At 42.1% G+C, this 283383-nt stretch overlaps 6 protein-coding genes and 2 pseudogenes across 21 annotated transcripts; 6 read left to right on the forward strand and 2 right to left on the reverse strand.

The window, feature by feature from the left end:
- Window positions 1-8574: 8574 nt before the first annotated feature.
- On the forward strand, window positions 8575-10801 carry tmem208 (transmembrane protein 208). The gene is made up of 6 exons (XM_084682481.1): window positions 8575-8817; window positions 8961-9056; window positions 9174-9233; window positions 9399-9535; window positions 9692-9776; window positions 9928-10801. Exons 1-6 carry the CDS (start codon window positions 8812-8814, stop codon window positions 10063-10065), a joined length of 522 nt encoding a protein of 173 aa, XP_084538607.1. The 5' UTR covers window positions 8575-8811; the 3' UTR covers window positions 10066-10801.
- Window positions 10802-11920: 1119 nt separating this feature from the next.
- On the forward strand, window positions 11921-28215 carry katnb1 (katanin p80 (WD repeat containing) subunit B 1). 5 transcript variants are annotated; one of them, XM_084682906.1, is made up of 20 exons: window positions 11926-12124; window positions 12633-12845; window positions 13016-13146; window positions 13311-13428; window positions 13521-13621; window positions 15065-15106; window positions 15544-15627; window positions 15866-15981; window positions 16091-16162; window positions 16267-16417; window positions 23722-23906; window positions 24031-24185; window positions 24338-24388; window positions 24507-24571; window positions 24664-24918; window positions 25038-25187; window positions 25295-25371; window positions 25827-25901; window positions 27215-27331; window positions 27430-28215. In XM_084682906.1, the coding sequence occupies exons 2-20, from the start codon at window positions 12806-12808 to the stop codon at window positions 27563-27565; spliced, it is 2121 nt and encodes a 706-aa protein (XP_084539032.1). In that variant the 5' UTR covers window positions 11926-12124; window positions 12633-12805; the 3' UTR covers window positions 27566-28215. The 5 variants fall into 5 exon arrangements, 4 of the variants coding, with proteins under 4 accessions (XP_084539032.1, XP_084539030.1, XP_084539034.1 ...); XM_084682904.1 differs by having other exon boundaries at window positions 11926-12106; XM_084682908.1 differs by having other exon boundaries at window positions 11926-12106; window positions 24031-24176.
- A 1433-nt stretch (window positions 28216-29648) lies between these two features.
- Window positions 29649-121870, reverse strand: kifc3 (kinesin family member C3). Of its 10 annotated transcripts, none has more exons than XM_084682894.1 (24): window positions 60930-61171; window positions 59381-59817; window positions 42352-42472; window positions 40925-41067; window positions 40048-40083; window positions 39630-39795; window positions 39155-39273; window positions 38951-39016; window positions 38446-38592; window positions 38077-38358; window positions 37838-37981; window positions 37513-37599; window positions 33860-34007; window positions 33648-33778; window positions 33398-33509; window positions 33120-33301; window positions 32922-33026; window positions 32623-32753; window positions 32098-32221; window positions 31614-31743; window positions 31132-31511; window positions 30867-30993; window positions 30693-30743; window positions 29649-30273 (listed from the first exon to the last, which is right to left on the reverse strand). In XM_084682894.1, the coding sequence occupies exons 1-24, from the start codon at window positions 60964-60966 to the stop codon at window positions 30251-30253; spliced, it is 3429 nt and encodes a 1142-aa protein (XP_084539020.1). In that variant the 5' UTR covers window positions 60967-61171; the 3' UTR covers window positions 29649-30250. The 10 variants fall into 10 exon arrangements, with proteins under 10 accessions (XP_084539020.1, XP_084539021.1, XP_084539026.1 ...); XM_084682895.1 differs by having other exon boundaries at window positions 30697-30743; window positions 60930-61170; XM_084682900.1 differs by lacking the exons at window positions 59381-59817; window positions 60930-61171 and adding an exon at window positions 121459-121870.
- LOC146247353 (uncharacterized) lies at window positions 46183-50818 on the forward strand (annotated as a pseudogene).
- Window positions 121871-126299: 4429 nt separating the features above from the next.
- LOC146247354 (uncharacterized) lies at window positions 126300-128704 on the forward strand. Of its 2 annotated transcripts, XM_084683055.1 has the most exons (9): window positions 126300-127037; window positions 127325-127395; window positions 127483-127659; window positions 127750-127811; window positions 127894-127980; window positions 128068-128109; window positions 128178-128351; window positions 128431-128466; window positions 128566-128704. In XM_084683055.1, exons 1-8 carry the CDS (start codon window positions 126880-126882, stop codon window positions 128464-128466), a joined length of 807 nt encoding a protein of 268 aa, XP_084539181.1. In that variant the 5' UTR covers window positions 126300-126879; the 3' UTR covers window positions 128566-128704. The 2 variants fall into 2 exon arrangements, with proteins under 2 accessions (XP_084539181.1, XP_084539180.1); XM_084683054.1 differs by lacking the exons at window positions 128431-128466; window positions 128566-128704 and having other exon boundaries at window positions 128178-128405.
- A 5280-nt stretch (window positions 128705-133984) lies between these two features.
- LOC146247355 (uncharacterized) lies at window positions 133985-134791 on the forward strand (annotated as a pseudogene).
- A 3713-nt stretch (window positions 134792-138504) lies between these two features.
- On the reverse strand, window positions 138505-243444 carry cngb1a (cyclic nucleotide gated channel subunit beta 1a). Its single transcript, XM_084681975.1, has 36 exons — window positions 242950-243444; window positions 197696-197792; window positions 197582-197621; window positions 197439-197487; window positions 196846-196948; window positions 196365-196384; window positions 195445-195556; window positions 173921-173945; window positions 173741-173825; window positions 173538-173656; window positions 173363-173420; window positions 172772-172838; window positions 172596-172620; window positions 171054-171175; window positions 170851-170963; window positions 166608-166748; window positions 159409-159670; window positions 159260-159293; window positions 158576-158620; window positions 158303-158480; window positions 157872-157994; window positions 157431-157579; window positions 157102-157308; window positions 156641-156849; window positions 156457-156507; window positions 147302-147388; window positions 147152-147216; window positions 145327-145449; window positions 145080-145221; window positions 144594-144753; window positions 144383-144480; window positions 144184-144267; window positions 142417-142553; window positions 142163-142309; window positions 141340-141529; window positions 138505-141189 (listed from the first exon to the last, which is right to left on the reverse strand). Exons 2-36 carry the CDS (start codon window positions 197789-197791, stop codon window positions 140974-140976), a joined length of 3882 nt encoding a protein of 1293 aa, XP_084538101.1. The 5' UTR covers window position 197792; window positions 242950-243444; the 3' UTR covers window positions 138505-140973.
- Window positions 243445-251027: 7583 nt separating this feature from the next.
- leo1 (LEO1 homolog, Paf1/RNA polymerase II complex component) lies at window positions 251028-275599 on the forward strand. Of its 2 annotated transcripts, none has more exons than XM_084682453.1 (14): window positions 251028-251184; window positions 251427-251563; window positions 251808-252070; window positions 252174-252379; window positions 252782-252886; window positions 252972-253066; window positions 267070-267214; window positions 267305-267393; window positions 267470-267564; window positions 267733-267867; window positions 272012-272147; window positions 273598-273790; window positions 274535-274632; window positions 275307-275599. In XM_084682453.1, exons 1-14 carry the CDS (start codon window positions 251124-251126, stop codon window positions 275418-275420), a joined length of 1872 nt encoding a protein of 623 aa, XP_084538579.1. In that variant the 5' UTR covers window positions 251028-251123; the 3' UTR covers window positions 275421-275599. The 2 variants fall into 2 exon arrangements, with proteins under 2 accessions (XP_084538579.1, XP_084538580.1); XM_084682454.1 differs by having other exon boundaries at window positions 251064-251184; window positions 251430-251563.
- Window positions 275600-283383: the final 7784 nt, after the last annotated feature.

Raw genomic sequence — 283383 nt, forward strand, 5'->3', positions numbered from 1 at the left:
CGGTTTCGAAAATCAGAAAACCATGTGTTAGCTTTTGTGAGGCTTGGTCTGAAGATAATCTCTGCCAAATTTGGTGAAGATTGGACAACATGTGTAGGAGGAGTCAAGAAAAAACGTTTTTCAATGAATTCAAAATGGCGGCCGCATCAATTCGGCTATTATCACAAATTATTGAGTCACACACGGGATTTCCCAAGACATCATGAGACAAAGGAATCACTCAATAAAGGCAAACAAATCAATAGTTATTGGCCAAAACACATTTTTGCTTCCTGCGGCCACACCCAGTGATCACATGACACCAAATTGTGTAGATATCCTCAGAAGAGGGTTCCAAATCATCATATCTAGTTTGGTGTTGATATCTCAAAGATTTGCTGAGATATGACTTCACTTCCTGTTTGGCTGCTTTTCTGCTGAATTTGATTGGCTGTACCGGACGAACGGTTGTGAGGAACAACATTCTAATCGATAACTTTTGTGAGGCTTGGTCTGAAGATCATCTCTGGTAATGTTGAAGAAGATTTGACAAAAATTGTAGGAGGAGTAGGCTTTCAAAGGTTTTTGATAAAACCGGAAATTGCGGAAAATCTATATAACCGGAAATTGACACCATAGGGTGCGTTGAACTCGTCTTGATCCAGGTAATCCAATGGTACCTCATTTTTGAAAATCGGTCATACGGTTCAAAAGTTGCGTGTGTAAACACAAGTCCAACTTTGACCCATTGGTGGCGCTAGAGTGGTCTAATGGGAGACCTGAAACTTGGTGTAGGTATAGAATGAACTGTCCTTAATGAGTGTGCCAAATTTTACAAAAAGTTGTCGAAGGGGTCTAGGGGCTGCCATTGACTCCCATGGCACTAGAATAAAAAAAAAAGAATAAAACTAACAAATATAACTGCAAGCAGTAATGGCGGATTCCTCCAAACACTGCGAACCATTGAAAAATGTTTATTTTTGACAAATTGTAACTGTATAGAAAAATGTATGCTGCAGAATTACCAATGGCATACCAAATCTGAAATGCAATACCATCAAGATCCACAAGGGCCTTTATTTCAAGCCAGTAAGTGAAGGAAGGGGGCTTGGTGAGCTTATCCATTCCAGAAAGCCTTGTATCTTTATGCATTAAGGCGTGGCCTGTAGCGCCACCTATGGGTAATGGTGGGCCATTTGTGGTGTGGTAGTTACTCTTGGCCTATACTATTAATGTTTCAGGATTTTAAAAACTTTTTACCATTGCATATAAAATCGGAAATGCAATACCAACAGGATCCACATGGGCTTTGGGTAAAGTGTGGTAGTTACTCTTGGCCTGTACTGTCAATGTGTCAGGATTTGGAGACCTTTTTACTATTGCATACAAAGTAGGAAATGCAATGACACCAAGGTCCTCAAGGGCCTATGCTGATATTCAAGGAATGAGTGGGGGCTTGGTCAGCCCACACAGTCCTGATATGTTGCGTGTGTGTCTTGCCAAGCCCGCGCGTGTCAAGGGAAGAATGAGTGTCTGAGAATTTGGAGCATGCGCGGGGAGGAGCAGGGGATACATTTCATTGTAAATTTCCCTAGAAATTAGCCAAGCATGCATGTTTCAAAGATTCACCAAAAATCGACCTTTCATCTTAGAGTCAACTTTTTCTCAGATTTGTGTACTAAACATTCTCAAGAGTCTTCATATGAACTTGTTTGACTGGCTTACGTGTAAAGCATTGCGAACCATTGAAAAATGTATATTCTTGACAAATTGTAACTGTATAGAAAAATCAATGCTGCAGAATTTCCAATGGGATACCAAATCTGAAATGCAATAACATCAAGATCCACAAGGGCCTTTATTTCAAGCCAAGAAGTGAAGCGCTTTAATCTTCACAAGAAGTGAAGTGCTTTGTGCTTTAGGGCGTGGCCTGTAGCGACACCTATTGGTAATGGTGGGCCATTTGTGGTGTGGTAGTTACTCTTGGCCTATACTATCAATGTTTCAGGATGTTTTTAACTTTTTACCATTGCATACAAAATCGGAAATGCAATACCAACAAGATCCACATGGGCTTTTGTTAAAGTGTTGTTGTTACTCTTGGCCTTTACTATCAATGTTTCAGGATTTGGAGAACTTTTTACCATGGCAAACAAAATCTGAAATGCAATACCATCAAGATCCACATGGCCTTTGCAAAAGACCAAGGAACACTCTCCTGAAATGTTGCGTGTGCGTCTTGCCAAGCCCGCGCGTGTGTCAAGGGAAGACCTATGGGTAATAGTGGGCCATTTGTGGTGTGGTAGTTACTCTTGGTCTATACTATCAATGTTTCAGGATTTTTATAACTTTTTACCATTGTATACAAAATCGGAAAAGCAATACCAACAAGATCCACATGGGCTTTTTGTTGAAGTGTTTCTTTGCCTATACTATCTATGTTTCAGGATTTTGAGACCTTTTTACCATTGCATACAAAATCGGAAATGCAATACCATCAAGAGCCACATGGGCCTTTTTTTCAAGCCAATAAGTGAAGGGAGGGGGCTTGGTGAGCCTATCCATTCCAGAAAGCCTTGTATATTTGTGCTTTTTGGCGTGGCCTGTAGCGCCACCTATGGGTAATGGTGGGCCATTTGTGGTGTGGTAGTTACTCTTGGTCTATACTATCAATGTTTCAGGATTTTTATAACTTTTTACCATTGCATACAAAATCGGAAATGCAATACCAACAAGATCCACATGGGCTTTTGTTAAAGTGTTTCTCGGCCTACACTATCAATGTTTCAGGATTTGAGACCTTTTTACCATTGCATACAAAATCGGAAATGCAATACCATCAACAGCCACATGGGCCTTTGCTAAAGACCAAGGAATGAGTGGGGGCTTGGTCAGCCCACACTCTCCTGAAATGTTGCGTGTGCGTCTTGGCCGCGTGTGTCAAGGGAAGGCTGAGTGTGTGTGAGATTTTGGAGCACGCGCGGGGAGGAGCAAGGGAGACATTCATTGGAAATTTGCCTAGAAATTAGCCAAGCAAGCATGTTTCAAATATTCACCAAAAATCGACCTTTCATCTTACAGTCAACTTTTTCACAGATTTGTGTTATGAACATTCTCAAGAGTTTTCATATGAACTTGTGATTGAATCAGAGTATCAGTTTTTGAATGGCTGATGTGTAAAGCATAATTTTAGCGTTAGCGATAAGTTCAATTTGCTTTATATCAATCATTTTTTGAGATATGAATTTGCCTTTGCACATGGTAACATGTTGTAGTGTCTTCCTCCGATCTACCAAGTTTAGTGTTGATATCTCAAAGATTTGCTGAGACACGACTTCACATCCTGTTTGGCGGCTTTTCTGATGAATTTGATTGGCTGTACCGGACAGACGGTTATGAGGATCAAAATTCCTTTGATAACTTTTGTGAGGCTTGGTCTGAAGATCATCTCTGGTGATTTTGAAGAAGATATGACAAAAATTGTAGGAGGAGTAGGCTTTCAAAGGTTTTTGATAAAACCGGAAATGGCGGGAAATCTATATAACCGGAAATTAACGCCATGGTGTGCGTTGAACTCGGCTTGATCCAGGGAATCCAATGGTACCTCATTTTTGAAAATGAGTCATACGGTTCAAAAGTTGCGTGTGTAAACACAAGTCCAACTTTGACCCATTGGTGGCGCTAGAGTGGTCTAATGGGAGACATGAAACTTGGTGTAGGTATAGAAGAAACTGTCCTTAATGAGTGTGCCAAATTTCACAAAAAGTTGTCGATGGGGTCTAGGGGCTGCCATTGACTCCCATGGTACAAGAATTACAAAATATAACTGCAAGCAGTAATGGCGGATTCCTCCAAACACTGCAAACCATTGAACAATGTTTATTCTTGACAAATTGTAACTGTATAGAAGAATGTATGCTGCAGAATTACCAATGGCATACCAAATCTGAAATGCAATACCATCAAGATCCACAAGGGCCTTTATTTCAAGCCAGTAAGTGAAGGAAGGGGGCTTGGTGAGCTTATCCATTCCAGAAAGCCTTGTATCTTTATGCATTAAGGCGTGGCCTGTAGCGCCACCTATGGGTAATGGTGGGCCATTTGTGGTGTGGTAGTTACTCTTGGCCTATACTATTAATGTTTCAGGATTTTAAAAACTTTTTACCACTGCATATAAAATCGAAAATGCAATACCAACAGGATCCACATGGGCTTTGGGTAAAGTGTGGTAGTTACTCTTGGCCTGTACTGTCAATGTGTCAGGATTTGGAGACCTTTTTACTATTGCATACAAAGTAGGAAATGCAATGACACCAAGGTCCTCAAGGGCCTATGCTGATATTCAAGGAATGAGTTGGGGCTTGGTCAGCCCACACAGTCCTGATATGTTGCGTGTATGTCTTGCCAAGCCCGCGCGTGTCAAGGGAAGAATGAGTGTGTGAGAATTTGGAGCATGCGCGGGGAGGAGCAGGGGACACATTTCATTGTAAATTTCCCTAGAAATTAGCCAAGCATGCATGTTTCAAAGATTCACCAAAAATCGACCTTTCATCTTAGAGTCAACTTTTTCTCAGATTTGTGTACTAAACATTCTCAAGAGTCTTCATATGAACTTGTTTGACTGGCTTACATGTAAAGCATTGCGAACCATTGAAAAATGTATATTCTTGACAAATTGTAACTGTATAGAAAAATCAATGCTGCAGAATTTCCAATGGGATACCAAATCTGAAATGCAATAACATCAAGATCCACAAGGGCCTTTATTTCAAGCCAAGAAGTGAAGTGCTTTAATCTTCACAAGAAGTGAAGTGCTTTGTGCTTTAAGGCGTGGCCTGTAGCGACACCTATTGGTAATGGTGGGCCATTTGTGGTGTGGTAGTTACTCTTGGCCTATACTATCAATGTTTCAGGATGTTTTTAACTTTTTACCATTGCATACAAAATCGGAAAAATATACCAACAATATCCACATGGGCTTTTGTTAAAGTGTTGTTGTTACTGTTGGCCTTTACTATCAATGTTTCAGGATTTGGAGAACTTTTTACCATGGCAAACAAAATCTGAAATGCAATACCATCAAGATCCACAAGGCCTTTGCAAAAGACCAAGGAATGAGTGGGGGCTTGGTAAGCCCACACTCTCCTGAAATGTTGCGTGTGCGTCTTGCCAAGCCCGCGCGTGTGTCAAGGGAAGACCTATGGGTAATAGTGGGCCATTTGTGGTGTGGTAGTTACTCTTGGTCTATACTATCAATGTTTCAGGATTTTTATAACTTTTTACCATTGTATACAAAATCGGAAAAGCAATACCAACAAGATCCACATGGGCTTTTTGTTAAACTGTTTCTTTGCCTATACTATCTATGTTTCAGGATTTTGAGACCTTTTTACCATTGCATACAAAATCGGAAATGCAATACCATCAAGATCCACATGGGCCTTTTTTCAAGCCAATACGTGAAGGGAGGGGGCTTGGTGAACCTATCCATTCCAGAAAGCCTTGTATCTTTGTGCTTTTGGGCGTGGCCTATAGCGCCACCTATGGGTAATGGTGGGCCATTTGAGGTGTGGTATTTACTCTTGGTCTATACTATCAATGTTTCAGGATTTGAGACCTTTTTACCATTGCATACAAAATCGGAAATGCAATACCATCAAGAGCCACATGGGCCTTTGCTAAAGACCAAGGAATGAGTGGGGGCTTGGTCAGCCCACACTCTCCTGAAATGTTGCGTGTGCGTCTTGGCCGCGCGTGTGTCAAGGGAAGGCTGAGTGTGTGTGAGATTTTGGAGCACGCGCGGGGAGGAGCAGGGGAGACATTCATTGGAAATTTGCCTAGAAATTAGCCAAGCAAGCATGTTTCAAATATTCACCAAAAATCGACCTTTCATCTTACAGTCAACTTTTTCACAGATTTGTGTTATGAACATTCTCAAGAGTCTTCATATGAACTTGTGATTGAATCAGAGTATCAGTTTTTGACTGGCTGATGTGCAAAGCATTATTTTAGCGTTAGCGATAAGTTCAATTTGATTTATATCAATCATTTTTAGAGATATGAATTTGCCTTTGCACATGGTAATATGTTGTAGTGTCTTCCTCCGATCTACCAAGTTTAGTGTTGATATCTCAAAGATTTGCTGAGACATGACTTCACATCCTGTTTGGCGGCTTTTCTGATGAATTTGATTGGCTGTACCGGACAGACGGTTATGAGGATCAAAATTCCTTTGATAACTTTTGTGAGGCTTGGTTTGAAGATCATCTCTGGTGATTTTGAAGAATATATGACAAAAATTGTAGGAGGAGTAGGCTTTCAGAGGTTTTTGATAAAACCGGAAATGGCGGGAAATCTATATAACCGGAAATTAACGCCATGGTGTGCGTTGAACTCGGCTTGATCCAGGGAATCCAATGGTACCTCATTTTTGAAAATTAGTCATACGGTTCAAAAGTTGCGTGTGTAAACACAAGTCCAACTTTGACCCATTGGTGGCGCTAGAGTGGTCTAATGGGAGACATGAAACTTGGTGTAGGTATAGAAGAAACTGTCCTTAATGAGTGTGCCAAATTTCACAAAAAGTTGTCGATGGGGTCTAGGGGCTGCCATTGACTCCCATGGTACAAGAATTACAAATAATAAAACCACCAATAACAATAGGTTTCCTCCTTACGGAGGAATCCTAATAATAAAACCACCAATAACAATAGGTTTCCTCCTTACGGAGGAATCCTAATAACAATAGGTTTCCTCCTTACGGAGGAATCCTAATAATAAAAAAAGGTAGAATCACTTATGTGGCTTCGCCGCTTCGCGGCTTGGCCACCAATTACAATAGGTGCCTCGCAGCTTCGCTGCTTGGCCCCTAATAATAATAATAAGAAAAGGTAGAATCACTTATGTGGCTTCGCCCTTTCGCCGCTTGGCCACCAATAAGAAAAGGTAGAATCACTTATGTGGCTTCGCCGCTTCGCGGCTTGGCCACCAATAACACTATTCATAAACTAAATATTTATGGTATTATTACAGACGATCAAAAAGTAATAGCCAACTATTGCAGTAAATTTTACAGGAATCTCTATAGCTCTAAGTATTCACCAGAATCTAAAGATGTTTTTTTTTACTCTTTGTGCAATGTTAGCTCCCTTACAGATGTACAATCTAAACTGTGCGAGGAACCCTTTACTGTTGTGGAAATAGTTGAATCGATTAAACATTTAAAGACCAATAAATCCCCAGGTACCGACGGTCTCACATCAGAATTCTATAAATTATTTCATGAACTATTGGCCCCCTTTCTACTTGAGGTTTTCTCAGAGAGTATCAAAAACAGTGTTCTTCCACCTACTATGACACAAGGGTTAATTGCCTTGATCCCCAAACCTAAAGAGGATGTACTTCTTATTGATAACTGGTGTCCTATATGTCTTCTTAATAATGATTATAAGATTTTAGCCCTATTGCTTGCAAAGAGAATTAGGGAAGTCTGATTGTCTATCTCGCTCTTACACACAGGACAAATATGTTGGTTTGACAATCTACAATCAGGATTTTTTATTTTAAAATGTTTACGTTTTTATCGGGGTAAACACATGGTTGGCCGGTCAGCGTAGTGAAGTTGGTTGTTAAGTGATAGCCCACAACTTACGTAGTAAAATCTTTATAACATGTTTGTTTATCCAAATATCATATATGGTGAATTAAATCTTTATTTTCTACAAGGTCGGCCAGCCTGTCCATGTAGGCTATGTTGTCCATGACAGCAAGGATGGATGTAAGGCTACATAATTGAATACAAAGCGTGGAAAACGATTAGCCAATGGTGTGTCAATTCCCGCCTACCTATTTTGATTGACACATCTCATTAACATATTGAGAAGAAGAAATACAGGAATGAATGAATGAATAAATGAATGAACACATGAATTAATAAATGTATGAATACATGAATTAATAAATAAATGAATACACAAATAAATACATAAATACATGTAAATTATAAGGTAATATTGATTGACAATTGTGCATTAATTAGTACATGTATTCATCTATTTATGTCTAAATGCATGGATGTGGACATTTATTTATTCATTCATTCATTTTTAAATATGGCAGGTTTGGTCCTCCATAAACGCTAGCCGCAATGCTAATTTCCGCTTTGTTAAACACTATTGACTTATGCTAAAACCTAAATTCAATGTAAGTTAGCCTATTAATATAAATAGCCTACAGTATCCTCCGACCAGCGGTGGCGCTAATACCTCGGATACACATGAAAAAAGGGGCCTGAGGAGAGAGTTCCGGCTTCAGGGACCTGAGGAGAGAGTTCCGGTTTAGAGGGGCCTGAGGAGGGAGCACTGCATTTGGACCCTATTGCCTGAGGAGGGAGCACTGCATTTGGACCCTATTGGAAAAAAAGAGCCACTGTTTAAAGCTAGACCGGAAGACACGGAAGTGGAAAGATGGCCGCGTCCATTTAGCGCTCTCGCTTGCCTCACTGCGCCACTGAGCTCTTTTCATAGAAATGAATGGGGGCGCCATCTTGGAAGACAGAAGTAGCTGTCTCTAGTTTTATTAACTCGATGCCTTAAACAGGCTTTGATTAATGTTCATGACGAAAGAATCCTGCGCCGGAAATGTATTTCAACGCTGATGTGTTACTTGGGCACCCTCCATACATATAACATAGCGAGTTGTTATTCTTACAGCACTTTAATATATGAATATAGCATATGAGCGTGCTCTAGCCAGAAATTGAAACAGTGCGGAGGTCGATGTCAGAAAGGGTCCTCAACGTGAAGGGAAAAGCAGAACAGTGTTACAGTCCCAATGGCGGTATGGAGTTTTCATATTTGCAATTAGCTTGATATTTTCATAGATACGTACTCTCTTGTCTTAATATTAACCTTTTGTTCCAATATTGAGGTCAAAAATGTTTTTGTTATTGACGAGGCTAACCCATGTTTCAATGCACACAGCCCAAAGGCAAGATAGGCACTAAAGGTAAGAAGCAAATATATGAAGAGAACGAGGCGACGCTCAAGTTCTACACAAGAGTCATCTTGGGAGCGAATGTAAGATGGCTATACCACGACTGGTGTGGCACAAACATTTAAACTATTGATAGAAATGGACTATTTGCCTCAAATATGCAGCCTATTAATTGTATCAACACTTGAACTTTCATTTAGGCGATATACACTGCCATAAACCTCTTGGTCTTCAACGGCTCGTCCACTTTTTGGACATGGGTGAGAACATTCTACACTATGCAGAGATCCTTTACCTCAACAGTAAATAAATGGGATGTGCTGCCACTTATCTGTCCTGATCGCATGCTATCACTCATTTCCCTTTGTCTCCCTTTCTTCTCTCACAAACCCTTCTTGTCTATCAATACACATGTCCTTCTCTAGCTGTTCCTGGTGTTTGCACTGGCTGTTTATGTTGGCAGTTACCGTTCTATGTCCACCATGGCTAAACCAGTATTGGCGGAGGATGGGAGCCTGCTGGATGGAGGCATAGACCTGAACATGGAACAAGGCATGGCAGAGTGAGTGTTAGGAATCAGAAAGGGATACGGTGGGGATGGGTTGGTGTGTATCCAAAATTATCAAAGGGGTTATCTTTACCTCAAGGTAGTCAAAACATTAACTTAACAAGGAAATTAAGTTGAGAATCTAATATCTCAGTCTGTTAACTGTTTTAGGCACCTGAAGGATGTAATTCTTCTTACTGCAATCATTCAAGTGCTAAGCATCATCTCCTCCTACTTCTGGTACCTCTGGCTACTGGTAAGTATTTTTATATGGCATTTCTATGGTGTTTCCATACCCCTTTAAACTGTCATTGATGTATTGGTGTTATTGCAACAGCCTATTGTAGCATGTGGCATATTTATTTTAATGTTTATCTCTGTCCTACCCATCACCATGTCTTTGTCAGGCTCCTGCCCGTGCACTGCACCTGCTGTGGGTCAACTTCCTGGGTCCCTGGTTTTCAGCAGAGAGCCCTACAGCTCCAGAGGAGGTCAATGAAAAGAAACAGAGACGGCAGGAGCGCAGACAGATGAAAAGATTCTGACAATGCTGTGCAGACTGCTTTATTTTTTTATACACAGAACCTAATATACAGTTGTCCATGAACTCTTGAAATAAGAAGAACAGGCATGGACAATGAACCAGACCCTGTGGTACAACTGGCTTACCTCTTCTTTTCTCTCTCCATCCCAACTGCTATACTTTTCTTAATCTCACCTTTACATTTGAAGAGTTAATCATGAAATAGTCTCTCTGTTTATAATAATTTGGACCAGGGATTCATTACAAACATGTGTGAGGGATATCTCAGTACAGAAGGCTTTTACCATCCCTTTACCTTGGAATACTCTCCTTCGATAGTCATAGACTTCTGGTTATATAAGACATAATATGTGTATATGTAAGTACCTGCTAAGTGTCCATCATACAGCTGTCATAAATTCAGCGTCATTGCCTTGAAGGGAAAAGGTGAGAGAACAGAATGATAACACAACTTTGTGATGTTCTGCTGGTCTTTGTCCAGATTTACACAAATGTTTTACATATTGTTCTTCAGGTCTCTTTTTATGTGAGACCATCTTGCCTGGATCCAATCCAAAACAATGTCTCTAAACATAGTACCAATCCAGATTTCAATAAAAATAATGAAGACATTTATAGATTTTAAACTTTCCAAGTAAATTTCTTTGAACAGATTAGCAATATGATGGTTCACTATTTTTGCATTGGCATGTACGGTTGTTCTAAAAAGCAATGGCTTCTTTTTATCAGTTAATATGTGTGCTTACATTTTGTTCTGTCAAAGTCTTAATGTACAGATACATAAAACAATTGAATTATAAAAAGACAATATAATTTTTTTTCTAGTTTAGATGTTTGTTGCATGAACAATTTCAACAGTGGTATTACTATTTAAAGATGAAACACTAGTTGAATGATTTCTGTTGTTGAAATGATGGGGAATATTTTATTTTCTACTTTGGTGTATAGCTTATATGGAATGTGGTTTATTTCCCTCCTCCAGACCATCAAGGTTGATATTATCAGAGAATGTCTAATATAGAGAGAACTGCCACTTTCGGGAAACTTCCGGGTTCTGAACTGGTTGAAGTTCCATGTGAGGGCGCTAACGAGCGAGTGCAGAATGAATGGAGGTCTATGAAGCTATACCCCTCAAAATCCACTTTTCTCAGGATTTAATTTTTTGTCTAGTAATTTGAATTCTGAATTCGAGAGGGGAGGCAAATACACACTGTTGGCTGTTAGATTTTTTTTAAGTCTCCTTTCGGTTCTAAAAAGCTTTTGAAAATGTAATTGACGTCATACACATCGTACGACCAGAGCTACTGCTTTACGGCAAGCTCTGGTCACTTACTTTTTTCTATCAGGGCATCGACAATACAGCTGACAGGTTAGGCTCTTCCTGTCAATACACATGCTAGAAAGAGTTTTGGCTAGCTAATGTTGTTGCTAATGTTGCTAAAGCTCTGACATTCTGATTCCGCTTCGGATGCCATCAAGCAAGAGCTCTGGTCGTATCAGTCCTTCACTAACCAATCAGCATTCATTAGCAGAATGCTAGCGTGTTATAGGCAACAACGACTCACCCTGTAAGAAATCAAAAGGACATAAGTACTCGTTCATTCAACTTTCGACCTATAATCCATGTTGAACATGCAAAAACTACAATCAAATCGGAGATTTTTCAACGACAATCAGGCAAAAGAGACAAATTTAGCCGTTTAGCTCCATAGACTCCCATTCAACATGCACTCGCTCGCGATCACTCCCAGTGGAACTCTGGTGGAACTGCAACCAAATTCGGTACAATGGGGCTTAATAGGGAGTGGCAAGGCTCTCCTTAAACAGGCTCTGATATTATATTCAACCTATCCGGAAGTGGCCTTGTTGCTAAGCTGCAAGTCAGTTGTCTAGAGACTAGACTCAAGTCTCGAGTTCCAGCGGCATAAACATAAGTTGATTGGAAGCAAATTGATTTTAGTTGCAGCTAGCTAGCTAGATTGACATTTTAGGATTTTCGTTTAACATCTCCCAAGGGGAAAGTTTATGAGTTACACTTTCAAGTAGGTTTGCAATATGAAGTACGTTTTGATTTGGCACCTGCTTTTTAGAGCTGTCTGACATGGTTGTGTATGTACCTACTGTAGCTAGAGCTAGCTAGCGTTACCTCAGTTAGCTACAGTAGTCCTTAACGTCAGTGATTTTGTTAGATAAATGTTTTTTAAACGGGTATTGTTTGAACAAAACCGTAATTAATTAGCTTCTATTACTTGATAAAATCTCGTCTCATGACACGCTCGCTTTTGGGTAGCAAGAAGCCAATTCACTACTCCGGCAACTTTCGAGCTACTGTAGACTAGCTACGGTACCTATCTAGCTTGTCTAATAAACTAGCAAGTCCAGCTAGCTGGCATTAAGTTGCATAGCTAACAGCTAACTAGAAAAGTATAACGCGGCGAGGCTGGGGCCATAGTATTTCAAATCTACCTAATAGTGCGATACCTATCAATAAGCTATGTTATGTTGATATATTTTCATTTATTTTTCTTGATAAATTAATAACATATTTTATTTGTTTGTCATTGGCAGTTTTATGAAAAGCTACCAGAAGATGTAATGAGAAGCTGACCTCTACAAAGTTAACTTTAGCTTATTAATACCCGTCATTGACTGGGTCATCTCTTGAAATTAAGTATAATCTTTACAACCAAAGTTAGCATTTGGCAGCATTACGTTATTATTTGTTGCTCTAAGACACCATTATGGCTGTAGCCAATACTACTAAGACATCATGGAGATTACGTGAGTATTTGTCTCTCTACAGTCATATTTCCCCATCGTCCTGATCAAATGTTTTGGTGGTTGCATGAAGACCAAATTACCTTAAAATAAAGTAGTTTGTGTAATCTGTAGATACCCTGGCCTTTGCTGTGTAGATCAGTGAAACACTGCCTGATATTGCTGTGTTTCAGAGGAGATTGTGGCCCACTCTAGTAATGTGTCGTCGGTGGCTCTGGGGAAGAGCTCAGGTCGTCTCCTGGCCACCGGAGGGGAAGATTGCAGAGTCAACATCTGGGCCATCAGCAAACCCAACTGCATAATGGTAAATTACTGCTATGTGTGTCTGTAATGTTGTTTTATCTGTTTAAAGTTCCAATGTATTAATCTTAAAATAACAATACATAAAAATGTACAAAAATGACACTAACATAATTCTCTCTGTCCTCTATCTTTGTTTGTTTCTATATTGCTGCTTACTCTCTGAAGAGTCTGACTGGTCATAACAACCCAGTTGAGTGTGTGCAGTTTAACAGCTCTGAGGAGCAGGTGGTGGCAGGCTCCCAGTCTGGATCACTGCGTGTCTGGGACCTGGAAGCAGCCAAGAGTAGGTTTGCACTTTCCATTTAGAGTCAGTAGTTTGTGTGTGCACGTATACATCAGGTGCCTCACTGTATATCTATTTATCTGTTTATCTAGTTTTAAGGACCCTGATAGGACACAAGGCCAATATCTGTAGCCTGGACTTCCATCCATATGGAGAATACCTGGCATCTGGCTCAATGGACACCAACATCAAGGTGTGTGTATTTGTTTGTGTGTGTGTTGGGGCACTGTCCATAGGTGTGCATCTTACTTATTAGAAATACATGCCACTACTTGCTAGCCTGACATTGTCATACTCATAATTCTAGTCAGAATATGAGTCTGAAAACTGTCCGTTGGGCTGTGACTACGGGGCGTGTTTCAACCGAACTTTAAAACAAATGCCTCTTCGCTCAATTGGATAGACCTACAACCAATCATTGCGTTGTTGTTGTTTGTTGAAAACGAATTCAACCCAAGGGCTCTTTTGTGCCGTTGTTGATTACGTTACTGTTGATCATCTGTCCATCATCGTATAAAGCCCGCCCTGGCAATTTCATTGGTACGCCCAGATTCTGGTTTTCTGTTGTTGTTCCCCAATACGAGACCCTCCAGACCCAAGTTCCTAACCAAATTTTTTTTGTGGCCGGGGAGAAGTTGGGCTGGCAGCCAGGCTAACTATTTGCTGGTAATAGCATGAAACAATGTAATTGCCTTTAGGACAGCTGTTTTTAATAGTAAAATTTTTATTTTCATTATACACATTTATTTTTGCGAATCAGCACCTCCAAATCTGAGGCCATGGTTATCGACCGGAAAAGGGTGGAGTGCCATCTCCGGGTCGGGGAGGAGATCCTGAACCAAGTGGAGGAGTTCAAGTATCTCGGGGTCTTGTTCACGAGTGAGGGAAGAATGGAGCGCGAGGTCGATAGGCGGATCGGTGCGGCGTCCGCAGCGATGCGGGCTCTGCATCGGTCCGTCGTGGTGAAGAAGGAGCTGAGTCGAAAGGCGAAGCTCTCTATTTACCAGTCGATCTACGTTCCTACCCTCACCTATGGTCACGAACTATGGGTAGTGACCGAAAGAACGAGATCGCGAATACAAGCGGCCGAAATGAGCTTTCTCCGCAGGGTGTCCGGGCTCTCCCTTAGAGATAGGGTGAGAAGCTCGGTCATCCGGGAGGGGCTCAGAGTAGAACCGCTGCTCCTCCGCGTCGAGAGGAGCCAGCTGAGGTGGCTCGGGCATCTGATTAGGATGCCTCCTGGACGCCTCCCTGGTGAGGTGTTCCGGGCACGTCCCACTGGGAAGAGGCCCCGGGGAAGACCCAGGACACGCTGGAGGGACTATGTCACTCGGCTGGCCTGGGAACGCCTCGGGGTCCCCCAGGAAGAGGTGGTGGAAGTGGCCGGGGAGAGGGAAGCCTGGGCCTCCCTGCTTAGGTCATTGCCCCCGCGACCCGATCCCCGGACAAGCAGGAGATGACGACGACGACAACATTTATTTTTGTGAAGTTTGTGTTTATGTAAAATTGTATTATACAAAACATTGTTCCCCTTGCTGAGGCTGAACAGGTCTCTTGAATAAGAGATTTAAATCTCAATAAGAATAGCCTGTGTAAGTAAAGGTAAAAATAACAAAAATCTTCTTTGTTTTGCCAGCTCTGGGACATTCGGAGAAAGGGATGTGTCTTCAGGTACAAGGTACGATGTGTGTCTGTGCGGTTGTGTTTGTAAACAGTGCCATGGAAGAGAGCCATTAATTCCTCAGAATATTTTAAAGGATCCAACAAAGTGTGCCAAGGTTGTATAGTTAAGAAGAGCCCTTGATCAGGTTGAAAAATCTGTCCCTTTAAGCAAAGGGAACAGGATAGGAGCCTTGTTAGGAGTGGCTTGTTATCCTGTTAGCTGTGCTGGCCATGGGAATGGCTCTGGGCTAATCTGATTGTGTCTGGTTGCAGGATTTAGCCGAGGGATTACTTACAGCGAATTTACAGCGAATATCTACTGTCTTCCTTTTGGTATAGGGGGATGGGCTTATGTATGTCTGTGCACCCTTTATGTCAGTTTGTAGTGTTTGTGTACATGTTTTGTGTGATATTGTTTATTACAGGCCATTCACATCTTATGTCTGTCTATAGGGCCACACTCAGGCGGTGAGGTGTTTGGCTTTCAGTCCAGATGGGAAGTGGCTGGCCTCTGCTGGAGATGACTGCACTATCAAGGTACAGCCTTCCCTGTTCACGCTGATATTTCAAGAATCTTCCAGCGTTTTCTTCATCTCCTTTGAAATGAACACAGGGCAGAAAGCTGGCAGGAGCACACACTCACATGTATAGTAGATTAGTGCTGATGAAGGGATGGAGAGAAGACTTTTGAAATGCAGCCCTTCATGCTTATCAGTAACTAAGTTTGCCATCTGTCAATTGGTCAGCAGCTTCTCCTTTCTGCCTTGTGTCCTAGCTCTGGGACTTGACTGCAGGCAAGATGATCACTGAATTCATGGCCCACACCGGAGCGGTCAACATTGTCCAGTTCCACCCAAACGAGTACATGTTGGCGTCTGGCAGCTCAGACAGGTTCCTCCCACCCCACTCTCCTCCCCTCTTCACCCCACCCTACTTCACAGAACAGCAATAGGTTACTGAGCTTGGCTTTTCTATCTGTGTGTGTGTTTGTCTTCTCTAGGACTGTCAAATTATGGGACCTGGAGAAGTTTAAGATGATTGGTTCCTCAGAAGGAGAGACAGGAGCAGTCAGGTAGGCCTCTGTGATTCATGCAATGTTAATACATAGATGGCCAGCATGGTCTCAGTATTTTACAGGTAACTCCTCTCTCTCTCCCCCTTGGATTTGTCCTGTAGGTGTATCTCATTCGACCCGGACGGGTGCTGCCTGTACAGTGGGGCGATGGATTCTCTGCGTGTGTATGGCTGGGAGCCAGACCGCTGTTTTGACTTGGTGCCAGTGGGCTGGGGCCGCGTGGCAGACCTTGCTATATGCAACCACCAGTTGGTAGGTGGGGCCACTGTTACTCTCACTTTGAGTGGTTTGCTTTGTCTGTCCTAGCTTTTGTGTCTCTCGTGCAGGCCCAAACGGAATACGCGGGCGCAGAATTCCATTTGGGCCTGCACGGGAGACACAAAAGGTGGATTTTCAAGTAGAACGCATTGGTCTGAGGCGAAATGTAAATACACTTTTCAACTCATATTACGTCTCTATTATTAAAAAGTTAGCCAAAAATGCTAATAATTGAAAAGGAAACACTTATTGACCCAAATTACAGCAAGAGACAGGGCCAGGGAGTTTTCAGCCGATCTTTATTAGGATGGATCAATACTTTTTTGCAAAGTCTCGACCATAATTGCCGTCAAATTGTTGTGGAACATCTTTGGTCGCTCCGACATAAGAACAGGAAGGCTAGCGGAATTCCGCTTATTTCCGCAGATTTTCAATCTGAATAACCACAGAAAATGCGAAAAAAAATCAGTTTGGGCCTGCTCCCGTGTCTTCATCTCCCTGCATGTCCCTCCCTCTGTCCCCCCAGACAGGGCTTAAGTATTCCGGCACCGTGCCGGATGTCCGGCGTGCCTTCATGTTAATTTTTTTGGGGGGAACTTGCATTCGTCTCGTCTCTCTCGTCATCTTCCGCTTGTCCGGGGATCGGGTCGCGGGGGCAACGACCTAAGCAGGGAGGCCCAGGCTTCCCTCTCCCCGGCCACTTCCACCACCTCTTCCTGGGGGACCCCGAGGCGTTCCCAGGCCAGCCGAGTGACATAGTCCCTCCAGCGTGTCCTGGGTCTTCCCCGGGGCCTCTTCCCAGTGGGACGTGCCCGGAACACCTCACCAGGGAGGCGTCCAGGAGGCATCCTAATCAGATGCCCGAGCCACCTCAGCTGGCTCCTCTCGACGCGGAGGAGCAGCGGTTCTACTCTGAGCCCCTCCCGGATGACCGAGCTTCTCACCCTATCTCTAAGGGAGAGCCCGGACACCCTGCGGAGAAAGCTCATTTCGGCCGCTTGTATTCGCGATCTCGTTCTTTCGGTCACTACCCATAGTTCGTGACCATAGGTGAGGGTAGGAACGTAGATCGACTGGTAAATAGAGAGCTTCGCCTTTCGACTCAGCTCCTTCTTCACCACGACGGACCGATGCAGAGCCCGCATCACTGCGGACGCCGCACCGATCCGCCTGTCGACCTCGCGCTCCATTCTTCCCTCACTCGTGAACAAGACCCCGAGATACTTGAACTCCTCCACTTGGTTCAGGATCTCCTCCCCGACCCGGAGATGGCACTCCACCCTTTTCCGGTCGATAACCATGGCCTCAGATTTGGAGGTGCTGATTCGCATCCCAGCCGCTTCACATTCGGTTGCGAACCGCTCCAGTGAGAGCTGAAGGTCACGGCCCGATGAAGCCAACAGGACCACATCATCTGCAAAAAGCAGCGACCCGATCTTGAGGTCACCAAACCGGACCCCCTCAACACCCTGGCTGCGCCTAGAAATCCTGTCCATATAGGTAATGAACAGAATCGGTGACATAGGGCAGCCCTGGCGGAGTCCAACCCTCACCGGAAACAAGTTCGACTTACTACCGGCAATGCGGACCAAACTCTGGCACCGGTCGTACAGGGACCGGACAGCCCCGATCAGGGAATCCGGTACCCCGTACTCTCGGAGCACCCCCCACATGAGCCCCCGAGGGACACGGTCGAACGCCTTTTCCAAATCCACAAAACATGTGTAGACTGGTTGGGCGAACTCCCATGTACCCTCCAGGACTCCGCGGAGGGTATAGAGCTGGTCCACTGTTCCACGGCCAGGACGAAAACCACATTGCTCCTCCTGAATCCGAGGTTCGACAATCCGGCGGACCCTCCTCTCCAGGACCCCCGAATAGACTTTCCCAGGGAGGCTGAGGAGTGTGATCCCCCTAAAGTTGGAGCACACCCTCCGGTCCCCCTTTTTAAACTTGCATTCGGTTTAATATTTTTGAGTCATTTGAATTTACATTTCATATGAGAGGAACGCAGCTATAACTAACATTACAAGACTATCAGAAGCAGAGCAGGGAGGGTCCTGGCAACACAGTGTGAATGAGATCCATACATCACGTTAGCATTGTTGGTGAATATGGAGCGCAAATTCATGAAGCCTTGGGATGATGTCCTACCAGTGGCGGCTGCTGGTCTTTCAAATAGGGGAAGCTCATTTTCGTCTTACATCGTATACATTTACAGTTCACTGGCTAGTTCACACCTACGACACTAGCCCAGCCTACTGTATGAATGAATGAACGAACTAAAGAAAAAATATCAAACCTGAAGGAAATGTGGGAATTAGGTTAACTAAAACAAGGAATGTGATGTACAATTGTATAAAATGTATGAGGAAAATGGGCTAGCAATCTCGCCAAGCAAATACCAAGAAATAGGTTGCCGCAGATTGTCTTTCAACTACAGTTGCAAAATCCGTGATGAGACTGAGCTTGAATAGCTTCGGCGAGATTTTAAAGTACAAAATCGTTGTCATTCAAAAGGAGATGCAGTCTTTCGACAGAAAAGACACGTGATGATCCTCCAATCATCACGCGGAAACCCAGCGTCCAGGCCAGCCCACTCCTCCATTCACCCCCAGAGACGCTGAGCGTCCAGGGCGGGACATAATCACTGCATTTATCCAATGGCCGTATAGTTTTGAAGCACTGAAAACAGCTGTTCACAGCAGCCCCATTGAAGTCCATTGAAGCTGAGCTTCCTCAGGGAAATGCACTGTGGTGCTACGAGAATGTATGAGACGGAAATCAATCAGTCGACGTCTTCGATATGAACGTGTTCTAACGCAGTTAATGTTAATACAATTGTAAATATTTGACCATGATTTTTTTTTTATGTTAGAGGAAGCTGAGCTTCCCTTGCAGTCTTAAAGGGGCAATTGACTGTTTTTTGGGGGTATTTCACACTGTTCCTTAAGGTCTCCAAATAAGGTATGTAACATTGGTTGGGTTGAAAATGGCCCGGGTGCTGTTCTATGCCCACTGACAGATCCTCTGAAATGTTCCCGGGAAAAAACACTAGCTTTTCTCCTTTTATGGTATGCTCATTAATATTTAGATGAGCTGCGCGCTGATTGGTTGGTTTTCAACGAGTGAAGCTGGGGAGCAAAAACGCAACACGGCCAACAGCAGCACTCGCTGAAACACCGAAGTTGGAGACTTGAAATAAAAACGAGCAAATAAATCTATTGTGTCTACACAACACTGTTTTCAACAGATTGAGTATATATCATTTGAAATGATAACATTACTTGTTTCCACTTCTGTTGTTGAAGCAAACTGGATTGACTTGGGTGGGTAGAACGTTAGGCTACAGCTTAGCAACCAAACCATATCCTAAATCTACTCGGCTTCAGTTAGCTAGCTAGCTCTAAATAACTTGCTGAAAAATAACATGACCAAGATCTGGACAAACATGCATTGTGAATTGTAGATTTACATTACACAGGTTATTTATTTGAATGAAACACAGTCAGGAAAATGAATCAACGTTAGCCCCATTGCCAATAAACTAGGCTAAATTATCACACATTCTACCTATGCTCTTGCGTTAGCAAGCTAAACTTGTTTACATGCCTACAGTCTAGGTGTTACTAGTAACAGTTACTAGCAATGCTACCGTGTCCTGTATCAAGCACCTGCCTTTCTCCAGTTCTTTCAAATAGATTATCTAGACAGGCTTTAGCAATAAGCCAGACTGCTGTTCGTTTTCTGGCTATTTTTCGGAAGCTTCCCTTCTAATGCCGACTACAGCTAGTCTAGCTAGAGCCATTTGATGTGTGTAGAAACTTATTTAGCATTCTACCTGGTATGCTATATTATACAGGAAACGTTAGCATTGCTAATAACTGTTAGCACAACATTATACTGTCCTTATAGGCGGTTGCAATGAGCATACAGTCGGAACAGCACCTCTTTCCAGGTTCAGCTTCCTAGCAAATCCTGCTTGCAATTGTCCAAGGTTGTCAAAACTGTCTTGGGTGAAATGTTCAGAGCAAATGAATGATTGAGTGTCGAACTTCGCCGGGATCTTCTCATAAGACAACAGCAGCCATGCCTATTGAATGTTTGGCTCCTTGGGAAGACTGTGAGTGTTAGCCTTCCCTGTAGGCTACAGCCTGGAACACAGCATTTACGACCGTGGTCCATTTTCAATATCCTTGTTATAATTCAAAACGTTCTTCTTTGTAATTCCTTATAAGTAGCTTACACAGAGCAGCGCGCAGCTAAACTAGTATCGGAGATAGACGCTACCTCAGGCTGGTCACGATGTAAATTCTGGGGCGTGACAAAGATACAGACCAGAGCCAATAAGAGGGCGATCACCGGTCCTACGAAGGACCGGTAGCTTTGTTGAAAAGCTAGCGTTTTACAGCCAAATTTTTTCTTTTTGAGATTTGAATAGGAAAGAGGTGTCAATGGACTTTGATATTCGCGGTATGTTCATTTTACCCACCAAACTGTCGTTATTCAACTATGACAAGGTAAAATCGGTTTCGCAGTCAATTGCCCCTTTAAAGAAATCGCCACTGTGTTCCACCCATAGATAAAGGACTCCAAAATAAACAACGCTGGTCGTGGATAGAAGGTAGAGACGGTGACCCTTTTGGCAGTTGGTGCAAGAAACTGAGAGCCTGGTGCTTGTTTCTGCACATTTTGCTAGAGTAATTTACTATATGCTAGCCTGACGTTGTCATATTCATAATGCTAGTCAGAATATGAGTCTGATGACTTTCCGTTGGGCTGTGAGTATGGGGCTTGTTTCAACCGAACTCGTAAAACAAATGCCTCTTCGCTCAATTGGATAGACCTACAACCAGAGCAACGTAATATGTTGTTTGTTGAAAACAAATTCAACCCAAGCGCTCTTTGGTGACGTGGTTGATTACGTTATGGTCGATCATCTGTCCATCGTATAAAGCCCGCCCTGACAATTTCATTAGTCCGAACAGCACCTGTTCGGGTATAGTTTTTCCTTAACGAGCTACTCCAGACCGAGCCTGGTCCCAACCAGACCGTCGTACATTTCATTTGTACAGAGGGTCTGGGATCGCCCCATTGACAAGCGTTAACTTCCTTGAAAGCGGGTCCTCTGTTGAAGTTTAAAACTATTGGATCTGCCCAGAGCCACTCTGATCTGCCATAACCAATCGCAAGCGTTTGCCTTAGCCAACTCCTTCACCACTACTGTTGTCCAACGGAGCTAGCTGCCGTAGCTGGAAAATCAAACTTTTCCAGAACCCCGTGGGGAGGAGGGATACAACATCATGGCCACCTACAAAACTCAGCAAGGAATGTTCTTGCTCCAGCTTTAACTTATGGATATTCGGCAGCATTACCACAACCGCAGAATAATTTCGCTCGCATCTTTCTCCGCCGCCATTACTGAACTACTCAAACTAGTGCACGACATTAACGTCATCGTTCTCAGCCACTCCCTCTGTTCGCTAATTGGACCTACAATTATTTTTTTCTGAAAACCGACTTCAAAGCATAGTTAATATAAGTAGAGTACGCTACTTTTGTCTTCCAAGATGGCGTCCCCATTCATTTCTATCAAAAGTGCTCAGTGGCGCAGTGAGGCAAGCGAGAGCGCGAGACTGGACGCGGCCATCTTTCCACTTCCGTGTCTTCCGGTCTAGCTTTAAACAGTGGCTCTTTTTTTCTCTAGCTCCGAGACCTCGTGCACGCTTGCAACTAGCTGTATTCATCATACTTTGCGACAACCAGTCGCGAGCATAGATTTATATGGTTACAAGCGTGTGAGCTAAGGCATTGCAGTTGCAGAATCTATGGGCAGAATGGGGTACAAGTCCGATAAGAATCAGACACATGATGCAAACTTAACAGAAATGTATTCTGTCACTGTATAGTATTCCTTTCACTTGTTTTTTAGAAATAGGCTATAGGGCTAAATATAGTACTATTCTAGATGGAACTCATCATATATGTTGCTTTTTTTCTTCGTGATATTAGTATGATTTCCAACGCATTGTATCGGATGATATAAACTGTTAACATGAAAAGCTCCGTCGTTGTTCTCGCCAGGCAAAGAAAGATTTATAGTTATTTTCGTAACCGAAATCTTCCATAATGCAGACTTACCATAGCTTACTGTCAACTTTATATTCAAACAAAATGCCACGAAATTCACACTGCCTTGAATTTCACATCAGTGAACTAACAAGACGTGTTAATAATGTAATAAATAAAAGCTTGAGAAGTGTGTCTAAAATATACTTTATTGAACATTTGCCTTTGAAAGGGGCATATTCATAGAACCATATAGGCTACAAGACGTTTCCATCAGATGTAAGTGGGGGTGAAACATAGTCACTGAGGACCTTCATTGTCCCACAAAAGCAGTCCGGCTGAACAAAAATTATTGGGGGGAGACAGTTTTGTAAATATTGACTGGTTTATTGAATAAAAACGACCGGAAGACATGGGAACCTAACCGTAAATGTAATACCACCTACATCCACCGGGGCTGTTGCCTCAAGCCGAGAGGCGAGGGGTGGGGGCTTGCTTCAAAGTCAAACTCTCAGACCTAGTACAGAAGTAAAATCCAAATTGAGCGGAAGTACGTAGGAGGGCAGAGCCAGGCTACTCCAGACCCAACTTCCAGACCAATTTTTTGTGTGGGCGGGGCTAAGTTGGGCTGGCAGCTAGGCTAACTATATGCCAGCAGCGGTAAGAAAGTGCTTGCTCGAGTTAGACCCCGGTCATATCCATTCAAACTTACCATAATATTGCCGGGAGCAACTGTTACAGCTGACACACCATTGTCTATGACTGGCCGTGTGCGACTTAGAAATACGTTTGTGCACATTTATTGCAGAACATCAGAATCAGGTTTATTCGCCATGTATGTTACACAAACACAGAATTTGCTGTGGCAGGAAGGTGCAGACAATAAACATATATGGATGTTAATAATGTAATAATGTTTTTTTTTTTTTTAAGTACAATAGTTAAACTAATTCTAAGAACCTAAACAATTAAAAAAAAATGTTTTTTTTATACAAATAAAAAAAAAAAAGTGAAAATAGGAATAATAATTTGAATGAGCAGCTTGAGTGGGCAAAAGGTGGCTTGTGCGTAGTGCATAGTTAATGTTAGTGGGAGTCCTTGGCCTTGTTGAAGAGGCCAGTAGCAGATGGAAAGATGTCTTGTCATTCACAATTTCTTAGCCACTGGTCACCCTGTGTAGAAAACCAGCAGAAGGCAAAAAAGCGTTTCTCCCCCCCACCCCTGCCCAGATTGGCGTGTCCTTCCACATGACCAATGTGTCCTCCTACGTGGTTGACCTAACCCGAGTAAAGAAGTCCGGCTCTGTGATCCAAGGTGTGATCCAGGATAAGCAGCCACTCACAGAGCCCTCGCCCAAAGGATCCACTCTGCGCCGCAACTACGAGAGACCTATGACGACATGTAATACACAGAGGTCAGCAGTTCTAGTTACACCCCTCCAGCACAATGGCCATTTGCGCACTGGAGACATTCTATAGTAAGTCTATAGTGAGAGAGAGATGGACTGTAAACAGTGTGCCGTGTATCGGGGTTCCCAGGGTGAAGCAGCAGAGCTCTGAGGCCCAGCGCCGCAGCCCTGAGGGCGAGAGACAGAGTCCCAGCAGTGAGGATGAAAGGGAGGAGAAGGAGTCCACTGCCGAGATCCGTAATGCTGATGACTACAAGGAGATCTTCCAACCAAAAAGTGCCATCTGTAGGCTGACTCAACAGTGTTTTTTTTCAGTGTACACACTGGGCACTGTTGGCTAATTTTAGGGTCTGCTACTAGGGTCTTCAGTGTTTAGGTAAACTGGTTTAACTCTATTCTCAATATATGCTTATGCCCCCCCTTCCTGTCCTGGCCAGCCCGCACCCCCCCTATGAGGAGTGAGCCCTTTCCTGCTCCTTTTGAGGATGGTGAGTATAATACCCCCTTGATACTGTTGCCACTCAGGAGGAAGGCTGTACTGATCTGTTGTCTGTAGTTGATGGGACAGTAATAAGTGTGTGTCTGTAATGCTTTGCCACCTCACAGAGATCTTTGTGGTGAAGCCCAACGTGACCCTGGACACGGTGACCCCCATTGTTGACATAAAGCAGGTCTGTGCGTCATCATCGCAATGTCCTTGATCAACGGCAATTACTATTACTGCGTGTGTTAAATGTGTGCTGAACAGCATGTCTTTTTTCAGTCTAGCCAGTTGAAGCCCATAGCCTCCTCAACTCCTGTCTTGAGGGTGGAGCCTACTGTTGTTTCCTCTGCTCCTCGGCCCATACCGATCTCGACGGCAATGTCCTCCGTGACACGGCCCACCTCTTCCAACCCCCCCGCACCCCGCCCAGCCCCACCAGCAGCTGTCACCTTGGCTAAGGCCAAACCGCAGCCTAGTGTCATCTTATCGACCAGGAATGAGCCAATAGGACTCAACGTGGGAGATTTTATTCCTGTGTGTAGTATACTTTACAGAGGCTGCACACACACATGCATTTAATCTTACTCAATCTTACCCACAGCGAGAAAGTAGTGTTTTCGAATGGGAGGTGTAAAGTGTTCTTCTTTACCCAGCATGCTCGTAATAACCGGCCCAGCGTGCTGGGGGATGATGAGGCGTTGTCCCAGATCAGGAAGGGCCATGACACCATGTGTGTGATGCTAACCAGCCGGCGCAAAAATCTGGACACAGTCAGGGCTGTGTGGGGCAGCGGAGACGTCAAGGTATACAGGCCCCCCTAATGTTCTGACAACATTAACACAACGTCACCGTAAGACAGTAAAGACGTAGCAGTAGTAGCAGGTCCCTTTTTTGTGCTTTCTGTCTCTAGACGTCTCTGGACTCGGCCATGTCCATGAACGATCTCTCCATCGTGGTGGACATCCTTAACATAGTCAACTTCAAACCGTGAGTGGTACTCTGCTCACACAGTTACTGTGAGTGGACATCTGACATGGGTACACCGAGACAAGTGAAACATTGGAGTCAGGGCCTTTGAAACGCTTGAAACCTTTACTCAACAGCAACATCTGCTGGCAACTATGAATATGGCATAACTAACAGTCTTCTAGCTAATTCCACATATGATCTTAAGGTTCCTTGTGGTTGAACGGAATTATTGCCGTTCTGCAATGCAGATGGCGTGGTTTCGAATACGGGATCGATGGCTTTCATCGAACAATACAAATAAGCCCAAATATGATTATCGTACTGTTTGAGACGATAAACTCAGTGTACAGTTGTTACATATTCATAAAGGCTATATATAACATTCTCTAACCATCTTTAATTGTCTCAAACTGTCTGTGTCAGCGCTGTCAGTGCTATCTGACTAACATCTGGCCTGGTCACTGTTGATGTAGGTCGCTATGGAATCTGGACCTGTGCATGTCCATCCTGCCCCAGATTGAGGAGCTGTTACAGAGCAAGTATGAAAGGTAAAGGGTACTGGTGCTATGACTGAACTGTGGTGACTGAACTGTATGTTGTTGACAAAGTTAGTCATTTTTGAGTATTATAGTAAAGTGGTGAAATTAAATTATGAATATGAGCTCAAAGTGCAGACTTTCAGCTTTAATCTATGGCTTTCATCGAACAATACAAATAAGCCCAAATATGATTATCGAACTGTTTGAGATGATAAAATCAGTGTACAGTTGTTATATATTCATATAGGCTTGCGTTATATATAACGTTCTCTAACCGTCTCTAATTGTCTCAAACTGGCTCAAACTCACAAATCTCACTTGTCTATATTGGATTTACAAATCTTTTCTACAAGTACACAAATATTTTTTTACAGAGCTCCATCTCCTGGCACTAATTTCACGCAATACCATAGTCTCACGCATTCAAAACCTTTGTGGCTTTGCCGCCTTATTTTATACCCCGACACGTCAGTCTTTTGGCAAGTATGAGACAGGTTTCGTTCAAGATCACGTCACAAAAAGTTTCGAAACACTTTGACACGTGACCGGAAGTGTTTTTAAAACCCGTCTTGAAACGTGGTTCCGATAGCCTGATGTTGTCATACTCATAATTCTAGTCAGAATATGAGTTTGAAAACTCTCCATTGGGCTGTGACTACGGGGCGTGTTTCAACCAAACTCGTAAAACAAATGCCTCTACGCTCAATTGGATAGACCTACAACCAATTAGAGCAATGTAATATGTTGTTTGTTCAAAATGAATTCAACCCAAGGGCTCTTTTGTGATGTTGTTGATTACGTTACTGTTGATCATCTGTCCATCATCATATAAAGCCCGCCCTGGCAATTTCATTGGTCCACCCAGATCCTGGTTTTATGTAGTTGTTCCCAATACGAGACCCTCCAGACCCAACTTCCTGACCAATTTTTTTTGTGGGCGGGGAGAAGTTGGGCTGGCAGCCAGGCTATTGTTCCGATGCAGTAAGTGTTGAATGTGTCGGGACAGTATCGACACCTTAGTACCGAGCAGCCCATCACTAGATTTTCAAAGCCTTATTTAACATACTTTTCAGTTTTTTTTTTTCATTCCAATTTGGATGGGTACTTAACAACACATTCTTCTCTGGTGTGATGAACTTCAAATTCATTTTCAACTCCACCTTATGTACAACAGTTTAATCTTAGTAATTGTCTTGAAAATGTTGCTGTCCAAATACCCAAAGACCTGGTTGTATATAGTGAGCCTATCTTCTTTGTTGTGTGTGTTCATATAAACAGGTCTGTATATAATTTAGAAGCATGTCTCTTCTCTGTGTGGTCAGTTATGTGCAGACGGGCTGTATGTCTCTGAAGCTGATCTTGAAGCGTTTCTGGCCCCTCATCTCAGACACTCTCACAGCACCCCCTTCTGTCGGAGTGGACATCACACGAGAGGAACGGTCAGTCTGATTTTGGAACTCCAAGCTATTAAATATCTCTATTTAAATATTCATAATAGCCATCCCAGATCATCAGTCCAGTATGTTCTTGTTTCCAGACATCAGAAGTGCAAGGCATGTTACAATCAGCTGAAGAATCTTAGCAACATGGTCAAAAACAAGGCTGACCAGGTGGGCCGCCACGGCAGCTCCTTCAAAGAGCTACAGTTGCTCATGGCCCCTTTGGACTATTGACAGACTGTGTGTGCAACTTAAAACAAGTGTAGATCCAAGATGCCCGGCGACTGATTCCAAATGGCGGAACATTGTGATGACTGCTGAAGCCAAGCTGGCCTGACTCAGTATGTCTGCTTCCTGTGCAAGGTCAGTCACAGACTGTGACTGCAGCAGTGAACTGAAACAGGGCTGAGTGGGAGATGAATCTTATGCATATGGCACCCAGATGCTGCTGAAGGGTTTTTATGTTAGCTCTGTAGTCAGCATCAGTGTCACAACGACCCAGGCCTCAACTCTAAACCCTAGGCACATTACATATACTGTACAGTACGTGTGTGAGGACAAAAGCCATCACAGGTCTGTTTGTGTTGTTTTGAGTGCGTGTACCTTTAATTTTTTTTAGTTGGTGTGTGAGATGTGATACATTCACTTACCGTCACCTGCCCCTTCACATGTGTGAGTTTGCACACACACACTTAACCCCTGGACCATTGGGCATGGGTGCTATAGGGTGTCTAGGCAACACGGGCAGTCGTTTTACTGATTTATATTTAAATGCTTTTTCTACAGTCTGTAATTGATGTCAACATAGATGCACTGTAAGTTATAACACTAAATCATGTTTTGCTAATAAAAGGAATGAAAGACGAGGTGTAACTGGATTGGAAGATGACTAATTGTAATGTCCATCCATCAGCAGCAGGGGACAGCAAGCAGACAAGACGCATGGTAGTCTCAGTTCAGTGCTGGATAGTATTTAGTTTAAAAAAGTGGCCTGACAGAATTTTATGAAGCTCTGCTGATGGTGAAACTTTGTTTCTGAAATCACTTGTTAATCACTAGGGGGCAGTATATCTTTATTAATCCCGAGAGGTAAGCATAGTAGCAAAATACATGGATGTGAAGGCAGCTGAGATGTATTCCCATATGTCTCAACATATCAAGTTTGTAGAAAATATACAGAATATATATAGTTCAATATGATATCTGGAACTACACTTGGTGTAACAACTAACACTTCAGCTGTAGCTTCTGCCAGTTGGAGCAATGACAAAACATTCAGTTTTTGTCCTGGGTTTACGAAGACCACATCCATCCACACATTTCAGTTTCATTTGAGTTCATGTTTATTAAAAAGGGTGTACAAAAACAAGACTGTTTAGAAACCTACTATACAATGACACAAGCAAGCCTGCAATACCAGCAGCAACCAACACAACACGTCTCAATGTTCCTCCCACGGTAACGTCTTAAACCATCTGGAAGGAAAATTGAGTTATCAGCAGTTGATCAAATTTTAAGCATTCCTACGGCAATTACATTAAATGCATTTACAACATAGATGCCAGTCTCATCATTCCACAGTCCAGCAGCGGTTTCCATGGCTACATGTTAGTGTTTGTTCTGTGAGGTCTGAAGTCGCTGGTTGTGGTCAGATAGGGCAGTGAAGACAAGTTGTACCCAGACACTGGCCTGAGCTCAGGTCTTAACTTCAGGTGAGGTTTAGAATGTAGTCAGGATAAAAGCACAGACAGTGCTGTTAAGAGTCTACTTCTACCATGAGCTGTGGTGTCTCAGAGCAGGAATGGCATTTCCTGTCTGACATGGTTTTGAATCTATTAGCTCTGTGCAAGACATAAAACAAGATAAAAAGGAATGTGAGTGCTTCCATGCAGTGCTAAGGCAGTTAGATGCAGGTCTATATTGCCAAGGAGACTTCTATTCTAAAACACACATGCACACAGGAAGAACCTCTCCCTGTGCACATCTATCTTATTGCTCATGTCCTATTGGACAGAATATGCCCAGCTCACTTTATGTAGAGTACCCTGATTTATTAAGGGAAATGAGTGAGGAGACCAAGATGTTCCTCATTAGAAAACAAAACTGCAAAAAAAGGTCATAAAACGGTTCAACACAGATGTACTGTATGTATGTATGTGTGTATGTGTGTATATATATATATATATATATATATATATATATATATATATATATATATATATATATATATATATATATATATATATATATATATATATATATATATAATCTGTTAATGAAATCATTAATGATTAAAAACATCAATAAGGTAACAGCCTTGTTTAAAGTGCATTTTTATACAATTTTAAATACTAAGATTACAATGTACACTGTTGGATGATAAGGATGACTTAGCACTGTCTCTGGTAAAGGGGGAGAGGTGAGTTGTCTTGTGGCCAACAGAAGAGCAAATCTCAGTCCAGGCTGAGAGGTAAGTGAGCCATTCTGGGTAATGAAGGATTGACTGCAGCAATCTTGTTGGTCAGTGGAGCTATGCTGTCTTCAGGTGTCCGTAGTGAGTGCTGGAAGACATGGCACTCAACAACAACCCTAGCAATGTGAGGAAAACGCAAGATCCTCTTTCCTCAGAGTTCATGAAAGAGATACAGTCTTAGTTTTAAATATTAGGAGGTCAAATGTCATACATGAAAGATCTGATAAAACACTAGCTCTCATTAGGTCATGTAGCTCAAAATAGTCACAACATGATCCATTTCATTGTTTGATTCAATCACTCCTTTCAAGCATAGGATGAGAAATGCACAGAGTCAGAGGTTGTAGCTGATTTGGTGTTCTGACTGGTTGTCAATTCAGTGGTGCTGGTTCACACCCCTCCAGGCCAGGTGTCCTCATCCCTTGTGGAAGGGCCCAGCAGGGATCTCAGGTGACCAGCTTTAATCGTCCTGCAGGACAAACCAAAGGAGAGCAGGAGTGTGAGAGGAAGAGAGAAGTGGGGTGGTTGGGGTCTCCTACATCCAAATCTAATCACCACAACTCAATCCAGCCCAGGCAGAGAGCAGCAAAGATGAGTGAGCGGACAACGTGAAACACTTAGGAACACACTCTCGGTCTGTCTCCCAATAAAGATCAAATATAGACACACTAACACACTATTTATTATTTACTAAATAATGACATGGGTTTGTAGACTCACTCAAGCTTGTGGACTTACATTGTTGTATCCAACACACACACACACTGTCTGAGTTAGAGGCAGGGAGTGTTAGGTGGGCCTTGACCAGGTGACACAGGTGGGCATTGGGCACCATGCCATGCTGAGTGTTACCATGCCAAGCTACCACACATTCAGCATTAAGCCCACCTACCTGCCCACCATCCCCGAGCAATGGACTGGCTGTGTCTACCTGCTTGTCTGTAAACCAACCAATCACAGGATCAGGACAACACCTTTCCAGTGTCAAAGGGTTTGAAAGTTGACTGCGTCAGTATGTGGTGTGTGCTGTGAGAATTTTTTTTTTCTTCAGCGTGTTTTTACCTGTGGAGAGCTGAGACTGGGACCTCCTGCGTGTGGTGGGGGTCTTGGATGTGGAGGAGAGGGTAGAGCCAGCACTGCTGGCCCGGGAGATGGGAAGGGGCACCGGAGTCACTGGTGGAGAGTCCAGCTGCAGAAGGCAAACATTCTTATGATGGGCTATAATGAAGCTGGATCTGTCCTAGTTTACAGGAGGGACAAGGGAGGTATTTAAGGGAGCCCAGATAAGCACTGTGTTAAAAGCTGCAGGGGCCAGAGTGAGTTTTACCTCAATGCTGTCGTGGGTGGGGGAGGAGGAGGTGGAGGAGTTTTCTGTCTGTCTTCTTGAGGAGACAGAGCCTAGCTCAATGGTCCGTACGCGCTGGGCAAATTTCAGCGAGCACACTGACTCGCTCATGTTGCTGACTAGAGGAGACACCTGGACCATCATCAGCGTCTTGCTGTCCCCACTCAGTGAGTCCTGGAGGAGGTAGGTGAGCCGCGAGTTCCTGAATGGCACATGGGAGTGTCGACTCCGTAGCGCGTTTATGACATCGCCCAGGGCCGACAGGGACTTGTTGATGCACTGGGCCTCTCTGAGGCGGCTACCCTCAGCCCCGGACTTGCCGATCCGCTCAGAGCCCGCCAAGTCCACCAGGTTCAACTTACCTTTGGGAATAGGACACATATGAATGACTGCCAAGTGTTTGTTTCCTTCTGTGTGTGTGCATTTTAGGGAATGTACAAAAGACAGGGAGTGAGAAAGAATACCATGAGTGCGATGTCCAGTGGAGCAGTTGAACCCTGCCACAGTGATGATGAGGAGTGCATGGGAGCGTGAGCTATGCTCATTCAGGTTTGTACAGGCGGTGGCTCTATTCATATGACCCAGCTCAAAAACCTGCATTCAAATGAGACGTGTTAACAGCGGACCATATCTGCACAGTTACAAGACACACACACGCAAACACACTCTCTTGGAAAGAGATCTCTTTAACATATGTATGTCTAATTTGGGGGTTGGAGGAGCCAAATCCCTGCTCCAGCACATTCCTTAAGCCCAGGGAGTCCGGGCAGCCATTTAACCATCTAGGCTCAGGATAAGAACCTACTGCAACCTACCTACCTGATGGAGCCAATTTAAAATCAGGTAGATTAGGAAAACACAGTATCAACTCCCCTACTACCATTTCATACTGAGCAGACAGACATCATACTCTGGTAGCAACCAACCCATGGCCGATGATGGACTGACCTTATTGATGTCCTCTGGACTCTGGACGATGAACTCAGTGAGACCGGGCACATACAGCTGACCGCTACCATCTGGGTTCATTTTAATGTCCAGCTTCTCAGTGGGGTTCTCTCCCAAGAGGTTCCTGGTGGAAAGTCAAACAGTGAACAGATGAAACTTGAACAGATGTTCAGAGGTTACATAATGGTGAATGAAAAAATGAGGAAGGGAGAAAAAATGGGGATAAAATACTTTGTGCTGCACAGATAACCAAGGACATTGAATATAATCCACTTTTACATAATCACTGACCAGTTCACTCAAATTTCGTAAGCACACATACCAGCCAGCACATGGTGCTACAGAGGGCTTAGGAAGGACTTACATAAAAGAAATGCAATAATGTCTACTAATGGCGCAAACCCCTGCTCTCTGAGAGTTGGTAACAAAGTGACCACTTGTGCACACAGTGTTACCCACCTAATCACTTAAGTCCATTTTTTAAACTTAGTTTAATAAATTGTGTGTAGGTGTGTGTATGCTTACCGAAGGGTCTCATTGTAGATCTCCACCATGCTGACTGTGATTTTGTAGTCCCAGTCGGGAGCTTTCACAGTCACCTCAGAGAAGAGCAGCCTTAAAGCTCTCTGGTTGATGCCAGGGTCCTGGACCACACCCTGAAGACATTGCACATCTATTGGTCAGCAACCACCACCACCTGCCAATCACTGGTTCAAATCTACACCACATTCAGGCTGGGGAGAGTCATTGGGTAGAGGACAAACAGGGGAGGTTTTCTACCTCAGAAACAAAGGACATGTAGCAGGATCCCTCGCTCAACCTACCTCCATGGTGTAGGTCTTTCCTGAGCCTGTCTGTCCATAGGCGAAGATACACACATTAAAGCCATCGATACAGGAAGTCACCAAGGACTGGACCTCCTGGAACACCTGTTTGTCCAATCAGAGAGGGTTTAAGAGTAGCAGCTCTTAAGACAAAAGATAAATACTATGCAGGTGCCTTTTGGGCACTTGGTGACCAACCTCTTCCTGAGAGGCATGAGGAGGGAAGACCTTGTCCAGTTCAAAGGTCATCAGTTTTCCTTTGTTAGAGAGGTACAGGACTGAGTCATCCTCTGGGTCAAAGGTCACCATGTTTTTGGCCTCTGCTGAATCTGATTCCCCATGGCACACAGGCCGCACGCGACAGAAAACCCTGATGTTGCCTGGGAAATGTAGGCAGAAACCATTACATTAGGAGCTGGGGATGGCAGTGGGAACTACATATTCCAGAATGCTGAGGTGAGGGATGAAGGTTGTACCTTTGAGGCGCACCAGCTCGTTATGACACTTCTTTCTCAAGTTCATCTCCCTTTTGTATTTACGCAACAGCTCCTGGTTGGCACTGCTGACCTCACTGATCACTTGACAGATCTGTAGGCATGACAAGTTGGCACACATCATGATGCTAGCAGAAACATATATATTTAGTGTTTGTAATGGCACATGGTGAACAAATAAATTCAAACACACACCCCTAAACACACACACACACACAACACGCCATATGACCTCTTGCTTAGCCTCTGCGATGGCTTTGTCCAGCATGAAGGGAAAGTCTTGGACCTGTCTCTTCAGACAGTTGTAGTCACAGGTAAGGGTTCGCAGTGCAGGTTGCAGGGTCAGCAGGTTCATACGAACACCTGGACAGACACACAGATAAGAGTTAGACAACATCATGGGAATACAGGCACTGACTGCATGAAATACACACACAAACTTACCAGCTAGGTTTTCATGTACAACTTTCATCTCACTTTCAGCTCTAATGAAGGCCTCCTCGATCACTCTGTTCTTCTCTTCCTCCAGGTTCTGCATCTCAGCTTCCAGCTGGCCCTGGGTCCTCTCCATCTCCCCCTCGTACACCAGAATCTACACAGCAGGACAGAGGCCAAGAGAGGGATTAGAGAGGGGCCAGGGGAATACCAACACCCACCTTGGGACCTTGGTTAGGAGAGATTCTGGAGCCCTTGAAGGTTCTGGAACTAAGAGCTGAGCCAGAAGTTAAAGGCTACAGCATTAGGTGCAAACATGGAGGCAGAAACACGAAGAGCCATTTCAGAGATTCCTCTCACCTTCATGTTCACAAGAAATAGTTTGGAGTTTCTATTGTAAAGACTTTAAAATACAGAGAAGAGCTAAAGGGTAAACTAAAGTCCCTTGCCAAATTCAACTGATGAAGCTACATGACTACAGACTGGTCCATCAGGATGCATGCTAATCATCAGCTAATCATTGTAATAGCGTACAAGAGTGAGTCACTATAAAGCACACACTGGTTGGTCTGGATGGTCACACACTAATGGGGGGGATTTGGGGTGCTGAAACACACAAAACTAGAGCATGATAGATCTACTAACTGTTAGTTGAACTCACATAAAACCCTCCTGTGATACATTTTTCACAAAATAGTACATGTTCCAAAGTTCTGAAGCGGTTTCCAGGTGGATCAAGCAAAATTGGGGCTTAAATTAAAGTCAGATTAACGACCATGTGACTACTCTACATAGCAATACCTTTGGGAACAAGCATTGTACTACAGTTAAATTAGAACTACAATAATTAGTGGTACCTGTTAAGTGAAACTCACTTAACTTGGGCTTTCCAGGGGTACTGTGATGTAAAAATTGATCTTATTTTGGTAACAACTTTGAACTGCCCCACACAGGTCCCCCACCACACCTGCTCCATAGACTACTATGCCTGGCATAATGTTGTTAATAATCTACACCGCAAACACTCAATACGATTACATAGCAATTCGGTCCGTGTATTTTGCGGCCAATGGATTTTCGTTTTAAAATGAGAAAACCAAAATCGGCAAACGAGCTGTTCCCTGATTACGACCCGTTATCTGATTTGATGTGCTTAAACATGGAAATCGGGAAGTAATATAGTGTGTGGAAATATTATTTCAAAATTTTGCGTAGATTTTTGTGTTGTGACCCGGAAGTTGCTCCCACGAGCTTGACAGTCACATATTCAGGATGTCAACAGAGGGCGCATAGGAAAGCAGATGAACGATAGAATTGCTCGCAGAGCAATAGAGCCTCAATACAATATTTCATTACATCGGACTGAAGCATGTTTCCAGAGTCTCATCAGCCACCTCTAAAAAATAAAGTAGGTTCTACCAAAGCCTGTTTAAGGATTCACATATTATATTAGACATATTATATTAGACATTCTGTGGTTCTACCCAAAAAGTGAGTTTCTTTGACTTTTTGGGAAATGTGCCATTTACTGAGTTTTTTTTATTTATGGACAATGCAACCATATTCAGAACCTGTATACACAATCCTCTTTTAGTATTTGTTAAATACTCCGTTAAATATAGTCTTAAATATTTAGATTTCAAAGCATCACTAATATATGTATTATTACATTTACTGTCAAATGAAGTACAATCGTTAATAAAAACATTTGGTAAAGGTCTTATTCTTACATATAACAATGTGCTTTGAACTAACTGTAATAATGGTATCGGCATTGCTTCTTGTTGTATTCTCTATAAGTACAGTTTAAATTATATTTTTTGAAGAACGCTTTATATTCAAAAAAGTTACCAGACATCTAAATTATAACATCATTCAAACACAATGCATAACTAAACACAATTCATACCAATCTATTTAAACAATGATTTCCTATTGATTACAATGAACCTATTGTTCCATAAGGCTCACATTTTTTAAGATATACATTTTTAGGCTCAAAGTTGATAGGCTCTGAAATTTTTAAGGTCCAATTTTTTAGGGGGCTCAAATTTGAGCAACCTGAATTTCCGAGTCTTGAATTTTTGGGTCAGATTTTTTTTTCATTGAAATGTATATTCAGATGTGAATTCGGTGTTGTTTAAATTTCAATATTAAGTATTCAATGCCTTTTGAAATTCAAAACATGTCACTGATTTGCTTTCGTACAAATGGCAGAGCGCCCTCTGCTGACATCCTGAATATGTGGACCAGAGTGACTGTCAAGCTCGTGGGAGCAACTTCCGGTTCACTACACAAAAATCTATGCAAAATTGAGAAAGAATATTTCCACACACTATTTTATTTCCCGATTTCCATGTTTAAGCACATCAAAGAAAATCAGATAACGGGTTGTTTTTTCGTTTTCCGTAATTTTTATTTTATTTTTTACAGAAAATGGGTCGCTTTCCGTTTTTTGTTTTCCTATTTCTAAATGGTAATCGGGGAACAGCTCGTTTCCCGATTTTGGTTTTCTAATTTTAAAACGAAAATCTATTGGCCGCAAAGTACACAGACCCAAATCATATGTACAGTGTTTCCTACACATATTAATTTGTGGCGGTGCGCCACAGAATCAACACCGGCCGCCACATATTGCGTTTCGTTATAAAAATGGTTTAAACGCTATTTAAAACACGCAGTGTATTCTTTCAGCTGCATTTCCTTTCCCTGCTCTCCCTCAGTCTCTCTGTCACTTACGCGTCTCTCACACACACACACACAGTCACAACGTCAGCACACCTTAGCAACAACGCTATGCTATATCAGCGAGCCTTCAACATTAGTACCATAGCCAAAAGTCTAGGAAAGTTTAGGTTATTTTTTGCTAGGTACCTACGAACATGCATGGGCTTGTTATCTAGCCCTATTTTGGGGGGGCTGGAGCCCCCCAAAAGTTTTATTAGCCCCCCCAACTGTTTTTTATTAAAAAATAATAATCAAAAAACGTTCATTTCTCTTCCTAAAACCCACTAGAGGACACTATTTAAAAGCATATTTTCAAAAAATGTGTTATTAGTTTTGCTGGGTCACAGGAAAAATAATAGGTTTTATCTAGGGGCTTAGCCCCCCCAAAAGTGGGAACCTAGATTTGCCCCTGCGAACATGTCTTAATCTGCTAGACAAGTGGGTTCCCCATCGTTTTTTTGGTGAGCTGTCTCACGAGCCTTACTTACCTGGAGTCATGGAGCCGACCAGCTAAATTTAGCACTAACGTTGCTAATGCATATAGGCTATGCAGAAATTGTTTACTATATTTTCAGGCTTCAAACAGTGCTGCTCAAGCAGAAAGACAGGGTCAGGGTGAGAAAGAGAGAGATTCTTCAGGCATTGAAGAAAGAGTGGACAGCATCCAACACAAAATACATATAAAAAATACAAAGTTAGTTAAGTTCTGTGTAACGAATTATTAACGAAGGAATTATTTTTGTTTGATTATCTACTGTACTTCACTTTGAAAAAGCGAAAGGAATATAATGTAAGACTTTAGTTGAGTGATTATGGGGTATAATAAGTCTGACTTAGGAATGGGTTCCAGAGTGACCTGCTTCTATTTACAGCACTAGCTGCAGTGTTGACTTCTGAACTATAGGGGGTATCGAAGAGGGGGGTGGGGGGCCAACCTTGGACAACCTGTGAATGACCTCGCCGTTGCCCTTGCCGATAGCCTTGGAGAGCAGGGCGCACAAGCGGCCACGGTCCATATGCAGCTGGAACCAAACGCAAGCGGAGATAAAGGAATTAACATGAAGGATAAAAATAATAAGTCTCTAGGTGGAGAGGGAGGCTCTATCAGCCTGTAAACAAGGTAACAGGAGGGGGGTGGGGTTCAAAAGAACAGACTTATTAAAGGGAGAATTGAACAGACCGGAGAGAGGCACAGAAGAGTCCAATAGCCAAGGCCAATTCTGTGTAAGGCATGTGTTGGTGTGTATCCAGCCTGTGTACCTGTGCTCGTAGCTGGGTGCAGGTCCTCTGGGACTCATGGAGCTGCTGCTCCAGCTCTATAAGCAGCTGTCTCTGCACAGCCAGCTTCTTCTGCAAGGCAGCGCTTTTGGCCGCTACAGCCAGCTCCTTCTGAGACTCCACCACCTGAGTCACATAATGGTGGGGAGGGGAAAAAATTTGAGTATTGTTATTCCAATACGATAGGAATTCATTGTTCCAGGTTGGGCGTGTCTCCTAACCTTGACATGCGGTGGCATGGCGGACTGTCGAGCCAGCTCCTCCTCACAGTCCTTGAGCCGAAGCTCTAGCCACTGCTCCACCTCTCCCCGCTGACGCTTGGACTCATCCAGTTGCCTCTGGGTCTCCCCCAGCTGGCGGTTGGACTCTTCCAGGTGTCTATGAAGGGTCTCCACCCTGTAGGTCTTCTCTAGGAGATCTTTCTCCAGCCCAGCCAGCCTCATCTCCCTCTGTCTGGCCTGGCTCTCCCACAGAGACACCTCTCCTCGCAGGACCTCTGCATCCTACACACACATGACCACACACAGTTAGAACATAACAGAATTAATACAAATACAGGCCATATTAATTGGTGACACACGTACACACACCTGGCAGCTGGGGCAGGCAGAGCATGTGGAGTCGGCTGGCCTATCCTGATTGCGAAGCAGGGAAGTCTTACATGACTTCAACTCCTGCTTCAGCTGCTCGTTCTCACACACAAGCAGATCCAAATGCTTCTCCAGATCTGTCGCACCCTAGAGGCCAGAGGACCATATACAGACACACACATGCAACCAGGGAGAGATATGTCAACATACAATAATACAAATGCGTTCCTTCCAAGGGTGGACGTACATTATTGTGCTTCCAAAACCCAGGATTCAACATGTACTTTCTCTCTCCCTTCATTTTTTTGCTGTCAAGCAACCTGTGTTTGGTTGCACCAACCAAACACAGGTTGCTTGACAGCAAAAAATGTGCCACGAGTTGAGCTAATTCAAACGTTCCTCTGTCTATCCCAGGAGGATCTAGCTAGCTAGGCGATATCCTGTGTACATCTCCCCCTCTCTCTCACACTTGTACCCTCCATCTCTCCCATCTTGTCTTGTTTACCAGCTCAGAGCGCAGTCTCTCCACCTCCTGGCTCTGGTCCAACAGCTTCTCCTCCAGCTCCTCCACCTGTAGATCCAATTGAGAGAACAGAGACTTTACAACTGTACTAGTCCTCCACTGACAAAGTTCACCTCATCCTGTATTAGCTGCTGCTATTAGGCCTAGGCTTTCAATCACCTCAGAAGCGCCCCTGATGGACTTTACCTGTGTGCGCAGCTGAGCAATGAGCTGCTCTCCCTCCTGACTGGTGAGACGCTCTGTGGAACGCTCTCTGGGAGGCTGCTGCTCCTTTGGCTCAGCCAGCTTTTGCAATGGTCTCACGCCTGCACACATACACACACAAACATACAACTCAAATGTATGGGCAGTTAAAGCATGCAGGGCTGAGTAATGCAAACGGACAGACAGTTGATATACACCTGTCCTGTAGTGTGTGTGCGTAAACCCACTATCAGGACAACACACGCACACCCTACCCATAGTAATATTTATGAAACACTCAAACAGGCATACCATGAAAACCCAGCCTGACTATGGACTGACTCATTAATTTCACACACATCAGAGAAATGTGTGTGACACCAGATGTCAGCTCTCACACCTGCAATTCACTTCTACTGAAACTACCACAATCGTCTGTATTCTAATCGATATTCTCTCACTCTTTCCCTCGACTCACCTCTGGGCTGGACTGAGTGCAGCTCCTCCTGCAGTGTGTGGATGACGTTGGTCTTTTCCTGGAGACTCTGTTTGTGACTGTGCTGTAACCGCTGCAGCCGCAGGCAGCGTGAGCCCTCCTCACTACACAGACGCGCCTGGAACTCACACACCTTGTCTTGCAGCGTCTACACACATACAGTTAGTGGTTAGGTGTCGAACAAGTTCATAGGGATACGTGGAATCTAATCGTACTTCTCCTCTGAGATCAAATGTCTATGTTACAGACAGCTATAGAATAAGGTTACAACAGGGTTCTACCAGACTGCTGCTACCACTGACTACATACAACACAGCTGTTCAGAAAAGATTGTAGGTAGAGGAGGAGAAGAGGTCACACGGACACATCTAGTGAGCGGGTAGGTAAATGAGAATGTTACATAGGCAGGTGTCCAGGAATAGGACCAAGTGACCTTCTGTTGATGAGAAAAGAACAGGGAGAGATGATTGAAAGAGCAAATAAGATGGTGTGAAAACGGAGAGAGATAAAGCACATAGGGCCATAGGCAGAAATCCCGGGGGGACACAACCCCCCCATCCTGGGAAAAATATTATTTGTCCCCCCAATAAATCACTGTAAACATAAGCAAATTTAAATTATATTAACAATGTACATTTAGCATATTACAATGTAAGGCTATGTGTTACAGCAGTAATTTTGGTGTCCCCCTCAGGAATTACTCTTGAGAAAATGTCATATATTTGTCATATATTTGTCCACAAAATTTATAGCAGATTTTTACCACTGCCTAGGGCTAGTCATATCAGGAGAGAAAAGAAGACAGATATCGTATAAGCATAATGCAGCATTGTTGAAGAACATGGATTTTGGTGGTAGACTGTCGAGATTTGGCTGTGTCATTCTGCTCAAAGCCACAATGTGCATTCAGCATAGGGGAAGACAGTGCCTGTGTGTCTGTTCAAACTACACACGTATGTGAGGAGCTGTAAAAACAAACGTGTCTGAGAAAATGTACTGCACTGTCACGTTTAGTGGGCAAGCCCAGGCTGAAGAGGCCATGTGGTGTTCCTGTCAGCTAATATCATTGTATGAATTGCTGATGTAAGCATCTGAGTCAGCATTGAGACCGTCATTGGAGCGTCACTCCAGCTTGTTCACATGCACAACCTTACAAATGAATGAAGAAAAAAAAAACGCTTTGAGTCGCACACAAATGCAAATGAGTGTCTCCCCATGGATCTGTCAGTGTGTGTATGTATACGTGTGTATATGTGTGTATGCTCTTTGTAACCCACCTGTATGCGTAATTGCTGGTTGTGGGGACTAGTTTCTGTAAGGTCAGCAGTCAGCGAGGGACACTGTGCGAAGGTGGTACCAGGCAGAGACAGGAAGGAGCAGTCCTCCTCACCATCACTCATCAGAAAGTCCCCTGAGCTCGCTACAGGTAACCAAGAGGGACAAACAGTGATCTGTGGGTGGATACAGTGCTGATCTCCTGTTCAACTTTTCAGCACATTCTGTCTGTCCTTTTTTAGTCAGGGTTCAGTATCCAAGGCTCTCCATCCCTCTAACCATTTTACAAATTCTCTTTTCAAGTCTATTTTTTCAGTCAGTCCAATCTTATTTTCTTCCTATGCCCCATTTTCTTTCCTACCAAGGTTTGTAGAGCACCATGGAAACCAGCAAAAGCTAGATAAGCGGAGTGATAAGACTCCATCAGGTGAAACATTAACCCTGTGGATGTCTGTTTGTGTGCTCACCTTGGTCAACTCTACTGGGGCCCAGACTCAACTTGAGAACAATCACAGCACTGTACTACAGGATCCAATCACTGTAATACTGTACGTCAAGTCACTAATACTGTATGCATAAACAATCGTTAATGTCTTAAGCTTACCTAATCCATGCGTACTCTAAGAACTACTCAGCTAATCAAACACATGCACAAACAGTAACCCGTTACAGGCTATAAAGAAGTTCCCAAAACCGAAAACTAAAACTGTATGCAAATACCAGATACACAGACAGATTAAATAAAGCCTCGGAAATCAAGTGTGTGAATTGCATTTGGTTAGTTGTTGACAGCATAACCAAGTCTCACAGAGTGCACACACACACACACACACACACATGTACTCATTAGAACACTGACCTGTCACTAGTGTGGACTGGCCATACAAAAGCCTCTGGACATGAACACTACCTTTCAAATGTTCCTTTGTCACTCCCTGACCCTTTCATAGTTTTGTCTGTGTCTATCCTCAGTAGGAACAATCAAACTTCTCCATAGTCACCATGAACAGCACTGCAAGCACATTATCACAGGGACACAACACACTAGTTCACAATGCACATCCACACACGCAAACAAACATACAGTGTTAGCACTCCTGCCCCCTGGACTGTGGCTTTAAGGGGATCAGCCTTATAGCCACATCTAGACACACAGGGACACCCATATCTTTAACGCATATTTTTAGACAACAGTAATGTGTAAACGCTAAGGTGTGCCAGCTTTTTCTTCAAGGATCCAGTCTCCCTCAGCTGAATGTAAAACAAACTCACAGGAACGAGTCGCACAGTCCTCTTCTCTTCCCTTGCCTCTTCTCGACTGTCTCAATGAGAGTGCTGTCACGTCTCCCTCCTTTTCTCCTCCGCAGACCCAAAAATGCAGACACACTGGTTCAGCCCTGTCCCACCCCCACATTTAAGACTTGCTCACCGTCCAATGAGACGTCTTTCTTCCAGAGGTCCTGAAGGCAGGGGGCGTGGCCAAGATCCCAGGTCTTTTGTGTTCCGAACATGACCGCGGGGCTGAGCAGAACACTGGACTGCTGGACCGTCTGCCCCGAGAGAGACAGACAGAGCGAGGGAGGAACAGAGGGAGAGAGAGTAAGGCAGAAAGAGAGATGCAGATGATCCAACTGACAAATCCAAACAGGAGGGAGGGTAAAATATATGACAAACATGTGAAATGAGAAAGAAGACAAGGAAGAAATCTGAGAAGAGCTTACAGCCTATGAGTAATGAGTAAAATGTGGATAGAATTTCTGCATCAGCTGACAGTTAGCCAACCGATACTGCAGGACGACTTTGCCACAGCTGCAACATCTGTAACTTAGTATTAATGATCATCATAGATTCTGAATAAACATTGGCTTTTACTGATTCACGAAAATACCCAGGTTGTTCTCTGCCTTGTATCAGTCATCTCCCAGGGCAATAGTCTCCGGTAGAATCAGCCACAGTGTGTGTTTCAGTACTGTACAATCAGTCTTCCCTCCCGAGGGGACAACTGGTGATAGGAATGTAGAATGTGATGTCACTCCCCAAACAAGTGGGCGATTCTCAACAGAGAACCCGAACATCCGCAACATGCCTGGCGGGACTGATAGTAGGGTAATGACTTCTTGTCTTTTTCTGGTTGGGGGGGGACCTGATAAGTAGCTAAGAGCTTACCCTCACCTCACTTGTCTTAAATGTGAGCACTGTTCCACATAAGTCAACTTGATCAAGCCAATCAGATTACATGCAGCGAATCATATTAAATACATTAGCATCATATTACAGGACTAGCCCCTTCGCAGAACAGCTAATACAAATTCACATGGATATGAAGTTCCGGACGATCCCCCCTAAACAATTATTTCAACCACCCCCCTACCCCTTCCCCAAGAATAAACCCTCTCTTCAGGGAACACACATCACTCAGAGCTGCTGTACTCATCGACAGGTGTGAATAACAATGGCAATGTTGCGCAAACCAAATGAATTGAACTTTTGAGGCGGCGAGCAAGAAGCAAATTGCCTGTATGCAAGCGGAAAACAGCTTTAATGTTTTATGCGTCCGTTTTTGTTTTTTCGTATATATATCCAATTATTTGTCATTCTTTTAGGGGGCCCACACTAGCAGTACTCTCCATCACTGTACCCAGTCCACACTTTGCAGGTCATCAGTATCTAAATGCAATTTTCTATGACAACCTCTAATATTCACACACACAGCCTACCCTTCCATTTCCTGTTGCCTTGCGTTCTGCGTGGTGACCGTAATGGTCTCGGTCCAGCCAGCGTTTGTTGATGAGAATTCCAACCAAACCTAACATGCTGTCTGTCACAGAGCTATGGCCATGCTTACAGTCTAGTCCAGACCATGTACCATTCACATCCACTTACATAGACTGACCATGTACCATTCACATCCACTCACATACACTGACCCTCTGCTACAGGTAAACTCCTTACCCCCAATTCAACCCCCATTATTCTCTTAAGGTCATGCACACCCTACTGAATAACAACACTATCCAAAGTAAATGTATTAAGTCTGATTACTGGGAGGGCTGGGTTAGGCTCCTCCCAAACAGACCCAGAGACCCTCCTTAAAACAGATCTGGGAACAGGAGTATTCAGGCCCCTCACCTGGACCAGCAGGAGAATTCCACATGACCTGATCCCAGATCAGCTCTAAATTCACCACTCACAAAACACTACCAATAATCTTTTAAGCCTGTGACCAGATGGCCTCCTGCTTCCCCTTCACTCTATGTAGAGCTACACACAGCTCTCAGGGAGCTGATCTCAGCTCCAACAGTTCCAAGGAGAGCATGTAGAGAGGAACAGCTGATCCAGGTCGACTCTCTACCTCTCCTTTTTTCCCAACCCCATACTGCCCATAAGGAGAGAACATACAGTGGTATGAAAAAGTATCCGAACCTTTTGGAATTTCTCACATTTCTGCATAAAATCACCATCAAATGTGATCTGATCTTTGTCAAAATCACACAGATGAAAAAACAGTGTCTGCTTTAACTAAAACCACCCAAACATTTATAGGTTTTCATATTTTAATGAAGATAGCATGCAAACAATGACAGAAGGGGGAGGAATAAGTAACTGAACCCTCTGCCTAAGGAGACTTAAAGAGCAATAGAAACACATTTTTACCAAACAATTTAAGTCTGGTGTGTGCCCAATCACTGATGGGTGGCTTAAAGCTGCCTGCCCACTATAAAACACACACCTGGTAAGAATTGTCTTGATGAGAAGCATTGTCTGATGTGCACCATGGTTCGCTCAAAAGAGCTGTCTGAAGACCTGCGATCAAGAATTGTTGATCTGTATAAAGCTGGGAAAGGATACAAAACCATCTCTACAAGTCTGGATGTTCATCAATCGACAGTCAGAGAAATTGTCTACAAATGGAGAGTTTGGCACTGTTGCTTCTCTCCCAAGGAGTGGCCGTCCACCAAAGATGACGCCAAGTATTCAGCGCAGAATACTCAGAAAGGTAAAAAAGAACCCTAGAGTGTCTGCTAAAGACATACAGAAATCACTGGCACAGTCCAATATCTCTGTGCACACATCAACTATCTGTAAAACAATGGCCAAGAATGGTGTTCATTGGAGGACTCCACGGAGGAAGCCACTGCTGTCTAAAAAAAAAATTGTTGCTCGTTTAATGTTCGCAAAAAGGCACTTGGACACTCCACAGAAGTTTTGGCAAAAAAAATTGTGGACTGATGAAACCAAAGTTGAATTGTTTGGGAGGAACATACAACGTCATGTGTGGAAGAAAAATGGAACAGCTCACCAACATCAACACGTCATCCCCACCGTGAAGCATGGTGGAGGGTGCATCATGGTTTGGGGCTGTTTTGCTGCCTCAGGGCCTGGACAACGTGCAATCATCAATGGAAAAATGAATTCAAAAGTTTGATTCAAAAAATTCATATTTTAATATGAAAACCTATAAATGTTTGGGTGGTTTTAGTTAAAGCAGACACTGTTTTCATCTGTGTGATTTTGACAAAGATCAGATGATATTTGATGGTGATTTTATGCAGAAATATGAGAAATTCCAAAAGGTTCAGATACTTTTTCATACCACTGTAGATGCCGTCAACTCCAGGTTCTGTTGCAATTATGAATAAGATCCTGTCGCAAGCACCTTGAGCAACTGTATTAATATAGTGCATCCGGAAAGTATTCACAGCGCTTCACTTCATCCACATTCTGTTATGTTACAGCCTTATTCCAAAATGGATTAAACTTTTTTTCCCATGAAAATTCCACACACAATACCCCATAGTGATGAAGTGAAAAAGGTTTGTTTCATATTTGTTATATATTGGCAACATGTACATAAGTATTCACAGCCTTTGCTCAATACTTTGATGAAGCACCTTTGTCCGCAATTACAGCCTCACATCTTTTTGAGTATGATGCTGCAACTTTGTTACTCCTTTTTTTGGGTAGTTTCTCCAATAGACCAATTTTCACCCTACGTCACACGACTGTCAAGCAGGCTAACTGCGCATGTCGGTTGCAAAAGACGAACTTCTCCCGGCTATAATACACTTGGATTGTCTTTCAGGTCATTATATATCTCTGGCCACTGGATTGCAGGGCTTGACAAACTTTTTGAGGCACATTTACGTTTCACTTGTACACTATCATGCACAAAAGTCACTTGACCCTGATACCTTTAAATAGCCTGACCTAGTGATCGGGCAAAACTAGCCTGGCTAACGGAGGTCGCTTTCTCAGGCAGGCAAATGACGAATGAAACAGGCCTGTTAAAGAAATCAGAGATGCTGGCTATCTTCAGCAGGCTCGTATCTACAAAAGGCAGCCCTCACAAAAAAAATTGAGTAGTGAAATACAACATTGTGCCAGTGAGCGACCCGAGTCTCACTCTGAGGCTAACGTCAAAACAGTATAACGCCGTGATCTTTGTAAGATGGAGCTGGTGAGGGCGGCCGTGGTTGTTAGGTGCGCTCTGTTTTGTCTAGTTTTGTCTGTTAATTCAGTGCTCTGCCAAGATTTCCAGGGTTCTGTAACAAGAGAAGGACTTCTGAACATAAGGACCACAACTCCTGTGGACTTATTTCCCACTTTTCTGCTTCCAGCGGCAGATTTAGTGGGAATTGTAGCCAGTGGGCTAGGCTTTGCTCATGCAGTGTAACGCCGTAGAAGGGGAAAGCGAGCGGGAGCACTAGTTCGGCTATGCAGACGTGGAATCCGAACAGTGCTTCCAAGTTTTTTCCTCTCCAATGTACGTTCACTGTGCAGTAAAATGGACGAATTTCAGCTACTGATGGTGAGACTTTCATCTTGGGTTTTGTGCTTCACGGGACATGGCTGTGCGATTTGATCCCGGACACCGCTTTACAACTGGCAGGCTTTCAACTCATGAGAGCTGATCGGGACACTGCACTCTCTGGCAAAACCAAAGGCGGTGGTATTTGTTTCTACATCAACAGTGGCTGGTGTGTAGATGTGACAGTGATTCTGCAACATTGTTCTCCGGATCTGGAATCTTTTTTTTATAATCTGTAAACCTTTTTACTCCCCACGAGAATTTGTGTCGCTCATTTTGGTCGGAGTTTACATGGCGCCGGGTCCACAGGTTAAAGAGGCCCAACGCACGCTCACCGACCAGATTCTGAGTGTGGAGCGAGCAAACCCGGATTCCCTTGTTATTGTACTCGGCGACTTTAACAAAGGTAATCTCAGCCACAAACTCCCTAAATACAGAAAATTCATCAAATGCGCAAACAGAGAAGAGAACACTCTGGATCACTGCTACACTATAGTCAGTAGAGCCTACCACGCTGTCCCTCGTGCAGCACTGGGCCACTTTGACCATACTATGGTCCATCTGATTCCTGCATACAGGCAGAAATTAAAGCTCTGTAAACTTGTTGTGAGGACATCAAAACAGTGAACCAGTGAGGCTATGGAGGATCTGCGGGCGTGCTTGGACTGTACTGACTGGGATATGTTCACGACTGCTACCAATAGTCTGGATGAACTCACTGAGGCTGTGACATCATACATCAGCTTCTGTGAGGACTGCTGTATACCAACACGCACCAGGGTGAGCTTCAACAACGACAAGCCCTGGTTCTCAGCAGAGCTGAGAAGGTTGAGGTAAGAGAAGGAGGAAGCTTTTAGGAGTGGGGATAGAGACAGATTCAAGGAGTCAAAGAACAGGTTTAGCAAGGCGGTGAGAGGCTAAACGACTGTACTCTGAGAAACTGAAGCGTCAGTTCTCTGCTAACGACTCTGCTTCTGTCTGGAGAGGGCTCAGGCAAATCACCAACTACAAGCCCAGAGCCCCCCACTCCACCAACGACTCCCGCCTGGCCAACGACCTGAACAAGTTCTACTGCAGATTTGAAAGATAATTGGACAGTCCTGAACTACCCCTTCCCATCCATGAGGCCTCCCCCCTTCTACAGTGACGACTCTCTCCATTCAGGAGGGTGAAGTTAACAGACTTTTCAAGAGTCAGAACCCCCGCAAAGCAGCTGGGCTGGACTGTCTCTCCTGCCACCCTCAAGCACTGCGCTGACCAGCTGTCTCCTGTGTTTACAAACATCTTTAACACCTCCCTGGAGACATGCCATGTGCCAGCCTGTCTCAAGTCCTCCACCATCATCCCTATGCCCAAAAAGCCAAGGCCAACAGGACTTAATGACTACAGACCTGTCGCCCTGACCTCTGTGGTAATGAAGTCTTTTGAGCGCCTTGTGCCGGCACACCTCAAATCCATCACAGACCCCTTCCTGGACCCACTGCAGTTTGCCTACAGAGCCAACAGGTTGGTGGATGATGCCGTTAACATGGCCCTCCACTTCACCCTACAGCATCTGGACTCCCCAGCATCCTACGCCAGGATCCTGTTTGTGGACTACAGCTCTGCCTTCAACACTATCATCCCCGTCCTGCTACAGGACAAGCTCTCCCAGCTGAACGTGCCCAACTCCACCCGCATGTGGATCACAGACTTCCTTTCTGACAAGAAGCAGTGCGTTAAGCTGGGAACACAAGTCTCTGACTCTGACTGGTCCATCAGCACCGGATCTCCTCAGGGCTGCGTCCTTTCTCCTCTGCTCTTCTCCCTGTACACCAACAGCTGCACCTCGAGTCAATCGTCTGTCAAACTCTTGAAGTTTGCGGATGACACCACCCTCATTGGGCTCATCTCTGACGGGGACGAGTCTGACTACAGGTGGGAAGCTGACAACCTGGTGACCTGTTGTAGTCAGAACAACTTAGAGCTCAATGCTCTTAAGACAGTGGAGATGGTTGTGGACTTCAGGAAGAACACAGGCCCACTCACCCCCATCACCCTGAGTGACTCCCCAGTCAGCACTGTAGAGTCCTTCCGCTTCCTGGGCACCATCCTCTCCCAGGACCTCAAGTGGGAACTGAACATCAGCTCCCTCACCAAAAAAGCACAACAGAGGATGTACTTCCTACGGCAGCTGAAGAAATTCAACCTGCCAAAGACAATGATGGTGCACTTCTACACAGCCATCATTGAGTCCATCCTCACTTCTTCTACCACCATCTGGTACGCTGCTGCCACTGCCAAGGACAAGAGCAGACTGCAGCATATCATCCGCACTGCTGAGAGGGTGATCGGCTGCAATCTGCCTTCCCTCGAGGATCTGCACACCTCGAAGGTCCCTGAGGCGAGCGAGGAAGATTGTGGCCGACCCCCTCCCACCCTGGACACTCCCTGTTTCAGCTACTCCCCTCCGGCAGAAGGCTGCAGTCCATCAAGACCAAAACCTCACGCCACAAGAACAGTTTCTTCCCATCCGCTGTTGGCCATTTTAATAAGGGCAAGGACTCACACTGACTTTAAATCACAAGCTGCACAATGACCCCTGGACATTGCAATTTGCACTATTGTATCGTTCTCTTGCATTATCTGTTTTTTTAGGTTACATTGTACATTATGGCTACTTATATTTAATTTTTTTCCTCTTAGTATTAGCTAGACCCCCCTTAGTATTAGATAGACTTTGCTCCTTTTGTATAGTTAGTCCACATATTTAAGATTCAATATTCCTATATGTTTAATGTAGGCACCTCCCTGCCAAAGTAATTTCCTTGTTTGTGCAAACATTCATGGCGAATAAAATCCCTTCTGATTCTTAGACGCCATCTCACTCAGATTGCCAGTTTTACAAAAATCACAAAAATATTCAAACAAGCTGGCAAAAAACAGACTTCCCCTATCTCTTGAATGATGCCCTGCTTGACTTTTTTGGTGTAAAACCTTTAATGTAGAATTGACCGAACTGTAAAATGATGAACTTTGATGATGAACGCCTAAGACAATGCCGTCTACCGGGCAACATTCTCAGTTTCATGAGTTTCGTGACTCAAATCAAAATTCTGATATGACAGATCAATTGGGAATCGCTTTCTCTCTTAAAGGCTGTTTCTCCTTTACCTTTTTGGTCTTTTTAAATCTAACTATTCGTATTATCCGTGTGGTCCTTTTGCCATCATAAATGCTATAATTTCCCGGTTTTCTGCAACCACATTGCATGCGCATCCCGAATGTCTATTCTTCTTTGCAGGACCTCTCCATCAGATTGGCTGGGGAGCATCAGTGCACAGCCATTTTCAGATCTCTCCAGAGATGTTGAATCGGGTTCAAGTCAGGGCTCTGGCTGGGCCACTCAAGGACATTCACAGAGTTGTCCCGAAGCCACTGTTATCTTGGCAGTGTGCTTAGGATCGTTGTCCTGTTGGAAGATGAACCTTCTCCCCAGTCTGACGTCCAGAGTGCTTTGAAGCAGGTTTTCATCAAGGATGTCTCTGTACATTGCTGCATTCATCTTACCCTCATCCCTGACCAATCTCCCGGTTCCTGCCGCTGAAAAACATCCCCCCCCATAGCATGATGCTGCCACCACCATGCTTCACTGTAGGTATGGTATTGGCCAGGAGATGAGCAGTGCCTGGTTTCCTCCAGACTTCAGGTCAAAGAGTTCAATCTGTGTTTCATCAGACGAGAGAATTTTGTTTCTCATGGTCTAAGAGTCCTTCAGGTGCCTTTTGGCAAACTCCAGGCGGGCTGTCATGTGCCTTTTACTGAGGAGTTGTTACGGCCACAGCCTGGTTCCTGTCTCTTTTACACCCCTGCTGGTTCACCTGTATCATCCTGCCAAGACCCTACACACCTGCCACCCATTACCTCATCATCCTGCAACCCAGCTTTCCAACCACTCCTCGTCAGATCGCTGTCACAGCTACTGTGGTAGTATGTGCTTTTGACCCTCAAGCATTGCTTGATTCACTTGCCTTTTGTAAACCTGTTTTCTTTGTGCCCAGGATCATCATCCGAGAACCCAGTCCCTGTCTGCCTGCTGACCCGCTGATTCATCTAACCAGACCAGAACTCAGGACTACACCCAATAAAACTCCAACTTGTATCTGTGCTGCATTTGGGTCCACTCTGTACCACACCGTAACAGAATGATCTGACCAGCATGGACCCAGCAGTTGCAGACCAGATCCGGCATGCTCTGGCGAGCCAGGGTGCTCTCGTGGGCCAGCACAGCCAAGTCCTCCAAGAATTGATAGACGCATTACGAGGTCTCTCAGCTTACATTGCCCAGATCGGAAGCCAGTTGGACAGCCTTTCTTCCCACCTGCCTCCTTCAGACCAGCCAGCCCTTACTCCTAGAGAGCCACATGTACCAGCACCTGAGCACTATGCAGGAGATCCTGGAACATGCAGGTCTTTTCTCATCCAGTGCTCCCTTGTTTTTGAGCAGCAGCCTGCAACATATTCCACAGACAGGTCTAAGATAGCATACCTAATGGGATTGTTGAAGGGGAACGCGCTATCGTGGGCATCTGCTGTTTGGGACAGCCAGTCTCCACTCAATTCCTCATATTTGTTTTTCACTTCTGAAATGAGGAAAGTTTTTGACCACCCTGTGAAAGAGCTGAGGCTGCAAAACGACTGTTCACCATCCTTCAGGGATCCCGGAGTGTGGCAGACTACGCAATCGACTTCCGCATTGCAGCAGCAGATTCCGATTGGAATGATGATGCGCTCCAGGGTGCCTTTTGGAACGGGCTTAGCGAGGTGCTGAAGGATGAGCTAGCCTCCCGGGATGACACAGACAGCCTGGATGGATTGGTCTCCCTTGCTATGAAACTGGACAATCGTCTCCGTGAACGCCGGAGGGAGAGAGCTAGCCGCCAACCGTCCATGTCGTCTCCCACTTCCCATCCACACCTTCCGAGGGCTAATATCTCCGAACCCCATGCTTCCCACGCTGGACAGAATTCTGCTACTCCCGACTCAACTGGAGAAGAGCCCATGCATTTGGGTCAAGCCCATCTTTCACCTGCTATGTACCTTCCTGTCAAAGCAAATTCCTTGTCTTTGCAAACTTTCATGGCGATTAAAACCCTTTCTGATTCTGAGGGTTCCTAGGTGACACTCTCCTGGTGGTTCTTGGTACATTAGAGGTGGGTTGAGGTTTCAAAAGTTTGTCAACAACCCAACTGGCCTTGCCTTAGCACTCTGCCCCCTTGCTGTGAATAAGGGGCACCCGTAAGGCGGATCAGACTTTACTAATCCCCCCCCCAGGAATCTGTGTGTGTGCCACCAATTTCATCATGGGCACTATGCACAATCTATAGTTCAAGTAATCTGTATTTGTGTGTTTCACTGACAACAGTAGGGCTGTTGAAGTGTGTTAATTCGGCACCAGTCTAAAATATACCTCTCTCCTGACCCAACAACCTGAACTACCCAGTTCCTGAACAGAGACACCAAACACAGGTAGCAGCCCTGCCGTCACCTGCCACCAACCCAACACTCACAGCCATTCCTTTGATAGTGTAGCACAGATTAGATGAGACAACATTTTACAAGCGGCTGACATACACACACACACACACACAATACAAACACTACACAAAGTAGATGTTCCTCTGTTGGAAAAATTGAAGATGTAACATATTTATCCTGTACAAGAATGATTCTGTGTTCAACATTTCTTGTGTGTATAGAGAAGCTTACCCCCAAATCTGAACTTTAGGTAACATGAGGCATATGTAAACAAGGTGACCTGGGCTGACCAATCTCTCTTACTGGAGAGGCCATAAAAGATGTCTGGCCTTATCTGTGTTGGGTGAATCATGTGGTCAAGCTTGCAGGGGTCAAAAGGCACACACACAAACACACTCAAACACGCAAGCACACAGGTCTACGCAAGGAGCCAATGAAGAAGAGCCATGGAACATTTGCATGCTTTTGTCTTAACCAATGACTGTACAAAGAGTGGGGCTGCTTAAATAGCTAGCTAGCACAACATGCTAGCAGACAAACTTCACGATCAGACTTTGTCTCCGTGCTGGCAAAAATTTAACTATTGTACTTTCTTTGAATCCGACGACTCTGTGCATTACTTAAGAAATTATCCTAACATCCTCATCTGGACAGGAGATGACACACCGATTCACTGTTAAAATGCCCACTCTGCAGATACGAGGATCATTCTTGTCTTGGACTGACAATGCACGTTTGTATGATTATCATGGATTATCTTGTGCATGCGAGTGAACGTGCTTTTGAGGTCAATGTATTTAATATGGAATATATGCAAGTACGGTTTTCGTTTGCTTGTTATAGATAATATGTAGGGTGACCAGTTTTGAGTTTGTGAAAAAATAGACACTGTCGCATCGGGGGGGGGGGGTGTATTACATGCCGCACTATCTGATCAAAATGACAGTTTTCTCTACAGTCAGACTTTGCGCAAGAAGGTGGAATGGTGGACATACCCTTTCCGAAATTTGTAAGGGGGTAATAGTTGGTGAAAGGCCAAGAGAAACACGACTATCGAACGAGGCAAAAACCCGGACGATTTTGCAATCCCTGCTGGATGCATTTTTTAGGTCTCGAAAATAGGACATGTCCGGGTAAAAGAGGATGTCTGGTTACCCTATAATATGTCAACCACTGGCCAGTCTACATAATTAGCCCTCCCAAAGTAACCAGATTTAAAGGGGTCATTGATTGTAAAACCAAATTTACCTTGTCACAGTTGAATAACAGTTCAGTGGGTAAAATGGACATACAGTGAACCCCAAGTCCATTGACACCTCTTTCCTATACAAATCTCACAATTAAAAAATGTAGCTGTAAAACGATAGGTTTTGAAAAGCTCCACCTTTTTGGGCTCTGGTCTGTACCTTTGTCACACCCCTAAATTTGCTGAGTGCTGCTCTGAACCAGTATTGGACAGTATTGAAAATCTGGGACAATGTAATGCAGGATTTGCTATGAAGCTGTTGCTGAAAAGAGGTGCTGTTCCGACCTTATTTTCATCACAGCCGCAAGCTGTAGTATGATGTTGTCACTAACAGTTATTAGCAATCAGTGTTGTGCACGAACGTGTTCAAAAGAAACACGTTCATTTTTATGAGAACGATGAACTAAACGAAACTTAATGACAAATAATGAATTAAACGGTGAACACGTTCATATTATCTGAGGTCTAGCTAAAACGTTACGGAATGGTTTCCTTCTCGTAAGGAGAGACGCTGTCTAAAACGAATGCTTACCGTGTCATTGCTCAGTGCCCGTAAAATGTTTGCTATGTAGCCTAACCTAAACCAACTAACTCGACTTCACACTACATTACCCATGATTCATTCCACACACATGTAGACTATAGCCATTGAAAAAGTTTTCTATGGCTCTGATGTAGACCAAACAAGCAAAGCTAGATTGCTAGGTAACGGAAGCTAACTAAAGCTGGCTAGCTTCCGTTTCAGAAAAACAACTCACTCTGGTGGGAGCATAGACACATATCCTATGTCTATGTAGCCTGGCTTCCAGCCCAACTTAGCCCCGCCCATAACAAAAATTTGGTCGGGAAGTTGGGTCTGGAGGGGCTCATATTGGGGACAAACTATATAAAACCAGGAGTTGGGAGGACCAATGAAATTGCCAGGGTGGGCTTTATACGATGATGGACAGATGATCAACAGTAACGTAATCAACAACGTCACGAAAGAGCGCTTGGGTTTAATTCGTTTTCAACAAACAACATATTACGTTGCTATGATTGGTTGTAGGTGTATCCAATTGAGTGAAGAGGCATTTGTTTTACGAGTTCGGTTGAAACATGCCCCATAGTCACAGCCCAACGGAGAGTTATCAGACTCATATTCTGACTAGAATTATGAGTATGACAACGTCGGGCTAATGTCTATGGGTGGGAGCGTCGGATATATTTATATCTATGCACCATGACCATGTGAATGCATAAATGTCACAAATGAAATTACACAAATGACATAGGCTATATGATCATATATCAGACACATTTACGTTTCGGCATGGCTGCAGTTGTGTGCTGTTGTAAACAATGCAACTAGTGGAGGCGGTAAGGTGCTCAGTGTTGCCAGATTGTAAATGCCGAAGTATCGTAGCTACCAAAGGCTCAAAATGATCGTATTTGGAAAATAATGATCGTGCATCTGGCAACACTGAGAAGACGGTTGACTAATGACTCTAGTCAAGAGCTCCCTTAAGAAGGTGGAACTTAAGGGAGATACACTTTTCGAAACTTGTAAGGGCGTAATAATTTGCTTGTGAAAGACATGTATATATGTCTATGGTGAAAGACCCAGAGACACACAATTTTTTAGGTCTTGATAAGAGGACATGTCCGAGTAAAAGAGGACGTCTGGTCACCCTATCTAATTGTTAAAAAACAAGTCTTTCATTTTCAATTTCCGCAATAAAACTATGAAATGAACTGAACTATGAACGCGTTCAGAATTTTCATTAGTGAACTATGAACGATTCATATTCACTTGTATGAACTGAACTTTGAACGAGTTCAAAGGTATGAATGTGCACAACACTGTTAGCAATGCTAACGTATTCTGCCTGTCTCTAGCATTGGTAGAATGTGTGATGATTTAGTTTATTGGCAATGGGGCAAACTTTATTTTATGTTCCTGACTGTGTTTCATTCAAATAAATAATCTGTGTCATGTAAATCTACAATTCAAGATTGTAGTACAGATATATCTTTCAGCAAGATAGCTAGAGCTAACTTACGCCGAGTTGAATCACGATAGTTTGTTTGCTAAGCTGTAGTGCTGCTATGTTACCCACCTAACAGAAGTAGAAACAAGTAACGTAATAATTTCAAATGATATCTAGTCAATCTGTTGAAAACAGTGCAGACACAATAGATTTATTTGTCTGTTTTATTTCAAGTCTCCACCTTCAATGTTTCAGTGAGTGCTGTTGGCCGTGCTGCGTCTTTGCTCCACAGCTTCACTCGTTGTAAACCAACCAATCAGCGCGCAGCTCATCTATATATATATTCATGAGCATACCATAAAAGGAGAAAACCTAGCGTTTTTTCCTGGGACAATTTCACAGGAAGCATTATGGGGCAAAGAACAGCACCCGGGCCATTTTCAGCCCAACCAATGTTCCATACCCTATTCGGAAACCTTAAGGAACAGTGTGAAATAACCAAAAAAACTGTAAATGACCCCTTTAACACTTTATTAAGACATTCCTGATTAGGGTCTGTGGAATTTGAGTTCCTTACATGGTGCTTTGTTAATAATAAAGAGAGTTTCCCAGAGCTGCCATGTGCCATACAGTACACACACGCATTACGACACATACTTCCTGAGGTTATGCAGTCTGTCCCTGTCTATCACTCACAGTCCAATGGCTTCCAACTGGCCCAAACGCCCCCCTCAGAAATGCACACAATTCTTGCGTTCATCCTGTTGTTCTCCTTCCCTCCTTCCCTTCCTCTCTCTCTCACACACACACAAACTTCACCCAGACAAATGTAGCCAGTTTACTGTGACAAGACTCGTAAACATACGATACTCGGCAAGAGGGAAGTAGGTATCCGTTTTCTGTGAATAGCAAGAGCATCAAACTCCCTCCTTACCTTATAAAGGTGAAATAAAAATAAAATACCTTCAATCCTCCCCTTTTCCCCACCCCTCTCTCCTTCCCGTATTCTTCCCTAAAACTGGGTCAGATCATTCACAAGCAGCTCAGCCACCATACATTAGGTGGAAAAAATCTGTCTGCTCAATAACAGTGGAAATGAAACTTTAAGTTGACAGACACACACTGAAAAAAGTGCTTTTTCTGAACAGGTCCTCACTGGAGAACAGAAGGTTGGAAAAAAACTGCAGACAGACACACAGAGGGGCAGACAGATGGACAGGAGATTACAGGGATATAAGAGTAAACCCCAACAAAGAGAGGAAAAGGAGAATATCCTGTTCCTGTTAGTGTTCTACATTCTAGCGAAGACCAAACTTAGCAGCAAACACACACAGGCACACACTAACCTTTGGTTACTTACAGTCCTCTCTCTCACTGCCCCCTCTTTCTTTCACCATTACCATCCCTTTTGCTCTCGCTCGCTGTCCATCTTTTTTCTCTCTCTATCATCTTCCATCCATCTGTATTTTGTATGGACTACTCACCTCTTCCCCTGCAGTCTGTGTCTCCTGATCATTCCTGTATTGTCAGTGTCTCTCCATTTCCCAGCATAAACACTACCTCGCTGCTGAACCAGCCAGCCCACATCCTTTATCTAGTCTCTAATGCATGCACACACACACATTCTGCTCTTGTGCTCCGTTCCTTAGTAACAGTGGAATTGGAGCAAGCAACACAGCCCATGTAGTCGTCATCCCCCCAGACCCCAATTCCTCTAGTCCCCTCCCTCTCTTTGGCTCTTCTCCAACCATCCTCCCTCCTAATGGAGGAATAAATATTTCAGGCACAAATGAGACATGTCAGTGCACTGCATGCTCCTCCCACCCTTCAAATATTCAAAGCAACAGCACAATGCTGTGTGTCACATCGTGGCCCATCTATACCCATCCTCTGAAATACTTCAATGAAAAATGGCTACAACGTAAGATGAGTACACACACAAGCATTTTAATGTAAAAGAATAAACAAACCCACCGAGATGTACTCAGTCATTACATTATGCTATCATTGTTCATGTAGTGATCTATGCTGAACAGCAATGTGTTTGTGGGCTGCCATTCACAAACACTAAACCCCTCCCTCTCCTTCCTTTTTTCTTAGGTGCTTTTGAGTAGTTTTGCTTCTCATAATCAGGACTAGGTTGTTGTGACCACAGAACAAATGAAGAAAAATGCTAAATACAGTTGAGAAACATCTCAAACAGTGTGTGTGCATGGAAGATCTTAGGACTGGTCCTAACTGGTCTGGATAATATGCATTATAGATGAGCAATTCTACACCCAAGTTCAGGTACTGTAGCCTTCCGGACCGTCCTTAGGATATCAGTGTTTTAGCCGCGTTATCAAATTATCAGAACACTATCAGTTTAATCTGCGGAGCTACCTTAACTAGTTACTCAGTGACAGTATGTGTGCATGTAGGCCAAAGTACACTTAATGCCAAGTACCTGTACGCATACACTGAATGTCTGCCACACGTATCCTGCATTTTTGTTGGTGCGTACTGTGTGCACGTCTCCCTGGCCCTTTAATGTATGCATTAGCAAGGTGCAGTACCAACAAAAATCATGGGGCAGTATACAAAAGATTCCGATCCTTTGAAATAGTAGTTGTACACAATGGCAGGGAAATATGTGAGCTGGCATGCATTAGAAATACATTAATTATACCTACTCTGTACTCATGGTTATTGCTTTAGTTGTCAACGTATTTAGTCACAAACTGTTTAGCTGCCGCCAATCTCCTGTGCTTTTGCGTACGTACGCACACGTCCAAAACTGGAGTATACCTAAGCCCTAAGTGTGTGTGTGTATGGGGGAGGGGGGATTGGAATAGATGGAGGCTAGGAGAGAGCCTGACTGCAACACACAATCTGCTTCGGTTTCCACATAAGTCAGGAACAAAGCTCTGGTCTGGCACACGCACATAGGCAGGCAGGTCAGAGGACTTAACCCTCTCTTCTAACACAGGGGTTATGTACATACACAACTAAATACATGGTGGACTTGGCCATAGGGGGATTAACCCTTGTGTTATCTTTGGGTCATTCTGACCCATCAGTCATTGTGACCCACCGTCGTATTGCGACAACTTTACCGTATACAAAAACAAAGTGAAGCATTTTCTTTTAACCGTCGGGCTGTATCAGACCCCCCACATCACGAAGGTTAGAAGAAAATGCTTTTTATTTGTTTTTGTATTGGGTAAAATTGTCGCATCACAATGATGGTTCGTTGTGAACCTTTGGGTCATGTGACCCAAAGGCAGCACAACGGCAAGAGAGAGATGGATATTGCAGACTGGTGTTGGCAGGTTGACAGGTGAAAACTAAAGTGGAAATGAAATGGACCTTGGACACAACTCCAAATTCCATAGAGAAGTTTTAAGAAATGAAATTATTCAAATAAAGACAATGCGTTGTCAAGGTCACTATCTGTCCATTTACTGCATATCTCAATCACTCAAGACATCCCACGCTGTGGGAGGGTACATCAGGCTAAGTGACTATTATTTCAAACACAGCTTTAGTAAACCAACCTACTGCAGTCTCTAAATTTTGATAATCTAGACATTTACTCATTTGGGTTTGGCCCTCTGAAATTTGATTGATTGCCATAACGATCATGACGTTGTTTTCCAGGGAGCATAAAAGGTGTCCAGAATGTGCATACGTGCTGACCAGGGAATCTGCTCACACCCTCAATTCTCCCTGTCAGCTTGTAGTCTCTCTTGGCTTGCTCCCCCTTTCTTACACCTTCACTTACTCCACACATACCCCCTCCCAATTCATTCCCTGATATCTAACAAATGCATTACGCCACACAACCGTCCCTGCTTCTTTTCTTCCTTAATATTACAAACTATATTTCCGTTCTCACTCTTTTTATACTGTTGACCCTTTCTCCACTTTTTCTCACCTGCATTCGTTTTCGACTGTCTGGCACATTTTCCAGGCCTCTGTGTCTGTATCCCAGCCTGCACTGGCAAAGGACTTCTACGTCCAGCTTGCCTTCTTCTGTGAAGGCATGGTCTGCAATGTTTCTTCTCTTCCCCAGAGAGAGGTCTTTAGCAGAATGTGGTGGCACAGCCTTCCTGTTCTGTATTTGTTCGAGATCAACTCCATCACATCTCAGACCCTTCATCTTGCTTTCCTCCCCCACTGCAAGAGATCCATCTCTAGATAGGCTGCTTTCGTTCCCAGCTTCTGTGCAACCAGGCTCCAGGGACTTGTGTCGGCTCTTAAAGAGGCTGTGGATGGTCAGCACAACAAGGGTGCACAGCACATACATGATCCTCCCAGTGAGGACAAGTGGGTCTCTCTCCCCCTGCCCAACCTCCAGAGTTGTGCTTGTGCCTGGAACAGAAATGTCCAGATCCACAGGTTGTTATGAGCTTTTACCTGCAGTTACTATTGTTCTATTCATCCTGAGGTCTTTCCGAGGTGACAGATGAGTCCAGGTTAAAAGGTACCCGAGTCACAATACCCAATCTCCAGACACGGTAACATCATAGTTTTGGTCCAAATAACTCCAATCCCAAGTGAAGGCAAATACACACCAATATCAGTGAAAGCGTTGCCGCTTTGTTTCCTCCAGTTCAAAGTCGAACTGGCAGGATTAAGCCTTACCCTCCCCCTCCCTCCCTCTCTCTCTTCTGTGATGAGTGTGCCCGTGCATGTGCCCTGAAGCTCATAAACTATCTGTTAAATCCCCAGTCTGCCCATGACATTCAATCATGGTTATTATTGTGTCTGTAATGCTGAGTCCCACTCCAAAATGTTATATTGTACCCGTGTCACCTCTGTTCTCCACCCTGGCCACTATACCACTGTACTTCCCTCAAACTGAATAAAGCTCTGGACCCTGTCCTTGTGTTTTGTCAACAGCAATCTCATTGCCAAGTCTAGGTAACCTAACCAACAACGGTCACAAGGCTCAGTTTCTCAAGGCAACTTCAGACACCCTTGTCTCCAACACATATTGTTTCAGACGCACCCAAATACATCCTAAGGCTGACTGCAGAAATTGGCAGAAATAACTCGTACTCTCCCAAGAACTGTCAGTGACCTCCTTACTTGGAGTCCTATGAAGACCAAATCTACACTCCCAGACCAGGCAGAAGAACCCTGGCTGGTGTTTATGTCTTATTAAAGAATCAACAGGTCCAGGGGTCTTCTTTTGCAGATTCTGTGTGCCTGCCTGCCCACACTGCACCACGTTTTTGTACCCTGGGATTACTGTGCAGTTAGCTGCAACCTCTGTCACTCACCTCCCATCTCTCAGTCCATCTGGCACTCAGGGATAAGCACTGATCTGAGTATGTAACACAAAATTTAAAAAAAGATATTCATGGGGAAAACATATTTTCTCTGTAGTTTGGCGTTCCAAAGCTCAAACCGATCAATTGGTTCTGATTGGGTCCTGCTATGGCGAGTGGTATGAGTGAGAGCCATTGCGACATGCTTACCCATTGTCCTGAAAGGCTGTCTGTCATCCTGGTACATGACAACTCACGGCAACGCCATGTGACTGACACTGTTGGTCACAAAGGAAGAATTGCGATGGTCATAGATGGTGCAATGGCTGCACCCATGTGATGCAGTGGTTGTGGTTTCCTGTCCTGAAACACGATGTAAACAGGGAGAGGTTCTGTGGGTTAAACCCATCCTGCTGGAACAAAAGAGTCTTACGCCTGAGGGATCCCTTTTAGGGTTCTAATGAATGGCTAAGCAGGATCTCTCACATACTTCGGGGACCCCATTGGGAGCTTTGCCAGAACAGGGTTGTTAAATAAAGGGCACCGCCCCCATCAAAATTCCTGAAAAATAAATGTATACTTAAACACAAAAATAATATACAAATACAATTGTTTACTCATTCGATGTGCTGGTAATCGCCTCCGCATTTAATAAAAAACAGTTTTAATCAGTGATGTAAATCCAAAATGTTTTATGCGGTTCCATGGGCGCAGTCGCAGAGCCAGAGGGGTGGCCGGGGTGGCACTGGACCCCCTGATATCGGACTGGCCCCCAGGTACCACCCCAAAATGTAATTCACTATCCCTGGCAATTGGATGCTGATTTAATTATTTTATTTAATTTATCTTGTTAAAAGAAGCGTTTCTCTGTTTTTGTTTAGCAGCACCAACGTTACCTTAGTAGCTAACAGCGCAGTGCCTACTGTGGTGTTAGTCTGGTCCTAACCAGACCCATGTAGCAACGTAATATGTTGTTTGTTGAAAACAAATTCAACCCAAGCGCTCTTTGGTGACGTGGTTGATTACGTTACGGTTGATCATCTGTCCATCATCGTATAAAGCCCGCCCTGAAAATTTCATTAGTCCGAACAGCTCCTGTTCGGGTATAGTTTTTCCTTAACAAGCTACTCCAGACCGAGCCTGGTCCCAACCAGACCCTCGTACATTTCATTTGTACAGAGGGTCGGGGATCGCTCCATTGACAAGCGTTAACTTCCTTAAGGGCGGGTACTCTGTGGAAGCTTAAAACTATTGGATCTGCCTACAGCCACTCTGATCTGCCATAACCAATAGCTAGAGTTCGCCTTAGCCAATTCCTTCACCACTACTGTAACAGAGCTTGCTGCCATAGCTGGAAAATCAAACTTTTCCCGAAACACTGTGGGGAGGAGGGCCGCAACATCATGGCCACCAACAAAACTCAGCAAGTATTGTTCTTGCTCTGGCTTTAATTTATGGATATTCTGCAGAGTTGCCACAATGGACCGAATAGCTTTGCTCGCATCTTTCTCCGCCGCCATGACTGAACTACAACTCAAACTAGCGCACAACATTAACTTCATTCTCAGCCACTCCCTCTGTTCGCTGATTGGACCTACAAAAATGTGTTTCTGAAAACTTATGCACTGAAATTCCAGACCTAGTACAGAAGCTAAATCTAAATTGAGCAGAAGTACGTAGGAGTGGTGTAGCTTAGTTGATTCAATTTAGTTTATATTGCACACTTTTAAAACAACAACTGTATCATTCAGCCATTTTAAATCTATCATAATTGAAAATATCAGAAAGGAACAATCGTCCAAGCATAAGATAAAGTTCTCGAAGTGACGTTTATTAACATGGCAACTGGCAAGACAATCAGAGGAGATAAAAAAGCAACTAAACACACGAGGATTGATGCCAGGAGTGTAGTGCAGATGGATGTGTTTGAAGGCAGAAGACAAAGAGAGATGCACAAATTCCACAAATACAAAGTGATGGAGCAAAGCCACACTTCAGCAGCCAGAGTAGATATCCACACAGCTCCCAGTGCTACAAATGTGGTGGCCCACCTCATCCTCGACATGAGTGCCCTGCCAACGATGCAAAGTGTCATTCATGTGGAAAAAAGGTCATTTTCAGCGCGTCTGTCGTGCAGGCGAAAACGTGGACGGTATTGACAAGGAGGATGAAAGTTTCTTCCTAAACTTTCAGACTCCTAAAAGACTCTCGGCTGGTAATACCTGCAACACTGCGGAACAATGTGCTAGCCAGGCTGCATGCAGGACACTAAGGTGTCGTGAAATGTAAAGCGTGTGCAGTCTGTATGGTGGCCGGGACTTGGTCAGCAGATAAACTACATGGTACTCAAATGCAGAACGTGCATACAAGACAGACTCAATCCCAATGAGCCGCTCATGCCCTCAGAGCACCCTGATCGACCTTGGCAAAGGTTGGGGGCAGACCTCTTTCAACTGTTAGGTAAGACGTACTTACTTGTCGTCGACTACTTCTCGAGATATATTGAGATTGCACTCTTATCTCACACTAGGTCCACCGACATCATCACTCATCTAAAGTCGATCTTCGCTCGCCATGGCATCCCGGAGGTGATGATGTCAGATAACGGACCTCAGTTTTCTGGACAGACCTTCACCTTGTTTGCAGCTGCATACGGATTCAGACATGTCACCAGCAGCCTGAGGTTCCCGCAAAGTAACGGTGAAGCTTCTCATGGGCCGACGTTTACGCACCACGGTGCCAACTGTTCCCTCTCATCTGGACCCTACATTGCCTGACAGCCACGCACTGGCTCAGAAGGAAAAGGAGGAGAGGATGTCATATGCTGCACACTCCAACAGGCGTCACCGTGCAAAAACGCACAGTGTCTTATCACCAGGAGAACCTGTATGGGTCACCAACGCTAAGACGTCTGGAACAGTTGGTCTGAAAGAGAGAGACAGTTGGTCTGAAAACAATGTGGATTCAACAGTATTGTTCTAAGGATTTAGCCAATGACAGAAGAGATTTGGTATAGCTGCATGTCTGTAGGGATGGACCAATGACTTTTGAGAACTGTCGTATCTATAAAATGGGAGTCAGATGGCTGAGCGGTGAGGGAGTCGGGCTAGTAATCAGACGGTTGCCGGATCGATTCCCGGCGGTGCCAAAATGACGTTGTGTCCTTGGGCAAGGCACTTCACCCTACTTGCCCCGGGGGTAATGTCCCTGTACTTACTGTAAGTCGCTCTGGATAAGCGCGTCTGCTAAATGACTAAATGTAAATGTAAAATGGTCTGTTAAAGGGTGTTCTGGGGGGTTCAAGGCCATCAGCTGGGTAGTGCTGGTGGGCTGGATTCTCCCGGTTCCATTCTAGAATGCTAGATGGAGCTGTATGGAATTGTCTTATGTCTGTGTGCTGATGATGTTATGTTGGTAACGTTATTATGTTTACATCTACGTCAAATAAACACTAACTCTGTACTTCACCCGACTTCAGCTTAAACGATTGATTCTCTCAAAAACATCCACGACAAGCCTCACTTTAAAATGTTGGTTGTTGATTCATGAGGGTTCTTGTGTTGATGGCTGTGGCATTTTTTGTGTGAGTATACACTAATAGTTATGTTTTAATGTAAAATAAGGATCTAACCTCTAACCTGGTGAGACCCAGATGATATATTCATGAAAACAAAGTAACAAAAGTGTCTCCAGTTTGTGAGTAGCCTACAGTACAGTGTGTAAGAAAGAAATTTGTTGCAATTCAGTTGTAGAGACTACTCGTAGTAAATGTAGAATTTGATTAAAGTAACCGTGGTGTACCATACTAGGCCACACTGAAAAACTCAGGCTGAAGTGAAATTGAATTTATATTTCTCATCAGCAATCATATAAATAATTGACACTGCTTAGATGCTAAGGCTAAGGTTACACACACATTTTCAGTCTTGGTCTGTGGACCCCCTGAAGTAGCCCTAGCCACCCTATATATAAAAGTCTGGTTCCGCCACTGCATGGGCGAAGGACACTGGATAAATGAATAGGTGCGTTCGACATGGACTGACTTCATGCAGCGCTGCAGCCGGCTGCAGGCGGCTGACTTGAAACAATGAATTCTGCTTAGACTTTTTGTCCGACTTCAGACGTTGCCGAGCATAGATATATATAAAGAATACGGCGGAGTCTATAACGTCCGCACATGGCGGCTATCTTGCTACAATCAAATCGTTCAAGCATAACATTGTGTTGGTGCTCCATGTATTTTTTTAATAACCATAACTTATGAATAATTATGTAACATTTTTACAAACAGAATATAAGAATGCAGTGGCATAACTACATCTCTCACGTTTATAACAAACCAAACCGTTTAACCCTTGTGCTGCCTTCGGGTCACATGACCAAAAGGTTCATAACGAACCATCGTTGTGTTTACCCAATTTTACCCAATACAAAGGCAAATAAAAATAATTTTTTTGTGTGGGGGGTCTGAGACAGCCCAACAGTTAAAAGAAAATGCTTCACTTTGTTTTTGTATGCGGTAAAATTGTCGCAAACCAAGGTGGGTCACAATGACTGATGGGTCAGAATGACCCGAGGAGAACAGAAGGGTTAAAAATCGGTTGAAAATTGAGTTAAGTTATAAAAAAAATAGTACAGCACCGACACAATGTTATGGGTGAGCGAGTTGACTGTAGCAAGGTGGCCGCCATAATATTCAGACGGTCGACTCTGTTGGCCACAACCCGAACGAGACATCTAGCTTTTATATATGTCTATGGCGCCGAGGCTAGGTCACTGTGACGTAGCTATCAAAGTACCGTGAGACCGATTCGAGAACTGCCGGCTGTGTAGCCGAGCGCATTTTCTCAAGAGCAACTGCACAAGAGCTTGTTTAAGGAGAGCTTAGCCACTCCCTATTAAAGATCCTGTAAAGTAAATTCCACGTTTTGCTTCTAAGTACATTATATACGTGTGAAATGAGACAAACAAACAAAAAACACAGTCCAAAGAAGATATTTAGACGATACAGCTATGATGACATTTTTTGAACAATTTGCTCTATATGAGCCAACTAATCATGATTGCTCTCTGAATGAAATGGTAGAGAAACTCAATGATGCACTATTATCTGTGTTAGACTCAGTTGCACCACTGAAAACCAAAAAGAAGTGCACAAGCAGAACCTCCCCATGGCTGACAAATAAAAATGTTGGTGAAACGAAAAGAAAATGACGTGCAGCAGAGAGTAAATGGAGGAAAACACAGATCACTATCCACTACAATATCTACAATGATACACTAACCACCTATAAAAAAAACATCCGTTTAACAAGGAGAGAATTTTTACAGAAAATGCCAGAGTTCTTTTCTCCACCATTGACCAGCTGCTAAACACTGTCCCTGCCCCCCCCTCCATCCTCAGCAGTTAAATGTGAAGAGCTTGCCTTGTTCTTCAAGAACAAAACAACTTTGATCAGAGCTAGTATTATTAATAGTGGGGTCGATTAGTAGATTCTGCAACATAACCATGAGCACATTTACCTGTATCACACTTAGTTAACTTTCCAAAATTGTCAACGAATCTAACTCCACAACTTCAGATATTGATCCTATACCCACAACATTCTTTAAGCGAGTGGTTGATAGTGTCTCAGGTCCGGTGCTAGAGATTATAAACACATCCCTTAGATCTGGCATCTTCCCAGATGCCTTCAAAACAGCTGTCGTAAAGCCCCTATTAAAAGAAACCCAAATTGGATAACAGTCTACTTGCAAATTACAGACCAATATCAAACCTTCCATTTATTAGTAAAGTACTGGAAAATAATTTTAATCAATTTAAATTCTTTTTTTGAATAAAATAACATCCTGTATGTCTTGGAGTCAGGTTTCAGGAAATATCACAGTACTGAAACTGCTCTCACCAAAATAATTAGCGACCTCAGACTAAACTAAATAGCAAATAACGTTTCTATCCTTATCCTGTTAGATCTCAGTGCAGCATTTGATACAATTGATCACGACATCCTAATCAATAGACTGGAAAAGCTTATTGGGTTCACGGATAGTGTATTGAACTGGATGAAATCATATATGGCCCGCATCAGATTCAAGACCCTGGTACTGACCTTCCGAGCAGTGAACGGGACTGCACCCAACTACATCAAGTCTCTCCTGCAGCCTTACACCCCCACCCGCCGCCTACGGTCTTCTTCAGACAACCGCCTGGTGGTCCCACCGCTCAAGACCGCTCGGTCCCAACACAAGCACTTCTCCTGCCTGGCACCCCGAGTGGTGGAATCAACTCCCAACCTCCATCAGAGACACAGACTGTCTCTCCACCTTCAAGAGAAGGCTCAAAACGCACTTGTTCCGGTAGTACAACGGTACTTATGAATGGTTTGCTGAACCTAAAGCTACTTTCCTCAAGGATCACAATGACTCTTGTTTAGAGGCTTGTTGCTCTTGTTGGTTAGTGGCAACTGATTTAAACTGTTGTATTTGCTGCAAAATATTCTATTTCAGTTCATCTTATTTTTGCTGCTTTTTCAACAGGTACACTTGCACTTAGAGATTCATGTTGTTAAATTGTAACTTGCTTAACTACATGCTCTTATGGTTCTTCTCTTGGTATTTATTTTTTGGTTGTTCACAATGTGTGCTTCTTGTGTTTTGGCTACCCACAATGCTTTGGGGCTATCTTGTTGTTATTATCAGTGACCTATGCACTTTGTAAAGCTCTCTCTTGGGAATCGCTTTGGATAAAAGCGTCTGCTAAATGAATAAATGTAAATGTAATGTAAATATATCACAGGGAGGACGTTTTATGTTAGTTTAGGGAACCATAGGTCCAATAAACATGAGAACAACTACGGGGTTGCTCAAGGAAGCTGCCTAGGTCCATTACTTTTTTCTCTTTATATATTACCACTCGGCGACATAATCAGAGAACATAACATAGATTTCCATAGCTATGCGGATGACACACAACTATATCCACTGAACCCAACGATGGAACGGCCATCAATTCCATTACCAACTGCCTGTTGCCAATAAACAAATGGATGAATGATAACGTTCTTAAATTAAATGAAGACAAAACCGAAATCCTACTATGTGGCCCCAAATCCAAAAGAGAGATGCTTACTAAGAATCTAGGAGGTTTAACCCCCTGTCTTAAACCAGAGGTGACGAGTCTCGGTGTAATCCTGGACTCAGATTTGAATTTCCACTCTCACATGAATAAAGTTACCAAAACAGCTTTCTTTCACCTGAGGAATATAGCAAAGGTACGACCATTTATAAACCAAAATGATGCAGAGAAGTTAATTCAACCTTTTATTTCCAGCCGGCTGGACTACTGTAACACACTTTTCACTGGTCTTCCCAAGAAAATCACTGAAAGACTACAGCTCATTCAAAATTCTGCAGCTAGATTATCAACAAAAACTAGAAAGGAGAGAACGCATTAGTCCTGTCTGAGCCACTTTACACTGGCTCCCTGTTACCTTCAGAATTGACTTTAAGGTCCTTTTCCTCACATACAAAGCTCTACACGGTAAGGACCTAGCTACATTGCTAACTCCCTTATAAGCTACACACCAGCTAAAACACTGCGATCATCAAATGCAGGCCTATTAGAGGTCACCAGAAGCAGTCATAAGAAGATTGGTGATTTGGCCTTTGCCAATTACGCCCAAAACTATGGAACAAATTACACATAAATATTAGGGAAGCAAACACGCTAGACATTTTTAAGACTGCTTAAAACCTACTTTTTTACCGAAGCATTGAAGTAATTTTCAAATCTCAAAAGGGTTTTACTACTTTTATTAGTTATGTTATTGTTCTTATAGATTTGCTATTATAATTATTACTTTTGTCACTTGCATTATTGTTTTTATGATTTATGTAAAGCACCTTGAGCTACAATTCTTGTATTGTATAATGTGCTATATAAATAAAAAGTCTTCCTTACTTACTAATAGACCAATTATCACCCAACGTCACACAACTGTCAATCAGGCTCAACTGCGCATGTCGGTTGCAAAAGACAAACTTCTCCCCGGTCTATTACACTTGGAGTGTCGATCAGGTCATCATATATCTCTGGCCACTGGATTGCAGGGCTTGATATTAATTTTGCCAAATTGCCAACTTCCTCAACCCCAAATGCGGGACTGCTTTCAGCTTCTGATGGTCGTCTGCACTGGTGATGCAAGGCCTAATATTTCCATGCACTCGCGCTCCCTTCTGACACGTGCACCTGTTCGCAGTTCACTGAATATGAATACCGGCAGGCGAGGCTGTGATTGGAAAACGGGACAAATCAAATCACCCATAAATCGGGATGTCCCGGACAAATCGGGACGGTTGGCAACCCTAGATTCGGTGAAGTTCATCTTGTGAATTCTGCTCCAAATAAGGTAGAGCAGAGATTCCCCATTGATCTGTCGCATCAGAATTTTGATTTGAGTCACGAAAGTCTTGAAATTTGAGTGAGAATGGGTCGCCCCCATAGTAGAAGGCGGCAGCCATGCCTTGGTCCCCCGGTTTTGAGGTTAGCCTCAGAGTCAGACTCGGGTGCTCACTGGCAGTGTTCACAATGTTGTAGTTATTTCACTCTTTTCTACTACACCACAAACGTCAGGGAGGACTGCTTTGGGTAGATACGAGCCTACCGAAGATAGCCAGAATATTGGATTTCTGTAACCGAGCCTGTTCCATTCGTCATTTGCCTGAGAAAGCGACCTCCGTTACCCAGGCTAGTTTTGCCCGTTTCACTAGGTCAGGCTATTTAAAGGTTTCGGACAAGTGACTTTTGTGCATAGAACGTAAGTGCCTCAAAAGGTTAGTCAAGCCCTGCATCTGACATTAAGGAACATTGTCAAGATTAATGACAGCTAGCTGTGAGCACTAAGATGAGTGCTAGCGAGCTGTAACTTGCTACCTAGTCAAGAGTAAACTACCACCAAAAACATACATTCGATTTTTTTCATATAATAAATAACTTTCCCATGATTAAATATAAGTCCTTGGTGCAGGGCTCCAGACTGCGACCAAATAGTCGCATTTTGTAACCAGTTTTTGAAACAGTGCGAGCATTTTTTACAAGCACTCGCACATGTGCGACCTACAAATCAGCAACGTTCTAGTAGTGATGTGTCGTTCGTGAACGATTTGTTCATTTTGAACGAATCCTTATAAGGACTTGGGAGTAACGAGTCCTCTCAACGAGTGATTCGTTCATTTCCCGACTCGGTCTTTCTATGAGTCTTTGGATCATATTTCACGTGACCTGCATAGGCTCTGTAGCTAGAGGAAACGAACGATTCGTTCATTTCCCGACTCGGTCTTTCTACGATTCTTTGGATCCTTTTTTCACGTGACCCCCATTGTATTTTTTAGTAGAGGAAACAGTTTCCTTATTCCCTTTCGCGTGGCCGCTGTTTTAGTAAGACGTGAATGATATTCGCTCAAGTCATCATACTGCCTGGTTTTGTTATTTTCACTTTACATTTACACTTACAGTTTAGTGCAGTGTAATTGTTTGAAGTGATAATTAAAAGCTAGTGTGATAATACATGACCAAATCAAACTCATGATACATTATTTTAATGCAGGAATTTCTTTTGAAATAGTATCTGCTGGTGCACATGTCATGCACTAACCTACATGAGAATATGATAAGTGTTTGCCGGTTGAAATGAACGAATGACTCGAAAAAAGATTTGTTCATTTTACTGAACGAGATTCAAAGAACCGAATCAGTAAAATGAACCGAACTTCCCATCACTACGTTCTAGTAAGACAGCGATAACTTAAAGTCTTGGAAAGTTTAAGCTATTTTTCACTAGGTTCCTAGGAACATGTCTAAATCTGCCAGACAAGAGGGTTTCCCTTCGTTATTTTGGTGAGCAGATTCACCAGCCCTCCTACAGTGCGTGTCCACTGCAGCGATGTGAATCGCTTGCCATCGCTTGCCTTCCCACAGTTCACCACGCTCGGGGGCGTTTCAAACGGATGAATGTAGAATGTAGTTCTCTAAAATCGCTGTTGTAGTTATCATGGCCAAGTGTGCAGACTTGGGTTTACGTAGTTGCAACATCGATCAAAATACAATATAAAAAATATAAAATCTCAACTCTGTTGCGTCGCGTCAGCCAGGCGAATCGCTTGCGTGGTGCATTGTGGGTAGCAAGGCGACACGACAGAGTCAAGCCCCCACCCCTCAACTCTCGGCTTGAGGCAACAGCCCCGGTGGATGTAGGTGGTATAGCATTTCCGATTTTCTACCCGACTCGTCCGGTCGTTTTTATTCTATTAACTCCAGTCAACATATCGAAAACTATCTCCCCCAATAATTTTTGTTCGATTCTCAAACCTGGCTCATACTACTAGCTTTTTCATAGAATAATTTTTCCTGATTTTTGCAAAGATTGAAACCAATCCGAAATGGGTAGCAGCCCATTTATTTGCTTACGTCAAGAAAAGTTGCCTGGAAACGTGCTCGCGGATACGAACAATGAACGAGCACAAAAGGGAGCCTCTGCAAATCACTGATTTACCTGAGCTGAATGAGAACAAAGAGAAAGGATTTGATAATCTACAGCTGCCTGCCTTTATTGTAGCACGTTTTACAAATGGTTGCACATACATGACGGTTGTTTGTAGAGTTAATTTAAGTTATTTTAAAGCAGATTTAACCATTTTGTAATGACCTATGCACATGGCATGACAAACGTAATTATAGCCTAATCTAATTAGTTGTAATATCGTGGCATGTTACGGCGTCATTATATATTGTTGACATGTTATTCTGAGGCAAAGACAAAGATGAATAAATCATGTCTGATAACGTCAATATTGTTATGGTCGTTATATTGTTAGAACTTTAAGTCATTTAACACCACAACGATGGCATTAACAATAAGCTAGTAAGAGTAAGCAACACTCATCATCATTATAATAGTAAAGGTATAGGCTTAATTTGCTTTGCAAAGCTAGAACAACGACGGAGTCAGATATTCAGGTTTACAGTTTATTTATCCGACACAATACATAAGCAGTTAAACTATAAACACGAAGCAAAAAGAACAACGTATAGGCCCTGCACGTTTAATACTACAGTACTAATAGTATTGATTTTCGTAAAGTTCACATGTAGGCTATCTGCTTCTTGATCGGACTTGTACCACATTCTGACAGTTTTCTGCAATGCCTTAGCTCCAGCTCACAAGCTCGCGACTGGTTGTCGCAAAGTATGACGGATACAGCTAGTTGCAAGCATGCATGAGTTTCGGAGCTAGGAACAAGCTTCTGCGCAAGACCGGACGAGTCAGTCTGGAAAGATGGCGCGGTCCGTTAGGAGCTCTCGCTTGCCTCACTGCGCCACTGAGCACTTTTCATAGAAATTAATGGGGACACCATCTTGGAAGACAGAAGTAGCTGTCTCTAGTTATATTAACTCTATGGACAGAGTTGAGATTTTATCAACTTTATGCAAATGAGGAGCGATTTTCGCTAGCGATGGTCAATCGGAGTCTTTTCTTGTTTCTCGTAACGTAACGTAGCAACCATGCAAACATTTATAGGTTTCTAGGTTTCAAGGTGGAGGAGAAACTAATTGTTTTTGTGTGGCTGCTTACCCAGTCCTGTAGATACATGGCTGTATTTGTACAGAGATGTTAATTTAAAAAAAACAATGCATGGTGCAAGGTTGCCGAAGTTGTTGGTGATTGTACTTTCTAATTCAGTCTAGTGACATAACGTAACTTCGTTCTGTGGTAACTACTGTAGCTAGCTAGCTAGCCCGGCTGGAATTTTCTTTACTCAACGTTGTCCTGAGGGCAGAAACGTTTGTGATTGGTTTAATTTGACAACCAATCACGAGAGAAGAGAGAATTGCAGAGGCCTCCATTTTCAATCTTCAGGCATTTTCAGTTGCGCACAGCAAAGATCGGAACTGGTTATCATTTCAAAGCATTCATATATACAAAAAATGTGTAATATTTTAATACCTGCCAGTGCTATCAACATTACGTGTGCCCATACATGTTAACCATAAGCACTAGCTAAGCTAGGTAGCTAGCTAAGCTAGCTAGTCAAGCCATCAGGTGAGCTAGAAAGCTTAGCTAGCTAGTTAAGCCATCAAGTGAGCTAGAAAGCTTAGCTAAGCTAGTCAAGCTAATCAGGTGAGCTAGAAAGAGACCTGAGAATTGAGTTTCCCGCAATTTTGTCTGAGCGAATCCTGGTCTCAGGGCAGGTTGTCTGAGGGCAGGTGAATCTCCTGGTCTCAGGGCAGGTTGTCTGAGGGCAGGTGAATCTCCTGGTCTCAGGGCAGTAGTTGTATTTTTCTTGTGTGATTAGCTTGACTAGCTATCTTAGCTAACTACCTAGCTTAGCTAGCGCTTATGGTTAACATGTATGGGCACACATAATGTTGATAGCACTGGCAGGTATTAAAAGATTACACATTTTTTGAATTTATGAATGCTTTGAAATGATAACCAGTTCCGATCTTTGCTGTGCGCAACTGAAAATACCGCCTGAAGTTTGAAAATAGAGGCCCCGCCTCTGCAATTCTCTCCTCTCTCGCGATTGGTTGTCAGATTAAACCAATCTCAAACGTTTCTGCCCTCAGGACAACGTTGAGTAAAGAAAATTCCCACGAGCTATCGTATCGACAGATTAGCAGAGACTTTGAGTAATATAATATAACGTTTTATACATATGTCAGTGTAAGTCTATTAAACAGTTAAATATTTTGTATACAAGTTGTATTTTAAACGATGTTGCGAGTACGTAAACCCAGTCTGCACACTTGGCCATTACAACTACAACAGTGACTTTAGAGAACTACATTCTAAATGAATCTGTTTGAAACGCCCCCGAGCGTGGTGAACTGTGGGAAGGCGAGCGATGGCAAGCGATTCGCGTAGCTGCAGTGTGAACGCACTGTTACCCTGCGTCATGGAGCCGAGCAACTAGAGAGAGAGAAGATTCCGGGCAACTAGCTGCATAAAAATGAGCTCCTGAATATCTCTCGAATATGGATCTAGAAGTGGGACATCACCATAAAACAACCATTCAATAATTTCCTAAAAGGACTTTAAAGATGAGGTAGGCTAACAACTCCTATCAACTGGAAAAGAAAAAAAGACACCTTGGATACATTTTTATCAAACAAACTAACTAGCTATCAACTGCTATAAACTGCTACAGTAGCTCTCAACGGTCAAGTTACTTTACTGACAGCTAACAACATTCCAAGGGAAAATATTACTTTTACTTTAATGAAGATCAGAAGAAGATTATCAGGATTATTGCTGGTAGCTTTGACTATTAGTGAGTTCATAAATATGTGTATCTTGTCAACTATACTTAGGCCTAGTTTAGTTTTGACAGTGTTTATAAGAAGAAACAGGGTAATAGCTAAGCAAACTTTTTGGAGTAAACAATTGGTCGCCATGGAAACCTACCAGCTAGCACCTAAGTGCACTGCTCTCACAACACAGAGCAGAGTGGTAGAATACCCTGCCAAATGTAAGAGTGGGGACAGCTAGAGAGAAACACAAAGAGAAGACTCTGCAAGAAAATCCAGAGGTCCTAATCATAGATTATATTCAGCAAATAGGAGGAAAAAAAAGAAGAACATTTTATTCTTCACTGTTTCCATCTACATCTGGAAAGATACTCTGTGCAACAATTAGCCTACACATAGGCCTATGTATCTAGTGAAGGCATCGGCTCAGGAGGCAGATTAAAGATTTGTAAAGATGAACACCTTGACAAGGACGACCCTCTGCTCACCATCACATACTACATCAAAAGCATCTGGGGGCCCGTTTCAATAACTAATATGGGGCCTACCCACATAAAACATAAACATAATAGAGCAGAAAAAGTAGATTCTTGTTGTTTGCATCAATATTATTTTTGCGTGCACTTTCAGCTAACAAGCAGCTCAACATATAAATATTCCAACCAATATTCCAAATATTTGATCAAAACTAAGTTATATACAATTATACCGCGTTTTACGTTTGAATGAGCCTCACCCTTTCACGCACTTAGCAATATTAGCGCAGTAGAAAAAAGAAAAATGTTCATTAATGACATGACTTGGCTCTATTTCAGCTTTCAAGTAGACTAGGTCTTCTGTGATATATTTTAGCCACACTCGCCCGACTTTCTCGCTGTGCAAATACTGGTAAGCTTCAGAGGTTTTTAGGTTCATCATTGACTGACCATTGCAAGACACTGACTCAACAAAGTACGCAAAAATGCGGCTGTATGTTATCTTTGGCCATTTTTTTATTTTGTCCTCCCATCCAGTGACTGCGGAGGGCAAAGGTATATTTATATTGTCGTTTTTTAACTCGGTGAGGTTGTGTTCTATGGAACGCTGAGTTAGTCAAAATTAAATCAATAAATAAATAGGTAAATAAATAGATAAATACATACATAAATAAATATGGCTATGGAATAAATTCTGAAATTAAAAAAAGATGGCAATAAATATATAAATATAGCATTATATAATTACATAGCTGAATCCATTTACCAACATCAATAAATAAATACATTTATTTATTTCAAAATGACGTTTTTGTAAAGACAACATTTATTTATTTCATGGGACTTTTACACGCCACATTTATTTCCACATGTATTTCCACGCCACATTTATTTCCACCACATTTATTTCTGTGCTGTATTTATTTCAAATCTCACATGCAAACGAGAGGGGCGTGGTTATCGTCAGACCAACGCAGCAGATAGCTATGCTACCTGTATGGGGGTGACAGTGGAATCGCACTTCTGAGCGGCATGGCTTGTCGGATATATTATTTTGGCACAGATAGTAGATTTTGTAGAGGTACTTGGGCGGATAAGTGCTCTACAGAACATAGATATTGAAGTCTTAAATAGTTTGAGACTTATCGAGCACTGTTCGTGTGCAAGATGTACAGGTAGTGGGGGGTGATAAGTGCCAGGTAATGTTAGCTAACACAGCTAGCAACAAAGAAGACAATCACTGCCACCACCGCTACATCGCGCTGCTATTGTGTGGATAACTAGGTCGATAAGGCACCTGATTATAACGATCTAGCCTCACCATTATGCCATGCATTACCATTTAGTGAGACGAGACCTGAAGTGAAGCCAGACCATTCCAGACATTACCCATACCTTTGGATTTACAGTAGGCTACTGCTTCAAATTGAAGTCAAGTTTCTTAACGCTTTGTTATTATTGGCAATTTAAAGTTGCAACTAACCAAGACGTGTCAAGACCAAGACCCATTCAACACGGTACACAATAACCAAACCCAGATATTAGGTACAGGTTTATGGAATTATTCAATATTAAATCAAACCACTACCACTGGACTCGTTTTAATGACCATTCAGTGACAAAACCGGTTTGGCTGTTCATATGTGCCAATACAGCACAACACTACCAGCTCTACAGTAGCTAGCTCTAGCTGAAATGGCCACACTGATGTCGTCCTTTTATTATTTTGTCAGCTAGCTAGCTGGATAGCCAGCCACTTGGCCTACAGTTGCCGACTTCGAGACCGGTGACAGCCAACATACCACCTAGGAAGACATAGTGTTGGCAGTGATTGTTAGCTTTGCAGACGAGTTCCACGTCACACGAGCGAAAGCCATGTTTATAAAGGTAACTTCAGCGCAACCTCATAGCTATCAAAGATCAAGTCACCACACGTAGGCTACTAAGTCACCGCCATCACTCCCATACAAAGGCAGAGACGACACAGACATTATGGGCAAAGCTTGTCTACATTGTATGCTTTTCGGCAGTGCGATGCCACTGTCACCCCCATACAGGTAGCATAGCTATCTGCTGCGTTGGTCTGACGATAACCACGCCCCTCTCATTTGCATGTGAGATGTGAAATAAATACAGCACTGAAATAAATGTGGAGTGGAAATAAATGTGGTGTGGAAATACATGTGGAAAAAAATGTGGTGCGTAAAAGTCTCAAAAAATAAATAAATGTGGCATTAGGAAATAAAAGTCCCATGAATTAAATATATGTTGTCTTTACAAAAACGTTATTTTTAAATAAATAAATGTATCTATTTATTGATGTTGGTAAATGGATTCAGCTATATAATTATATAATGTTATATTTATATATTTATTACCATCTTTTTTTTTATTTCAGAGTTTATTTCATAGCCGTATTTATTTATGTATGTATTTATCTATTCATTTACCTATGTATTTATTGATTTAATTTTGACTAACTCGGCGTTCCATAGTGTTCCCACATTGTAGAACAAATTAATGAATGACAGACGGCGATTGTTTACGTCGGTCTCGTAGCAACAGGAAGTGAAGCCCAAAATTCGAAATTCCGAAATGTTCGCACGTAAAAAAATGACCTCACTTTGTCAATCGCGCTTGCACACTGCCTCCGGAACTTTCGTCTGTCAAAAAAAAGTTCAGATCGGGTTCGATTTTCTGCGTTTTTCGCATCCGTAGCCAGCATTTTGATAGATTTTTGGGCAATTCAGAGCCACCGTACAAGCGAACGACAAAATCCAGAATAGCGTCTGACCATAGAGTTGCGTCTGACAAGTTGATACACTTGGTCTCGCAGCACACCCTTACAAAAAAGAAGTAAACTATAAGTATACTAAAATATGTATAGTACACTTTTAGTTCACTTTTGATATACTTTTAAGAAGTATGCTTAGAAAATAGTTCATTTTTAGTGTACTTTTAAGAAGTATACTTAGAACATAGTTTACTTTTAATATACTTTTAAGTATGCTTTGAAAATAGTTCACTTTTGTATACTGCAAAGTAGCCTGTGATGTGCACTTTCAGTTCATCAAGTATACTTCCTCAAGTACTTCAAAGTATACTTTGGAATAATCTAAAGTAGCCTGTGTAGTGCACTTTGAGTTCATGAAGTATACTTCCTAAAGAACCTCAAAATATACTTTGCAATAATTTCAAGTGCACTTTCATTTAATGTAAGTACGTCAACAAGTAAACTTCTAAATGTAATTTTACTATTTTTTTACTAATGTATTAAAATGTTTATGGGCCCCTCAAACGCCTCAGATCTTGAGTCACTTGGCGAGAACGGGGCCCTCATAATAGTTTACTGCAGATTCGTAGCTCTTCACTACGTACTCAATAACGTACTTTTAAGAAGTATGCTTAGAAACAGAAAATGGTATACATTTTTTTCTGGAGTAGGATGTAGGGATGGAGATTTGAACTGATTTCACTATTCGAATATAGTTATTTTCGAATAACCGGATAATCTATTTTATTAATGCGGTTCCGTTATGTCTTTAGCATGACGCAAAGCATACAGTCAACACATGAACCACAACACATTCTGGCAATAATTTGGACTATTAAGATATTAGATAACATAAGGGTTGAATAAAGAAAACAAATGAAAGATCATTTCATCAACATGACGAAAAGACAATTAACTTGAAAAAACTCTGCATCACCAGACGTATAGGCTCTTAAATTGGCGGAATAGCGCTGAGTTTATTACTATGTGAAATTAAAACTTGAAATACTTTGGAAGACATTTAACACATTGGGTAGGCTATCCTCGATAAAAACGAAAGACACACATGGAGAAATATTGCATATTAACTTGGATATTAACTTGGAACCGGAATCCTCGGTGCGCCACCACACAATGCAAACATAGCCGATTACGCTAGCTCTACATGGCTGCTGGTTAATAAAAGAGCCACAAAACCATTAGCCATACGCAAAATGAGCATATAAACATGCTCAGGGGAGAGGCGAGTACGGAGTCAATTTCGTAGAATTAGACTCTGCAGGAACTGAGGTTGCTGCGAGGTAGGCTACTGCTTAGCCAGGACACTATGCTATTTTTCATGTAGCGCCAAATGAAATGAAAGGACACTCGCAGCAGAACGCAGGGTCATGTAGCCTACCCTTTTTGATGGTTTTCATCATTTCTAACGTCACAACTATTTGAATTCTCAACACTACGCAACGTTTTTTCATTAAAAATTACTTTTTTATATTAAACTAAGCTCATAAGTATTCAAAAAAAGTATTCGAATACTAACCTACTTTAGGATATCCGGATATTCGATTAACCACGCCCATCCCTAGTAGGATGTATGTTTTCTATTATTATACAGCAAAAAGTCAAAATAATTTTAAAGTACATTACAGGTTACATTTTTTAGATCCATCTCATTCTAATTATTCATGTCTATGAAAATCTAATGCATTGCACATTGAATCTTTTTTTGCTACTGAAGCTGTAACCTTAATTACAGTTAAAACATTCTGAAACCCTATACTCTTATACAAATAATTATCAATTGGAGTATTAATGGAAAAAAACGAAAAAGCTACTTGAGAATTTGAAGGTTATACTGTCAAACTGGCTGAACAATGACGTGAAATAATGGAGATAGTGTGGCTCATTGGCTAGTCAATTCCCATGATGCAAGGCGGTAAATAGTGTTAACATTTGCTGATAAGTTTGCCGTTTGTTCGAAATACAAATGTAACTTCATGAATTTCGTTTTTTAAATGTGTCTGCTTAGAATGTAGAGTTTTGTTGCGTGGTAATTGCCATTGTTGTGCTGGTTTACCATTGTAACCATGAGTTAACCCTCGTGCTGCCTTCGGGTCACATGACCAAAAGGTTCATAACGAACCATCGTTGTGTTTACCCAATTTTACCCAATACAAAAGCATTTTTTTTTTTTCTTTTAACCTTCGCAATGTGGGGGGTCTGAGACAGCCCAACGGTTAAAAGAAAATGCTTCACTTTGTTTTTGTATGCGGTAAAGTTGTCGCAAACGACGGTGGGTCACAACGACTGATGGGTCAGAATGACCCGAGGAGAACACAAGGGTTAAATGACTGTTACATTTGATAAGAACAGCTGTAATCTAGGAACGTTATTGAGTATGCAGTGAAGAGCTACGAATCTGCAGTTAACTATTATGAGGGCCCCGTTCTCGCCAAGTGACTCAAGATCTGAGGCGTTTGAGGGGCCCATAAACATTTAAATACATTAGTAAATAATAGTAAAATTACATTTAGAAGTTTACTTGTTAACGTACATACATTAAATGAAAGTGCACTTGAAAGTATTGCAAAGTATACTCTGAGGTTCTGTAGGAAGTATACTTCATGAACTCAAGTGCACTACACAGGTTACTTTAGAGTATTCCAAAGTATACTTTGAAGTACTTTAGGAAGTATACTTGATGAACTGAAAGTGCACTACACAGGCTACTTTAGAGTATTCCAAAGTAAACCTTGAAATACACTACAGGTGTACTTTAAAGTGTACTAAATGACCTAAAAAGTGGGCCAATTCAGTTTACTTAGTACAAAAAAAGTATATAAATAAGTACACTGCTAGTATACTTTAAGTAACATGATAAAAGTATACTTTTTATACTAAGTATACTTACAAAATAAACTTGAAGTATACTTCTTTTTTGTAAGGGCAGAGCACTGTATGACAAGAAAAGTGTGGATTATAAAGACAAAGGGTGTACGAAGGTTTATATAGTATTGTGTTCAAGTTAGCTAAACAATAGCTTGTTGCTAATGTCATTCATTCATTCGTTGTCAAAAGTGATAACGTCGTCCCAACCAGGGTGTATTCTTTCAGTTGCTAGCAGGGTAGGAAAGTTACATATTTTTTAGGGGCCAATTTTTGCCCCCACTGACTGAAATCCAGCGGCATTAAAAAAAAATTGGGGGCACTTGTGAAACAACATTTAGTCATTTAGCAGACGCTCTTATCCAGAGGGAGTCAGGTTCGTAATCAGAAGGTTGCCAGTTCAATTTCCAGCAGTGCAAATTAATGTTGTGTCCTTGGGCAAGGCGTTTCAACATTCTTGCCTCAGGGGAATGTCCCTGTACTTACCATAAGTTGCTCTGGATAATAGCGTCTACTGAATGTAAAATTAGACATTTAACCTTTGTTTAAGATTCTAAATGTACTTATTTAGGCTTACAGTATGAGAAATTTTCATCAAATGGCAATAATATGACTAGTCTACAGATTCTACGTGTTTTCTTAGATTTCTTTAAAGGGGCAATTGACTGCAAAACCGACTTTACCTTGTCATAGTTGAATAACGACAGTTCGGTGGGTAAAATGAACATACCGTGAATATCAAAGTCCATTGACACCTCTTTCCTATTCAAATCTCAAAAAGAAAGAATGTGGCTGTAAAACTCTAGCTTTTCAACAAAGCTACCGGTCCTACGTAGGACCGGTGATCGCCCTCTTATTGGCTCTGGTTTGTATCTTTGTCACGCCCCCTAATTTACATCCATACCAGCCCGAGGTAGCGTCCATCTCCGATACTAGTTTAGCTGCGCGCTGCTCTGTGTAAGCTACTTATAAGGAATTACAAAGAAGAACGTTTTGAATTATAACAAGGATATTGAAAATGGACCACGGTCGTAAATGCTGTGTTCCAGGCTGTACAGGGAAGGCTAACACTCACAGTCTTCCCAAGGAGCCAAACATTCAACAGGCATGGCTGCTGTTGTCTTATGAGAAGATCCCGGCGAAGTTCGACACTCAATCATTCATTTGTTCTGAACCCTAGACAGTTTTGACAACCTTGGACAATTGCAAGCAGGATTTGCTAGGAAGCTGAACCTGGAAAGAGGTGCTGTTCCGACCGTATGCTCATTGCAACCGCCTATAAGGACAGTATGATGTTGTGCTAACAGTTATTAGCAATGCTAACGTTTCCTGTATAATATAGTATACCAGGTAGAATGCTAAATACGTTTCTACACACATCAAATGACTCTAGCTAGACTAGCTGTAGTCGGCATTAGAAGGGAAGCTTCCGAAAAATAGCCAGCAGTCTGGCTTATTGCTAACGCCTGTCTAGATAATCTATTTGAAAGAACTGGAGAAAGGCAGGTGCTTGATACAGGATACGGTAGCATTGCTAGTAACTGTTACTAGTAACACCTAGACTGTAGGCATGTAAACAAGTTTAGCTTGCTAAAGCAAGAGCATAGGTAGAATGTGTGATAATTTTGCCTAGTTTATTGGCAATGGGGCTAACGTTGATTCATGTTCCTGACTGTGTTTCATTCAAATAAATAACCTGTGTTAATCATAATAGAGTATTGGTTTTCAACCACAAGATGACAGTTACTTATGAGGATGGGGGGAAATCATTCACTGCACTCTGTGTAACGTTAGCCAAGTTAGCTAGGCTAACTTGCAAGCAAGCCTTTAACGCATCAGAGCTAGCTAACGTTAGCTTACTAACGTTAAACTAGCTAAAGCTAACTAAATAATTTACAAATAATTATAACTAGTTATCACCGTAGGCGATGGCGTGTAGCTTGGTCGCTGGTGACGAAAGGCCACGTATTTCTTAATGTTTTCGCGCAACTAGATTCATCAGAAGAATTCGCCTGTGCCAGATTAACAACAACTTTGGCAAGTCGTTATCCACAAGTTAGACATGCTTTGCAAAAAAATCGGGTCCACCCCAAGACAATCTAGCTTCCATTTTTCAATGGTCGCTGCGAGTGAATTTCATCTTTGGAACCTGAGATGGTGACGGAGACTGTGTTTGCTGCTTCGTTCTTCTCTTACACTCGCAGTCACTCACAGGTCGGATTAAGAAGCGCGCATTTTTTTGAACGTTCGGTTCTTAACGCACACGCACATCAGTCAAGGTGAAAAACAAAAGCATTATATAGCCTAGCAACTGGACCAGGTCACGATTTGACAAGTTATTATTATTATTAGAGGAAATTTGGGGGGGCTTTTTGGCCCCCCTTCTAGTGATATCACGGGCAAAATGATATTTCTTAGGGGCAGTTTTGCCCTCGTGTATTTCCGACGCTGGTTGCTAGTATACTTGTACTTTTAATAGAATACATGCAAAGCCCTGGTCACTAAATGACTGCAATAAACTACATAACAATATATCTGTTAAGTTATAATATATGACATTAGATAATCAAACTGATCCACTGACATTCAGAGGTAAATTTTAAATTTCTCCGGATAATTTCTGAGCTCCTTGAAAAGGGAGATGAAACTCTCCTTCCTCTCTGTGCATCTGGGCAACAAAACCATCCTCACTGTTTGACAAATCCATTTAGTATTTTTTCTGTTTTTTTTTCGCAAACGTTAAATAAATACGCATCGGACTCAGTGTGCAAGGGCCTTAAGGGGCGCTGGAAACTTGTGGATAAAGGCTTCAGATCGCTTAAGCCGGTCGCAGTAAACTTTGCCATGGTAACCGTGAGTTCGACCAATCAGAGAGACGTCAGTCAGTGTTGTTTTGCTTAGGATTGTGGGCAATGACAGAAGATCAGAAGATAACAGAAGATCGCAAATAACAAAGTTGATTTCATACTGACTTGTTGCTTTAATAGGAGCAGAAACCTTCGTTTCACAACCTCGTAGCTCGATTTTTGCGTGTCTGTTGGGGGCCCCCTTGGAGGGCGGGGCCGTTTCAATTGAAACGGGTGAAACATAGGTAAGGCCGCGTCTGACCAAAGGAAAGGTCACGATCCAAGGAAATGAAGCCAAGCCAAGCCAAAAGCTGAGGTGGCCACCAAGAAGACCGATGTCTCCTCTAACAGTGAAGATGAGAGCCCGGAAGAGAACCCCACCACCTTCTCCATCTCAGCCCCTCCCACACCCGCTCGCTCCACCAACCAGTTCAAGGAAAGTATGGCCATGCTGGAACTGGATTTTGCTGAGTTCAAAGAGCTGACCCAGGCCAGGCTGTCCAACTTCCCAGATAGCTCTTTACAGCAGCTTAGAGAGGAGCTCCAGCAGCTCAAGAGGGACAACTCAATTCTTGGACACAAGCAAACTTTTTCCAGGTAAAAAAGTGCTGTCTAAACGCTGCAGCAACACAGGCCAGGCAATGAAGCTACTGAAAAAGGAGACCCACAAGAGCCCTCAGTGCCTGGTGATCCACACAGGAACCAACAACCTGCACAGCCTCAGAAAGGACACCGCTGAAGCAATAAAGAAGATGGCGGAGCAGGTCAGTATGGAGTTCCCTGATACCCGAATTGTAGTCTCCACTCATGTCATCCATGATATTGATATGGAGGTCAGAAGAGAATGGTCCACCTTGCCTAATGTCCACCTGGCCTTCCACCCAACCATTGGCACCTGGGACCTTTATGATGGACTCCATGTACACAAAGAGAAGATGGGGATACTTTCAAAGACCCTCAAAGATGCAGCCCCTCCACCTCCATCCTACTGGGAGCTTCAGAGACCACCCTCCTCCTACCCACCACCACCCTAGAATCATCCACCCTGCTGCGAGGAGACACAACAATCCAGCCTGGACGTCCCGCTCCCCACACATCCACCACCTCACCACTGTGAGGCACAACCAGAGGAGTCCATCTTCCCCCACCAACGCCCTCCGCTATACTGCAGCCCCTTGTCCCCCTCTACATCCACAGCAGCAGAGCTATGCTGCGGCCCCTTGTCCCCCTTCACACCCACAGCAGCGGAACCATGCTGCAGCCCCTTGTCCCCCTCTACACCCACAGCAGCGGAACCATGCTGCAGCCCCTTGTCCCCCTTCACACCCACAGCAGCGGAGCTATGCTGCAGCTGTAGCCCAGGCTGCTGCCACAGCCCCTTCCCCTGCTACCTCTGAGCTGGGAGACATCAGGGAGATGCTACACACCCTGCTTCTATCCAGCTAGGTTGTACTGTACAACTTCCCAGTTGACAAACAAAATAACATGGAACTATACAGTTTGCAGTAGTAGCAATAGAAATAGTAGTAACCCATACAGTGGTGATATTTGCAAAAACAGTACGCCTCCACAAAATACATGTACATTCATGGTGTTATTAATAAGAGAAATAATTGTAGATGTTTTAATTTTTGTCTCACTGTCCAGGTTCATTTAGATTGTTTTCAAATGCGTTCATTTGGAATATACAGGGTCTTCACTCCTCAACCTTTGAGCTGAAGAGTCGAAAACCTGAATTCATTAATTCTATCAAAGATGTTGATATAATTGTGCTGACAGAAACGTGGTGTCAAAATAACCTGCTCACTCACTGTCCCCCAGGATACAATTAGGTCATGGTGCCCTCTTTAAAACTACCTAACATACGCAAGGACAGAACATTGGGGGGGATCTTGGTGTGGTATAAAGAAGGTCTTTGCCATCATATCTCACCAGTTAAACAGGGTAAATCCTATATCTGGTTAAGGTTAGATCAAACCCTGGGCATCACTGATAGAGATATATATCTCTGTGCTATACCCCCCAATAGATTCTCTTTACTTTGAAGAAGACATTTTTGAAACTCTCCATTCTGAAATTACATATTTCCAAACCCAGGGAAACTCCTAATTGGAGATCTGCATGGGCGGACAGGAACCGAACCTGACATAATCGACCCACAGGGGAACAACCATGTGTTTGGTCAGTCTCCCCTGTTTACCACACCTACCATCACCCACCGGAACAACCTTGACTCTGTTATAAATCAAAGTGGCAAGAGGTAATGCACCTCTGTCGGGCGGATGATTGGATGATCCAAGGGAAGCACTCCCTGCCTCCTCAATGCAACACACACATGACATGACATATGAGGCAGGGAGCAATAGAGATATAATCCCCCTGGCGGACAGTACATACAGACAGCATGAGGGAGAAGGGGATGGTGGAGGGTGGCAGCAGCACTGATCATACAACAAATGGCTGAGTGTGTGTGTGCCTATCCGCGCGTCTTTTAAAGACGCCTATCGAACGTGGCCCAATGGATATGTACTTAACATGGGTGTGGTAGTGGGCGGAGTAAAGGAAGGTGGAGTAAGACGCCTTACGTCCCCGATAAATGAATGACACACACTGCCCGATTGCCCTGCCTGAACTAGCTGTGCTTATTTTTTAAACTCTCAGATCAACTGAGTGAAAGAAAAAAAAGAACCCAATAAACTGTATAAACTACATCCTACATAGAGATGGGGCCCTGACAGTGGAGACAAGTTCATCATGACCTGATCTAATGAGTGACATATCAAAATATGACCAAAATCAATATGCCCCAACCAGAGACGGTGTAAACATTGATAATGATGATTGATAATGATACATTGATAATGTAAATATGATATTTCACAAAGCAGCTATCAAAGCAGAACTTATCAAACACAAACGGAAACCAATTAAAAGACAACATACTGAAAAATGGTTTGATCAAGAATACAAAACCATTAGAAAAGACCTAAGGAAAATAGCAAATGGAAAACATCACCAACCAAGAAACCCAGCCCTACGCACTTGGTACAACGACATTTTAAACAAATATAAACGCACAATTAGAAACAAAAAAACAAACTATACCCAGATGAAACTTGAAGATATTGAGAACGCAATTAATCAAAATCGATTCTGGGATATGTGGAACAACTTCAACACAAAAAAAACTCAAGCATTACCCACCCAAAATGGTGACATCTGGAGAGCACATTTTGAAAATCTGTACAATGACATACCAATCAATCAAATGAATTCAGATCAATGTATTATAAAAAAAATAAAAATAAAGAAACAATCAAAGACAAAACCCTATTGATTTCCCAATTACTTGGGAAGAATTAACCCAACAAACAAAATCTCTCAAGTCAAGGAAAGCTTGTGGTCCAGACAGCATTACTAATGAAATGCTTAAATGCAGCACTCCAGAGATGCAGGGTGCAATGTGCAAGTTGTTCAACACCGTTTTACAGTCAGGATGTTTTCCTGGCATCTGGTGCGAAGGGCTCATTTCCCCTATTCACAAGAATGGAGACAAATCAGACCCTAATAGTTACCGTGGCATCTGTGTCAGCAGTTATGTAGGTAAACTATTCTGTAGTATAATAAATAGAAGAATACTAGATTTCCTTGATGAACACACCATCTTGAGCAGAAATCAAATAGATTTTGTTCCAAAACATTAAACCACCAATCATGTATATACCCTTCACAATCTAATTAACAAACATGTACACCAAACACATTTAATTTGCTTGTTTTATTGACTTCAAAAAAGCTTTCGATTCTATTTGGCATGAAGGGCTCTACTATAGACTCCTACAGTGTGGTATAGGGGACAAAACATATGATTTGGTTAAATCAACGTATTTAGAAAATAAATGTGCTGTCAAAATTGGGGATAAACAAACAGATTTCTTCACTCAAAAAAGGGGTTTTCGTCAGGGCTATAATTTAAGTCCAACTTTATTTAATATATATATAAATGAACTTGCTTTTAAGAGAGATTAATGTACTGCTCCTGGCCTCTCCCTCCTAGACAAAGAGGTGAAGTCTCTGTTTTATGCTGACGACCTTGTCCTACTGTCTCCCACCGAACGAGGACTAAAACAACAGCTGGACATTGTTGAACAATAGTGTCAAAACTGGGCTCTTGCAATAAATATGAAGAAAACAAATCATGATATTTCAAAAATGCTCCAGATGCCAGGAAGAGAAATACCAGTTTATTATAAATAATCATTTAATTGAACATGCTATGAGTTATAACTATCTTGGTTTAACCATAACAGCATCAGGGAGTTTCAACATGGCTGTTATGATGATATTCTGTTGGAGGATGGGCTAAGGAACGCACCACAATGAAAAAGAGTTGACTTCGTTTATTAATCGAGCTGCTCGGATCAGGTCACCACGACAGGCAAAGTGGTTGGCATGACTGACTAACATGTCTCTCAGATGATCATTATATATGAGCAGAACCATACAAATATAGTAACCACCAAAACATGTCCTTAAACGGTACACATTCCACAACTTAATGCACATGAAGAACAACACACAGGTGGTTCAGTCATTACTCATCGTTTATACTATTTCCTGCACGTTGCTCTTTCCAAAGGTATCAATGGCAGTGAATGCACTAAAAGAAAAAGCTTGAAGAGCCTTAAATGCAATTAGAAGAACATTTTATAATTTGCAAATTCCAATTAAATCTGGCTTAATATTTGATTTTGATCCAGCCCATTGCGCTGTATTGGTAGTGTATGTAGTATGTGGTCCACTCAGTCATCATAGCTATACCCACTGGGACAAACACCCAACAGAATCTCTACATGCAGAATTCTGCAGATACATCTTACATGTTCACAGAAAGAAACCAACAAATGCATGTAGAGCAGAATTAGGCAGATACCCATTGATAATTAATATCCAAAAGTGAGCACTACATTTCTTCAATCCCCTTAAATCCAGCCCTCTAGACACCCTCCATTCCAAAGCCCTCCAAACCCAAGAGCTGAACCCAGATAAGAGTCCCCTATGTCAGTTGGTGCTGAGACTAACTGCCCCCACTCAGACACAACCTGACCAGTCTCACACCAACACTGCTTTCCAGACACCAATCAGAGTCAACCAAATTATAACACAATGTAAAGTAACCTACCTGGAACATTGGAAAGAAGAAACTAAAAGCCAAAGTAGATTAGAATGTTATCTAGCCTTAGAAAGAGATTATAAACTAGCAGAATATCTCTCTACTGTTAGAGATAGAAAGCAGAGACAGATCCTAACCAAGTACAGGCTCAGTGACCACTAATTGGCAATTGAAACAGGACGTCACAAAAAATCATGGCAACCAAAAGAAAACAGAATATGTGGTCACTGTTCGACAGGTGAGGTTGAGACAGAGATTCACTTCCTCCTAAAATGTGAAACATTCAGTGATATAAGAAATGGTTACTGTAACAAATTCCACTCTGTAACCTCAAATTTCAAAGGTCTTTGTGACCTCTCAAAGGTAAAAATCCTCCTAGGAGGAGACAGGGCATACCTTGCTGCCCAGTGTGTATCAGTATGCCACAACCTGAGAGACAGTGAGTGACCTAGACACACAATGCACACAAACAAAGCACACACACAACATATACCGTGTGTGTGACTGACGTGTATGTGTATATATATGTATAAATAACTAATCTTAAGGTTATGTTAAAGTTTCCTTTAATTTTTCAACTGAATTTGCTATGTTTGGTTGATATTGTATTATCTGGTAACATTAATAGTATACCAACGTCCATAGTAATGATATGAATATTGTTTCTGTGTTCTGTAGTTCCACCGTTGCTTTGGCAATATGAAAATTTGTTTCTTAATGCCAATAAAGCCAATTGAATTTAATTGAACTAAATACTCATTTAGCACTAGCGTTGCTACTGTAAGCCTGCTTGTGTTTGCGCTGTTATACTCGACATGTATCGTGTTGTGGTGTCGGAAGACTTGCATGTACAGTACGTAATGTCACATTAAATCATGTATTTAAACTCAAGCTTATGTGGTGCGTCGCTGTATATCAGTTGTAAAAATATCAGTAAAAAACAGACCCATCTGCAACCGACACAGGAACACCCCACAATTTCCTCAGAAATTGTACCAGGGGCGATTCTAGGATCAGACCTTTAGAGACCCCAATGAGAATGTGACATGAATACAGTGCCTTGCAAAAGTTCTAAACCCCCTTGCTAATATAAATCCCAATTTCACCCGATAACAATTAATACATATGCATTATTATGCAAAATATTGAATTAATGAAAAAACTAAGGATGTCCCTTTATGAACTACCAGCATCAGGTCTAAAATTGCCACTGAATTGTACCCTCTGTAGTTACATTAATAAATGCATTGCAGGTCAATATAAGGTGTGCCCGTAAATGTTCTGCTTGCGCTCCTAACATTTTCAGTCAGGGGCTACTGTGCTCCTAGTAAAAAAAAGTTAGTATGGAGCCCTGGCTTGGTGGCCATGTGCCGCACTTTCACGTCATTCACCCATCCAGCCACAGCATATTGATAAGCATCCGTACTCTTGAAAGCCTTCAAGCTATCCCCACTATATGGGGAGGGTTATGCACAAGATAAATGTTTATAGCTCTGTCATGGAAAGCCAATTGGGACAAGCCTGGGGCAGATCATAAGGAACCAAAGAAAACTGGGGGTAACAAATAGGCTAAAGATTGGAGCCTGAATTATTATTATTTATTTTTTCATATCTCTGTCTCTCTTTCTCATTAAAATCGGCAGTGTGGGCGGCCATACTGGGCGAGATCGGTAGTGCATATGGCGGTGGTCTGTTTGGAAGCGATGTAGGTGGCATCTATGAATATGCCCATAATCCTACCCTTCAGTACTTCATTCAGTATTATTCATGTTATTGGATTTTTGCAGTTATGACTTGAGGCACACATAAAACACACACACATACAGCCTCCCTCCCTTCCTGAGAGTCCGTTAATTTGCCTACTCCTTACCACGTCGTCAACCAGTGGCGGAACCAGACTTTTATATATGGGGTGGCCATGGATACTTCAGGGGGTCCACAGATCAAGACTGAAAATGTGTGTGTAACCTTGGCCTGGCATCTAAGCATTATTCATGTAATTGCTGATTAGAAGTAGAAATTACAATTCAATTTAGCCTAACTTCTTCAGTGTGGCCTAGTATGGTCCACTAGGGTTAATTTAATCAAATTCTACATTTACTATGAATAGACCACGGCTGAATTGCAACTTATTTCTTTCTTACACACGCTGTACTCATAAACTGGAGAGACTTTTGTCTGTCTGTTTTCATGAATATATAATCTGGGGCTAACCAGGTTAGAGGTTGACCCTTTGATGAATCTTTTACATTGAAACATAACTATTAGTGTATACTCACACAAAAAATGCCACAGCCATCAAAACAAGAACACTCATGAATCAACAACCAACATTTTTAAGTGAGGCTTAATTGGAAAAAAACGTTTGTGTAGGCTTACATGTGTGGCCTACAAACACAAGCTAAACTTGACTGTGACTGACTGCCTAGTATGCTCTGACCTGGTGCCTGTAGCCTCGGGGAGGGGGCTGCTCTGAGGTCTTGGGGTGGTGCAAGGACTGGGGTCTATTTCCATCTGATCCCGTTTGCTCAGCTTAGTAAGTCTGCTATCTTACCCTTTCTTTTAATGTTTGAAGTGAACCCTAAGCAAAAACAACATGTAGGCCTACACATCCAATTACCCACATTTGAGTCCAATCTCAATCTTAAACATATTCCCATTATTATCTTCAATCAACTGCCAGCTTTTAAGTTACTAGATCATGGCCTACTCTGAAATACGTATTTCAAACAGGCATTATACAATAGCAAATAGGGTAGCTATCTGACTGCAGTGTTCATCTTTTGTAACGTTAATAGATTGATAAGGCCTCTCATCAAGGAATCTTAGCAGTTAAAGTACAAACATAGTGTAGCGACCCACACCGATTGTTTACCAGTAGTGTTCGCATGCCAATCAACCTGCTGTCTAATCACGGGAATGCCGAGAATGATGCCGGGCCTCCAGTGGTTGGCGAAGGGGCATGGAGGAGGGTGGTTGTGCTGGGGTGATGGAGCATTCAAAGTTAGGACCAGGTTGATCTGTTCTTTCTGTTACGTCTGGGTTTCACAAGATACGGTCACAATTGTTTTGAGGGCTACCTTTCTTTTATTTAGCATGGGCTAGGGCCAAACAGTTGTTTGGCTTACTGTTTGCTTAATAAACGTCAACTCGGGAACTTCATGTTATGCCTGGACGATTGTTCTTTTCTGACTTAGAAATAGGGCTGGTTGATATGGGTAAAAAATGATCGATATAGATATTTACATTCGATAACGATAATTAAACGATAGACCACAGATCTGTAGTAGTAGCTAAATAAGTCTCCTCCTCGACTTTTTCCTTAGACTCGGCATACAGTACAATTTAGGCAGAGCGGTGTGAGAGAAATGTTTGCGGCCAGGGATCACATACCTGGGGTCAAGTAACTTAAGCTTTTTAAAACCTTGCTTTTTATCAATAGCATATACCTTGGCACAAACTCACATTTTCTGCATGTTCCAACGAGTGATTTTGCTTCAGGTGGTAAAAAAGTTTTTTTATATAGATCTAAGAAATCCGCAAATGATTTACGGACCTAGCCAGCAGTTGCCTTGGAGATGTTAACAACATGGCATATGCTCCAGATTCGTTGTGTTTGATTTTGGATTTTCCTACGTGTTGTTATATTATATCAAAAAACAAATATGGACTTTGACAGATCTACCAACATTTTTGTGAGCAGAGATTTGTTAAAACGTTTGTTAACCGAGACCGTAGGTCGAGAAGTCCATATTTGCAGTTTGTCGTATTACCAGACTTGGTAGCCACCTGTTTGTATACTACTGTACACCAATTCGCACCAAACATTGCTCTGCTCTTTGTCGGATTTCAAAAAGCCAAGCAACTTCCAAATAACTGAACAAGACGAACCCTTTTTATCAATAATTTCTTAATTGGAAGTTGCTCCCCCGCCATGGCTATCGCTACCACTGTTTTCGGCAATAAGACTAATTTTCCGCGGTTAACATTAGCTACTCCACTCGAGGTGCTCAGTATATTTTAGTGAGCGTAGGCTACCATTTCTCCGCAAAATCATGCTGCATTACAGAAATTAAATGGACTGCTGTTCCTAATTATTCTCTATCGACATTATCAACATTATTGGTGGCCAAGCGGCGAAGCGGCGAAGCCACATAAGTGATTCTACCTTTTCTTATTATTGGTGGCCAAGCCGCGAAGCGGCGAAGCCACATAAGTGATTCTACCTTTTCTTATTGGTGGCCAAGCCGCGAAGCGGCGAAGCCACATAAGTGATTCTACCTTTTCTTATTATTATTATTGGTGGCCAAGCCGCGAAGCGGCGAAGCCACATAAGTGATTCTACCTTTTCTTATTATTATTATTAGGGGCCAAGCAGCGAAGCTGCGAGGCACCTATTGTAATTGGTAGTATTATTAGGATTCCTCCGTAAGGAGGAAACATATTGTTATTTAGGGTTCCTCCTGTAGGAGGGAACCCTATTGTTATTGGTGGTATTATTAGGGTTCCTCCGGTAGGAGGGAACCCTATTGTTATTGGTGGTTTTATTAGGATTCCTCCGTAAGGAGGAAACCTATTGTTATTGGTGGTTTTATTATTAGGATTCCTCCGTAAGGAGGAAACCTATTGTTATTGGTGGTTTTATTATTTGTAATTCTTGTACCATGGGAGTCAATGGCAGCCCCTAGACCCCATCGACAACTTTTTGTGAAATTTGGCACACTCATTAAGGACAGTTTCTTCTATACCTACACCAAGTTTCATGTCTCCCATTAGACCACTCTAGCGCCACCAATGGGTCAAAGTTGGACTTGTGTTTACACACGCAACTTTTGAACCGTATGACTCATTTTCAAAAATGAGGTACCATTGGATTCCCTGGATCAAGCCGAGTTCAACGCACACCATGGCGTTAATTTCCGGTTATATAGATTTCCCGCCATTTCCGGTTTTATCAAAAACCTTTGAAAGCCTACTCCTCCTACAATTTTTGTCATATATTCTTCAAAATCACCAGAGATGATCTTCAAACCAAGCCTCACAAAAGTTATCAAAGGAATTTTGATCCTCATAACCGTCTGTCCGGTACAGCCAATCAAATTCATCAGAAAAGCCGCCAAACAGGATGTGAAGTCATGTCTCAGCAAATCTTTGAGATATCAACACTAAACTTGGTAGATCGGAGGAAGACACTACAACATATTACCATGTGCAAAGGCAAATTCATATCTCTAAAAATGATTGATATAAATCAAATTGAACTTATCGCTAACGCTAAAATAATGCTTTGCACATCAGCCAGTCAAAAACTGATACTCTGATTCAATCACAAGTTCATATGAAGACTCTTGAGAATGTTCATAACACAAATCTGTGAAAAAGTTGACTGTAAGATGAAAGGTCGATTTTTGGTGAATATTTGAAACATGCTTGCTTGGCTAATTTCTAGGCAAATTTCCAATGAATGTCTCCCCTGCTCCTCCCCGCGCGTGCTCCAAAATCTCACACACACTCAGCCTTCCCTTGACACACGCGCGGCCAAGACGCACACGCAACATTTCAGGAGAGTGTGGGCTGACCAAGCCCCCACTCATTCCTTGGTCTTTAGCAAAGGCCCATGTGGCTCTTGATGGTATTGCATTTCCGATTTTGTATGCAATGGTAAAAAGGTCTCAAATCCTGAAACATTGATAGTATAGACCAAGAGTAAATACCACACCTCAAATGGCCCACCATTACCCATAGGTGGCGCTATAGGCCACGCCCAAAAGCACAAAGATACAAGGCTTTCTGGAATGGATAGGTTCACCAAGCCCCCTCCCTTCACGTATTGGCTTGAAAAAAGGCCCATGTGGATCTTGATGGTATTGCATTTCCGATTTTGTATGCAATGGTAAAAAGGTCTCAAAATCCTGAAACATAGATAGTATAGGCAAAGAAACAGTTTAACAAAAAGCCCATGTGGATCTTGTTGGTATTGCTTTTCCGATTTTGTATACAATGGTAAAAAGTTATAAAAATCCTGAAACATTGATAGTATAGACCAAGAGTAACTACCACACCACAAATGGCCCACTATTACCCATAGGTCTTCCCTTGACACACGCGCGGGCTTGGCAAGACGCACACGCAACATTTCAGGAGAGTGTGGGCTTACCAAGCCCCCACTCATTCCTTGGTCTTTTGCAAAGGCCTTGTGGATCTTGATGGTATTGCATTTCAGATTTTGTTTGCCATGGTAAAAAGTTCTCCAAATCCTGAAACATTGATAGTAAAGGCCAACAGTAACAACAACACTTTAACAAAAGCCCATGTGGATATTGTTGGTATATTTTTCCGATTTTGTATGCAATGGTAAAAAGTTAAAAACATCCTGAAACATTGATAGTATAGGCCAAGAGTAACTACCACACCACAAATGGCCCACCATTACCAATAGGTGTCGCTACAGGCCACGCCTTAAAGCACAAAGCACTTCACTTCTTGTGAAGATTAAAGCACTTCACTTCTTGGCTTGAAATAAAGGCCCTTGTGGATCTTGATGTTATTGCATTTCAGATTTGGTATCCCATTGGAAACTCTGCAGCATTGATTTTTCTATACAGTTACAATTTGTCAAGAATATACATTTTTCAATGGTTCGCAATGCTTTACATGTAAGCCAGTCAAACAAGTTCATATGAAGACTCTTGAGAATGTTTAGTACACAAATCTGAGAAAAAGTTGACTCTAAGATGAAAGGTCGATTTTTGGTGAATCTTTGAAACATGCATGCTTGGCTAATTTCTAGGGAAATTTACAATGAAATGTGTCCCCTGCTCCTCCCCGCGCATGCTCCAAATTCTCACACACTCATTCTTCCCTTGACATGCGCGGCAAGACATACACGCAACATATCAGGACTGTGTGGGCTGACCAAGCCCCAACTCATTCCTTGAATATCAGCATAGGCCCTTGAGGACCTTGGTGTCATTGCATTTCCTACTTTGTATGCAATAGTAAAAAGGTCTCCAAATCCTGACACATTGACAGTACAGGCCAAGAGTAACTACCACACTTTACCCAAAGCCCATGTGGATCCTGTTGGTATTGCATTTTCGATTTTATATGCAGTGGTAAAAAGTTTTTAAAATCCTGAAACATTAATAGTATAGGCCAAGAGTAACTACCACACCACAAATGGCCCACCATTACCCATAGGTGGCGCTACAGGCCACGCCTTAATGCATAAAGATACAAGGCTTTCTGGAATGGATAAGCTCACCAAGCCCCCTTCCTTCACTTACTGGCTTGAAATAAAGGCCCTTGTGGATCTTGATGGTATTGCATTTCAGATTTGGTATGCCATTGGTAATTCTGCAGCATACATTCTTCTATACAGTTACAATTTGTCAAGAATAAACATTGTTCAATGGTTTGCAGTGTTTGGAGGAATCCGCCATTACTGCTTGCAGTTATATTTAGGATTCCTCCGTAAGGAGGAAACCTATTGTTATTGGTGGTTTTATTATTTGTAATTCTTGTACCATGGGAGTCAATGGCAGCCCCTAGACCCCATCGACAACTTTTTGTGAAATTTGGCACACTCATTAAGGACAGTTTCTTCTATACCTACACCAAGTTTCATGTCTCCCATTAGACCACTCTAGCGCCACCAATGGGTCAAAGTTGGACTTGTGTTTACACACGCAACTTTTGAACCGTATGACTCATTTTCAAAAATGAGGTACCATTGGATTCCCTGGATCAAGCCGAGTTCAACGCACACCATGGCGTTAATTTCCGGTTATATAGATTTCCCGCCATTTCCGGTTTTATCAAAAACCTTTGAAAGCCTACTCCTCCTACAATTTTTGTCATATCTTCTTCAAAATCACCAGAGATGATCTTCAGACCAAGCCTCACAAAAGTTATCAAAGGAATTTTGATCCTCATAACCGTCTGTCCGGTACAGCCAATCAAATTCATCAGAAAAGCCGCAAAACAGGATGTGAAGTCATGTCTCAGCAAATCTTTGAGATATCAACACTAAACTTGGTAGATCGGAGGAAGACACTACAACATGTTACCATGTGCAAAGGCAAATTCATATCTCAAAAAATGATTGATATAAAGCAAATTGAACTTATCGCTAACGCTAAAATTATGCTTTACACATCAGCCATTCAAAAACTGATACTCTGATTCAATCACAAGTTCATATGAAAACTCTTGAGAATGTTCATAACACAAATCTGTGAAAAAGTTGACTGTAAGATGAAAGGTCGATTTTTGGTGAATATTTGAAACATGCTTGCTTGGCTAATTTCTAGGCAAATTTCCAATGAATGTCTCCCTTGCTCCTCCCCGCGCGTGCTCCAAAATCTCACACACACTCAGCCTTCCCTTGACACACGCGCGGCCAAGACGCACACGCAACATTTCAGGAGAGTGTGGGCTGACCAAGCCCCCACTCATTCCTTGGTCTTTAGCAAAGGCCCATGTGGCTCTTGATGGTATTGCATTTCCGATTTTGTATGCAATGGTAAAAAGGTCTCAAATCCTAAAACATTGATAGTGTAGGCCGAGAAACACTTTAACAAAAGCCCATGTGGATCTTGTTGGTATTGCATTTCCGATTTTGTATGCAATGGTAAAAAGTTATAAAAATCCTGAAACATTGATAGTATAGACCAAGAGTAACTACCACACCACAAATGGCCCACCATTACCCATAGGTGGCGCTACAGGCCACGCCAAAAAGCACAAATATACAAGGCTTTCTGGAATGGATAGGCTCACCAAGCCCCCTCCCTTCACTTATTGGCTTGAAAAAAAGGCCCATGTGGCTCTTGATGGTATTGCATTTCCGATTTTGTATGCAATGGTAAAAAGGTCTCAAAATCCTGAAACATAGATAGTATAGGCAAAGAAACACTTTAACAAAAAGCCCATGTGGATCTTGTTGGTATTGCTTTTCCGATTTTGTATACAATGGTAAAAAGTTATAAAAATCCTGAAACATTGATAGTATAGACCAAGAGTAACTACCACACCACAAATGGCCCACTATTACCCATAGGTCTTCCCTTGACACACGCGCGGGCTTGGCAAGACGCACACGCAACATTTCAGGAGAGTGTTCCTTGGTCTTTTGCAAAGGCCATGTGGATCTTGATGGTATTGCATTTCAGATTTTGTTTGCCATGGTAAAAAGTTATCCAAATCCTGAAACATTGATAGTAAAGGCCAAGAGTAACAACAACACTTTAACAAAAGCCCATGTGGATCTTGTTGGTATTGCATTTCCGATTTTGTATGCAATGGTAAAAAGTTAAAAACATCCTGAAACATTGATAGTATAGGCCAAGAGTAACTACCACACCACAAATGGCCCACCATTACCAATAGGTGTCGCTACAGGCCACGCCCTAAAGCACAAAGCACTTCACTTCTTGTGAAGATTAAAGCGCTTCACTTCTTGGCTTGAAATAAAGGCCCTTGTGGATGTTGATGTTATTGCATTTCAGATTTGGTATCCCATTGGAAATTCTGCAGCATTGATTTTTCTATACAGTTACAATTTGTCAAGAATATACATTTTTCAATGGTTCGCAATGCTTTACACGTAAGCCAGTCAAACAAGTTCATATGAAGACTCTTAAGAATGTTTAGTACACAAATCTGAGGTAAAGTTGACTCTAAGATGAAAGGTCGATTTTTGGTGAATCTTTGAAACATGCATGCTTGGCTAATTTCTAGGGAAATTTACAATGAAATGTGTCCCCTGCTCCTCCCCGCGCATGCTCCAAATTCTCAGACACTCATTCTTCCCTTGACACGCGCGGGCTTGGCAAGACACACACGCAACATATCAGGACTGTGTGGGCTGACCAAGCCCCGACTCATTCCTTGAATATCAGCATAGGCCCTTGAGGACCTTGGTGTCATTGCATTTCCTACTTTGTATGCAATAGTAAAAAGGTCTCCAAATCCTGACACATTGACAGTACAGGCCAAGAGTAACTACCACACTTTACCCAAAGCCCATGTGGATCCTGTTGGTATTGCATTTCCGATTTTATATGCAATGGTAAAAAGTTTTTAAAATCCTGAAACATTAATAGTATAGGCCAAGAGTAACTACCACACCACAAATGGTCCACCATTACCCATAGGTGGCGCTACAGGCCACGCCTTAATGCATAAAGATACAAGGCTTTCTGGAATGGATAAGCTCACCAAGCCCCCTTCCTTCACTTACTGGCTTGAAATAAAGGCCCTTGTGGATCTTGATGGTATTGCATTTCAGATTTGGTATGCCATTGGTAATTCTGCAGCATACATTTTTCTATACAGTTACAATTTGTCAAAAATAAACATTTTTCAATGGTTCGCAGTGTTTGGAGGAATCCGCCATTACTGCTTGCAGTTATATTTAGGATTCCTCCGTAAGGAGGAAACCTATTGTTATTGGTGGTTTTATTATTTGTAATTCTTGTACCATGGGAGTCAATGGCAGCCCCTAGACCCCATCGACAACTTTTTGTGAAATTTGGCACACTCATTAAGGACAGTTTCTTCTATACCTACACCAAGTTTCATGTCTCCCATTAGACCACTCTAGCGCCACCAATGGGTCAAAGTTGGACTTGTGTTTACACACGCAACTTTTGAACCGTATGACTAATTTTCAAAAATGAGGTACCATTGGATTCCCTGGATCAAGCCGAGTTCAACGCACACCATGGCGTTAATTTCCGGTTATATAGATTTCCCGCCATTTCCGGTTTTATCAAAAACCTTTGAAAGCCTACTCCTCCTACAATTTTTGTCATATATTCTTCAAAATCACCAGAGATGATCTTCAAACCAAGCCTCACAAAAGTTATCAAAGGAATTTTGATCCTCATAACCGTCTGTCCGGTACAGCCAATCAAATTCATCAGAAAAGCCGCCAAACAGGATGTGAAGTCATGTCTCAGCAAATCTTTGAGATATCAACACTAAACTTGGTAGATCGGAGGAAGACACTACAACATATTACCATGTGCAAAGGCAAATTCATATCTCTAAAAATGATTGATATAAATCAAATTGAACTTATCGCTAACGCTAAAATAATGCTTTGCACATCAGCCAGTCAAAAACTGATACTCTGATTCAATCACAAGTTCATATGAAGACTCTTGAGAATGTTCATAACACAAATCTGTGAAAAAGTTGACTGTAAGATGAAAGGTCGATTTTTGGTGAATATTTGAAACATGCTTGCTTGGCTAATTTCTAGGCAAATTTCCAATGAATGTCTCCCCTGCTCCTCCCCGCGCGTGCTCCAAAATCTCACACACACTCAGCCTTCCCTTGACACACGCGCGGCCAAGACGCACACGCAACATTTCAGGAGAGTGTGGGCTGACCAAGCCCCCACTCATTCCTTGGTCTTTAGCAAAGGCCCATGTGGCTCTTGATGGTATTGCATTTCCGATTTTGTATGCAATGGTAAAAAGGTCTCAAATCCTGAAACATTGATAGTATAGACCAAGAGTAAATACCACACCTCAAATGGCCCACCATTACCCATAGGTGGCGCTATAGGCCACGCCCAAAAGCACAAAGATACAAGGCTTTCTGGAATGGATAGGTTCACCAAGCCCCCTCCCTTCACGTATTGGCTTGAAAAAAGGCCCATGTGGATCTTGATGGTATTGCATTTCCGATTTTGTATGCAATGGTAAAAAGGTCTCAAAATCCTGAAACATAGATAGTATAGGCAAAGAAACAGTTTAACAAAAAGCCCATGTGGATCTTGTTGGTATTGCTTTTCCGATTTTGTATACAATGGTAAAAAGTTATAAAAATCCTGAAACATTGATAGTATAGACCAAGAGTAACTACCACACCACAAATGGCCCACTATTACCCATAGGTCTTCCCTTGACACACGCGCGGGCTTGGCAAGACGCACACGCAACATTTCAGGAGAGTGTGGGCTTACCAAGCCCCCACTCATTCCTTGGTCTTTTGCAAAGGCCTTGTGGATCTTGATGGTATTGCATTTCAGATTTTGTTTGCCATGGTTAAAAGTTCTCCAAATCCTGAAACATTGATAGTAAAGGCCAACAGTAACAACAACACTTTAACAAAAGCCCATGTGGATCTTGTTGGTATATTTTTCCGATTTTGTATGCAATGGTAAAAAGTTAAAAACATCCTGAAACATTGATAGTATAGGCCAAGAGTAACTACCACACCACAAATGGCCCACCATTACCAATAGGTGTCGCTACAGGCCACGCCTTAAAGCACAAAGCACTTCACTTCTTGTGAAGATTAAAGCACTTCACTTCTTGGCTTGAAATAAAGGCCCTTGTGGATCTTGATGTTATTGCATTTCAGATTTGGTATCCCATTGGAAATTCTGCAGCATTGATTTTTCTATACAGTTACAATTTGTCAAGAATATACATTTTTCAATGGTTCGCAATGCTTTACATGTAAGCCAGTCAAACAAGTTCATATGAAGACTCTTGAGAATGTTCATAACACAAATCTGTGAAAAAGTTGACTCTAAGATGAAAGGTCGATTTTTGGTGAATCTTTGAAACATGCATGCTTGGCTAATTTCTAGGGAAATTTACAATGAAATGTGTCCCCTGCTCCTCCCCGCGCATGCTCCAAATTCTCACACACTCATTCTTCCCTTGACACGCGCGGGCTTGGCAAGACATACACGCAACATATCAGGACTGTGTGGGCTGACCAAGCCCCAACTCATTCCTTGAATATCAGCATAGGCCCTTGAGGACCTTGGTGTCATTGCATTTCCTACTTTGTATGCAATAGTAAAAAGGTCTCCAAATCCTGACACATTGACAGTACAGGCCAAGAGTAACTACCACACTTTACCCAAAGCCCATGTGGATCCTGTTGGTATTGCATTTCCGATTTTATATGCAATGGTAAAAAGTTTTTAAAATCCTGAAACATTAATAGTATAGGCCAAGAGTAACTACCACACCACAAATGGCCCACCATTACCCATAGGTGGCGCTATAGGCCACGCCTTAATGCATAAAGATACAAGGCTTTCTGGAATGGATAAGCTCACCAAGCCCCCTTCCTTCACTTACTGGCATCAAAATGTGCCGTTAAGCCAGCAAACAGGAAGTTGGGTTGTATCTCAGCAAATCTTTGATGGATTCACACCAAACTTGCTGCGTGTACTTGTTACCCTCTTCTGAGGATGTCTAAAATGTTTTCTGGGTTATTTGACTGCTTGGCCACCTCATTGCTGCTTGCAGCTATATTTGGAATTGGTCAGATTTGGTATCCCCTTGGTAAGTCTGCAGCATTGATTTTTCTATACAGTTACAATTTGTCAAGAATAAAAAAAATTCAATGGTTCACGATGTTTGGAGGAATCCGCCATTACTGCTTGCAGTTATATTTAGGATTCCTCCGTAAGGAGGAAACCTATTGTTATTGGTGGTTTTATTATTTGTAATTCTTGTACCATGGGAGTCAATGGCAGCCCCTAGACCCCATCGACAACTTTTTGTGAAATTTGGCACACTCATTAAGGACAGTTTCTTCTATACCTACACCAAGTTTCATGTCTCCCATTAGACCACTCTAGCGCCACCAATGGGTCAAAGTTGGACTTGTGTTTACACACGCAACTTTTGAACCGTATGACTCATTTTCAAAAATAAGGTACCATTGGATTCCCTGGATCAAGCCGAGTTCAACGCACACCATGGCGTTATTTCCGGTTATATAGATTTCCCGCCATTTCCGGTTTTATCAAAAACCTTTGAAAGCCTACTCCTCCTACAATGTTTGTCATATATTCTTCAAAATCACCAGAGATGATCTTCAAACCAAGCCTCACAAAAGTTATCAAAGGAATTCTGATCCTCATAACCGTCTGTCCGGTACAGCCAATCAAATTCATCAGAAAAGCCGCCAAACAGGATGTGAAGTCATGTCTCAGCAAATCTTTGAGATATCAACACTAAACTTGGTAGATCGGAGGAAGACACTACAACATATTACCATGTGCAAAGGCAAATTCATATCTCTAAAAATGATTGATATAAATCAAATTGAACTTATCGCTAACGCTAAAATAATGCTTTGCACATCAGCCAGTCAAAAACTGATACTCTGATTCAATCACAAGTTCATATGAAGACTCTTGAGAATGTTCATAACACAAATCTGTGAAAAAGTTGACTGTAAGATGAAAGGTCGATTTTTGGTGAATATTTGAAACATGCTTGCTTGGCTAATTTCTAGGCAAATTTCCAATGAATGTCTCCCCTGCTCCTCCCCGCGCGTGCTCCAAAATCTCACACACACTCAGCCTTCCCTTGACACACGCGCGGCCAAGACGCACACGCAACATTTCAGGAGAGTGTGGGCTGACCAAGCCCCCACTCATTCCTTGGTCTTTAGCAAAGGCCCATGTGGCTCTTGATGGTATTGCATTTCCGATTTTGTATGCAATGGTAAAAAGGTCTCAAATCCTGAAACATTGATAGTATAGACCAAGAGTAAATACCAGACCTCTAATGGCCCACCATTACCCATAGGTGGCGCTATAGGCCACGCCCAAAAGCACAAAGATACAAGGCTTTCTGGAATGGATAGGTTCACCAAGCCCCCTCCCTTCACGTATTGGCTTGAAAAAAGGCCCATGTGGATCTTGATGGTATTGCATTTCCGATTTTGTATGCAATGGTAAAAAGGTCTCAAAATCCTGAAACATAGATAGTATAGGCAAAGAAACAGTTTAACAAAAAGCCCATGTGGATCTTGTTGGTATTGCTTTTCCGATTTTGTATACAATGGTAAAAAGTTATAAAAATCCTGAAACATTGATAGTATAGACCAAAAGTAACTACCACACCACAAATGGCCCACTATTACCCATAGGTCTTCCCTTGACACACGCGCGGGCTTGGCAAGACGCACACGCAACATTTCAGGAGAGTGTGGGCTTACCAAGCCCCCACTCATTCCTTGGTCTTTTGCAAAGGCCTTGTGGATCTTGATGGTATTGCATTTCAGATTTTGTTTGCCATGGTAAAAAGTTCTCCAAATCCTGAAACATTGATAGTAAAGGCCAACAGTAACAACAACACTTTAACAAAAGCCCATGTGGATATTGTTGGTATATTTTTCCGATTTTGTATGCAATGGTAAAAAGTTAAAAACATCCTGAAACATTGATAGTATAGGCCAAGAGTAACTACCACACCACAAATGGCCCACCATTACCAATAGGTGTCGCTACAGGCCACGCCTTAAAGCACAAAGCACTTCACTTCTTGTGAAGATTAAAGCACTTCACTTCTTGGCTTGAAATAAAGGCCCTTGTGGATCTTGATGTTATTGCATTTCAGATTTGGTATCCCATTGGAAATTCTGCAGCATTGATTTTTCTATACAGTTACAATTTGTCAAGAATATACATTTTTCAATGGTTCGCAATGCTTTACATGTAAGCCAGTCAAACAAGTTCATATGAAGACTCTTGAGAATGTTTAGTACACAAATCTGAGAAAAAGTTGACTCTAAGATGAAAGGTCGATTTTTGGTGAATCTTTGAAACATGCATGCTTGGCTAATTTCTAGGGAAATTTACAATGAAATGTGTCCCCTGCTCCTCCCCGCGCATGCTCCAAATTCTCACACACTCATTCTTCCCTTGACACGCGCGGGCTTGGCAAGACATACACGCAACATATCAGGACTGTGTGGGCTGACCAAGCCCCAACTCATTCCTTGAATATCAGCATAGGCCCTTGAGGACCTTGGTGTCATTGCATTTCCTACTTTGTATGCAATAGTAAAAAGGTCTCCAAATCCTGACACATTGACAGTACAGGCCAAGAGTAACTACCACACTTTACCCAAAGCCCATGTGGATCCTGTTGGTATTGCATTTTCGATTTTATATGCAGTGGTAAAAAGTTTTTAAAATCCTGAAACATTAATAGTATAGGCCAAGAGTAACTACCACACCACAAATGGCCCACCATTACCCATAGGTGGCGCAACAGGCCACGCCTTAATGCATAAAGATACAAGGCTTTCTGGAATGGATAAGCTCACCAAGCCCCCTTCCTTCACTTACTGGCTTGAAATAAAGGCCCTTGTGGATCTTGATGGTATTGCATTTCAGATTTGGTATGCCATTGGTAATTCTGCAGCATACATTCTTCTATACAGTTACAATTTGTCAAGAATAAACATTGTTCAATGGTTTGCAGTGTTTGGAGGAATCCGCCATTACTGCTTGCAGTTATATTTATTATTATGTTTTACCCATGGGAGTCAATGGCAGCCCCTAGAGCACAATTGTAAAAAGTTGTGAAATTTGGCATGTTGAAACTGCAGACCATTAGTAACTACCATACCAAACATGGGCCATGTGAGACAACAGGTGGCGCTACAGGCCACGCCCCAATATGTCAATTTTTTAAGTGATGCCATTTGCAGGCCATAAGTCCCAAAATGCTGAAATTTATTACATATGCCTTATTTCTCATGAGGAACAAAAAAGCCTCTAGAACCTATAACGGCCGCCATATTGGATTTTTCTGTACAATAAAGATTGAGGAAACACGTTTTTTCGCTACTCCTCCTACATTTTTGGTTAAAATTTTCTTCAAAGTTGCCAGAGAGGATCTCCAGACTGAGCCTCACAAAAGTTATCAATAGGATTTTTGATTTTCAAAACCGTTTGTCCAGTACAGCCAATCAAAATCATCAACAAAGGAACCAAACAGGAAGTTGGGTCAAATCTCAGCAAATCTTTGAGATATCAACACCAAACTTGGTATATCGGTAGAAGACAATACAACATGTTCCCATGTGAAAAATTGACTTAATATCTTAAAAAATGACTGACATAAATCAAATCAAATTTATCGCTAACGCTAAAATAATGCTTTACACATCCACCGGTCTAAAACGGATACTCTGATACTATCACTAGTTCATATGAAGACTCTTGAGAATGTTTAGTATTCAAATCTGAAAAAAAGTTGACTGTGAGATGAAAAGTATATTTTTGGTGAATATTTGAAACATGCATGCTTGGCTAATTTCAGAGCTATTCTGCAAAACCCTCTCTCCCCTCCTCCTGCCCGCGCGTGCTCCAAATTCTCACACACACTCAGTCTTCCCTTGACACACGCGCGGCCAAGACGCACACGCAACATTTCAGGAGAGTGTGGGCTGACCAAGCCCCCACTCATTCCTTGGTCTTAAGCAAGGGCCCATGTGGATCTTATATGTGGTATTGCATTTCCGATTTTGTATGCAATGGTAAAAAGGTCTCAAATCCTGAAAGATTGATAGTATAGGCCGAGAAAAACTTTAACAAAAGCCCATGTGGATCTTCTTGGTATTGCATTTCCGATTTTGTATGCAATGGTAAAAAGTTATATAAATCCTGAAACATTGATAGTATATAGACCAAAAGTAACTACCACACCACAAATGGCCCAACATTACCCATAGGTGGCGCTACAGGCCACGCCCTAAAGCACAAAGATACAAGACTTTCTGGAATGGATAGGCTCACCAAGCCCCCTCCCTTCACTTCTTGGCTTGAAATAAAGGCCCATGTGGATCTTGATGGTATTGCATTTCCGATTTTGTATGCAATGGTAAAAATGTCTCAAAATCCTGAAACAGACAGTATAGGCCAAGAAACACTTTAACAAAAGCCCATGTGGATCTTGTTGGTATTGCATTTCCGATTTTGTATACAATGGTAAAAAGTTCTCCAAATCCTGAAACATTGATAGTATAGGCCATGAGTAACTACCACACCACAAATGACCCACCATTATCCATAGGTGGCGCTACGGCCACCCCCCAATTGTCCATTTTCAAAGTGCTGCCATTTGCATCCCATTTGTCCCAAAATTCTGAAATTCATTACATATGCCTTATTTCTCATGAGGAACAAAAAAGCCTCTAGAACCTACGGCACCCACACAAATCTGAAAAGTAGTTCAATCTAAGATGAAAAGTAGATTCATTGTGAATATTTAAAATATGTATGCTTGGCTAATTTCTAAAGCTTTTTCCCCAAATCCTATCTGTAATTTGTTTAAACAAACGTAGCCTTTTAAACCTCTAGGTTTAATTCTCTCTTTTATAAATTTAAAGTTGGATTTGAGATTTAACAGACATTTAATCATTTAGCAAGTTGTTTGACTCAAAAATCATAACAATAGCAAGCTCCCACCTTCACTCCTTAGTCTAGTAGCCATTTTAGACTAGTAGGCATTGTGTGGTTAGTTTGGCCACAGCTAATTCTACTGTTAAAAGAAACAGAAGGTCTTCTTCTTCAGAACTATACAGTTGAATCAACCAAACACAGCTTGGTCATGTTATCATCTTCTTTGGCACATCTAAACTAAGGACTTGACTTTTAAGAAAGCATGACCAAAGCAATTGGGTGAGGGAGGGTTCCTACATAAACAGTTGCTGACAAAGAATTTCAGACTTAAACATAGTCTTGCATTAAGAGTAGAGTCAACAAATTGAATAACTGTGCTAATGGTTGTTGAAACTCATTGCTCTGCGTTGGTGCATGTCAATTTAGGCAGAAGTCCATGTCTGGTGATATTTGACAACCTCAAACACCATGAGTCTGCCACTGGGCCTATTGAAAAGGCTCTTGTTTTCATTTGCAATGCAACTATGGGGTGCCAAGCTGGGCCCAGTTGTACTGTTAGAAAGGCCAGTTACATTAAACATTATTGTTGTTATATAGTTTTCTTCCGAGCATTGCATGCACTAATAAAAGCAATGATGCCCAGAAATGTTTTGTAGGAGTTGCGAAAAAGAGAAGCAGAACAGTGGAACACCATCCCAGCTCAAAATGTAGTAGCGTAGAATAGAGGAACTGGGTGTACAAGCATCTGCTTGCGGAATGAATGCTCCGTGCCATGTTTTAGAAAACTTGAGAAGTCTCCCTTTATTCGTGGTGTGTGTCCAGTATATAACGTCTCGCCCTGCTTTATCCTACCGCCCTGCTCCCCGGCCCCTTGTAGTAGCCTCATCTCCATGCCCATAACATTACGCCATTAACTAGATCCAGTTACATGACACTGGGAAATGGGTGCTGAAGTGGAAAGTCCCCAAAAACAGCATAAAACAAGGAAAATATTAATCCACCAGTCATTTTTACATTTTAAATATGGAGGCATCTATTGGAACTGGTGGTAACTCCTTTGTTGTACACCCAACAAAAATGGGGCTACTTTACATATAATATATATATAACTATACTTATAGGCCTTAATGTAGTTGTCGTCCTACCATTGCATACACGTCCTCTACTAAAGTGTATCTTCCCTTTCATTAAATTATTATTGTAATCAAAGCTTTTAAAGAATGGATCTCTGCATGATGGGCCTGACCAGAGCACAGGTGGCCTGACAGAACACGCTTCAAAGTTGTCACTTTCAAAAGGGTGGCATTTTAACCCTGTTTGTCCAAAATGTCTAAAAGTTGGTACGCATGCCTTATATTGCTCATGGGGAACAAAAGAGTGTCAATAACCCATAATGTCGGCAGCATGGATATTTCTCTACAGTGACAATTTGTGAAGAATTTCAGAAAATGACTTAAAATCAGCCATTGATCCAGTTGTCTTGAAATGTTGTGTACATGAATGAAATACATGTCTGTGTCATGTCAATTTGGTAATGGTTTGAAATGCTATGGAGGAACCCGCCATTGCTGCCTGCAGCTATATTTAGGGTTCCTCCGGTAGGAGGGAACCCTATTGTTATTGGTGGTTTTATTAGGATTCCTCCGTAAGGAGGAAACCTATTGTTATTGGTGGTTTTATTATTTGTAATTCTTGTACCATGGGAGTCAATGGCAGCCCCTAGACCCCATCGACAACTTTTGGTGAAATTTGGCACACTCATTAAGGACAGTTTCTTCTATACCTACACCAAGTTTCATGTCTCCCATTAGACCACTCTAGCGCCACCAATGGGTCAAAGTTGGACTTGTGTTTACACACGCAACTTTTGAACCGTATGACTCATTTTCAAAAATGAGGTACCATTGGATTCCCTGGATCAAGCCGAGTTCAACGCACACCATGGCGTTAATTTCCGGTTATATAGATTTCCCGCCATTTCCGGTTTTATCAAAAACCTTTGAAAGCCTACTGCTCCTACAATTTTTGTCATATCTTCTTCAAAATCACCAGAGATGATCTTCAGACCAAGCCTCACAAAATTTATCAAAGGAATTTTGATCCTCATAACCGTCTGTCCGGTACAGCCAATCAAATTCATCAGAAAAGCCGCCAAACAGGATGTGAAGTCATGTCTCAGCAAATCTTTGAGATATCAACACTAAACTTGGTAGATCGGAGGAAGACACTACAACATGTTACCATGTGCAAAGGCAAATTCATATCTCAAAAAATGATTGATATAAAGCAAATTGAACTTATCGCTAACGCTAAAATTATGCTTTACACATCAGCCAGTCAAAAACTGATACTCTGATTCAATCACAAGTTCATATGAAAACTCTTGAGAATGTTCATAACACAAATCTGTGAAAAAGTTGACTGTAAGATGAAAGGTCGATTTTTGGTGAATATTTGAAACATGCTTGCTTGGCTAATTTCTAGGCAAATATCCAATGAATGTCTCCCTTGCTCCTCCCCGCGCGTGCTCCAAAATCTCACACACACTCAGCCTTCCCTTGACACACGCACGGCCAAGACGCACACGCAACATTTCAGGAGAGTGTGGGCTGACCAAGCCCCCACTCATTCCTTGGTCTTTAGCAAAGGCCCATGTGGCTCTTGATGGTATTGCATTTCCGATTTTGTATGCAATGGTAAAAAGGTCTCAAATCCTGAAACATTGATAGTGTAGGCCGAGAAACACTTTAACAAAAGCCCATGTGGATCTTGTTGGTATTGCATTTCCGATTTAGTATGCAATGGTAAAAAGTTATAAAATTCCTGAAACATTGATAGTATAGGCCAAGAGTAACTACCACACCACAAATGGCCCACCATTACCCATAGGTGGCGCTACAGGCCACGCCCTAAAGCACAGAGATACAAGGCTTTCTGGAATGGATAGGCTCACCAAGCCCCCTCCCTTCACTTCTTGGCTTGAAATAAAGGCCCTTGTGGATCTTGATGGTATTGCATTTCAGATTTGGTATCCCATTGGTAATTCTGCAGCATAGATTTTTCTATACAGTTACAATTTGTCAAGAATATACATTTTTCAATGGTTCGCAATGTTTGGAGGAATCCGCCATTACTGCTTGCAGTTATATTTATTATTATGTTTTACCCATGGGAGTCAATGGCAGCCCCTAGACCCCTTCGACAACTTTTTGTAAAATTTGGCACACATTAAGGACAGTTCATTCTATACCTACACCAAGTTTCAGGTCTCCCATTAGACCACTCTAGCGCCACCAACGGGTCAAAGTTGGACTTGTGTTTACACACGTAACTTTTGAACCGTATGACTGATTTTCAAAAATGAGGTACCTTTGGATTCCCTGGATCAAGACGAGTTCAACGCACCCTATGGCGTCAATTTCCGGTTATATAGATTTTCCGCAATTTCCGGTTTTATCAAAAACATTTGAAAGCCTACTCCTCCTACAATTGTTTTCCAATCTTCTTCAAAATTACTAGAGAGGATCTTCAGACCAAGCCTCACAAAAGTTATCGATTAGAATTTTGTTCCTCACAACCGTTTGTCCGGTACAGCCAATCAAATTCAGCAGAAAAGCAGCCAAACAGGAAGTGAAGTCATATCTCAGCAAATCTTTTAGATATCAACACCAAACTTGGTATGATGACTCGGAACTGATGATTGAGGATATCTACACAATTTAGTGTCATGTGATCACTGGGCGTGGCCGCAGGAAGCAAAAATGTGTTTTGGCCAATAACTATTGATTTGTTTGCCTTTATTAAGTGATTCCTTTGTCTCGTGATATCTTGGGACATCCCGTGTGTGAGTCATAATAACTTGTGTTAATAGCCGAATTGATGCGGCCGCCATTTTGAATTCATTGAAAAACGTTTTTTCTCTACTCCTCCTACAAATGTTGTCCAATCTTCACCAAATTTGGCAGATATTATCTTCAGACCAAGCCTCACAATGGCTTTCACATGGGTTTTTAATTTTCGAAACGGTTTGCCCACTACAGGCAATCAAAATGTGCCATTAAGCCAGCAAACAGGAAGTTGGGTTGTATTTCAGCAAATCTTTGATGGATTCACACCAAACTTGCTGCATGTACTCGATACCCTCGGGTTCGCAATTTTTGGAGGAATCCGCCATTACTGCTTGCAGTTATATTTCTTTTTTTTTTTATTCTAGTGCCATGGAAGTCAATGGCAGCCCCTAGAACCATATGGTAACTTTTTGAGAAATTTGGCACACTCATTAAGGACAGTTACTTCTATACTTACACCAAGTTTCATGTCTCCCATTAGACCACTCTAGCGCCACCAACGGGTCAAAGTTGGACTTGTGTTTACACACGCAACTTTTGAATTGTATGACCGATTTTCACAAATGAGGTACCATTGGATTCCCTGGATCAAGCCGAGTTCAACGCACCCTATGACGTCAATTTCCGGTTATATAGATTTTCCGCTATTTCCGGTTTTATCAAAAACCTTTGAAAGCCTACTCCTCCTACAATTTTTGTCAAAACTTCTTCAAAATGACCAGAGATGATCTTCAGACCAAGCCTCACAAAAGTTATCGATTAGAATTGTGATCCTCACAACCGTTTGTCCGGTACAGCCAATCAAATTCAGCAGAAAAGCAGCCAAACAGGAAGTGAAGTCATATCTCAGCAAATCTTCAAGATATCAACACCAAACTTGGTATGATGACTCGGAACCCTCTTCTGAGGATATCTAGACAATTTGGTGTCATGTGATCACTGGGCGTGGCCGCAGGAAGCAAACATGTGTTTTGGCCAATAACTATTGATTTGTTTGCCTTTATTGAGTGATTCCTTTGTCTCATGATATCTTGGGACATCCCGTGTGTGACTCATAATAATTTGTGATAATAGCCGAATTTATGCGGCCGCCATTTTGAATTCATTGAAAAACGTTTTTTCTGTACTCCTCCTACAACTGTTGTCAAATCTTCACCAAATTTAGCAGAGATTATCTTCAGACCAAGCCTCACAAAGGGCTTCACACGATTTTTTGATTTTCAGAACCGTTTGCCTGGTACAGGCAGTCAAAATTTGCCATTAATCCAGCCAACAGGAAATTGGGTCGTATCTCTGCAAATCTTTGATGGATTCACACCAAACTTGCTGCATGCACTCGGAACCCTGTTCTGAGGATTTCTAAAGTGTTTTACGGGTCATTTGACTGCTTGGCCACCACATTGCTGCTTGCAGCTATATTTATTATTACACTTCTTCTGTCATTGGAGTCTATGGCAGCCCCTAGAACCGTATGGTAAAAAGTTGTGAAATTTGGCACACTTATTAAGCACAGTCCCCTCTTTATATTCACCAAGTTTCATGTCTCTCATTGGAGCACTCTAGCGCCACCAACTGGTCAAAGTTGGACTTGTGTTTACACACGTAACTTTTGAACCGTATGACCGATTTTCAAAAATGAGGTACCATTGGATTCCCTGGATCAAGACGAGTTCAACACACCCTATGACGTCAATTTCCGGTTATATAGATTTTCCACCATTTTGAATTTTAAGGAAACACGTTTTTTCGCTTCAACTACTTTTATTTTTTTCAAATCTTCAACAGAATTGGCACACATTATCATCAGACCAACCCTCACAGAAGTTATCAAAGGATATTCGATTTTCAAAACCGTTTGTCCGGTACAGCCAATCAAAATCGTCAACAAAGCAACCAAACAGGAAGTTGGGTCATATCTCAGCTAATCTTTGAGAAATCAACACCAAACTTAATATGATGACTCGGAACCCTCTTCTGAGGCTGTCCAATTAATTTGGTGTCATGTGATCACTGGGCGTGGCCGCAGGAAGCAAAAATGTGTTTTGGCCAATAACTGTTGATTTGTTTGCTTTTATTAAGTGATTCCTTTGTCTCATGATATGGTGGGACATCCCCTATGTGATACATGATAACTTTTGATAATAGCCGAATTGATCCGGCCGCCATTTTGAATTAATTGAAAAACGTTTTTTCTTTACTCCTCCTACACATGTTGTCCAATCTTCACCAAATTTGGCAGAGAGTATCTTCAGACCAAGCCTCACAAAGGGTTTCACATGATTTTTGGATTTTCAGAACCGTTTGCCCGGTACAGGGAGTCAAAATGTGCAATTAAGCCAGCAAACAGGAAGTTGGGTCGTATCTCAGAAAATCTTTGATGGATTCACACCAAACTTGCTGCATGCCCTCGGAACCCTGTTCTGAGGATTTCTTAAGTGTTTTATGGGTCATTTGACTGCTTGGCCACCACATTGCTGCTTGCAGCTATATTTGAAAATGAATTAATGTTACGATATCTTTATCGAGGGAAGTCATTACTTCGATAGTTATTTTTATCGATTTATCACCCAGCCCTACCTAGAGTCAGGTCATCACAATAGATTTCAACAGGCTAAATGATATTGTTGTTGTTTTAAAAGTGTGCTGTATGGAAAAAAAAAGAAAAGAAATTGAATCAACTACACCACAGTACAACAACTACGCTGTTATAGCTACTAAGGTAGTGCTAAGTGCTAAACAAAAACAGAGATATTTCTCTTATCTGAATCTGTTATGGGACCAAATTGCTAATATGCATCTTTTTCTATGGCTCTGTGGCCCAGCAACTCGACTTTCATAACATTTTGTTCAGGAAGCCTCAACCCCATTGCTAAACCTTAAAATGATAACTGTAATATGATGCTCTTGTCTTCCGTCGCTGGCGCTGTATCAGATGCTGGCGTAGTGATTTGTGACTGACTGGTGAACAGTGGAAATATCCTCGATTGAAAAAATGCGCTGCCAGATGTCAAAATAAACGCTTCTTTTAACAAGATAAATTAAATGTCAATCAGCATCCAATTGCCAGGGATAGCAAATTACATTTTGGGGTGGCACCTGGGGTGGCCAGTCAGATATCAGGGGGGTCCAATGCCACCCCAGCCACCCCTCTTGCTCCGCGACTGTCGTCAACTACTCTCTCTCCCATCTTTTCCTTACTCGCTCCCAGGGCCCTGTCATGGTCACTCCTCCTCCTCGGTTTCTTCCCTGACCCTGTGAGTATATTGTATCTGCTTCTCTGAGCCAGCCAGCTCTCCTCCTTCCTCTACAGGTAATGCTGATGTTGAAGCAGCTACAGCCCCAAACATGTCCGTATTTTTTTGCACATTTTGAGGCATTCGCCTGTAGATTTGTAATATTTTTCTCCCGTAATCTTTCTGCACCTCCCTTGGTTGTTTGTCCATTTTAACGATGCTTAACTTCCAGCATTAGACTATTACAGCTCGTGTCTCAGGGCCGGTGGGAGGCGATATTATGAATCCCACTATGGCCACGCTAAGACCCACCCTTAATTAGCATTTAATGGCCAGGCGTACATGCTTACGCAAGGTAACGTAACCCATTGGTACCGGTCCTATCCCCTGACCAATCAACTTCGTAAATTCACGGCCAGTGGGGGAAGAGGTTCCTGGATTTGATTGTACCACCACTGGCACGTCATCGGGCCTGTGGTCATCGTTGCCTTGAGGGGTGTGGCCCCCGCTGCGGCAGGCATCCTTTGTTTTTCTGTATTGAAGGTGGCAACTGTTACGATCTGTTCTCCTCTATCCATGTTGATACTTCAGTATGTTTCCGTCATTCATGTAAAAATATAATTTAAAGTATAAATGTACATTAACAGTTGTCCATTATCTTTCTACACTTAATCTCACTGTACAGTCTGAACATCAGTGTCTGTGGCATGGCTCAGTAACCGAATGAGATACACAGGAAACGAACAGAGGTACTTACAGATTCCTCAGATGTCAAAATAAGAGTGCCATTAGTTAATTTCCCCTTAACTTATATAACATATATGATTATATAATCAGTGTAAGGTAGATTTTCTGGGTACATGTACAGCCTAAATATCTGTAAGGTCAAGAGGCCCTGCAGCGAGGCCTCTCTCTGAGCAGAATATAGCACACAGCCCAGACAGTTTGGAGACTGTTAAGCAAATCATGTACAAACTGGGACTTCAACTTAATTAACGACCACCTCAGCTGCTGAATACTCTAGTGTATTAGTGTACTGACCACTGAAAACCTGTTAAGGAAGCAGTTATGTGTATTCTATATCTGTACTGTCCAACTCGTGCATTTAAGCATGGCTGGGAGACAAATTATTGACTCATGCCATCAGTTAGTCTTGAACTGATTGTTTGATCCGGGCGCTCGACTAATAAACCAAAGAATCAAACTTCTTTACTTTGTCGTGACTCCTTCCGGCTTGCCTTCTTCAGATAACCTCCCTATCAATCAGTATAATTGACACAAGTTCAAGTCTTTTATTTGTCATGTACACAAAACAGCACAAGGTCAGACTGGGCACTGAAATTCTTAAGACAAGACAACGCGAGCACCTGGCATAACATATAAGTACACAGAACATAATTTACATCTATGCTGAATTTAAATAAGTGAAACTTCCTAAATATACAGAAAACAATACATAATACACTATACTAACCCTAAATGCACATAAACGCAACCCTATAACCTATTCTAACCTAAGTGGAGTACAGTACAATAGTGCAAAATTGCAGATCAGTGACTATGTCAATGATCATACAGGAGCCTGGTGGCGAGGTACAGTGAGGTACAGTAGTGCAATGTTACTGATAGTGCAACCAGTAGCTGAAAGTGACAGTGTATAAGTGACTAGTGTGAAATCAATGTCCATATCAGTGTCCATTCAGAAGCCTGATGGCCCTTGGGTAGAAACTGTTGTCCAGTCTGAGTGTGCGCGTCCGGATGCTGCGGTAACGCCTGCCAGAAGGCATTGGGGTAAAGAGACTGAAGGATGGGTGGGAACAGTCTCTTAGAATCCTGCTGGCTTTCCTTAGGCAACGTGTGGAAGATCCACTTGCAGAGGGAGGTGCTTAGTCCCAGGTCCACAAGCTTGGAGACCAGTCTGGAGGGGATGATGGTGTTGAATGCTGAGCTGTAGTCAATGAACAGCATCCTCACATAAGTATTCCCCTTGTCCAGGTGGGAGAGAGTGGTGTGCATAATCAGAGCGATGGCATCGTCTGTAGACTTGTTGGACCGGTATGCAAACTGCATAGGGTCCAGGGTGGGGGGCAGCGAGGAGCAGATGAATGATTTGACGAGCCACTCGAAGCACTTCATGATGACAGAGGTCAGTGCTATCGGGCGATAGTCATTCAAACATGTGACCTTGGTGTTCTTGGGCACAGGGATAATGGTGGTCCTCTTGAAGCAGGTGGGGAGTACAGATAGGTTAAGGGAGACGTTGAAGATGTCACTGAAGACCCCTGCCAGCTGGTCAGCGCAGCCCCTGAGGGCCCTACCTGAAATGCCGTCTGGGCCAGGTGCCTTGCGAGGGTTGATCTTCTTAAAGCACTGCCTCACCTCGGCTACAGTTAGTGTAGCCACACCACTGGCTTGGCCTTCAGGTAGCTCCACTGCAGGGTGGTCACTGTCCCTCTCAAAGCGAGCATAGAAGGAATTCAGCTTGTCTGGCAGTAGGACAGAGGACTGGGTCTCATTGTAGCCTCTCCCCTTTGTAGTCAGTAATAGCTTTAAGTCCACTCCACATGCGCCTGGGGTTAGAGCCATGGTAGCTGGACTCCACCGTGGTCCTATAAGCCCTTTTCGCTGCTTTGATGGCCTTCAGAAGGTCGTATCTGGCCTTTCTGTACTCATCAGGGTCCCCAGAGTTAAAGGCGACAGTGCGGGCTCTCAGCTTGGCCCGGACCGCGGCATCAACCCAGGGCTTCTGATTTGGGAAAGACCGGACAACCTTCTTGGGGACAACGTCATCAATGCAGTGTTGGATAGTTGGAAACAGTGTCTGTGTATTCGTTAATGTCCCCATCTGCTGCCTCCTTGGACATCAGACAGTCAGTGGTGTCAAAGCAGTCCTGGAGGGTCGCCACACACTTGTCACTCCAAAGGTGAACTGACCTCTCAACCGGTCTGACCTGTTTAAGCTTTTGTTCGTATGCAGGGAGGAGAAGAATGGAGGTGTGATCAGCCTTCCTAAAAGCAGAGCAGGGAAGGGGTTTGTAACTTCCCTTGAATGCTGTATAACAATGGTCAAGGATCTGGTCTCCACGCGTGAAGAAGTCAATATGCTGATAGTACTTGGGCAGGACTTTCTTCATGTTGGCTCTGTTGAAATCACCAACAACAATGAAGGCTGCCTCTGGGTGCATATTTTCCAGACCATTGATAATCCCATACAGTTCATCCAAAGCAACGGCCTTGTCTGCCTGGGGGGGATGTAAACTGCACTCATGACGACCGCAGTGAATTCCCGAGGCAGATAGAAGGGTCTGATTTTTACAGTTAGCAGCTCAAGGACTGGAGAGCAGTGAGATGCTAGTACCGCTACATCCGTAGCCCAGAGAGAGTTGACCATAACACAGACACTTCCGCCCCTGCACTTCCCTGAATCAGCTGTTCTGTCCTGGCAGTATATGGTGAATCCCAACGGTGTAACCGCTGTGTTGGAGATTTCCGGAGACAGCCAGGTCTCGACGAACGCCAGTACACAGCAGTTCCTGATGTCCCGTTGGAATTTGACACAAACGTTAAGTTAATCCATTTTGTTGTCGATGGACTGAACGTTAACAAGTAAGATGGTTGGAAAAGCAGGTTTGAAGCACCGTTTCCGAGTTCGAACAAGAACTCCAGCACGCCGGCCTTGTTTCTTCTTCCTCCGTCTCGCAGATAAACAGAGCGGCGGAAGAACAAAGGGCCAGCTGCAGTCCGAGCTCGCACTCAGAAAAGTGGAATCAAAGTTCGTAAAATAGTCTTTGCCAAGTGACAACTTATGTCCCGAAGTGTCTGCCGGTTGTACTGAATAAACGACAATATAACATTGACAAAACAAGAAATGAACACTAAAATTACAAACAAAAAGCTAGGCTTTTGTGGAGCTCTCGTCGGCGCAGCCATCTCTAGGCGTACCGGAAGTTCCCCCCAGACACAATAAGAATACAAATAACAACACTGCCCTGCAAAACCGCAGTAACTACGCAAACGGTGAAACTGAGAAAAATGACTTAAAAGTTATTTGACTATCCAGCCAGATGTGTTGTAGGTAGATTAGTGGTAGTGCACTGATTGAACATATATGAATGAAGTTATATTTATTAATTAAAAAACATGGCCACAGATTTGACCTATGACCCCAAAAATGCAGATACTTCACTCTGCCTTTTCATTTCCGTATGAAGGTAATGCAGAAGCTAAGTGCAGTATTATGGTTATTATGTTTATTATGGTTGGATTAGTGCATGATGCACAGAGGAAGAGGTCCCAATCAAGAATACGTAAATGCCATTTGGACTATCGTGGAGATAGGAGTGCAGGAGACTTCCCAGTGTCACTTAACGCTAGCTGCAGCGCTGAGTTGAACGATACGTTACTATTCGTTAGTTAACTGCTCGTGACACAAATATTGGATTTATTTTATGATGAGGAAGGAAACGAATATTACATTGGAATGATCGTGAAATTACAAAGGATCCTTCTGGGAGCAGGTACAATTTGATTGACTGGGTTTTCCAGTCAATCGTTTGTTGTAATGTGGGAGGGATAGCTCAAGCTAGCTAGCCTAATGCGCTAGTCATCAGCTGACTGACTGGCTATATTGAGTCAAGGTAACAGTAACTAGCTTAGCACTGGTGTGTTTAACTGAAGGTTTTGCGCAGTTATTACGCAGTTAGTTTCGTAAGTCATTAGCATAAAAATACTTACCATTATCTGGATATTTTCTTTTAAGTGCAAGTTCCACCATTCTTTTTCATTCATTCAGTTGAGAGTGGTGTTAAAGAGCACGAAATAAGGATTAGTAGAATTATATGAAGACCGCAGTAAGTGCATCCAATGTAGGGCCATACAGATACAGAGCGCAGTAACTACATTTACTGCGGTTTGCTTCGGTTTTCATTGCGTCCGATGTATGGGGAAACAGATACAGAGCGCAGTAACTAGACTTACTGCGGTTTGCCTTGGTTTTAAGTGTGACTTTGTAGTTACATAGCGCCACTGTTGGCTGTTTCGTAGACTTCCAGGAAATTGCAAGGCCTTGTGGTGTCAGGCTGTAACAGTATCCTGTTGTGCTGAGTCTATCCTCTACAGAGGATCCCCAGTCAGAACACTGAATGCTATTAAACTCAAAACCTCATCTGTTTTCTTAAAAAGCAACTCGTAATCAACTGTGCCCTTAAGGTATCTCAGGACATGTTTAGTCGCCACTAAGTCCTGTGTTTTAGGTTTTGCTAGGCTTTGTGACAGTTCAGTTCATTTCATAGTTTTAATGCGGAAATTGAAAATACGAGACTTGTTATTTAACACTTAGGGTGACCAGACGTCCTCTTTTACCCGGACATGTCCTCTTATCAAGACCTAAAAAATTGTGTGTCTCTGGGTCTTTCACCATAGACATGTATACATGTCTTTCACAAACTAATTATTACGCCCTTACAAGTTTCGAAAAGTGTATCTCCCTTAAGTTCCACCTTCTTAAGGGAGCTCTTGACTAGAGTCATTGGTCGACCGCCTTCTCAATGTTGCCAGATGCACGATCATTATTTTCAAAATACGATCATTTTGAGCCTTTGGTAGCTACGATACTTTGGCATTTCCAATCTGGAAACACTGAGCACCTTACTGCCTCCACTAGTCGCATTGTTTACAACAGCACACATCTGCATCCTGAGATATCTACGCGTGCTAGCAGGAAACTGTCATGCTATACTGGTTACTAGGTAGGAAGTTTTGTATTTAGGCTTATTTAAACCAGTTTATTCTACTTTACTATTTAAAGCTTCCACTAGGTCAACATTCCTGAGACAGCAACGCACGCAGGTAAAATACTATACGTGTTGCCTTCCCGGTCTGTTAAAATTGATGCTAAATAAGTATTTTTTTTACGAAAACAACTAGCTCGCTAGCACCAGCTATTGAAGGAGTGAAAACTTTAAATTGTGATATCTGAGCAATGTAACAGTACCATTTTCAGTACTCTTTCCACCACTGGATTTGGCCCAAGTTAAAACTGCGGTAATTCAGTAATTTGACATATCAAGATGAAATGTTGCCTGTTAGGTCTGAAAAACCATAAGTCAATATGACATTTACATTTAGTCTTTTGGCAGACGCTCTTATCCAGAGCGACTAAAGGCCGTTATATGGTACTCCGTACTTCACGATTACGGACACATGGGAAGGGCCAACACATAGATGGAACGCCCCGGAACGTCCTCTCCGTTGTCTCCGGGGCCCTCGGAGAGCTCTCCCGTGCACCGTTGAAATTCCTGTCGATCCGTCATGCCGTGCTGTACAGCGACGGATACCCCTTGGCCGTGATTGGTCCGCTGTTAGCTGCCATCGTTCACTGTGTGTGAAGAAAGCCGGGAGGAGGTACATAAACACTCGACGACGACGCTGACGACTTCGACAGAAGGGCGTTTTCTCTAAGGTCATCTTCTTAAAAGACGTCTGTGATGAGAACTTCTTGGAGAGAAAGTTTATTGTGAGCTAGTTTATGCTCTACTCTAGCGAATTCATAGAGACTTGCCATTACACAACAACATACATATTACCCAGCAATCATCCTTGCTAATCAAAGAAATACCAAAGAAAATAAGAACGTATTCATTTCATGGAATCGTTTTTTAATCGTTTCTAGAGTGTATATAAGGTAAGTATATCATTTTGTTATAGAGTGCTAGGCTACTATTTTCCCCTATTTTTTCGTCTGACTAGTGACAGCTGGCGGGAGGGTCACACGTGTGATGAGAGGTGGGAGATAAACAACGACAATTTCTAACTTACAAAGCAACGTGTTTTCGACAATAAAAATGCTAGAATAATACAAATAGGCATGCTATCAGTTACAATAGGTTACAATACAAATACAACCTGAGAAGTTAGATGGAATCAGTCAGCTACCAGTAAAGGGAATCTTCATCGCAGTCTTCATGGTTGCTCAAATGTTATTTCGGTACAGGATGTGACTCAAGAGTTAGACAACGCATCATTTATAAAGTACCTTGTTTCTGTGAGCCCTCCCAGTCAAGAACATTGCCCTACCGTGTGCCAGAAGCTTGTATTATGAGATTTTACAAGAGGAGTATTGAGTCAGCATCCCACTGTCAGACAGAAAGTATCCTCATTCAAAGCATGTTATGTTTGCATCTGAAATCTTTTGACTAAGGTGGATGTAAACAAAGTCAAAGTGGTGTCACAGGTCTAAGATCATAAAAATCTTGCATCAAAACAGAGCAATGTTCTGTTCTGCTAGTGACTCCAGAATGCTGTGCCAGGGGTGATGTGTGAGAAGAAGAGGAGCTGGAGGGGACTAAAATGTATGGTCTGTATCTGTGTGAATTCATTGGTATGTCCAATACAAACACAACACTATGCTTTAAAAACAAAGGCCTCATCTGGCCTTTCCTGTCAAAAAACTGCCACCCACAATTAATGGTGTTGCTGGTGGTGAATCAAAAAATAGAAAATGTGACTGTCTCCTGGGAGACACCTATACAGTTAAATAGCTTTGCTAGCAAGTGAAAGCAAATGAAACCATAAGAAAAGCAATGAAAACAATTGCAGTCAAAGCACTTGAAACCGACTCGCGACGTTGGTCGCGTGCGCATCCAAGGTGAAATCCCAGTTTGAGTCGTATCAGGGCGCGCTCTCAAATAAAAACGCTGATAAAACACCTTTCTGACAAGAGGGAACGGTTCGACACGCTTGGAGAATGCCAGTGTTGTGTGAAAAGCACAGCAGTGAATTGGTTCTGCACATGTTGTCAATTTCACTGTTTTGGGAAAATCGATTATAACTGGTGAAGCACTCAACACCAATGGAACTAGGCTATATCATAAGCCTGCAAAATGCCACTGCAAGGACTACAGAGTACCAAACACCTATTTAATATGTAAAAGCTATTGAAATAACTAATATGACGTACAATTTAATCACACCAGACAAAATGCAACAAAAAACAGGAAATGCGAAGAAATGCACTTACCGCTAGGTTTCACGCGACCACCGGATAACACTTGTTTAAAAGTTTAATACTAGGAAATATGATATTTACTTGAAATAAAAATGAATAAAATTGGTTGCTTAGTAGACTTCAAAATTAAACTGTCCAGGTTTGAAAATAATGAAAAGCTGCGTTGAGATATTTTCACCGAAGAAGGGTCAAGTCTCCGTTTAGACAGTGACTCAAGGCTTCACCAGCTGACTGCACTTTGGGAGACCGTGACGTAAGGGTTTCCAAAAGACACAATGCCATTATTAAAATGTATAATCACTACTTGGGGATGGCCAAATTAGTTTAACATACTGTACGTTTAGCATGTAACAAAATATGAAAAAGCAGTCGGGACAGAAATATAAGTTGTTCCTCCCGTTTTTCCCGACGGTACGCTATCAAATTCACTTTCGTAATCTCCATTTAGTTGGTTGCTGTGTGTGAGAGCGGGTCTTGTCAGCATTGCATAACAGAGCTGCCAACTCTCACGGTTTCGCCGTGTGACACACGCATTTCAACCATTTCTCACGTATCTTGTATATCTCACGCTGCAAAGGCATCTAACGTTGTAAACAATAACAGAAGACGCGCAGGTTAAAGGGGCAATTGACTGTTTTTTGGGGTATTTCACACTCCTTTTATGGTATGCTCATTAATATTTAGATGAGCTGCGCGCTGATTGGTTGGTTTTCAACGAATGAAGCTGGGGAGCAAAAACGCAACACGGCCAACAGCAGCACTCGCTGAAACACCGAAGTTGGAGACTTGAAATAAAAACGCGCAAATAAATCTATTATGTCTACACAACACTGTTTTCAACAGATTGAGTATATATCATTTGAAATTATAACATTACTTGTTTCTACTTCTGTTGTTGAAGCAAACTGGATTGACTTGGGTGGGTAGAACGTTAGGCTACAGCTTAGCAACCAAACCATATCCTGATTCTACTCGGCTTGAGTTAGCTAGCTAGCTCTAAATTACCTGCTGAAAAATAACATGACCAAGATCTGGACAAACATGCATCGTGAATTGTAGATTTACATTACACAGGTTATTTATTTGAATGAAACACAGTCAGGAACATGAATCAACGTTAGCCCCATTGCCAATAAACTAGGCTAAATTATCACACATTCTATGCTCTTGCGTTAGCAAGCTAAACTTGTTTACATGCCTACAGTCTAGGTGTTACTATTAGTAACAGTTACTAGCAATGCTACCGTATCCTGTATCAAGCACCTGCCTTCTCCAGTTCTTTCAAATAGATTATCTAGACAGGCGTTAACAATAAGCCAGACTGCTGTTCGTTTTCTGGCTATTTTTCGGAAGCTTCCCTTCTAATGCCGACTACAGCTTGTCTAGCTAGAGTCATTTGATGTGTTTAGAAACTTATTTAGCATTCTACCTGGTATGCTATATAATACAGGAAACGTTAGCATTGCTAATAACTGTTAGCACAACATCATACTGTCCTTATAGGCGGTTGCAATGAGCATACGGTCGGAACAGCACCTCTTTCCAGGTTCAGCTTCCTAGCAAATCCTGCTTGCAATTGTCCAAGGTTGTCAAAACATTCTTGGGTGAAATGTTCAGAGCAAATGAATGATTGAGTGTCGAACTTCGCCGGGATCTTCTCATAAGACAGCAGCAGCCATGCCTGTTGAATGTTTGGCTCCTTGGGAAGACTGTGAGTGTAAGCCTTCCCTGTACAGCCTGGAACACAGCATTTACGACCGTGGTCCATTTTCAATATCCTTGTTATAATTCAAAATGTTCTTCTTTGTAATTCCTTATAAGTAGCATACACAGAGCAGCGCGCAGCTAACTATCGCAGATAGACGCTACCTCGGGCTGGTCTGGATGTAAATTCGGGGGCGTGACAAAGATACAGACCAGAGCCAATAAGAGGGCGATCACCGGTCATATGTCACACCGGTAGCTTTGTTGAAAAGCTAGCTTTTACAGACACATTTTTTCTTTTTGAGATTTGAATAGGAAAGAAGTGTCAATGGACTTTGATATTCACGGTATGTTCATATTACCCACCGAACTGTCGTTATTCAACTATGACAAGGTAAAATCGGTTTTCGCAGTCAATTGCCCCTTTAACGGAGTAAAGCAACAATGACGCGCACACAGTCGTGTACACACGCCTTGTCTCTCCCTCCACTCCATGGCGAGAGTTACATCGAGGGGGACGGTGGTGTAGCTCGCGAAAGCTCGCCCCTCGCACCAAATCTCACGCCAAGGTTTTTGAAAAAGTTGGCAGCCCTGTGCATAATATTAACTAGGCTACTTACTAACCGAGAGTGAGGTCAAACAGGTGTTGTATCACCCGATGCATGACTCTGGATTGGCACCCCTTCGCGGGAGCGCGCGCGTTTCAAAGAGTGAAGGATTTCGTCTTGATATCGCATCCAAAAGAAGGGGAGACAGAAGTCTCACATTATACCGTCTTTGTTGTTGAATTCAAGAGAAGGATGTCTGTTATCTGTGTAAATATCAGATGCTATTTTAACACAAAATCCTTAAAATTCGTCATTCAAACGGTATACGCGAACCAACATTCTTGCTCCACGACATCGCATTCTGAGGAAATACCCCAGTATGATCCCCCAGTATGATCCCCAGTATGATCATGATTATTGCTACACAAAATGTATTTTGTGTATCAGGTTGAAAGTATTTCACATGGCATGGCTATTCATACTAATGTATAGGTTCAAAGGCATGCGATTTTAATGCAGTTCGCCTGTGCGTAGGGTGGGTTACTCAGACAGGTCGAAAACAACAGCCTTGATCCAGAATCAGCTGTCCTGAAAAGGGACCAAAGGTTCACATGCCTAGCCTACAAAAGACAAGTACTAAAAACAATTTATCAACCATATATCAACATCAAAAGAACCATCAAATCCTTTTTTTAAATAGGAAATATTATTCTTATTGTTTAAGTCAATGAAATAAATGAAAAAATAAAACATAATAATCCCTCACCTACCATGGACTATTCAGTTTTCAGACCCGTCCACCTTATACATACACATGTATTGGTATTCAATTTATGCTATTAAATGTACATAATGCTGGCGTAGAAGGATAGAAACGTATGCGGGGGGAGAGCATTTAATTGCAGGTTTTCCATGGGATGTAAGTGCAATGCACCCCCTGTTAACCCTGACTAGGACAGTGTGACATGCCTGAAACTTACTGTGCTTACTCATATTAGTGCCCTCAGTGTACAGTAAGAATAATTTGATGCTGGGATATACAGAATAGACAATAGAGGGGGGGTGCATCTCACAACAGGCTTAATGCACCCTCTGCTAACCCTGACTAGGAAAGTGTCACATGCCTGAAGCTAACTCATACTAGTGCCCTCAGTGTACAGTAAGAATCATTTGATGCTGGGATATACAGAACTGCCTTGACGTAAAGAGATACTTTGTGAAGATGTACCTCAATAAACATTAGTAACAAAGAAAATAACACGAAAAAGGAGTCACGTATTTATCATACACTAGATTGTATTAGTTATGCATATAACTACAACAGGACAGTGGTTGTCCTGTCAGCTCATTTGTACTGTTTCCCAAAACCAAAATACCTACCAGCAGGTAATATGGGACTGCAACTGCATTGCAAATAATAAAAGGTTAAATTTTATTCAATATCTTTAATTTTATATTGTCTGTTATTCACAGAGTGTGTGCATTGCACAATATGGGGCTAGTATGAGTAACCACAGTAAGTTTCAGGCATGTGACACTTTCCTAGTCAGGGTTAGCAGGGGGTGCATTAAGCCTGTCGTGAGATGCACCCCCCCTCTATTGTCTGTTCTGTATATCCCAGCATCAAATGATTCTTACTGTACACAGAGGGCACTAGTATGAGTAAGCACAGTAAGTTTCAGGCACGTGACACTTTCCTAGTCAGGGTTAGCGGGGGGTGCATTTCGTGACAAGAAGGAATACAACAAGCCTGTCGTGAGATGCACCCCCCCTCTATTGTCTGTTCTGTATATCCCAGCATCAAATGATTCTTACTGTACACTGAGGCCACTAGTATGAGTAACCACAGTAAGTTTCAGGCATGTCACACTGTCCTAGTCAGGGTTAACAGAATACCAATACATGTGTATGTATAGGGTGGACAGGTCTGAAAACACAACAGTCCATGGTAGGTGAGGGATTATTATGTTTTATTTTTTCATTTATTTCATTGATTTAAACAATAAGAATAATATTTCCTATCTTAAAAAGGGATTTGATGGTTCTTTTGATATTAATACATCGTTGATACATTGTTTTTAGTACTTGTCTTTTGTAGGCTAGGCATGTGAACCTTTGGTCCCTTTTCAGGACAGCTGATTCTGGATCAGAAGGCTGTTGTTTTCGACCTGTCTGAGTAACCCACCCTACGCACAGGCGAACTGCATTAAAATCGCATGCCTTTGAACCTATACGTTAGTATGAAGAGCCATGCCAAATACTTTCAACCTGCTACACAAAATACATTTTGTGTAGCAATAATCATGATCATACTGGAGGGGGGGGGGCTATATTTCCTCAGAATGCGATGTCGTGCAAGAATGTTGTTTCGCATTCTTTACTATACCGTTTGAATGACGAATTTTAAGGATTTTGTGTTGAAAATAGCATCTATAACAGACATCCTTTTCTTGAATTCAACAACAAAGACAGTATAATGTGAGACTTCTGTCTCCCCTTCTTTTGGATGCAATATCAAGACGAAGTCCTTCACTCTTTGAATGGCGCGCGCTGCATCGGGTGATACAACACCTGTTAATATCGGGAAATATCAAACCTCGGCTTTGCCTCGGCTTTGCCTTGCCTCGCTATCGCTCGGTCGATACGGCAAAGCCGAGGCAAAGCCGAGGTTTGATATTTCCCGGCATGACCAAACGGTCGAGGTTAGTAAGTAGTTTATTATAAAAAATATTTGGACTGGCACATCCACAACAGAAGTCTCCCAAAAACAAACAGCATATATGCAGAGTTATTGACCATTAGGCCTATATTGAATAATGTGTTTATCTTTGTCGTTATAGTATTGTCTCTGTGTGTGCTTGTGTGTCGTTGTTGTGTTCTAATGTGTGTCTATCCACTTTTACCCGTGTCTACTGTATATGCTATTTGTGTTTTTCTTATTGCCATTAACCGACCTGGGGCCTGTTGCACAAAAGTAGAATTAAGACATCCGGGATAAATGACTCAGCTGAGCTCAATGAAGCCAAAACATGTGCGTCCAGGCTTAATTGGTTGCACAAAGACCAAGCCAGGATGAGCAGACGCGGATTCATTAAGCCAGGTGAAACCAATCCTGGATAGGTGCGCGCTCACGGCTCACTCAAATAGACCCCGCCACAGATCACAGATTAACTGATTTACCATGGCAACTAGAGCCGCGTACTTTTCCCCGTCGGAAGCACAAATCCTCATGGAGGCATACGAGGAGGTAAAAGATATAATTAAGAAGAAAGGCAACACCGCCACAGTGATAAAGCAAAGAGAAAAAGCGTGGCAAAGTATTGCAGACCGCCTGAATGCGTAAGTAGTGCACAATTACACACTCACCGCTCCGCTGAAACATCACAATTACAATTCAAATATTTAATTCACATCTCCAAAAATGCAGTTGTACTGTAATTATGAAACGGTTAAATTTTTAATTGAAATGCACTGCAGATATGAGTGAAATTGTGTAAAGTAACTCCATCACACTGTATAAAGCTATGATACATTTTTTGATATTTTTACTGAAAACAAGACAAAAATACCAAGTATTTTTTTGCAGTGTGACTCCATTAAATATGTGTGTGTGTGTGTGTGTGTAGATTAAACATGAACGGGCCAAAACGGACATGGCAGCAGGTCAAAATCAAATACAAGAACATTCTGCAGAATGGTATGGTCCCTGACTAATATTTAACAAAGCACAAGCATATATTGTACCCAGAAGGTGCCTGCTCACACTTTGTCTGTACTGTTTTAGCAGTGAAAAAGAATACCCACAGACAAGGCACGGGTGGTGGGTCACCAAAGGCTGACCTTACCCCAGCAGAGGACATGGCCTTGGAGCTAAATAAAGGCAGGCCCGTCTTAGAGGGGATCCCTGGGGGGAAAGAGACAAGCATAGGTTCCTCCCAAGATGCCACCCGCTTCATTCAAGGTATGTCCTTCCATCTCTACATGGGATACAACCACATTCATATTGAATCAATTTGGACTGTCTGACTTTGGTTTACCTATTGCCTTGCAGTGTCTGGCAGCACTGTGTTCCTGTTAGAGCCACCAGCACAAGCACCAGACGATGCTGATCCAGTGAGTACTCCATCAAAGGCATACTGTAGGCCTGGCATGTCTTGTCTACTAGCTTCAATATGAATCCGATTAAATGTGATAGGGTGAAGGCCCCAGTGCAGCAGCAACAGCACATGATGGAGACGATGATGAGGAGGAGACCATCTCTCTGGATTCCAGAAGGCATGAGGTATCATGTTAAGACTGTGAAAGTACTATTTACTCTACAATGGTGAGGAGTCCTCATCAAAATCAAAAAATCTAATTTCTTTTACAGGACCCAGATGCTATACAGTGGGAAAACCAGCCTGGCAACATAGTGCGTATTAATAAAAGGACACCACATCCTGCCAAATTCCAGCTGCGCTAATTGTATTGTGTTCACAGAGCTCACAAGCTATCAGAAAGTTGTATGGCAACCACCTCCGGCGCCAAATAGAACTGGCAGACATAGACATTCAGTACAAGAAGAAAAAGATGGAAAATCTTGCACTGGAGTCCGAAATAAAAAAGAGGACAATTAGGAAACTGGACCTTGAAATAAAAAAACTTGAGAGGGAGGTGAGATATGCCTTCAATGTACACTGTATGCTAACTGTAACACAAATGTATTAATCATTATTTTTCTTTCCTCCCCCAGCTCCAAGAAGATGACACAGCTGAAAATAAAAATTAGGTATATTCTCGTAAAGTCAAGTGAGCCATGACATATGAGCTCTTTTTGTGAGCACACAGGACGGTGGCATCTTTCTAAGTTTTTTTTTCTTTTTCCCAGCAATCAGTACAACCAAGTCATCGTTATAAGGCATCGCCCTCTTTTGCCCACCCCCCCAGCACCAGGTGTGGCCACTAGCCTATATGAAGGCCCAAAATTGTGTGTTCCTTTCTGCTCTGACAATGGCATGCCCATTCGTGCGAGATGTGGTGGATGAAGAAGCACTTGTGCTGAGGAGAGCCTTCAGGCGAGAAAGGGTCTTCAGGGACCGGTTGGACCCACTGGCCTTCCCTGATGACCATCTATATGAAAGATACAGGTTTTCTGCAGATGGCATCAGGTATCTATGCAGACTACTGGGTCCCAGGATTAAGCACCGCACTGCACGGAGCCATGCACTGAGTGTGGAGCAAATGGTTTGTGTGGCCTTGCGCTTTTTTGCTAGTGTAGCCTTCCTGTACTCAGTGGGGGATGCAGAACAGCTGAACAAGGCCACAATTTGCCGCACAATAAGGAGTGTGTGTCTGGCTATCAAAGCATTAGCAGATGTCTTCATCTCCTTCCCTGGCCACAGAAGACTCTGTGACATCAAAGAGGAGTTCTATAGGATTGCAGGTAAGAGGATCTACAAATTACAGGACAACTGTTAACACATAGTAGGATACTCATTACTTTGTGTGACAGGTTTCCCCAATGTCATTGGTGCAGTGGACTGCACACACATAAGGATAAAAGCCCCCTCAGGTGCCCATGAGGCCGATTTTGTGAATAGGAAATCCTTTCACAGCATTAATGTTCAGGTGAACATAACTTTTTGATATTGTCCATTGACGAACACGCTGCATTGCCAGTGATGTGCATTGATTGGTGTAATATTCCTCATCTTATGATTTCAGATGGTCTGCAATGCTGACTGTGTGATCAGCAATGTTGTGGCAAAATGGCCTGGCTCAGTCCATGACTCCAGAATCTTTCGGGCCTCTGAAATCTATCAGTGCCTATCACAAGGTAAGCCACACAACCCCTATTTATAACCATCATGGCTGTGTCAAGAATATCACTGTGTTTATGAGGTAGTAATGATGAGATTTTGTGTTGACAGGTGAATTCTCTGGTGTGTTGCTGGGAGACAGGGGGTATGGCTGCCAGCCTTTTCTCCTGACACCTTTCACAGACCCCCAGGAAGCACAGCAGGCCTACAACCATGCCCATGCCAGGACCAGGGCCAGAGTTGAAATGACCTTTGGCCTCCTGAAGGCACGCTTTCACTGCCTTCACAAATTAAGGGTCAGCCCTGTTAGGGCATGTGATATTACTGTGGCTTGTGCTGTCCTCCACAATGTGGCCTGCCTGAGGAAGGAGAGGGCCCCCAGAGTGCCACCAGCCATGGACTGGGACAATCCGGCAATCTTCCCTGATGACGACAGTGGTCGGCTACTGAGGGACCAATATGTGTTGAATTATTTTTGTTAGTATGTGTGCTTTCAATTTTGGTTAAATATGTCCTGCGGTGGCAGAGGAATTTGGGTTTTTTTGGGTTCGTTTTTTTACGAATTTGGCCTCTTATGATGTTTGTGCGGTATACTGTGTGTAATACAAGGCTGCAGGGAGGCTACTGCATCCATTCATTTGTCTGTTCAGTTGATGTGTATGGATTTGTCCTGCATTTATTTTAGTGTGCAGACATGCAGGGTGTGTTATATACAGACCTTTGAATGTGTATGTATCATTTTGTATAATATGCTTGGATTCTGTGCTTTCCATCTTGTAGAGTCACTGTGACTTCAGTTTCGAAAGGAGCTGATGGTTTACCTGCTTTGTTTTGTCCTTATTCAATACAGGAACATAATGTTACACATTGTGTTTTTATATTCATATGGAATGTGTATTTGTTTATATGACAGAGTACTAGGGCCACACTGAAGAAAAAGGATAAAGTCATAAATTTATGAGGCTGGTTCTTTCTGCAGAAAAGCTACATATTGTTTTTACAGTTTTGATACTTATGACAATGTGATACTTAATATTCTGGCACATCAGCATGTCTTTGTTTATGAAACCATACTGAAGTACAATTTCACGAAATGCCCCACATCTGTCATTTTAACAACTGTCCTCCTTTAAAACAACTGGTTACAATATTATGACTTGTGTTTTTTTCCCCTCTGTGGCCCTAATATTCTATCATTTTATATATAGCTTTATAGTCTATGGGAAACTGTAAATTATCTAATGATAGCAACATCATCTAAAAATCATTTTTTATCCAAAATCATTGAAATTAATGATCACAAACGTTTAAATAATGACAGTGGGTCTAGTTATATGTGATAACAATGTATAGTGAGCAGTGAAATAACTATTGGTTTCCATTTGTGGTGACTGCTGACTGACATTAGGGATGAGATTAAATAGATCCTGGAATTTAGCCTGGTCTGGAGCAGGCTAGCTCCACAGAATAAATCTCCATGGTAATTTATACCATAACATATCCTCCTGCCCCCTATCCATCTTTAGTGCAACCGGATTACGGATCAATTGAGCCAGGATCACCAAGATATCCTGGCTTAATCCCTTATCCTAGTTTTGTGCAACAGGCCCCAGGGGCCCGTTCTCCGTACGTCGCTTATTACATCCGAGATAAAATGACACATCCAAGATTACATCATCTTGCTAATCATGATCTGGCTAATTTGTTTCTTCGAACACCCATGTTGTTTATATTTAGTAAAGCTGGATTGAGTTATGCGTTGGTCTAAAAGGGAGTATGTACCGATAGTAGAAAACTTGATCAGCAACGCTGCTATTGGCTGCTCACATTAGTCTATGGCTGCTCATCATGGCCAAAAAGAGCGCGTTTTTTCCGCATCAGAGCCAACAGAGCAACAGCTTGCTTTGAAGATTTAATCAGAACGCCAGGGACTAGCCTGGTCTTAACCATACCCTCGTACATTTCATTTGTACAGAGGGTCTGGGATCTCTCGATTGACAAACGTTAACTTCCTTGAAGGCGGGTCCTCTGTTGAAGTTTAAAACTATTGGATCCGCCCAGAGCCACTCTGATTTGCCATAACCAATCACAAGCGTTCGCCTTAGCTAACTCCTTCACCACTACTGTAACGGAGCTAGCTGCCGTAGCTGGAAAATCAAACTTTTCCCAAAACCCATGGGGAGGAGGGCCACAACATCATTTGCCACCAACAAAACTCAGAAAGGAATGTTCTTGCTCCGGCTTTAACCTATATTCGGCAGCGTTGCCACAACCGCAGAATAGTTTCGCTCGCATCTTTCTCCGCCCCCATTACTGAACTACTCAAACAAGTGCACAACATTAACGTCATTGTTCTCAGCCACTCCCTCTGTTCGCTGATTGGACCTACAAAAAATATGTTTCTGAAATCCGACTTACATTTAGTCATTTAGCAGACGCTCTTATCCAGAGCGACTTACAGTAAGTACAGGGACATTCCCCCCGAGGCAAGTAGGGTGAAGCCATCTGACTCTTATCTGACTTCAGAGCCGAGCTCCCAGACCTAGTACAGAAGCAAAATCCAAATTGAGCGGAAGTACGTAGGAGGGCAGAGCCAGGCTAGGGAACACCTCAAAGTCTGCAAAATCCAAGAAAGAGGGCTGGCAAAAAGTAGCAGACAAAATTAAATGTATAGTAGGCTAGTGACTATGTTAGATGTTTTATCGCTTATTACAGTAAGCGATGCTTATATTTTTGTATTTTAATACTACTTTGTTTATCATCTTGAATGTCATATAATGTGGTTTCAACAAATTTATGATATAAATGACACCCTCACCAAAAAAACGATAGGCTAGGCTATCTCTCAAAAAGTATAGACACTTCTGTAGCATATCGCGCTGTGCTTAATGATCTATCTATCTCGCAATGAGCAATTCATTTGGTTTCATGTTAAATTCTGCTAATTATTCTTGCACCTTCCACAACAGGGTTGACTTAGACCATAGACTTATATATTAATAGACACAGCTACTTCTGTCTTCCAAGATGGAGTCCCCATTCATTTCTATGAAAATGAATGCTCAGTGGCGCAGTGAGGAAGGGGGGGCACGAAACTGGACTGCGCCATCTTTCCACTTCCAATTCTTCCGGTTTAGCGTTAAACCAAAGGCTTATATATTAGGTGCGTTCGTACATGACCCGACTTCATGCGGCGCTGCAGCCGGCTGCAGGCGGCTGACTTGAAACAGTGAATTCTGGTTAGACTTTTTGTCCGACGGCGCAGAGGATACGTCATTGTGACGTCGCCATCAACGTATCGTGAGATCGATTCGAGAACTACCGGCTGTGTAGCCGAGCGCATTTTCTCAAGAGCAACTGCACGGGTTCAAGTGACGACACAGCTATTTCATGATTGGCCAGACTCACACACGACAACTTTGACGCGTGTTTTGTAATATTCGGACACCTTCAGTTTTGCCAATGCTCAAATCAGGACCAAATAGTTGAATTGAATAAAACATTTATGGAAGAAAGGGTTTTACTCCGCCTCTTCACTTACGGAAGGTCAGACTTGGCACTGAAATTCTTAAGACAAGACAACGCAAGCACCTGGCATAACATAAAATATAAGTACAAAGAACATAATTTACATCTATGCTGAGCTTAAATAAGTGAAACTTCCTAAATATACAGATAACAATAAATAATACACTATACTAACCCTAAATGCACATAGAACCTATTTCAACCCTATAACCTATTCTAACCTAAGTGGAGTACAGTACAATAGTGCAAAATTGCAGATCAGTGACTATGTCAATGATCATACAGGAGCCTGGTGGCGAGGTACAGTGAGGTACAGTAGTGCAATGTTACTGATAGTGCAACCAGTAGCTGAAAGTGACAGTGTATAAGTGACTAGTGTTCAGTAAATCTATGTCCATATCAGTGTCCGTTCAGAAGCCTGATGGCCCTTGGGTAGAAACTGTTGTCCAGTCTGCGTGTGCGTGTCCGGATGCTGCGGTAACGCCTGCCAGAAGGCAACGGAATAAAGAGACTGAAGGATGGGTGGGAATAGTCTCTTAGAATCCTGCCGGCTTTCCTTAGGCAACGTGTGTGGTAGGTGTCCTGTAGGGCTGGGAGCTTCCTGCCGATGATGAACTCAGCAGAACTCAGCTGACGACATACCGCGCTGCACCTGAGCTGCTCCAAACTTTTCCCAAACTTTTTCTTGTTAACCGCTATATATTATATATTAATTCGTTTATTCATTTATTTTGTCTTTACCGATTTAATCCATACATCTACTGTCTAGTTATAGGTTTACTCGGCGCGGCTTTCTTCCTTGGAGCTCGACGCTACTGTTCCTGTTGAACTAACCAACTCAACGCTCTTGACGGATTATCTTGGTTGGCATAAATTATTCACGTAAGTTAACTATAATGTCTCACGACCACTCACTTTGTCCTACATGTGCCATTTTGTTCGATAAATTGGCTCTGTTAGAGAGTCGCGTTCAGTCGCTTGAGGAAGAACGTATGCTAGTAACTTTAGGTGCGACTGGCGCAACATCACAGACAGGGAGTCCTAGCGTGAGGGAGAACTCAAGTTTAGCCCCACCGGTTTCACCTTTGCAGCATGGTGGGAGTGGGACTCCTCAGACGTTAGTGATCGGTGACTCCATCACTCGTAACATTAGATTAGAGCAACCAGCGACAGTTTACTGTGTACCAGGGGCCAGAGCTACCGACATAGAAGCTAATCTTAGGGTGCTGGCTAGCACTAGGGCTAAGGCAAATGCCCAAGCTAAGGCACATTGCGCATGCACTGATGATAGGTATGAGAATATTGTCATTCATGTCGGCACCAATGATGTAAGGCTGAGGCAGTCAGAGGTCACGAAGGTTAATATAGCTCGGGCATGTGACCTTGCTCAAAAGATGAGTCGGCATCGAGTAATAGTCTCTGGCCCACTACCTGTTAGGGGGACTGACGAGATCTACAGCAGGCTTGTCTCTCTCAACCGCTGGTTGGCTCGCTTTTGCTCAGAACAGGGTTTAGGATTTGTAGATAATTGGTCTCGTTGCTGGGCCAAACCTGGTTTGTTGAAAAGTGACGGGCTCCATCCTAGCTGAAGAGGTGCTTTTCTTTTGTCTAGGAATATTGAAGCTATTTTACAGCAGGCCTGACACTCACTACAACAAGCCGGGCCACAGTCTCTTAGAGAGTCTGATAGATATGTTGATAGGCATGTTGTGAGCTGTTGGGGGCCCGATAGCTCAGCTTGTAGTGTAGCCAGCGTGGATGCTGATGTTGTTTTTCCCATTGAGATGGTATGCCATTTTGCCAAATTCCGGCCCTCAATTATTAGGAATTAAACCAATTTGATATGTATTCAGCCTTGCTCCCCCGTTGCTCTTCCTACTAAGTTTTGTGATAGCAGTGCCACCTTTTCAGAAGGATTACCTACATCTAAAGCTGCCAAAAACCCATACTGGAATGTTGGGCTCCTAAACATCAGATCTCTATCCCCAAAGGCCGTTTTGATTAATGATCTGATGTCTGAATGCAACCTGGACCTGATTGGACTCACCGAAACCTGGTTAAAACCTGAAGAATATTCCTCCCTGAATGAAGCATCGCCTCCGGATTTTGCGTACTCACACATCCCTCGTGTCTCAAAGAAAGGTGGCGGTGTTGCTATGATATATAAAGCTAGCTTCAACCTTAGCCTAAAATCTGTAAATACCTTTAAATAATTTGAGATAATTTGCATGAAACCACCAACTACTCTAAAAAGGACTAATTCTTCTACTATTGCCCCCCCTCCCTCATCTAGTTTAGTTACTCTATACCGGCCCCCCGGCCTGTATTCCCTCTTCCTAGAGGAATTTGCAGATTTTAGTGCTGATCTTGTGACATATACTGATAATGTCTTAATTATGGGTGATTTTAACATCCATGTGGATGACCCAAAAGATCCTCTAACTAAGGCCTTTACTGCTCTATTGGATTCCACAGGTCTCACTCAGGTGGTTTTTAAACTTACCCATCTTCACTCGCATACATTGGATTTAGTTCTCACACGGGGAATCAAGATTAGTGACATCATTGTCCACCCCCACAATCCTATATTATCAGACCACTGCCTGGTTACCTTTAAAATGGATCTCTGCCAGAGCCTTGGAGGCACCCAGAATATTTCTACTAGCCGCTGCATAACCCCAAACACAGCTATGGAACTGGCTAATATTCTACCTGCTGCACTAGAAGCACTGGACGTCCCAAATAAATAATTAAATGCTAAAACAAGGGATCTGAATTTGGTTCTTCAGTTATCCCTAGATTCTGTTGCCCCACTCAAACCAAGGAAAAGAAAAGACAAGAAAATGGCTCCATGGTATTCAGAGGAAAGCCGCACTCTCAAGAGGTCCACTCGAAAATTAGAGCATAAGTGGCGTACCACTAAATTGGAGGTTTTCCGCCTGGCATGGAAGGACAGCCAAATGGAGTACAAGCAAGTCCTCATCAGGTCCAGATCAGAATATTTCTCTAAATTGATTAGTAAGAACAAACACAACACAAAGTTCCTATTTGATACTGTTGCAAAACTCACTTAGAAAAGTACACTCTGTGTTAGTTCAGATCTCTCTCCCAATTATTTCTTAGATTTCTTTGACCAAAAAATCTATGCAATAAGGGACAAACTACAGACTAGTCCTGGAGGAGTGGCCGTCAACACTGAATTTGACTCTATACCCAGCATGCTGCATGTTGAGGCTCTTACTCACTTTAACCCTATTTCTATGGAAGCGTTCATCTGGTAGATTCCTCGAAACCCATCAGCTGCCTTCTTGATCCCCTCCCTACCAAACTTTGTAGGGAACTTCTCCCTATTATTGGACCTCCCATGCTTAGTATTATTAATTAATCTATTGTAACTGGACAAGTCCCTGACAATTTCAAACAAGCTATTATTAAGCCCCTTCTTAAAAAAAACAAACCTGGATCCAGGTTGTCTTAGCAACTATAGGCCAATTTCAAATTTGCCATTTCTCTCCAAAATTTTAGAAAAAGCTGTGGCACAACAGCTCACTGAGCACCTCTCCTCAAATCAGCTTTATGAACCTCTCCAGTCTGGATTTCGTCTTCACCAAAGCACTGAAACTGCATTAGCTTAGGTAGTCAATGATCTATTATTAGCCTCTGACGCGGGCTCTATCTCTGTTCTGGTTCTTCTAGACCTTAGTGCAGCATTTGACACTGTGGATCATGAGATTCTCCTGGAGCATATGGAGAACTATTTTGGGATCTCTGGTACTTCACTTCAGTGGTTTAGATCGTATCTATCTGATAGATCACAATATGTCCACTATGATGGTTGCTCATCCAGGAGCACTACTGTAAAATACGGAGTACCACAGGGTTCAGTTCTAGGCCCTCTGTTATTTTCACTCTATATGTTGCCTTTAGAAAACATAATTAGAAGCTCTGGGGTAAATTTTCACTGTTATGCAGATGATACTCAGCTATACATGTCCATAAAGCCTGGAGAATTTCCACATGCTATGGAAAAATGTGTTTCCGGGTTGAGCAGCCCCTGAGGGCCCTACCTGAAATGCCGTCTGGGCCAGGTGCCTTGCGAGGGTTGATCTTCTTAAAGCACAGCCTCACCTCGGCTACAGTTAGTGTAGGCACACCACTGGCTTGGCCTTCAGGTAGCTCCACTGCAGGGGGGTCATTGTCCCTCTCAAAGCGAGCATAGAAGGAATTCAGCTTTTTAAAGCACAGCCTCACCTTGGCTACAGTTAGTGTAGACTGCGCCACCTCTGCTACAGTTAGTGTAGACTGCGCCATCTTTCCACTTCCGACTCTTCCGGTTTAGCGTTAAACAGCGTTAAAAATGAAACGACCGACGAGAGTAGCCGCTTGCAGTCGGGGAGGAGTTGAAAACGGCTCTGTGAAGTCGGATATTCCAGCTTCTCTTGGTTTGCTGCGTTGACGTCAGTCATGGCCGATCAAGCGCTGTTTGCTTACTTTACTTCATGTATAATTCATCTTAGTCTTTCGGTTAGTGAAGAGGTGGACTAAACTTTTTCAACACATTTTTAATCCAAATAAACTGTTTGGTGCGGATTTAAGCGTAATTTCAAAACACAAAGTTGTCGTGTGTGAGTCTGGCCAATCATAAAATAGCTGTGTCATCATTAGAACCTGTGCAGTTGCTCTTGAGAAACTGCGCTTGGCTACACAGCAGGCAGTTCTTGAATCGATCTCACGGTACTTTGATGGCTACGTCACAGTGACCTTGCTTCAGCGCCGTCTCAAGTCGGACAAATAGTCTAACCAGAATTCACTGTTTCAAGTCAGCCACCTGCAGCCGGCTGCATGAAGTCAGTCCATGTCCAACGTACCAAGTGGCTTGCTTTTTTCCTACTCGTGCACGCTTGCAACTAGCTGTACACGTCATACTTTGCGACAACCAGTCGCGAGCATAGACTTATATGGTCACCAGCGTGTGAGCCAAGGCATTGCAGTAGCAGAATCGGGTACAAGTCCGATATTAAGCATTAGAGATATGATGCAAACTTTACGGAATTGCATGCTGTCACTTTATAGTATTCCTTTCACTTGGTTTTTAGAAATAGGCTAAAGGGCTAAATATAGGGCTATTCTAAATGGAACTCATCACGTGTTGCTTTTATCTTCGTGATGATTTCCAACGCATTTTACGGATTAAATAAACTGTTAACATGAACAGCTCCGTCCTTGTTCTCGCCAGGCAAATAAAGCTTAATAGTCATTTTGGTAACAGAAATCTTCTATAATGCAGACTTACCATAGCTTACTGTCAACTTTATATTCAAACGAAATGCCACGAAATTCCCACTGCCTTCAATTTGACATCAGTGGAGAAATGTGGCCTGTGTTTTATATGTTCATCCTACAAAACCAAACGCCTATAAATGGATATAACGTGATCTAACAAGACTTGGTAATAATGTAATAAATAAAAGCTTGAGATCTGTGTTTAAAATATACTTTATTGAAGATTGGCCTGTGAAAGGGGGGCATATAAACAGAACTATATAGGCTACAAGACGTTTCCATCAGATATAAGTGGGGGTGAAACATAGTCACTGAGGACCTTCATTATCCTACAAAGCAGTCTGGCTTGATGACGAAATCAAAAAAATAATAATGGGTGTGTTTAAAAAAAGCTTCTGAAGGCAAGACTAATATTATTGAAATATATATCATTTCCTAATGTGTAAAGTATTATTTTTCGTCTTTGCTCCAGATAGACGTCAACAATCTATGCTCACACTGAACATAATATATTTGCCATCATGTCAACGTTTTTACGAAAAATCAAATCTGTTTTAAAATAACAGGAATAAACTATATTAACAACATTTCATGTATGTGTGACAACCATTTGCTAAATTTGCTACAACTGGGCAGGCAACTCAAGCCATTTCTCCCTGTGCTCATTCAATATAAGTCTATAGTTCATTCAGCTCCATGTAAATCGGCTATCGGCCAATGTGAACTTTTGTGCTCGTGCCCTGTTAGTATCCGCAAGCACATTTGCAGGCAACTTTTATTTACGTAAGCAAATAAATGGGGTGCTAGTTTACCCATTTTGGATTGGTTTAAAACTTCGGATAAATCTGGAAAAATTATTCTATGAAAAAGCTAGTAGTATGAGCCAGGTTTGAGAATTGAACAAAAATTATTGGGGGAGATAGTTTTGTAAATGTTGACTAATAGAATAAAAACGACCGGAAGACACGGGAACCTAACCGTAAATGCAATACCACCTACATCCACTGGGGTTGCTTCAAGCCAAGGGGCTTGCTTGAAACGGACAAGACATGTCTGTGACAGACTTCCTGTGTCACCTCTGCTAACGACATACCCAGAACGTGCCCCAGCTGTCATGATCTAGAATAGGGGCCGTCATTTTACTTGTCTATGCCTTTGTGTTTCTTGTTTTATGTTTTTGTTATTGTTGTAATTTATCTATTGTTTTGAGCCATCGACCTGCTAGGAACTGCAGATGAAAATTTGCCTGTATGGCTAAATCTGGCACATTTAGATGTTGAACGCTGTGCTCATGTTGATTAATGTGTGTTGTCCCTATGAATAAAGAAATCAAAGAAAATTATAGTTAACTTTGATGTGAACTTTGAACACCTAGTGATCACCTTAATGGCTGGTTCAGGTCCTAGACAGATAGTAATCTGTATACCACCACAGACATCCCAACCTGCAGACACTCATTTCCGGGAGGTGGCTCCCCCCGGGACGCAATCAGCACGCACGATATGCACCTGTTTCAACCATAAATGGCCATTGCACAGTCTCACGCTCGCACTAAATACTAAATCTGTGAATTCCGGGAGATTGTATAGCATTTGCGGGTGTCCGGGAGCCGCTATTGAAATGCGGGGGACTCCTGGAACTTCCGGGAGACTTGGGATGTCTGCCACCATAACAACCACTCATCCACCACAAGCCAACTGCTCACATCACCTAAAATATTGCTATGGCTAGCTCCTAGACAGGTCAGAGATAAGAACTCGTTACACAGTTACAATAAGCAATTCTCGCCTTTTTTTTTTAACCTTTTCGTCTGTAACCAAAATGGACACAATGAAAATGTCCTTTGACTCCCCACATACACCACACACACAACCATGCAGTGCATATACTCACACAGTGAGTTGACCTAAAAACTCAAATAGTAATTATTAAAACCTATTATATAACACCTTCTGTAGCGCCAGACATACTGACCCTCAATCAAATATCAACTAGCCTAATGCAGAACAGTACAATAGAAACCAGTTCAGACTACAAACCAAACTAAACTCAGTAGAGAAAAGTTTACAATCTTTATCTTGATAACTTGACAATGTTCATGATCCATTATATCAGCAAATGCAGCTACAGTGATTTGTCACAGGTTGTTTACCATTTCCCTCAGACAAAAAGATAAAAGTAATGTTAATGTCTAGATATGCAAAAACACTCATGTTTTGTAAATGATTAAATGCTATACATACTTGTCAGTGTTTACTATAGGAACCAACTACAGAAATATCCTCATGAAAAGTATACTGGTATAGCTAAGGCCATAGAATCTCTTACACTAGAACTTGGAGCAGAATGTCAGGGGAGCTGTGAAAAACATTAAGGGGAAATACAATGATGTAATGTGGGTAAGGGGGTTGATCAAACAGACTGCTTCACGACCAAAAAAGACCATTCACCTGTGTAACCCCACACCCATTTTAATATTATTAGTGTGGCAATTGGTTGTTTTTTGTTTTATTTTGCTTTGGCTCTGAGGGCTGAGTAATCGTTGGGATCACTCCATGTTAGGGACATAAAAGGTAGAGCTGAGATATGTCATTGTAATCCAGTTCTCACTGTCATCATTTTCTCTCTTTTCTCAGTCTCCTTCAGTGACTGTCTTCATCTTTCTCCTAATCACCGCTTTCTTCGTCCTGTCCCTGCTCTACAGACAGCATCTCCTCACCATCATGACGGGGAGTCATTCGAATGATCATGCTGCTGTCGGTCACCTCAGAAATTGTGTCGTTGTTGTCCACAATCCTGGAAAGAGGGGGGATGGGAGAGCGGCGGTGCCTTGGAGAGGGAGGGGGAATGGGGGAAGAGGGGGCTTCAAGAATTTGAGGGTCCTGAGGGTAGAGTTTAAGAATGGAAAATGAAAAGAAATAAAAAGTGAAGCCAGTTAGTCAGTCAGTGGCCACTGCACCATCAATACTACAGCCATTAAACATTTTTTGAAATCTAATCTATCAGGGGTCTACTGTACTGTTGGGATTTACCTCACGTGCTGTGTCAGAACCTTTCTGGCCCTTTAGCTTGGCAAAGGTCCCCCCCTTCATGCCTGCAACTTCTGTAACCACCAGGGCAGCCTTGTACAGTTTGGGCGTCTCTGGTCTGATAGGGATAACCTGTGCAGACTCCTTCTCTCCTTCTTTCACCTCTGGCTTCTTATCCTTTGTTAGCATTTTCCTATAAGAGAATGTGAGGGGGTAGGTTTTTGTCAAATACTCAGACAAAGCTGTCCTACATGATGCATGTTGTAAACACATCCCTTGCCACAACTAAAGGTATATTCTGGAACAAATACTTTTGAGACTGAAGGTCCCTGCATGCAATAGCACACAGACACATACACGCTCTGGCAACATATCCATGCTGATGAGTTAAATTGAGGGCACGAGTAAAAGGCAGGACGATCATGTTACTCTGGTTAGCAGACCTTATTCCCTTCTAACTCCTATCTGCCTGTCACATATCTTAGTCAAGGACTAATTCAACTCAAGTGGAAGCTTCAGGTTCCTAAAATAGAGAATTATAGGGGGACAGAGAGATAAAAAGAGAGAGGAGATACAGTGCACAGTAAGACAAAAAGTTGCCCAAGGCTGCTGGCCTGCCACATCTTGTGGGTGACCAGACATCTGGGCCTATGATAAAAAGCGCTATCGAGGCAGTATTGTGAATGTAGTTTGTATTCATTGTGTATGTCTGTGTCCATGTCCAGCCCTCAGCCCCACTAGCACAGCCATGGTTCCCACCCACCCCCAACCCTCTCCACTGGCCAAGCCCAGCAAGGCAGGGTTAGGGAGGATGGCTCCCCCTCACTTGGCCTTCTTGCGGAGGATTTTCTGGGACTCTGGGTAGTGCACAAGGATATCTGCCAAGTCTTTCTTGTCCAGAATGAAGAGATTTGCAAATCCATGAGCCTTCACGTTTGCTGTACGTCTATTCCCTCCACCCCCAGCCAGCAAGCTATCCAATGAAAGAACACATGTTACAACAGCATGCAATGCAAAAACCAAGTTTTTTGTATTTTTTATTAAATCGGTTTAGAAACATTTGGTGTATGAAGACGTCACCTGATCTCTCCAAACACAGAGCCAGCCCTGAGCGTCACAAACACAGTGGTCCCATCAGGCCCTCCGACCACCTGTACCTCCCCTTGCTTGATTATGTACATCTCTCTGCCGATCTCCCCCTGACACCCAAGACAGGGCTGAGAGTTAAACACACACACACACACACTGTTTACTGTTGCAACCCTATTGCTAGCAGGGAGCTGGAAGAGCAGAACCATGGCAGCTCCAGAGGGCTGGAGGTTTCAAGATGAGACAGCACCCTAGGGCTGGTGATTCACCGCTGTTATTATTCAGCAAGTTGGGAAGCAAACCATTGTTCTTTAACTTTTTGTTGAATCTTTAACGATTCTGCAAAAAATCTGCAGTCCAGAATTGTTGTTACAACTTCGAACAACATGCACAAAACAGCCACAGTGTTTACATTTCCTCATGCAGATAGAATATTACACTATAGAGAACATGATAATCTACAATACAATCTGTATGAGGGTACTTCAGACACAAACCCTACCTGTTATACGTCCTAGTACCTTTGCGGCATTCATACGTTACACATTTCTTCAAAAGTCAACACTTTTGCAGAGATTTATTGGGCCTGGATTGACTTTAGTTGTGCAAGAGTATTTATATAAACGCTCAAAAAAAGTTTGGAAACTTTATTTTGGTCGATTATTCCTCCCCTTCAATAACACCAATTTGTATTGTATTTTACATCGTTGGAAAGCCTGATTAGTCACCTTTACAATAAGGTACAACGTTTAAGGATTGTGCATTCGTGGAATGAGCAACACAGCTAACCGTGTGGGTAGCGGCCCTTTTTTTGGGGCCAAAATCCCCTGCAATATTCTTCTGTTGGTATTCACTCTCATTTTGAGTTGCTTGGTGGATTGGATGATTGCACTCTCCCACAGTAATAAGGAAAAACCAACACATATTGGCCATTTTTACACTTTATTCATTTTACACTGTCAGTGTAAAAGCGTGTGGAAGATCCATACGAAGCCACAACAGCTTGGCACCTCCTCCTCATGCTGGTCACAAGCCTGGTCACGCACTGCTGTGGGATGGCATCCCATTCCTCAACCAGGATTTGTTGCAAGTCAGCCAACACATTTGTGTTGGTCACTTTGGCACGTACAGCACACCCAAGCTGATCCCACTTCAAGCTCACAATGAGAGTAAATACCAACAGAAGAATATTGCAGGGGATTTTGGCAACAACAAAAAAATTGCCCGCTACCCACACAGTTAGCTGTGTTGCTCATTCCATGAATGCACAATCCTTACAACTTGTACCTCGTTGTACAGGTGACTAATCAGGCTTTCCAACGATATAAAATACAATACCAATTAGTATTATTGAAGGGGAGAAATAATCGACCGAAATAAAGTTTCCGACTTTTTTTGAGGAGTTTATAAAATACGTTTTGGTGTTCATTTCAAATAAATAACTTTGATTTTGAGTACTGCACTTATGCCTCCTTTTGAATTGTTTTATTGTCAGTTTCATCTCTGACTCTCCTGGGCTGGCACAGTACACTCACATACATACATACATACATACATACATACATACATACATACATACATACATACATACATACATACATACATACATACATACATACATACATACATACATACATACATACATACATACATACATACATACATACATACATACATACATACATACATACAGTATATGTAGCATACCTTTTTGCCACAGTACATTCACACAGACAAGCAAACATATGCATATCATACCTTTTTACAGACAAAGTCTCCTGGCAGGTAAACAACAGACTTCAGTCTTTTCAGCATGTCAAATATCATCTGTCTGTCACAGCCCTGTAATTGAGTTTTGAGATAAATAAATACCAGAAATGAATATTCCCATGACAGTAACTTTGTTCAGTTAGTCATTGTTGTACTACTTTGCTTTTGTCCATTCCTTGAGTCTGACCTGAAACAGGGCCACTTTACTGACAATGCTGTAGTTGACATCCACTGCAATGTCCAGACGCATTTTGTCAGGCAGCTGGATCAACAGTTCTTGCTCATCTGTACACATTATAAAGCATGATACCATCATGCAGAACAATTAATGCTGCAAAGTTGACTATAATGTAATGCTCATAGAAAAAAAAAACTAACAACCAACTAGTATCTCTTACCTAGCATGCCTTGGATCTTCCAGGTGTAGTCATACCAGGTCTTCACCCGGTTCTGGACTTCTTTGGGGATGCGGTAGGAGGTCATGTACTTGGTGGTGCTGTCCATGCAGGACCGGTAGTAGTTCTCCCCTGCTGTGGCAGCTCCCACTACATCTCTCATCTACAGAACCACAGAACAACGGAACCACCAGCCCAAAAGTCACATCATGGGCCAGCACCTGGGACCAAAGTTCTAGTCCCAACAGGATGATATTGATCTGAAAACTTAATTAAGAATGTTTGTATGTTGGATTTCTGTACTATATGTTTTGAATGTTAACACACTATATTTTGCATACAAGCACATGTACAACACACACACATCTCAGTGGAAACAAGTGCTTTTACTATGAATTAAAATAACTTGACTAAATAAAGTAAAAACTAAAAATGTATTTGATATAATAAACTAAAATACGAATAAAATAAGATTAAGGTGCCACTGACCTGACCGATCATTATAGAAAATGCGAAGACACCAACAAAGTAGTTGAGTAACTGGAAACAGATTTCAAAGACTGTGGTAGGGTCTGGCAGACCACCAATAGTGATCAGGGTTTTCACAGCAAAGTAGTAGCAGCGTATATAACTGTAAAACACACACAGGGAATTTCAGTACTGTATGAGCTGCCGATGATTACATAAAATCCGCTGAATGTTAGTCATAAGATTTTGATTGGTTTAGTATCCTGACCTGTTCCCTTTGCCATCATACACCCATTTGGTGGAGCCCAAACCTTCATAGTCCGATCCCCAGTAAAACAGACAGGCATTAATATGCAGAGAATAGAGCAGGTAAGCAGTGGTACGGATCACCCTGGAAGAGACATTTACTGTGAGCAACGGCGCTCCATGCTGGTGAGTACACATGCATTCTATACCTGCCCTAGTGTTCCCTGTCTCATTGTCGTTACCTGTGTCTCGTTCAGTTCTCGTTAGTTTCATTGTGTCCACCAATGAAACTGTTTGTTTCTGTGTATTTAGGTTCATGTTTTGTGTCCAGTCTTTGTCTTGGCATTACCCTTTGTCCCCGCGTGTACCCTGTCTGTTTCCGTTTTGAACATTAAACCTTTTTTATTCGCAACTCCTGCCGACTCTCCTGCGTTTGGGTCCTACCCCTCCACACACCGTGACAGAATGCCAAGACCAAAGAAGGACCCAGCGGAGAGTTCCCCGAACCCCTTCATAGGGACCCGCCTTGCTTTTGGTGGACCCCGAAGCCTGCAGCGGAAGGCCTACCCCAAGACCAGCTTCTACCCCGGCTCCAGCGCCAGCTCAAATCCAGACTCCAGCCTCGGTCCTGCCCTGGGCCCCTGCCTCGATCCAGCCCTGTGCCCCTGCCTCATCCTGAGGTTGTGCCGCCCAGTGCCCGGACCCAAGAGGTTGTGCCGCCCAGCGCCCGGACGAACAAGGTTGTGCTGCCCAGCACCCAGACCACCGAGGCTGTGCCTGACGGGGAGTCTCGGCCGCCAGACGCCGGTACCCAGCCCCGTTCCTGCCCTGTGCCCCAGCCTCAGTCCTGCCCTGTGCCCCTGCCTCGTTCCTGCCCTGTGCCCCTGCCTCGTTCCCACCCTGTGCCCCAGCCTCAGGCCAACTGAGGACTTCTGGCCGCCTCCTCCGCCCTAGGACTCCTGGCCGTAGCCTCCTCCGCCCGAGGTCTCCTGGCCGCAGCCTCCTCCGCCCGAGGACTACTGGCCGCAACCTGCCCCCGTGCCTGCACTCCCAGACGCCCCTTCGTCCATGCTCCCAGGCGCGCCTTCGTCCGCACCCCCTCGTCCCCGTCCCAGAGCTCAGGCCCCATGGCCGTCCCCCGGAACTGCCCCGACCCTCTGCATTGCCTCCGGGTTTTCCCCCGGACCTGCTCCGACCCCCTGAACTGCTCGTTCAGTTCTCGTTAGTTTCATTGTGTTCACCTGTCTTCATCGCGCACTTGTGCACTTCGAGCACTGACTTTCAGTGCTTAGGGCGCTTCACTCACAAAAACGCCAGAATTCAGTGCACTGAAAGTACCCGGATGGCACACTGCAAACGGTCCAAAAAAACAGTGTACAACGATGGACACTACTCGCCCTAAACGGATGCCATCTTGGCTACGTAGCGGAAGAGGAGGAGGATTTTGGGCAGCTTTTCCCACTTGGGGTGGAGAAGCGCATTCATTTTGGCAGGTTTTGCGAGTGTCGCGAGCAGATTTGCGTCCGTCACTTCCGCCAAGTGTTTAACGTAAGTGTTCCATTTCAGACAGCATTTATCAGCGACGGAGTGCACTGAATATGTAAGTGCACTGTATTTCAGTGTACTTCGTAAAGTGCGCGGTAGTAGACACAGCCTTTGTCTTGGCATTACCCTTTGTCCCAGCGTGTACCCTGTCTGTTTCCCATTTTGAGCATTAAACCTTTTTTGTTCGCAACTCCTGCCGACTCTCCTGCGTTTGGGTCCTACCCCTCCACACACCGGGACACACAGTGTGACATGCAGGCATTAGGTTTAGGAAAATTGTGAACTTCTGAAATGGTAGTTACCTGTAGATGTAGGCTTTACTCATCACTGCTTCCAAGCGGTCGTTGAATTCAAAGAACGCCATGTACTAGAAGAAAATTAGATTATTCTAAATAGAAGATGAAAAAGCAAGATAGAAAAAACAACCATTATGTGTGTGTGCTACTAATTACCTTTAATAAGCGTGGAAATCTCAGCAGGGAGTTGACTCCAGTTTTGATGTAAAATATCTCCAGAGGTAACAGACTGATTATATCCATCTAAAGCAACATGCAAAATATTATCAGCATCTGACATCTGGGAGGTATTCCAGGTAGTGGGTTTAGTGAAAACTTTGAGTTGGTTAACCCTGAAAAGAGGCATACTCCGGGTTTTCCGTTCCAGAAAGAGAGGTAACGGAAACTTTTGGTCAGTGTCCATGGTAACTTACTCTGTGAACCTAACCTTCTCGCTAGCAGGTTTTCTATGACAAACTCTGCTCTAGCATTGGCAGACAAGGAATATCCTTTCCTGGTTCAGTTGACTGATCTCAAACTAAATTTAATTTGCTTAGCTATATGCCGGGAGTGGATTTTAAGACTGCGATTTGACGTGCTTTAATTCCCTGATGAAGTTAACGTTACCATTTCCGTCACAATCTGTGATTTATTTTTAGCAACATTCTCAGCCCTTACATCGCAAATGTTACAGACTGTGGACGTGCACTCAGAACTGACCAAATGCTTTTCGGCACTGAAATAAAGACAAATAATTGAAATTGTATTTGGTCTTCTTCATTGCCTACAAATAGAAATCCAACAATTAGTATTTTTATTGGCTATTGTTCATACAATTTACATCACCTGTGACCATGCAACCTCTTGTAACTGGTGTTCTGGTAAATCTCTTAAAAGATTAGCCTTTATTCTTCTACCCTAAGTAGGCCTACACTAACCTGGCTCTGCCCTCCTCAGTACTTCCGCTCAATTTTCATTTTGCTTCTGTACTAGGTCTGGGAATTCGGCATCTACGTCAGTTTTCTCAAATCAACTTTTTGTAGGTCCAATCAGCGAGCAGAGGGAGTGGCTGGGAACAGGGCCGGAGTGGGTAATCAAGAGAATTACCGGTGGGCCGCTTCACTTTTGGGCCGGTCGAGGATTTTTTTGTTGTTGACATTTGTCTCTATCTTCTCTTAAAGTATGCTACACATGTTCCGCATTCTGACACCGCAGCCTCTGCATGGGTTGTTACAACATGTGAGGAAGTTCTTCCCTACCAAATAAAGTTGGTTGGTCCCACAGCTTGTCTTTTCCAAAATGTTCTATCAGATAGGTACCGATAGCTGGGCCGGGCCGGGCAGCCCTACTGTAATGATAGGCTACGGGTCAAGGAGGATGGATGGGAGGAAGAGGCCAGGAGGGGCACCCTAGAGGAAAAACACAAGTGGCGACTGGTATTGAAAGATATAGGCCTAATGATTAGCATTAGCAACGTAATTGTGTGGCGGCCTGGGGAAACCCTTCACATGGTGAAAATTTGACTTTCTGGGTGGTACACATCTTTGGAATAACTTTCCTGAATACAAATCACTCAGATATCTTTATCACAACTGAAGTTACATCATTTGAGCTCACGGAGGCTGTGACATCATACATCAGCTTCTGTGAGGACTGATGTATACCAACACGCACCAGGGTGAGCTACAACAATGACAAACCCTGGTTTACAGCTAAACTCAGAAAGCAGAGGCTGGACAAAGAGGCCGCGTTTGGGGGTGGGGACAAGGACATATTCAAGTCGAAAAAAAGGTTTAGCAAGCCGGTGAGAGAGGCTAAACGACGGTACTCAGAGAGGCTGAAGCGCCAGTTCTCTACTAACGACTCTGCTTCTGTCTGGAGAGGGCTCAGGCAGATTACCTGCTTCAAGCCCAGAGCCACTAACGACTCTCGTCTGGCCAACGACCTGAACGAGTTCTACTGTCGTTTTGAAAGACAATTGGACAATTTAAAGTTGACCTGGGTGACCAAAGCCCAACCTATCTACGTCAGATCACAGACGGTTGCATTCTGGTACGAAGCAAAGACAAGATAATTAATACAAAAAACACTTAGAGACTGCAGGTAGGTCTGTTCTGATATCTTCAATTGATTTAGCTAGTGTTGCTAAATTCAATCAATTCGAGGGGGCGGAGATTCAGCTCCTTCAGACGACACGCCCCCCCCAGTCTCAAGCAGAGAAGACTGCAGTTTTCTCACGATTTCAAAGCCTAATTTAACATACTTACCTGTGTTTTTTTCCATTCAAGTTTGGATGGGTAGTTAACAACACATTCTGCTGTGGTACGATTAACTTAAAACTCATTTTCAATTCCACTTTACAGGATCTTTAACGCTTGTCAATGGAATGATCCCAGACCTTTTGTACAAATGAAATGTACGAGGGTCTGGTTAGGACCAGGCTAGGCCTACACCATATGTTGGTCAGTTTTTGGCACTTTCTTCATTAGACGCTGTTTGTACAACTTATTTACTTGAAACTGGGAATACAAGAGATTACATTAAATTTCACAGTTCCACATGCAGAATTCACCTGCTGTTAAATGAACATCTCACTGTATACAGCATCCATGCTCTGTTCAACAGGATCAGAATGTGCAAATCGTTATTAAATTCATTATTCTCATAATATCAGTGTAACTGACAATTCCACACAAGCCTGTTAATAAAAGTAGGCTACATGGGGAGAGAACTACCAGTTGCTACCATACATAATTCTCTGCATCCATTTCTGCGGCACCAGGCAATATCTCTTCATCATCATCATAAATCTGTGATGAAAAGCATTCGGTTGGGGGTAACTGCTACTACAACATGAAATAGGCACCAACTGATATTTACTTTGTATCATGTCGAATATGATTAAAACCAACGTGACGTGAGGCTACAATCACAAGCGTATAGGCCTAAGCAAAATATGACTTTCCTGTTAGTAGTATGTTTTTATATTTAATATAACATTGAACATGCTATTTTATTATGTCCACCACTTTTTCTCCTGTAATATTAACGGACAGTGGGGTTAAATGTTAAATGAATGGACTATTGCATTCAAATGTATGCATTAATTCGATAGTAATTGTCTCCCACGCCAGTTGTATATGCTACTACAGCCGTGTTGCTTTTTCCGGAATAGGCTATGTGCTCAGATTGACCATAAACACGTAATAAAACTTATATCTAAAATGTGTTGAAGCAGGACAATGTTTTCAAGGTCGCCGGGTGCCATGGTGGATCCTAGTATCGGAGCTCCATTGGGTTTTAATAGTTCTCATGGCCGCGCTTAACTCCGAGTGGACGTACTCCGAGTTGACAACAAATTGATAACAAATTCAAATCAGCTTTTCTGGAACCGAAAATTTGGAGTTTCTCATTTTAGAGTAACTCCAGAGTTCAGGGTTAGGCTCACAATTTGTTAAACCCGCTACCTGGAATCAGCCTGGTCCTACCAGACTCTCATACATTTAATATGTACAGAGAGTCTGGGATTGCTCCATTGACAGTCATTAACTTCCTTGAAGGCAGGTACTCTTTTGAAGTTTAAAACTATTGTATCTGCCCAGAGCCAAGAGCTTTCCTCTTAGCCAACTGCTTCACCACTAACAAAGCTAGCTGGAAAATCACATTTTTCCCAAACCCCGTGGGGAGGAGGGCCACAACATCATGGCCACCAAGAAAACTCAGCAAAGATTGTTCTTGCTCCGGCTTTAACTTCTGGATATTCGGCAGTTGCCACAACGGACCGAATGGCTTTGCTTGCATCTTTCTCCACTGCCATTACTGAACTACAACTCAAACTAGCGAACAACATCAACATCATTGTACTCAGCCACTCCCTCTGTTTGCTGATTGGACCGCCAAAAATGTGTCTGGAAAAAAACGACTAATATACCGAAAGCCCAGACCCAGTACAGAAGGAAAATTAAAATGTAGCTGAAGTACGTAGGAGGGCAGAGCAAGGCGAACCTGAAATACCCCCCTTGCATAGAAGCCCATTTCTGCCAGTAAAAAAAAAAAAAAGATGACAATTTAACCCTTGTGCTGCCTTCGGGTCAAATGACCCAAAGGTTCACAACGAACCATTGTTGTGTTTACCCAATTTTACCCATTACAAAAACAAATAAAAAGCATTTTTTTTACCTACGCAATGTGGGGGGTCTGAGACAGCCCGATGGTTAAAAGAAAATGCTTCACTTTGTTTTTGAATGCGGTAAAGTTGTCGCAATACGACGGTGGGTCACAACGACTGATGGGTTAGAATGACCCGAAGATGACACAACGGTTAATTCATAATTATGAGATACTATGTCGAAATTATGAGATACATTAGTCATAATTATGAGGTACTACGTCAGTTAAAGCAATAATGATAACAAAGGCGTCAAGGTGCGAAGTATCGTACCAAAGGCTCAAAATGATCATATTCGGAAGATTTATTGTGCATCTGGCAACACTGAGAAGGCAGTCGACCAATGACAGTTCTCTCTACAGTCAGAGCTTGCGCAAGAACGGAGATACCAGAGATACCCTTTACATTTATTCATTTAGCAGCCACTTTTATCCAAAGCAACTTCCAAGAGAGAGCTTTACAAAAGTGCATAGGTCACTGATCATAACAGAGATATCCCTAAACATTGCGGGTAGCCAAACATGAAGCATACATTGTGAAAAGTAAAAATATTTCACAAGAATTTTAAATCAGTTACAGCTAACCAACAAGAGCAACAAGTCTCTAAGTAAGAGTCATTCTGATCCTGGAAGAAACTAACATCATGTCCAGCAAATCATTCCTAGGTACCGTTGTATTCCCTTTCCAAAACTTTTAAGGGCGTAATAACTAGTTTGTGAAAAACCCAGAGAAACACAAATATCCGACGAGGCAAAATCCCAGATAATTTTGGAATCCCTGCCAGAAGCATTTTTTAGTTCTCGAAAAGAGGACATGTCCGGGTAAAAGAGGACGTCTAGTCATCTTACTAACAGTGCGTGTCCACTACAGCGGAGCGGGCGGCGCGTCGGCTTCCAATAGACCAATTATCACCCTACGTCATACAACTGTCAAACAGGCTCAACTGCGCATGTCGGTTGCAAAAGACAAACTTCTCCCCGGTCTATTACTCTTGGAGTGTCGTTCAGGTCATCATATATCTCTGGCCACTGGATTGCAGGGCTTGATATTAACTTTTTGAGGCTCTTGGCCTTTGGACAAATACATTTACGTTCACTTGTCTATGCACAAATGTCACTTGACCCCAATACCCTTAAATAGCCTGTCCAAGTGATCGGGCAAAACTAGCCTGGCTAACGGAGGTCGCTTTCTCAGGCAAATGACGAATGAAACAGGCTCGGTTAAAGAAATTCAAGATTCTGGCTATCTTCATCAGACTCGGATCTACATTAGGCAGTCCTCCCTGACGTTTCTGGTGTAGAATGGAGTGAAATACAACATTGTGCACACTGCCAGTGAGCGAGTCTGACTGAGGCTAACGTCAAAACAGTGTAACTGGGATGTAGTCTCACTCAGATTGCCAGTTTAAACAAATCAGAAAAATAATCGGACCACCTGACTAAGAGCAGAATTCCCATATCTCTTGAAAGCTGCCCTGCTCGACTTTTTAAATGTAGAATTGACTGTAAAAGTGTACAATTATTAACTTTGTGACATGTGACGTGAAGACATGGTTGCCGCTCGACTATACGGTCTGTACCAGGCGACACTCTCACTCAAATTTCAAGACTTTCGTCATCGCCAAATCAAAATTCTGATGCGACAGATCAATGGGTAATCGCTTTTTCTTAAAGGCTGTCCTCGACGTTTTTGGTCTTTTTAAATCTAACTATTTGTATTATCCGTGTGGTCCTTTTGCCATTTAAAATGCTATCCTTTCCCGGTTTTCTGCAGCCACATTGCGCGCGCATCCCGATTGTTTACAAACAAATAATTGGTCTATTCATTTTCAATGAAGCCTGTTCAGAACAAAGTTACGTAATGTAACCTGAAGCCTGAATTTAAAGATTACATTAAAATAATAATGCTTGGTGCAGGGTTGCCGATGTTGTCAGTGTCCCTGGTGTGTTTTATACTTTTAAATTCAGTTTCGTCACATTACGTGACTGTTCTGTGCCACTGCTAGCTCGCTAGCGCAGCCAACACATGACTGGTTGAATGACTGGTGGCGAAACATGTAATCTACTGTAATCTTGCACTTGCGACAATATTGTGTGTTTTACACAAATGTTGTGTAAAAGTGGATTTTGATTGATATTGTGAGTAGGCCTACACAAACCCAGGTCTGCACAAACCCAAGTCTGCACACTTGGCCATGACTACAACAGTGACCGTAGAGAACTACAACCAGAGAATGTCTAATATGGGGAGAACTGCCACTCTCGGAAAACTTCTGGGTTCTGAACTGGTTGCAGTTCACTTGCTCTGACATTCTGATTCTGCTTCGGATACCTTCAAGCGGGATCTCTGGTTGTAGTCAGTCCTTCACTAACCAATCTGCATTAATTATCAGAATGCTAGCATGTAATGGGCAACAATGACTCATCCTGTAAGAAATCGAAAGGACATAAGTACTCGTTCATTCAACTTTCGACCTATAATTCATGTTGGACATGCACAAACTACAATCTAATCTGAGATTTCTCAATGACAATCAGGCGAAAGAGACAAATTTAGCAGTTTAGCTCCATAGAACCATTCAGCATGCACTCGCTCGCGATCACCCCCTGTGGAACTCTGTAGTGATGGGAAGTTCGGATCCCTTTATGGACTTGGTTCTTTGAATCTTGTTCATTAAAAGGAACAAATCTTTTTTTGCGTAATTCCTTCATTTTAACGGACAGTTTGTATGATTTGAAATGGTAATTTATCATCACACGAGCATTTGATTATCACGGCAAACAATTACGCTGCACTGAACTGTAAGTAAGGGTAACCAGATGTCCTCTTTTACCCGGACTCTTTTTTTCTCCTCTTTTCAAGTCCTAAAAAATGCGTCCAGCAGGGATTCCAAAATTGTCCGGGTCATTTGCTTTGTCAGATATTTGTGTTTCTCTGGGTCTTTCACAAACTATTACACTCTTACAAGTTTTGGAAAGGGCGTAATTATGTTCCACCTTGAGCAAGCACTGACTGTAGAGGGAACTGTCATTTTAATCAGATAGTGCGGCATGCAATACACAACCAGCACCCCCCTACCCCACCCCTCGACGTGGCGAAGTGTCCTCTTTTTCACAAACTCAAATCTGGTCACCCTATGTAAGTAAAGTACCAAAAAGTTAAAATAACGAAACCTGTAATTATTATTACTAAACCTAGTCACGCAAAAGTGAACAAGGTAAACAAATCCTTTCTGTTACCTCTTCTGAGCCTATGCAGGTCACATGAAAAATGATCCAAAGATCCATATCCAAAGACCTAGTCAAAATGAACCAATCGTTTCTGTTTTATCTAGCTACAAGTACTGAGCCTGTAAAGGTCACGTGAAAAAGGATCCAAAGACTCGTATCGGCAGATGAACGAATCGTTCACCTCCAAACTAGGCCGTAAGGTGAACCCTGTTAGCGTTTCATCCCGCTCCACAGTCTGGCATCTACACAATCTTTAGCTCATAAAAAAGAAAGAGTCGTGCTAAGCTACCAAAAAAATAGTTTGTCGCTAAAATTCCAGTCGATTGTTGATGCGTCTATGTTTTATGCAGAACTAGTTTCTTCAGAGCATAATAGGATTTTGGTGGCACGGTTCGACACGTGATTGTTCGACACTAATAAGGTAGCTACTTTTTGTCAACATGGATGGATATGGTTGGCAAATAGAGGATGGGACCTTTCACGTCACCTGTATCTCATAATCCTGTATCTCATAATTATGACTTAGTATTGTGAAGGAATGATAACATACTGCTAATCGATGATGCTATACCAATCACTACCTCGTATATGTATGTATACCCATTTTTCATGTAATGCTTACTACTAAAACATGTATCCAATTATAATCAATTGAATTAACAAAGAACTAATGAGATCATGCAACAGGATGCCTTCTGTGCAAGTGAGGCCGGGCTGAGACGAATGTTTGCAGCAAAGTGTGTGCGTCAATGTAACTCTGATGTGTGCAAACATGCCAAGGTCAGACAGGAGGAGAGCTCAAGACACTCAGAGACTGGTGCGAGCACAAAAGGGCTTCTCAGCTATTGGGAGTAAAAGTGTATGTATTGGGAGTAAAAGTGTATGGAGTAAAAGTTACATGTAAATGTAACTCTTCTCCGGACGGCTTAGACCAGCTGGTCTGACCACCTCTGGATATATTCTTTTCTGAGGACCCCTTTCCCTTGGAGACCCTGCCCCACCTTTCCCCATACATCATCGACCCTGGCCTGGTCTGCCTCACCCCCTTCTCCTGGAGACACGACCCCCCCCCCTTTTCCTTGGAGGTGCAGCTCCCATCTCCCTGTACGCCATCAGGACCTTGGGGCAATCTACTCCCTTCTCTGGAGCCCCCTTTCCTTGGATTACCTCAGACCTGTGGGTCTTGTCTGCCCTCCTCTCTGAGTAGACCTGTGGGTCTTCTTCGCCCCCCTCCCTCTCCGAACATCATCAGATCCTTGGACTGCCCACCTTGTGCCACCCCAACACCTTGGACATTTAATTGGACTATCACATCCCCGCCCTGTGGTCTTCTGACCAATCACCCATCAAAGGCACTCCCTCTCTGGGGGGTACAAGATCCGTCTCCGTCTCCCAAGACGTCTCCGTCTCCCAAGTTCTGTCTCCCAAGGGAGACAGAACTTGGGATGGGCAGAACTCTGATCTCTGTCACGACCACTTTCTCAACAAAGGCCTTCGTTTGTTCTATTCTGAGACTCTGTTTCTGTGAGACTGCTGTTGCATCATCTGATTCATTGTATTAGACTACGAACATCCTGGTGTGTTGTTTTCATTGTGTATCTTGTGATTGCATCATTACTTACATTAAACTACAAGTAACCTGATCCGATATTTAACCTTGTATTTTTCTCCACTACCCAGCTGAACATTCCTTAACAGTATCTCATAATTTCGATTTAGAATCTCATAATTATGACTTACGTTTCTCATTATTCCGATTTAGTATCTCATAATGACCTAATTTGTCTTTTTTTTTTTACTGGCGGAAATCGGCTTACATATCCCTGAAGATAGACTGTCCAGTCACAAACATAAACAGTGTAGCCATTGATATACATCTCATATACACTTTAATTAATGAAATTGAGTATAAATAAATTAAATTTTGACTTTACCTTAAATCTTTCAGTTGTCATGTAATTTTCTCTCATGTCCTTTTTTTCACACTTAAAAGAAAAAGGGTTCCATTAGTATAGACCTTCAGTCTTGCTAATTCACCCATGTATTCACATGGGCATAATGGGGTGTGTGTGTGTGTATATGTGTCCGTGTGTGTGTGTTTTTATAGTATTCTCTCACCACAATATCTCCTCCACGTACAAACTGTAATCTCGGCTGGAAGACAACAATGTCAAGAATGTAAATGAGGTCACAGGTGTAGTCTGTCAGCAGCCACCAGTATATGTTCTCCGAGGTCTGGTATGGGAACGCCCAGCGGACCGGGATCAGCCACACATTCCAGTTCCACGCCAGCATCACCAAGAACAGCCACATCACATATATTAGGTCTACAGGGACATGAGAGAGACATGACAAACAGACAATGAATTGTAATGTATAGGACTTTATTTAGGTATAGGACTAAATGCCCACACAGAGGGTATTGATAGCTTACTAGAGATGTATTATTTCTATCTATGGTATCCAAAGACAAGTTGAACAAGCCTGAACAATTTTCTTGTTTTATTATTCTTGTTATATTCTTGTATTATTATTTGATTTGGTAATATAGATGAGTTTGGGTGCAGTTGATAACTGACCAGTATAGGGATCAATGCTGGAGGGGAAGCGATAGTCCACTATCATGCGGAGCCAGCCAGGGAGAGAGGGCAGATTGGGCAGTTTGTGGATTTTAATGGGGTATCCAAAGAAGTCATAGAACTGATCCTCCTCCTCTTCCTCCACTGGGGTATCCTTCTCCTCCTTAGGTGGTGGGGGAGGGGGAGGGGGGGGGGCCTTGGCCGGAGCTGTGGCAGATGGAGGAGATATTTTCAAACAAGTGCACAGTGACAGACACATGCTACATATGCATCACAGGTAAAAGGATCTTAAATTAAAATCATGCGTAGGTCAGGTTGAGGTTACTTACAGGCTGTCGGACTTTCATCATCTGACTCATCCGGGTCAACAAGCCTGTCCTTTTGCCGTTCAGTTCTTTCTTTGAACAGCTTGAGCAGCTCAGCAAGTCTCTCATGGACCACAGCACTGGTATAACTGGCTGCAGACACTGGGCGTAGCCTGCGGCGGAAGATATTTAGTGATGGGGGTTCATCAGTATTGCCCTAATTTCCATGGCACAGATCAATCTCTATGCTTTTGTGTGTGTCTTGTTTAACTACCCTTGTGGGGGGGGGGGGGGGGGGTTAGAATTAGTGTTAGGGTTAAGGTTGGAGTTAGGTTTATTGTTATGGGCTAGGGGTCAGGGGTTAGGGATAGCAATATTTTGAATAGGAGTGAATTGTTTATCCTCACAAGGATAGTAAAACAAACCTGTGTGTGCGAGTGTGTGCGCATGTGTGTGTTCACTTACTCTTCTTCTGCCGTCAGTAGGTTGGGCAGGCCGGCTGGGGCCTTGACACTGTCCTTCATCTCATCATCGTTCTCATCAGTGGCACCTTCCTCTACTGGGTGGAGCTTAAGTGTGGGCGAGGCACTAAAGGGTGGAGATAAGGAAGTAGGATGAGATGGTGAGGGGAACTGAACAGGGAAATTTAAAGTAAATGTAAATTTTACAGGCTCTTTACAAAACAAAAGGAAAATTATGTCAGTTCTAAAAAGGAGAGGAAAATGACTGAAATGAAATACAGAGACAGAGTATACAGTATGATGAATTCATAGTCAGTTATTCTCTGTTTAGATCATAGAGCATGTAACGATTAATAACGAAAACTAGGAAGTGTGCTCTCAGCTGAACAGTGTGGATAAGTCAAGCTGTTCAGACAGTAAAGTGAGGAGCCTTACCTGTGCTTTAAAAGGGTGACAGGAGGCACAGTCAGGGTTTTGGGCTGGGGATCCTGAGGTGTGATGATCTGGGGGATGTTTAGGCTCTTTCCCACCCTAAACTCTTTGTCTACATCCTCCACTTTCACAGCTGGAGAAACACTGTTCCCATTTCCATTGCTTGTCCTGTGGCCTCCCTCTGAGGAACACATAGGAATATTATGGAGATAAGCTCTAGAAACTCTCGAACTCTCTGCAGTGACTGTTAAATGTAAACACAGCACAGCAGTTTACCTGAGCAGTGGTCAGATAGCTGTAGCTCTTTATGATGCAGCAGGACTGTGGTGGAGAGCATGATAATAGAGGTATCGTGTGAAGGTAATTGGGTCAGAGGATGGGGTTTGGGGTCCAAGTTCAAGGCTCTGGGGTGAGTCGGGAGGTGGAGGGAGAGGGCAGGGTGGAGAGGGTAGGGGGTCCCAATGACAGAGCAGAGCTTGGTTGGCACTGACTGTTGCTCTGCTACAGTGATTGTAAACTCCATGTCTAGGGCTATGGGTTGGGGTGGGAAGGGGAGGGCTTCAGCTCAAGCATTGGGCTGTTGGGATATTGGATTAAGGCTATTAAGGTGGTTCAGGATGTTAAGGTAGCTGTTTCGCGCCTGCTTGGGAAGATCAGATATCTCCTGGACAAAGAGAGCAAACTCCTCAGGTAGAGCGGGCATGGAAAACTTAGGGGGCGTGAGGTTGTTGTCATGCAGTAGCTGGCTGAAGCTGTCGAGGCACTGAGAGGCATGGGGGATTCGCAGGAGCAGGCTCTTTATTGGAGAACAGGTTGAGGGCACTGAACAGAGACATGGCCAGATAATCAATCAGATCAATGCAATCAAGCAAAGCAGGAAATCATATATGGGAAAAAGTCTAATAAACATTCTATCTTAAACTCAACAGTTTATTGGGTTATTAACAAGCTACAACTCACCTTCACATCCTCCTTCCTCTGCTGGCTCTTCTTCCTAAATGCAAATGTTTTGAAATCAACTTTCACCTTCAATCTGGGCATAGCTGTCTTTACAAATACCTCATCCATCCATCAACCTGTGATATTTCATAATATGGTTTAACCCCTACCTGAGCAGTGGGTCGAGCTTCTGGATCCTTTGTCTGTGGCTGACTGGTCACTGCCGGAGCAGGCTGCACCTCTGTTGCTGGGGAAGATACTTTTTTGGGCGGTTCTTGGGCAGGCTCTGGTTCCGGAGAGTCCTGCCTTGGGGGAGATTTAGGGCCGCTTTGGTCTGGCAGGGGGCTTTCTTCATCTGACTGGGGGTCAGCCACCAGCTGAGCCCGGGTAGGGCAGGGTAACCCCCCAGCTGGACACACATCCACCAGGCATCTGGGAAGGAGGAGGGGTGGTGGTGGGATGGGGAACGTCAGCGGAACACTTGCCCTCCACAAATGAGAGCAGCCAATGTACACCTCTTAGATGGACAGATATAAGATTCTGCATCAGGGTAATGTTTGTGCTTAAAATACACATGTGCAAACAATTTAAAATTAAGTTATAAAACTACACATCAGAGAAGTTCTAAGAATAAAGTGTAATTATATACTCAAATATATAATGTACCACATCAGTTGACTCATTACTGAAAACACAATGAAGCAACACAAGGAAACGTGAAAATGTCAAGAGTAAAAGAAGATAAGACAGAAATTACACATCTCAACATCTCAGCAAAAGACGGACAATTAGACAGATAAATACCAGAAGCAGCAGAAGTCAATTCACTCAGCTCTTCATAAAATCTATGTGGATTAGTACAGTGGTACTAATGGTTTCCCTCAGACTTAAATTACATGATATCCCCCAATGCATAACAAGCATATTTTACGGGAAAACAACTAGATATAATACTTCACGTGACCAAACGTGATATCAGAGAAGTTTCTCATTCCTACTGATTTGATTGTTCTGAGGGATAGGGCCAGAGCTCTGTATCTGATGTGTCACTCCTAAAAATAACAAACCCTAGAGGAATAGTCAAGACAAATTAAATAGGAATGTCAGATTGGTGCACATGGAAAGATCTTTGGGATGAGGTTGCCATAGAAACATAGGATTATAGAGACCACCTTTGTCTGTCTAGGGGGTGAGGATGCCGAGAGGACGTGAGTACTTTGGTTATGACTGTATTTCTCTTTGTTAAACTTTGGTCAAAGGTTTGCATGGGTTATTACACAAGATATCTGATTAAATGTGCCAATTTAAATTACCACATACCTTTTGAGGTCTGCTCTGATTCATTGAATTATAAAAGGGATAAAATAAAATGAAAGAGATTAGTCATTTGTATCAGCTACGAACATGGGAAGGTCGATGGAATTTGAGTTTTAAAAGTTACTTTGAAACTTACTAGTGAGTCATGGTTTCCACAAAGCGCATGCAGAAGCCAAAAGCACTTGCAGTGGACATCAGACCAATTAGCCACATAACGGGCACATTAAGAAAAAAAAAAGCATATAGCGCATGTGGAGTCAAAGCGCAACGTCATAAATATTTGATGCTGGGTTAAAACGTCCTTCCTAAATTCACAGCACAGTAGGACATGTGCCACCCATACAAAAGGAATGTACCCATTGCTATCTAACAAACAAGATCCAAAATAATTTGTTACGCTACTGAAACAGACAACCTTGACTTGAGGCTAAATTTGTAACACTTGGAGCGGTGTGCTGGTTCAACAGAATAATCCAGAATCTACCTATGGAACATTATGAGCATTATCAGTATGAGAGCACTTCCCAAATGCAGATATAACCCTCTATCCAATAAAGATTGGCCTGACTTGGTTATCTTAATTGCCACAGGGCTAGTAATGTCCTCAACATTGTTCCCCTTAACTGATTACATATACATTACATTTATTCATTTAGCAGACACTTTTATCCAAAGCGACTTCCAAAAGAGAGCTTTACAAAAAACGTAAAAACTTTACAAGTTTTTACAAGAGCTTTACAAAAGCTTTACAACTTATTGTCTTCAGTGACTACTTTCTCCTCTGTCCCACACTTTTCATTGACAGTCCTGTGTGTGGATAGTACATTTTCCTCGGCTAATTTACTTTTTGTTCAATTTCCCATGAACTCTTACTTTCTGCGCTCTTGTTACTCCTGCTGTGCAACCTGGACAGTGTGTAATGGGGGGGCAAACATAGCTTCCAAAAGAGAGCTCACTGCGCTCAACTGCAGCCTTGACAGCACTGCCTGTGACAGGTGAAGTCAATGTAATTTGTTAAAGGCAAAGATTCCACAGGATCTGAGGAACCAACTAACTGATTAAGATTGCTTGTGATGCCGTCATCAGGATTTGTCAAGTAGGTTACATGCACTGATGCACTGTCAGCTCCCCCCCCCCCCCCCCCCCCCACACACACACACACACACACACGGTCTCTAAGTTGACAAAATTGTATATCGTGTAAAGTATACTTATTAACTGTCAATAGTGTTAATGTGGTTATAACTATACAGGTGGTCCAGATTATGACCTCAGAACATTCCATATAGATTAAGCAGTGCAAAGCAAGGTGTCTGCAGTGGCTGTCTCACCCAGAGGTAGTCAGTAGCATATGTAAATGGCTTTAAATAGCAACTTCTCAGCACAAGCCTGTGCATAGGAAGTGCGTCACCCATACAATTTATCCACATTTCATTGCTGCTGTTTACATTTATAAACTCAACAGCTGAACTATGTGTAATAACCATATAAACAGATAAATGTATCTGATAGAAAGTCCTATGCCTGAGGATTGGTCTGTATGGGTGTGCTCTACCTCGCTATATAACCATACTAAAGATTTAGGAGCTCTACCTATCTGCTATAGATTCAGCTTACTCTGTTATCTTATTCTCTCCAGGGCTGGTATGGTCCTCATTCACACAAGTCTGGCCAGAATTCATATGCTCTTCAGTGAGAACTTTGTCCTCAATGTTCTCCGCATTGTCTTCATTGCTCATAGTTTGGTCCTGTTCAACTGCAGCCTTTCCTGTTGTCTGACTCTCTGAAGGTCTCCCATTCACTCTTCTGTTTACTTTCACCTCCGATATTTTACTCCATTCCATTTCAATATTATCCTGAATTGGGTCTTGTTTGATGTTTTCTACATTGCTTTCCATAAAAAAAAATGTCTCCTGTTTAGTTGTGCCCTCTTCACTGTTGTTTAGGATTATGTCCTCAGTGACTGGACTTTTGTCTTTTATCCGTCCAAAAACAATCGCATTTTTTGTAAACACAGCCTTCTCTGCATCTTGTTGGATTTCCTGGACTATGTTCTCATGTGCAGTAATTTTCTCCTGAGTTTGACATCCCTCAATAAAAGCAGCCTTCTCTTTTATCTTATCCTGATCAGTTGCCTTACATTCTTCACTTATTTCCACTGCAGATACAATTTTGTCATAATTTTTGGTCTTATTAGATATCTTCCTGGCCTGTGTTGCTGAATATTCCTCAATATCTTGGCTAACTGTTGTCAACTCCAATATCTTACTCTGCTCAATACTTTTATTCTCCTGCTGTAAGATACTGTCTTCAGTGCTCTGATTCTCCTCAGTAAATATCATCTTGGCTATTTTATTGTCCTCAAGACTTTTGTTTTCTTCTGTTTCTTTATTTTTTGTGCTTTTCCTTTCCTCAATTACACTGAGGTCTTGTACGTTTGTATTCTCTGATGTTTTGATTTCTCCAATTGCAGTAACCTCCTGTATTATTTGCACTTCTGAGCTTCTCGTCTGCTCAGATATCTGACATGTCCAGTCTTCTTTGTCTACTATGGTGGTTGTTGTACTGTTTTTGTTACTCATAAAACTGTTTTCCTCATCCATTATTAGTTTATTCTCAGTCCTTATCTCATTGTCAACCTCAGATATCTTACTGTCAAAAATGCCAATCTCTGTTTTGTTATTTGCCTTTATATCTTTCTCTCCAATAATATTTTTATCTTGGTAGGAAACATTTTTGTCTTCCTTCATGAAGCTTTCTTTAGAAACGTTTTCATGTATTTCTTTAATTTCTTCTGTGTTTTCTATACCCTTGATAATCAAAATGTCCTGTGTTGTTTTACTTTTCTCTGGATTTATTTTAATTACTGTTACTTGTGTTAGTTTGTCCTCAATTGCTTCATTATCTTCTGCACTCTCATAGTCCTCCATCAATATATCTTCCTCTGGTATCGGAACATTCTCAGATCTCTCACTGTCCTGTGCGGTCATACTGACTTCATTGTTAGGTATTTCCTCAATGACAGTAACATCTGTTATTTTGACATCCTTGTTGACTTTAAGCTGTTCTATAATTTTAGTCTTTTCAGAAATATGACCCTCTGTCACTTCTTTTCTTTCTTGGGCGGCATTATTTTTGTTGTGATCTATATTACTTTCATTCAATGTCATTTTGTCTGTTGCTTTGCTATTCTGCTTCTCCTCAGTAGTCATGATTTCCTCAATAACAGTAATATCCTCTGTAATCTCATTTTCTTTAAGACTCCTATGTTCCTGTGCAGTGGGAATATATATGCTGTTGTTAATCTCCTCCACTATAGTAAGCTCCACTACTTTAGTCTTAGCAGGAGTTTTAATTTCCTCAGGACTTTTATTCTCTGCGCTCTCGTCGCTCTCCTCCCGGAGCATCTGCAACCTGGACGGTGTGCAGGAGGGGACAAACAGATCTTCAGACAGTCTCAGGCAGTCACAGACTAGGTTTAGATTGGGTTACATAGGGTTGACAGTGAGGGGATCTTTAGAGTGCAGCATAGGGTAACAGGGGCCGGTTGCACAAAACACCTTAAGTTAAGATTTTCCTTGAAGTCAGAGTTAAGGTTTCCTTAAAATGTAATCGGTTGCACAAAGCACTCTTACGTCTTCTAACTTAAGTTAAGGTTTCCTTAAATGTTCCCTTAAGTATTTAAAATCATCTTGGTCGTATACTTAACCCTCGTGCTGCCTTCGGGTCACATGACCAAAAGGTTCATAACGAACCATCGTTGTGTTTACCCAATTTTACCCAATACAAAAGCAATTTTCTTTTTTTTCTTTTAACCTTCGCAATGTGGGGGGGTCTGAGACAGCCCAACGGTTAAAAGAAAATGCTTCACTTTGTTTTTGTATGCACTAAAGTTGTCGCAAACGACGGTGGGTCACAACGACTGATGGGTCAGAATGACCCGAGGAGAACACAAGGATTAAAGATTCCCTTAAAGTTGGTTAAAGCATTGCACGAAAGACCTTAGCAAACAAAGTAAGGAAGAAAACTTAAGGTACCTCTGACTTATGCTTTACCGCAACATGGCTGAGTTTATGGAGATGAATTAACCCATCCCACACCTATAGCACTCTGTTAGGCTACTGTGCTGCAGTCTAAACATGAAGGCTTTTTATGCGTCGGCTACCGCTGTAAATTAAGTAGCTAGCCTAGACTCCCACCAGTAATGCTGTTGATCTCATTTTGATCTAAAGCAGGGGTGTCCAACTCCGGTCCTTCGAGGGCCGCTGTCCTGCATGTTTTAGATGTTTCCCTGATCCAACTCACCTGATTCGAATAAATGTTCGTTATAACAACCCATTTAATTGAATCAGGTGTGTTGGAGTAGGGAAACATCTAAAACATGCAGGACAGCGGCCCTCGAGGACCGGAGTTGGACACCCCTGATCTAAAGTAATCTGAAGTAAACTAGCTCTAATGTTACTGTGTAGCAACAAGACCTTTAAGTAAAGTTGATATCACCGGTTTTATTGGACTCCCTCCTGAAATTGGTTCTCTTTTTTGGACATAACAGTCAAGTTATCATATAGCTAGAGCTAGCTATATTTTTTATTTCTTGAATTGACCGCTTCACCAAACTTCTTGTTTATCTTTTATACAATTTCATCCTACATTTGTTGTTTTTTGTTAGCAGTTATTTGTGGATCAAATTTACGTTTTAGTATGTGCTTTCTTTTTTGTATTCCTGTAGAAGCACAATATTTTCCTCTGACCGATTTGTTTTCTTGCCTTCTTTTTGTAGGTTGTAGCTAGCTAGATCTAAGGTAGCGCTGAGGACAGTGATGCAACACTATCGATACAACTGAACAAACGCGGTATCTGTGGAAACAGTCAAATGTTACTGCTGTGAAATCACATTCAATGTAGTAAATCCCTTAATGTTTCACCTTAGCTAAGGAAACCATTTAATGGATTCTGTGCAACCCTTTTAAGTAAATCCCTTGGCTAAGGAGAAATGTACCCTAAAGTGTCATAGTTAAGGAAAAAACTTCAGGTGTTTTGTGCAACCGGCCCCATAAGTTTACTGATTCCCTTTGTTAAACAATACTGATAATTATCAAAGAATAGGTCTGTCTAGGTTGTAAACATATTCTAATGGTTAAGTATTAGAAAAGAAGAGACAGCTTCAGAACTTTAGCAGTTCATCAATATAACTTAAGCATTTTATATAACTGCAGAATGCAGTTAAGTGGGAGTAGGGTTGTGATGGTAGGAGTGGTCACTTTTAGATTACCAGACATTAAAGGAAAGGCTCAGCTGTGTGACGGTACTGAGAAAAAAGAGGGATGACAATCGCCAGGTACTGGTAAATAAACGAATAAGCTTCACAAACTCAGTCAGTTCCTGACTGCATTCCTCCCTTTTTTATGTCTGTATCTCTGGTGGTTGAATGCCCCATTTTTTTAGTATGACGTCAACTTGCTGAGTCTCCCTTTACTGCTCCAGATGGAAGTTGCCCATAACCACAGATCTGGAATCAGGTGACCCTTACTCCATGACCTTCAGTCATTGTGAAGTATCATCTGATCCTTTATCAGTGATCATGGACAACCTCTACCCACTTTGAGAGTAGGAGGCGGCAGGATAGATGTGAGATAGCAGGAAGAGGGGGTGGGACTTACTCTGGGTCTTCCTCGTTCTCTTCCTCCTGGATATTGTGCAATCTTTGCAAGACAGACAGGGTAATTATAATAGTGATTACATGTCCTGTGTGTATATGTGAGTTTGCGTGATTGTTTATGTGTGTGTATTTGTGTATGAATTGATGTACCATAGCACTAAGTGCCGCTTTTAGCCCTACATAGCGCTTTTCATCATAATCCAGTGATTATCACCTCAGTGATTCAGACCAAGCAGCAAAGGCACATAGTAACCCTGAACAACAGGAGACAGAGTTCATTCAACCTTCCAAGTTGATTTAAAAAAGTATGGGTAAAAGTGAGGAAGGATGAGTTAGATTGGAGAGACAGAGTGTAAGTGTGTGAGTGCGCATGTGCGTGTGTGTGTGACTTACTGCTCTCCTTCAGCCTCCTGCTGTGTGCCTGTGGCCCTATTGGCAGTCTGCTCCTCCTCCAGCTGTCGGATTGCCAGCTCTGCTGCCTGTCTGGCCACCTCTTCAGCCAGCCGTGCCGCCTCCAAACGCTCCTGCTGCAGCCTGCCAGGGCCACAAGGCAGGGTTCAGGGGTTAGGGCAGGGCTCCAGACTGCAACCAAATGGTCGCATTTTGCAACCAGTTTTTGAGACAGTGCAAGCATTTTTTACAAGCACTCGCGCATGTGTGACCTACAAAATTGGAATTTATTGGATGTGCACAACGTCAGCACATGTTTGCAATAGATACAACATTCTAGTAAGACATGGATATCAGCGAGCCCTCAGCATTAGTACCGTAGCTAAAAGTCTAGGAAAGTTGAGGCTATTTTTCGCTAGGTTCCTACGAACTAGTGATTCGTTCATTTTGAACAAATCCTTACAAGGACTCGGGAGTAACGAGTCCTCTCAAAGAGTGATTCGTTCATTTTCTCGTGGCCACGCATCGGGACTGTTGCATTTCTGTAGCCTAATAAACAGAAATGATTTCTTAATTTCCCAAATCGGTCTTCGGGTACGAGTCTTTGGATCATTTTTCACGTGACCTGTATAGGCTCTGTACTGGTAGCTAGAGGAAACAAACGATTTGTTCATTTCCCGACTCGGTCTTTCTACGAGTCTTTGGATCATTTTTCCCGTGACCTGCATAGGCTCTGTTAGCCTGGCTCTGCCCTCCTACGTACTTCCGCTCAATTTGGATTTTGCTTCTGTACTAGGTCTAGGAGCTCGGCTCTGAAGTTGGTTTCCAGAAACACATTTTTTGTAGGTCCAATCAGCAAACAGAGGGAGTGGCTGAAAACGATGACGTTAATGTTGTGCACTAGTTTGAGTAGTTCAGTAATGGCGGCGGAGAAAGATGCGAGCGAAACTATTCTGCGGTTGTGGCAACGCTGCCGAATATCCATAGGTTAAAGCCGGAGCAAGAACATTCCTTGCTGCTCCCCACGGGGTTCGGGAAAAGTTTGATTTTCCAGCTACGGCAGCTAGCTCCGTTACAGTAGTGGTGAAGGAGTTGGCTAAGGCGAACGTTTGCGATTGGTTATGTGGAAGAAATTTAGATTTCCTGTGTGCTTACATTATTCACTAATCAAGAGAACTAGTCATTGGATACTAGTTAGTATGTTCTCATGTAAGCTTGCTATTAATAAGAGTAGATTGTGTCTATGTGTCAGGGTTAATAGATGTTTGAGATCAGGAGAAAGTACTGGCTAAATGGTCCTTGTTATGACTACAAGGAGAGCTCCAACTATGAACTCTTTAGTCTGAGTGGTCATGTGTTGGGAGCTGTGAATCTCTTTCTCTGAGACTGTTGTAACGTCATTACTGCCTGACTGTCACTATCTATGTTTACATTCTTGTGCCCTATAAAAGATGGTCCTCCGGCCTTCAGAGCGGAGAGAGACTTGATTGAGACCTAAGCCTGGTGTCGTGTTGTCATTTATTATCAGAGGTCTGGTTTTTCTCTCCCAATCTGCAGATTGATAAATACTTACTAAAAATCCAGAACTCAACTGAACTTAGTCACTCCGTTTATGAAGAGACAGACAAAACACTTTCTTCATCAGTTATGGCAAATCAGAGTGGCTCTGGGCAGATCCAATAGTTTTAAACTTCAACAGAGGACCCGCCTTCAAGGAAGTTAACGTTTGTCAATGGAGCGATCCCAGACCCTCTGTACAAATGAAATGTACGAGGGTCTGGTTATGACCAGGCTAAGGCTCTGTAGCAAGAGGAAACAAACGATTAGTTCATTTCCCGATTCGGTCTTTCTACAAGTCTTTGGATTATTTTTCACGTGACCCGCATTGTATTTTTTAGTAGAGGAAACAGTTTCCTCATTCCCTTTCGCGTGGCCGCTGCTTTAGTAGCCTGGCTCTGCCCTCCTACGTACTTCTGCTCAATTTGGATTTTGCTTCTGTACTAGGTCTGGGAGCTCGACTCTGAAGTCGGTTTCCAGAAACACATTTTTTGTAGGTCCAATCAGCGAAAAGAGGGAGTGGCTGAGAACAATGACGTTAATGTTGTGCACTAGTTTGAGTAGTTCAGTAATGGCGGCGGAGAAAGATGCGAGCGAAACTATTCTGCGGTTGTGGCAACGCTGCCGAATATCCATAGGTTAAAGCCGGAGCAAGAACATTCCTTGCTGAGTTTTGTTGGTGGCCATGATGTTGTGGCCCTCCTCCCCAAGGAGTTCGGGAAAAGTTTGATTTTCCAGCTACGGCAGCTACTGTAGCTCCGTTACAGTAGTGGTGAAGGAGTTTGGTCGAACGCTTGCGATTGGTTATGGCAAATCAGAGTGGCTCTGGGCGGATCCAATAGTTTTAAACTTCAACAGAGGACCCGCCTTCAAGGAAGTTAATGTTTGTCAATGGTGAGATCCCAGACCCTCTGTACAAATGAAATGTACGAGGGTCTGGTTAGGACCAGGCTACTGTTTTAGTAGGAAGTGAATGATATTTGCAATATCATTCATCATACTGACTGGTTTTGTTATTTTCCCTTTACGTTTACACTTACAGTTTAGTGCAGTGTAATTGTTTGCAGTGATAATTAAAAGCTACTGTGATAATAAATGACCAAATCATACAAACTGTCATGATACATTATTGTATCATGCAAATAATGAACGAATGTTGAAATGAACGAATGACTCGAAAAAAGATTTGGTTATTTTACTGAACGAGATTCAAAGAACCAAATCAGTAAATGATCCGAACATCCCATCACTACTACGAATCTGCCAGACAAGTGAATTCCCCTTCGGTCTTTTGGTGAGCAGTTTCACAAGCCTTTTTTACCCGGCGTCATGGAGCTGAGCAGCTAAATACTTATTTAGCACTAGCGTTGCTACTGTATCCCTGTCTGTTTGCGCTGTTGCGTTGTTATACTCAGCAAGTATTGAGTCGTGATGTCGGGGGAGGACTGATCGAAAAGTGTATCATACATTTAAGTCATTTAGCTAAGACTTGCATGTACAGCGCGTAATGCCACATTAAATGTATTTTAACTCAAGCTTATGTGGGGGGGTCGTTGTTTATCAGTTGTAAAAGTGTCAGGAAAAAAACCGGACCCATCTGCAGCCGACGCAAGCATATCCTACAAATTGGCGATTCTACGATCAGACCTTTAGGGGTGCTCAGTCCCAATGAGAATGTGACGTGAATACAGTCCCTTGCAAATGTGCTAAACCCCCTTGCTAATATAAATCCCCAATTTCACTGGATAACAATGAATACATTTCTGTATTATTATGCAAAATATAAGCCTGGCTGCCAGCCCAACTTAACCCCGCCCACAAAAAAATTTGTCTGGAAGTTGGGTCTGGAGTTAGCCTGGCTGCCAGCCCAATTCGCCCCGCCCACAAAAAAAATTGGTCTGGAACTTGGGCCTGGAGTTAGCCTGGCTGCCAGCCCAACTTCGCCCCGCCCACAAAAACATTTGGTCAGCAAGTTGGGTCTGGAGGGTCTCCTATTGGGAACAACTATATAAAACCTGGATCTGGGCGGACCAATGAAATTGCCAAGGCGGGCTTTATACGATGATGGACAGATGATCAACAGTAACGTAATCAACAACGTCACGAAAGAGCCCTTGGGTTGAATTCGCTTTCAACAAACAACATTACGTTGCTCTGATTGGTTGTAGGTCAATCCAATTGAGCGAAGAGGCATTTGTTTTACAAGTTCGGTTGAAACATGCCCCATACTCACAGCCCAAAGGAGAGTTATCAGACTCATTTTCTGACTAGAATTATGAGTATGACAACGTCAGGCTAGCAAAATATTGAAAGAATGAAAAAACTAAGGATGTCCCTTTCTTCATGAACTACCAGCATCAAATGATAATAAACAATATTTTTATTTTCCATTATTATTTTTTGGATTGCTGAGATGAAACTTAGGAGCACCTCTAAAAAGGGTCTAAAATTCGCCACTGACTTGTACCCTCTCTAGTTACATTAATAATTACATTGCAGGTTAATATAAGGTGTGCCACTAAATTTTCCTCTTGCGCTCCTAAAATTGTCAGTCAGTGGCTACTGTGTTCCTAGTAAAAAAATTTAGTCTGGAGCCCTGCGTTAGGGGTCAACGGCCAGGGGACAGGCATCAAGGTGTCACATTCAACTTTACAGGAATCACAAGAGAAATACATTAATTCTTCTTCACCTCTCCTCCATTTGAGCTAAGACTGTTTGCTCAGCCTCCTTCTTAATGTTTTCCATCAGGGGAGTCCATCTCTCTGTCTGGGTCTCTGCATCTTCAGCCTGCATGGCCATCACCTGACATCACAGAAAAACATTCATTCACAATCATTGGAGCTCCCAGGCAAGGTCATTAACAATAATGGTTTCAAAATGTCAGACTCTGACCTCTGGCATCAGGGAGGGGAGGGGATGCTGGATCTGACAACTGTGTGGATCCTGGTTCTCCATTACCCAGTTGGCATCCACCTCCTCCAGAGCCATGTCTGTTGGGTCTTGCAGTATGCAGACTACACACCAGGAAACACAAGAGGAAACAGGAAGTGGGCAGTAGGTCAAAATGTTAAGGATTAAGTTATAAACCTATATATCTGCTAATGTTAACACCTCACTTGGGAACAACAGAATAATTACAATCCAAAAGGCCATCGTCATTCAACACACCCAAATACATTTCATGCGCTTTATTAGACATAGACATTTATTCTGTATAACAAACTGCATCTGATGTAATAACATAATCATTACAAACAATAGTATAGCTGCCTGGGCATAGCTAGCTATTGCCTCTCATGTGACATCAACAAAAACAAATGTCCTCAAAAAGCATTATGTGTTACAAGCAAAGTCCTCTGTGAACAGTTGTCTGTTATCTACTGCAATAAATTGCTTTTGGCTCTACTCATCTTGATCCGAGCAAAACTGTGGGAGTTCTGTATTGGACCTTACTGTTGTTCAATCATCAGCAATTCTGTTGACAACAGCAATATGTCACTCAATCAATGTTTCGCAATAGAAAGAACATACAGAACAGAATTGCTGATGATTGAACAACAGTGTAGTCCTGAGGTACCACACAGTCATGATAAAGGATGGGTCAAATTGCCCATTTAGGATTTATAACACTGGGTGATCATAGGTTTAAATTACAGCATATTTGGATGATTAATATTCTATAGTACATTTTAATGATTCATTTATTCACAAGGAATTCCTTATTTTCAAACGTGGAAAATATAGGAAAAAGTGCATTATGCATCATAGCTGCGCAAAAATAGCTGAAAGCCTTAGCTTTACAGAGCAACTGGTTTAGTCTAATTGTTCCATGCTTCCCAGTCTGCGTGAGCATCTAAGTGTGTGTGTGTGTGTCTGTTTGTGTGTTTTAGTGACTCTCTCCCAGTCTTCCTTCTCCTTATGTTTAAGGGGCTCTCAGCGCCTTCCCCCTGAAACAAAAGGAGAAGAGGAGCCTAGTTAGAGTCTGTCTCAACAGACACTAACCCTGACCATATAATCTACTAATCAGCTCATCAATCAATCAGTCAATCCATCCATAACTCAGAAAATATATTAAGACGTGTAATTCTCTAATTAAATATATTGTGTATTAAGAACTGATCTATGAAGATCAGATTCCCTGTGCTTTACACTGTCCCTCAAAGCCTAGCCGAGTAACTCAGCCAAAAGCCACCCTATAGAGCTACTATTGTCCAACCATCCCTAACTCATTAATGATAAAACTGGCTGTTTGGTATTTGATGTTATGGACTCCCAGACATGCACGCACCCCTGTGTTCTCTGACAGGCCTTGGTGTTGTGCTGTGTGGGGTGTAGAGTACCATGGTACGCTATTTGATTGGGTCTGTTACCCACTACTGTAATTCACCATCAGGCTCTTCTGTTGTGTGTGTATTGGGTGAGAACACTACTTACTGTTCTGCACATCCTCACAGCCATCCTGTGTGTGACAGAAAAATGTGTTTAATTGGTAACATCATGGGTTGTGCATGGGCATTTCATTTGATTTATGTATTATTATTTCATTGTAAATTAAATGTTTGCTTGTTTGGAAGTCACCAACACTGGTTGTATAACAAAAGGTCACTCACTCCATTGGTCTTGGGGACTGGCTGTGGCAGTATACGCCCCAGGCCCTGAACGATCCAGCCCACCACACTGCACAATGAGAGAACACATCTGAGAATGCACCATACAGGCGTGGTCCTTGGAGTCATTACTATAGTAACGGTTTCATGGTTATTGTTATTTGGTACATGGTTATTTCATGGTTATTTCCCCTTCTGGATTAATACAGTTATATCTAATCTAAAATCTCTCCAGCACTGTTGGTACACAGCATCAGCATACAGACAGTTGCAGCAGCAATGCAATATATTCGGCCTGGATAGAATGAGATTCTAAAAGGCAGCTTGGCATTGCATTATTGCCATTCAAAATTGAGTTTATCAAAAGCATATCACCTACTTAGGCTTCTGTCCTTCCTCTCTGTCATGGCATGAAATACCAAGGTTAAGATAAACTTTTTGTATATATATGTTTTTATTCAGCAGCAGTTCCTGCTGCTTACAGTATAACCCTAACGAATGTTGAGTTAACAGTTGTTGGTGTTACTGTTTTGTTACAGCATCGCTTAAAACACTTGTGTATGTGTAAATATAATGAGAACTCAAGAGTCTTACTTTTCTCCTTTGACCTCTTCCTCTACTGTTTTGGGGGGCTCAGGTGGTGGAGCAATCACTGCAAGAGTGAACCACACATTTGAGTACAGATATTTTTATTTTCTCAAAGACAACAATAATTTCCATTATTCTGATTGTGATATTACTAGCTGTGGTAATCTATGTGGAAATGTACCTTTCTGTGGGCATGAGTCTATCTTCTCTTTTTTCACCTGGCTTTCTGTGTTGGTTGTGATGTATATCTCTGGCTGAGGAATCACCTTCTCAATGCCATGCTTTATCCAGTCAATTACCCTAAGAAACACACAAACACACACGTTAAAAAGTATCTTGGTATCCAGAGAGAGAGACAGACAGAGAGAGGGAGGGGAAAAATACCTTGGTGGAAAGGGCTTGTTATTGTCATCAGGCTCTTCATCAGAGACAAGCTCCACCACAGGGATGTGAGGAAGAGGCTCTGCATCTAGAGATTATCATCATCACCATCATCATCATCATCATCATCATCATCATCTTTGTTGTTTCTATTCACTAATGAAGAAATTGTGTTTGTCTCACCTGGAACATCTTTAATATCATGCACCTGAGGACAAACACAAGAAGTCAGTAAGGATCCCTAAGGATCCTGATGGACGTACAGTAAATCACTGATGAACAACTCGGAACCAGAGAAGGTCATGAGTTGGATCATATCTCGTGCCTTAACAAAGATGTAGCCAAGGCATGTCACAATGTAGAGAGTAAGAAAGTGAAAGGTCTGGTGGCTACAAACATAACTAAAATAAAACACTTTTGGATTTGCTATGTGAAATATTACATTGATATCGCGTAGGTAAGATTAACTATTTTTCTAGGTCAAGAGTTGTTCAACTCACTCTTTTTCTAGGTAAAGAGTTGTTCAGCTCACCCTTTTCACATTAACATTTTCTGCTCTCCGACCCTGATCAATCTGAAGTCATGGATGGGATTAACCTCATACCTGCATTAGTTGATGTTGCATAGATCAATGGAGCAAGCAAGAACAAGCCCTACTGTCAAACAGGGGCACAGCTGGAAGGGGAGAGGGAAGGAGAGGAGGCTTTAAGCTGCAAGGTGACCTCCTAGATCTAGGTCAGAACACTAGTCATCAAAATTATTTTTATTTTCTAAATTGTACTCTGGTCTTTGAGTAAGGAACTTAAATCAACAATGAATGCAATTTTTTTTTTTTTTTTTTTGGGGGGGGGGTGGTCCAAGGTCAAGTGTCCTGCTCATGCCAGTGTCCTTCACTACTTGGATCTGTAGGACCATTATTGAGCAAATCTATGGCAGAGTGGTTGAACAGCAATAGGTTTTGGTTTGCAAGGGGCCATGCGTGCTACTCACTTACTTATGTCTTAACCTCCGGCACCTTGCTCACCTCTGCAATCTAAATGGAAATTCTGTTAAACAGGGCAAGGTGCCACCCTACTCCACTGACAACAGTGGGCTGATGAGTTTCCCTGTTTCCCTGGGAGGGAACCTATTTAGGGTTCCTCCAGTCGGAGGGAACCTATTGTTTTTGTTAGTATTCCTATTATCATTATATTTCTCCAAGAAATGGCTGAAGAGATCAAAAAGTCCTTGGCCCAATGATACAACAGGTCACTCCTCCCAGACGCCTAATGGCCCATGTACGCCCATAGGTTGCGCTATAAGCCACATCCAAAGTCTATGTGATTTCCCCTGCGCCCCCTTACTCCAAAAAGCCTGAACATTGGTGTTCATTCCTTATTTCTCATGGGGAACAAAAAAGCCTCAAGGATCCTTAAGGTTCGCCATGATAGATTTTGCTGTATTGTCCAAATTTCGTACAACCTTCTAAACCATACTCCTCATGAACCATAGATCCGACTTGAAATGTGTTACAGATGTGAAGAATACATGTCTTTATATAGGGTGAAATTGAATAATAAATGCAATACAAAATGGCTGAAAGTGGTGTATTTATGTAAATGTCTATATTGGCTCAATATCTTTGCGTCAATAAATCAGGGACGTAATCACATCCCCCCCAATATTCAAATCTGGTCAAAATGTCCCCCCCAATACATTGATATAAAAAACAAAAAAAAACAAATGTGCTACGCTACAGGGTGAGACCCTCATACTTCCCCATTACATGAAGTAGATTTGCTCTCTTGTCCAACTCTCAATCTTCTACAATGTACATTTTTATAATATTTTCCCATCATGTGGAAGAACCCGCATCGCTGCTTGCAGCTATATTTAGGGTTCCTTCGGTGGGAGGAAACCTATTGTTTTTGTTAGTATTCCTATTATTAGGGTTCCTCCGGTAGGAGGAAACCTATTGTTTTTGTTAGTATTCCTATTATTATTATATTTCTCTGCTAAATGGGCCAACAGCTCAAAAAGTCCTGGACCCGATTTTTTACAATTTGGCCCAATGATACAACAGGTCCTACACGGCTAGTGGCCCATGTGCGCCCATAGGTGGCGCTATAAAACACGCCCAAAGTCTACGTGATTTCCCCAGCGCCCCATTATTCCAAAATGCTTGAAAAATGCTATACATGCCTTATTTCTCATGGGGAACAAAAAAGCCTCAAGAACCCATATGGTCCGCCATGATAAATTTTGCTGTACTGTCCAAATTTGGTACAACCTTCAAAACCCTTCTCCTCATGAATCATAGATCCAATCGACTTGAAATTTGTAACAGATGTGTAGAATACATGTTTTTATAAAGGGTCAAATTGAATAAGAAATGCAATTCAAAATGGCTGAAAGAAGTGTATTTATGTAAATGTCCAAATTGCCTAAATATTTTTTTTGTTAATAAATCAAATGACTGATTGTTTTTCAAATCTAAAAGGGTTCAATACGACATCAATCTCTAGTACCATAAACAATTTCACCTTGGTATGTCAATATATGATTGAATTCAATTGAATTGCTCCACAGTGCGCGCGCTCCAAATTCTCACAGACTCATCCTGCCCCTTGACACTAGGGTGACCACCTGTCCCGCTTTGCGTTGTGTCGCACAGCATTTTCACCCCTTGTTCCACACGTCGCATATTGAAAATGCTATGCTATACAACGAAAAGAGGGACAGGTGGTCACACTACTTGACACACGCGCGAGCTTGGCGAGACGCACATACAACCTTTCTGGAAATGGTGTGCTGACCAAGCCCCACCCTCATTTCGCTTCCAATCGCAGCTCGCCGTTACGAATATAAATTATTTTTTGGCTGCCATTGTTGTTTTCAACTGGAATCACCTGATAGCCGTGTTGGAGGCAGCCACGCTCGGTAAGTCCTATTTTTACACATTGTAAGCTAGAATCAATGATTGGGTTCGTGAAAGTACAATACTCTTGAATTATTGTGAAGGTTTGACCACTTTGAGACCTTTAGATCGTGAGTTTGAAGTGACGGAAAACCGAACTCGAAAAGTAGCTAGCTTTTTCCCTCTGTGTAATTACTGAATCATGTAGGTTAGCATCTCGGCAAATTCGTCAAAAAGCTAGAGGAGGGCAGGTTTTAGGAGAACAAGCGATTCCCCACAGACCTGTCGGCTCAGAATTTTGAATTGGCTCGTGAAAGTCTTTGTAATAAGCCTATGCGCCAGGAAGACCGCATAGGCTTAGGCGGCAGCCATGTTTTGGTCGCGTCATGTTCATAAGTTCACCATTTCACAGTTCGGTCGACACCAAAAATGTAGAGGAGGGCAGCCTTTAGGAGTTGTGGGAATTGTGCTTTTAGCCAGATGCTCCGATTATTTTTGTGATTTGTGGAAAACTTGCAAGTGGAGTGAGACTGCGTCCCGGGGGTACATTCTTTTGACTTAGCCTCAGTGACAGACTCGGCTCGCTCACTCACTCACTGGCAGTGTACACAATATCGTAATTCACTAAATTCTAATCCTAAAACGTCAGGGAGGGCTGCTTTTTGTAGACAAGACTCTGCTGAAGATAGCCAGTATATAGGATCTTTCAAAACAAGCCTATTTCATTTGTCATTTTCCTGAGAAAGCGACCTACGTTAGCCAGGCTAGTTTCACTCGGTCAGTGTATTTAAAGGTCTCTGACAGTCAGAATCACTGTTAACAGGCAAAGGGCGAGTTGTTGGTCTTTGGTCAGATGTGTATATTGACCAGTTTAGAGCTAAATACTCTTGCCAGAGCTTGGAATCGAGCCAAATGTTTGGAGAGACTTTGCATGGCCGGGTCTCCATCAGTTCAACACATTTGGATTTAAGTTCAAGTAATGCCATTGCATTTCACAGTCAAAACTGTAGTTTATGTCAAGTGTAGATGTAAAAAGCTTCATTTTTCACAACTGGCATGGATCTTTTCTTCACTTGTACAGGTCTGGAGGGTCATGCAGAGGCCTGCTCAACAAAAAATACGGAGTGTAACAGAGGATGCCCCGAAGCCTTCATCCCCACCAATTTGCCTACAGAGCGAACAGATCCACAGGAGACGCAGTGGCGGCAGCACTCCATGCCACTCTGTCCCACCTGGAGCAGCAGGGGAGCTATGTGCGAATGCTCTTTGTGGATTACAGCTCTGCATTCAACACCATCCTCCCACACAAGCTAGCGATTAAGCTGGGGGACCTCGGGCTCCCTTCTACCACATTCAGGTGGATCAGCGGCTTCCTCTCTGGCCGCAGACAGTCAGAGTGGGCCATTACACATCCACAGCCCTTAGCCTGAGCACTGGCTCCCCCCGGGGCTGTGTGCTCAGTCCCCTGCTCTACTTCCTCTACACACACGACTGCACCCCTGTCCATCACAGTAACACCATTGTAAAGTTTGCAGATGACACCACAGTGGCGAAGTTTATCTCTGGGGGGGATGAGCCCGCCTACAGTGAAGAAGTGGAGCGGCTGTCGAATTGGAGCACGGCCAACAAACTTCTCCATAACACTGCAAAGACAAAATAACTCTTAATAGACTACAGGAGAACCATCAGCAGGATCAGTTTGGAGAGGGTGGCAGACTTTTGCTTCCTGGGGGTCCACATACAGGACAGCCTATCCTGGAGTGTGGACACCTCTGAGCTGCTGAAAAAGGCCCAACAGAGACTGTCCTTCCTGAGAATACTCAGGAATTGAGGAGTAACATCACACAAAGACTGCTGGTGTTCTTTTACCGAGCCTCCATTGAAAGTTTACTCACATACTGCATAGGCATTTGGTATACCAGCTGTGCAGTGGCTCTGAGGAAAATGCTCCAGAGGGTCATCAACACCGCTCAAAAGATTGTTGGCTGCCCTCTCCCCGCACTGGAAGACCTACACAGATCCCGTTGTCTCAAAAGAGCCCAGAACATCATAAAAGACACTTCACATCCTGGGCACTCCCTGTTTGAAATGTTGCTGTCAGGCAGATGGTACAGATCAATCAAGGCAAGGACAAACAGACTCAAACACAGTTTTTATCCAACTGCAATAACCACTGTCAATGCTGCCAAAAAATAATGTGCACAATTTCATGTTATGTTTTATGTGATGACTGTGGATGTATGACATGGGTGTGTTGTTTATGGTACTGTCTCAGGTATATTTATTCTGATTTATTAGTTATTGTTGTTTATTTTAGTAATTTTAGTACTTTAGTAATTTGATCCTTTTATTGATTTTTAGGCCAATTAATGTTGCACTGACTGGAAGAACTTTAATTTTGTTGTACCTGTGACAATGACAAATAAAGATCTATCTATCAGGATGCAACAGAGGACGCTGTGAGCAAGACAGACCACTTGCTGGACTACCCCTCTCTAGCTGGACAGCTTCTCTTCAGCCCTGACCCCAGGATGGCTTCATCCAGCTGGCCTGCTCTGCCTGCCTGCAGGCTCTGCTTGCCACTGCCTGCCAGCCCTCCAGAGACAGACAGTACAATACAAAATGGCTGAAAGGGGTGTATTTATGTAAATGTCCACATTGCCTCAAATCTTTGTGATACTGATTATTTATTTAGTTAAACAGGTGTCCAGGTACACCACAGTATGACTAGCTGTATAGTCAAAATAGTAACGGTAATGTTTCATTCTGAGGGGATTCCTACACAATAGCTAAATCTGGCTCTTTTTTCATTTAACTGGCAAGTTTTCCTTTTACATGGTAGTTGCTATGGCTCAGGGGTATTGACAATTGTGGTGGACATTTGAGAATGAATACACCAAAAGCTGCTAGAATGTAGTAAGTATTTATTGAATATAGCTTTTTGCAGAAAAGGACCTGACACACACAGCGTAGTGTTGGGTAGTCTATCGGCATCTGATGAAACATTCTCCAGAGACAGGGTTTTTATACATGGAGATACAGCTGTAGCCACCTGCACACATCAGTGTCTTGTTCATATTATTAGCACAAAGTATCGAAACACAAGGCTACAGTTTTCTCAGAAACTTTCTAGAAATTCACTAAATTATATATATTCACTACAACAGCTTGATCGATGGAAAGATTAACATTTCTTGTTTAGAACAGACAATAAGTCAGTCTTTTCAAAGGTATGCAATTTACTTAAATGTTTAGTTTAATTGTTTATTTTATAGTTAATATAAAGGTGAATTGCCTTTCGTAATTAACAACTATAAAAGTCATGATTTGCTTGCTCTATAGAAAGTCAACACAATTGATCGTTGGTTTCACTTGTTGCTTGTCTACCCTTTTGGTTTGCCATTTACTATGTAGTCTACTGTTGGTATTATAGTCTTGTGTGCTGTCAGTTATGTGTTTACTGCCTTTTTTCTTACTGTGCTGCCACATGCCAAAGAAAAATGTAATGTATGCATTTGATGAATAATAAAGTTTTGTTGTTTTACCATGTCTGGCCATTAAATCCATAGACTTAATAAAGAATGTCTATGATTAAATCATAAAGTGACCTAAAAACAGGTGTGAAGCCTGGTCATTTTCGGTTATTTTCTGCCAAGAGGTATGAAGGCAAACAAGCATCTAAGAGAAGCAACTACTAAATCAAAGTAAGTCATCACAAATTATGCATACAACTTAAATATATTATATATATATAGTCAACAGTGAATGAGTTTGTTAGGCTACTAGCGTAAAGTTACGTTTGGTAATAATTTCAGTAGACGCTAACCGTTGTTTGGCGAGAACGAGAACTGAACGTTATGAGCTAGCCTAGCCTAGCTGTTGTTAGGTTCAGTTTTTCATGTTTTTTCCGCAAGATGATACAATCTCAACGTTTCATATGTTAAAGATATAATTGAAAGAGAACTACATAGGAGTACTATACAAATGTATTCGAAGGGTAGTGAGTTAGGTAGTCTGCGTTAGTCATTAAACTGAGTAGGATACCTGTTTAGTAGGCTTTGCATACACATGTGCCATCGAAACCCAGAAACCACAGAGCCCCCCGATATATCAAACTCCAATTTACCCCCTGATTGTAACTTATGTCATAGAGCTATATCCGTGATTCAGACTGTAGCCTGTTGCAACATTTCTTAAACGGTCTTAACAGCAGAGGTATTGTAGTCAAAAGGGAATGGGTCTCAATTGTTTCGTTACCTGGGCTTGCATGATTAAGTTAATGACTCGTGTATAGCGTTAGCTAGCTTGTAGCCGTGGAATGCATTTCATTAACACAGTGAAAGAACTAGTTAGTACTGTTTAACCAACACGGTTGAATATAGTAGGTTTAGTTAGATTTGTTGCCAACGTGGGACAACTGCACAAGACTTCTCAGACATCACTCATGGTTCCCAACAGTTGGTATGTAGCAGAGAGGATAGAGAGATTGACTAGTAACCTTAAGCTCATGAGTTCAAATCCCCATTCAGCCTATTGTTGTTGGCCAAACATGAAATCGTTTTGCTTCTACATTGTACATTTTTATAATATTTTGCCATTTTGAGTAGGAACCCGCATCGCTGCTTGCAGCTATATTTATTATTATATTTCTCCGCTAAATGGTCCAATAGCTCAAAAAGTCCAGGACCCGATTTTTTCCAATTTGGAACAGATGATACAACAGGTCCCTCACTACTCCCACACGGCTAGTGGCCCATGTGCGCCCATAGGTGGCGCTATAAAACACGCCCAAAGTCTACGTGATTTCCCCATTACTCCAAAATGCCTGAAACTTGGTATACATGCCTTATTTCTCATGGGGAACAAAAAAGCCTCATGGACCCATATTGTCAGACTTATGAATTTTCTTTTACTGTCCAAATTTGGTACAACCTTCAGAACCCTTCTCATCATGAACCATAGATCCAATCAACTTTAAATTTGTTCCAGATATGTAGAATACATGTCTTTATAAAGGGTCAAATTGAATAAGAAATGCAATGCAAAATGGCTGAAAGGGGTGTATTTATGTAAATGTCTACATTGCCTCAATATCTTTGTGTCAATAAATCTAATATAATTTTGACTCATGGTTTTTCAAACCTAATAAGGTTCAAGTTGACATCACTCTGAAGTACCATAAACAATTTCACCTTGGTATGTCTATACATGATTGAATTCAATTGAATTGCTCCACAGCGCGCAATCCAAATTCTCACAGGCTCATCCTGCCCCTTGACACTAGGGTGACCACCTGTCTAGCTCTGCGTTGTGTTGCACAGCATTTTCACCCCTTGTTCCGCACGTTGCATATTGAAAATGATGTGCGATACAACGCAAAGAGGGACAGGTGGTCACAGAGACGCACACACATTCTTTCTGGAAATGTTGTGCTGACCAAGCCCCCACCCTTGGTCTTTTAACTCCTGTTTCATTTCGCTTCCAATCGCAGCTCGCCGTTACAAATATAAATTATTTTTTGGCGGCCATTGTTGTTTTCAACTGGAATCGCCTGATAGCCGGTTTGGAGGCAGCCACGTTCGGTAAGTCCTATTTTTACACATTTTAACCTAGAATCAATGATTGGGTTTGTGAAAGTACTAGTAACCCTAACCCTAACCTCTTGGTTTATGGTGAAGGTTTGAGCACTTTGAGACCTTCAGATCGTGAGTTTGAAGTGACGAAAAACCAAACTCCAAAAGTAGCTAGCTTTTTCCCTCTGTGTAATTACTGAATCATGTAGCATCTCGGCGAACTCATCAAAACGGTAGAGGAAGGCAGCTTTTAGGAGAACAAACGATTCCCCACAGACCTGTCGGCTCTGAATTTTGATTTGGATCGAGAAAGTCTTAGTAATAAGCCTATGCGCCAGGGAGATCGCGTAGGCTTAGGCGGCAGCCATGTTTTGGTTGCGTCATGTTCATAAGTTCACCATTTCACAGTTCGGTCGACACCAAAAATGTCGAGGAGGGCAGCCTTTAGGAGATGTGGGAATTATGCTTTTAGCCAGATGCTCCGATTATTTTTGTGATTTGTTAAAAACTTGCAAGTGGAGTGAGACTCCAATCCCGACCGCTGTAAACCACTATTGTCCAAACCCGAACGGGGTTTGGACACCCATTTTCCGGTCTTTTTGCCACCATTTTCTTTTGCAATCGCTAGCAAAGTGTAAGTTATATTATTTTAGGCATACCAATCATTCTAAGTGTCAAATTTCATAAACATATATGGACGTTTACATGTCTAAATAATTTAGGAAAGTTACATTGATGAGAGAAAGCCGAAAGACCACTCGGGCGACGCTCGGGAAATGCTTTTTAGAAGAGTTCAACAAAACATCCAGCAGGTGGTGGTAAACAGTCAAATTGAGATTTTATCGCATAGTTTGGAGATGTTGAAGCGTGATATCTCTATGTCCCTGTATATATTGACAGCATTATAGTCAGTTTGGTGACCCTGGCTCAAGTTAATATCCCCGGAAAAACAGCAGCAGCGAGTGTTTACTACGAGTATAGGTGCGGTCGGGTTTGGACAAGGGTGGCGCACGGCTAATTTACCGGCACCAGCGTCTTTTTACCGGCTCTAGTAAAGGATAAGCTAACTATCTTTTTTTTTTTTACAATACTTAGCTCGAAAGGTAAGAAGTTAAAGCTTAACATGAAATCAGTAAATCAGTTGAAAACGTGATACAATCATTTTTATCAATATTTGAAGTGGCATTTTATCAGAATGTTAGCTAAAAACCGGTCGGGATTGGACACAGTGACGTTACATTGTTTTGACTTAGCCTCATAGACAGACTCGGCTCGCTCACTGGCAGTGTGTAAACAATAGTCTTTTACTCAGTTCAACTCCTGAAATGTCAGGAAGGGCTGCTTTTGTAGACAAGAGCCTGCTGAAGATAGCCAGTATATAGGATCTTTCAAAACAAGCCTATTTCATTCGTCATTTGCCTGAGAAAGCGACCTACGTTAGCCAGGCTAGTTTCACTCGGTCAGCCTATTTAAAGGTCTCTGACAGTCAGAATCACTGTTTACAGGCAAAGGTCGACCGGGTCTTTTGTCAGATGTGTATATATTGACCAGTTTAGAGCTAAATACTCTGCTAGAGCCTGTGTTTTGAGTGACTTTGCATGGGTTTCCAACACATTTGGATTCAAGTTCAAGTATTGCCACTGCATTTCACAGTCAAAACTGAAGGTACAAGTGTAGATGGGAAAAGCTTTATTTTTCACCACTGACATGAACCCTTTTTCACTTTTACAGGTCATGCAGAGGCCTGCTCAACCGAGTGCAACAGAGCATAATGACAGCAACAAGAGAGGATGCTGACCACAATGCTGCCGTGCAAAGGCAAAAGACCGTAACTTCAATTTAGTCTAAATTTTTTTTTTTTTCATTTTTGGATCAGTTAAGGTCTGCTTTATCACGTGGCCAAATATCTTAAATGAACTTGTCTGTTTTTCAGAGAAAATAAGGTTGTTGTCTTCACCGTACCTTCCAAAAGCCTGCTTTGGCTTTAGAAATCCAATGCAGAATGCCGTAACATCAGTAGGCTTTGTTTTGCGGCACTCAAAAACGTTCAAATGGAGTTACGGTTTCAATTGAACTAATACGTAACCTAGCAACAATAAACACATGTAGCATTAGCTTAGCCTACTCGCTGGCATTCAACACCAAACATCCCAAACATGAGTCGTTTGTAAGTATCTTACCCTGGCAGTTAAATCAAAAACACTCTTGTCTTGTGAGTCTTGTGACAGGTATCCACATGTATGTTACATTGGCTTATAAAATACAGAGTTTATATCGTGATAAGCAACTAAGTGAGCGAAGAAACGGAAGTTACTGTATTTTGCCTTGGCATGACCACTTACGATAGACTATGGTATACTACTGTAACTTCAAAATATGGGTCAAAAGTGCAGTTTAAGATCAACAATTTCAAAAATGTCTAGTTTAGATAATGTGTAATCACTAAAACATCAAACTGCTAGATTTCCAGTTTCCTACCTAAAATGCATTTGGCAGAACAACTACTTTGAAAGTGCAAAAACGTTGAAGTCGTTTTTCTCAGTTCTACACTTCGGCGAGTTACGGTCTTTTGGCTTTGTAGGGCAGAATGGTTCTCAACACTGAGAATAGCTCAGTAAGCTAAGACTGCAAGGAGCAAGGTCACAGGTTCAAATCCAGCTGCAGTCTTTTGCTCAGTCATCATTTTGATTATCTGTTCAGTTAAACAGGATGACATCATTCTGATATACCATGTTCAATTTCACCTTGAAATGTCAACCGTTTTTAACCTTTGTCCCACTGATGACCAAAGCTAATACTCAAATCCCAGTTGGAGCACAGCTAGAGATAATCAGCGTCAGCGCCCCTTGGGTACCCAGCATGCAGTGCGGTATGTCAAATAGGCAAAGACTTGTGGAAAATAGTGCGGCTACAACAGCCGTGTGAGGGATTTCAGTTGTTGTGTTTGTTCAGTTAGATGTTTGTAATATTATTGATTATCAGTTAATATAATCTTGTTGGTCACCCTGATTGTGCATGTCGTGTATTTTAATAGGACCAGAGAGTCGGCTGCTGTAATGCTATAGGCTATTCTCACAAGGAGCTGAGCATGAGTTCCGCCGTAGCCCGGTTGCCCACATGACTATTGTTAATTGTGCATTGACTGAGATTCTGGAAAGAGATAAACTCAAGAAGAGTTACAATATCTGCCGTTTTTCAGCCATCTTAGGAAAAATGTGCCAATTGTGGGAGGCATGTTTTTGGACTACCCCTAAACCTCATGTGGCCGCTGCAGCATTTCTGCCTTGGCATGACCTGTGCTGGGAGAGAGGGAAAAAGCATGGATGGAAGTTGTGTGTGGGCAGATGTGTCTTTGTAAAGGGTGAAATGGAATATGAAATGCAATACAAAATGGCTGAAAGGGTTGTATTTATGTAAATGTCCTCATTGCCTCAATATCTTTGTGTCAATAAATACAATATCATTTTGACTGATGGCTTTTCAAACCTTATTAGCTTTGAGATGACATCATTCTGAAGTAGTACCTTGTGCTATGTCATGCAATTTTACATTGAAATGTAGACAGTTTCTTAACCTTTGTCCCAAAGCTGACCAAAGATAATACTCAAATCACAGTTGGAGCACAGCTAGATAATCAGCGTCAGCGCCCCTTGGGTACCCAGCATGCAGTGCGGTGTGTCAAATAGGCAAAAACTTGTGGAAAATAGTGCGGTTACAACAGTCTCGCGAGGGATTTCAGTTGTTGTGTTTGTTCAGTTAGATGTTTGTAATATTGTTTGTATATTATATCAGTTAATATAATCTTGTTGGTCATCCTGATTGTGCGTGTTGTTTATTTTAATTGGGCCATTGAGTCGGCTGCTGTACTGCCATATGCTTTTCTCGAGCCTGGTTGCCCACATGACTATTGTTAATTGTGCATTGACTGATATTCTGGAAAGAGATCAACTCAGGTAGAGTTAAAATATCTAACCCTATATATATGTAAATGTCCACATTGCCTCAATATCTTTGTGTCAATAAATCTAATATAATTTTGACTCATGGTTTTTCAAACCGAATAGGGTTCAAGACGACATCACTCTGAAGTACCATAAACAATTTCACCTTGGTATGTCTATATATGATTGAATTCAATTGAATTGCTCCACAGCGCACGTGCCAAATTCTCACAGTCTCATCTGGTTTCTTGACACTAGGGTGACCACCTGTCCCGCTTTGCGTTGTGTCACACAGCATTTTCACCCCTGGTCCCGCACGTCACATATTGAAAATACTGTACGCTACACAGGGCCGACCCTAGCACATTTGGCGCTCTAGGCGAGCTTCACCCCTGGCGCCCCCCCCCCCCCCCAAAAAAAACACGAAAACGGTATTGCAACTTTCAAATGCTATTTTGCCCTACAAAACTCAATTTCTTTCAAATTAACACAACAACAATCGCAACGATGAAAATCCCTGAGAAAATGTCACGTCTGTGCTGAACTACGCTCCGGCCACGCCCCCCTGTTCAACGGTGCACACACGGTGCCCTGTCACATTCACTCCCTCATTGCCTGCAAAGAATGTTTTATAATAATAATGTCTTCTGTTCTGTTGATGGCTGGCAAACAACAATCTTAGAAGGTCTGGGTCACCCGTGGCACATATTATTCACTCATTTTAAGCAATCAATCTACCTAAACAAAATTTGACTAAACGGAAAAGAAACGGAACATGACAATACAACACTTGGATTTTTACCAGTATTCCTCACTTGTTGACAAATTGCCGTGTTTGTCTTCCATAATGGGTGTGCTATGCAACAAGTAAGATATTTGTAGTGTTTATGCACTGGCTATTGGCTTTATATGTGCACCCCGATTTTAATGATGTCTTTTTTGTATAATGTAGAATAAATAGACATATCATTTTTGTTATACCCGCCTCTCTAAAATCCCTAAAGAACTATGTGACAGGGAGTAAGAAAACTTTCAATGATAAGGTAAATCATTTCTTAACTCCACTTAAGTGCCCACCTATTCACGCATTCATGAATGTTTTCTTATCAGGAATTCATTCTGGGCTAAGAACAGAATTTAATGATTTAGGCTGCCTTTGCACGTTTCTCTACTTCCTTTCTTTTCTTCTTAAATTCCGCCCCGGATGGCTTTTGCCTCTTCAATATTTCGTTCTTCAACACAAACCCACTCTAACCAAACACCTCACTGTGCTAGCATGTTCTGATAACACCAAGAAGTTACGAACCCCTTCCGTTTTCGGCTTTGGCTCATTTTACCCTAATGTTAGATTAATTTTGTCAAAATGTCAAAATATTGGATGGAGACATAGAAGGGACTGCAAAAAAACTGCCCAGCAAAAAAAATAAAAAGTGGCGCTCTCGGCGACCGCCTATACCGCCTGTAGGAAAGACCGCCCCTGGCGATACAGCGCAAAGAGGGACAGGTGGTCAACCTACTTGACACACGCGCGAGCTTGGCGAGACGCACACACATCCTTTCTGGAAATGGTGTGCTGACCAAGCCCAGAGCCTGTATAAGGAGAGCCTGCCCACTCCCTATTAAGCCCCATTGTACCGAATTTTGTTGCAGTTCCACTGGGAGTGATTGCGGTCGAGTGCAAAATGAATGGGAGTCTATGTAGCTAAACGGCTAAATTGGTCCCTTTCGCCTGATTATCGTTGATAAATCTCAGATTTGATGGTAGTTTTTGCATGTTCAACATAGATTACAGGTCAAAAGTTGAATGAACGAGTACTTATGTCCTTTCAATTTCTTACAGGCTAAGTCGTTGTTGCCCAAACACGCTAGCATTCTGCTAACGAATGCTGATTGGTTAGTGAAGGACTGACTACAACCAGAGATCCCGGTTGATGGCATCCGAAGCAGAACCAGAATGTCAGAGCATTAGCAACATTAGCAACAACATTAGCATGCCCAAACTCTTTCTAGCATGTGTATTGACAGGGAGAGCCTAACCTGTTAGCTGTGTTGTCGATGCCTCGAGAGAAAAGTGTAAGAAACCAGAGCTTGCCGTCAAGCAGTAGCTCTGGTCGTGCGATGTGTATGACGTCATTTACATTTTCGAAGGCTTTTTAAAACGGAAAGGCGACTTAAAAAAAATATTATTTGCCTCCCCTTTCGAATTCAGAATTCAAATTACTAGACAAAACATTATATCCTGAGAAAAGTGGATTTTGAGGGGTACAGCTCCATAGACCTCCATTCATTCTGCACTCGACCATTAGCGCCCTCATATGGAACTTGAGTGGAACTGCAACCAGTTCAGAACCCGGAAGTTTCCCGAGAGTGGGAGTTCTCCCTTCGTTACACATTGGCTGTTTATCAATCCAAAGAACGCTGAGAACGCAAGTACATTCTTTTGAAGAACGTTCTTGCAAGCGTCCTTGCGAGAATGGTCTTGCAAGTCCGCAAGGACTTCTGGGAAATTAGCATTCCCGCAGGTCAAGTCACCATCCGATGCATCCCCGATATAAGGGGCAGATCAGGAACATTTCCGGGTATTTTTGGCGTTCTTGGTGACTTGTGTTCTTTGGATTGGAACCATACTTGGGCAATGAAAGAGGACGTCAAACGAGTTCGCAAGAACACAAGAATGGAAAAAAACGTGGCCTTTCTCTGCCAAGCCCCCAATCGCTTCCAATCGCAGCTCGCCGTTATGAATACAAATTTCTTTTTCGGCAGCCATTGTTGTTTTCAACTGGAATCGCCTGATAGCCGTGTTGGAGGCAGCCACGTTCGGTAAGTCCTATGTTTACACATTTTAAGCTAGAATCAATGATTGGGTTCGTGAAAGTACAATACTCTCTTTAATTATAGTGAAGGTTTGAGCACTTTGAGACCTTTATGTTGGAGTGTTGGAGGCAGCCACGTTCGGTAAGTCCTATGTTTACACATTTTAAGCTAGAATCAATGATTGGGTTCGTGAGAGTACAATACTCTCTTTAATTATAGTGAAGGTTTGAGCACTTTGAGACCTTGAAGTTTGAAGTGACGGAAAACCAAACTCGAAAAGTAGCTTGCTTTTTCCCTCTGTGTACGAGTAATTACTGAATCATGTAGCATCTCGGCGAATTCATCAAAAAGGTAGAGGAGGGTAGTTTTTAGTAGAACAAGCTCAGAATTTAGATTTGGGTCGTGAAAGTCTTTGTAATGAGCCTATGCGCCAGGGAGACCGCATAGCCTTAGGCGGCAGCCATGTTTTGGTCACGTCATGTTCATACGTTCACCATTTCACAGTTCGGTTGACACCAAAAATGTCGAGGAGGGCAGCCTCCTTGAGCTTTTAGCCAGATGCTCCGATTATTTTTGTGATTTGTTGAAAACTTGCAAGTGGATTGAGATTGCGTCCCGGGGGTACATTGTTTTGACTTAGCCTCAGAGACAGACTCACTGGCAGTGTGTAAACAATATCGTAATTCACTAAATTCTAGTCCTACGTCAGGGAGGGCTGCTTTTTGTAGACAAGAGTCCGCTGAAGATAGCCAGTATATAGGATCTTTCAAAACAAGCCTATTTAATTTTGTAATTTGCCTGAGAAAGCGACCTACGTTAGCCAGGCTAGTTTCACTCGGTCAGCCTATTTAAAGGTCTCTGACAGTCAGAATCACTGTTTACAGGCAAAGGTCGAGCTGGTCTTTGGTCAGATGTGTATATTGACCAGTTTAGAGCTAAGTACTCTTGCCAGAGCCTGGAATCGAGCCAAATGTTTTGAGTGAGTTTGCATGGCCGGGTCTCCATAAGGTCAACACATTTGGATTCAAGTTCAAGTAATGCCACTGCATTTCACAGTCAAAACTGTAGTTTATGTCACATGTAGATGTAAAAAGCTTCATTTTTCACAACTGACATGGATCCTTTCTTCACTTTTACAGGTCTGGAGGGTCATGCAGAGGCCTGCTCAACAGAGGATGCTGAGAGAAAAACAGATCCCTTGGTGGACTACCCCCCTCTAGCTGGACAGCTTCTCTTCAGTCCTGACCCCAGGTCAGCTTCATCCAGCAAGCCTGCCCTGACAGCCTGCCTGCAGGCCCTGCTTGCCCCTGCCTGCCAGCCCTCCAGAGACAGTCACCCCACAGACACAGTAGCTCTGCAGACTGCTTTTTTGAGGACATTGATGAAAAAGGACAAACCAGCATTTTTTACTTTGATGAAAGTCTAAATGTTTAATCCTTTCCATGTCCCAGCATGCCAAGCTGCTGACTTTTAGTGTCTTAAGTAATGAAATCAGATCAAAATATAGACTTTTGACCTTAATCCAATGATTAGTCATCTGAATAAAACCACTCAAGAGAAGTACTGCTTCTTGGATGATTTGTACTCCATATCAGTACATCTCACACATTTGCCTTTGTTTCCATGGGATTCATGGAATTGCTAGTTTCTGCTCCACCATTGTGTAATAAAAAATATAATGTAGGACAACAATTACATTTTTGTGTTATCCTTTCGCATTACACACATTTAGTCAATGTTCTTAAACTCAACCGATTGTTGTCATTTTACCGTACTGTTCATATTGAACAGACATCAGTGTTTGGAAAGATTACTGTATATTTCCACTTGTGATTTGTATTTCCATCGTAAATTTGGTCTTGAATTTCAATTGGAAGGGGTATTAAAAGGTCTTAAAAAGTCTTACATTTAACTTGTTTACATCTGTAGACACCCTGTGAAGCCCCCACCCCCCACTCCAGAGACAGTTGGTGACAGAGAGGTGCAGACATTAAATTAAACATAGTTATGCCTTAAGTGAAGAGTAAAAAGTTGAGACTAAATGTGTAAATGAATGTTGAAACTCAGTTCTCTGAGTTGGTGTGTGTCAGTTTAGGCAAAGGATGTCTTTTAAACCTTTAGGTTTAAAAATAATTCAGATTTTATTGGAACTCTCTTTTATACATTTATAGTTGGATTTGACATTTAACAGCCATTGAATTCATTAAGCAAGTTGTTTAACTCAAACAACTATAACACAGTACATATGGTACACAAAGCTGCAGTGAAATTTGGCTAAATTGTTAGCTTGGATGTCATCTTGACATAAACAAAAAGTCGCAGACATGAGCAGTTGGTTCCCTAAACCCACCTTTCCTACCCTCTCACCCTCCATGACTGACCCAACTAAATATCGAAACTCTTTCTCTCCACTGTCCGAGGCAGAGATCTCTGACCTCATTCTCTCATCGCCCCACCTCCTGTCCCCTTGATCCTATCCCCTCCCCTCTCTTTCAAACCATCTCCATAACCATAACTTTTCTTCTCCATGTCCTAAACTCCTCTCTTACCTCCGGCACCTTTCCCTCTGCCTTCAAACAGGCCAGAGTTACCCTTCTACTACAAAAACCCTCCCTTAACCCTGCCGTTCTCCAGAACTACAGACCGGAATCATTGTTACCCTTCTTTTCAAAAGCAATTGGACGTGCTGTATCTAACCAACTGTCAAACTTTCTCTCTCAGAACAACCTGCTTGACCCCAACCAATTGGGCTTCAAGACTGGCCACTCCACAGAGACTGCCCTCCTTTCAGTCACCACTGCCCTCCAGTCTGCCAGAGCGGCTTCCAGGTCATCTGTCATCATTCTGCTAGACCTTTCTGCAGCGTTTGATACGGTTAACCACCATATCCTGCTCTCCAGACTTTCTGAGATGGGCATCACTGGCACTGCACTCCAGTGGATCTCATCCTACCTGTCGGGAAGATCCTACCAGGTCTCCTGGGGAGGCAAACTGTCAGGCCCTCGCCAGCTCTCCACTCTTCTCTCTGTACACCACCTCACTTGGACCAATCATAACCTCCCATGGCTTCTCCTACCACTGCTACGCTGACGACACGCAGCTGTACCTGACGTTCCCCCCGTCTGATCCGGGGATCTCAGCTAGGATTGAGGCCTGCCTCACAGACATCTCCGCCTGGATGACCGAGCACCACCTCCAGCTGAACCTCGCCAAAACAGAACTTCTCATCATCCCGGCTAAACCCTTTATCTCCCACAATCTGTCAATCACCCTGGGATCTGCGACGGTGACCCCTTCATCCTCTGCCAGAAACCTTGGGGTTACCATGGATGACGAGCTCTCCCTCACGGCTCACATTGCTGCAGTGTCCCGGTCATGTAGATTCACCCTCTACAACATCCGGAAGATCAGGAGATACCTGTCTGAGCACTCCACCCAGCTGCTAGTCCAAGCACTGGTCCTCTCCAAGTTGGACTACTGCAACTCGCTGCTCGCTGGTCTCCCAGCATGTGCAACCCACCCTCTTCAGAGGATTCAGAACGCAGCGGCCCACCTGGTCTACAATCTACCCAGACGCTCCCATGTTACCCCGCTCCTCATCTCTCCACTGGCTACCCATCAACGCCCGTATCAGATTCAAGACCCTGGTACTGACCTTCCGAGCAGTGAACGGGACTGCACCTGACTACATCAAGTCTCTCCTGCAGCCTTACACCCCCACCCATCACCTACGGTCTTTTTCAGACAACTGCCTGGTGGTCCCACCGCTCAAGACCGCCCGGTCCTAACACAAGCTCTTCTCATGCCTGGCCCCCCAATGGTGGAACCAGCTCCCCACCTCCATCAGGGACACTGACTGTCTCCCCAACTTCAAAAAAAGGCTCAAGATGCACTTGTTCCGGGAGTACAATGGCACTTAGGAATGCTTGCTTGATTGGACCTGATGTTAGTTTCCTCCAGGATCACAATGACTCTAATTGAGAGACTTGTTGCTCTTCATGCGCGCAGATGGCACTGGGGACGGGAGGGACATGTCCCCCCCAGATTCCTAGCGACCCTGATCCGTCCCCACCACTCTCCTTACATAAGGCGACAAGCATCAGTTATAACTGCACAGCTGATTAGGCGATGTTAGCGTGTGTAACATTGGCCACACAAAAGTACTACAACACTTGAAAAGAAAAAGTGTATTATGCTTAGGCTATTAAAAGTATTTTTGGAACCGGCGTTTGTGCTTTTAGGCTTGGCGTCTTCCTGGTTGTCATGGAGATGACGTTAGTAGGCCTGTTCGTTTGGCTGCTCCCTTTAATCAGTGCTCGAATTACGTGGGAGCCAGAGGGAGCCGAGCTCCCATAGTGTGAGGACTGGCTCCCATGAAAGCAACAAAGTCAAAAATCTGAAGGGGTCTGACAAGTTTCCGTTTTACCACCAAAAAACTACAAATAGTAATATGGCACAAGCAACAGCTAGTTCTAGCCAGGCAACTAGCTCTACCGAGGCAGAGGACGTGAAGAAGAATTTATGAAGGTAAATATCGCTGGTCTGGTTCAAATGAATTAGCCTACGTTATATTTCAATTTGAAATTGAGAATGTCTACTTCTTTGTTTTGCGAAATTGAAATTAAATATAGACTATTGCTATACTAAATATCAATAATATGTTGCATGCATGCAAACTTCTCACCACACAACCAAACAGGGGCTGGTTAAAATAACATGATATTGTTTGGAAGAGCACAGATTCTACATTGATTTAGCCTCTTAATTTTGCTCTCAAAGTGCACTAGATTGATGCGTTTAACTTTAACAGGGTCGGGGTTTTGCCTTATCGTTCTCACTTTTGTTACCTCTATATATATATATATATGAAATACTGTGAAATATTTTACTGTTAAATGTTCTTCTACAGGTACAGTCTTGCACTTTTTAGGGCTCATGTTGTTTTAATTTGTAACTTGTATAACTGCATGCTCTTATGGGTCTTCCCTTTGGCACTTGTTTAGTTTTTCACAATGTATGCTTCATGTTTTGGCTGCTTCCAGTGTTTGGGACTACCTCGTTGTTATGATCAGTAACCTATGCTCTTTTGTAAAGCTCTCTCTTGGAAGTCGCTTTGGATAAAAGCGTCTGCTAAATGCATAAATGTAAATGTGATATACATGTGGTCTTGATGATGATGCGCACGCAGCTTCAAGGCAGAAGGACGGGTTCCATTTCAGGCGACTCCGAAGACTTGTGGAAAACAGTTTGGTTACAACAGCTAAGCAAGGGATTTCAGTTGTTGCATTTGTTCAGTTAGATGTTTGTAATATTGTTGTTTGTTAGTTAAAATAATCTTGTTGGTCACCCTGAGAGTGCATGTTGAGTGGTTTAATGGGAAGTGAGAGTCGGCAATTAATCATTACTATTTGCAAGGAGTTGATGATGAGCTGTGCCATATACTTATTGCCAATAAGGCTATTCTTGATTGAACATTGACTGTGATTCTGGAAAGCGGTCTTCAAGCCATCATTGAGAAATTCTGGAAACATTGTGGCGATCAATGTGTTTTGATGGAGGTAGGCAATTTTTGGTCGACATCTAAACCTCATGCGTCCGCTACAGCATTTCTGCATGGCGTGACTTGCGCTGGGAGGGAGGTTAACGGCATGGATTTGGATGGTGTGCGGGCAGGTGTGTTTTTATATAGGGTGAAATGGAATGAGAAATGTAATACAAAATGTCTGAAAGGGGTGTTTTTATGTAAATGTCCACATTGCCTCAATATCTTTTTGTCAATAAATCAAATATCATTTTGACTGATGGTTTTCAAACCTTATTGGGTTCAAGATGACATCACTCTGAAGTACCATCAACAATTTCACCTTGGTATGTCAAAATAAGATTGAATTTGAGTAGTTTACACTTTTGCTGAATCTAACAACTCTTACCACAGAAGAAACAGCTTACTTTTTTATACAGTAGCTGAAGAATGACAATACTCAACTCTGACAATAGCTCAAGGGACTGGGACAGTGACCTGCAAAGTATACTGTAAGGTTGTAGGTTTAAATCCAGCTGCAGTCTTTTAGCCTGGCTTACATTTTAATATCTGTTTAGTTAAACAGGATGACCTCATTTGTGCAATTTCATGCAATTACACTTTGAAATGTGAACCGTTTCTACTCTCACATTCTCAACAGTTGGTGTGTAGCAGAGAGGATATAGAGGCAGCCTTGTAACCTTATGCTCATGAGTTCAAATCCCCATTCAGCCTATTGTTGTTGGCCAAACTTGAAGTAGGTTTGCTCTCTTGTTGTCCAACTCTTGACCTTCTACAATGTACATTTTAATCATTTTTTGCCATTTTGCAGAGGTACCTGCATCACTGCTTGCAGCTATATTTCTTTCTGTGATTTCCACTGAAATATTTTACTGTACATGAAATTCAGAGCTTAAGTATGTCTTTATGTCAAGAGTAGAGATTTTATGAATTTGCTGTACCTCTGTGGTCTCTGTCTCCTCTGGCTCTACCCCCTCCTTGTATTTCTCATCCGGCTGTGGAACCACTTTGCCCAACTCCTGGACGATCCATCCAATGACTCCTGGCCCTTGTCTATTTTGATGAAGGTAACAATGCATATACATTCATCAGCATGCTATGTTCAGTTGCTCTGCAACCCTGCTGCTTGGATGCATGGCTAGATGTATGCACTAGTGGGCAGTAGGGGGTCAATAAAAAGCACTCTCTTGTTGCAGCAAATTGAAGGTGCTCTATCCTTCTTGGAAGGGCTGAATAATTCTGTATGCCTCCACAAACAACTGAATTTATATTGAAGGCTTTGTAGATCTGGATCTTTTTTTGAAAACACCAAACAACTCTGCCACTTCATTTTAAAAGATCTATTTAGATTTGTGAATATATTACTTAAGTGTTTAAAATGTCATTGTCTAAAACTTGAAGGTTGATGGAATTATTCCACCTTCTATGGTAGAAAGAATGCATGCCAGGCTTTGAAATAGCAGCTTCGCTATTAGCATTATAGCATAGTGTAAATGTAATTCTCTTGATTACTCACTCTTCATCAGTCTTACTGCAGTTCACCCAACAGGTAAAGAACACATGACACACAACACACATCAGTTGACTGCGTGCACATATACACACACACGCACATATGTACATTTTAGTCATTTAGCAGACGCTCTTATCCAGAGCGACTTACAGTAAGTACAGGGACATTCTCCCCTAGGCATTTAGGGTGAAGTGCCTAGCCCAAAGACACAACGTCATTTTGGCACGGCGGGAATCGATCCAGCAACCTTCTGATTACTAGCTCGACTCCCTCACAGCTCAGCCATCTGACTCCCAATTGTACCAATCTGTACACACACCATTTTCTAATAAAAACACAGTGTCATACCTGCTCACTGCAGTGTCATCCTGTTCAGCAGAGATTAATGTGGGATCAGATAAAGAAGAGATAAGACAAATACATGTGTCAAACCATATGTTACCATGCTACATACCCCATACTTATTCGCAATACGACAGCTCGGATTACAATCAGGACTCGCAACTAACTTTTTTCCTCACTGTCCCAGTGCCATCCAAAAGTGCAAGATTAACCATCCCACACTCAACCTGTCCCAAAATGTAATTTCTTGTGTTTTTGCATTTTGACATTCTAACAGGGGTCTAGGTTATTTTCAACACTATTTCAGTAATTCATCCAGTCGTGGGGCTCAAATCAATGTCAGAATTTTAACATACACATACACAACAGAACACACCATTTTCTTGGTTGTATCATGGTGGGGCTAACACAATTCTTGGTATGGCCCAACCAAGCCAGATTACAATGTTCAGCGGTGCTAAACTACAAAACTAGACTCGGTTCTTACCTTTGTCTCTGCATTGGCCCGGCTAAGTCTGGGGGTTCCAGCGGGCTGGGGAAGGGCGTTTACAAAGCCGTGAGAGATCCAAGTCAGAACCCCGCTCTGACTACTAGAAACAAACACAACATATCTTTAAGGTGAAGGCTTAACGGAGAACTAAAGATACAAATACTTTTAATTGGACATTCACCAAAGACAGACTTTTGTCACTGTTTTATACCTGCAGACACTAACAGGAGGATCTGTAGCTCCTTCCTGCCATTAACCCAATTTAGGTCATAATTGTTTACTTCAATAAATCCCACTGTGGCTCCACAGAGTAGAAGCCTGATCAGAATGTAGATATTAGAGGCGTGTGTACTGTGCTGTGTAAAGTTACATGTAGTGGAAAGTCACTCTAATCCTGGGTGGTGTTGAAATTGGCACTGTTGTCCTATACAGGGGATACTGATGTCTAGTGGATTTCTTCTGATCATGTGATCCTTTTCTGATCGCTCTTATTCTCGGTCCTGGTATCTGTGATACCAGATAAGGTTACTGGGTCAGAAGGACCTCTAAACACTGAAAAAAACACAAAGACACACAAAGTAGTTACTCACTTTTCCTCTGACACCTGCTCCTCCTCTTTTGGCTTGGCAGGCTTTGAGGCTAACAATCAGGTCAGAGTATTAGACTATGGAATGTAAATCAAATTCAGGAAATCAATATATTTACATAGTTAAGGGTTAAGAGGACTTTTTACCTTCTTGTTTCTTGTCTTCCTTAAAAGATACTTTCTTCTCCTGTGAAAAAAAACTAATTGTTATGATGGTGAACAAGGTTGAGAAAGACCTCCGTTCCACATACACACACTTACTGAGGCTGGCGGAGGTTCATTAGGTTTTTCAGAATTTCCTAAAATCCCAGGGGATTCAGGGGGCTGGGGAACCACTTTCACCACCCAGCTGAACATTCTGAAACACACAAACACACTGATTAACGAACGAGAACACAGACAAGAGGATTCCCTATTTCTCCCCTTCCGTCATCCTGTCAGTGGCGAGATTGTGGATCATGTGTGAGTGGCTGAGTGTCACTCTCAATCAGCTCTGATGGCCTTTGGCCCTCTAGGCTTTTTCAGTTCTCTCACTCTCCTGAACCTCACCTCATTGTTCAGCTCCTTTACCTTTCCATTCTCATGTTGGGGACAGATAAAAAGAGGCATTCTTGGAAATGTGCAATTTTAGTAGTGACACACTACTTTCAATCTTGGCATATTATGACAAGATCAACATAAACTGTAGTTAGACAACAGAGGAGTGCATTAAGGCAAAATCTTATGGATACAGCTGTACACTGAAGAAAAAAAGCTAAGCATTGTGGCCCACAGAAATATACACTACTGCTCCATGCATGGGTCTTTACCATAGTTATCCCAAGTTACAACATCCAACCAATACAGCAAGTATTGGTTGTACACATTTAGCAAAATATCTAAGTATGTGTCCAACAGGTCTTCAAACTACGTCCTTGATAGAAACCAGCTGTGTAGACCTGCTGTACTAGCTGCAGTTAGGGAGTGTAAGGTGCCTATGCCATGATGGATTTCTGAGGTGGGTCTGCACAGCTTACCTGAGGGGCTTCAGCAGTTACCCGGCATCCCAGAGGTGGTGAGTGTGTGCAGGCTGCAAGGAGCTTTGAGATGTGGGAGGATTACCTGAAACTGGGCTCTGCTAATGGGATTACTGGCTAAAGGACTGTGCGGTTTCCCTCTGTAAGGCAGAAGGGGTGGGGGCTAGGATTACAGACCTGGATCCTGGGGCAGCATGAGGGAACAAGCCAGGGTATGGGGCAGAGTGGAACCAAAATTGGCACACCGGTTCCCAATATTATAAATTGAGGTCCATTGGCCAGAACCAGAGCTAAGTGTGTTGTACCAAGGTCCGGGACTCTCACAGCCCAGGTAGACTCATTCCTTTGATGTATTAGTTGCTATCTAGGAAACTGTGATCACTGAACAATGAAATAAATTCAAAAGAAACTCAGTTAACTTTCACTGTGTCTGGTTCTCATTAACTTTATTGTATTTAGCCCCTCCCATCAGTGTGTCTCTTCTAATCATAGCATTAGAAGGATGACGGAAGGGTTAGCATCACAAACAGAACAACCTCTGACAATCTGTAATACCACTTCCTGTCAGTAAGACCCTGTCTTAAGGATAGGATACTGAGAGAAAGAGGAAAATAGGAACAGAGAAAGAGAGAGAGATACAGGAAGGATGCTTTCAAAGGCTTTCATTTTAATTGGACGCAGGATTACCACAAAAAACACTGGGGTGATGTGCTTTACTTAATGTGTTATCGCCAGGCCAGTTACAGGCGTATGTACAGTGGGTCTCACAGGAGAACATGCAGGCAAGGAATTCCTATGGCACATCTGATCTGTGAGGGCAGATGTGTTCTGTGTCAGTGTGAGCAGTACGCTATGCTACACCATAGAGGTGTGTCTCCCTGGTAACCATGGTGAGTGACAGATTTCTAAAACTGTTAATGTGCCCCCTAGAAGGATTAGCTGTTAACAAGGATCAGTTCAGCGTCAGCAAAAGAGAGGATTGAACTGCTGGCATCACAGATCTTGGAATAGGATGAAGCTGTGGATATAGGTCTCTGTGGTCGGACAACGAAAGGCTGGAGTGAGGGGTCCTGGGTTTCATGGCCACACTGTTTACAGGGTCTGCTGAGCGTTAGGTAGTGAAGTAAATTAAAGTGTAAAATGAAGATATGCACCTTAGTAAACATATTGAGAAAATGCAGTAGAAGAAAAGAAAGAAAGGTTATCGCAGCAATCTGTCATAATCATCTAGTATAATATACAAAATGGAGTGAGTACATACACAGATGCATTGTGATTTCCATGTAAAAGTTCCAAGCAAAAATTAAACAGGGGGATGTTCTTTCTTATCTCTGGGTAGATAGTAGTAGAGCAGTACACACACACAGAATCCCATTAGGTGATAAGATGCTAAGGACCAAGAGGAAGAGTCTACGAACCTGATTCCCTCTTTGAATTTCTAAGATGCTCTGCAGTAGCGGTCCTAGCACATTTGGCGCCCAAGGCAAGATTTAATTTAAAATTGTGTAATGTGCAGTAAAGTGACAAGTGGATTGTATGAGAGTGCTAAAGCACTTTGAGCTACAATTCTTGTATGAAATGTGCTATATAAATAAAGTCTTACTTACTTACTTACTTACTTACTTACTAGTGACAGTTGGGAGTTCTTGGCCTTACTGATTAGGCCAGCTGCAGACGGACAGAAACTGTTCTTGTGGTATGAGATTTTGGTCCTGATGGATCGCAGCCTCCCGCCGGAGGAGAGTGGCTGGAACAGTGTGTGTCCAGGGTGGGAAGAGTCAGACACAATCTTTCTTGCTCGCTTCAGGGACCTAGAGGTGTGCAGGTCCTCAAGAGATGGCAGATTGCAGCCAATCACCTGGTGATGGAGGTGAGGATGGACTCAATGATGGCTGTGTAGAAGTTCACCATCATTCTCTTTGGTAGGTTGAACTTCAGCTGCCGCAGGAAGTATATCCTCTGCTGTGCTTTCTTGGTGAGGGAGCTGAAATTCCTTTCCACTTGAGGTCCGGGGAGAGGATAGTGCCCAGGAAGCAGAAGGACTCCACAGTGTTGACTGAAGAGTCACAAAAGGTGATGGGGTTGAGTGGGGCTGGGCATTTCCTCAAGTACACAACCATCTCCACTGTCTAGAGAGCGTTTAGCTCCAAGCTGTTCTGGCTGCACCAGGTCACTAGGTTGTCAGCTTCCCACCAATAGTTTTAAACTTCAACAGAGTACCCGCCTACAAGGAAGTCAACGCTTGTCAATGGAGCAAGGCCAGACTCTCTGTACAAATGAAATGTACGAGAGTCTGGTTAGGACCAGGCTAGATTAAGGGTTGCTCTGACGATGATGTGTGCCAATTCTGGGAAAGATTGGACCAAAATTGTAGGAGGAGAAGCAAGAAAACATGTTTCCTTAAAATTGAAAATAACGGAAAATCTATAAAACCGGTTGAACTCGTCTCAATTTAGGGAATCCAACAGGACCTAATTTTTGAAAATCGGTCATATGGTTCAAAAGTTACATGTGTAAACACAAGTCCAACTTTTACCAGTTGGTGGTGCTAGAGTGCTCAAATGGGAGACATGAAAGTTGGTGAGAATAAAGAGGGGCCTGTCCTAATGAGTGTGCCAAATTTCACAAAAAGTGACCGTACGGTTATAGGGGCTGCCATAGACTCCAATGGAAGAGGAAGATGATTTATAACTAGGGCTGTGAAAAATAACACGTTAACGCGTTATGATTAAATTACAGAATTAATTTGTTCTTTTTGTTTCACGCATTTAACATAATATACCCACAATTCCACCCAATCTGCAACTTCTGGATGAGAAGTTTGTGTTCCAAAAAAACTAAGATGCAACATCCAATAAAACCAAAGTGATATGCATAGCCTACTCTGCGGAAAGACGTTATCGCTCTAGATAAGAGTATCTGCTAAAGGACTGAATTCTAACTGACTGAATGTTATCATTTCACCAAAGCAATACCAGCCTAAAGTAACCTATACCACCTCAACGCGAAGCATGCGTTGGTCGGCGAGGGGAGTTCAAGTAGAATGCGCCAAACCACCCTCACTGAACAGCGTAGGGCCCTCACTAAGTCTGCTTGTGACAAGGTGACGAGCACAGTTGCCAAATGTATTGCAAAAGCTGTAGACCGATTGATATTGTTGAGGACGAGGGGTTCACCAAAGTTTTGTGAAGGGCAACGGGTGACTCTAGCATCAAGGTACCGCAAAATCAAAGACGCACACTAATGACAAAAATTCGGAAAATCGGTAATGTAATTAATCATGATTAATCCACAGAAACTTGTGATTAATTTGATAACAAAATGTAATCATTTCACAGCCGTATTTATAACTAGAGAGGGTACAATTTCTGGGGAAATTGTAGGGTGTACTTCCTTGCGTCGGTTGCAGGTAGGTCCGTCCCCTTAAGTTTTTCTCTTCTAGTGACATTTTTCAAGCATTTAGCATACTCTTATTGCATAATTCATTGTCATTAACACCCTTTGAAACAAGCTACTGTAACAACGTTTTCACCGGCAGTATAGATGGAATCGCGTTTCAAATAGTATCATCTGCTAACTGAAAATTAGGGCTGTCCCCACTCAGTTGACTAGTCGATTTTTTGGTCGATATGCTCTTGGTCGACTAAGATTTTTTTAGTCGAGCTGCCGTATGTAAGATCTGATTCCCGCTTGTGTCATCATTGCTGAATTAACAAAATGTTCTACAGAAATTGTAGATTATATTATTTAAGACATATAAAGCAACTCTAAAAATATATAATTTAAAAGAAAAGGTCTTACCATTTTCCCTTTCGTTAATCTGCTTTTTGTTTTCGTTTGGTATTTTGCACATGGCACAAGCACAATTGGCTGCCGAATTACAAACTCTGCCATAGCCTACTTTGTCGGTGTCATTATTCAAAATGGCAAATAAATCTGTGGTATGGCCGTATTTCATTAAAGTCATGTCATGTCATTATGTCATGTCATGATCATGTTATGTCATCATCTACCGCTTGTCTGGGGGTCGGGTCGCGGGGGCAGCAACCTAAAACCCTGAGGCATTCCCAGGCCAGCCGAGAGACATAGTCCCTCCAGCCTGTCTTGGGTCTTCCCCGGGGCCTCTTCCCAGTGGGACGTACCCAGAACACCTCACCAGGGAGGCGTCCAGGAGGCATCCTAATCAGATGCCCGAGCCACGTCAGCTGGCTCCTCTCGACGCGGAGGAGCAGCGGTTCTACTCTGAGCCCCTCCCGGATGACTAAGCTTCTCACCCTATCTCTAAGGGAGAGCACGGACACCCTGCGGAGAAAGCTCATTTCGGCCGCTTGTATTCGCGATCTCGTTCTTTCGGTCACTACCCATAGTTTGTGACCATATGTGAGGGTAGGAACGTAGATCGACTGGTAAATAGAGAGCTTCGCCTTTCGACTCAGCTCCTCGTTCACCACGACGGACCGATGCAGAGCCCGCATCACTGCGGACGCCGTACCGATCCGCCTGTCGATCTCCTGCTCCATTCTTCCCTCACTTGTGAACAAGACCCCGAGATACCTGAATTCCTCCGCTTGGGTCAAGATCTCCTCCCCGACCTGGAGATGGCACTCCACCCTTTTCTGGTCAATAACCATGGCCTCAGATTTGGAGGTGGTGATTCGCATCCCCGCCGCTTCACATTTGGTTGCGAACCGCTCCAGTGAGAGCTGAAGGTCGCGGCCCAATGAAGTGAACAGGACCACATCATCTGCAAAATGTAGTGACCCGATCCTGAGGTCACCAAACCGGACCTCCTCAATGCCCTGGCTGCACCTAGAAATTCTGTCCATATAAGAAATGAACAGAATCGGTGACAAAGGGCAACCCTGGCGGAGTCCAGGAAACAAGTCCTCACCGGAAACAAGTTTGACTTACTACCGGCAATGCGGACCAAACACTGGCACCGGTCGTATAGGGACCGGACAGTCCCGATCAGGGAATCCGGTACCCCGTACTCTCGGAGCACCCCCCACATGAGCCCCCGAGGGACACGGTCGAACATCTTTTCCAAATCCACAAAACGTGTAGACTGGTTGGGTGAACTCCCATGTACCGGCCATGACTCTGCGGAGGGTATAGAGATGGTCCACTGTTCCACGGCCAGGACGAAAACCAAATTGCTCCTCCTGAATCCGAGGTTCGACAATCTGATGTACCCTCCTCTCCAGGACCCCTGAATAGACTTTCCCAGGGAGGCTGAGGAGTGTGATCCCCCTAAAGTTGGAGCACACCCTCTGGTCCTCATCAGGTCCAGATCAGAATATTTCTCGAAATTGATTAGTAAGAACAAACACAACACAAAGTTCCTATTTGATACTGTTGCAAAACTCACTAAGAAAAGTACACTCTGTGTTAGTTTAGATCTCTCTCCCAATGATTTCTTAGATTTCTTTGACCAAAAAATCTATGCAATAAGGGACAAACTACAGACTAGGCCTGGAGGAGTGGCCATCAACACGGAATTTGACTCTATACCCAGCATGCTGCATGTTGAGGCTCTTACTCACTTTAACCCTATTTCTATGGAAGCGTTCATTGAGCTGGTAGATTCCTCGAAACCCATCAGCTGCCTTCTTGATCCCCTCCCTGCCAAACTTTGTAGGGAACTTCTCCCTATTATTGGGCCTCCCATGCTTAGTATTATTAATGAATCTATTGTAACTGGACAATTCCCTGACAATTTCAAACAAGCTATTATTAAGCCCCTTCTTAAAAAACCAAACCTGGATCCAGGTTGTATTAACAACTATAGGCCAATTTCAAATTTGCAATTTCTCTCCCAAATTTTTGAAAAAGCTGTGGCACAACAGCTAACTGAGCACCTCTCCTCAAATCAGCTTTATGAACCTCTCCAGTCTGGATTTCGTCTTCACCACAGCACTGAAACTGCATTAGCTAAGGTAGTCAATGATCTATTATTAGCCTCTGACGCGGGCTCTATCTCTGTTCTGGTTCTTCTAGACCTTAGTGCAGCATTTGACACTGTGGATCATGAGATTCTCCTGGAGCGTATGGAGAACTATGTTGGGATCTCTGGTACTTCACTTCAGTGGTTTAGATCGTATCTATCTGATAGATCACAATATGTCCACTATGATGGTTGCTCATCCAGGAGCACTACTGTAAAATACGGAGTACCACAGGGTTCAGTTCTAGGCCCTCTGTTATTTTCACTCTATACGTTGCCTTTAGGAAACATAATTAGAAGCTCTGGGGTAAATTTTCACTGTTATGCAGATGATACTCAGCTATACATGTCCATAAAGCCTGGAGAATTTCCACATGCTATGGAAAAATGTGTTTCCGGGTTGAGAACTTGGATGACAGCAAATTTCCTTCTTCTTAATTCGGATAAAACCGAGGTTCAAATTTTCGGCCCTAAAAAATACAGAAATAATTTATCCAATCTGACCTTAAACTTAGATGGTGTCAAAGTATCTCAAAGCCAGTTGGTAACAAATTTAGGAGTCACATTGGACCCAGACCTTTCTTTTGAGTACCATATTAAACAAATCACCAGAACTGCATTTTTCCATCTACGTAATATTGCCAAAATACGAAAATTCCTCTCAAAGGATGATGCTGAAAAACTAATACATGCTTTTGTTACGTCCCGATTGGACTACTGCAATGTGTTGTTCTCTGGCCTCCCAATTACCTACTTGAAAAATTTACAGCGGGTACAAAATGCTGCTGCTAGACTATTGACAAAAACAAGAAAGTTTGATCATATAACCTCTACTCTTATCTCTTTACACTGGCTCCCTATCCAAGCCAGAGCTGATTTCAAAGTTTTACTACTAACTTACAAATCTCTACATGGATTGGCACCACTGTACCTCTCCGGTCTCCTTGCACCCTATTGCCCCGCAAGGACTCTAAGATCTCAAGATGCCGGCTATCTGGTAATACCCAAAATTAAGAAAAAAACTGCTGGAGGTAGGGCATTCTCATATAGAGCACCTCTTCTCTGGAACAAATTACCTGTCTCAATTAGGGAGGCTGATACTGTTTCGACATTTAAAACTAGATTAAAAACGTTCTTGTTTAGTCAATCCTATGATTGTTACATTTGTGTACTTTCTATGTAAACCTGGGGTGTGCGTTTGCCTATGTGTGTATCACATGTAACTTTTAAATTGTAATTTTAGCTTATGTTCACACTGCCCATTTAAATGTTACAAATAAAGTAAACCTGTTATTGTATATTGTTACTGTAATAGTTCCGTTGCTGTATATTTTTATTGTTATAGTTTACTAGTTGGAGACAACGGGGGGGCTGGTTGTTTTCATCCTTATTCGTATAAATATAACCTATTTTAGAGTTGTTTCCCCTGGAACAGATTTCATGTTCCAACCAAGGGGGGCTGTCGCTGTCTTGGTGTGTAGGGCTGCATCAAATACCCTCTTAGCTTTGTTAAATTGCTGCACTAGTCCACACTTGACCGGTGGGGATCTCATTCTATTACGACTGAAACTGTTAGCTGCTCCTGGCATTCTCTAATCCCTGTTCTCCTCTCTGTCCCCCCCACACATCCCCTGTGGTGTGGGGGGTCTGAGCTGTCAGGACCTGCCTGGTCGTCGGTCTACCAACGCTGGACCAGGTCGTCAACCGGAAACCAGCCTCCATGACGGCCAACAGCGAGTTTCCAGGTCCCATCCAACGTCTATAAAGCCAAACAATGGATTTTTGGTGTTTCAAAACCCATTGACACTGTATGACTATGTTTAGCTTGTGTTCTGCTCCTCTCTCTTGCCAACCGTCTCTGGAGGAGGGGATCCCTCTCTGAATTGCTCCTCCCAAGGTTTCTTCAATTTTTCTCCCGTTGGGAGTTTTTCTGGGAGTTTTTCCTTGTCTTCCTTGAGGGTTTAGGTTGGTTGAGGGGCAGTTCTATGGGCGTATGTGAAGCCCTCTGTGACATGCTTGCGTGTAAAAAGGGCTATACAAATACATTTGATTTGGTCCCCCTTTTTAAAGAGGGGAACCACCCCGGTCTGCCTGTCCAGAGGCACTGTCCCTGATGTCCACGCGATGTTGCCGAGTCGTGTCAACCAAGACAGCCTTACAACATCCAGAGCCTTAAGGAACTCCGGGCGGACCTCATCCACCCCCGGGGCCTGCCACAGTGGAGCTTTTCAACCACCTCGGCGACCTCAACCCCAGAGATAGAAGGGCCCCCCCCGATGTCCCCAGACTCTGCCTCCACGTCAGAAAGTGTGTTGTTAGAATTACGGAGGTCTTCGAAGTATTCCTTCCACTGATCCAGGACGTCCCCCGTCGAGGTCAGCAGCGCACCAGACCCACCGTATACAGTGTTGACAGAGCACTGCTTCCCCCTCCTGAGTCGCCAGATGGTGGTCCAGAACCTTTTTGAAGCTGTTCGGAAGTCATTCTCCATGGCCTCGCCAAACTCCTCCCATGCCCGGGTTTTTGCCTCCGCGACCGCCAAAGCCGTGTTTCGCTTGGCCTGCCGGTACACATCAGCTGCCTCTGGAGTCCTACCAGCCAATAAAGTACGATAGGCCTCCTTCACCTTGACGGTATCCCTCACCTCCGGAGTCCACCACGGGGTTAGAAGGTTACCACCGCGACATGCACCAACCGCCTTGCGGCCGCAGCTCCGGTCTGCCGCTTCGACAATGGAGGCCCGGAACATGGCCCATTCGGACTCAATGTCCCCCCCCACCCCCACCCCCCGAGACATGATCGGGGCTTTCCAGCCGTTCCCAGCAGACCCTCACATTGCGTTTGGGCCTGCCAGGCCTGACCGGCGTCTTCCCCCACCATCGAAGCCAACTCACCACCAGGTGGTGATCAGTTGACAGCTCCGCCCCTCTCCTCACCCGAGTGTCCAAGACATGCGGCACGACTACAAGTCGATCATCGAACTGAGACCTCGGGTGTCCTGGTGCCAGGTGCACATATGGACACCCTTATGCTTGAACATGGTGTTTGTTATGGACAAGCCGTGTCTAGCACAGAAGTCCAACAACAAAACACCACTCGGGTTCAGATAGGGGGGGCCGTTCCTCCCAATCATACCCCTCCAGGTCTCACTGTCAGTACCCACATGAGCATTGAAGTCCCCCAGGAGGACGAGGGAATCCCCGGGAGGAGCGCTTTCCAGCACCCCCCCAGAGACTCCAAAAAGGGTGGGTACTCTGAGCTGCTGTTTGGTGCGTAAGCACAAACAACAGTGAGGACCCGTCCCCCCACCCAAAGGAGGAGGGAGGCTACCCTCTCGTCCACCGGGGTGAACCCCAATGTACAGGTGCCGAACCGAGGGGAAACAAATATTCCCGCCCCGGCTCGACGCCTTTCACCAAAGGGCAACTCCAGAGTGGAAGAGAGTCCAGCCCCTCTCAAGGAGACTGGTTCCGGAGCCTATGCTGTGCGTCGAGGCGAGGCCGACTATATCTAGCCGGAATCTCTCTACCTCGCGCACCAGCTCAGGCTCCTTTCCCGCCAGCGAGGTGACATTCCACGTCCCAAGAGCTAGCTTCTACAGCCGAGGATCAGACCGCCAAGGCCCCCGCTTTCGCCCGTCTCACACTGCACCCGACCCCCATGATCCCTCCTGCGAATGGTGAGCCCACTGGAAGAGGGTCCCATGTTGTCTCTTCGGGCTGTGCCCCACCGGGCCCCATGGGAAAAGGCCCGGCCACCTGGCGCTCGCCATCGAGCCCCACCCCCGGGCCTGGCCCCAGGGGGGGTCCCCGGTGACCCGCTTCCGGACAGGGGCAACTGAGAACCATTGTTATTTTTCTTCATGATAGGTTTTTGAGCCATGCTTTGTCCGGTCCTTCGCCTGGAACCTGTTTTCCTTGGGTGACCCTACCAGGGGCATAAAGCCCCCGACAGCATAGCTTCCAGGATCACTAGGACACACAAATCGGGACGTTCATTAAAGTACATTGACATTTACAAAGTACCGGGTGACTCGAATGCAAACTCTGCTAACAACGGTTTATTTTTCATAGTTCGACGTTGAATATGATGTAGCCTACCACCTGAAAAACTTAAGTTGGCCTAGCCCTACTAACAGATCCCATGCTAATGCCCTGGGTTGAAAAATGAATATGCCTATTATAAGAATCACATCCAAAACGAATGACATTATCTTCTACGGCCAAGACAACAATCTTTCTCTGTTGCACTGTCCCCACTCAGCTTCTACGTAAGTTCACATGCTGCAAGTTTTCAGGCACTGATAAGCGCGCTCTGATGATTTGCATGTTAAACAAACAATATTCTTAATATGTAGTACATTGTAAGAGATACTAAATACCATCGGCATTCGGTTACAACAGGACTGGTGATACGAGTCTTAATATTAGTAGGCTATTAGCGGCTGATGTTTTAGTTGAAAATCTTAGTTGGGGACAGCCCTACCGAAAATATGCTCCCAAAAACATAAATAAGCTTTACATCTATTTAGAAAAGAATAGGCTTTATTTGTCATTGGGCATTAGATACTCAACAAAATTTTATTGTGCAACCACAAAAAAACAATGCTTTCATCCACATACACCCTTCAACCACGATGCTTGCACGCACTCACACATGAATATATAAAAACATAAATAGTTGTGCTGTGTGGGGGGTAGGAGGGTTGTGTGGCTATTTAGTTCTGTAAACTACTAGTAGCCATGTCCAAACAACCGAAAAGCTCATCAAAACACGGCCAAGATGCAAAGGCATATAGGGGAAAACTTGGACCACAAGAAAATGCGCAATATTTCGAGAAATTACGATTTATCGGCGGTGTAGATCCCTACGAGTTAGCTCCCTCTTGGATCCGTGACGACTTGGTTGAGCATTGCCAACCACAAGCGCCTCCTTTACACTGATAATCTCTGACATTCCTCTCCCTGGTTTTAATAACTTTTGGAAGTCGATAATATTGCAAATGTTTTTCTCGATCTGTCCTATTGGTCCGATGTTGGGTGTATGCTTCAGTGCCTGTGCTTTGTTGTGATGCGGAGTGCCTCCAATATGGCGACTTCCCGTCTGATTACGCGCCGTGAAAACTCTATACATTTAGGAGACCGGTGAAAAAATGGACCTAATCTCTATGATTTAAACGTAATTTTAAGTGTTTCCCTTCTCGTGATATTTTCAGGCATTTAGCCTACCCATATTGCATTCATTCATTCATAAAGAACCCCTGTTGAAACTTATTCTAACAACGACGTTACCGGCAGTAGCTTTCTCAAATGGATTCGCGATTCAAATAGTACCATCTGCTAACTGAAAATATGCCCCCCAAAACGTAAATAACCTTGACATTTATTTAGGGGAATATCCCTCATACGGTTTAGGCTCAAATTAATTATTTTCATGAACAGAAAGTTTAGACTGTGGCAATGAAGTTCCGGTTAGTAGTCAGAGTTTTACCTATTGCAAGACTTTTGAATTAAGTAAGCAAGGGGAGTGCCGAACATGTTCGGTAGCCATTTGAAATCCTAAACAGCTGTGGATGTTTTTGTTAGCTACTAACAATGTTGGGGTAGTTACTCAGAAAAAGTAACTAGTTACAAGTTACTTCTGAAAATTGTAACGAGATTACTAGATTATTAGTATACAAGAGTATACTGCATTTGAAAAGTAACTTCACTACTAGTTACTTTCAAATTTTTTAAGCAAATGTCCAAATTTACCGCAAAGATACATGGTCAAACATCATGGCCCTTTCATCACTTTATTTTTCAATTTTCATTAAAGGGCATGTTTTAGCCTTTCCACATAGTGTATTGTAATTGTAAACGTGTAAAACAAAATGGCATATAAAACTCAGCCATTCACTTGAATGAATGTTAAGCCTGTCCACACTATCTGAACAAAGAAATATGCCTCACTTTAAAATCTCATTGAGTTGACAGCAGTTGAAAGACACCTCTCGCCTCGACATACAGTCCATTTTACTGTAATATTTTTGTCCCTTCTATTTAGGGTTGCCAACTTCCTCAGCCCCAAACGCAAATAGTTTTTGGAGCTTGAAACAAACAAACATAGCCTTTTGTCCAATAGGTAAAACGTTGTCTAGTGAATGTCTATGTCAACAGAGCTCCTGGGTAACTTAACTTAGATATACCAGAAAATATAAAAATGATTGAAACCATCATTCACCAAATTCAGTCAGGTAAATCGCCGAGGCCAGGAGTGCTTTTAGATTGTGATGGTCGTCTGCACTGGCGATGCAAGGCCCTTCACGTTAATATTTCCATGCACTCGCGGTCCCTTCTGACACGCGCACCTGTTCGCAGTTCACTGAATATGAATACCGGCCGGCGAGGCTGTGATTGGAAAATGGGACTGGAGCTGTCCCGGACGGGACAAATCAAAATCACCCATAAATCGGGATGTCCCGGACAAATCGGGATGGTTGGCAACCCTACTTCGATTAACAAAGTTAAAATAATGAGAATGTCGCCACTGGCTGAACCCTCCTATCTCCGTCTCATCCATTTTCCCGCTTCCCTCCTTCTACGCCAACCTAGCATCATGTAATACTGGGTTGTCGGTAGGTGCGTTCGACTTCATGCAGCGCTGGCGTCATCTGCAGCCGCCTGCAGCCCGGCTGACTTGAAGCAGCCAATGGCATTCTCAGATTCAAGGCAGCCACCTGCAGCCAGCTGCGGCGCTGCATGAAGTCAGCTCATGTCGAACGCGCCTAATGTCTATGCACCAGCAGCTACGTCACTCAAATCACTCAAACCTGTCTCTGTGGCAACGGTGACCAGACAAGCAAGCACACAGGCAAGCATGCAAACGCCACTAAAAGAGAACTTTTCGAACCGGCAAAAATGGCTTGGGGAACGCAGGAAAGCGCGTTCCTGAGGTCTAGTAAAGTAGTGTAGTTACCAATATTTTGAGTGTAATGTGTTACTTTACTTCGTTACCTATAATAGTAGTATCGTTACTGTAATCCGTTACTTTGTAACTCGTTACCCCCAACACTGCAAAACAGCAGTGAGAATGCTGAAATCCTGAATGGGGATAGCTGACCATGCTAAAAAAGCTGAAAATAGTAAACATTTTGTAAAAGTTCTAAGATGAAGCTTCAAAGCGCCTTTAAGGTATTTTTGAAAGGGGCTGGAGCTGGACAAGGCATAAAACTACAGAAAAGAGAAGAAATATGCAAAAAGAGAAATAATTCAGAATTATTTGATAATTAATTGAAAGATGTAGAAACAGAAAAAAGTTTGAACAGTGGAACAGTGAAGACCGTTGGCCAATTGGATTGGTTCCTTGTTTTCCTTTAACGTAGCAACCGTTGGTCATTGGCAACCTTTCTAACCTAGAATCTAGGTTTTAGGTTCAAGGTGGAGAAACTGATAATGTGTGCCTGCACACCCAGTCCTGTTCAGACACTGAATTTAAAGATGACGTAAAAATTATAATCCATGGTGCAAGGTTGCCGATGTTGCCGTTGTCCCTGATGAGTTTGTTATACTTTTAAATTAAATCTCGTCACATTACGTGACTTTGTTGTGCAACTGTAAAAGCTACTTAAACTCAGATTAAAATGCTGCTGCTGCAAAAATATGAAACGCCGAGTTAGTCAAAATTAAATCAATAAATAAATAGGTAAATGAATAGATAAATACATACATAAATAAATACGGCTATGAAATAAACTCTGAAATAAAAAAAGATGGTAATAAATATATAAATATAACATTATATAATTATATAGCTGAATCCATTTACCGACATCAATAAATAAATACATTTATTTATTTAAAAATTATGTTTTTGTAAAGACAACATGTATTTAATTCATGGGACTTTTATTTCCTAATGCCACATTTATTTATTTCTTGAGAATTTTACGCACCACATTTTTTTCCACATGTATTTCCACACCACATTTATTTCCACTCCACATTTATTTCAGTGCTGTATTTATTTCACATCTCACATGCAAACGAGAGGGGCGTGGTTATCGTCAGACCAACGCAGCAGATAGCTATGCTACCTGTATGGGGGTGACAGTGGCATCGCACTGCTGAAAAGCATACAATGTAGACAAGCTTTGCCCATAATGTCTGTGTCGTCTCTGCCTTTGTATGGGAGTGATGGCGGTGACTTATTAGCCTACGTGTGGGGACTTGATCTTTGATAGCTATGAGGTTGCGCTGAAGTTACCTTTATAAACATGGCTTTCGCTCGTGTGACGTGGAACTCGTCTGCAAAGCTAACAATCACTGCCAACACATGTCTTCCTAGGTGTTATGTTGGCTATCACCGGTCTCGAAGTCGGCAACTGTAGGCCAAGTGGCTGGCTATCCGGCTAGCTAGCTGACAAAATAATAAAAGGACGACATCAGTGTGGCCATTTTAGCAAGAGCTAGCTACTGTAGAGCTAGTAGTGTTGTGCTGTATTGGCACATATGAACAGCCAAACCCGTTTTGTCACTGAATGGTCATTAAAACGAGTCCAGTGGTAGTGGTTTGATTTAAAATTGAATAATTCCATAAACCTGTACCTAATATCTGGGTTTGGTTATTGTGTACCGTGTTGAATGGGTCTTGGTCTTGACACGTCTTGGTTAGTTGCAACTTTAAATTGCCAATAATAACAAAGCGTTAAGAAACTTGACTTCAATTTGAAGCAGTAGCCTAGTGTAAATCCAAAGGTATGGGTAATGTCTGGAATGGTCTGGCTTCACTTCAGATCTCGTCTCACTAAATGGTAATGCATGGCATAATGGTGAGGCTAGATCGTTATGTGCCTTATCGACCTAGTTATCCACATAATAGCAGCGCGATGTAGCGGTGGTGGCAGTGATTGTCTTCTTTGTTGCTAGCTGTGTTAGCTAACATTACCTGGCACTTATCACTCCCCACTACCTGTACATCTTGCACACGAACAGTGCTCGATAAGTCTCAAACTATTTAAGACTTCAATATCTATGTTCTGTAGAGCACTTATCCGCCCAAGTACCTCTACAATCTCTCTCACACCTCTACTATCTGTGCCAAAATAATATATCCTGACAAGCCATGCCGTTCGGCAGTGCGATTCCACTGTCACCCCCATACAGGTAGCATAGCTATCTGCTGCGTTGGTCTGACGATAACCACGCCCCTCTCGTTTGCATGTGAGATTTGAAATAAATACAGCACAGAAATAAATGTAGTGTGGAAATAAATGTGGCGTGGAAATACATGTGGAAATAAATGTGGCGTGTAAAAGTCCCATGAAATAAATGTTGTCTTTACAAAAACGTCATTTTGAAATAAATAAATGTATTTATTTATTGATGTCGGTAAATGGATTCAGCTATGTAATTATATAATGCTATATTTATATATTTAATACCATCTTTTTTTTCAGAATGTATTCCTTGGCCATATTTATTTATGTATTTGTCTATTTATTTACCTATTTATTTATTTAATTTTGACTAACTTGGCATTCCATACAAAAAAAGCTGAACAACAGTATTGTGGATATTAAATAATATAATGCTACACCTAACCAGCGGATCTTTTCGTGCAAGTGTGTCAAAGTGGTATTTGTACAGACTGTATTCACACTGACAAGGCATTCATCGTCATCATCGTCCATCTGACTTTAGCCAAAGCGAAGCTAGAGAAAGGATGCAATGGGAGATTTCCTACAGTAAGCTAGATACTAATGGATGGGCAAACAATGCCTTGTTAAGCTTTGCAGGTTTCTTCCGGATTGTGCCGGCCCAAAGAGCCGAACTTTCGAGAAGAACTTTCGGCACATTGAAAATGCACCGCGTTATCTAGCAGTCGTTTAAACTGGCTGAATGATGCATAGTGGTTGTCTCCGACGGTAGACTACCCTACGTTATTTATTATTTGAATTAAGGCTACATGTGTTCATTTTTATCTGATATTAGTGCTTACACATTAAAATGTTGTGATACATCTGTAGGTCGATAGAATTGTGTCATTTTCTTACATTAAAAGTTAAAGAATTTCTTCCAGGTTCCCTTCACTGGGGCGCGAACTCCGGAATCCAGAAAAACAAAACAAAACACTCCTGAACAGAAACGGCATAAAACTTATATAAATGCATTAGTATTTTTTTTATCAAGTCGTCTTATATTGTCTTTTGTCACGCTACAACATAGACTTATATATTAGCCTAGTAAACACAGCTACTTTTGTCTCCCAAGATGGCGTCCTCATTCATTTCTATGAAAAGTGCTCAGTGGCAGCGCAGTAAGCAAGCGAAAGTTGTAACAATAAAACGACCATAACAATTTTGTGACCAGACAGACATGATAACCACATCTTCCTCATCTACCTCATCTTCGTCTTTCGCCAGATATTATAACAAATTATATTAGGCTATAATTACGTTTGTCATGCCATGAGCACAATAACGATCATACAAAATGGTTAAATCTGCTTTAAAATAACGGAAATAAACGCTACAAACAACCGTCGTGTGTGTGCAACCATTTGTAAAACTTACTACAATAAAGCAGGCAACTAGATTATCAAGCACTTTCTCCTTGTTCTCATTCAGCTCAGGTAGGCTAAATCAGCGATTTACTAATGTCCCTTTTGTGATCGTCCCCTGTTCGTATTGGCGAGCACGTTTCCAGGCAACTTTGCTTGACTAAGCACATAATTGGGATGCTAGTTTACCCATTTGGGATTGGTTTCAAATTTAGGAAAAATCGTTTTAGAAAAAGTATTCAATGAAAAAGCTAGTAGCCAGCTTTGAGAATGCAATACCACCTACATCCACCGGGGCTGTTGCCTCGCGGCAGCCCCCATCAACAGCGCAAGACACAAACCAACGTAGCCTACCTGCATTCTTACAGCGCAGTAGCAGCTAACTACTGGATACCACTGTAACTAACAGGTGAGAAAGTTGGTGATACCAAATACCGATTTGTGTCAGAGTGAGTTGAGTTAGGCTGCTGCTTTTATTTTTGCAAACGTGTAAGATTATCTCTTGCTAGCGAGAGCTATCTTAAATCCATTCCCAGCTGTCACTAGTCATAGATAACACACTGTCGCTAGTTTACACTCGAAATTGAAATAAAAGCATGAGCATAGAAGGCAGCATATTTAAACTTAAATGAGTTTGTTGATCGATTTGCTAGAAATCATCACAACCGGAGAATACAGCTGCTGTAAACCATGAACAGCCTCAACAATAAAAAGGACGAGCTAGTGATATTTTTCATCTTACATCTTTAGTTTTTCCTGTTTCCTATTTTGTTTCCTGTTTTCCTATTCGTGTCCAGACAGACACGTTCAAATATGTTCTTAAGAATAACAAATAGGCCTAAGCTAACAAACAAAAAAGACACTCACACACGTCATATTTTTGCTTTTCTCTCTCTTTATGTATCAGGGCTCCAGACTGCGACCCATAGAGTTAATATAACTAGAGGCAGCTACTTCTGTCGTCCAAGATGGTGTCCCCATTAATTTCTATGAAAAGTGCTCAGTGGCGCAGTGAGGCAAGCGAGAGCTCCTAATGGACCGCGCCATCTTTCCAGACCGACTCCGTTCTTGCAGAAGCTTGTTCCTAGCTCCGAAACTCATGCATGCTTGCAACTAGCTGTATACGTCATACTTTGCGACAACCAGTCGCGAGCTTGTGATCTGGAGCTAAGGCATTGCAGAAAACTGTCAGAATGTGGTACAAGTCCGATCAAGAAGCAGATAGTCTACATGTGAACTTTACGAAAATCAATATTAGTACTGTAATATTATACGTGCAGGGCCTATACGTTGTTCTTTTTGCTTCGTGTTTATAGTTTAACTGCTTATGTATTGTGTCGGATAAATAAACAGTAAACCTGAATATCTGGCTCTGTCCTTGTTCTAGCTTTGCAAAGCAAATTAAGGCTATACCTTTGTAACTATTATAATGATGATGAGTGTTGTTTACTATTACTATCTTATTGTTAACGCCATCGTTGTGGTGTTAACTGACTTAAAGTTCTAACAATATAACGACCATAACAATATTGACGTTATCAGACATGATTTATTCATCTTTGTCTTTGCCTCAGAATATCATGTCGACAATATATAATGACGCCGTAACATGCCACGATATTATAACTAATTATATTAGGCTATAATTACGTTTTTCATGCCATGACCATAATAGCGTTCATTACAAAATGGTTAAATCTGCTTTAAAATAACTGAAATTAACTCTACAAACAACAGTCATATGTGCAACCATTTGTAAAACGTGCTACAATAAAGGCAGGCAGCTGTAGATTATCAAATCCTTTCTCCTTGTTCTCTTTCAGCTCAGGTAAATCAGCGATTTTCTGATGCTCCCTTTTGTGCTCGTTCATTGTTCGTATCCGCGAGCACGTTCCCAGGCAACTTTTGTTGACGTAAGCAAATAAATTGGCTGCTAGTTTACCCATTTCAGATTGGTTTCAATCTTAGCAAAAATCAGGACAAATTGTTCTATGAAAAAGCTAGGAGTATGAGCCAGGTTCGAGAATTGAACAAAAATTATTGGGGGAGATAGTTTTAGATATGTTGATTGGAGTTAATAGAATAAAAACGACCGGACGAGTCGGGTAGAAAATCGGAAATGCAATACCACCTACATCCACCCGGGCTGTTGCCTCAAGCCGAGAGTCGAGGGGTGGGGGCTTGCTGCCATAGACATATCTACGTGTCATATATATGGCTTGCTGCGACCAAATGGTCGCATCAGAGCCTGTTAAGGATAGCCTTGCCACTCCCTATTAAGCCCCATTGTACCAAATTTAGTTTCAGTTCCACCAGAGTTCCACTGGGAGTGATCGCGAGCGAGTGCATGTTGAATGGGATCTATGGAGCTAAACGGCTAAATTTGTCTCTTTTGCCTGATTGTCGTTGAGAAATCTCCGATTTGATTGTAGTTTTTGCATGTTCAACATGGATTATAGGTCGAAAGTTGAATGAAAGAGTACTTATGTCCTTCTGATTTCTTACAGGGTGAGTCGTTGTTGCCTATAACACGCTAGCATTATGCTAATGAATGCTGATTGGTTAGTGAAGGACTGATACGACCAGAGCTCTTGCTTGATGGCATCCGAAGCGGAATCACCTGTCAGCTGTGTTGTTGATGCCCTGAGAGAAAAAAGTAAATTCAGAGTAAGTTCAAAGTTCAAAGTAAGTTCAGAACCCGGAAGTCGTACGATGTGTATGACGTCAATTACATTTTCAAAAGCTTTTTAGAACAGAAAGGCGACTTTAAAAAAATCTAACAGCCAGCAGTGTGTATTTTTTTTGCCTCCCCTTTTGAATTCAGAATTCAAATTACTAGACAAAAAATGATATCCTGAGAAAAGTGGATTTTGAGGGGTATAGCTCCATAGACCTCCATTCAATCTGCACTCGCTCGTTAGCGCCCTCACATGGAACTTCAACCAGTTCAGAACCCGGAAGTTTCCCGAGAGTGGCAGTTCTCTCTATATTAGACATTCTCTGGTCGCATTTTGCGACCAGTTTTTGAGACAGTCCAAGCATTTTTTACAAACACTCGCGCATGTGCGACCTACACATTTTGATTTCATTGGGTGTGCACTGTCAGCACACGTTAGCAACAACGCATAGATACGACGTCCTAGTCAGACAGCGATATCAGTGTTCCTTCTGTATTAGTACCGTAGCTAGGAAAGTCTAGGAAAGTTAAGGCTATTTTCACTAGGTAACTCTAAACCTAGCTAAAACTCTTGGAAAGTTTAGGCTTTTAAAAAGTTTAGTTTTTCGCCAAGTTCCTACGAACGTCGTAATCTGCCAGACAAGTGGGTTCCCCTTCGTTCTTTTGGTGAGCAGTTTCACGAGCCCTTGTTACTGTACCTGGCATCATGGAGCCTACCACTAAATACTTATTTAGCACTAGCGTTGCTACTGTATCCCTCCCTGTGTTTGAGCTGTTGCGCTGTTATACTCAGCATATCATGTTGTGGTGTCGGAGGACTGATTGAAAAGTGCATCATACATTTAAGTCATTTAGCTAAGACTTTCATGTACAGTACGTAATGTCACATTAAATAATGTATTTAAACTCAAGCTTATATGGTGTGTCGCTGTATATCAGTTGTAAAAATGACAGTAAAAAAAACGGACCCATCTGCAACCGACGCAGGCCCACCACAATTTCCCCAGAAATTGTCCCAGGGGCGATTCTAGGATCAGACCTTTAGGGGGGTTCAGCCCCCAATGAGAATGTGACATGAATGCAGTGCCTTGCAAAAGTGCTAAACGTAAACCCCCTTGCTGATATAAATCCCTAATTTCGCTGAATAACAATTGATACATTTATGTATTATTATGCAAAATATTTAATGAAAACAAGGATGTCCCTTTCTTCATTAACTACCAGCATCAAATGATAATAAACAATATATTGCCACCCCAAATAAAAGACTGGCCAGAGCTGGCCCGCCCAGAAATAATATCCTGGCTATGCCCCTGGTTCTGTGGGTAAAATGAACATACAGTGAATATCAAATATATAACCTTCCACTAAAGTATCAACAAGGATACCAACAGAGCGTTTATTCTATTTGTGTCAATGCAGCCTTCCCCTCCCACCCGATACTACTGTCGACTATTCCATCGATTGCGGCAAGTGCGCAGCAAAGCACGTCCTATCAGTTGGTTAATGTGAGACAGTAGAAGAGTGAAGTGAAGGCAAAAAACAATTTGCTAAATGTAACGAAACTCACCGAGCGGAGCACAAAAGAGAAAGACAAAAGAGGAGAGTAAACAACTAATTGCCAAACTGAAACTACAGAAGGAAACATAATTTTTCTACACTGGTATCCAATGATGCGGCAGCTAGCACAAGTGAAGCTCAGTGAAGTTTGGCTAGCAACAGCAGCTAGGCTAGCTTGCTCGTAGCACAATTTACCAGGGTCAGCTTCTCCTCGCAGGGCTCTAGACTGAGACCAGATTTGGCATTTGGTTACATGTCAGTTACTTTGGTTACTGACAATGATCATCTCCAGCAAACTTTTTTTATTATTTCCCCCTAAATAATTGTCAAGCTTATTTACGTTTTTGGGGGCATATTTTCAGTTAACAGATGGTACTGTACTGTTTGAATTGCGATTCCATCTGAAATACTGCCGGTGACAATGTTGTTACAATAGCTTGTTTCAAAGGGGCTTCTTAATGAATTAATGCAATTTGAGTAGGCTAAATGCTTGAAAATATCACTAGAAGGGAAAAAGGTGTCAAAGTCATAGAGGTTAGGACCGTTTGCCCAACATCTTCATTTGGTCCAACTTTTTAACTGAGGCTGCTATAGCTTATCAATAATATATATATATATATATATATATATATATATATATATATATTCATAATTATTATATGGATTGAAAAGAGTAAGAATAGGAGTTAAGGGGGCCCCATGCCTGTCTTCGCCTGGGGCCCCCAAATCACTAAATCTGCCACTGCAGACAAATCACACATTGCCAGAGAAGCAGCACCAGGCATTGCTCGAGTTTCTTCCATCAGTCATAAGCCAAATTCGTATTGTAATAATCCGTGCACTTGAGTGTTGTGTGATTTTATTTAAATGAAATGTAACATGATAGGACTAGGTAGGTCTATAAAGTGCCCAGAAAACAAATGTTGATGATTCGTCAACATTATCAACAGTAATAATAATTTGTAAAAATAGAGTCCCAGTTCACAATAGGCCTACATATCACAAATGTTAAAGGGGCAATTGACTGGGTTTTTGGGGTATTTCACACTGTTCCTTAAGGTCTCCAAATAGGGTATGTAATATTGGTTGAGTTGAAAATGGCCTGGGTGCTGTTCTATTCCCCCTGACAGATTCTCTGAAATGTTCCCGGGAAAAAACACTAGCTTTTCTCCTTTTATGGTATGCTCATTAATATTTAGATGAGCTGCGCGCTGATTGGTTGGTTTTCAACGAGTGAAGCTGGGGAGCAAAAACGCAACACGGCCAACAGCAGCACTAGCTGAAACATCAAAGTTGGAGACTTGAAATAAAAACGCGCAAATAGATCTATTGTGTCTACACAACACTGTTTTCAACAGTTTGACTATATATCATTTGAAATGATAACATTACTTGTTTCCACTTCTGTTGATGAAGCAAACTGGATTGACTTAGGTGGGTAGAAAGTTAAGCTACAGCTTAGCAACCAAACCATATCGTGATTCAACTCGGCTTCAGTTAGCTTGCTCTAGATATCTTGCTGAAAAATAACCTGACAAAGATCTGGACAAACATCCATCGTTAATTGTAGATTTACATGACACAGGTTATTTATTTGAATGAAACACAGTCATGAACATGAAACAACGTTAGCCCCATTGCCATTAAACTAGGCTAAATTATCACACATTCTACCTATGCTCTTGCGTTAGCAAGCTAAAGTAGTTTACATGCCTACTACAGTCTAGGTGTTACTAGTAGCAGTTACTAGCAATGCTAACGTATCCTGCATCTAGCACCAGCCTTTCTCCAGTTCTTTCAAATAGATTGTCTAGACAGGCGTTAGCAATAAGCCTGACTGCTGTTCGTTTTCTGGCTATTTTTTCAGAAGCTTCCCTTCTAATGCTGACTACAGCTAGTCTAGCTAGAGTCATTTGATGTGTGTAGCATGCTATATACAGGACACGTTAGCATTGCTAATAACTGTTAGCACAACATCATACTGTCCTTACAGCTTGCAGTTGCAATGAGCATACGGTCGGAACAGCACCTCTTTCCAGGTTCAGCTTCCTAGCAAATCCTGCTTGAAATTGTCCAAGGTTGTCAAAACTGTCTTGGGTGAAATGTTCAGAGCAAATGAATGATTGAGTGTCGAACTTCGCCGGGATCTTCTCATTAACAACATAAACAACACCTAGACTGCTTGTCCAAGCACTTGTCCTCTCCAAGTTGGACTACTGCAACTCGCTGCTCGCCGGTCTCCCAGCATGCGCAACCCGCCCTCTTCAGAGGATTCAGAACGCGGCGGCCCGCCTGGTCTACAATCTACCCAGATGCTCCCACTTTACCCCGCTCCTCATCTCCCTCCACTGGCTACCCATAACGGCCCGCATCAGATTCAAGACCCTGGTACTGACCTTCCGAGCAGTGAACGGGACTGCACCCGACTACATCAAGTCTCTCCTGCAGCCTTACACCCCTACCCGCCACCTACGGTCTTCTTCAGACAACCGCCTGGTGGTCCCACCGCTCAAGACCGCCCGATCCCAACACAAGCTCTTCTCAAGTCCCCACCTCCATCAGAGACACAGACTGTCTCTCCACCTTCAAGAGAAGGCTCAAGACGCACTTGTTCCGGGAGTACAACGGTACTTAGGAATGGTTTGCTGAACACAACGCTGGTTTCCTCAAGGATCACAATGACTCTTGCTTAGACTGTTGCTCTTGTTTGTTAGTGGTAGCTGATTTAAACAGTTTTCTATTTTAGTTAATCCTATTTTTATTGCTTTCCTACAAGTACACTTGCATTTAGAGTTTCATGTTGTTTAACTACATGCTCTTATGGTTTCCTCCCTTTAGCACTTATTTATTGGTTGTTCACAATGTGTACTTCTTGTTTTGGCTACCCGCAATGCTTTGGGGTTATCTTGTTGTTATTATCAGTGACCTATAGGCACTTTGTAAAGCTCTCTCTTGGAAGTCGCTTTAGATAAAAGCGTCTGCTAAATGAATAAATGTAAATGTAAACAACAGCAGCCATGCCTGTCAAATGTTTGGCTCCTTGGGAAGACTGTGAGTGTTAGCCTTCCCTGTACAGCCTGGAACACAGCATTTACGACCATGGTCCATTTTCAATATCCGTGTTATAATTCAAAACGTTCTTCTTTGTAATTCCTTATAAGTAGCCTACACGCTAGATAGACGCTACCTCGGGCTGGTCTGGATGTACATTTTGGGGCGTGACAAAGATACAGACCAGAGCCAAAAATGGCGGTCCCCGGTCCTACGTCACACGGTGGCTTTGTTGAAAAGCTAGCGTTTTACAGCCAAATTTTTTCTTTTTGAGATTTGCATAGGAAGAGGTGTCAATGGACTTTGATATTCACTGTATGTTCATTTTACCCACCGAACTGTCGTTATTCAACTATGACAAGGTAAAATCGGGTTTGCAATCAATTGCCTCTTTAATACAGATTACTAGAATACTTTTTTGGAAAGAACATTTATAAACTTCTGAAATCCTTACCTGATGCTCTGATTGAGTTGAAGAGGACCTTCAAGTGATCCTAGCTGAACCGTTATGTGCAGGTGTATCGCTGACATTGTAGCAGCTCAGGACACATCAACATCAGGGTGTCAATATTTATAACGAACCCCATGACAGACAGGTAACTTCAAAAGAAACAATATGATTGTCAATATGATCCTGGCTAACCAAAATACCTCCAAAGAGCTAATTGAAAGTTGTAAATGGAAGTTTCCATTTTCATTTTCCACTTTTAGTTTGACACATGTATGAACTGAATAACACTGAGCATAAAGGAATTTCAACAGAAACAAAACAGCAGACAGCAAAAAGATCAGGGGGGTATTCCTCGTAGCTCGCTAAGCAGTTTAGCGAGCTAATTTTCAGGCTAAGATAAAACACGCCCGTATTTTTGGTTTGTGGAAGCAAGTTTAGATAAATCACCATAGTAACATATCAATTAGCACTAACCTGCTCGAGAGCAGGTTAACTTAAGTGTAGCTGGATAAGCTTGCCACACCCCCGGAAAATAATTGGCAGCTCCCTTTTTGAGAGACCCAGCTGACCAAGGAGATATAGTTCGATTAACTTTCCATACCAATAGAGTTCTTCACGATCGCCAAGATCCTTTATTTCACACGGATGAGTTCTTGTTTGAGCGATATCGATTCAGCTGACAAGGACTCATTTATTTGCAAGACCTTCTCGGGCCGTACATTGCAAATATCACACGCCGCAGCAAGCTATGCTTTATGAGCTTATGCTGCTGTATGTGAATATGTAACGCTATGTTCTAAGAAATGTCTTATCTGTTGTGCCTGTGCTTTTTATGTTTCACTGTGGTAGAGTGGGGAACGTCATATAGATTCCTTCTTATGTCTTGACGTGAAGAAATGGACAATAAAGCTACTTGAAACATTTACTGTGCTTCAGACTCTCTGCATATCCTTCAGGTTTTTCGCGTCAGGTAGGCTACATTTTCATACAGTATAGGCGATGCAGAAAACATTGGCAAAGCCACAGCATGCGTTGGTGTAAGAAAAGTGTACTTGGCGCTTAACCAGCTGATCAATCAATTGACCATATTCCTGGCCATGCCCCAGTCAATGAAATCAAAGAGGGATTTACACATAGGCCTACATGCATATACACATATATAGGGTGATATCAGGTAAAATGGGCCATTTAAGGTTTGGGGATCCCAGCCCTGACAAGTAACAGGGGATTTGATTGCTTTATGGTTGCTATGGTGGGCGGGCCAATAATTCAAACAATACTGCACCAGAAAGCTGCACGGTAAGTAGCCTGGCATACCAAATCTAATTAAACTATTATAAGGATGATAAAAATAAATTTTTTTTTACATGCACATAAAAAACTGCATATCTGTCTTGATGGCATCAATCACAAATAATGTTGTTAGTTTGGTATATGAACATATTTTTTGTTATGTTATGTTTTTCTTGGTGGTCCAATTTACCTTAACCCACTGAGGTAAAATGGGCAACATGGTTTCAGATAAAATGGGCCATCATCTGTGTCACTCACAAACACACATACACGTGTTGGAGTGTGTGTGAGGGTGTGTGTGTGTGTCACACCATGACCCCCCCAACAGTAATAATGGTAGTAGATATTTTATGTACAGTGAGTATGGCGAAGGAGAAGGAAGCGAGAGGAGAGGAGAAAGGGAGAAGGAAAGAGAGAGAAAAGAGAGTAGGAACAAGGACCAGAGAGGAAAGGATACAATGATAAAACAGGGATGGAAAGGAAGGCCAAACAATTACAATCTGTGGAAAGAGGAGAGGATGAAGGGGGCCTTAGATTAATACATGGAGGGAGAGAAGAAAGGAATTACAGTGAGTGTGCACCTCTTATCAAGAGCATGGGGTGTGCCGCAATCAACACTGCAAAGACGCATCAGTGGAAAGGTGACAGGCACTGAACATGTGTCAGGGCAGAAGCCCTACCTTCCACAGGAGGCAGAAAGGGAGCTTGCTGCCACCCTCAACACATTGGCGCAGAGGGGGTTTCCCTTCACAAAACGTGATGTTCAGCAAGTGGCCTTTGATTTTGCAGCCAAGAACAACATATCTGGTTTCTTCAAGACAGCAGGGAGAGCCGGATATTACTGGTTTAAGAACTTTCTAAAGCACAACCCAGAGCTTGGGATGCGCAAGCCAGAGGTCCTGTCTGCAGCACGGGCTGCTGGACTCAACAAAGAGGTGGTTAGCCAGTGGTTTAACCAGTATGAGAGCCTTTTGGTTGAGCTGGGTATTGAGGGCACACCGTCACATGTATATGGAACTGTGACGAGTCTGGGCTTCAGGATCATTTTTTAAATTATGGCAAATATGAATATGTTTGTTTAATGCAGTTTAAATGTTTTGTGGCTGTATAAGGAACTGTGTTTTAAAAGTAAATTTGATGATAAATTACTATTTCCCTTTGCAGTTTCACTGGCCCATTTTACCTGAACAGCTGGTCCATTTTACCTGAAAATGCTTGTGCCAAAAAAGTTGGCACAGCTGATGTTTCAAGAACTGTAGGGCCTAAATAATTATATTTTATTACATCATGAAAAAAAAGATCCAAAACATTAATTAGTAATCATAAAAATACATACAAAAGGCATATATGGTATTGTATTATTGTCCCAAACGATTTACCAAAAAGTGGCCCATTTTACCTGATATCACCCTAGTACATTCGATTTCAGTAGGCCTACATATATCCTCATAAGTGTCTATGAATTCGTATCAATTATACTCTTTGGCCTTGTTTTTATACTTATTCTGAAAAAGTTGATATCATAATTTTCGCTAGCAAGATCTCATTCGATGATTAATTTCCATTAAGCCTACTGCCAGCAGGCACATTTAAAGAAATGTGATCTGATTGATCGGGGTAATAAGGCACTAAAGATGAGCCATTTTACCAAAATACGCATTTAGTTTATCGGCAATTTTTTTGCCAAGATGCCTGTCTTGCTCTGGCAGCGGTGGCGGTGTTTGACTTAGCCATGATAATATGCTTATGCGTCTTCGTAGAGACTCATTATAATAGTTTGCTCAGATGGCAAGAATATCACCGCTCTCTCTTTCGTCTTTTCTGCCATCATACCGTTAGAAAATCACGGTTTTGGTGATCGACCTTTCCTGCCTTTTGAAGTAGGACGTGCTTGTGCACTTGCCCTGATAAGTTTAGCCTGATTGAAATTAACCACATGATTTGGATGCGGATCAGCCGTCGACGAACCGATTTTTGCGGTTCTCAGTTAGCTCGCTAATGTTAACGGGCTAAAGGGACAATGGATTAGCTTAGCTTCAACTCTTACGACGAACGGGCCCCAGAACAAAAGAACAGAGCATCATATGAACGGAAGTGTCACAATTTAAAAGACCTCTTTGATCGATGAAGAGGTGTTCCATCCATCAGCAACAAACTGAGCAAGTATTCCCTGCCTCTCGACAAGAGTTCTTTACTCTTTGTCCAGTTCAGATAACTCAGGGGAGCTTTGAATCCTTTGGCACAGGGATTGTGGCTATTCATAACATCAAAGAGGCTGTCAATCATCTAAAAGTAAATGTTTTGAAAATAAAAATAATTCATGATTTGCAGCATGGCCAGTACACTTTGATAAGAAACTATGTTTGAATGTAGTCTTACCTCAATGAATTCAGCCGTTGGCTGACAGAGCGTGAAGCGTGGATAGCCAAGGTCCCTCAGTGTTCGCAGAGCTACTGTCACAGAGCGACTCAGCGTCTGTGCAGCCAGGGACACCTTCAGTCAAAATGCACATGCTTGTCGTTTTTGGTTTGCACATCATTCAAATGAATGTAGCTCCAGTTTATGAGGCCAGTGGTGCTTCGTATTGGACTGTACGCCTGTAACATGTTTCGTGCCAGCTTTAACATATGGCAAACGTCCATCATTAAAAACACCCTCTCACCAGTCACTGGATGTGAGAAAAATGTTAAAGTGTAAAGGCTCACAAGGGTTTGCCTTTAGCTGGCACCCAAGCTAATTACACATGCTGATATTCAAGGCATGCCCATCCATTGTCATACACATGACCCTTATTTCATGCTGATGAAGAAAGTGTTTTGTCCGTCTCTTCATAAACGGAGTGACTACGTTCAGTTGAGTTCTGGATTTTAATAAGTATTTATCAATCTGCAGATCTACAATCTACTCTTATTAATAGCAAGCTTACGTGAGAACATACTAACTAGTATCCAATGACTAGTTCTCTTGAGGCCTCTCTTCTCACGCATGAACAGGCAGGACCTTCTGTGTGTCAGGGGACACAGACTTGGTGAGGTAATAGGCAATTGGAGCCTTGTAGGCCAACCACCATCAATATGAGGGCCTCAGTGGCAACATCAGTCTCATTTGTGCCATCCCCCATGTCCACAAATCCAGACATCTTCCGGGTATGCGGATTATAGTGGACATGCTTTTTGATGGCCATGACATCCAACATGAGCGCCACACGTCAACATTTAACTGGATCTGCCTCTTGTTTTTTCATCAACATGTCCAACATCATTGTGTTTAGGCCAGGCTTGGCATCTACAGAACTCATCCACCTTTATCAAATGAAAAAGTAGTTATATAATGTATTTGAACCAGTCATTTTAAAAAGTGCAATTAAATGACATGTAATACCTTTGCAATGTATGTGGATGTGGTAGTTGAATGTGGAGAGACTCTCAGAAAGGCGTAAGCTTTTGGACCATGTAGGTGGAGAGTGAGGGCAAACTCCCTCTGGTCTTTGCTGTACTCATGGCCCTGTTTTGACAGGAGCCCTATCGGAAGATCGGAAATTCAGATAGCACAGACTAATTAGTGAGTGCCTGAAAAAGTAAGCTGTTCTTCGATGAATTCCCTAATGAAATTGCTAATATTGAAAAAAAAATCCAGTGACAAGGTGCGTATTTGAACTCATGATGTTGCAGTTATTTTCTTGTTATGCTTCTGCTTCTGCCTTAGATACTACTGTTGGGTACATCCCTAAGATATACATTAAGTTCAAAGTTGTATTTTAATTTTACCTGAGTAAAAATCAAGCCTTTCTTTCAGCTCTTAATTTATGAGGTTCTTCCCCCTGAGATCCTCCAGAAGACCATACAACTTTTTTTTTGCCCTCCGTACTCGTACCTTTGTGTGTCACTTTTTATTACCAAACATATAACTCAATACCATATCCTAACACAACAGCAGCATCACAATGTAACACCTATTCAGATGTGGTGGTTCTCTGCTGCGTATCTGTCCCTAAACAGCTGGTTGAGGGTGGTTGATCAGGGCTTGGCAGGGACGGACTGGGAGTAAAATGGGCCCTGGACTTTGATCCAGACCGGCCTACCAGAACCGGCCCCCATATATGCCACCACAGCTGCCCTGCCAATGCATCCACATTCTGTGTTTGATGTGATGCTAATTACGGAGTTCCTGACTTAATGCGAGCTGGCCACACGCAAGTGACATTTTTTGACCTTTATTTGAGCGCAAAATAGTTTGAGCTTCATGTAAAATAAACTGCCGTTTTTCCAATTGGTACAACCTTGTATAGTGAAGGTGATGTATTTTTGTCTCAATTTTTCTGCCCCACCCTTACGTTTCTTAGCCTGGTTTTCCTAATTGTTAACATTTGAAACTGAAAGCATGCAGCCAAGGAGCTCTCCACCTTTATTACTAATTTAAAAACTATTTGATAAATCGAATATAAAAGCATCATAGAATAAAGTAAAGTAAAGTAACAGCGAGCTGGCGTCAGTTACTTGTAAAATGCATAGATAATATTTAACATAAAAATCTCAATTTAGCTTGCACCTAACATATTTGAGTGTGCTAACATAAGCAATAACGTCAGCTAGTTCGAGGTGTATGCACAGGCTAACCATTAAATTAGCAGCACATTTCACGTATTTAACAATGATTGAACATGGACTTACCTGAAAATGATGCACAGGCATCATCTCGCAGTTTCTTTTTCTATTTTTTTTCTGCCCCTGACTCCTGTTGTCTTTTTGAGGCCATTTTCAAAAAATTGACCTAGCCTACTGTCAAAGTTTGTCAAGCCACTGAGATAGGTAAGGGCACCCACGGCGAGCTTGAGAAGTTGAGTGTTAAATAATTAATAATACATTACAGTAAAATTCGAGAACTATAATCATTAGCTGTATCACGGGCATTGGCACTATCTATAATTCCAGTTATTAATATTTGGGGCAACTTAATCACCAAATGCATCACGGGCACTGTGCACTAGTGAATATAGCAATGGGAACAATGCTTGTACGACTTTATAAGGAATGTATGTATTAAAGTTATGTATTGTGCTTATAAAATGTATGTCTCATGAACTTAGAAGTGTGCTCAGGTTTAAACATTGTGTCTCACACAGGGTGTGGGAAACAGGCTGTGTTTTGTGTCGTTAACTCTCCCTTTCAGAAGCAACCTCAAAACCGGGCTGAGACAGCACCCGAGCAGGTGGGATGCGTGGGGAAGAACAAACTCCCTGATGCACGAGAGAACAAGCTCAACCCTTTTTTGATATTTCTGTTTCAATTGCACTGTATAATATATGCTGGGGCAGGGACAGATAGCCAGTTGGACTTTGTGAACCAGCACAAACTCTGTGGCGGGTAGGAAAACGTAGACAGCCCCAGAGCTCTGTACTTGTTGATTTCCAACTGCTGCATTAAAGCTGATATTATCGGACGTCTGCAACTCCAGACCACTCTTTCTAGAACACAGATTTGTGTCATCGAATACTATCATTACATATTGAAATAGACACAATTTAAATACTTCAGTGTGTAGGCTATTTATTTTATTTTTTTTATTATTATTTTTTTTGGGGGGGGGGGGCCATCGTAACTTTTTTTGAGCAATTAAATATATCTCTTGTTTTGCCTGTTTTGTGATATACATGCCTGAAAGGTGCCTAATATTTCTACACTGAAATATTATCGGCATTATAATTATTATAATGTAGCGGGGTCTCGTCGTGTTAAAATAGAAATACTTAATTTATCATAAAGTTCGGGGCACCAGCCAAATATTGGTTTAGGACATTAGGGAATCCTATATTTAACATGTAATAATCAGTTTCATCTTTAGGAATGAATTCGTTCTAAGTGTAGAGCCAATCGTAACATCAGTGAACACGCACGTCAAAATATCTTTACAATGAATTTATTCAAGTAAGGTAAACGGATCTTATGAACAAGTTAGATTATGGATTTGATATGAGTTATTGGTTTCAATGAACAGAATGAAATGGACTAACTTAAAGAAATACAGAAATGGTAAGTTAATGATTACATCCTTACAAATCATAAACAGAGCTCACGCCAATGCCATGTCTGGGAGGAAAGAGCGTTAGCCATAGTTACGTTTGATCAGGGGTTGATCAATGAGGTTGAGGGCGGTTTGCGCCAAAGGTCCATTTGAAGAATCGGAGGTGAAAGCGCGGCTGCGCTGCCGGGTCATGTGGCTGAGCCGGGGGATCTCAGTCAAGTCGCAATGATAATTGCGTTTTTGGTTCTTCTGTTGAAACGTCCAGATAGTGTCGCGATCACTATAAAGTTGAATCTCAGGAGAAGCTTGGAGACGTCCTTTGGAACGCCAATCCCAATGGCGTTCATGCCATGGTTGGTTTCGCTGGAGTCCGAGATTGATGGTCATCTTAGATATTTATACAGTTCAGAGTTCGAGGGAGGACCTGTCTGGGGTCAGACGTTGATTGGGGGAAGCTGGGTTGTCAACTCCCCCCTCCTTCCTTCACACCTACCAAAGGTGTGATCTGGTCTCTGGCTGGTTCAAAAGATCATTCAAATATTGTTCTGGACATCTTGGTACAGTTACAAAATATAGTTGAATGATTGTTTTATTAAGAGAGCTTTGTGTAGATACCAAGAATGACATGGTTATCTTTCAGGAAGAAGGAGTAGTTACTAGAATCAAGATTTCAGTGAACACAACATTAAAACAAAGTAACAAACATGACACAAATATCCCTCTCATAATTCTCCACCTTGTACTCTCGTAGTAAAGGTGAAGTCTGAAGAACTTTCCTCAAAAGTTCTGATTAAGGTATGTTCTTTGTTCAAATGCCGCCAAAACGGATGCAAATGGTTGCTGGAGACGTGTTGTCTCGAGCACGCCCTTTGAAGCTTGCAAGCTAGCAGGAGGGCTGAGATTGGGGAGGTCCTCCCCCCCAATTCTATGGTTCCTTTGCATCAGCGTTTGGTGGGTAATCAGCATACTGAGGGTGTCACAAGGGCTGATTAGGTTTGTCTGATGTGATTGAATCACTCTTCAGGTGTGGCAAGTTGTTGGCTCCGTGTGGTCTTGCTGACCTCACTACATCAACTATGATCATTTTTCAGTTGGCAATGTTTTAGTGCCCCCTCAAGACTTGGTGCCCTACGCACAGCGCGTAGTGCGCGTCATGGGAGCACTGTATATAATTAACGACATCCAAGTAACAGTAGATTGTGTGTGTGTGTGTGTGTGTGTATATATGTGTGTGTATATATTAGGGCTGTGAAATAATTAAAAAAATTAATCAAATTAATCACAGGTTTCTGTGGATTAATCATGATTAATCACATATTACCGGTTTTCCGAATTTTTGTCAGTGTGCGTCTTTGATTTTGCGGTACCTTGATGTTCGAGTCACCCGTTGCCACTCGCAAAACTTTGGTGAACCCCTCGTCCTCAACAATATCAATCGGTCTACAGCTTTTTGCAATACATTTGGCAACTGTGCTAGTCACCTTGTCACAGACAGACTTAGTGAGGGCCCTGACTGGGTTTTTGGGGTATTTCACACTGTTCCTTAAGGTCTCCAAATAGGGTATGTAACATTGGTTGGGTTGAAAATGGCCCGGGTGCTGTTCTATGCCCACTGACAGATCCTTTGAAATGTTCCCGGGAAAAAACACTAGCTTTTCTCCTTTTATGGTATGCTCATTAATATTTAGATGAGCTGCGCGCTGATTGGTTGGTTTTCAACGAGTTAAGCTGGGGAGCAAAAACGCAACACGGCCAACAGCAGCACTCGCTGGAACACCGAAGTTGGAGACTTGAAATAAAAACGCGCAAATAAATCTATTGTGTCTACACAACACTGTTTTCAACAGATTGACTATATATCATTTGAAATGATAACATTACTTGTTTCCACTGTTGTTGAAGCAAACTGGATTGACTTAGGTGGGTAGAACGCTAGGCTACAGCTTAGCAACCAAACCATGTCGTGATTCTACTCGGCTTCAGTTAGCTAGCTAGCTCTAGATATCTTGCTGAAAAATAACATGACAAAAATCTGGACAAACATGCATTGTGAATTGTAGATTTACATGACACAGGTTATTTATTTGAATGAAACACAGTCAGGAACATTAATCAACGTTAGCCCCATTGCCAATAAACTAGGCTAAAAGATCACACATTCAACCTATGCTCTTGCATTAGCAAGCTAAATTTGTTTACATGCCTACAGTCTAGGTGTTACTAGTAACAGTTACTAGCAATGCTAACGTATCCTGTATCTAGCACCTACCTTTCTCCAGTTCTTTCAAATAGATGAACTATACAGGCGTTAGCAATAAGCCAGACTGCTGTTCGTTTTCTGGCTATTTTTCGGAAGCTTCCCTTCTAATGCCGACTACAGCTAGTCTAGCTAGAGTCATTTGATGTGTGTAGAAAAACGTATTTAGCATTCTACCTGGTATGCTATATACAGGAAACGTTAGCATTGCTAATAACTGTTAGCAGAACATCATACTGTCCTTATAGCTTGCGGTTGCAATGGGCATACGGTCGGAACAGCACCTCTTTCCAGGTTCAGCTTCCTAGCAAATCCTGCTTGAAATTGTCCAAGGTTGTCAAAACTGTCTTGGGTGAAATGTTCAGAGCAAATGAATGATTGAGTGTCGAACTTCGCCGGGATCTTCTCATAAGACAACAGCAGCCATGCCTGTTGAATGTTTGGCTCCTTGGGAAGACTGTGAGTGTTAGCCTTCCCTGTACAGCCTGGAACACAGCATTTACGACCGTGGTCCATTTTCAATATCCTTGTTATAATTCAAAACGTTCTTCTTTGTAATTCCTTATAAGTAGCCTACACAGAGCAGCGCGCAGCTAAACTAGTATCGGAGATAGATGCTACCTCGGGCTGGTCTGGATGTAAATTCTGGGGCGTGACAAAGATACAGACCAGAGCCAATAAGAGGGCGATCACCGGTCCTACGTAGGACCGGTAGCTTTGTTGAAAACCTAGCGTTTTACAGCCAAATTTTTTCTTTTTGAGATTTGAATAGGAAAGAGGTGTCAATGGACTTTGATATTCACGGTATGTTCATTTTACCCACCGAACTGTTGTTATTCAACTATGAAGAGGTAAAATCGGTTTTGCAGTCAATTGCCCCTTTAAGCAAAAAAACAGACAGTTTTTTTGACTGTTACAAATATCCACGAGGACTGCTCTTGGTAGCCTAAAGCGTTCAGGTAGCAGGTAGCCTACTTGTCGCTCTCTGCAAATAAATCGGTATGGTCAAGGAAGATGTGATCCCTCCTCAGGGAACAATCTGCAACATTTTGCAGCAGCAATAAATATGCCATTGTGTGGTGTAGTCCTAGTGTGCGGAATAAGCCTACTTTGGGTCTATAAATACAGTGATAAGTCACTTATTATTTGATGGCAAAGTTCCCTGTTAACATAATTGATTTGAATTGAAGGCAAAGCAAGGCTAGTTTACAGTTTTTTGAATGACCCATCTCAGAATAGCTTTATAGAATGTACGGTTACTGTTTGAAAAAGAAGAACACATAACATTATTGCTGCAGTAAAGGCTTCATTTGCAACAGGACAAGAAATATGCAATATAACTTCCATTTACAGTATTACCCTAGCTTTGACCCTTCTCTGAGCGCCACCACACATTCTAACTCCTCTCCCTTTTCCCACTCCTCTCCCTTGGCCTGGTACTTGTCTTCCTCTCCCTTGCCCTTGTCCCACTCCTCTCCCTTGTCATGGTATTTGTCTCCCTCCTCTCCCTTGTCCTGGTACTTGTCTTCCTCTCCCTTGTGCAGGCATTACTGTATTCTTACTTTCTTGTGTTGCTCTATATTGTTATTTTTCCACACCAGATCAGCCCAAAGAGGTTCTCTTTACTGTTGGTATGTAATGTGTGGTACTGTATGGTCATACAATTGAAAGAACCTCAACACCTGAGTGTTTCCTAGTTGGGAATCAGCTGTGATGTACAGTATTTGCATAACTTAAGCTGTTTCTCAGTAGCAATGGAATAAAATACAGGGTATATATTTCTGTTTCAATTCACAATATAAACAGCTGATCACTGACTTTAGCCTATAATTTAGGTTTTGAACATGATGTTATCCGTTAGATGTTTTGGTCTTGGTTGAGCTTGTGTGTAAAAGAAGTCCAAGCATTTAAAATTTGTATTTACTCTATGCATTTTGTATCAAAGCAACAAGAAATGTGTTAATTGTACAGCCTACACAGACGGATGTTGTGCTCACTGTGTTAAGAGTTTAGGAAACTTGTTAAAGGTATTGAAAAAACTTTCCAAGCGATTGTAAAATACTGTATTTATATAGGCCTAGCACAATTCATACACAATGGAAATTCCAAGTGTTTTACAAATGAGCAGAAGTGTAAGTGTATTGTGTATTTAATAAAAAATAAAACAAAAAAAATTGTAAGATTATGAAAATTATTGGTTGGAAAATTATAAAGGAGATAAATATTCCATTTTAAATTAGAACGGACGAAAAAGGTATAACTATTTATTTTGCGCAAACATGTCAGCGCTCAATTGTGCGTAAGAGTGCTCTTGGGTGTGCGTAAGTTCTGTTCTTACCTAAGAACAAATCCCAAATAAGAAAACATTGGTGAATGCCAGAATCTTCGTGAAAACTGTGTAAGTGGGATTTGAGAACAAATTTGTTCATAAGAACATTTGGTGAATGAGGCCGAATAACTTTATGTGAGCGTTTTGCAATGTATCCACAGCATTCTCCCTCTCACTTTTGTCTGGATGATATACATCAACTTCCTTTATTTAATCAACTTCCTTTTCCCAGCTAAGCGACAAGGCCAAGCGTGTTAAATGGCCTGGGGACCTAGAGCTGATATCTCTCTCAAAAATATTTTGCGCTGACCTACATTGCTGTTTCTAGCCAATCATATCTCTTTGCAACTTGTATTGAAAAAAGTTACAATTGGGACATAAGTTCTGCCAGCCTCCATCTTGTAGATGCAGCCTCCAGCCGCTAACCTTCAGCTTCTACAGCTAGCCTCCAGCATCCTATTCTCCAGTCTTGTGCCCTGGCCTCCTACCAAGCCAAGCACTGTGATGCTAAAGCAGTTCTTGTTTCTAACATGAAAGTGAGGATGCTTTGGTAAAGCATCCCAGTAGCTTTGACTGGAGAGTGGGCATGGGCTGGGGTAGTGGTGGGGCCAAATCAGGGGCTCAAAGTTTGTGTCACAATGAAGCATCACCACTCTTCTGGAGCCATGAAGCTGCTATGCTTTTCAAAGATCATTATAAAGAGACATATTCAGATAGCAGGTTCATCAAACAAAAAAAGTTACTTTAGCTGACTTGAATACAAAAATATATATATATAACTGACATTTAAAATAAGTGATTTTACGTAATAGTTTGCTAATTAAATTCAAATTTAATTTCATCCTTATTCGTATAAATATAACCTCTTTTAGAGTTGTTTCCCCCGGAACAGATTTCATGTTCCAACCGAGGGGGGCTGTCGCTGTCTTTGCGTGTGGGGCTGCATCAAATACCCTCTTAGCTTTGTTAAATTGCTGCACTAGTCCACACTTGACCGGTGGGGATCTCATTCTATTACGACTGTAACTGTTAGCTGCTCATTATATATTTAAATTAGGGCTGTGAAATGATTAAAACATTTTATCAAATTAATCACAGGTTTCTGTGGATTAATCATGATTAATCACATATTACCGGTTTTCCAAATTTTTGTCTTTAATGTGCGTCTTTGATTTTGCGGTACCTTGATGTTCGAGTAACCCGTTGCCACTCGCAAAACTTTGGTGAACCCCTCGTCCTCAACAATATCAATCGGTCTACAGCTTTTTGCAATACATTTGGCAACTGTGCTAGTCACTTTGTCACAGACAGACTTAGTGAGGGCCCTACGCTGTTCGGTGGTTTGGCGCGTTCTACTTGAACTCCCCTCGCCGACCAACGCATGCTTCGCGTTGAGGTGGTATAGGTTACTTTGGGCTGGTATTGCTTCGGTGAAACGATAACATTCAGTCATTTAGCATTCAGTCATTGAGCAGACGCTGTTATCCAGAGCAAAAATGTCTTCCCTCAGAGCATGGCTCCAGACTGACTTTTTTTTACTAGGAGCACAGTAGCCCCTGACTGAAAATTTTAGGAGCGCAAGCAGAAAATTAAGGGGCACACACGTTATATTGACCTGCAATGCATTTATTAATGTAACTGGAGAGGGTACAATTCAGTGGCAATTGTAGATCCTTTATAGGAGTGCTTAAGCACTCCTAATATTTTTTTTATATTTTCTTAAATATATTGTTTATTATCATTTGATGCTGGTAGTTCATGAAGAAAAGGACATCCTTAGTTTTTTCATTCAATAATTTGCATAATAATACATAAATGTATTAATTGTTATCCAGTGAAATTAGGGATTTATATTAGCAAGGGGGTTTACGTTTAGCACTTTTGCAAGGCACTGTATTCATGTCACATTCTCATTGGGGGCTGAGCACCCCTATAGTTCTGATCCTAGAATCGCCCCTGCAACGCACCATATAACCTAAGCTCGAGTTTAAATACATTATTTAATGTGACATTACGTACTGTACATACAAGTCTTAGCTAAATGACTTAAATGTATGATGCACTTTTCGATCAGTCCTCCGACACCACAACACGAAACTTGCCGAGTATAACAGCGCAACAGCTCAAACACAGGCAGGGATACAGTAGCAACGCTAGTGCTAAGTATTTAGCTAGCTGCTACGCTCCATGACGCCGGGTAAGAAGGGCTTGTGAAACTGCTCACCAAAAGAACGAAGGGGCACCCACTTGTCTGGCAGATTAAGACATGTTCGTTGGAACCTAGCAAAAAATATCCTAAACTTACCAAGACTTTAGCTAGGTTTATAGGTACCCAGCGAAAAATAGCCTCAACTTTCCTTGACTTTAAGCTACGTTACTAATGCAGAAGGAAAGCTGATATCGCTGCTTAGAACGACGTATCTGCGTTGTTGCTTACGTGTGCTGACATTGTGCACACCCAATTAATTCAACATTTGTAGGTCGCACATGCGCGTGTGCTTGTAAAAAATGCTCGCACTGACTCAAAAACTGGTTGCAAAATACAACCATTTGGTCGCATTCTGGAGCCCTGCCGCAGAGTGTGCATCACTTTGGTTTTATTGGATGTTCCATCTTAGTTTTTTTGGAACACGAACTTTAGTTCAGATTGTTGTGAAGTTACAGATTGGGTGGAATTGTGGTTATATTACGTTAAATGCGTTGAACAAAAATAACGAATTAATCCTGTAATTTAATCATAACGCGTTAACGCGTTATTTTTCACAGCCCTAGTTATAATGGCAAAATACAACCAGAAACAATTGTTCAGATTTACTTGTGAAAGGTTATTCCACAAATTCTTGTCGTTATTGTTCTGCTGTTTGTACAGCCCCAAGGTGCACAACACTGAGGCCTCTTGACTTCATGAGTTTACGAATGTAGCAAAAAATGTAACTACAGAGTAACGGTTTTGTGAGTGAGTTGAGTTTGTTTGTCTTTATTTCTTTTTAATTACCGGTCACGCGAAATGACAATTAGAGTTCATATTTATAAAATGAAATGAGAACACATCAAGAATTGCAAGAACCATACAAGACCTACAACCAATTAGAGCAACGTAATATGTTGTTTGTTGAAAACGAATTTAACCCAAGGGCTCTTTCGTGACGTTGTTGATTACGTTACTGTTGATCATCTGTCCATCATCATATAAAGCCCGCCCTGGCAAATTTCATTGGTACGCCCAGATCCTGGTTTTATGTAGTTGTTCCCAATACGAGACCTTCCAGACCCAACTTCCCGACCAAATTTTTTTGTGGGCGGGGAGAAGTTGGGCTGGCAGCCAGGCTAGGTGTCATGCATAACTCAGAAATTAACACATAACTCTGTAGTACCATTTGAATAATACATTATACAGGGAACTAGCCCTCGTGAGGCCAACAGTGACGGTGTTTCACTGGGCATACAACGTGACTTCCATGTATGACTGATGTGACCTATATACAAGGGTACCACACTATAAAAACATTTAAAGACAGCCAAGTACAAGAAAGTGCAAAAGTGCCCGGACCAAGCTGCCACTCCCTCCGAATGTGCCGTAAAGCAAACCAAAAACATTTGTAACGTGCGGAGTAGAGTCACGTGACCAACATGATTTCCATATATGGTCATTTAAATAGACACACATTAACAGGGCAACTTAACAACTTATTATGGCCTTTTTTAACAACTAATGCCAAATACAATTTGTCAAAAAACTATATTACTACTTATTAAATATTTACTGACAAAATAATTCAATAATTAATTTGAAAGTTTGTAAACTTACAACTAATGTATATTTGAATCAGCATTTAAACATTTTATATTGTACATTTGCTATTTAAAATTTGCTATTTTGCCTGCTTACAAGATAGTGAGAAACATGTGCCTGTCGTTGCTCGCAGATTTTTTTAATTCTTCTTAAGTAAGACTTTATTTATATAGCACATTTCATACAAGAATTGTAGCTCAAAGTGCTTTACATAAAATCAATAAAAACAATAATACAAGTGATATAAGTCATAATTAAAATAGCAACAATAATATAACTAATAAGAGTATAGTAAAACCCTTCTGAGATCAAATTACTTAAATGCTTCGGTAAAAAGGTAGGTTTTAAGCTGTCTTTTAAAAATGTCTAGCGTGTTTGCTTCCCTAATATTAATGGGTAATTTGTTCCATAGTTTTGGGGCGTAATTAGCAAAGGGCGAATGATCAATCTTCTTGGTGGTACTGAAGAGAGGGCCACTCGCAAGTCCTGTTCAACGGAGAGGCGTGACCTCCTGTTGCTCTTAGCATAAACTAGAGTACAGAATGCCAACTCACACAGGTAGAAAAAGAATAAGTAGTTCAATCGCATGGCGGGAGATGGTTGGGTACTCTGATGCAGAAGCCAACCAAAACTGATCCTGTGGGAGCCCACTAAATTTGAGTTTCATTGTGCGGTCCATCCGGAGCTCTACACATTCCTCTCTTTCCTTCAAAATGAGCTTTTCTGTTAAGGATTCCTGATTGAATGGGGCTCGAATCCAGTCAAAGTCAAATTTCTGAAGGTGTTCACCAAATAAAGCGTGCTCCCTAGCTGCCTGTGGCGTGGCTGATGCCAGTGGGAACATCTCCATGGAACCCTGTTCCAAAGCCTCCTGCCATAGGATAAGCTTGCCCATAAACCCCCGAATCTTGTCTGTGGACGATTGAATGTTCTCATTCCTGCCCTGAAGCTTGGTGTTTACCTCGTTGAGATGCCCAAATATATCTGCAAGGTAAGCCAGCTTGGCGCCCCACCTCTGATCCGCGAGCTTGTCCTTATGAGGGACAGGGTGTTCATTAGAAAACTCCAAAACCTCTTCTCGCAGCACATAAAGACGGGACAGGACCTTTCCCCGTGACAGCCAACGTACCTCTGTGTGGAGGAGTAGGCTTTGGTGGTCAGCTCCCATCTCTCAGCGCACAGTTGGGAGAATAGCCCAGACTTTAATGGCCTTGATTTTATGTAATTCACCACCTGCACAGACTGATCCAGCACATCAGCCAATTCCGGGGGCATGGTTTTGGCAACTAATTCCTCTCGATGTAAAATACAGTGGTTTGTCACAATATTTGGGTTTTGTTCTTTCACCTTGGCAATAAAACCTCTCACTCTCCCCGTCATGCATGCCGCACCATCTGTACAAAGACTGACGCACATTTCCCAGGTCAGACTTTTCTCTTTTAAATAGTCATTAGTTACCCTGAATACCTCTTCCCCTGTTGTGTGGCTTTCCATTTATTTACAGAATAAAAGTCTCTTTGATTGAATCACCATCAACTTGTCTGACGTTTGCCAGAAGTTGGGCAGCCAACTGTTTTCAGTGCTTCAAAACTATAGACCAATTATTTGTTTGTAAACATTCGGGATGCACGAGCAATGTGGCTGCAGAAAACCGGGAAAGGATAGCATTTTAAATGGCAAAAGGACAACACAGATAATACAAATAGTTAGATTTAAAAAGACCAAAAAGGTCGAGGAGGACAGCCTTTAAGAGAAAAAGCGATTACCCATTGATTTGTCGCATCAGAATTTTAATTTGGGTCAAGAAAGTCTTGAAATTTGAGTGAGAATGTCGCCCGGTACAGACCGCATAGTCGAGCGGCAAATATGTCTTCACATCATGTCACAAAGTTAATAATTTTACAGTTTTACAGTCAATTTTACATCTAAAAATTCGAGCAGGGCAGCTTTCAAAAGATATGGGAATTCTGCTTTAAGCCAGCATACTACACCAGAAACGTCAGGGAGGACTGCCTAATGTAGATACAAGCCTGATGAAGATAGCCAGCATCTCGGATTCCTTTAACCAAGCCTGTTTCATTCGTCATTTGCCTGAAAAAGCGACCTCCGTCAGCCAGGCTAGTTTTGCCCGATCACTTGGTCAGGCTATTTAGGGTATCGGGGTCAAGTGACTTTTGTGCATAGACAAGTAAAACGTAAATGTATTTGTCCAAAGGCCAAGCCTCAAAAAGTGCATATCAAGCCCTGCAATCCAGTGGCCAGAGATATATGATGACCTGATGACCATGACTCCAAGTGTAAGAGACCGGGGAGAAGTTCGTCTTTTGCAACTGACATGCGCAGTTGAGCCTGCTTGACAGTTGTGTGACGTAATTGGTCTATACGGTCATTGGATAAATGCTGCAATTATGTCCCGCCCTGGATGCTCAGCGTCTCTGGGGGTGAAAGGAGGAGTGGGCTGGCCTGGACGCTGGGCTTCCGCGTGATGATTGGAGAATCTGTCGAAAACTGCATCTCCTTTTCATTGACAGCGATTTTGTACTATAAAAAGGCAAGCTCAGTCCCTTCGCGGATTTTGCAAGTGTAGTTGAAAGACAAACTGCTGCAACCCATTTCTTGGTATTTGCTTGGCAAAATTGCTAGCCAGTAGGGATGGGCGAACAATGCCTTGTGAAGCTTTGGCGGTTTCTTCCGGATTGTGCCGAACCAAATAGCCGAACTATTGGCGCATTGAAATCATAGAGTTAATATAACTAGAGTAAGCTACTTTTGTCTTCCAAGATGGTGTCCCCATTCATTTCTATGAAAAGTGCTCAGTGGCGCAGTGAGGCAAGCGAGAGCGCAAGACTGGACGCGGCCATCTTTCCACTTCCGTGTTTTCCGGTCTAGCTTTAAACAGTGGCTCTTTTTTTCTCGAGCTCCGAGACCTCGTGCACGCTTGCAACTAGCTGTACACGTCAGACTGGTTGTCGCGAGCATAGATTTATATGGTTACGAACGTGTGAACTAAGGCATTGCAGTGGCAGAATCTATGGGCAGAAAGTCCGATAAGAATCAGAGACATGATGCAAACTTAACGGAAATGTATTCTGTCACTGTATAGTATTCCTTCCACTTGTTTTTTTAGAAATAGGCTATAGGGCTAAATATAGGGCTATTCTAGATGGAACTCATGACAGATGTTGCCTTTTTTCTTCGTGATATGAGTATGATTTCCAACGCATTGTATCGGATTAATTAACTGTTAACATGAACAGCTCCGTCGTTGTTCTCGCCGGGCAAAGAAAGCTTAGTTATTTTGGTAACCGAAATCTTCCATAATGCAGACTTGCCATAGCTTACTGTCAACTTTATATTCAAACGAAATGTCACGAAATTCACACTGCCTTCAATTTATCATCAGTGTAGAAATTTGGCTAGTGTTTCATATGTTCATCCTACAAAACCAAACGCCTATTAATGGATATAACGTGATCTAACAAGACTTGGTAATAATGTAATAAATAAAAGCTTGAGAACTGTGTCTAAAATATACTTTATTGAACATTTGCCTTTGAAAGGGGATTATTCACAGAACCATATAGGCTACAAGAAGTTTCCATCAGATGTAAGTGGGTAACCCTTCTTTTTACAGTCCCTTAAGTACTAGGTATTTACATAGAAAGTAAAGGGTATGTTTTGTGTTTCATTGATTGGTACCAAGGTGGTAAATACTTAGATAATTCAAAGTATTTACCCATTAACTAAATACTAACGTGCTGGTCATTACTGGGTATTTTTTCTGTATTATTGGGTATTACCTATTGGTACCAAGGTGGTAAATACAGAGATTATTTGAAGTATTTACCCATTAACTATTTACTAACATGCTGGTTATTACTAGGTAATTTTCACTGGTCCTAATTAGGTAAAGACAGAAGACAAAACTTGGTATTTACCTGGAAACTTAGAAATATTACTATTTAAATACTGCTGGTAGTAAGTTGGTATCTACAGGAGATATATATGGTAAATTATAATGTGTTATTAGGTAAATACCACTGCTACTAAGTAGGTAAAGACGGCCAAGCTCCAGCGTAATTACGAAAAAAAATACTCTACTATTACCCTGCAGTTACCTAAGGTTAATGTCGGTAACAGTCCACATCTAATGAGAATATAAGATAGTACTTTCCAATAAAATACCTTTTCAGATACATTTATCGATGATGGCCTCATTTACTTGGCTGGTATACCTACCGCGGGAAGAGTTTGCCTCTACTATCATGGTAAATCTTCTTGAGATACTGGGAATGTTCCTGCGCATGTTTGGACTATTTACTCAGTAAGTAATCTGAAACTGGACTGTAAAAGGAAGCCGTGTTTGTTTCCATGGTGTTACCAGGTTCTTACCATATTCTTGGTGAGCGAATACCACTTTGTCAATGTTACCCTTAGTATGAACTTGTACTACACGTTCCAAGGCGATACCAAGTTTTACACACGCTGACCCGCTGGCTGTCTTCGCAATCGCCATATCTTTAAAACACTGCTGTCCATTTAGATGTAGAATTGACCCTGGTACGAAATAAAGAAAATACTCACCAGACGCAGATCGACAGTTGACTGAGTTGAACACTGTTGTTGCTCACACAATCGTCAATGGAGGCTGACAGGCTCTCACATAGCAAACAAATCAACGTTTTTACAGCAATCTATATTAAAATCTCACCACCTGGCTGTTTTCACAATAGTCATATCGTCATAACATTTCCCTCTTTCAGTTTTTTTGTGTAAAATTGAACTATAAAATTAGCTAAAAAAAATACTACTATGACGCTTTCTAGCATGGCTGCCACCTAAAAGACGAGGCATTCTCACGGGCAACCTGCACTCGCTCAAATTTCAAAGACTGTCACGACCTAAATCAAAAATGCGAGATTGCAGTTCAACTCGAAATCGCTTTCTCAACAAAGCCAAATGGTTGGGATTTTTTGGGGGTGGTATTTTTCACTCGTAATCCAAGCTCCAATTTGCGAGCTAGAAAGTCTCCATCACGTTGTATCCATGCGTCGTTGCTAACGTGTGTTGACGTGGTCACCAATGATTGTGGACTATAGGAGGTGGCAGGAGGAGGAGCATGCACCCCTACTCATCAATGGATCTGAAGTGGAGAAGGTCAGCTGCTTCAAGTTCCTCGGGGTGAACATCAGCAACGACCTCACCTGGTCTGTTCACACGGACAAGGTGGTCAAATCGGCCCGTAAGCACCTCTTCTTCCTGAGGAGACTGAAGAAGTTTGGTATGAACTCAGTCATCCTCACTAACTTTTACAGTATACTATAGAGAGCATTCTGACTGGTTGTATTACAGTGTGGTATGGGAGCTGCACAGACAGGGACTGCAAGGCCCTACGAAGTGTGGTCCGTTCTGCTGAGTTCATCATCGACAGGAAGCTCCCAGCCCTACAGGACACCTACCACACACGTTGCCTAAGGAAAGCCGGCAGGATTCTAAGAGACTGTTCCCACCCATCCTTCAGTCTCTTTACCCCGTTGCCTTCTGGCAGGCGTTACCGCAGCATCCGGACGCGCACACGCAGACTGGACAACAGTTTCTACCTAAGGGCAATCAGGCTTCTGAACTGACACTGATATGGACATTGATTTACTGCACACTAGTCACTTATACACTGTCACTTTCAGCTACTGGTTGCACTATCAGTAACATTGCACTACTGTACCTCACTGTACCTCGCCACCAGGTTCCTGTATGGTCATTGACATAGTCACGGAAATGCAATTTTGCACTATTGTACTGTACTCCACTTAGGTTAGTATAGGTTATAGGGTTGAAATAGGTTTTATTTGCATTTAGGGTTAGTATAGTGTATTATGTATTGTTATCGTTTTTTTAATGAATAGTATAGTCCATTATTTATTGCTATCTGTATATTTAGGAAGTTTCACTATTTAAGCTCAGAATAGATGTAAATTATGTTCTGTGTACTTATATGTTATGTTATGCCAGGTGCTTGTGTTGTCTTGTCTTAAGAATTTCAGTGCCCAGTCTGACCTTGTGTTGTTCTGTGTACCTGACAAATAAAAGACTTGAACTTGAACTTAAGAAAGAAATTCTACAGTGAAAAAGCATTGTCATTTAATTCAACCAATTGTAATTCAGCAGCAAGCAATAACATTGGAAACACTATACCCTTGAACCTCCACAGTGGCACTGGCAGTTGGGTCGGTCACCTGCTGTGATCCCACTTTGCAGTCCAGCAGGGCAAAGGTTGTCCTCAGCTTCTTGAGCCGAGGTACCCGGTGTTGCTGCAGACTCCTGTGGAGCAGAACCTACTGAGACATTGGTCTCGAAGAAGTGGGCACATTCCCTGGTCAGCCTCACAGTGGCACCCTGTGTAACTTATTATACTTATATAACTTATTATAAATCGGCCTTAATACGACTCAGCGGCGCACACACTAAAGGCCGATTTATACTGAAAAGCATTTCACCGCCAGAACAGTAGATGGTGCTGCACTGCGATGCTATCTAGGTTATCGAAAAGTCAGAGCAAATTTACAAATGAGCCGTTTCATCAATAAAATAAATAAATGTTCAGTAACTACACTGCCCATTTCTCTTTACATTTTAATTCAGATGCTGATTTACATGTACTGTTTAGCTGAAATATGTATTGTAAAAACGTACAACAATGGCAGTCAAAGGATTTTGTTCTCTTGTCGGTCACCGCAACCCTGACGCAAGCAGTTCTTAAAGGGGCAATTGACTGCAAAACCGATTTTACCTTGTCATAGTTGAATAACGACAGTTCGGTGGGTAAAATGAACATACCGTGAATATCAAAGTCCATTGACACCTCTTTCCTATTCAAATCTCAAAAAGAAAAATTTGGCTGTAAAACGCTAGCCTTTCAACAAAGCTACCGGTCCTACGTAGGACCGGTGATTGCCCTCTTATTGGATCTGGTCTGTCACGCCCCCGAATTTACATCCAGTCCAGCCCGAGGAAGCGTCTATCTCCGATACTAGTTTAGCTGCGCGCTGCTCTGTGTAAGCTACTTATAAGGAATTACAAAGAAGAAAGTTTTGAATTATAACAAGGATATTGAAAATGGACCACGGTCGTAAATTCTGTGTTCCAGGCTGTACAGGGAAGGCTAACACTCACAGTCTTCCCAAGGAGCCAAACATTCAACAGGCTTGGCTGCTGTTGTCTTATGAGAAGATCCCGGCGAAGTTCGACACTCAATCATTCATTTGCTCTGAACATTTCACCCAAGAAAGTTTTGACAACCTTGGACAATTGCAAGCAGGATTTGCTTGGAAGCTGAACCTGGAAAGAGGTGCTGTTCCGACCGTATGCTCATTGCAACCGCCTATAAGGACAGTATGATGTTGTGCTAACAGTTATTAGCAATGCTAACGGTTCCTGTATAATATAGCATACCAGGTAGAATGCTAAATACGTTTCTACACACATCAAATGACTCTAGCTAGACTAGCTGTAGTCTGCATTAGAAGGGAAGCTTCCGAAAAATAGCCAGAAAACGAACAGCTGTCTGGCTTATTGCTAACGCCTGTCTTGATAATCTATTTGAAAGAACTGGAGAAAGGCAAGTGCTTGATACAGGATACGGTAGCATTGCTAGTAACTGTTACTAGTAACACCTAGACTGTAGGCATGTAAACAAGTTTAGCTTGCTAACGCAAGAGCATAGGTAGAATGTGTGATAATTTAGCGTAGTTTAATTACCTAAATGTTGTCCTTTATTTCTTTAAATACTAGGGGGATGAAAGATAATGTAAAACGTAAGGCTATTTTTCTTTTTTGTAAGGAGCAAAGGGCTAATTGTGTTTTTTTTTGCAAGAAACCCACTCAACTGAGGCTGACACGAAATTTTGGAAATTGCAATGGGGAGACTATCTTTTTCAGTCATGGAACGTCACATTCGGCAGGAGTTATGGTTTTATTAAACAGATTTCCTGGGAAAATAATTGACCATAAAAGTGACTAACGGCTATTGGTTAATGGTTGCAACAGAATTGAATGGTATAAACTACATTTTGTTATGTGTGTATGGTTATAACAATAGAGCACAGAACAAAAATATTTTTAATCCTTATGTGAGTGCTTAGCAGAATGGAAAATGCTTTTTTCAACAAATAGAGTAATAATAGGGGGAGATTTTAATTTGGCCCCTGATCTTTGGTTAGACCGCCTACCATCAAGGAGGCATTGCCTCAAATTTGACGAAACAATAGCTGAATTGATCACAAAGGCCAATCTAATAGATTATTGGAGAATGAAAAACCAAACTAGAATTCAGTTTACCTGGTTCAACTCATCTCACAATGGCCAGTGCTCAAGATTGGATTATTGGTTGATCTCAGACTGTTTAGTTAATGAGGTTAATGGATGTGAAATTTCAGCATCACCCCTGACTGATCATTGTGTAATATCTTTGACACTTTTTCCGGGTGGAAGAGAGAATAACATAAACTCCATATGGAAATTTAACAATACCCTTTTGGAAGATGCTGAGTTTTGTAAAGTAGTTAAACAACTGGTTATAAAAGTAGGTGAATTGGAAATGTCTTTTCTGAGTAAATGGGAATGGTTCAAGTTCAAAATTAAACAAATAGCTATTAGGATAAGTTAAAAAAATATCAACACTTAGAAAGATAAGACAAAGAGACATCATTAGTCACATTAATAAGCTTTGCTGTAAAGATGGTTTGACACTGGATGAGCAGACTGAATTAAACAATCTACAGTCCAATCTTGACAATATATATCTGGAAAAGGCTAAGGGGGCATTTATTCGTTCAAGGGCTCGTTGGATTGAAGAAGGGGAAAAAAACTCTTATTTCTTTAGTCTGGAAAAACAGAGACAGATGAAGAAGAGTATTCGGAAGTTAAATATTAATGATGCTATTGTTGAGGACCAAGACCAAGTAAATGAATACATCAAAGCTTTTTATAGTAATTTGTATAAGTCTTTTTTTTCTAAAGAAGATTGTTGTAGATCAGATTCAGGGGTTTAAGAAGTCAATGGATGATAACTTTAAACAACTTATGGAGGATGCGCTAAAAATTGAGGAGCTAGACTTAGCAGTACAGCAGATGTCTAAGGGGAAATCACCTGGAATAGATAGGATAACTGTGGAGTTTCTGTCCTTTTTTTGGAACGATATCAGGGAACTACTCTACAATGCATATTTAGATTGTATCTCAGCAGGTAACCTTTCTCCCACTATGAAACATGGTCTCATCACTCTTATCCCCAAACCTAACAAGGATCCTCTTTTATTGGATAATTGGAGACCAATTAGCTTGTTATGTAACGATTATAAATTGCTGGCACATGTCTATGCTAATCGATTGAATGAGGGGTTATCGCATATTATTGATGAGTGTCAATCAGCTTTCATGAGGGGTAGAAACATTCATAATCATACCAGATTGCTGCTAGACATGCTTGATTATCGAGACTTCATTAAAACTGATGCTCTTATTTTGTTTCTAGATTTTTATAAGGCTTTTGATACCGTTGAACATACCTTTTTATTTGAAGTTTTGGATTTTTTAGGTTTTGGGAACAGCTTTTGTGAAATAATTAAGATGTTTTATACTGACATATATAGTTCTGTGTCCCTGAATCCTGGTATAACTCCTAGGTTTGAGGTGCTCCGAGGTATTAGGCAAGGGTGCCCGATTTCTCCTAAACTGTTTATTCTAGCCACCCAATCACTTATCATGCTCATTAATCACAACCCTGAGTTGCATGGAATCTCGATGTTTGATAAGGAATTTAAAGTAAGTCAATTTGCAGACGACACAGCACTCCTTTTAAAGGATAAATTCATGGTTGATGTTGCCCTTGGGTCAATCTCGATTTTCTCTAAAGCTTCAGGATTAACCCTCAATGTTAAAAATGTGAACTACTTCCCATCCACTCTTCTACGGACTCCATCATTTCTTCAATCGAGGTTAAATCTGAAGTGAAATATCTGGGGATAGTTCTATCTAAAAATGCTATCAGAAGGGAAGATGTTAATTTTTATAACCGTATAGTGGATATGAAGAAATCTCTGAGTCGCTGGCTTACCAGAGACCTCACCATCCTTGGTAGAGTTACTCTTTCTAAAGCAGAAGGTATTTCCAAAGTAATTTATCCAAGTCACTCCCTGTATGTGTCTCCTGTTAATGTGAAGAAAGCCAACTCGGTCATTTTCCAATTTTTGTGGAGAAATAAAACTCATTATGTTAAGAAATCACAGCTTGTTAAGGAGTATGCTATGGGTGGAATCAATGCTTTGGATTTTGAATCAATGTTTGGGACCTTTAAAATTAATTGGTTGAAAACATATCTTTCACAACCAGATTTTATGTGGTTTCATATACCTAGAAATATATTTTAAAAAGTAGGAGGGCTTGAATTTTTTCTACAGTGTGATTTTGAGTTGACCAGAATTCCTATTAAGTTATCAAACTTCCACAAACAAATTCTACAGTATTGGAAACTGATATTCACCCATAACTTTTCTCCACATGGATCCACCTTATGGAACAATAGGGTCATTGTAATCAACAGGAAATCGTTATTCAAATTTGATTGGTATGAAAAGGGCATTGTGTTTGTAAACGATATTATAGATGATAATGGTACATTTTTGGAGTATAAAGCTTTCTTGGATAAATATAGTTTAAATTGTACTTAGAGAATTTATCAAGATTTGTAATGCAATACCTGTACCATTATTACAGCTAATTCGAGGCACAATGTTGTATGCAAGAACAAGACCCATACCAACTTTACCGAATTTAGTTATAAATGATTGTATTTTGTTACATTTTTGTATTCTGACTTTCTGAGATACAGATTCAGATTTGATGTAGACCCTTGTGTCTTTTGTAAGGTGGCTGATGAGACTCTGGGTCACATGTTCTTTTTTTGCCCCGTGTCCAACGTCTTCTGGTCTGAGATACATGATTGGCTGTCACTTAAAATTGTTGGTGTCCCTGTTCTCACCTTGCCACACATCCTCTTTTATATGGATGATGTAGATTCGTCTGTATTAAAATTAGTCAATATGATTATTCTCATGGGTAAATATCATATTCATTGCAGTAAGTGGAGAAGTTCTAAGCCTTCCTTTGTCTGGTTTATGAATGATTTTAAATTGTTTTTCTCATCACTGAAAAAGATCAAATCTAGTGTAATTGCAAGAAAAATGTGTAGTAATATATCTCAGAAACTACTGTTTTGATTCCATTCTGTGCCACTCCTAAATGCTGATTTTATTTTCCATAGCCATTTTTGCCTTGTGTTATTTCAAGTAATTCCCCTTTTGATTTGTTTTTGTTTGTTTTACTGCTTAGTTCTTTTTTGCACTTTTAAAACATTTGTATTATATGTATATTCTCTTTCCCCTGCGAGAGTTTTTGTGATTTGTGATTTTTTGCAATAATAAAAAAAAAAAAAACACCCAGGCCCTGTGGTGAACTGTGGAAAGGCAACCGATGGCAAGCGTCACGTCGCTGCAGTGGACACGCACTGTTACAGTATTTTTGACAAAACTCTTTGTCCTGTGTTTTACTATGATCATAATCATGAACAATTAATTAAAGGAAAAATCATTAAATGATCATTAAAATTCAAATTTAAAATTTGTATTCAAATTTTTGTATTGATTTTGCATTCACTTCATAAATTATGTGGCATTGCGCCCTCCACACGAAAGCAGATAAACTGCTTTTTCTAAGTAAAAAGTAATATTGCAAATCAGCAATATTGGTATTAGCAGGGGCGCCGTATGGCCCTGTATTTAGTCCTTGGTATCGGATCAATACCACATTTTGCAGTATTGCACACCCCTAGCAGCTGCAGAGTGAGGCAAGTGGTTCTCAACCCTGTCCTCAGGGACCCCCTGTCCTGCTTGTTTTAGATGTTTCCCTGCTCCAACACACCTGATTCAAATGCATGTTTGTTACCACGACCCTTTTATTGGAATCACTTGTGTTGGAGGAGGGAAACATCTAAAACATGCAGGACAGGGGGTCCCTGAGGACAGGGTTGAGGATCCCTCTAGATCGAAGAGAGCTTGATCGACTGGTTGAGCCTGCGTGGTGTGTAACACTGTTCATTCACCAATCAGAGGTTTAAACTAGCCCCCTGACTTGGTGACGCAGACAACTGATTTATTTTGCTGAAGCAAGTTACACAGTGGATAAATGTAAGGATAAATAAATAAATGTAAGGATAAATAAATAAATGTGAACACATTAAAACGTAATTATATATATATACACACACAAATACATGTAACATTTATATATTTAGTGTCTAATTGAATTTGTAATTTATATATTTTGTATGTCAATTAGGCATTTCATTATATAATTAGTCATTTATTTAAGCTTTGTGTTATATAATTATTTATTTATCCTAGTATTTATTTATTTAGTTTTGGCCGCTATAATCCTCCATATTAAAGTACTGGAATGTGGTAGAGCTAGACAAGGACAGAGATGCCTGTTTACATTTCTGAAAATAACTTGTCGAATAAGAGAATCTGGATTATGCTGGATATAATTTACCCAGAAGATGGCAGTAATGCAACAAGATGAATGCCAATTGCCCCAGAGAAGAAGAATTGCCGGAAATGCGGTCCTTAGTGAGACTGGCTAGTTGCTAGAAGCAGAGCCAGTCTACGTACATTCTCTGTTGCTCGTCGGCTGATTGTATCATCAAAATGGCGGACATTGACGAACTGTTCGGGAGTGAAGGGGACAGTGACAATAATGAACAACGAGGTGTATTATCCCCCACATACCGAAATGTTCTGCAATTTCTTCACGTCAGCATTTTTTTCTGAAGTCTATATTTGTAACAAAGACGTTCTACTGGCCTAGCAAGCCAGAAGCAGATAATTGAGGTTGGCAGATTGACCCTGGTTAGACTAGGATAGTAGCCTACGTTGCATTCTGGTTACTGAATTAGTGTGACAGACTTACTGTGCTTGTTCAGCAACAGAAGGTGTGCTTTTGTTTCTCAGCAGTGGATTCCGTCTCTGGCTCGGGTTCTGATTCAGAAGATGAAAGACCCCATTCTGCTAGTAACGCGTCTGGCAGCCATAGCGAAAGAGATGAAGATGATGAAGAGGTTCAGGATGCAGGAAAGCCTAGCAACAAGGTGGGTTCAGTGAGAAGTTAATGCATGATATTAATATGTGTGTACTACTCTACAACATGTAGGCTACTATCACAGGATCTGTTCTTCGAATTACTGGTTGGTTGTCAGAAAAGTTGAAGATAAAATAGTAGTACAGTAGTTTATAGAATTGTTAACATCGAGGTACTATTGTGTCCTCATCAGTTTTTCATTGGTTCATTTGTTAATATCAACTTTGCAATTCATTGATCATACCTTTAATCAGGAGCTGTTTGGAGATGACAGTGAGGATGAGCCTAGTAGCCAGCACAGCCGCAGTGACAATCAGTCTGAAAACTCAGGCAACCGGTCAGATGCCAGCATGCATTCAGAGCAAGAGGAGAATGACCAATCAGATGCTGAACAGCGCAGCGGGTCTGAGTGTGATCATCAGGAGGAAGATGGAGTTAATAGATCAGAGGGGGCAAGTCCTATCTCTGGAGCAGGGAGCCATCAATCAAGGAGGGATAGTGCTCGGTCAGACAGAAGGTAAATAACAAAGATGGATCAGTGGTGACTTTCAGTCATGACTTTACTAAGAGTAATGTCCCTAAATGCTGTGTTTGACAGTTTTTCATTGATTATTTCGCAGTGTGCATAGTGACCCTGGAACTCCCCAATCAGGACCTGGTACTCCTCATTCAGAGGGTGAGGGCTCAGGCAGGGAGAACCAGTCAGAGGATGAGAAGTGGGGGGCCAAGAGTGACCAGTCGGAGGATGAGGAAGAGAAGCGACAGCAGCATTCTGATGAGGAGCGAGAGATCTCTGATGAGGGTCACCGAAGGTCACCCAAGTTAGGTACTTGAGGATTTGTGATTAACTTTATTAACATTGGTGAGCTCTAAGGTTGATGATGAATGCACTGTAGTGATCATCAGAGGAAGGTCATTGTGAGTAAGACAAGCAATACAGCTTGTGTTGGATAAGAACAAACTTGAGTATGATAGATGTTGTTAAATACATGTAACAAAATATGGAGCATACAAATGGTAATCAGTCTGTATAAATTGATCTTATTAGTCTATGGTTTACTAAGAGCCATATCCTTTACATCTTTCTTAGAAATGTTCTTGAACCTGTCTGCATTCCTCAATGTAATGAACTTTTAAGCAGGCCTCATCTATCATGGGAATCAATAGTGTTTTGTCTGATGATATTGAAATGTTGTGTGTGTGTGTGCACGTCTGTGTATTTCCAAAGGGTCTGCAAAGGGTAGTGATAGCGAAGAGGATTTTATCAGACAGAAAACCAAGAAGAAGGCTGCATCCAATTCAGATTCTGACAGTGATGTTGGATCAAAGAGAGGTAAAAAATCTTAAGGCCTAAAAGTGTTGGATAAGTTATTCATGGTGTAATATGAGAGTATAACATTTTCCATCCTCCCCTCCAGGAAAGAAGCCAGCAGCAGATGACCTGTTTGGAGAGGCAGACGACATCTCATCAGACAGTGATGCAGAGAAGCCCCCTACTCCTGGACAACCCCTGGTCAGTCTTCACAGCATCAGTTACCTAGACAGACATACACCCAGCAGCAGCCCGGGATGTCCAGTGGTAGGGATGGGCGATAAATCAATAAAAAAGAATATTGAAGTAATGACTTCCCTCAATAAACATATTGTAACATTAATTCATTTTCGATAATGTCGATAGAGAATAATTAGGAACAGCAGTCCATTTAATTTCTGTGATGCAGCAGAGTTGCAGGGAAATGGTAGCCTATGCTCACAAAAATATACTGAGCACCTTGAGTGGAGTAGCTAATGTTAAAGGGGTCATTGATTGCAGAACCGAATTTACCGTGTCACAGTTGAATAATGACAGTTCAGTGGGTAAAATGGACATACAGTGAACCTCAAAGTCCATTGACGCCTCTTTCCTATGCAAATCTTACAATGAAAAAATGTAGCTGTAAAACGGTAGGTTTTGAAATAGCCACCAAAGTCAGTTTGGTGGCTCCACCTCTTTTGCCTCTGGTCTTGTACCTTTGTCACGCCCCAAAATTTGCTGCGCGCTGCTCTGTGTACTTCCACTGAATTACAAAGAAGCATATCGAAAATGGACTACGGTGGTAAATGCAGTGTTCCAAGCTGTACAGGGAATGCTGACACTTTTCAGAGTCTTCCTAAGGAACCAAACACTTGATGGGCTGTGATGTTTGTCTATGAGAAGATTCCTGTCCAGTTCGATCCTCAATTACACATTTGCTCGAACCATTTCACAGAGGACAGTTGTGAAAATCTGGGACAATGTAAAGCAGGATTTGCTAAGCTGCTGAAAAGAGGTGTTGTTCCAACCGTATGCTCATCACAAATGCAAGCTGTAAGTATGATTTTGTCGGAGTTAGCCTATTAGCAATGCTAATATCTGCTGTATCTAGCATAGGTAAAATGCTAAATACGTTTCTAATAGGGCTGCCACGATTCGTCGACTTCATCGATGACGTTGACGCTGAAAATGCGTCGACATCAATACTTTAAATCGCTGCATCTATTTTTTTATTTTTTATAAAAAAATACAAAAAACGCTTCAATTCATTATAACAAATGTTCTTCTTCAATATCACAATCTAATTGGTGCTTGCATGACGTCAATCGTTGTTGGCTCAAGTCATTGGTCGGTTCCAACGCTCAAATATCATGGCAGCTGCAGCAGAGTCCGATTTGGTTCCGAAACCCAAGTCCCCAAATACCCGAGGCTTCAAAAGTATGGGAATACTTCGACTTAACGCTATCACCAAACAATAAGGTGGTTTGTACACTGCAAAGTTGCAATGGCATACCACAGCAGCACTTGCGCTATGCACGAGCACCTGAAAAGAAAACATACAGGCGCTATACTGGATGATTGACTGCCAGAAAAGGCTAAACCACCGTTGTCTGGTGTTGTCTATTCATGTTTATTAGGGACGGCCTTTTTAATATATGTTGTCATTGTAGCTGCTAAATACACACATTATTAAAGCTATAAAGTAGTCTGCCTGCTACCTTAGAGTTTCCATTGAATAAATGTTTACGTAGGTTAGAATCTGGGTTTATTCTACGTTGGTTGATAGGATGGCTCTCAAAGGTTAGCTTTTGCTATTTAGCTAACTTGTTAACCGTAACCATGACGCGTTGCTAGGACAATGGAGGCATATGAAGTGATTTAACCCTTGTGCTGCCTTTGGGTCACATGACCAAAAGGTTCATAACGAACCATCGTTGTGTTTACCCAATTTTACCCAATACAAAAGCAAAAAAAAAATCTTTCTTTTAACCTTCGCAATGTGGGGGGTATGAGACAGCCAAACGGTTAAAAGAAAATGCTTCACTTTGTTTTTGTATGCGGTAAAGTTGTTGCAAACAACGGCGGGTCACAATGACTGATGGGTCAGAATGACCCGAGGAGAACACAAGGGTTAAAGACGTTAGCCCTACTCCGGCTCTAGTGTGTGGTAAATGTAGACTACCTGGTTCTTAGATAATTGGCGAGTATCGCTATCGAATCATTACCAAACTGGCATAAGCACCAGCCCAGAACCACTACCTTGGAATTTTTGGTTTAAAAGGGGTGTGTTCGTGTATGTTGGGATATGCACCTTATCTAAATATTTTAATTAATGTTGATCGTTTAAACCTACAGTTTTGCAATTTAATTTGCAAGCTATGTTTGTCAATGACAAATACAGTTTGTTGTTTTCAAAATAAAATTAACTGAAATGTTTTTTTTTGGAGGAGGAGAATTAATCGTTTAGATTAATCGACTAATCGATAAAAGTCTACAGACTAATCAATAGAAATAGTCGTTAGTGGCAGCCCTAGTTTCTAAACAAATCAACATACCTAACTTAGCAAATGACTCTAGCTACACTAGCTGTAGTCGGCATTAGGGTTAGGTGCTAGATACAGGATATGTTAGGATTGCTAATAACTGTTACCGAAAAATCATACAACAGCTTGCGGTTGTGATTAACACGTAAGGTAGGAACGCACCTTTTCAGCAACAGCTTCATCGCAAATTCTGCTTTGCATTGTCCCAGGTTTTCAAAACCATCCTTGGTGAAATGGTTGTCAGCTTATCTACTCCCTCTACGTCAGGCTCTCTCAATCCTGGTCATTGATCCTGGTCCTTGGGCCTACTGTAGCCCTGCATGTTTTCAGATGTTTACATGCTTCAAATGACTGGGTTGTCAAACCAAAGTTGGAAGCAAGATACCACTAATAAGTGTCCTGCACCTCCCTCACCTGTTACTGAAGGTCAGTCACTGCTGCTGTTGCTAGCCAACCTTCACTGAGAGGATTTTTTGAATGTGCCGGAATTGAAAAATATTCATGTATATTTGAGACCACACATTGGGGAGGGGTCAATATTATTCCTTTGTTAATAATTCATTACACAAAACGTTATTATATTAAATATGAATCAAAAATGATTCACACCTTCACAAAATCCCCACGCTCAACCCAAATCACACATTTAACAGCCTATACAAAATGTACACACCATTCAAGTCCTATCTGGTAATCATAAGGTTGAAACAGCATACCATGCTTCCTTGAGGTTCATTAAAAACTGCAAAGCTCTGACTCATCACTGTGAGTTATACTCTCGGGTAGGATGGCCAGCTCTAACCACCCGTAGGCTCTGTCATTGGTATGCCTTAATATATAAGGCCATTCTTGGTCTGCTCCCATACTATTTGTGTGTCCTTATAAAGCAGAAGAGTGACGGGAAATACTCTCTGCAGGACTGCGTCATGCTATCTGTACCATATGCCCGTACGGAAATTGGAAAGAAGGCTTTTCTGTTCTCCGCACCCTCGGCATGGAATATGTTGCAAAATGTCTTGAAACTTAAGGAATTAATCTCGCTTAATGCTTTTAAATTAAAAATGAAAGAGCTAGAGACAGATTCCTTAAAATGTAAATGTTTTTAATGTACCTGGCTACAACACTAACTCCCAGTGGCGGGCCGTGCATTTCACGCCTAGGCCTTCAGTGACATCATACTTAGTCCTACCTAAACTAACACCTCACAATAGCATCAATTTGACACCACAGCTGGAGAAACCATACAGAATCACACTTACACATTACATCACCTTAATATAGGCTAGTCGAGCAACACTTAATTTCCGGAGCATTGAAAATCAAAAAGCTTGCACTCAAAATTAAGAGTAGGAAACTAAGATCACGGACACTGTCAAAACTCAAAAATAAAAGGCGATGATTAAGAGATGAGTCAACAAAGTTTGTCCACTAAAGTCCACCAAAAGTACCCGAGCTTAAACAAGTTTGTCCAATAAACTGCGCATTATCGCCGTTTCACATAAGTCACCAACGAGACGATAATGAAACAAACTATTCATCGAAAATCAAAGTATTAGCATCTGTTTTTGAGAATATTTGAAAACAATTGAACATGTTGGCGCAGCTGTGACCTGTGAGTGAAGTCATTAAAAATACAAAATTAAATGCTTGCACTTACCAACACGGATCTTCTCCACAGCACCAATTTGAAAATAAAATCCATCCTCCTTTCTTTTTTCAAAAAAACTTCAATGGCTCTGCTGTAGAGTTTATCTGTGCATTTCAGTTCCATCAAAAGGTCCTTTTCTATGGACATGGAGGCTAATGCTGAGAGTCGTGTCTGTCCGGTCGTGTTTCTGGCATAAGTTTTAATTCGCTTAAATGCAGAGAATGACCGCTCAACAGAAGCAGTGGACACAGGGATAGTTACAGCCAAACAGGCCAGTGCATAAAGTTGTCCCATACTCTCACTCAGATTTTTGCTCCAAAGAAAATGATGGAGATCAGCGGGACTTTTCCCTTCGAAATCAGTCATGGCATACATCACAGTCAGTTCTGTTTTAAGTCGGGGAAGGTCAAACAGTGTTCCGTGGCTCTGTGTTAGGCTGGAGAAAGCTGTTTGCGGGAATCTTTTCCTGTATGTCTGAAAGTGTTGGGGGTCGAGAAGGGAGAGAAACATCAACATTTCGTGGTCGTGAAATCGATTACGTATCTGGGAAAGAATGTTGTCCAGAATGCTGATGTGAAGTTGTTGGTAGTGTGCACGCAGGTCGCCTTGCGCCGCGCCCTGACCTCTGCGCCAGCTTGGACCGCCCGAGATGCTCACTGTTTCTTCATATATCTCACTGAATTTGCCCCTAGCTCGCTCAACTGTGTCACAAAACTCATTTACCCCTTGCCATGCAGAATTGAACATCCAATGATTTTGTCTGCAGTATTCCAAAAAGCACATCAGCATACTCAAAAATCCCATTGAATGTGTTAAGCAAAAAACAAAACTCAAAATCATCCAGACGTGCATTAAATCCATCTGCACAAAGCACAGTGTCCTCGTCATACTCATTATGGTGTTCCAAGATGTGATCAAACAACTCCTTCAACGCAACTCTCTTCTCAAAGACTTCATTCACCAATCTTGATGTATATTGCCTCCGCGTTGGCGCAACGTGAGGAAGACGCCGTTTGCACAAGTCATCCAGTAATCGAGTGCGTTTCAGGGATCTGGAGAAGAACGCAGCTAGGCCATTCAGGTTGGCAAAAAAGACCTTGCACTGTTTGAGCTTTGAGGCCCCTTGAGTCAGAACTAAATTAAGACGATGTGCATAACAGTGAATGAATAAGGCCATAGGTGCCCTCTCCTTAACTTTGGCCTGCACTACATTTAGTCCAGATGCCATTACTGCTGCGCCATCGTAACACTGTGCCACAACTTTGTCCAGACAACATTCATATTCTTCAAAGAAATTGAAAATAAGAGCGGCAAGATCATCAGCCCGCTTGCCACTGGTTACATCTACATATTTGACAAAACGCTCCTTGACACCAGTGGCCGTCACAAAGCGCAGGACGAGTGCGAGCTGTGCCATGTTACCCACGTCTGTGGTTTCGTCAACCATCACAGCTACAAAAGGGGCCTCTTTGATCTCCATTTTGATCTCCTCTCCCATCACTTCAGCAATAGCATAAATGAGGTCGTTTTGTATTTTGCCTGATGTCCCAGTAAACACCCTGTTAGTGGACAGGAGGTAATGCAAGTCTGGGTCATGTTCAGCAAGAAAAGAAAGAAGCTCCACATAGTTACCTCTATTTGAGGACTGGGGGGTTTCATCGTGTCCCCTAAATGATAGTTCCTGTTTTCCCAGAAACATGACACAATCCATCAGCCTTTTCAGTATCTCCCTGTTTTTTTTCACCCTTTCGTTGTGGAGCTCCGTTTCCTTGCGCACCTGTTCGCTGAGTTGCAGATCCACTCGGGTGTCACCAAACGTTTTTAAATGCACCATAGCTTGTAAGTGCCCAATCGTGCTTTGATGTCTTGTTGCAGCCTTGGTCAAACAAGCTAAGTTGGCAAATCCAGTGTGGCTCCAAACACCAAATCGATCAGTTCCAAGCAACAAGCATTCCCAGCAGTATAATTTGCAGCGTTTCTCTGAAGCTGTGAGCCACGGGTACCGTTCATAATTGCTAGCTTGAAAATGCCGGACAAACCCCTTTCCCTGCTGGGACAGGCTACTTAGCATAGGGATTGGCCGACCTCCTCTCACAAGGTCTAGCTTTTCCTGAAAGGTCCGTCTTGAAAATGGCGTGGCAAGTATATCGGCAACCAAATCTAGTTCTTCTACTTCAGCCATCGTGGGTTTAAATTTGTTTTAAACTCACAGCAATAAACAGCAATGTGTGACAGCAGTTGAACGGATCGATCTCTCTCGCTAACGGATTGTCCTCTTTCAGGCTTTCACGAGTGCTTATCCAATCACAGGACACGTACATAAAGTTTAGCGTAAGGCCTTCTAGCTGGCCTTGGTGTCGAAGACTCGAGATCTGATTGGCTATCGCAATTAACCGTCTCCGTTCACTTCCAGCGCACGGGAGCCTGCTCTCTTAATTCTGAAGGCCTCAGGCAGATTTCATAGAACCTGACAACACAAGCTAGCTGAATTATGATTGGATAAAAACTCTACCACGATAAACAACACTGTCAGCAGCTCAACCAAGCGGATATATAACACGACACGAACAGAACAGACTACGGAGAATATTTGTTGTTATTTATGTCAGTGTATTTATGGAACGACATTAAGATGGTCGGGGGAATTATGAAGAAAAAATATATAACCACAACATTTTGTAATAATTTAATTTACATATTTTTTGAGTACGTTTAGGCCAGCAGAGAAGGCCTTGCAGGCCCTGACGGCCCGCCACTGCTAACTCCTATATTTTGTCTCCTTTTCTATTTTTGTAACTATATTTGTATGTATGCTGCTGGCTATCTTGGCCAGGTCTCCCTTGAAAAAGAGATTCTTTATCTCAATGGGTCTCTCCTGGTTAAATAAAGGTTATAATAATAAATATAGCTGCAACCAGCAATGCGGGTTCCTCCGCAAAATGGCAAAATATTATAAAAATGTACAATGAAGAAGCAAAAAGACTTCATGTTTGGCCAACAACAATAGGCTGAATGGGGATTTGAACTTGTGAGCAAAAGGTTACAAGTCAGTCTCTATCCTCTCTGCTACACACCAACTGTTGAGATTTTATGAATAGAAAGAGTATTACCTTTGGTCAGCTTTGGGACAAAAGTTAAGAAATTGTCTAGATTTCAATGTCAAATTGCACATGGTACTACTTCAGAATGATGTCATCTCAAAGCCAATAAGGTTTGAAAAACCATCAGTCAAAATTATATTGTATTTATTGACTCAAAGATATTGAGGCAATGAGGACATTTACATAAATACAACCCTTTCAGCTGTTTTTTATTGCATTTCATATTCCATTTCACCCTTTACAAAGACACATCTGCCCACACACAACTTCCATCCATGCTGTTTCCCTCTCTCCCAGCACAGGTCATGCCAAGGCAGAAATGCTGCAGCGGCCACATGAGGTTTAGGGGTATCCCAAAGACATGCCTCCCACAATTGACACATTTTTCCCAAGATGGCTGAAAAACGGCAGATATTGTAACTCTTCTTGAGTTTATCTCTTTCCAGAATCTTAGTCAAAGCACAATCAACAATAGTCATGTGGGCAACCGGGCCAGGGCAGAGCTCATGCTCAGCTCCTTGTGAGAATAGCCTATAGCAGTACAGCAGCCGACTCTCTGGTCCTATTAAAATACACAACATGCACAATCAGGGTGACCAACAAGATTATATTAACTGATAAACAATAATATTACAAACATCTAACTGAACAAACACAACAACTGAAATCCCTCGCACGGCTGTTGTAACCGCACTGTTTTCCACAAGTCTTTGCCTATTTGACATACCGCACTGCATTCTGGGTACCCAAGGGGCGCTGACGCTGATTATCTAGCTGTGCTCCAACTGTGATTTGAGTATTAGCTTTGGTCAGCAGTGGGACAAAGGTTAACCCTTGTGTTCTCCTCGGGTCATTCTGACCCATCAGTCATTGTGACCCACCGTTGTTTGCGACAACTTTACTGCATACAAAAACAAAGTGAAGCATTTTCTTTTAACCGTTGGGCTGTCTCAGACCCCCCACATTGCGAAGGTTAAAAGAAAAAAAATATACATTTGCTTTTGTATTGGGTAAAATTGGGTAAACACAACGATGGTTCGTTATGAACCTTTTGGTCATGTGACCCGCAGGCAGCACAAGGGTTAAGAAACGGTTGACATTTCAAGGTGAAATTGAACATGGTATATCAGAATGATGTCATCCTGTTTAACTAAACAGATAATCAAAATGATGACTGGGCAAAAGACTGCAGCTGGATTTGAACCTGTGACCTTGCAGTCTTAGCCTACTGAGCTATTCTATTCAAGCTTAATAAGATTTGGCTGAAGTTTAAACAGCTGTAATTCTGCGATTTTCTGAGATATCAAGGCAGGCAGGGCAGTCCAGCTGGATGAAGCTGTCTTGGGGGCAGGGCTGAAGGTAGAGAAGCTGTCCAGGTAGGGAGGGGTAGTCCAGCAAAGGGTCTGTGCTGCCTTCAGCATTCTCTATTGCATCTTCTGTTACACTCAGCATCCTCTCTTGTTGCCCTCATTATGCTCTGTTGCACTCTGTTGAGCAGGCCTCTGCATGGCCTGTAAAAGTAAAAAAAAGGGTCCATGTCAGTGGTGAAAAATAAAGCTTTTCCCATCTACACTTGATAGACTTCAGTTTTGACTGTGAAATGCAGTGGCAATACTTGAACTTGAATCCAAATGTGTTGGAAACCCGTGCAAAGTCACTCAAAACACAGGCTCTAGCAAGAGTATTTAGCTCTAAACTGGTCAATATATACACATCTGACGAAAGACCAGCTTGACCTTTGTCTGTAAACAGGGATTCTGACTGTCAGACTTTTAAATAGGCTGACCGAGTGAAATTAGCCTGGCTAACGTAGGTCGCTTTCTCAGACAAATGACAAATGAAATAGGCTTGTTTTGAAAGATCCTATATACTGGCTATCTTCAGCAGGCTCTTGTCTACAAAAAGCAGCCCTTCCTGATGTTTTAGGACTAGAATTTAGGGAATTACGATATTGTTTACACACTGCCAGTGAGTGAGCGAGCCGAGTCTGTCACTGAGGCAAAACAATGTACCCCCGGGACTCAGTCTCACTCCACTTGCAAGTTTTTCACAAATCACAAAAATAATCGGAGCATCTGGCTACAAGCACAATTCCTACATCTCCTAAAGGCTTCCTTCCTCGAGGTTTAGTAACAAACACATTTTTGGTGTCGACCGAACTGTAAAATGGTGAATTTATGAACATGACGCAACCTAAACATGGCTGCCGCCTAAGCCTATGCGGTCTCCCTGGCGCATAGGCTTATTAAAGACTTTCTCGACCCAAATCAAAATTCTGAGCCGACAGGTCTGTGGGGAATCGCTTGTTTTCCTAAAAGCTACCCTCCTCTACCTTTTTGATGAATTCGCCGAGATGCTAAATGATTCAGTAATTACACAGAGGGAACATTTTCTGTCACTTCAAACTCACGATCTAAAGGTCTCAAAGTGCTCAAACCTTCACCATAATTCAAGAGTAGTGTACTTTCACGAACCCAATCATTGATTCTAGCTTAAAATGTGTAAAAATAGGACTTACCAAACGTGGCTGCCTCTGACACGGCTATCAGGCGATTCCAGTTGAAAACAACAATGGCCTCTGAAAAATAATTTATATTTGTAAAGGCGAGCTGCGATTGGAAGCAAAATGAAACAGGAGCTAAAGACCAAGGGTGGGGGCTTGGTCAGCAAACCATTTCCAGAAAGGATGTGTGTGCGTCTCAACAAGCTCGCGCGTGTGTCAAGTAGGTTGTTTTCCCGCTTTGCGCTGTATCGCACAGCATTTTCAATATGCGACACGCGCGACAAGGGATGAAAATGCTGTGCGACACAACGCAAAGCGGGACAGGTGGTCACCCTAGTGTCAAGGGGCAGGATGAGTCTGTGAGAATTTGGAGCGCGCAAGGACTCGAGCAATTCAATTGAATTCAATCATATATTGACATACCTAGGTGAAATTGTTTATGGTACTTCAGAGTGATGTCGTCTTGAACCCTATTAGGTATGAAAAACAATCAGTCAAAATATTTGATTTATTAACACACAGATATTGAGGCAATGTGGACATTTACATAAATACACTTCTTTCAGCCATTTTGTATAGCATTTCTTATTCAATTCGACCCTTTATAAAAACATGTATTCTACACATCTGGAACAAATTTCAAGTCGATTGGATCTATGGTTTATGAGGAGAAGGGTTTTGAAGGTTGTACCAAATTTGGACAGTACAAGAAAATTCATAAGTCTGACAATATGGGTCCTTTAGGCTTTTTTGTTCCCCATGAGAAATAAGGAATGAATACCCATTTTCAGGCATTTTGGAGTAATGGGGCGCTGGGGAAATCACGTAGACTTGGGGCGTGTATTAAAGCGCCACCTATGGGCGCACTTGGCCACTAGCCGTCTGGGAGTAATGAGTGACCTGTTGTATCATTGGGCCAAATTGGAAAAAATCGGGTCTGGGACTTTTTGAGCTATTGGACCATTTAGCGGAGAAATATAATAATAAGAAGAAGAATAAGAATACTAACAAAAACAATAGGTTTTCTTCCTACCGGAGGTGAAAATATTATAAAAAATGTCTGGGAAAAAAAGGGAACCCACTTCTTTAGCAGATTAAAATTCTAAATGGCGGGGGGAAAAAATTACGCCATAGAGTATTGTGATTTTGCTTTGATGGGGAATCCAATGGTATGGTATTTTTGAAAAGAGACCATTGAGTTCAGAAGTTGCATGTGTAAACACTAAGGGTGTGACAATATATTGTTTAACAATATATCGCAATACAAAAATTAAACAATATGTATCGTAGAGTTTAGGCAATATTTTTACAATGATGTCCGTTTGATCCTATTGGTTGAGCTACCAGCACGCAACCTACTCTGCACCTGCATCATGCTTGCATTCATTGCATTTACAAAAATCGCTTGATCTGAGTTAACTAAATTGTATGTACAACAAAGAACTAGAGAGGGTACAATTTCTGGGGAAATTGTAGGGTGTGCTTGCTTGCTTCAGTTGCAGGTGAGTTCGTTTTTCCTTCTAGTGATATTTTCAAACATTTAGCCTACTCATATTGCATAATTCATTAAGAACACCCTTTGAAACAAGGAACCCCCTTTGAAACAAGCTACTATAACAACGTTGTCACTGGCAGTATTTCAGATGGAATTGCGATTCAAATAGTACCGTCTGCTAACTGAAAATAAGCCTAAAAAAGTTCTATATTAATTTAGGGAGACATGGCTAATTTAAAAACAGTTTGCTAGAAGCAAGCTAGCTGCCGTTGCTATCCACACTCCACTGATTGTTTGAAAGCGCAGGAAATTAGAATGTTTCTTTTGTAAGGGATAATGTATAGTAGACCCGACAGGGCGAACAGGGGCTTATTTCACAGATAATGACCGGCGTTCTATACATTATCCCGCTTATTACACGGCTACTTGCCAACAAAAATAACTTAACACAGTGTCTTTTTACAATGTAATTGTTACCATTCGTATTTTTGATCAGCAGAGAAATAGTTCGCCAAAGTCGTTGAACTTCATAGACTTTGAACATTATTTAGGCTTCAAATCAGCTGACGTCGCTAAGCAGCAGAGTACGCTGGGGTTGAAAAGTTACCGGACTACTTGCGTAGTGCTACGAAAGACGTGAATCCGAGGCAAAAAGGCCATTTCCCTTGACAGCCGTCAAATATGCATAGCAACGGTTAAATATGAGAAAATTGTTCACCGCAGAACGTTGGGAAGCCCCATTCAAGTGACTGGAGCATTCTACTGCATTAAGAACAGCCGTGTAAAAAGACATAATAAAGTTTAGCCATAGCTGTGGCATTGAAGACAGTACTGTAGTCTACTACTACACACTGCCAGTGGGCGAGCCGAGTCTGTGACTCTGAGGCTAACGTCAAAACAAGATGCGGTCTCACTCAAATTTCAAGTTTTACACAAATAAGAAAAATATGCTGACCCGCTGGCTGTCTTCGCAATCGCCAAATCTTTAAAACACGTCTGTCCATTTGGATGTAGAATTGACCCTCGTACGAAATTAAGAAAATCACCAGACGCAGATCGACAACACTTGTCGACGAGTGTCAACACTCGTTGACAACACTGTTGTTGCTGCCGCAATCGTCAATGGAGGCTGACGGGGCTCCTACATAGCAAACAAATCAAAGTTTTTACAGCAGCCTACATTAAACTATCACCACCTGGCTGTTTTCGCAGTAGTCATATCGTCATAACATTTCCCTGTCTGTTTTTTTGTGTAAAATTGAACCATAAAATTAGCTACGAATATACTACTATGACGCTTTCTAGCATGGCTGCCGCCTAAAAGACTAGGCGGTCTCACGGGCGACCCGCACTCGCTTACATTTCAAAGACTTTCACAACCTAAATCAAAAATCCGAGATTGCAGTTCCACTCTAAATCGCTTTCTCTACAAAGCCAAATTGTTGTGATTTTTTGTGGGTGGTATTTTTCACTCGTAATCCAAGCTCCAATTTGCGAGCTAGAAAGTCTTATCACGTTGTATCCATGCGTCGTTGCTAACGTGTGTTGACGTGGTGACGTAGCTTGCACAGATTACCCTTCGTCGACAAAAGGCACTTTGTCGCCACAAAACGTTGTAACCTCCTAAACTGTGCAACGGAACGTAAATCCAAATACAAGCAACTCAATCGCTACCAAGACGAAATGTTTGACACCTAGGTTGTCTGTAGTACAAATATTAACAAAGTTTTAGGGGGGCAAAAAGGAGGAAAGCACACCCCAATTATTGAAAATGTTTAATGTTTTGGAAATAAATCAGTTAATTGAATTTCGGTTAAAAAATATATATATATATATATTGTGATACGTATTGTATCGTGAGCTGAGTGTATCGTTACACCCCTTGTAAACACACCTCCAACTTTGACCGGTTGGTGGCGAGACATGAAACACACACAGATTCTTGGAATTATAGTGTTTGCCTGTGATTCAGCTGGTGATCAGAATGCTGGTTAGTTGATTTGAAAATAAATGGATTCAATGTTGTCAGCTGTTGACCGCACATTCTCCCGTCAAGTTTGTTTTTTATAAATAGCAACCTTTGCGTGGGAAGTGGCGTACGCACATCCCGTTTTGTCCCGTTTTGTGCGTACGCAACGTTTATAAATGAGACCCCTGGCCTTATCGGTGTTAGCTTGTAAATGACTATACCAAAAAGACTGAATTTGTTAATTGCCAATCCTCATTTGATGCCTAAAGCAATGGAAATCAGGCTAAACTGCAGTTTGTGTAGTCTACATGGCCACAATTGTAGCTAATAACCTTCCAGCTATACTGAAATGAAATTAACTTTTAATATTGTTTTTCTCTAGCATTGCTGGAGAAGCTAGTATTTCATTCAAAAAGAAAACCCCTGCTCACTGGCATTATTATAGGTCATAGAGTCCGCTTGTCTTTAATGAATTGTTTGGTTCTGAAATGGATCTCAAGATAATTGTGGGACAAAAAAAACACAGGCAGCAATTCCTTGCAATATATTAGATTGATTTTATTTTTACATAGGAGAATGTTTATTGTTTTTAGTATTTGCATAAAGGGCACTGATGGACTCCCGCAATCTTCTGTGTATTTGAGTGTACAGCTTGGATGTAGTCTGCAGTGAAATAAGCATGTTTGGAAAATTATAGGAAAATACTGTGGTTTATGTCTGCGTATTGAACAGCAGGGGGCATACCAAATGGTTCAATAATATACCGTATATTTTTGCATCCCTATTGTTCTCTGGAACTGTTCCTCAAAGAGTGATTGTGCTCAAATCTCTTCTCTTATTTAACCCGTTATGGAGGGTTGATTCATTAATGCATCCATACAGTGCTGTTGACTCAGCTGTTCTAATTGTGTGTGCATTTCTGTATGTTGTTCTTTATGTTTGTCTCCCTTCGTACTTCTCTAGGACATCGAGGAAGGTATGGATGGAGAACAGGCTGAGGAGGAGCCGGTCCCAGAGACTCGTATTGAAGTGGAAATCCCAAAAGTTAGCACAGATCTTGGATCAGACCTGTACTTTGTCAAACTGCCTAACTTCCTGTCTGTGGAACCTAGGTGAGACGTTCAAGTTCCATAAACCCACTACAGTAATAGCGGTAAACAAGTGTAGGTTTGTTGTTTTAAACATGTCATCTTCCTACCTAGACCCTTTGACCCACAGTATTATGAGGATGAGTTTGAGGATGAAGAGATGTTGGATGAAGAGGGTCGGACTAGACTCAAGCTGAAGGTGTGTCTCTTTTAATGGTTTTGTGAAGGACTACGAATGAGTGTATCTGTATCTACTAGTTTTATTCTCTGGGCAGGTGGAGAATACTATTCGATGGAGAGCGAAGAGGGATGAGGAGGGGAATGAGACACGCGAAAGCAACGCTCGCATCGTCAAGTGGTCTGATGGCAGGTCAGTACATACATAGGTGTACATAGAATAACATAGAATGTATCTGAGGTTGAATATCATAACTGCCAAGCACATGTTAAAATATAACTGATATTACTTCTAATTAAATCAGTGTACCAGTGAGTATTACTGATCATTGTGTTACTATTTCATTATTTTATTCCCCAGCATGTCACTCCACCTAGGGAATGAAGTGTTTGACGTGTACAAAGCCCCTCTACAGGGAGACCACAACCATCTATTTATCAGACAGGGCACTGGATTACAGGGGCAGGCTGTGTTCAAGACCAAACTCACCTTCAGGTAACATGCACACATGAAGACAAATGTGACACGCTTTGGTGAAAAGGGCATTCCTTATTTATTTCTAGATGGCGCTTCTTGCACGCTGCCAAATTCTTCGTCAATATGTCATAAATGTCTGTGTTGATAGTCGGTGACTATTTAATTAGAACGATTGTTGTCTAGGGTTGGGTATCATTTGGATTTTTAAGATTCTGATGCCAAACCGGTGCTTTTTAAATGACTCCGATTCCTAAAAAACTGAGAAATGAATTAATGTAAATTTGAAAGAAAAGAAATCTATAAATGTCACTAAGTTTTTCAACTAACCATTTTGTGTGATGTTAACCACATGTACATTTTTCAACCCAATGCGTGTTAGCATGCATTAGCAAAGTAGGCCAACTTACGTTTTTCAAATGGTAGGCTTACATCATATTTGATATGGAACTGTTGTTGGCAGTGTGCATTCAATATGTTTTGAGTCACCAGGTACTTTGATGAAATACTTCCATACCACAGATTTATTTGCCTAAAGGATTAATAACACCAACTGTAGACAAAGTATGGTAGTGTTTGTAGTTAGGTTAACAGCACAATTCTGATCATGTGCTGTGTGCAAAAAAAACACAGATTAACAAAAGGGAAAACATGAACACCTTTTTATTATTATATATTTTTTGAGTTGCTTTATTTGTCTTAAATAATATGATCTACAATTTCTGTAGAACATTTCTTTACAAAAAAAACAAATCTTAGCCGAACAATAGCATATCGACCAAATCATTGACCAGTCGACTGAGTGGGGACAGCTCTACTAAATACAATCCTGTCTCAGAGGTCCATAGACAATTTCTTGGACTTCATGGCTTGGTTTGTGCTCTGACATGCACTGTCGACTGTGGGACCTTATATAGACAGGTGTGTGCCTTTCCAAATCATGTCTAATTGAACTGAATTTACCACAGGTGGACTCCACTGAAGTTGTAGAAACATCTCAAGAACGATCAGTGGAAACAGGATGCACCTGAGCTCAATTTTGACTATCATGGCAAAGGCTGTAAAAAATTATGTACATATGAATTTTGGTTTATTTTTAATATATTACAATTGTAATATCAATTTTTTCACGTTACCATCATGGGGTATTTTGTATAGAATTTTGCGGGGAAAAGTATATTCAATCCATTTTGGAATACGGCTGTAACTGAACAACATATGGAAAGTGAAGCATTGTGAATACTTTCCGGATGCACTGTATATGTGCCAACAAAATTTGCAAAAGTTGTCCGTCTTTTTACACCAACTGCAAGGACAGATAATATACAGTGAACAATATGTCAAAACAGAAGCAAACTCCATCCCTATTTCCCAACTCCTTTCAGTAGGCTATCTTTCTAGCGCAGTTCCCATGGAAGTGTATCAGCCTATAATCTATCTTGTACTACCAGGAATCTGTGCGTGTGTTTGTGTGTGTCCATACAAATTAGAATGGATTTAGTTCCCACTATCAACTCAAGAACCGGGCACTCCAAAGTTCATATTTTGCAAGTGTCCTTTTAATAATCCAACGGAGTGCAGTTGTTGTTTGGATAAGCATTTCGATATAAAATAATGGAGAAAACAATTGCCGTCAGTTTGGCTTACTCTGGACTCAGCCATTTTGAGTTGACTGTGCTGCACCAAGTTAGCTCTCGTGAGCCAAACAATATGGATATAGCAAGCTGAAAACAGGCATAAGACATGAAGAATATTATTTATGTCAGTGTGATACAGAAAATCCAAGACTATTTCACTGATGAAATACCGGCTAGCAAACAAAAAAAAATGCTGTATTTAAAGTGGACGGTTCATTTCAGTAGATGTATTATCCACAATTGTTGCTTTGTAGACTAATGGCTCTGGACTACAGTTCAGCCTAGAAAGACAACAGGGATTGGATCTTTATTGGTTTTAGTCATCATCACTTGCTGGGCAACCTTACCATTGGCAATTCAGAAATACAGTTTTGGGTGCTCTAGCCAACTGTTATTTAGAAGCGATTTGCTTTTACAGATAACCAATATAATACATTTTTATCAACATAACATAAACAATTGATAACGTAGGAAACGGCAGACAAATAGAGGCGACATTATCCTTTGCATGAATGTACTAAAGCATTGGGAAATTGGTTGAAAATAATGAGAAATTGCTTTTATGATGTGCTTAAGTGACTAGAATAGAAATGACAGAGAATTTCAATTGTGATCTGAGAAATATAGGCAGGGGCGCTGTATAGGGGAGAAACATTAGGACGATTCTAAGGGCCCGTGACTGAGAGGGGCCCCAAAAAATAGAAATTATCAAATAATATAAATATATATTTTCTTTTTCATGGGGCCCAAAATTCCTGGCGGCGCCCCTGAATATAGGTACCAAATCCACAGAAGAACTGTCATCACCAGCTGTATCACGGGCAGTTCACTATCTACACTCCTCAAAAAAGGTTTTGAAACGTTATTTCGGTCGTTTATTCCTTCCCTTCAATAATATTGTATTTCATATTGTTGGAAAGCCTGTCGCAAGTCAGCCAACATGTTTGCGTTGGTCACTCTGGCATGCCCAAGCTGATCCCACTTGAAGCTCAAAACGAGTGAATACCAACAGAAGAATATTGCAGGGGATTTTGGCAATTTTTTGGGGACCGCTACCCACACAATTAGCTCTCTTGCTCATTCCACGAATGCACAATCCTTACAAGTTGTACCTCGTTGTAAAGGTGACTAATCAGGCTTTCCTATGATCTAAAATACAATTGTAATTATTAAAGGGGAGGAATAATCGACCAAAATAACGTTTCAGAACTTTTTTTGAGGAGTTTATAATTTCAGATATACGTGTTTGTCACTGACATAATTGCGGGCATTGTGCCCCATCTATAAGCGTGAGGTCTAGAATCTTTCACAGGGGATTTCTCTGCTAGAGCATTCCGGGTTTACCAACATTCAGATACGTGTCTTCTTCAACTATTTTGCAGATGTCAATGTATGACACAACATTTGAAAGCTTACAATCTGCACATTCATAATCTGTAAAAAAAGATGCAAAATTACCTTGGCTGACTACGGGCCTTTTTCACCAGAGCGTCTCACATATTGTCCCAGCTAGGGCTAGGCGAATGTATTTATTTTAATACTTGCGGTATTTCATAATCTACCTCCTAAATGTTCCATGCCACGGTAGGTGCGGTAACAAAATATCCTCACTCAACGCTAGTTTATTATGTTGCACTGCTGTTAGGTGCACATAGTGACACTGTAAGGATGAAATCTCTTAACAGGTAGACCGGACAGAGGCACGACCTTTGGAAAAAGGTTGACTCGGGTTTTATTAGCAACAACGTCGGATCATGTCACCAATCCACAACAGAGTGGCTAGCATGAGTGAGAAACATGTCTCTCAGATGGACATTATATACATGAGCTGGACAGTACAAATATAGTAACCACCAAAACATGTCCTTAAACAGTACACATTCCATGACTTAATGCACAGGGAAAACAAAAACGGGTGGTGTGGTCATCACTCAGTTTGTACTATTTTTTGCATGTTGCTCTTTCCAAAGGTGAAAGTTAACTTTCTCCAATATATGTGTATTGTCTGAGGCTCACTGCGTGACTTCTTGACCACAGCAAGAGACAACCTCACATATGTATAGAAAATCTGCATATCAAACACAAATTATCAACAAAACATTTATTTTTATTCCATGAATGGATAGTTAATCAGCCAGCTAGCAAGCAAGCTGAATGTGTAAAAACCGGGAAAAACAGGTCTTCAAGACATCTCTTGCTGTTCATCTGTTTTCAGAATGTATTTGTACTTCTTTACACAAAAGGAGGGACATTTTGAAGCTGTTTTAATGTATAGGTCATTATGCAATGTTTTTATTAGTCTTGCCCACTTGAGTTCAAAGTGGGCTGTATGAGGTAAAAAATGGAGTTTGACTCCCAGCCAGCAGCAGCAAGACCTGGACAAATACTGAAGCCATTACCAAAAAAATACAATAACACATTCCAGTACAATCAGAAATGTACCGAAAGTATTAACGCCCTGATAAACTGAAAGGTACCTGGTTGGCTGGCTGTGTAGATTTGTCTAATTTGTGTGTCTCTGTTTGTAGGCCCCACTCCACAGACAGTGCCACCCACAGAAAAATGACTCTGTCTCTGGCTGACCGTTGCTCCAAAACTCAGAAAATCAGGATCCTGCCCATGGCTGGACGTGACCCGGAGTCCCAACGCAATGAGATGATCAAGGTCACATACACACACATACCCCCTTTGTCAGTTCTACAGACCCTGATGATCTTACTTCCACTTGCAACAATTTCAAAATCTAATGCACAGAATTACATTAGATGCCCAGTCTACACAACCACCAGGTGGCACATGGGAGCCTGTAACTGAACAGGACTGACCAAACATACATTTCAACAGTAATTCAGTTCAACAAAATATATTTAATATACACATCTTATGAGAGCCATATTCTTAAGACGGTTGCATTAATTTCGAGGATTAAATCCCAGAGTCCTAATGGTGCATTCAGACATGCAGCAGCGCAGCACTTGGATGCTCTGTGTGAGTTAGGGCTGGGCGATATATTGAATATTAGCGATTATATCGCTAAAACATTTACGCCAATGTAACATTTGAAAGTGTTGTAAAATGGAATATATATATTTTTTAAATCGATATACACAAGTCCTTGTGTTGCTTGTGTTTTAAGCAAGGTGACCAGACGTCCTCTTTTACCCGACCATGTCCTCTTTTCGAGACCTAAAAAATGCGTCCGGCAGGGATTCCAAAATTGTCCGTTATTTTGCCTGTTCGGATATTTGTGTTTCTTTGGGTCTTTCACAAACTATTACGTCCTTACAAGTTTAAGAAAGGGTATCTCCCTTAAGTTCCACCTTTGTGCGCGAGCTCTGACTGTAGAGATAACTGTCATTTTGCATTTTGATCAGATAGTGCGTAATGTATGTTTTCTATTGCCCAGAAATTTACTAATATTTACCTTTAGAGTTCTAGTCGGTCCCCAAAGCATAAGTTATTTTCCCGAAACTGTAGCTAGCTAGCTTTAGTTAGCTTCCGGGCTGCAAAAAAAGTGTTTCTAATGTGCTATAAGCTGCATCAAAATATAAGCCTCACAAACACAAGAAAAATGTTAAATCCGGGGTATAAACCGTGGCTTTATTTCCAAAAAATACGCTAATGCAACGTCTGCAATTGGTTATGGGTTGCTTTGCATTCGCCTTGCTGTGAAAAATGTGACTTGTACAGTGGCGTTTTACTTTGCCACTTAAGTGGCTCTATATTCTGTGGAAAATCAAACCAGTTCTTCTTAAACCAACTCAGAACCGGCACTAGCCCCGGCTCTAAACTAGCACACGGTTCACGCTGTCGGGAAAGGTGTAAGGGACGTGCTCGCTTTCTCTGTTGCTATTGTGAATCTCCTGCAGACTGGCATATTATTGTAGCTTTCATGTTTGCACGTAATCCTGTTTGACATTTGTCTGCCATGTTAAAATGTGTGAAGCAGTTTCAACATACACTGGTCCTTAATTTCCAGTTTGCAAAACAAGTTTAACATTTAGTACACCTGACATCATTGACCCAACTTTTTCCTGTGAGCAATAATCATATTTAGATTTGACAGTTTTACTACAGATGTAATTGATCTCCCCTTTCTTCTTGTTCCATGCAGAAGGAGGAAGAACGCCTACGTGCGTCTATTCGCAGGGAGTCCCAGCAGAGAAGGATGAGGGAGAAACAGCATCAGAGGGGGCTGAGTGCTGGATACTTGGAGCCTGATCGCTATGATGATGACGAGGAGGGAGAAGAGGCCATCAGCCTAGCAGCCATCAAGAGCAAATATAAGGGAGGGGGGGGCCTTAGGGGTGAGGACACACACAGTTACAAACTTCATGTTAGGAATGGTGTAAACCCCAGTAGAATGATGCAATGTGGTTATTGTTTTTTTAAATGCAAATCTAAAAAGTTAAAGCCTAAGTCTACATCTTGCAAAATCATCTTTTTCAATTTTACAACCCAAATTCAAAATTGAATACATTTAAATATCTCATATTCATTTGTACTCCTATTAACAAATCATTGCATATTGATGACACCACTTAGTGCATGTGAAGTAGATTCTGGAAAAAATTGTTATTGGATGACTGTCAGATCTTTGGCCCAATAGCATCACCCAACTCTTGGTATCGTCACTCTTCCATGATGAGGCAAATACATATTTCACTGTGTGTCTGATAGTTCCACATAAAACTATCTGCCTAAAAGTTATCAAGGGTCTGAAGTAAACCAGCACAAAGTAGTTTACACTTAATATATTACGATTTGCGGTAGGGATAGATCACCCCCCCCCCCCCCCCCCAAAAGAAAAATATTAACCAAAATTATCTTGCGTCTCAAATTGCAGTTAACATTTTTTACTTTAAGAAATACAATTATTGGTGAGCATAGTGTACCATGATGGGGTGCATTACCTGTTGTTTTCTTGCGTTTGTCAAATTGGTTTGTAGGCAGGTATGAATCATGAACATTATAGGTGTTGTATATATATTTTTTACATCTCCAACTCCTCCCCCCATCCCACCCCCCCAAAAAAAATACTCACCCTGCAGAGGAGCGAGCAAGGATTTATTCGTCTGACAGTGATGAGGGCTCAGATGATGACAAGGCCCAAAGGCTTCTGAAGGCCAAGAAGCTGGACAGTGACGAGGTAAGATGAGCAGAGTGCAACACTACCACACTACAGCAGCAGGGGATCACTGAGGCAGGGATAGCCGGGACCATTCAGAACAGGAGTTGTATTGTACATTTACATTACATTTAGTAATTTAGCAGACGCTCTTATCCAGAGCGACTTACAGTGAGTACATTCTCCCCGAGGCAAGTAGGGTGAAGTGCCTTGCCCAAGGACACAACGTGCCAGAGTGTAAACTACTTTGGCACGGATGGGAATCGAACCAACAACTTTCTGATTACTAGCCCGACTCCCTAACTGCTCAGCCATCTGACCCTACAGGCTCACTGCTTGGCCAGGGAGAGTTATACTCATTGCAACTTCAAATGTGGTGGAACAGTGAATGCCAGACCCCAGGGGACACATTTATAAAGGATTCAACAATAGTGTTGCCATGAAAACACAATCAAACTGTATAACTCTGAAGTCACCCCACTATTCAAATTGTAATAGTGATGTGCGTCTGTGTGATCCGGACCTAATCTGCAGAAGGTAGGAAACGCTGTTGGAAAATTGAAGATGTAACACATTTTAAGATAAACGCATATTAGAATTTCCCCATGACTTGGCAGGAAATGGTGAGGAAATGGCAAAGATGCAAGGGAGACCAAAGATAGTCTATCTCTGTCTTTCTCTCTCCCTCTCTGCAGGAAGGAGAGAGCTCAGGAAAGAGGAAGATTGAGGATGATGAGGAAACTGCCACCAAGAAGGCCAAGAAGTATGTAATCAGCGATGAAGAGGAGGAAGAGGAAGATGATGAATGAATGTTAATTTTTTTTACATATTGCTACTGTTCTGTCTATTCGGGCTGTATACGTTGCAGTTTTGGAATATTTTCCATGGATGACCTGAGTGCCTGTGTTTGTGTAACCAGCGCAACTAAGGATGACCTGTGTGTCTGTTGCTATGTGCAACTGAGGTAGGAAATAAAGAGTAACCAAAATGTAGAAGTCCTTTTTAATAATGCTAAAATCAATCCTTCTTACAAATTTAAACTTTTAAGGTAGAGACAGATTAAGGTGGGGGGATTAAATAGTTTTAAGGGCGCAAACAAGGAACCGCAGAGATACTACAGTATACTAGCCAGACTCTGTGGTACAGCCTAAGGCACTGGTATAGAGCTCGCAAAATTAAGCAACTTTTGTGTCTTACTCATGCAATTAATCCAGAAATTGGGGGGACAGTTCCAACCATGTGGGTGTAATTATTGCAGAATTAATTGGCTAGTGCCTATATGATGGATATATCCACCATGAAAAATCCATATAATATTACTACTACAGCAAGTGAACAGAGCATGCTAACTGAGTGCTGCTGCAGCTGTGTGCATTAGGCAGATGTGATAAGGAAGCAAATTGTGCCTCACAATGCAACAACCTACAATCCAACAAAACCACCCCCTCTCCCAAAAAACTCAAACAAATGTAGGAATTTTAATTTAAAACTAAAATGTCAAATGCAATAACTATTTTCTCCATGTTTCGTTCAAAAACTAGAAACACAATTTAGCTAGCTAACCACCAGATGTGACAAGGCTGTCAACTGTCCAGAAACTTTGCAGCACATTATTAGTGTGTTTGCTGAAAGCAAAGACACTACTGTTTTCCTGCATACTTATTATTAGGATTCCTCCGTCAGGAGGGAACCTATTGTTTTTGTTAGTATTCCTATTGTTATATTTCTCCATGATATGGCTCAATAGCTCAAAAAGCCCTTGGCCACATTTTTTCAAATTTGGCCCAATGATACATCGTACTCCCATAGGTGGCGTTATAAGCCACACCCAAAGTCTACATGATTTCCCCTGCACCCCATTGCTCCAAAATGCCTGAAAAATGTATAGCCATGCCTTATTTCTCATGGGGAACAAAAAAGCCTCAAGGACCCATAAGGTCCGCCATGATGGATTTTGCTGTACTGTCCAAATTTGGGACAACTTTCAAAACCATTCTACTCATGAACCATAGATCCTACCAACTTGAAATTCTGTATAGATGTGTAGAATATGTGTTTCTATAGGGTGAACTGGAATAAGAAATGCAATGCAAAATGGCTGAAAGGGGTGTATTTATTTAAATGTACACATTGCCTCAATATATTTGTGTCAATAATTAAATATAATTTTTACTGACGGTTTTTCAAAACTAATAAGGTTCAATATTACATCACTCTGAAGTATCATGAACAATTTCACCTTGGTATGTCAAAATATTATTGAATTACAGCTGTTTAAACTTTGGCCAAATCTAACAATGCTTGCCACCATGGGCGGAAATCCCGCGGGAGACAGGGTGGATACGACCCCCCCAATCCTGGGAAAAATATGATTTGTTATTTGTCCCCCCCAATAAATCACTGTAAACATAACTATGTAATTACAATAACATTAATAATATGCAATGAAAGCGTTTTGTTGATTATGGACAATGGCGCTTTTTAAAGTTTTAAATTATTGCAAACCCCGCCCTTCGTCCCACAATGGTTTGATCCACAGCCCCAGCCCTCAGCAGTGATGCAGGTGCATGTGTGAAAGTCGGACAGTATCTGTTTATGTCGTTGGTGGCTGTTGTCCAGTAGTGAAGGATTTAAAGTGTTGTATCTATTCCAATATGTAATAATGGTATTCAATTACACAAATATGTGTTCTAGAAAGAGTGGTCTGGAGTCGCAGAGGACCGATAATATCAGCTTTAATGCAGCAGTTGGAAATCAACAAGTACAGAGCTCTGGGGCTGTCTACGCTTCCCTACCCGCAACAGAGTTTGGGTTGGTTCACACAGTCCAACTGGGTATCTGTTCCTGCCCCAGCATATATTATACAGTGCAATTGAAACAGAAATATCAAAATAGGGTTGAGCTTGTTCTCTCGTGTATCAGGGAGTTTGTTCTTCCCCATGCATCCCACCTGCTCGGGTGCTGTCTCAGCCCGGAATCAAGGTTGCTTCTGAAATGGAGAGTTAACACAAAATACAGCCTGTTTCCCCACACCCTGTGTGGGACACAATGTTTTAAGCCTGAGCACACTTCTAAGTTCATAAAAACATACATTTAATAAGCACAATACATCATTTTAATACATGCATCCTTTATAGGTCTCTAGTCTATGTTATAACATAGCTAGCTAAGTAACATCACCAGCTGTTTGAATTAGAGTCAGAGAGAAGCTAGCAATGCAGTAGTTGTGTTCTTTAACTGACAAGGTGACTTGAGTGTCTACTATCTGAAATGCAGGTAGGCCTAGCTAACATGAAATTAATCCAGTTAGTCGCACAACAGAGATTTCATAATGTTGGCAGGGTTCACATACGCTAAACTAGCTGCATTTGCATAGGTAGCAAACATTAGCTAGCACCTATTCCATTTGGCGTCGTCAAAAGATGGAAACTTTGCCATCGTCAATTGAATCCGAGATCAGCGCGGATATTCTAGTTCTTCGAAATCCATTTGCCATGGTTAGCGATACTGAACAAAACTATACTATATTATACCATTGTCATAATTATCTTAAATGGTCTAGTTGCAAAAGCTAAATAGTCTCTACGTAGGGAGGTCAAACCCGTTTGAGCGTTTTTCCTGAAATACGTTTTATTAGTTATTCCTGGGGAAATTATGGAAGTAAATTACATATTAACGATACTAAAATACGTGTGCACAATAATATCAACAATATGTGCTAAATGTAGACGTTTTTAAAGGTTTTTAATTTTACCTCGAAGCTACTTCCGTTAATCAGCAGTTTGTGAAAAAGAGACTGACTAGTTTTAAGACAGCGACTTTGGATGTAGACTACTTTAACATGTTAGCTGATTAGCCAGTATGAGTGAGATATGTATACAGTTACATTAACAAACCTCTTGCTAGTGAAGTATTTCGTCTTAAATATAGTGATGAGGGAAACGAAGCTTTTCGAAGCAACGAGCTATTTGACACAATTGTCTCGGAAAAAGTATCGCTTTTTCGAAGCGTTCGATACATCTTCTCCATAGGGACATCTGCTGGTCAGTTTATGGTATGGCGACTGTATCGAGCGATGGAAGGACTCAAGTGACGTCAAGTCCTCGAGACGTCAGTCTCATAATCGTCTTTGACAACTTGATAAATTAAGGTTATGTGACAAATGTTTCGATTTGCAAGTGTCAAAAATATGTTATCATATATCTTGTTGTATTACAAACAACGTAACGTCTTTGCTAGGCTACTTTACGTTTATGATATTTATTTTTAGGGTTCTTATAACATTAATTACACATATTCCTCAACTGTATATGGCCGCGTGGTAAGAGCGCAGCCCCTCACTTAAATGTAGTGAGATCGCATCCCCTCACTCCGTTTTAGTAGAAGTATATGCTAAAAGAATATATTACTAGATGATAATGTAAGCTAGCGGGTAAGGTTTTGGAACATGCTTTTGCAACCGGGAAAGGGATGGCCACATTTGAAGGCTGGTAAAACTAGAGAAAGATGTAGGCTATGTGCTTATGTACACCCACTATCTCATATTTGTATCTATCTCTGTCTATCTAGCTCTGGCAATCTACCTGTATCTCTGGTTCTGTCATTGAATGTAGTGTCCTTAAATAGGCCTATATCTCCTCTTTATAACCTACGAATATTAGTGATGTCTGATGTCTTGTAAGCGTTAGAAAAAAACGCCGTTTGTCTCAGCTGCTCGTGTTGTCGAAGCATCGGACGTCACTTCGACACTTCGACTATGATCACGTGGTTTATGGCCATTAGAAGCTACGCTCGACACGTTTGTAAAGGTACAAATTGTTTCGAAAGGTCGATACCGCTTCGTGAGCACGGTATCGAGCGTAACATCACTACTTAATTGCGATGGGAACACATCACATTAACAATTCTAAAATGCTTGACACGCCAAATGTTTTTTCTCAAGCGTCCCTGAAGCTCAGATTCCGAGTCGAGTTACATGAAGCGTTGCAGTGAATGGGTGCAGGCACTCATCGGACTTAAACTCAAATATCTCAAAAGTCCCAACTGGAAAATGTTAGCGGGTTCACAGTCCTGTAGAGGACATTTTCCTGAACAGATTAACATCAAGTTAAGGTTGTGGCATTAAAGTTCAGGTTAGTAGCCAAGGGTGTAAAGACCACTCGGCTAATTACAGACGTCTTAAACTGTTAAAACGCCAGTGCCACATTCGGGACGGTATTCACACGGGCATTGGCTCAATCCTAGTTTTCGGGCCTACTATCTTGAATAATTTTAGATGTTCATCTGCTACAAATGAAAGAGTTGACTAAAAAATCAGTTGGAACAAAATACCACTATTAAGTGTGCCCTTTGCGCCCCTCCCCCCACCCGTCACAGGGCCAGGCTGCTGCTGTAACTTGCTAGCCAACCTTTACTGAGGGGACTGTTTGAACGCGCTGGAGAAAAAAAAAATGTTCATCTTTATTTATATTTGAGACCACAGATTCGTAGATGTACGTTTCCACTATATGTTAACCAATTTTAAGGGCGATAAGATTAAATTAGCGAAAACAAGGCACATCTGTCCATAGTTTGTTAGTGAAGCAGGGAGAGGAATGCTCGTGGCAAGCTAACTAGCTGGGTAGAGCAATGGGGAGTTTGTTAGCACTCAAAATGTAGCTCTAAAACAGGGGCACTCCTAGGACATAAGCTCGATTATAAAAAATCCCCCAGCTGGGAAATGTTCGCGGTTTTTACAGTCTTGTAGAGGAGACCTTCATGAACACAATGACATCAACTCGAGGCTGTGGCATTGAAGTTCAGGTTAGTAGGCAATGGCTCAAAGTATTCTCAGTCAATTACAGACATCTTAAAATGGGAAAACTTCTGTGCCACATACGGGATGGTATTCACACAGGGGTTGGCTCAAATTTGAGTGACAGGTTGATTCACCAATTGAAAAACTCATCTGGGAATTTTGATTTTTGTAAGGGGAGTGCCGAGATTTGACTGTCGCCAGAGAATGTCTAATATAGAGAGAACTGCCACTCTCGGGAAACTTCCGGGTTCTGAACTGGTTGAAATTCCATGTGAGGGCGCTAACGAGCGAGTGCAGAATGAATGGAGGTCTATGGAGCGGTACCCCTCAAAATCCACTTTTCTCAGGATATAATTTTTTGTCCAGTAATTTGAATTCTGAATTCGAAAGGGAAGGCCAAAAAAATACACACTGCCGGGTTTTAGATTTTTTGAAAGTCGCCTTTCTGTTCTAAAAAGCTTTTGAAAATGTCATTGACGTCATACACATCGTACGACCAGAGCTACTGCTTGACGGCAAGCTCTGGTCACTTACTTTTTTCTCTCAGGGCATCGACAACACAGCTGACAGGTTAGGCTCTCCCTGTCAATACACATGCTTGAAAGAGTTTTGGCTTGCTAATGTTGTTGCTAATGTTGCTAATGCTCCGACATTCTGATTCCGCTTTGGATGCCATCAAGCGGGAGCTCTGGTCGTATCAGTCCTTTTCTAACCAATCAGCATTCAGTAGCAGAATGCTAGCGTGTTATGGGCAACAACGACTCACCATGTAAGAAATCAAAAGGACATAAGTACTCGTTCATTCAATTTTCGACCTATAATCCATGTTGAACATGCACAAACTACAATCAAATCGGAGATTTTTCAACGACAATCAGGCGAAAGAGACAAATTTAGCCGTTTAGCTCCATAGACTCCCATTCAACATGCACTCGCTCGCGATCACCCCCAGTGGAACTCTGGTGGAACTGCAGCCAAATTTGGTACAATGGGGTTTAATAGGGAGTGGCAAGGCTCTCCTTAAACAGGCTCTGCTGTCGCCGTTTGGCTTCCTAAACAGCAGTAGAATTCCAAGTTTTTCTAAACCGCGTCGCGTACAGCATTACAGTGAGCTACACTGGTTTAAAACTACAGGTATATAAGGACAATTATACCCATGAATTGTTTACTAGTAATATAATGTCATAATAAATCATAAACGGTTCATCGATATGTGAGGCATGTTTATTATTTTAACGATTGAAAACGGATGTATCACAGACTGCTATCGTATATGTCGTTCAACAGAGGCTAATTACGCTAACGGTGCGTTCACACTGCAGCGACGCGAATCGCTTGCCATCGCTCGCCTTCCCACAGTTCACCACGCTCGGGGGCGTTTCAAACAGATTCATGTAGAATGTAGTTCTCTAAAGTCACTGTTGTAGTTGTAATGGCCAAGTGTGCAGACTTGGGTTTACGTACTCGCAACATCGATCAAAATACAACTTGTATACAAAATACAAAACAGTTTAATAGACATACACGTTGACATGTGTAAAAAACGTTTTACTATATTCCTCAGTCTCTGCTAATCTGTCGATACCAAAACGTGTGAAATCACGTTTGTGTACACATGTCCGTTTTTGACGTCTGTACACGTTTTGACGTCTGTACACGTCCGTTTTTGACGTCTGTACACGTTTGGACCATCTATGCTTCCATGGTATTGGTTGGCTTCAACATAGCCACCCCCCGTTTTATGTAGTGTCTGCGTGAGGCTGTACGTAGTCCTACTGTGACCATGTGGGCTCTTACGTAGCTATCATTTAGTATTTGGGACAGTACATTTGTGTGGGGGAGAGCCACTTTTGCGGTTTATCCGGTGTCATACTCCAGTCCAGTAGGTGGCGATGAGGCACATTTACATTGTTTGCTAACCGCCATTCAAAGAACCAACGAAGAACACGAACACTTTGTGTGTGATTTCGAATTCTGGTGGAGGCAAATCTCAGAAAATGACAACCACAAACTTTCTCAACAATTGTGCTCAGACTTTTTCAGAATGTACTCTACTTTTATCTTTAGATGACCAGGATTCCATACAGACTGTTCTAACCAGGTAAGCTCTCAAATAGCAACGTTAAGTCAAGTTACTTGTTTTATATAGCTGTTTGGTTAGTCCTGTCCTCTTGGGCTCCTGACTTGTCTTCAACACACTTGTAGTGCTAACTCTTTAAAGGTGCAATTGACTGGGTTTATGGGTATTTCACACTGTTCCTTAAGGTCTCCGAATAGGGTATGTAACATTGGTTGGGTTGAAAATGGCCCGGGTGCACCCTGATAGATCCTCTGAAATGTTCCCGGGAAAAAACATTAGCTTTTCTCCTTTTATGGTATGCTCATTAATATTTAGATAAGCTGCGCGCTGATTGGTTGGTTTTCAACAAGTGAAGCTGGGGAGCAAAAACGCAACACGGCCAACAGGAGCATTCACTGAAACACCGAAGGTGGAGACTTGAAATAAAAACGTGCAAATAAATTATGTTTACACAACACTGTTTTCAACAGATTGACTACATATCATTTGAAATGATAACATTACCTGTTTCCACTTCTGTTGTTGAAGCAAACTGGATTGACTTGGGTGGGTAGAACTTTAGGCTTAGCAACCAAACCATATTGTGATTCAACTCGGCTTCAGTTAGCTAGCTCTAGATATCTTGCTGAAAAATTACCTGACAAAGATCTGGGCAAACATGCATCGTTAATTGTAGATTTACATGACACAGGTTATTTATTTTAATGAAACACGGTCAGGAACATGAAACAACGTTAGCCCCATTGCCAATAAACTAGGCAAAATTATCACACATTCTACCTATGCTCCTTGCGTTAGCAAGCTAAATTAGTTTACATGCCTACTACAGTCTGGTGTTACTAGTAACAGTTACTAGCAATGCTAACGTATCCTGTAGCTAGCACCTGCCTTTCTC

The sequence above is a fragment of the Hypomesus nipponensis genome, chromosome 19 (genome assembly GCF_054491055.1).
Source record: "Hypomesus nipponensis isolate SF chromosome 19, ASM5449105v1, whole genome shotgun sequence".
Lineage (NCBI taxonomy): Eukaryota > Metazoa > Chordata > Actinopteri > Osmeriformes > Osmeridae > Hypomesus > Hypomesus nipponensis.

Bases quoted from the DNA above. Each gene is read 5' to 3' on its own strand.
- katnb1 (XM_084682905.1), top strand. From the start codon at position 12,806: ATGGCTGTAGCCAATACTACTAAGACATCATGGAGATTAC. The intron at 24,919-25,037 runs GTGTGTAGTATA...TTCTTTACCCAG, and splicing joins ACGTGGGAGATTTTATTCCT to CATGCTCGTAATAACCGGCC. The intron at 25,902-27,214 runs GTAAAGGGTACT...CTGTGTGGTCAG, and splicing joins TTACAGAGCAAGTATGAAAG to TTATGTGCAGACGGGCTGTA.
- cngb1a (XM_084681975.1), bottom strand. From the start codon at position 197,791: ATGTTCAGCTGGGTGGTGAAAGTGGTTCCCCAGCCCCCTGAATCCCCT. The intron at 197,488-197,581 runs GTAAAAAGTCCT...CCTGATTGTTAG, and splicing joins GGAAGACAAGAAACAAGAAG to CCTCAAAGCCTGCCAAGCCA. The intron at 158,481-158,575 runs GTAAACTGCTGT...TGTGTTCCTCAG, and splicing joins GCTATCTGACCACTGCTCAG to AGGGAGGCCACAGGACAAGC.
- kifc3 (XM_084682894.1), bottom strand. From the start codon at position 60,966: ATGTACCAGGATGACAGACAGCCTTTCAGGACAATGG. The intron at 39,274-39,629 runs GTGAGTCGAGGG...GTATGTGTGCAG, and splicing joins GCACTCAGTCCAGCCCAGAG to GCGTGAGACCATTGCAAAAG. The intron at 37,600-37,837 runs GTACACAGGCTG...GTTTGGTTCCAG, and splicing joins GCACCCAGCTACGAGCACAG to CTGCATATGGACCGTGGCCG.
- LOC146247354 (XM_084683054.1), top strand. From the start codon at position 126,880: ATGGCAACTAGAGCCGCGTACTTTTCCCCGTCGGAAGCACAAATCCTC. The intron at 127,660-127,749 runs GTATGTCCTTCC...ATTGCCTTGCAG, and splicing joins TGCCACCCGCTTCATTCAAG to TGTCTGGCAGCACTGTGTTC. The intron at 127,812-127,893 runs GTGAGTACTCCA...TAAATGTGATAG, and splicing joins CACCAGACGATGCTGATCCA to GGTGAAGGCCCCAGTGCAGC.
- leo1 (XM_084682453.1), top strand. From the start codon at position 251,124: ATGGCGGACATTGACGAACTGTTCGGGAGTGAAGGGGACAGTGACAAT. The intron at 267,394-267,469 runs GTGTGTCTCTTT...TTCTCTGGGCAG, and splicing joins GGACTAGACTCAAGCTGAAG to GTGGAGAATACTATTCGATG. The intron at 272,148-273,597 runs GTCACATACACA...TGTTCCATGCAG, and splicing joins AACGCAATGAGATGATCAAG to AAGGAGGAAGAACGCCTACG.
- tmem208 (XM_084682481.1), top strand. The intron at 9,536-9,691 runs GTGAGTGTTAGG...TAACTGTTTTAG, and splicing joins ATGGAACAAGGCATGGCAGA to GCACCTGAAGGATGTAATTC. The intron at 9,777-9,927 runs GTAAGTATTTTT...TGTCTTTGTCAG, and splicing joins TCTGGTACCTCTGGCTACTG to GCTCCTGCCCGTGCACTGCA.